At 42.8% G+C, this 268461-nt stretch overlaps 3 protein-coding genes across 4 annotated transcripts; all 3 read left to right on the plus strand.

Moving 5' to 3' along the window:
• Nucleotides 1-25504: 25504 nt before the first annotated feature.
• On the plus strand, nt 25505-165182 carry CUBN (cubilin). Its single transcript, XM_053359471.1, has 67 exons — nt 25505-25641; nt 25770-25899; nt 28199-28291; nt 38098-38136; nt 38776-38877; nt 42367-42470; nt 46439-46565; nt 47406-47574; nt 47674-47805; nt 49360-49455; nt 51424-51545; nt 51662-51848; nt 53170-53282; nt 54090-54324; nt 55906-56087; nt 56891-57053; nt 57145-57335; nt 63600-63759; nt 65283-65461; nt 67365-67527; nt 67825-68041; nt 68853-68983; nt 73399-73585; nt 74062-74222; nt 75242-75423; nt 78084-78240; nt 79207-79394; nt 90137-90296; nt 100506-100687; nt 108240-108414; nt 109716-109897; nt 112870-113026; nt 113633-113749; nt 114382-114495; nt 115256-115384; nt 116280-116412; nt 118802-119007; nt 121596-121777; nt 122240-122432; nt 123350-123547; nt 124324-124470; nt 126053-126243; nt 126898-127081; nt 128224-128398; nt 130196-130374; nt 130486-130695; nt 132313-132453; nt 132770-132951; nt 134456-134627; nt 135530-135736; nt 136926-137075; nt 137507-137628; nt 138380-138605; nt 139588-139775; nt 141598-141757; nt 143010-143159; nt 144649-144846; nt 147718-147847; nt 149225-149442; nt 155598-155806; nt 157514-157676; nt 158533-158741; nt 160042-160198; nt 160310-160485; nt 160942-161107; nt 163165-163400; nt 164968-165182. Exons 1-67 carry the CDS (start codon nt 25523-25525, stop codon nt 165073-165075), a joined length of 10911 nt encoding a protein of 3636 aa, XP_053215446.1. The 5' UTR covers nt 25505-25522; the 3' UTR covers nt 165076-165182.
• Nucleotides 165183-168614: 3432 nt separating this feature from the next.
• Nucleotides 168615-228263, plus strand: RSU1 (Ras suppressor protein 1). Of its 2 annotated transcripts, XM_053410027.1 has the most exons (9): nt 168619-168832; nt 171035-171150; nt 174650-174700; nt 186579-186699; nt 187590-187708; nt 189841-189923; nt 190293-190407; nt 197069-197201; nt 227789-228263. In XM_053410027.1, exons 2-9 carry the CDS (start codon nt 171042-171044, stop codon nt 227889-227891), a joined length of 834 nt encoding a protein of 277 aa, XP_053266002.1. In that variant the 5' UTR covers nt 168619-168832; nt 171035-171041; the 3' UTR covers nt 227892-228263. The 2 variants fall into 2 exon arrangements, with proteins under 2 accessions (XP_053266003.1, XP_053266002.1); XM_053410028.1 differs by lacking the exon at nt 197069-197201 and having other exon boundaries at nt 168615-168832.
• A 28004-nt stretch (nt 228264-256267) lies between these two features.
• On the plus strand, nt 256268-265220 carry C1QL3 (complement C1q like 3). The gene is made up of 2 exons (XM_053409606.1): nt 256268-257304; nt 264564-265220. Exons 1-2 carry the CDS (start codon nt 256717-256719, stop codon nt 264741-264743), a joined length of 768 nt encoding a protein of 255 aa, XP_053265581.1. The 5' UTR covers nt 256268-256716; the 3' UTR covers nt 264744-265220.
• The last annotated feature ends 3241 nt before the right edge of the window (nt 265221-268461 follow it).

The following is a 268461-nucleotide window of genomic DNA, read 5'->3' on the forward strand; positions in this document are numbered from 1 at the left end:
TTGTTTCGGAAAGGGCGGATTATGTAGGTTTGCATTTAAATGAGGACTGAATCAAATATCACCCCCCCGCATCCATAATCCAGAGTCAGACGTGAGTGGGGTACCCATTATCTGTCTCCCCCCCTCCACTCCTGCACTGGTGCCAGACACTGGGGGGGGGTGTGGAAGAGGGCATTTTGGTGCCTTTGGGAGGGACAGATAGCAGGAGTCCAGGGCTCAAAGTGAGTGGGGGTGCCCCTTTTCTCTCTGTTGCCTCTTTTTCCAGGCCTGGCACCAGACTTGGGGCCGAACTAAAGATTTTACCTAGGCACAGGAGTAGCTTCCACATGTTTTCTCTTCCACCACTCCCACTTTGTTTATATGATTTTTTTTATTTTTTATATATATCTTCTTTTTTATATCTTAATATTCGTGTGAAAATTGTTCAATTTTGTTGTGTCCTTTTTACTTTTTATTTATTGTTTAGGACTATTTTTGTTATGTTTGTAGCTATGTAATTTTTTAATGTTGTAAGCATCCTTGAACATGGTTTTAACTTTGGAAAGAGAGTATATAAATAAAATGGTTGATTGGCACTTATGAGCTGAGACTGCTTTAAATGGCAGTTAACAATGGTCTCCACTGACCATCTTAAATTACCTAAAATGCAAATTACCCCAGGACATGCATAGATTTTATAGGTCTATAGTCCTACCCATGCTGAACCTCATTTCACACTCCAAACCAGATAACAATTTCGGGAGGAACTTTGCTTGATTCATGAAGAGTTGGACAAATTAACATTCCAAGATGGGACCACCTAGTTTTGTGCAGATTTGCCTAGCCCAAGAAGGAAGTATTAGCTGTAACTTAAATTGCAGAATGATGACATCAGCTGGAATATTCCCATTTACTGAAGTGGGCTTCTGAGTTGAAAGCATCTATGATTCCAGAGCTTGCATTCCTAAGGAAACTTCCTTGAATTTAGATAAATGCAATCACTGCTCCACTTTCCCCAGTCAAAAGAGAGTAGGTAATGATAGTGATGAGGAGGTACTTTTGTTAGAATCGTGCGAGATTTAACCCATCTGCTTCCTTTGTCTTTACAGCACACCTGCAATATTGTCATGTCAGTAAGCAGATTCCATCTTGCTTGTCTTTGGTATATCACATCATGCACAAATGCCAAAGAGAAGGCAAATGATTTCTGGTCCTGTGTTCTCAAAGTTTCCCTTTGGGGAGAATCGGCTACTCATTTGTTCAGTTGGAAGGGTTTTTCCCCCTCCTTTATGATGTTTCCTGTAAGCCCACAATGCTAGTAATTTCTAACTTTGGTTACAAATTTTCCCTTCTGCAAAAATACTTAGAAGAAATAGGCAACTGTTAATGTCAGGTTCTGATGTGGACTGACCGTACCAGAAACCTATTTTTCTCTTTCTCTTGCTCGTGTCCATGGCACTCAGCATGATGCAAAACATAAATCTGTGAAAAAAAAGTGTATTGTTGATGGATTCCAGTAACACCCTTGGCCTACTACTGGGAAGAGCCCACAGGCTTCCCTTGTCTAATCTCCCCCCCCCTTTAATGTGATTGCCTTCTTCACCCTCAAAAGTGTGATGTCTGTCTTTGAAGTGTTGAAAATAGATCATTCCAACAGCATTGCCAAGCAGGACTGGGGACAGTAATTCTCCCACCTACACAAAGCCTTTCAATTAGCAAGAGGTGTAGACTTCCACCCCTGCAGCCCTTAACAGAGCAAACAGCCAAAGTAGTGTGTGTGTCGTGTGTGTCCAGTACGATATCATAGCATTTTCTCAGTTATACTTGGTGGCAGGCACAAGTGAAGTTACAGCAGATGGGTGGGGTATAAATAACAAACAACAACAACTATTATTATTATTATTATTATTATTATTATTATTATTGAATCAAAACCAGAAATCTGCATGCTTGCATCATCAATTCTGCAATAAGCTGCTGTCTGGAAGAAAAAGTCTGTCTAACACCTGAAAATACAAGCATTTGGCCACATCTTCAGGGGAAAATGTTAGCATCATTGGTCAGTGTACCATGCTAGCTGCTGATCTTTCTATTCAATGGATCAAGTTATGTAATTTTATCTTCAGCATTAGAACTCCTATTGTGCATGCATAATCAAACAGGTTCTGGGCAATGTCAACATTCTGCATTTGTTCATGACTGTGACAGGTGAACAAGAGCAGGTGCAAATAGAGAAGCCAGCTGGGATAACAGAAATGCTCCAAATTAATAGACACCAGATGCAGGAAAAACAGGCAGGGCAAGGGGAGAGTTCAAAGGCAGTCCGCAGGGGAGCGGAGGCCCCTCTAAAAGAAGTGATGATAGATTGCACATAGATAGAAGTGCATGCTTTAATTAGATTGTGCAGATAGAAGGGCAGACTTCCATTACCAAAGTTTGGAATGTATTGAGAAAAATAAATTTACAGTGCCAGACTTCTCTTTTTGCAGTTCATGCATCTTGATGCAGGAAGTATTCCCATGTCTTGAATGGTTAAGGATGTTTAATTTGTGAACTTATAGCATAGGTCTGATACACAAATGCAGCCAAAAAATTTAAAGCGGGCTCTGAAGTCACGACTCTGTTGACGAGTTCCACTATGAGCTATAAGTCTATACAAGGATGGGTATAACCTTTAGTCCACTTGCTTCTATGCAACATCACCAAAATAATCAGAATGTAAGTTAACTGATGTCCGTGGAGATAAAGAACAAAAACGGATGTGGTCTTTTAAACCTAATTTCAAAGAAACCACAACTTATCAGTGAAAATATGAAGGGGGGATGTTTTATATCATGTGCTCCCAGAAAGTATATCTTGCGCATAATCTGTCAGACACAAATGCAAGTGGAGGATAAACTCCCCTTGGGTGAAAGTAATGATTTATGATGCCTAACAGTTTGCCAGATTTGAGGAAGGTGCCAAGCATAAGCGATGTATCCACCTTGTGTTTTCAGTTAAAAGGCTCCCCTTTAGACTGTAATCTTGTTTCTTTCTTCCTTTCCTCTTGCATAAACCGCTTGGTTATCATACTTTTATTTTTTCTTTCTTTGCTTTTTTAAAAAAGCGTAGGAAGCGAAACAGTTTCACCACTAACTTCCTTCCTCTCCTGCTAGGCAGAAAAAGAAAAAAGAACTTTTAAGAAACAATGTTACTCAGTAAAACCATTGCTATAAAAAGAATGAGACTGAAATGTGGCTTCCAATAATTGGGTGGGAGTAGAACAAATCTTTTGTTTTAGCTCTGTGGTTTGCATCAGCACTGAAGACATCAGTGCTTTGATAATTTAATTGCTTCTAGAGGTGCAATTCTGCAGCTGGGAGCAAACTACACCAGGGCTTTTTCTCAGCTGTAGGGATCACCGCAAAGGTTCTCAAACTTTGCCTATCCTGGTTAGATGACCAAAGACATTGCTTCTGACAAATGTGTATGTGTGTTGTAGTTTACACACTTTCTTGTTATCGTGTCTTAAACGCTGTGACCCATCTAACAGTTTTGCAGCCCCAAGAATTTACCTATAACTTGGATAAGCATTTTCACTAAAAGTATGAATCAATTTTTGTTCCCCATTCTGAAGCGAGGTACATAAAGAGCTAATGTTTCATGGGCAAATGTCACACTTATGGTCATGTCTATTGGAAACTGTAGAGAAAAGGTTTTCTGGCAAATGACCAATGTAACATGTGAAAATCCAGTGACAAGACAACCACAAATAGATGCCTCCAAAGCATGATCGTGTGTATGTGATACTTTATTATGCATTCACAAGTTGCTGGTCAGCATCAAGTCCATGTGGAAACTTGCAATGCCCAAGGGAATTTGCACTTAGCTATGGCAACACCCTAATGAGTTGGGGTTTTTTCAACATTTTAATGTAAAGACTCAGCTTGATTTATTTATTACCTCTATATTCCCCTGAAGTGTACATAATTATCCCCCTTCTGCATTTTAACCTCATAACAACTGTGTGAGGTGGGTTAGATTGAGATGCAGAGAGAGAGAGAGAGAAATATAATAAAACTAGAAATCAAAAAGGATACAAGTCAGTTGGTTGGAGTGCAGTGCTGATAAGGCCAAGAGGTTGAAGCTTTGATCCTTGTATGGGACAGCTGCATTGCATTGCAGAGGGTTGGACTAGATGATTCTCCGGGTCCCTTTCCTTCTATGATTCTATGAAATACAGTGGTACCTCTGGATGCGAACACAATCTGTTCCGGAGCCCCGTTTGCATCCTGAAGCGAACGCAACCCGCGTCTGCGTGAGTGCGGGTCACGATTTGCTGCTTCCGCGCATGTGTGTGATGTCATTTTGAGCGTCTGCGCATGCGTGAGCAGCAAAAGCCGGAAGTAATGCATTCTGTTACTTCCGGGTCACCGCGGAGTGCAACCCGAAAACGCTCAACCCGAAGCTACTTCAACCCAAGGTATGACTGTAAGTAAATGTTTACTTTTTTTTCCTTCGGGGGGGGGGAATGATCCTTATAAATGCTTTTAAAAAGAGCCAAAGCACATGTTTGAGGCATGTTTCATTGAACTTAAGGGAACATGAACATCAGAAAGGCTTTGCATGCCCAGACTTTGATCCTCACCTTACCCGAGTGGGTATGAATGATGGACACAACACACCTAGATTAGATTGAATAAGGCCACAATTTTATTTACAACAGATGTCAGAGGTATGGCAGATCTCCAATGAAAATAGGAATGTCCTACTATACCCTTCCTCCAACATTTCTCCAATGAAAATAGGGACATCCTGAGGAAAAGTGAGATGTTCTGGGATCAAATCAGAAACCAGGACAGCTTCTGTAAAACTAGGACTGTCCCTGGAAAACAGGGACACTTGGAGGGTCTGCCAAAACCATCTGTATTAATGTTAAAAGCCCATTAGAAACACACGTTTCCAGATATATTGCAATTGAGCATGGAAGAGCCAGTTTGGCAGGAGTGTATATTTCAGTTTATGCTGTGGCCAACCCTATGGAAAGCTTAAAAAGAAACACCACTACAAGCATTTCATTGTATTCTGGATTTGTAGGGTGTTGTACTTTTCTGTAACAGCATTTTTTACAGCTTAGTTTTATTAAAAAAAATATGTAAAAAAGAAAATCGTTTTGTGCACAGTCAAAACTATAGGTATGCTACAATGACTATTTTGTGAAAACTAGGATTTATTGCTCTAGAGACTGGTTTTTAAAATGGATAATAAGGTGCTTCCTATGCAAAACGCTATATATACTTGGTCCCACAATCTGCACAATCCCATCATCTTGGTCAGGGGTGGGGAACTGGATCTGCCTGGTGGGGCAGGCCCTTATCTTCCCCCACCCCCACTGTCAAAGTTTGGCAGGTAAGGAACATGCAGGCAAAAGCACAGCTTGTAAAGGGCTGATAAGCATCTGGTTGTGGGGGCTTGCAAAGTCCAGTGCACAGCATTCTGCAAGACCCAAAGATTCTAGGTTTTATGCACATTAGAGTGTAGGAGAGAGGATGGGTTCCCTCACCAAACAAAAAGAAGCTTCAGTGTGAATTTAGGTCGACACAGGTAAATGCTGCAACTAGTCCATCACCCATTCCTGCACAGTTGACCATCTGTCCCCTTTTTCTGGTGAGCAAGTTAGTGATTCACACTGCAGGGTCTATATACAGCAGAAGGTTTTTTTTAAAAAAGGTAAAGGACCCCTGACAGTTAAGTCCACTCACGAACGACTCTACCGCTCATCTCGCTTTACTGGCTGAGGGAGCCGGCATTTGTCCGCAGACAGTTTTTCCAGGTCATGTGGCCAGCATGACTAAGCTGCTTCCGGTGAAGCAGTGCATGGAAATGCCATTTACCTTCCTGCCGGAGCGGTACCTATTTATCTATTTGCACTTTTGGGTGTGCTTTCGAACTACTAGGTTAGCAGGAGCAGGGACCGAGCAACAGGATCTCACCCCATCGCGGGAATTCAAACCACTGACCCTTCAGATCGGCAAGCCCAAGGCTCAGTGGTTTACACTATAGCACCACCTACGTCCCACAGCAGAAGTAGAGATGTGCATATCTGAGTCCCCACCCTCCGGTTTGTAAAAATCTTCTGCTGAGGCTCATTTCAACCAGACCACAGAAATATTTCTGGGGCTTGCAAGATATAATTGCATCCATTAATGTGTGAAAATTGCATGGTCTTTTGATATTCAAAGATGTATTTTCATATGTTGGAAATGTAATGATTCTGAAGGTACATTCTTTCACCTTTGGTGGACATGCCCAAGGATTAAGACATTCTGGGAGATGATTTATAACGAAATGAAAAAGGTATTTAAATATACCTTCCTGAAGAAACCAGAGGCCTTTCTCCTGGGCATGGTCTGCCAATTGGTGCCAAAGGATAGAACTTTTTTTATGTATGCAACAACAGCAGCAAGAATACTCATCGTGAAGTATTGGAAGACACAAGATTTACCCACCCGGGAAGAATGGCAGATGAAGTTGATGGACTATATGGAACTGGCGGAAATGACTGGCAGAATCCAAGGCCAGAGAGAAGAGTCGGTGGAAGAAGACTGGAAAAAGTTTAAAGACTATTTACAGAAATACTGTAAAATCAATGAATGTTAGAAAAATGTTGGAATGAAGTTATATGGCTTTAGTAGAAATGTTATAAGGAATTAAGTATAAATAGATTATTAGAGTATTAAAGGAAAAATAAGGTTAGAATATGTTAAGATAATTATAGGATAGAAAACAGAGGAAGATGGAAAGGAATTGCTGAAACAATTAACAGAAGTGGAATACAAAAAAGGGAGGCGTGAGGAGGTCGGTGAAATAAGTGAATGAAAGATAAGATATTGAAATTGTTTGATGTGTTTTAAACTGTTTTTGTTTTGTTTTGTTAATTTAATGTGTTAGTGTTACGTAGTGTTTTTTTATTGTATTGTACTGTTTATTTATTTATTGTTGTTGTAGTGTTTAAAGTTTTGGAAAAGTAATAAATATTATTTTTTTTAAAAAAACAAAGATGTATTTTCATAAAGCAATATAATCTTTTCATTTTAGCAATGTCCCCCTTTCAGTATTGTTTTCTTTTGCTTTCCTTTCTCTCTCTGTTGAACCTCCCTTCCAGCTAAAATAATACAGAAGCTGGTTGCATAGATTTAGTCAGTTTCACTGCTATCTAGGGGTTTGCTAGACATGGTCTGTGCTTAAAAGTGCTGGATGAACAGAATCATCACACTGTAATGCTTTCCATCAGAACACCACGTGATGGATATTACAAGCAGCAGCATATTCCATGTGATAAAAATAATCATGTGATTATTTTAAGAGCATATCTAGGGAAATGGCCTGAAACATCTTTATACATAGTGCAAACTGGGCATTTGGTTTGCAGACAAAAAGTATTTTAAAATCTGGACAGAATACAGGAATCACATACAAGATAATATCCCCTCCAGTGTACCATAAGCTAGCTATTGCATTGGTCTTGTACATCGCATTGCATTTGTTTATAAATTAAGAACTCATCTGTTGAAGCTGATTTATTGCCCCACACTAGGTGTCAGTGTTAACTTACCTGATCTGTCATCTCAGGTACTAGCTATCCCTGTAGCAGAGCAAATTAACATACAGGTGACTAGTATACAAGCACAAAGTACTGTTCTTGCTGCTCATCTGGAATGCTAGAGAAGACAACAAAACATGCTGATTTTAGAAATGTTTATTATAGTGGAACTTCTATATCAGATCACCTGTTGCTTCTTCCTTGTGAGGTTTACATCCTGTTTACTGTGAAATATGAGGTGCATCTCTGCAAAACAACTAGGATATGTGGGATTCCTTGAATGTAAGCTTTGATGCAAGGTTTTACTTCCTAGCTCACAAATACAATTCTTCTTTGCTTAACATTTAGTTATAAGCAGAGTGGCCACTTTTTTTACTGGCTGTGTAACAGCAACCCAGTACGCAAATGTCAACAGCCTGATACGCAGCTGCGACCATTCCCTGTGTCCCACCTCAAAGGACGCATGGAGGGTGCTCATCAAAATACTGGCCTTCTCTCCAGTGGCCCCCTGTCTTTGCAATGTTTTCTACAGGGAGGCCTGTCTGGCACCAACTTTGCTATCATTTGCATTCCAGACGGAAACATTTCTATTCTCCTGGGCCTTGGGGCAGCTTTAATGATATTGTTACAGTTACTCAAACTGGGATTGTGCGTGTTCTTATTATGATTATTGCAGCAATACTCTGCATTGTTTAATAGGTTTTTATTACATTTAGACCCAGTTAGAGGGGACCGCAAGCAGGAGAGCACAGTTGGCCTCATGTTCTGCTCCCCAGAGGCATCCATCTGGCCACTGCAAGAATTGAATGCTAGATTAGATCGGCCTTTGATTTGTTTCAGCAGGGCTTTGCTTTTATGCTGTTTTGTTCATTTCCACTGCCTTCCTTCCAGATGCCACCCAGCACACAGCTGTGTTGAAGGGCGACTTTACTGACCCCTTTGAGCTAATTGATTAAACTGAAATAACCTTCTACAGAGACATGTTTGGTTTCAAGGGAAATAAGGACTGGTGCTCATAGTTAAACTTCAGTAGCTTTTGCTTGTTGGTGTCCCGTTGACCTTGAAAGCCCTGAGGCTCATGGCCTTGTACAGCTTATTGGAACAGCACGGAAGCAGAGTTTGCTTGAAGTTTTCAGTGGCTGCAGATTTTAAAAAGTCATGACTGTTCTGTTTTCCAGTGTGACAGCTTCACCAGAATAGTTGGCTAGCAGTTTCATTTCAAGAGCAGGAATAAGCACAACTGACTTTATGAAGGATATGATTCTTAACTAAATGACTCATTAAAAAGAGAAAGGGATGGCATTGTTCTGAAGCTGACTTTCTCCTAATTGTCCCTGCTTGAATTCCAGCAAGTGGCAGCCTTGCTGAAATTGTTGCAGTTGTTGTGAACAAAGTGGCTAACAACATTTACATCCACAACTTCCCTACCACTCAGCTGTGGCCCAAGACAATTGAGATGAGGAGTCAGGATGATACCAAAATCTTTTGGGTTTTTGATCCCAGTCAATGTTGACTTGACAGGTCAGGTTTAGTAAGAAAGCAAATTGGATGTTCTACTTCTGGATCAGTGGCATAGGAAGGGGGGTACAGAGGGTGCGGGCCGCCCCAGGTGTCATCACTGAGGGGGGCGGGGTAACGAAATGGCAAAAATATGTGTTTTTAAAATAAAAAAATGGGGGGACTCACAACACTTTTTTTAAAAAAATATTATTTAAAATGAGTTTAATAACTTCGTCTGACAATTAATTAACCTTAACATCCATCCCGCTGGCTGTCTTGGCTTGTTTGCTCTTTGGGGCTGGGGAAAAAAAAATTCTTTATTTTTCCCCAAAAAACTAGGTGTGCCCTATGGTCCAGTGCGCCCTATAAGTAAAAAAAATCATTCATCAGAAATTCCCATCACGAAAAAAGGTTTTAAGTGCTTGTGCTCACAATGTTAAGTAAATAAACTAGAAAATAACACTTGCAACTGTATCTTATTTTTCCTTCTTTTAATAAGTTCAATCTGTTGGGGTGGGGACAAGAACTTTTTCGCACCGGGTACCATCTGGCCTTGCTACACCACTGTTCTGGATTGCATCTGACCAAGCCACAGTGACCCATGTGCTGGTAACCTTGAGGCTTGATTACTGTAATCCACTCTATGTGAGTCTGCCCTTGAAGCTGGTACAGACATTGCAGCTGCTGCAGAATGTTGCAACTAGGCTCCTGTGGCCTGCTGTGAACATATATCACCCATCCTGAAAGAATTGTGTTGATGGCCAAGCACCACTGTTTAAACATTGGTAACTATCTTAAAAATGCAGTTTTTGCTTCTTCTAGCCATTTAAATTTAGAAACTGTTAATGTTTTGAAATGTGTTTTCTTCTTCTCATTTTTGTAGTGAGCTCACTGTTAATCTCATTGGAATAATTTTGGAGCTGTTCCTGCTGTTCTGTTAAAGTGATTAGCTAATAACATTCTGGGCTATGCACATTCCTGCTGATATCACTATGGTGGCTGGCCTTTGATATGACTTAACTGCAAATCTGCAAAGAACATTCTCTGTGTATTAGAGAATGGCCACCATTATGACAAACACATGGCATTAGCAGCGTTACTTTTTTAAGCTAAGGTGGTACTGCAGCATGCAATGGAATGTGAACACAATGGAATTTTAATGCAGAAGCAAAGAATGAAAGCATCCTATCCGTAATGTAAAATGCTGAATTGATTTCTTTATATGGGGAATATCATTACAGAGGTTCAACAGATTGTCTTTTGCTATGATTTTGATGAGCCCTCCTTGTCAACACTTTATTAGGTGCATGCTTCAAATTCCCTTCTGTTTAGAAAGAGAGGAAAACATGCATTGATGTAATAATAATAATAATAATAATAATAATAATAATAATAATTTATTATTTATACCCCGCCCATCTGGCTGGGCCTCCCCAGCCACTCTGGGCGGCTTCCATAGAAACCAAAAATACACTAAAATATCACATGTTAAAAACTTCCCTGAACAGGGCTGCCTTAAGATGTCTTCTGAATGTCAGGTAGTTGTTTATCGCTTTGACATCTCGTGGGAGGGCGTTCCACAGGGTGGGCACCACTACCGAGAAGGCCCTCTGCCTGGTTCCCTGTAGCTTTGCTTCTCGCAATGAGGGAACCGCCAGGAGGCCCTCGGCGCTGGACCTCAGCGTCCGGGCAGAATGATGGGGGTGGAGACGCTCCTTCAGGTATACTGGGCCGAGGCCATTTAGGGCTTTAAAAATGATGCACATTTTGGAAAATAAAATACAGCTCTCAGAAAGGGATATATGATTGCATATTTTTTTATAGATTTTTTTTAACTAAGTACAATACTATGACAATTAATGGCATTTAATAAATTTTAAAAAAGAACAGATGGGAGGAAATAAAAGCAGAAGTGTGAACCAGCTTCAGCACAGCTGGGTTACTGGCTGTCGGATTTGTGTTCATCACCTATTATGAAAGGGAGGTCTCCTGTTCACTTGACCTAATGATGAAACAAAATGTTATGTTTAACTAAGTTTCTCTTGGAGTAGACCCATTGAAAGCAATGTCTCTAAGTAAAGGATGTCTGTTGATTCTAATGGGTCTATAGTGAGCAGGATTTCCACTGAATATCACCCAAAACTGCAGTTGGGCAGTTTTCAAGCTTTTCAATCATAAGGCAAAACAAAGCTGAATAAACTGCAGGCTTGCTTGTGGATGCAGGCACAAGAATGAAAATTGTATCATATATAGTGCATGTGAATGAACAAAAACTGCACCTAACCTCTTGACTGAGGTCTAGTATTTGTGTGAAATGAAAGCCTAGCAATTATCCAGTCTGAATTCAGAGCTGTATGCACAAAAGTCACATTTGCTTATAGCTTTGACTCTGTTCTCTTTCTCTCCACAGAGTTGGCTGACAGGGTGATGTTTCTGACCCCACGACCCGGAGTTTTGTCTATATTCTTGATATTCTTCCAAGGTAATTGAATCAAAACTTCTAAAGTCATTTTGCCTTCTTTAGAGTTTTTTTAGGTAACGACAATAGTGTCCCAAACCAAACCAAGTGTATTGCACTACCAGCCTAACACTTGTCAGCTCTCAGATTAATAGGCAAAACAAAGGGTTGCAGTATAAAATATTGCTGCAGAGTGAAGTTGGGTTGATGCAAGTGCTTTTGCAGGTATCTCAGGGAAAGGAAAGGCTGTCCCAGCAAAGGCAGCTGTGGCCCATTTGTGTCAGTTTCTGACTGAGTTGTGATACTGCTCTTACCAATCATTGTATCCCATAATAAGCACCTGAGACCTGTTTGTTGCCATTAAACATGATGATTTAGCATGTAAACGCAGGGAAAAAAGCATTTGCCTGTTGACTCCAATCCAGTCCTTGTCAATATCCTCTGAAGCAGGGTAGGCAGTTTGGTGCCCATCAGATGTTATTAGACCAGGCATGGGCAAACTTGGCCCTCCAGAGACTACAGTTCCCACCATCCCTGACCACTGGTCCTGTTAGCTAGGGGTGATGGGAGTTGTAGTCCCAAAACATCTGGAGGGTTGAGTTTGCCTGTGCCTGTAATAGACTATTGTATCATCCCTCATCATTGACCTCTGCCTGCTGGGTTCCCTTCGTTTTATGACTTCTGGTGTGCTAATCTGCTGCAGACAATAGTGGACCTTGAAAGCTTGAAAGCCAGAGGCCTCATCACTTACCCCACGCTATGGCAGATGACATAGCTGCTCCTGCTCTGAAAAAAGTCCTGTGCTGTGCTTCCTGCTCCCATTTCCCCTCCATTACATTTCTGATTCCCATCTGCTACATGATGACTGTCTCCATCAGGGAATCTAGAAATGATGAGAAGAACAGAATAGGGTTTAATGCTGTTTCTCACTCAAAAAGCTCACACATATGTGACGGATCTCTTCTTACCAATGCTTATTCGTATATTAAAAATTGTTTCTGGATTATTGTTATTATTAAAAGCATAGCTTTCTTTTGCTTTTCGTACTTGATGACGTTGTCACAGTGCCTGCAGCTGAGATAACACCACCTGTCACATGTAGTCATGACGACTGTTAATAACAAAGTGCAGAGCGCCATTGACTCCCCCATGACCTCAAGCAACACTTATCTGAATAAGGTTGGGTAGGTTTTGTTTTGTTTTGGGTTGTTTTTTGGCTCGGCCATGGATTTCCCTTTCTCTGAGTAAGAGACCGTGCCATGGGCACTGCTTTCACCTTTGCCACAGTCACCCCCAATATTATTTCTTTATAGGCATTTCTATCACCCTTCACTATGCAGTTCAGGGCAGCTTACATATAGCTCTGTTGTTGTTAAAGAATTTATTCATTTTCAATAACAATCTTCCAATTAATGATGAATTAAATCAAATCAATCCAAATTACAATAATAACAATACACCAATTACCGTATTTTTCGCTCTATAACACGCACCCGACCATAACACGCACGTAGTTTTTAGAGGAGGAAAATCCGTAGGCACGCCACCCGTAGGCATTCCCTCCATAACACGCACAGACATTTCCCCTTGCTTTTTAGGAGGAAAAAAGTGAGTGTTATGGTGCAAAAAATACGGTATATATTCCAATTCTAAAATTTTTTTTGGGACTTCCCATGTTCCAGGTGTCTGGAGATAATCATCCTCATTCATGTCTCTGTATTTTGGGTATTTTTCAAATTCAAAACTAATATTATCCATCCTTATTCTCAGTCTAATCAGCTGTTGTTTTTGTGACTTGCATCTTCTGTAGCAAAATTTTCATTTGTTAACCCACAAGAGGCAGTTTTTTTAATCATTTTATTCTCTGTCCAATTATTTGGTATTCAGTCCTCTTATCTCTCCTTTGTTCATCAAGTTCTCATTAAAGGCACTGGGCTTTGTTCCAAAAGTAAAGTTTATAAATGGCAAGTCAACAAATTCTCTCTGATGTCTTTTAATTAGCTGGTGTCCATATAGGTCTGTATATATTGCTGTATTGTGGGACATGTATCCCAGCTGTATATTATATGAAAATTATTTAAATACCTCCGAGAACAAAAGGGCCCCCCATCAAGCTCCTCCGGGCCTTAGAAGAGCTAGCAGGGATCCAGCACTCTCTGTCCTTCTGTCCACAATTTGTGTCCACAATCATGTATAAAAATAATCCATACAGGTTGATATGTTTTAGAATGAAATACACCCCAAGTCCAAAGAAGCTCTCTTCCATAAATATTCTTTCTTTTTTTTTGTAACTGCACAATAATGATCACCATTTTGTTTCCGTCTTCAGCTCGATCGGGGCAGCTTACATATAGCTCAATACACGGAACCCATTTAATACTTAGGGGTCATCCACACTTGTCCCACTCCCACAGGTGTGCTTTGACCTGATGTTAAAATCTATACATTGAAGAGGCCAGATGCACCTTGGAAGGGAGGGCATTCCATAACCTGAGACCCACTACAGAGAAGGCCATCTCATGAACTGCTACCCTATAATCTTCACAGGGCAATGGAGCTCTCTATGGGGAGAGGCGTTCCTTTCTATATTTGGGGCCCAAGCCATTCAGGGCTTTGTATGTCAGCATAAGCACCTTGAATTGGCCCCTGAAGCACACAGGCAACCAGTGAAGGTCTTTAGGAACTGGCGTAATAGGTAGCCAGCTATGTGTTCATAAGTATTTCATAACCTAAGCAAGAGAAAGCAGAGATGAAATGGTACATTGTCCAACATCTAGAAGGCAAGGAGCGAATACACTGAAGTGTTAAAGTTACACGCTCCAGGTTATGCAGATCAAAAACAAACCAACGACAAAACTGGCCACAGTCTCTTGAAACTAAACCTTGTGAGTAAAATTTCAGCTAATACTGGACACCTGTAAGTCCATAGCCCTGATTTTGTCCATTATATTAGGGCAGGACAAACCTAATATTGTGTGTGGGAGAGGCCCATCATCTCATCCAGACACCTGCCAGGTCCCTCTAAACCAGGGATTGCTTTCTCTTCCCTGCTCCCAGCTGCTTTGTTGTTGTTGTTTTAATATTCCTTTCCCTATTCACACCTGTGGAAGGCGAAATGTCTATTCCAGCTCCAGGCTGGCATAGCTTAGGGGCCTGATCCATAGGCATGTCAGGGGAGCAAGGGGGGTTGAATCCCAAGTCATTCTTGATTAGATGAAACACCCTGTTTCATCTCTTCGCACTGGCAGGACCTTTGGAGCAGGTATGCGCCTTGCTGGCAGACCTCCTCTCTGTCATCAGATAGGCAATTCTGCCTCACACCAGCTCTTCTTATCCAATCTTTCATAGGGATCGCTCTGTAAATCATTAGCTAGTTAATTAGCTGTACAGCAGCATTCTCTGCATATGTTACTTATAATTAAGTGCTACAAATTCCACTAGGAGTTAGTTCCAAGTGAATGGAACATATGAATGAAACTTTAGATACTTTTATAAATATTCTGTGGAAAAAAACATTTTGTTGACACTTTTAAAAAATGTAACATTTATTTATCAATTATATCATCAGCGTTTGAGGTTTTATATACATGGTAATAAATATATCTAGTAAAGGAGAGGGTTTTTTAAAAATAGCATTTCCTGCCATCAATGCTTTAGTGCTGAAATGTAGAATTTTGAATGGTGCCTATTTAAATTATAGCATCTCTTTGCTTACATGCAGAAATATTGTTTGGTAAGCAAAGCATTTCGTGTAGCCTCTCCAACCCTCTGCAGCCTGAGAAGAGTCTAGTTTGGGTGGGTGACGTTATCTGGAAATATGCAAACGCACTTCTAATCTTCCTTGGCCATGCGTTTCTGAGTGAAGCTGCAAGCACTCAAGTTCCAAGGCTACGGTATTTCTTTAGACTCCCCCAGCTCTTGTGTGTTGCTGAGATAGTGCTCACATGCTTTCATTGCCTGGGGCTCCTGACTCTAGAAATGTTGAACATTTTTGTCATTGTCTGGCAATTAAAAAAAATAAAAATAGGGAGGGATAAATGCACTGTCACACTGTTCAGATGTCAAATGTAGAAGGCATATTAGCCCAATGGCAAATTTGATCCAAACATTCTTGCTTTATATCTAGCCTTTAAACAAATTGTTTTGCAGATTTGTAAAGCTACCCAAATATTTACTTTTAGTAGACGTCAAAGGCTTTGAAACATCTTCTGCCAGGCATGGTGGAATTACACTTCTTTTCTAATTTGCTGGCAAGCTGGAGGGGTGGGAGGGAATCAATCGAAAAATAACAAAAAGGTATTTTCAGGCTGAAAAGTGCTGTTTCCTGGGGACAGAATTGACATAGAAAATAACAGAAGATCTGCACTGGAAAGATGCTTGGTGGTCTTCCAGTCCAAGAGTGACTACCCTGTTGTCTCCCAGATGTTGTTTGACTCTCATCAGCACCAGCCAGCATGACCAAAGGCCAGGTTTGATGAAAGCTGTTAACCACCCTGATGTAGTCCTTCCTAAATCCAACAGTCATGCAATTATATTTGACTTTCAACCATGGATGCTACCCCCAAGATGACAGGATATAAGGATAAGGTACATTACTCAAATTCCAGACTCAAAAGCTTTTCATGGTGGATTTTAGTGGTCAGTGGAGGCTGGTGAAGCAGCCTCTGTAATTCTAGATTCACAATCGCCACCAGGAAATTTTAGGACATCTTATGCCATTTATATATATATATATATTCTGAAACTTGTGTTTGTAGGGAAGGACATATTGGCTTTCATATAAAATTCAGCATTAAATCCTGACCCAGTAATGTGAAGAAGATGCTGCAGGGATGTTATCCTTTCACTTTCTCTTAAGCAGATAAGAATAACTGCTGGATCAGATCAAAGGCCTATCTCCTTCAGCATCCTGCTCTCACCCAGTATTTTTCCCACAGGCCATAAAGGTTAGGGATGTAATCGGGACAGAAAGGAAAAACAGAAGGCTGAACTAATTCCCTTGATGAGAATTGCTGACCCCAAGTGACTCAGCAAGCATAACAGTTTATCAGCAGAAAGTGTATTATACATATAGCACAACCTGGGCATTTAACTTGCCATGGTGCAATTTGTGTTTTGATTTTTTAAAAATGTATTGCCAGAGATGAATTTATATGAACACTGGAAAACCATGGATTTACATATCAAGAATTTTCTTTTCTCCAATTTGCATGAGTAATGTCATAATCAAAAGACCTCTTTGCAAGGACGAGACGACATTGAATTTAAAAAAGATTGGAAGGACTTTATTGAATATATACAGAAACAATGTTAAGGTTAATACATTAGCAGGATTTTAGAAATACTTGTAATGACATTATGAATGGACAATAAGTAATTTCAATGATTTTTCAATTTAAAATGGTCATGCGGTATGATGATAAACCATGGAACCAGGGAAGGAGCTAGGGGGAAGCCAACTTTTTACTTTTTTCTTGTTTGATTATGAAGATGTACTGTTGTTGGGTTTATTTTATTTTTTATTTTTGGAAAATTACTAAAATATTTTTTTAAGTCCTCTTTACAAATAAATAAATCAAATCACATAATATATCATTTGGAGTAACCCTGCAATGACAGCCAAAGAACTAGTGTGTTTCTCTTAAGCCCAGAATAGAGAAAATTTCTTTAATTGCTTGCACATTTTTGTTGGTATTGCTTGGTATTGACAAGATTTCCTGAGCTCAGAGCCAGCGGATTCAGAGGTGTCCAAAGGCCCTACAGACTTGGCAGAACACAGCTCCCCAGAGCCTACGAAAGAGCCAGACTCTGGTTATGACAATGATAGCAGACAACACCCACAGAAGGAGGACGTTCTTTTCAAGCTCGAAACAGTGGGAGAACTGGAAAGCGGACAATGACTTCTCTTTGCAAATGCTGAAAGAGGACCTCCAAGATTATGTGATGGAAGCCCTGAGTCAGTACTTCCTGCCAGGAAAGTTATTACTGCGTTACGCTGTTCTTCTAGACATTGTTCCACCCTCTTGCAGAAGATCTACGTGCTTCATAAAAGGGTAAGCTTCTCAGAAAAGAAGTGTTGGTGAATATTATTCTCATATTAGAATACAATATTTTCTTTGTATTTTTTCTTTTTCTTTTTTAAAAAGCTAGCCAACAAACCAGACTATTCTGGAACATATTTTTCCTAACTGCATTCTTCCTGATCTAATAAAAAAGAATTGACTAGCCTGTGGGAACATCCAGCCTGAAACAGTGTTCACAAAGGACAATGCTGAATGGCTTTCAAAGAAACGTGGCTATCCCTCATCAGAGCAAAGCCACGCTATGAGTTGCTGGCGAAATCATTTGTTCATGCACTTCATATGGTTTCTTCAAGACAACGATGCATTATGTAGAGTGATGTATCTAGTCCTCATTAAACTGCCACTGCTTCTCAGCTTGTTCAATATCATGAATGTCAACTATGTCCAACTATCTCTAGTTGAATATCGGAAGGATTCCAAATGCCAGCTTCCTCAGTGATGGCAGCTGCAATCTGAGAGGCAAAACAGGAAGTGCCTCATGGAGAAAAATATAAATCACAATTGCATTGTTGAATCACATCAATTGCTGCACAGTCCAGTATCCTGTTTCCAATAGTGGCATTTCAGGTGTGGCATGTTATATCCCCCTGGAAACGCACATGTTTATTCCACGAATATATACACACACACACACACACACACCCATACACAGTGGTACCTTGGGTTACATATGCTTCAGGTTACAGACTCTGCTAACCCAGAAATAGTGCTTCAGGTTAAGAACTTTGCTTCAGGATGAGAACAGAAATCGTGCTCCGGTGGCGCGGTGGCAGCAGGAGGCCCCATTAGCTAAAGTGGCGCTTCAGGTTAAGAACAGTTTCAGGTTAAGAACAGACCTCCGGAACGAATTAAGTACTTAACCTGAGGTACCACTGTGTGTGTGTGTGTGTGTGTGTGTGTGTGTGTGTGTGTATCACATCTAAGCATAGGATAATTTCTGGAGACACTAAAACTGGTTTTGTGGCTCTCCACCCTTCTGCCGTTGATCTTGCAACAGTGATGGGGAGAGCTGATGTCCATCTGTCAGTCATCTGGCTTCACCATGACACCAGGCGAAGCATTTTCCTTTGCCCAAATCAAACTGGACTGGCAAGGAAAGCAAGGTTGGCAATTGCTGCCAACCAGCAGTAGCAGCTACAGACCCTGGTTTCTTTGTGCCATTGGACTTGAAAGATGAGGCTTTCCAATCGGCTGATCAATACTTGCAGCAAGCACCACTTTGCTCTGGGATAGGCTGCACTACAGTGTTCCCAGGAGTTGCAACCTCGTCCCATCCCCCCATATCTGTTTGTTTTATTTGCAAAGTCAATTGCTGTCTAGGACAGTAATTTTAACTCTTGTGGAATTCCATGTGTCATGCAGTGTGGTCTTTGCTGGAGTTCCTAGCTGACCACAGCCTTCAATACATACACTAAGCATTTCGCACTCCAAGTAGCATTGATGAAACAGTTTGCTAGCTACTCACTGTACAGATTCCACCCCTCCTCATCCCAGTGCAAACATTTACCTTCCTCTCCCCAGCATGCACCCTTTTAAATGTTTCTATTGTTATATGCTATTGCTATATGGGCGAGAGATCTAAAGTGCACTTTCTAAAACTGCGTCTTTCCTCAGCCAGTTCTTCCAGAATGGTTATCAAGGAAATCAAGCCCATTTCTTAGATCCTTGTTCTATAATTAACATTAAATGACAGCCTGCAAGAGACTTCTGTTTACACAAAAAACCTCATTGAATCTAGAAAAAGCATAGCATCATTAAAAAAAATTGCTGGACTCTCATTGTTAAGTGTAGGCATTTGTGTGTGTATGTGTGTCCTTTTGAAATAACCATGCTCAACATTAAGTTGAAAGTACTGATTAAAAACAACATCTGGTTGAGTTCATTGCTCTGGGTCTTTTTTGAAATAAAACCATATGTCTTTTACTAATGGTTCTGTCTGAATATCAATGAGCCCAAACTTCTGAAGTGGCCCTGCTTTCTGTACATATAATAGGGAATGGATTTAGTACATCTGATGAAGAATCTGTGGACATTAAGCCACTGATTTCAGCAGGGCATGGCTGCCATTCCAAAGAAGCATGAATCACACAAGCGCAGAAGAGTCGAGTGCACACTGTATTTTTCATTTTAGCAATTGCCCATAAAACTGTTTTTTTTTTAAGAAAACTGAAAGGGAGGAAATGAAGCAAAAACTACAGGAAATTCCTGGCTCTGAGTACAAGCTGGGCAACTGGGAATATATACCTATTTGGATTGATTGCATTGTATGGTCTTCTATTTTTAAAATTCATACTGGCTAATTTTCCAATCCCCCAGATCATCTGCATTCAATAATAATGTTTTGTGCAGATTCTTTCATTAGGCTGTTGTGAGCACTGCCCTTTTAACCCCTGCACACAATCAATACTGGAAATCTCACAGGAATCTTAATATCTTGTCCTAAATTGATTTTTAAAGTGGTATGGTCACTATATAGAAGGAACTGGCTCAGTGTTACAGACAGCAGAGAATATTCAGGTAAAGTAGCCTCATTTATATGTTCCTAGATTATTTTAAGGTGTATTTAGGTGTGCTTTCACTGCATTAGTTAGTCTGGGGATATAAGCAGCAAAACACTTGACAGAAATAAACCTGGAATCCCAGATTTCATCAAATACAAATGTGGATTTGTGCAATCAATTCCAGGTATATTGTTTGCAAGAGTGTGAACATCTCACTTGCAGGGAAGCATACAAGAGCTCTTAATTTTCTGCAGTTGTAAAATAGGTTACATTATCATAGAATGTAAGAATAAAACATGGCCTTTCCCCCCCAGAATAGACTTTTGTTGTGGTTTAGTTGTGTCCGATTCTTTGTGACCCCATGGACCAGAGCATGCCAGGCACTCCTGTCTTCCACTGCCTTCCGCAGCTTGGTCAAACTCAAGTTTGTAGCTTCAAGAACACTGTCCAGCCATCTCGTCCTCTGTCGTCCCCTTCTCCTTGTGCCCCCAATCTTTCTCAACATCAGGGGCTTTTCCAGGGAGTCTTCTCTTCTCATGAGGTGGCCAAAGTATTGGAGCCTCAGCTTCACGATCTGTCCTTCCAGTGAGCAATCAGGGCTGATTTCCTTCAGAATGGAGAGGTTTGATCTTCTTGCAGTCCATGGGACTCTCAAGAGTCTCCTCCAGCACCATAATTCAAAGCATCAATTCTTTGGTGATCAGCCTTCTTTATGGTCCAGCTCTCACTTCCATACATCACTACTGGGAAAACCATGGCGGTATACGGACCTTTGTTGGCAAGGTGATGTCTCTGCTTTTTAAGATGCTGTCTACCACAATAGACTACTTAAACACAAAAAAGAATGTTCCACCCTCAATCTGATTATCTTAATATTATCCATTGAAGTTCTCATTAAACTGCTCCCAGGGAGAGCATTGGTCCTGGTCATTCTTGGGCAGCTATTGAGGCCTATGTGCCCTGATACTACAGCTCACCAGCACAGCTGCATTGATGCAGAACTGGGAAGCCTTTTTTTCTTCTCATGGGCCAACTCTGACAGGTGAGAAAGACAACCCACCTGAGAGTCACATGACATCATCATGATGTCACAGGGTTGACAGGCAGGTGGGCTTTCCACTTATTAAAATCTTTACACAAGGATTGCAGAAATGACGGAGAGTGGGAGACGAAGAAAGCGTAGTTTTGAAAACAAAAGCAACGGAGGAGACTTCTGGAGCTCTGCCTTTTCTTGCAAAATGCTCCAAAACACACCCTAGATATCCAGAGCACACCTTTCTTCCTTTCCGGGCTAGGGTGAAGGGAGAAATAAGTGTTTGCAAAACAACCCCTTCTCTCTTCCTGCCTCCAAGCCAAAAATACAAGCTGGAGATCTGTTACTTTCAATATGCCAAGTTTGAAAAGGAAGAAATATATTGGATATCTAGACTATGTTTTGGATCTGTGATGGGGCAGGGGGAGGAGAAAGGAGCCTTTTGCCAGCAAATGCAATGGAGAAGACTTCTTCTGAATGCTCTGCCTTCACTTGCAGAACACTTTCTTCCTTTCTCCTGATGCTCAGGGACGTTTCTTGACTTGCCTTGACTGCCTTCTTTGGCTCTGTTCTCCAAGCACATTCCCAGTCCACATCTTAACATAGGGCGGCACAGGAGGGGAGGTGGAGGGTCATGTGCTGCACAGACAACAGGTGGTATTCCGTGCAAGTCCTACTCAGAGTAAGCCCATTGAAAGTATTGAGCCTAAGTTCATCATACCCATTAACTTCAGTGGGTCTGCTCTGTGTAGGATTAGCCTTGAAAAGCACCCAAATAGCTTGCCCCTAATATTCATGGACTTTCGTGGTTGCTTGAATTAAAACCTTGGCCTTTTGTGGCACTGCTGATTGGTCAACCTCTTCCTACCCAATGCACAACCCAGAATCCAATGGGCCTGTGGCAATAGAGTTTTTCAGCTCAGCTCCCCTAAAGGCTCCTTCAAGGAGTGTTGTTGTGGCAAATGTGGCATGAAATTAATTGCTAAAAAAGTAGTGTACAAATGTAAGAATTATGTAAAGTGATTGTCCACCCAGAGTAGTTAACTTGTTGTTTTTCCACAGCTTGATGGGAGTTGTAGTCCAGAACATCTGGGGGGCACCCGCTGGGGAGGGCTGTTATATACTAACAGTGAGCTCATTCTCTGAGAGTGGAGCCTTATGTGGCCAATTGGAACAATAACTGTAGCTATAGATGCCTGGCCACTCTGCAGTACCTTTTAAAATCCATGAAGTGGTCCATAATCACAATTCATAGTCTCTTTGGCTATTAAGGATGGATTTATTGGTCCTCCTTTCTTCTGGATACAGGAGAAGTAGCTATGATGTGGAGTCATAAACTCTTCCAATTGTTTTATCATCATTACTATAATAGGTCTCCAAAGATTGCTGAAACAACATCATTATTGACCAGGATGTTCTTGCACCTGCGACTAGCTTTCAGAAGGATGACATCAGATTAGTCAGAAGATTTTTCTGCTCCTGAACATAAGACAAGAGAGTAGGGAAGTGAGGTGCAGGAATGATTGGTTGACAAGCAGGCTCGAGAGGGGATTACTTCACTTTTCCACTTGCAAACAAGGGATGCTTCAGAGCGTAGCATTTAGGACTTGAGCCACTTGAGTCTAGTTTCTCTGCAGGTCACTGGGCACGGATAAAACACGGAGAAAAATTACTCCAAACTAGGCAAACATGTCCTTTGCCAAGCAGCCGTGAGAAGGCAAAGCAAGACAAGTTGTTCCCTAAATGAGAACACTCTGTAGAGAGCCACTTTTCAGTGTTGCAAACTTCTCTTTCATGAGAAGAGAAGACTCCCTGGAAAAGACCCTGATGTTGGGGAAGATAGAGGGCACAAGGAGAAGGGGATGACAGAGGATGAGATGGCTGGACAATGTTCTCGAAGGTACCAGCATGAGTTTGACCAAACTGCGGGAGGCAGTGGAAGACAGGAGTGTCTGGCGTGCTCTGGTCCATGGGGTCACGAAGAGTCGGACATGACTAAATGACTAAACAACAGCAATAGCTACTGGAGATGATTGTGGCTGATTACAGGGCCATAAATTGAGAGTTTATATAAAAATTAAAATATAAGTTTTTATATTATATAATTTATGTTTTATCTAAATGAACTTTATGCGTAACTGCAAATGTTTAACATCCCTTACAAAATGTTTGTTGGAAGAATAAATCTCTCTTAGTTTACATGACTGTTGTAAGACAGTTGTGGAAATACAGTGTTACTCAAAATTAATACTATGTTTTAATTTGCAGGCACTATAATTGTTAAGGAACAATTCACATTTTTTTTGTCAAGCTATCTGCAAATTTCTGCACTTAAGCAGAATGTTTAGGTGTCAATGCTTTAAATAAACAAACTAAATTGTAAGAAAAGTCATAACCAGCTGCAATTACTTAGTACCACTAGAAAAACATTTAAAAAAACCACAGAGTTCTAGTGTTGTGAGAGAAGGTGAAAAGTGTTTCACTTTCTTCACACCAGGCATAATTTTATGTACTTTTATTCTGTCACCTTTTATTCCTATAATTCATCTCAGTTTGTTCCTAAATTAGATATAAGAACTGAGCCTTCATCTAACAGATTTGGCTAAAGGCTTGAATTGCACTGTGTCTCTGTGTATCATTTTTTAAAACTGAAGTATTTGGCAATTAATTATGGTCAGATATACTTTCCTTTTCTGCTTTCACTATACTTATCCTAATGTAATATTTTTTTCCACCCTGCAGGAGACTCTCAATATCAAATTCAGCTCAATTTCCTGTGTAAGTTTGTTTAAAATCAAAACCCATTAGTTGTTCAATATATCTTGCTGCCCCGCTATATGAAACCTCTTAAGTGCTCTTGTGGTTTCTGGGTTTATAAGTCTTGAATCAATAAAGATAGCCTCTTCTGTCTCTGGCAAGGTGTAGCATACCCTCCTGGGCACATTCGTCGACAAACAGTGAATTAGTCACAGAATTCAGAGTCTAATATGCATAGAAATGGCAAACAGGACAGATAATAAGGGTGTGCAGATACACAGATAAAGGATTGGTGGCACCAATTGGTGACCTTTGTTTCACCCTTACAAGCTGTGGATTTGGCAGACATACCCACTTCTGTGAATGAACAGTGTTTACTAGTTAATAACTTTGTAGAAAAAGAACAACGGGAAATATCTAAAAGAGATGGAAATGTTCTCAGACAGGATCAAATGCACCATCACAACATCTTGGAATTATGGGCAGTTGCTATTACTTATCATTGCAAGTGGGATCATTGTGAGTTTAAAGGGGGGGAGGGCTCAGTGTAGGAGAGGCTGAGCTAACATGAACAAACTGAGTGAGAAGAGTCATCTACTGTGGTGGGGATATCTCCATGCCCAAATCAAAGTGCTGGTTTTGACCCATAAAGTCTTAAACGTCTCAGGACTGTAATACCTCAAGGATCACCTATCCCCATATGAACCTACCTGGTCCTGAGATCATCTTCTGAGTCCCTTCTTCATGTGCCTCCTCCACGAGAGGTCCGGAGGGTGGCAACATGAGAATGGGCCTTTTCTGCAGTGGTTCCCTGTTTGTGGAATGCCCTCCTCAGGGAGGTATACACCTTTAGGCGCCAGGCAAAAATGTTCCTCTTAGGTCTTTGGCTGATTGATGCCCTTTTAAAATGTGTTGTGGAAGGTGGGGATCATTGGGTAGCCTTTGATTTTTTTTTACAGTGGTTCCTTGGGTTACATACGCTTCAGGTTACAGATTCTGCTAACCCAGAAATATTACCTCGGGTTAAGAACTTTGCTTCAGGATGAGAACAGAAATCATGCAGCAGTGGCAGCAGGAGGCCCCATTAGCTAAAGTGGTGCTTCAGGTTAAGTACAGTTTCAGGTTAAGAACGGACCTCCAGAACGAATTAAGTACTTAACCCGAGGTACCACTGTATTTATAATGTATTTTCTGTTTTTTATATTGCGATTTTATATTGTGAACATGGCTGAATCTCCCGCCGTGTTTCCATTATCGCTGGAGCTATGGAAAGGGTTCAAGGCGGGTCAAACCAAAATACAGTTACATGGCACCATCAAGATGCACACACCAAGATTACCAGTCCAGGGAGAAGCATTGCCCAGTAAGAAGTACCTGCTGACATGTCCCAGGAACTGCTCTTTCAAACCTACTCACCTGGCATATTGTCACTCCTGGCAAATGAAATCTCCCTTTTCTCTCTTAACTAAGTTATGGATGGGTCAGAAGGGGGAAAGAGCTGACTAAGCATCTCTGTGAATATGCAGAGTCCTGTCAGGGCAAAGTACACCTGACACTGGGTTAATCCTTGAAGATAGTGCAGATTTCACTTTAACCCACTGCACAGTCCAGGAAGACTTGCGGGGAGGAATGTTGAGTCCAGGCTCTCTTCGGTGGGCTTTGGTGACATTCCTGATTATTTCTGGATTCAACTATGGATCTGAATCTACTGAGAAAAAGAGAGCCAAAAGGGGCATCAATCAGGATCAGTAAGTATCATTCTTGGGGTGTTAACCTGCAACCTGGCTTGCTCAGACAGAGCATAGATCAATCAGCTTCATTATATCTCTGGCAAATTTAACACCACATGCAATATTCTTCCTTTTCAATGCACCAGGCCTCGCTTGTCCTCTGAAAGGGGCAATTTAGTGTTCCATACTGGCTCTGCCAAAAATATTGAATTCAGAACCGGATCGCAGGGCAGAATAAAAGTTAACGAAGAAGACCTTGTGGAGACTTTGATCCAGGTAATCTTTTGTGTGGTTTTATTTGGTTCATTGGTGTCCTTCAAATGGCTTTTGGATGCAAAGAGTTATAGTCAATCAGTATGGAGTTACACAGAGCCATCAGGGCACATAGAGCTTCACAAGATAGGTCCCTGTCCCGAGGAGCTTACAGCCAATAATTTGGAAGGGGAGGGGAGGTCAGGCAAATGATTTGAGTATACAGTGGTGCCTAGCGCCACCATAATTTCAGGCATCAACTGTATTTGTTTATTTCATTAACTTAATTTATGAATCACTTCCCATAAAACATCCCAAATGAATAGCAATCAAAGCACCAACAATAAAAGGATATATTACAACAATTTCAGAGCTAATACTGATAGACACTGGGATAAAAGTCTGTACCGCAGATTGCATCCATTTAAATGGCTTGTTGAAAAAGGAAGGTATTGGATAGTCACCAAAATGACAACAGAGGTGGTACCTGTCAGATACGGAACGGGAAGGAATTCCAAAGTGCCTGATTCCTATTTCATATGGAACAGACCTCCCAATAAGACACTATCACAGAATCATAGAGTTGGAAGGGATCCTGAAGATCATCTAGTCCTACCCCTTGCAATGCAGGGATATGCAGCCATCCCATGCACGGATCAAACCTGCAACCCTGGCATTATCAGCACCACGATCTAGCCCATTGAGCTATCAGCACAGTGATTAAGTATCTAAGGTGTGAGCCAATCTTTGGGGTATCCTGGTTCCAAGCTGTATAGTACTTTATACTTTGAATTTGGTTTCGGTAGCTAATTGGCAGATAGTGCAATTTTCTTTCACTGTTGTGTTGACAATGTTGATGGAACACTTCCATCTGTTGTGAGTTAGACCGCTTCAATCAATCCATCTCTGGACTCGACTATCCCACACGGTGCATGCCTTTCTGCAAAAGTAATTGGGCCATGTGGAAAACACAGTTGTGATATGAGGTCTTTTCGTTGCTATGGGCACAGTCCAGGCCACGAGTGCTTCTGGAGTTCTTTAGCTCATGTCAGCCTCTCTTCATGGTATCCTTGGTTTCCCCCTTTTCATAAAACCAACAGTACCAGGAAAAATCAAGTGCTATAGTCACGTGGCTTCTTCCATACTAAGTGGGTTCAGAGCTCTTCAAAGCATTCAAGCCCACAAATCCAGCATCTACTCCTGCTTCTATCTTATTCTGATCTTCTCCCATTTGTCTAAAGAATTTTATTTTTTTATTTTTTTACTTCACTTAATAGCTGCTGGAGATGATTGTGGCTGATTACAGGGCCATAAATCGAGAGTTTATATAAAAATTAAAAGATAAGCTTTTATAGTATATAATTTATGCCTTATCTAAATGAACTTTATAATAACAACATCATATAATAGAAGTGATGTCAGAGTTAGCATGTGGCAACAACAGCTGAAATATACTGTGGCCTTGTAAGACCTTTTGATCCCAGGGTGGGCTTTTGTATGTGTACAATTGATGTGCAAAGCTAGAATTGGTGTCATCGCCCTTTCACCCCCATTTTGTGAGAACCCCTCGACCTCATTGTTGCTCTTATTCCCTTACTTGCCCCCACCCCCAAGCGGTGTAAAAGGGGAAGGGCAGGTGAGCAACCAAGCAGAAAGTAATGTATGTATTTACTTTTTATATGCCAAAATTTATACACTGCTTCTATGGGGTGTATAGGTTGTTAGGGGAGGGGTAGTACTTCTGGTGGGGGACACATCATGCTCCTTCTGCGGTAGTTTGTCTACCTTTGGTCCCTACCCTGCACTCAGCTCTCACCTGTGGCTCCTAAAAGCATGTGACAGTGGCCATACCCTGGGAAATGGTTTCAACTTGCCAGCTGAACCAGGTGAGGGTAGCCAAAGGGTCTCAAACCGTCAGGGAGTTATGGATGTCCCCTGCATGTGAAGATGCAGGTGGGTGGGTTGGGCAGGCGAGACCAATAGTGGGCCCAACAGTCAAGAAGGCGGTTTCAGGATGTTCTGTAGAGGGAAGTGAAGGGCAGCGGGGGCTTGTCAACCTGGGGCAGTAGCCCATCTAGGAGAAGGAAAACTCTGGTCTTAAACCTCCACTGTCTTGCAGGATATCTTTGGGAGAAGAAAAGGCTAAGGAGTAAACCAAATCTGGAGTGGAGTCCCTAAGGCAGTTGGATGGTGCCTTGTAGGCCTCCCTCCAGCATCCAACAGTGTTCTGTATTTATCTCCCTTGTGGATTTCTCACAACATCTCTGAAAACTGAGTTCATTCCCTGCACTTTAAAGCACTGTCAATTTCTCTTAAAATTTAGATCAGAAAGAATAAAGATGAGATTCTGGAACTGAAAAGAATCGCTGGTATCCCTCAAAATATTTCCAGTCAGATGACACAGCTTCATTCTAAGGTAAGTCTTATTTTCAATAAAGTTATACACAAAGATATTTTCAGCTCTTCACCATGTGAAGAAAAAAAGTCAGTATTTTGCCATAAGAGTGATGTAGTAGTTGGAATGTCAGGAAATGACCTTTCCAAATTTCCACTCAGCCATGAAGTTCATTGCACAACCTTGGGCTCATTCCTATTTTTCAGCCCAACTTACCTTACAGGATTACTGTGAGGATGAAATGGGGCAGTGAGGAAGCCATCTATTTGTTGTTGTTGTTTAGTCATTTAGTCGTGTCCGACTCTTCGTGACCCCATGGACCAGAGCACGCCAGGCACTTCTGTCCTCCACTGCCTCCCACAGTTTGATCAAACTCATGCTGGTAGCTTCAAGAACACCATCCAACCATCTCATCTTCTGTCGTCCCCTTCTCCTTGTGCCCTCCATCTTTCCCAACATCAGGGTCTTTTCCAGGGAGTCTTCTCTTCTCATGAGGTGGCCAAAGTATTGGAGCCTCAGCTTCACGATCTGTCCTTCCAGTGAGCACTCAGGGCTGATTTCCTTAAGAATGGATAGGTTTGATCTTCTTGCAGTCCATGGGACTCTCAAGAGTCTCCTCCAGCACCATAATTCAAAAGCATCAATTCTTCGGCGATCAGCCTTCTTTATGGTCCAGCTCTCACTTCCATACATCACTACTGGGAAAACCATAGCTTTTACTATACGGACCTTTGTTGGCAAGGTGATGTCTCTGCTTTTTAAGATGTTGTCTAGGTTTGCCATCGCCTTTCTCCCAAGGAGCAGGCGTCTTTTAATTTCGTGACTGCTGTCACCATCTGCAGTGATCATGGAGCCCAAGAAAGTAAAATCTCTTACTGCCTCCATTTCTTCCCCTTCTATTTGCCAGGAGGTGATGGGACCAGTGGCCATGATCTTCGTTTTTTTCATGTTGAGCTTCAGACCATATTTTGCGTTCTCCTCTTTCACCCTCAATAAAAGGTTCTTTAATTCCTCCTCACTTTCTGCCATCAAGGTTGTGTCATCTGCTTATCTGAGGTTATTGATATTTCTTCCGGCTATCTTAATTCCGGCTTCGGATTCATCTAGCCTAGCCTTTCGCATGATGAATTCTGCATATAAGTTAAATAAGCAGGGAGACAATATACAGCCTTGTCGTACTCCTTTCCCAATTTTGAACCAATCAGTTGTTCCATATCCAGTTCTAACTGTAGCTTCTTGTCCCACATAGAGATTTCTTAGGAGACAGATAAGGTGATCAGGCACTCCCATTTCTTTAAGAACTTGCCATAGTTTGCTGTGGTCGACACAGTCAAAGGCTTTTGCATAGTCAATGAAGCAGAAGTAGATGTCTTTCTGGAACTCTCTAGCTTTCTCCATAATCCAGCGCATGTTTGCAATTTGGTCTCTGGTTCCTCTGCCTCTTCGAAATCCAGCTTGCACTTCTGGGAGTTCTCGGTCCACATACTGCTTGAGCCTTCCTTGTAGAATTTTAAGCATAACCTTGCTAGCGTGTGAAATGAGTGTAATTGTGCGGTAGTTGGAGCATTCTTTGGCACTGCCCTTCTTTGGGATTGGGATGTAGACTGATCTTCTCCAATCCTCTGGCCACTGCTGAGTTTTCCAAATTTGCTGGCATATTGAGTGTAGCACCTTAACAGCATCATCTTTTAAAATTTTAAATAGTTCAGCTGGAATACCATCACTCCCACTGGCCTTGTTATTTGCAGTGCTTTCTAAGGCCCATTTGACTTCACTCTCCAGGATGTCTGGCTCAAGGTCAGCAACCACACTACCTGGGGTGTACGAGACATCCATATCTTTCTGGTATAATTCTTCTGTGTATTCTTGCCACCTCTTCTTGATGTCTTCTGCTTCTGTTAGGTCCTTACCACTTTTGTCCTTTATTATGGTAATCTTTGTACAAAATGTTCCTTTCATATTTCCGATTTTCTTGAACAGATCTCTGGTTCTTCCCATTCTGTTGTTTTCCTCTATTTCTTTGCATTGCTCGTTTAAGAAGGCCTTCTTGTCTCTCCTTGCTATTCTTTGGAAATCTGCATTCAATTTCCTGTATCTTTCACTATCTCCCTCGCATTTTGCTTGCCTTCTCTCCCCTGCTATTTGTAAAGCCTTGTTGGACAGCCACTTTGCTTTCTTGCATTTCTTTTTCATTGGGATGGTTTTAGTTGCTGCCTCCTGTACAATGTTGCGAGCCTCCACCCATAGTTCTTCAGGCACTCTGTCCAGCAAATCTAAATCCTTAAACCTGTTCCTCACTTCCACTGTGTATTCATGAGGGATTTGGTTTAGATTGTATCTTACCGGCCCAGAGGTTTTTCCTACTTTCTTCAGTTTAAGCTTGAATTTTGCTATAAGAAGCTGATGATCTGAGTCACAGTCAGCTCCAGGTCTTGTTTTTGCTGACTGTATAGAGCTTCTCCATCTTTGGCTGCAGAGAATATAATCAATCTGATTTCGATGTTGCCCATCTGGTGATGTCCATGTGTAGAGTCGTCTCTTGTGTTGTTGGAAAAGCGTGTTTGTGATGACCAGCTTGTTCTCTTGACAGAACTCTATTAGCCTTTGCCCTGCTTTGTTTTGATCTCCAAGGCCAAACTTGCCAGTTGTTCCTTTTATCTCTTGCCTCCCTACTTTAGCATTCCAATCCCCTATAATGAGAAGAACATCCTTCTTTGGTGTCACTTCTATAAGGTGTTGTAAGTCTTCATAGAATTGGTCAATTTCAGTTTCTTCAGCACCAGTAGTTGGTGCATAAACTTGGATTACTGTGATGTTAAAAGGTCTGCCTTGGATTCGTATCGAGATCATTCTATCATTTTTGAGATTGCATCCCAGTACAGCTTTCGCCACTCTTTTGTTGACTATGAGGGCCACTCCATTTCTTTTACGGGTTTCTTGCCCACAGTAGTAGATATGATAGTCATCCGAACTGAATTCACCCATTCCCGTCCATTTTAGTTCACTGATGCCCAGGATGTCAATATTTATTCTTGCCATCTCATTTTTGACCACCTCCAACTTACCCAGGTTCATGGTTCTTACATTCCAGGTTCCTATGCAATATTGTTCTTTACAGCATTGGACTTTCCTTTCGCTTCCATGCATATCCGCAACTGAGCGTCCTTTCGGCTTTGGCCCAGCCGCTTCATCAGCTCTGGATCTACTTGTACTTGTCCTCCGCTCTTCTCCAGTAGCATGTTGGACACCTTCTGACCTGAGGGGCTCATCTTCCAGCGTCATAACTTTTATATGCCTGTTGTCTTTGTCCATGGAGTTTTCTTGGCAGGGATACTGGAGTGGCTTGCCGGTTCCTCCTCCAGGTGGATCACATTTGGTCAAAACTCTCCACTATGACCTGTTCATCTTGGGTGCCCTGCTTGGCATAGTTCATAGCTTCTCTGAGTTATTCAAGCCCCTTCGCCACGGCAAGGCAGTGATCCACGAAGGGGAAGCCATCTATACTGTTTCAAAATTCTTGGAGGAAATAGTGGGATATAAGTGTAATAAAGTTTCATATCCTAGTTGAGAATTCTGCACTTTAAACCACATAGACAGTGCTCACAATACCTATTTTCAAAAATCATTGTATTTGTTTGTTCTATAAAGAGACATATACTGATTTCATTGGGTACTGGGCCAAATCCTATTTCTATGGATTTTTTTTTCTCCAGCTCCATGCTTTTTTACCAACCTACTGCCACAATCACTCATGCAAGCCTAGTTTGGAGTTAAAAACAGCACATAATGTGTGCAAGAACTTCTAGCAAAGAGTTACCAGAGCTGGTTGAATTTTAAAATAAAACCCCCGTTTCTTATATCATTATTAATCGTACACCCAGCACTGAAATTTGCTTGCTTTCCAGGCAAATCACAAGTTTTAGCTAGACAGATGGAAGCTGACAGCGCAGATCCAAATGTAAAATCCCATGACATGCTTTGTTCAGGTGGTGCATAATTCTGCACTAAAGCTATTGTAAATCCTGCTGATTTTAATGGGAGAAAGTTACTTAACTTTTTCCTGTTGAAATTAAGGACCACTGCAGCTGTTCAATTTCTACTGTCTTGTGCCTTTTTTTTTTAAAATACGCACGGGGAGGTGGTTTCTGCAATGGAGCAGGATGAATTGATCTCCTTCAGAGGGGACTGTGCAAACAGTAAATTTTGGAACTAGGTGTCTGACTGGTGCAACAAGATTATTAAAGTGGCAGCCCTAGTAGGGGAAAGAGAGGCACAGGCAGGAAAATCTCTTCGGTCAGCCCTGTTCATGAAGCATCAAAGGCAAAGCATAATGATTAAGATAATGACGGAATAAGTGAAGAAAGAATCATCTTCACTATTGTGCTGAGTCATTGCTGTACACTTATGCTTCCTTGTCCATTCAGGACTGGTGCTAGACGTCAGGCAATCATCAGCAGAGTGCTGCTGATGCCTCTATGCTGCTGGACCCCCCCCCAAAAAAAATTCCCCACCAATACCTCTGTGGCAGTTGCACCCCAGTTTCCCTCTTTCCTTGCTGCTCCTTCTCCTTCTCCTCTGACCCCCCTCTTCCTTTTTTCTTAAAAAAGAAGAAGTGTAAGGTAGTTTTCAGCTAAGTTTTACTTAGAAGAGACCCTCTGAAATTAATGAACATGAGCCTAAGTTATCTTCGTTAATTTAAATAGGTCTAGTTTAATTTAAATAGTTTAATTTAAATTAAATTAAATAATTAAATTAAATAGTTTAATTTAAATAGGGACGCGGGTGGCGCTGTGGGTAAAAGCCTCAGTGCCTAGGGCTTGCCGATCGAAAGGTCGGCGGTTCGAATCCCCACGGCGGGGTGCGCTCCCGTTGTTCGGTCCCAGCGCCTGCCAACCTAGCAGTTCGAAAGCACTCCCGGGTGCAAGTAGATAAATAGGGACCGCTTACTAGCGGGAAGGTAAACGGCGTTTCCGTGTGCGGCTCTGGCTCGCCAGAGCAGCGATGTCACGCTGGCCACGTGACCTGGAAGTGTCTTCGGACAGCGCTGGCCCCCGGCCTCTTGAGTGAGATGGGTGCACAACCCTAAAGTCTGTCAAGACTGGCCCATACGGGCAGGGGTACCTTTACCTTTACCTTTTACTCTAAGACTTAGTTGACCACTACCTATATTCTTCACTGTTGTGATGGCAGCAGAACCAATGGTTTTGCTACCATTTCTTGGTCAAAAACAGGCACCTGTCTGAGCTGGGCATTTTGAACAGTGGTGGGAGAAGTATTAGTACCACCTCTGTGATTTGCTGCCATGGCTAGAAAGATTATGTTAAAACTTAGATATATAGAATCAACTTTATTTTTATTTATTTTTTTCAACTATGCTTTTGAAGAAAAGACTTTTTAGTTGCCCTGGCAAACTACATTTTCTGTGCTACCTCACCCCAAATGTCTGGCTCTAAGAACGATACCTTTCTCAGAGTCCAAGCAAGGCGGACAGGGAAGTGGAGGTTGGAAACCAGCCAATCACCATGGATGTAAGCAAGTTTGGCTCTCACGCGGTATAAGAATTGGAGTGAAAGAATACAAATTAAAAGCATATGCTGATGATCTTATGTTGTCGCTGGAAGACCCCCCCAAAAAAAGTGTCGGTAAAGTGTTAGATTTGCTAGAAGAATTTGGAAAATTATCCGGCTTTAAATTAAATAGAGTAAAAACTAAAATGATGACCAAAAATATGTCAGAAGAGGTAAAAAACCAACTTGAATCACAGACGGGGATTAAAGCAACTAGAAAAATAAAATACCTCGGAATTTGGCTAACAACGAAGAATATAAATTTAATGGAAGACAACTACACAAACACCTGGAAAGAAATAAAGAAAGACCTGGACACCTGGAACAGAATAAAGCTATCCTGGTTGGGAAGAATGGCAGCAATTAAGATGAGTTTATTACCGAGATTGCTGTTTTTATTTCAAAATTTACCGATAATCAGGGGAACCTCAGTTTTTAAAGATTGGCAGAAAATACTCTCCAAATTTATTTGGCAAGGAAAAAGGCCAAGAATTAGATTCAAATTACTTACAGATCAAAGAGACAGGGGAGGATTTGCAGTTCCAAATTTAAAGTTGTATTATGAAGCTTCCTGCCTTTGTTGGGTTAAAGATTGGATTGTCATCAAAAACACAAACCTGTTAGACTTAGAAGGATTCAATATAAGATTTGGTTGGCACGCTTATTTGTGGCGCAATAAGGAAAAGGTCCACAAAGGATTTTCTAATCATATTATTAGAGGGCCACTGTTGGAAGTATGGGAGAGAAACAAAAAATTACTGGAAAAAAAATACCCCTTGGTGGTTATCACCCATCGATATATTGAAAATAAAAAAAACAAACATTGAAGGAGAAAGATGGACGTATGAAGATTTGCTAGTAAAAACAGAAAATGGATGGAAGATTAGGCCATATGAAGAGGTAAAGAATAAACTGACAGGTTGGATCTAATTTCACCAAATCACCAAAGAACGGGATGAATGATAAAAAATCCAGATTCCAGGTAGAAATATTAGAAAGCAAATCAAAACTCCTATCAAAAATGTACAGCCAGTTGCTTGAATGGGACACCAAGGATGAGGAAATAAAGGAAGTAATGGTGAAATGGAAAATAGACATTGGATACAACATAGAATTTGATAAGTGGAAGAAGCTCTGGAACAAAGGTATGACATTCTCGGCATGTACAACACTTAGAGAGAATATGTATAAAATGATGTACAGGTGGTACATTACGCCTGTAAAATTAGATAAAATGTACAAAACCGGGGACAAATTATGTTGGAAATGTAAGATCAAGGAAGGCAATTTCTATCACATGTGGTGGTCATGTGAGGTAATTAGAAAGTTTTGGGAATCTATTTACAATGAACTAAAAAAAATATTTAAATATACCTTCACAAAAAAACCCGAAGCCTTCCTCTTGGGGATAATTGGAGAAGAAATTAAAAAGGAAGACCAAACACTTTCCCAATACGCAACAGTGGCTGCTAGAACACTAATAGCACAAAATTGGAAGACAGCAAAAATCCCAACTATAAATGAGTGGCAATCTAAACTATTTGACTATATAGAGTTGGCAAAAATGACACAGAAAATAAAAAATCAAAATGGTACAAAGTTTAATAAGGAATGGAACAAATTTATGACATATATTGAAACAGATGTAAAAAACCTAAAAATCACAGTAGGCTCGATATAATGCTTGTGACGTAAAGAGTTTTAAGAAAACGAAACTGCAGATAGTAAATTTATTGTAATATATTCCAAAACCGAGTTGAAGGGAAGTCAATTATTGTTATGTGATTTAGTTATCTAATTACTGTAAGTTTAATTTGTTTGTATCTTATGTTATGTACTGTTTTTCCTTTTCTTTTTTTCTTTTCTTTTCTTTTTTTTTCTCTTTACTTTTTCGTGTTCTGATTGCCTTTTTTGTTGTTTTAATGTTTGGTGTTGTATAATGAAACCAATAAAAATTATTTCTTTTTAAAAAAGCAAGTTTGGCTCTCAAGCAAAGTAGGCAATGGTGTCTGCCCACATTCAGTGGGTTGGGCTGTGCGCGCCATGTGGTCTGTCCTGCACCCAGTGGAAGAGCTTCATGCTGGTGTGCATCCTGGGGAGCATGGCGTGCATCCTGGAGGCATGGCGCACTGCCTGCAGGGAGCCTGTTGTGGTTGGAGTACGTTGCCATCACCACTGTTAAAATAGGATTCAGCTTCCAGTCTGTCCAACTTCTGTAAATAGACCAGAGGGATTGGCCCCCATCTTACTATTTTTGGATTAATCATTAGTTTCATTTGCAGCATTGATATTGATCTGTAGTTATCTAAGTATATTTCATTTTGTTTTCTATTTTAAGCAAATTTTCGAATTGCTTTGGCAGCTTTGGGATCTTTAGTTAACTTAACTTGTATTGTTTTTTGGAAAATGCTATGTGTGTATATATATATATATATATATATATATATATATATATATATATATAGTTTAGATATACCTTCATAAATATGAAAACATAAAATGTGTACTTTAATGCTTAACCCGCAATCCTGTGGTCTGGAGTTTTTGCTTCGAGTTCAGAAGATCACACAAGCACAGTTCTGTATCATGGTTTTCTTTTTTTTAAATGCTCTGTATTCAATATACAAAACTGTATCTCTATATAGATAGCGGGAGCAGAAACATAAAATTCTGAATTAGAGCATTTTAATCTCTTTAGGCTTGTTTTTGAAAACATTCAATGGTCAATTCATTCTTGATGTAAGTGGCTTTGGCTGTAGGTCTTCAGAAAACATTTCATAGACTAAGAATTTATTCAGAAGCAAATATAAGAGTTTCTTGGTCTTTTTTACAGAGTTTTACATAACTTTGTGAAATAGACTCAGAAATGACTAAGTCAAATATGTTTCTTTCACTAATCACTGATTTAGGTTACAAGACAAAGAACCATGGAGTGTAACAGTCCTGGGAATCAAGGAACAGGAGTTCACGATTGCTACTGATTAACAAAAATGAAACCATGTTTTGTAAACTGAAGGAGAATGTTCTTTTAAGCTTTAATGTCAGCTACTTCATATCACATTACTGGAAGTATGTTTGGAAGTTTGGAAGTATTTTCTTTTTAATTTGACAATAATTTCTATTTAGTTTGATAATTTCTTGCTTCTTATAGTCTTATTTATTCAATTTATATACCGCCCTTTATGGAAAGATCTCAGGGCGGTATACAACATTAGAAACACAAAACATCAAAAAAGGAATGGCAAGACAAACTGTTAGAGTATATTTAATTGGCTAGATTAACAGAGGCAAGATTTTCAAAAAGCATGGGAAAAATGCAGAGAATACTTCACAAAACAGTGCCCTAAAATACATACCTGGACTTGTTTCGATTAATGTCTGCAGGAGACTTTGTGTATATTTAAGTTATAATTAGAAAAATCTTAATAATTATTCATAAAGAAAACAGCTTATAAGAAGTAAATAAGGAGGCCAGATACAAAATAAAGGAAGTCTTTTATTTGGTTGTTTGTATTGTTGTATGTTATGCTTATTGTATATTATGTTCACGTTTAATGAGGGTGGATTTCTGTACTGGGGGGTGAGGGGGTTTACGTTATATTGTAAATAAAATTTCCAATCAAAATTTATAAAAAAAGAAAGAAACACAAAACATCAACAAGAAAAACCTTATAAAAGCATAGTAAAAAGCATACAGACAGACAGCCTAATAGTAAAACAATCATAATAATAGCAGTCCCCCCACAACACACTTTCACAGGCCATAGATTATTAAATAGACATAGGCCTGGGTAAAGAGGAATGTTTTTGCCTGGCGTTTTCCTGAGTGCTTGGAAGGTGATGATTCTTCATCAGAGCTTGGAGAAGAGGGGTGTGGGTGGGTGTGAAAAGCTTTTTGGAAGAGAAAGATCTGTGAGCCTACTCTTGGCACCTTGAGGGTACAAGATCTCTCTGGGGTTCTGATGTGGGACAATGGGTCTGCTGTCTTGTAGGATTATGGGCTGTTTTGCAAATAAAGCAGATGCTATGAAGGTGCCATGAATCTCATCCAATGAAACCAGATCTGGAGAGCCCTGCCCAGGGACCTTCTTCACGGCTTGTGGTGGTGCAGAGAACACAACAGTACTGAAAATATATTCTCTTTGAAATTCCACCCTTTCTTCTTAGCCTGCCCATTACGCTTGATTATAATGCCTAGCTATTATTCCAGGAATGTCTAGCTATTATTCCCAAATGTTTGTCTTTATATTTCTGTTGTAGATTGTGAATATTGAAGGCAGACTTCAAAGCCTTGAGCAGGTGAGTACTTTTATGGAAGAAACCAAAGTGTTCTGTAGTCAGAAATCTTAGTAGTGTGGCAAGAAGATAAATCGTGCTCAATCCTGGGCTACGCATGAATGTATCTAAAAAAAAAACAACAACCCAAAAGGTGAAGTGGTGTTGATGGAATGAAGATATCAGGGCTGTGTGCATACCCTAATCCGATGCAGGGCACAATCCAGGATAGTTGTGTGGACCTCCTTCTCCCCTCTGCTTGCTACCCTCCTGCCTCCCTTTTGAAAGTCCTGGATCACCCCGAGTAGATCTGATCTGATACCAGGTGTTCCAGGGCTGGCTCAACCCTGTGACTGAATCCTTGGTTGACCCAAATCAGCCCAATTCATGTAGGCATCCAGGGTTCAGCTGGGGTCAGCAGACAGCCCTCGTAAATAAACTTTAATGCTTATTTCTGAGAAATACTGTAGGTTTTCTATTGACAAAGCAAAAGGAGAGCTTTTGTTATGCACCCATTAAGTTTATTCTCTGAATTGGCTGTTTGCGAGCACCTAAGCAGAGCCAAGTCCTCTACACACTATGAAGGTTATTTAAGAAAGATTGTGCCAACGAAGTCATAAACGCTAACTGACTGGGTTTATTTTTGCCCTTGTTTTGTGCCAGACTATCCTGAGAAAAGCCTGTAGCAGCAATCCCTGCCAGAATTCTGGAACCTGCATTGATTTGCTAGATGCCTTCTTCTGTCTTTGCCCCAACAACTGGCAGGTAAGGTAGTTGCTCAACAACTTCCAATTGATGCAATATGTAAAGTTCAATCACTGCTACTGCCATCATCTGCAAAGGACCCAATCAATGCATTGCTTACAGAAGCATGTAGGGATATAAACATGGTGTTATCGATTAGGGGAAGGGCTGTAGTTCAGTGATAGGGCATCTGCAGAAGGCCACACATTCAATCCCTAGCATCGCCAGGTAAGGGCTGTGAATGTTCTCCATCTGAACCCCTGGAAAACCAGTGTCAGTGAGTGTACAGTGGTACCTCGGGGTACAGATGCTTCAGGTTACAGACCCCGCTAACCCAGAAATAGTACCTCGGGTTAAGAACTTTGCTTCAGGATGAGAACAGAAATTGTGCAGCGGCGGTGTGGCAGCAGGAGGCCCCATTAACTAAAGTGGTACCTCAGGTTAAGAACAGTTTCAGGTTAAGAACGGACCTCCAGAACGAATTAAGTTCTTAACCCGAGGTACCACTGTACTGAGTTAGCTGAGCCAATGTTTTGGCTAAGCAACTTAGTACACAAGAAGAAGAGCCTTGCTGGATGAATAAGCCATTTACAAAGTAAAAAAAATAAAAACAAACCACTTACACAAAATCAAAATATAAACACCCATCATTAAAATTTGCAATAACACAATCCTACTGAAGCATTAATGTGTGATTCAGTCCAATAGTTTTTAATACTTACTGTATTTTTTATTTCTTTTTGCAGATTTTTTTATTAAAGTTTTACAATACAACGAAATAATATCTAGAAAAAATGAAGTCAGAAATATCAGAAAAAGAAAGGAAAGGATAAGAACAACAAAAGTAAAGAGAGGAAAGCAAATAATAATAATAATAATAATAATAATAATAATAATAATAATAATAATAATAATAATTTATTATTTATACCCCGCCCATCTGGCTGGGCCTCCCCAGCCACTCTGGGCGGCTTCCATAAAAACCAAAAATACAGTAAAATATCACACGTTAAAAACTTCCCTGAACAGGGCTGCCTTAAGATGTCTTCTGAATGTCAGGTAGTTGTTTATCTCTTTGACATCTGCTGGAAGGGCATTCCACAGGGCGGGCGCCACTACCGAGAAGGCCCTCTGCCTGGTTCCCTGTAGCTTTGCTTCTCGCAATGAGGGAACCGCCAGAAGGCCCTCGGCGCTAGACCTCAGCGTCCGGGCAGAATGATGGGGGTGGAGACGCTCCTTCAGGTATACTGGACCGAGGCCGTTTAGGGCTTTAAAGGTCAGCACCAGCACTTTGAATTGTGCTCGGAAACGTACTGGGAGCCAATGTAGGTCTTTCAAGACCGGTGTTATATGGTCTCGGCGGCCGCCCCCAGTCACCAGTCTAGCTGCCGCATTCTGGATTAGTTGTAGTTTCCGAGTCACCTTCAAAGGTAGCCCCACGTAGAGTGCATTGCAGTAATCCAAGCGGGAGATAACCAGAGCATGCACCACTCTGGCGAGACAGTCCGCAGGCAGATAGGGTCTCAGCCTACGTACCAGATGGAGCTGGTAAACAGCTGCCCTGGACACAGATTTGACCTGTGCCTCCATGGACAGCTGTGAGTCCAAAATGACTCCCAGGCTGCGCACCTGGTCCTTCAGGGGCACAGTTACCCCATTCAGGACCAGGGAATCCTCCACACCTGCCCGCCTCCTGTCCCCCAAAAACAGTACTTCTGTCTTGTCAGGATTCAACCTCAATCTGTTAGCCGCCATCCATCCTCCAACCGCCTCCAGACACTCACACAGGACCTTCACCGCCCTCACTGGTTCTGATTTAAAAGAGAGGTAGAGTTGGGTATCATCCGCATACTGATGAACACCCAGCCCAAACCTCCTGATGATCTCTCCCAGCGGCTGCATGTAAATGTTGAAAAGTATGGGGGAGAGGACAGAACCCTGAGGCACCCCACAAGTGAGAGCCCAGGGGTCTGAACACTCATCCCCCACCACCACTTTCTGAACACGGCCCAGGAGGAAGGAGCGGAACCACTGTATGACAGTGCCCCCAGCTCCCAGCCCCTCAAGACGGTCCAGAAGGATGTTATGGTCGATGGTATCAAACGCCGCTGAGAGATCCAGCAGAACTAGGAAACAGCTCTCACCTTTGTCTCTAGCCCGCCGGAGATCATCAACCAGTGCGACCAAGGCAGTTTCAGTCCCATGATGAGGCCTGAATCCCGACTGGAAGGGATCCAAATGGTCCGCTTCTTCCAGGCGTGCCTGGAGTTGTTTGGCAACCGCTCGCTCAATCACCTTGCCCAAGAATGGAAGATTTGAGACTGGGCGATAGTTGGCCATCGTGGCCGCATCTAAAGATGGTTTTTTAAGAAGCGGTTTAATAACCGCCTCTTTCAGCGGGTCTGGGAAGGCTCCCTCACGGAGGGAAGCATTCACCACCCCACGAAGCCCATCGCCCAGTCCTTCCCGGCTAGCTTTTATAAGCCAGGATGGGCAAGGATCCAGGAGACAGGTGGTTGGTCTCACTCGTCCAAGCAGCCTGTCCACATCCTCGGAGGTAACAGATTGGAACTGATCCCACTCAACTTGACTAGACAGAACTCTAGCACTCTCCCGCCCCGGCCCTGCTCCCACGGTGGAGTCTACTTCTTCCCGAATCTGAGCGATTTTATCTGCAAAAAACTTTGCAAAATCATTGCAGGAGAACATGTGGCCCATACTGGGCCCCGATGTTGCAGGTGGTTCCGCTAAATTGTGAACCACCTGAAAAAGTCTCCTGCTGCTGTTTTCTGCAGATGCAAAGACAGGACAAATCCGTTAGAAATAATAATACACAAACACACACACACAAACACACACACACAACACACACACACACAAACACACACACACACACACAGAGAGAGAGAGAGAGAGAGAGAGAGAGAGAGAGAGAGGGAGACCCTTTTCATTTTTTCCGTGCTGTGTTCCTGTCAGATGAGGAATGCACCATAGGTGGAAATGGTTTTTATTTAAACATTGATCATCTTATTCATGGGTTTCGCAAGTTCCAAAATTAAAATTTTATTCATGCAGAGGAAGGGGGGAGGCAAGTATGGATGCTTAACTGAACCACTTGTATTAGTAGGATGTATTGTGTTTATGGCAGCACACAAATGGATCTCTAAAGATTAACCCCTTGAGCAGAGCATGTGCTCCTTTGCATATTTGGCATCAGGAGCTGGAGGGCTAATGGTGCATGATTTCACTCCCCAAGGAGAAGCTCCATGCTTCTACTATAATGGCCCCATGCTTTAAATTAAATAAAAGCATGCTATATTTCCATGGACACGCAGGGGAGATCTGAACAACTGAGTTTTGTTTTAGTGTTTGTGAAGGGCAGTATTGCCGCAAGCCAACCAGATGCTGCGTTACAGTCTTTTGAAATTCTATATCATCACATTGGCTCTGCGGACCCCATTGTGTGTCTGTTTTACTCAGGAAATAAGCTCAATTTCGCTCTGTTTTCAGGGGCCATTCTGTTCTGCTGATGTTAATGAATGTCAGATTTACGCTGGGACACCTCTAGGCTGCCAGAATGGGGCAACATGTGTAAATACCCCAGGTAGTTACAGGTAAGTAACTCCTGCTAATGTCCTTAGGAGGATGTCCATTATAGTTTTGCTGAGTGCTACGAACATGCAAGATACAACAATAAAGAGTGCCTCTAGATCACCACAATTTGCAGGAGGAATTCAAGTGGATACTGGAAATTTAGGCTTGCGCAACAAAAGCAGATTAAACAGTGGTCTGTCGCAACAAATCCACTTCTAAAACAACAAAAGCAGACTATTGTGGTTAAGAAAATGAGCAAGAAATGCACAGTAAAAGTGTGGAAAGGACCAGTGATTAATGGGAAGAGATATCAACAGCCCGCAGCTGCTGCCCACCTTTAGCAGCAGCAGCAGCTTTTGTAGCTGGAGTCAGTCCTGTCCTTGCGTGGTTTAAAAAAGTATCACAAAGAAGAGGCCACTCAGGCAATTCATAACAACTCTTTTCAATATAAAACAGTTTATGGAGGGAACAAACCATGCAGCAGGTTGTTGCTTGCGATGAAGAACTAAACCTAAACTACACACTGCCTGAGAGCTGATTCAGCAGTTCCCAGTATGGTAAGCCAAGAGAGCAAATATACTACAGGTTTTTTCCTGGCTGGGATATATATTTGAACTCTGATTATACATATTGCTTGCCTGGAGTAGGATAGGGAGGGTGTGTGTGTGTGTGTGTGTATATATATATATATATATATATATATGTGTGTGTGTGTGTGTGTGTGTGTGTGTGTGTGTGTGTGTAAAACTAGCCTACTGCTCACATTTTAAGTTCATTGCTCCACCTCCTTTTACCTCTGGTCCTTCCCATGCTGACATTTCATGCAGCCCTCCTAGCCTGGACTTGTTTTAAGGTCCTGCTCCTTAAAAAATGGCTAGCTGGTAAAAACACCCATAATTTCCTGACGAAGCTTTCTCAGTGTAATGGGACCGCATGCCAGAGTTCTCTGCAAAGCATTTTGGTTTTGGAATAACAACACACACACACACACACACACACACACACACACACACAAAATGCCTTCCTCTGCAAATATTTGCTTGGCATTCCTTGTGCTTTGGAAAGCTTGCAAGCTTTTACACAAATTAGTTCAGGGCAACTCTTGATTTTGATTTGATTATTCTTTAGTCCACTTCTTCGTCTGTGCACACATAAGATTAAAAACAAGAACCTTCCTGAAGTGTCACCCATCTCACTCTGGACACTGTGAGTTCTCTCTTGCTTGCCAATCAGACCCTCTGAGAATTTGCTCCTTTTCCACCGTGTGTGTGACGGAGAGGGTGGGTGGGTAGAGAAGGAAAGTACTTCACATAGCACATAGTTAAATCCTAGAATTTGGTTCCGCAGCAAGAAATGATGGCTACCAACTTGAATGACTTCCAAGTGTCCCAGAAAAACTGGGACATCCCATTTCCCCCCGCAACAACACTTAACCATCCAGAGGTCCTTTACCTTTACCTTTTACCTAGTATGTCAGCTTCATTTGGTCACCTGGAGTACAGCCTGTTTCATCAGATTCAACATATGAAATGCCCTATTTGAAAATAAATGAGATCATCATCATCATCATCATTTATTTATACCCCGCCCATCTGGCTGGGTTTCCCCAGCCACTCTGGGAAGCTTCCAACAAAATATTAAAATACAATAGTCCTTCAGAAATTAAAAGCTTCCCTAAACAGGGCTGCCTTCAGATGTCTTCTGAAAGTCTGGTAGTTGTTTTTTCCTTGACATGTGGTGGGAGGGTGTTCCACAGGGCAGGCACTACTACCGAGAAGGCCCTCTGCCTGGTTCCCTGTAACTTTGCTTCTCACAGTGAGGGAACCGCCAAAAGGCCCTCGGCGCTGGACTTCAGTGTCTGGGCAGAATGATGGGGGTGGAGACACTCTTAAAATGTTTTGTCCACCAAAAAGTACCATAGGGATGATATCAAAGAGCTCACCTTCCTAGTTAAGAAAATATTATTCTTGCTTTCTATCTGGCATTTTCTTAACAGGGTCACATTTCATTTCAATTCAAAGCAATGTTTCAGAAAAAACTAATGACCAGAAATGGAAAACAGTGACCAACAATTCCTTCATTCATTGCTCTGTTGAGATTGTTATGGAACTGATCTTTTTGAACATTCTGGCTTCTAAAGCTTTGATCTGGACAGCATGACGGTAGTAATAAATTAATATCTTATTCAAATAGATAAAATATAATATCATTTTATACCACCTCAGGGAGTTCTATCGGTGCAGAACTTGGTGTTTTGAAGTCTGCATGACTAATCACTGAGACTTGTGGTCACTTTTGTGAAGTGCCAACCAAATGTTCTTTTTCTTCTAAACCGGGCGATTTGTTTTATCTTCCCCAGATTGGGGGAAGGCTGGAAGATGCTTTGTGCTTACAGAGTCTAGCGCTCTGATTCTGAACACGTTTTTCCAGGAAATAAGTCCCACTGTCTGAAATCAACAATCTGTTAAAAGACAAGCCATTGCTTCATTACAGTTGGGTAGGGGGTAGTCAAGCATTAAAGCTTTGAAATCTGAGTTAATCAGTACCACTTCACTGGAGGCTGCGCTCAGTAACCTAGCTTTGCTTGCTTTTAATGTATCAAGTCAACCAGCTAATGGAACGTGGAACACTCTGAAAAGTTAATAATCTGGACTTCTGGCTACCAGTGAAACGGGGATCTGTGCATATACAGTTACAGGTACAATGAAATGTAACTGTAAATGTATAGTTAAAAAGCTTCATTTGCTTTATATAGCGACCTTGTTTGCATGGAACGCTAAGCCAAATCATGTCTTAGTGCAAACATGTGATGGTACTGGCTCCCAGACCAGGGAGGGGATTACAACTGTTTTACTCTTATTCAGTTTGGCACAGTGTTTTGCCTGTTTGCAGTTTGTTGGGAGTGCAACAGCAGAGATCATTCTCTGTGTAGCTTAAGGGTTAATTCTGTTGTTATTGTTAAAGTCAACTAACCAAGAAGGAGACAGGTGGGGTTGTTGTTTAGCAACCAAGCAGAGTTGCATAATATTTCTCAGTATAACTCATCCCCTGATTGCCTGTCTACTCTTTATTTTTTTCTCTGTATGGTATGTGGACCTGCAACCAAATGTTGCATTGAGGATTGCTGCTGTTCAGGATTCCAGCCATTCTTTTCTATCTACCCCACTCAGTTTTCCATCCCTAGCACTAGCATTCTGTTGACATTGAGTATGCTCAGTCCTCATTGAACTATTTTGAGGAGCTTCTCCCCTTAGGTCTTCCCCCCCAAAGAATTTGTGTGCTTCTGCAGACCTTGGAGTCACCCCAAACCTGCTGATAGCTCCATCTAATGTGTGTGTGTGGGGGGGTGTTTTTTCTGGCTACAAAAGGAATACCACTTACAGTTGAAACACTGGAAATGGAGGGGATAGCTTTAGGTTAATGAAAGCAAGGCAGGCTCTAGATCCAAACACTAGCCAAGTTAACTAGATGTTACAAAGTAGAGAAAAACTTTGATGCAAGTCAAGGAACTCACGTAGAATACTCTGATGACTCATAAATTCCTTCACTTAAAAAAAGCATGACATTCTTACTGTTAATTCTTGCATTTTACACACACATCTCAATGCAATGTACCACAAAACAGCTAAAAACTTTTCTAAATCAACACAAAAATTAGCAGATGTATTTTTTATTTTTTTTAAAAAGGCACCCATGGTAGAGGCCCATTTATCTTGTTGGGATCACCTGTTGGAACGTCTTCATTTGTTTTCAGAGGGCACCTGTCATATCTCAACAGGAAAGCTCTTTTCCAGAAGAGAGGCTGCCACACTGTTACTGGGCTCCTGAGGTCTTTGGAACTTGCAGGAGATGCTGCAGATCAGATAAAAGTGTAGAAATTAAGACATCGTAACTCATAGCATGAAACTGGTTAATGTTTGACAGGTTAAGGACAGACTTTAGACACGTGGCAGGGTGTTACAATGTTATTTCATTCTTCCTCTGAAAGCTGCTCCTGTACACCAGAAACTTATGGACCTCACTGCATGTCAAAATTTGATGACTGCCAAGGGAGATCTCCAGCTCTCTGTGGGCATGGGCTCTGTGTTGATGGAAACAGGGAGCAACCTGGTCAGGTAAGCAAAGAGAGCCGATCTAGCCCTCCTAGAAAGAAAGTTATGTAGCCTCCTGAACAATTTCTGTGAGATGAACAAGCCTAGTTGCTCCCACTTTTTTATCCGCTGAGTTAGAGCTGCAACAGGTGTTTGGACATCAGGCAATAGGAATACTGCTGCCCGTTAGTGCACTTTAGTGCACTTTTCTGCTTTATTTTCTAGTTCTTGGAATATCTGCAGTTTGCCCTTCCTTTCCCCTAGCAACCAGTATGCATCGTTCCTAGGGTGGGTTTGTTTGAGATCACACAGTCCCCAGAGGCAATTTTCTGCACATACTACTACATAATAAGTGCACGTGAGAGTTAAAGAACTGCCCCCATCCCTAAATAGCATTTCCCTTTAAATAATCCCTTTAAATGCATTTTGTCAGTGAATGAATAACCTTTGTTTGTGAATTTCCCCCAAAGCATAACAACCCACAGTATTCCAAAGACAGAGTAGCCAAGTTTATTTGCAGATGGTTGTGTTTGCATCAGTCTTATGATACACTACCAGGTTGTGCTCACTGAATTTAATTATATTTAGGCTGATTTCATGATTACTGGTCATTCTCTGGCTTATTATGATTAAATTACAGGTTCCCTTTAACTGGAGCACATTAAGCCTCTGCTGCTAGTAGAGGAGAGCAAGCTTGGGGAAAGAACACAGACCATAATTGAAATGGGGCTCTGTAAAGGCAAATCACCACGCGGCTGCAAGCCTGGCTTGAAATTAGCAATAGTGCAAAAGGTTTATTAGGAGCAGTTCCTCTAGTGGCATTTGCACTGGCATGTTCATGATGGCCCTGTTTTAACTTGGCAGCCCAAGTACAGCTGCATCTGTGATGCTGGCTGGATGGCGCCGCCAGGGAGTCCTGCCTGCACTGCAGACATCGATGAGTGTAGCCTCCCTAAACCGCCCTGCTCTCTGGATCCTCCTGTGCAGTGCCAAAACAATCCAGGCTCTTACTCCTGCGGTCCTTGTCCATCAGGTGAGTAAGGAAATAGAAAGAGTCCTGCTGCATCAGGCCAGAGGCCCATCTGCTCCATCACAGTGGCCAGCCGTATCATGCAGCTTTCTGTTTCCATAGGTTGGCAAGGAAACGGCTACACCTGCCAAGATATTAACGAATGTGAGATAGATAATGGAGGCTGTTCAACTGCCCCAATGGTTCGGTGCATCAACACCATGGGCTCCTTCCATTGCGGCTATTGCCCACCAGGTAAACAATGGACGTCCTCTGTATTTCTCAATCGGTTTCAGCTTTGCTGTTTTGTAGACCTTGATGCTGCAGTACCTACTCAATAATATCTGGCAAATTGGTCAAACCTGTTATTGAGAACCTGCCCTCTTTCAGCTACCCGCAGAAAGAAAAATACATTATGAATGGAAAGGTTCGATAGTTTTCTTCACCTGGTTGTAATTATGTCATTTATTATGAGACTGCGAGGTTTTATAGGGATTTTATCAAAAAAAGCAAATTCCATTGTGATGCAGAGCAAAACTGATCACAGTCTTTGAGACTGTAAAGGACTTTTATCCCTGTTCAGGTTGGGTAGGAAACTCTGCGAATTTCCTTCCTTACTTGAAAGCAGTGGACTTCCCTGAGTCTCCTGAGAGCATTTTAGGCTGCAATTCTCATTGCATTCAGTTGGACAGCTGAGAAAAAATGCATTGGCTTATCCAACAAATGTGAAGCACTTTGATTCTGCTTGCATACGGTCCAGGAAATGGTATGAAGGCACATCATGTTTGCTTTCTGCCTGTGACACACACTGTAATGCGGATGATCGTGCATTGCTAGAGGATCTAGCAAGGATAGGTGAAGTGGCTATTAAGGTTCTTTTTGTACCCTGGAGTTTCTTAACGCTATGAAACATGTACTCTGCTGTTGCCATTTCCAGTTCCCTCTTACCTGCTAAGCTCATGTTGTGTGTGTGTGTGGGGTGTCCACCCCCCCCTGCTTTTTCCAGATCTACAAAGCACAACGTTCTCTGTCCCCTTGATATGTTCTCCTGAGTTTTCCCACCAAGCAATGTGTACAAAAAGGCATATACTGCAGTAGAGTGTGCATAAACACACATACATCAGTGAAAAGTAATATACAAAATGCATTCTATTAAGGGGAATCGCTTTGCAAAAATGTGTGTTTTAGGCAAAAATTCCCTACAAACACATGTGTTTTAGGATAAATTAGCATTAAAATGCTGGTGGATTTTGAGGGGGACTTTTTTTTTTAATTGCCAACTGAGGAGGAAAAGTGGAGAACCAAACTTAAGACAGGAAAAAATGAGAAATAGAAACTAAAAATGCCAGTCCGTGGGAAGGAAGTCTATCATTCCCCCCCCCCCTTTGAGTGATTTGTTTCTGGGAAAGTTTAATGGAGCCTGGCCCCACAGGGATGTCAGCTTACATCTGGCTTGCACCAACCACTCCCATTGCATCTGGGGCTGTTACAGGAACCCGTCACATGGCAGAGATCTAGGGAAGTTGCTGCAGAACCAAGTGCAACGGCTGATGATATCGTCCAGCTCATGAGACTTGGATTGCCCAACTTTCTGCTGATTTATAAGCTATATTAAAATAGACAGGCTTTGTGCTAATGTCAAGGAGACCCAAACAAGCCTTCCTTGGATGATGAAACTGGGGAAAAATTTGCCTCTGGCTTCATTTGTCACTGTTCTTTGTCATCTTTTCAACGGCTTGACAGTATTAACACATGTTTGCTATCATATGACACTGCAACTTGATAAAATTGCCGTTTTATTCAAACCAGGCTATGAAGGAGATGGGAAAGTGTGCACCCAGGTTAATATTTGCTCAATAAACAACGGAGGTTGTCATCCACTCGCTGCATGTACCAGTATATCAGGTAATGCTGTTGCTAAATCACCACCATCCTCATCCTCATCCTGCTTTGTATGGGGTTGGGAGATGAACCATAGTGTGGTGGAACAGAACACTGGGTTAACGATAAACAGACCCTGGTTGAAATCCCCACTCAGCCATGAAGTGCATTGGGTGGTCTTGGGCCTGTCACTGGTCACAGCCAAAAATAATGATAATGATGATGATGATGATGATGATGATGATGATGATGATGATGATAATGATATACTTATACTCCACCCATCTGGCTGGGTTTCCCCAGCCACTCTGGGCAGCTCTCAATGTAATATTAAAAACACAATAAAACATCAAACATTAAAAACTTCCCTAAACAGGGCTGCCTTCAGATATCTTCTAAAAGTCAGTTATTTATTTCCTTGACAACTGATGGGAGGGCGTTCCACAGGGTGGGTGCCACCACCAAGAATGCCCTCTGCCTGGTTCCATGTAACCTCACTTCTTGCAGTGAGGGAACCTCCAGAAGGCCCTCAGAGCTGGACCTCAGTGTCCAGGCAGAACGATGGGAGTGGAGATGCTCCTTCAGGTATACTGGGCTGAGGCAGTTTAAAGCACTAGTTTTCCTGAAAAATAATTGTGGGAACTGTAGTTTGTTAAGGGTTCTGGGAATTATACCTCTGCGAGGGGTAAAACTACAGGTCCCGGGATTCTTTTGGGGAAACCCTGTGCTTTAAAAGTATGGTGTGTATGTGATCTCTCTCTCACACCCATTCTGCTTCTGCTGAACCTGCTTCAAAAGCTTGTTGTGAAGATAAAAGGCAAGAGGCTGGAAACAAATCCTGCAGCTTTGAACTCCTGGCTCTGGTAAGACAAATGGTATTTCTATTTAAAACTGAGAAATAATGGGTATAATTTAAATAGAACTACAATTTGTCTGCCCAGAGTGGGGAGAACTATGTGCCTTCTCAGTATGCTGTCCTAGAGCTAACTTTATTATAATTTATACATGAGGATGATATCTAAAACAATGCCTAATATAATGATGTGCTTGATGCCTTTAAATATTTTGAAAGTTTTTAATTGTTCTTAAATATGTTTTTTATTCTATTTTTTAGTATTATTTCACCACTTTGGTGTTTGCGGCCCTGAGTTATTTTGGAAGGATGGGATAGAAATTTAAATACTGATGTTGCTGCTGCTGCTGCTGCTGCTACTAATACATGTACATGCAAATCTCTATCCATAATGCATTGTTCATGAGCACACTGTTGGACGAGAGGAGACCCCTCTCAGGTTAAGGGACCAATCACAAGGGGAACTGAGTGCCTGTCAGCTCCCCACTTCAATCTTCTGACTCCTTCCTCCTCTCCCTGGCACGGATGCCGGGCACTGGGGGCTTCACCAACATGTAGGGGGCAGGGCTATGATGCCCTCTGAACTCCCCCAATACTACAGTAAAATAACAAGCACAGGCACTCTAATCCGGCACATCAGGAATTTCAATGCTTTGTAATTGAATCAGATTTTTAACTGGGGCTAATCCCTGTAAAAAAGGATTGAGTAAACAAGCCATTATATTTAGCCTAATAATTGAAATGGATTTTCCCCAAACATCACTACGCACTTAATCCCGATAACAGCTTTTGCTTGACTAAACAGCCGGAAAATATTGCCTACATCAAGGTTGTTGTTGTTGTTTAAAAAATAGGGCTTTTATTTTACTCCGTTGCTTAAATTGTTGGTTACAGGCATTGCCATTTCTCTTGAGTGTATGAGTTTCAAACCAGGCTAGTTTAAGTAAACTGACTTAAATCAGAGGGCTGCATCTTAAATTATTTATAAGTCACAACTTAAAAAAACCAACTACAATGGATCATTTGAAGATTTTGCTGCTGATAAAGCAGCCCTTTGAAACAGGGATGTTCAACATGATTAATATCAAATTATGATTACATTCATAGCTTTGATTATTTTGCCTCTTCTTTTTTTGCAGGCCTTTTGCCTAGTTGTATCTGCCCGCCTGGATACACTGGGAGTGGCTACGGCCCCAGTGGATGTGTTGCACTGAGCACTATCTGCCAAACCCAAAACCCTTGTCTAAATGGAGTGTGTCTTGTAAGTGTTCATTGCTATGTTAAAAGCATATGGTGGTAGTAGTAGACTCATATGGTTATGGTAGTAGTAGACTCATATGTGTTTGGTTTCTCTTTTGTTTGGTTTCATGTCTGCAGACTACAGTCTCTGGCTACAACTGTGTGTGTCATCCTGGCTGGACGGGTGCCAACTGTACAGAAAACATTGATGAGTGCTCCAGCAATCCTTGCCAGCATGGAGGAAGTTGCACCGATGCGGTGAATGGCTACTCTTGTGAATGTACAAGCAGTTGGACTGGACCTCAATGCCAGACACCCCAACAAGGTAAGTGCACCATAAATGAACGTCATAAAGCACTCAGAAATCCTAAACGGCAGGCTCTAGCAGTGGGATGTGGGTGCCTTGTGATCTGTGCCATTGTGGCAGTTTGTCTGAAGAAGGAAGCTGTTGCCTGTTCTTTGATGCGCTATAGCTCCACCCACTGCAGGTGTACAAGAGGGTAGCACTGCAGCTGTCAGCTTAGCAGCGATCAGTGGGAAACAGAATTCCAACTAATCCTTAAAGCTGCTTACCTGAACCTGGCTTCTTGTCCGGAGCAGCTTTCAGACTGTACAGTGTATCTCTGCATCCCTGCTTGACCGCAAGGGTGCTGAGAACTGCCAGGTGATCCTTGTTCTTTTCACGGAGCTACAACTCTCACAGTGGTTTAACAATCAATATCTCTTCCCAGGAAACTCTGGGAATTGTAGTTCTGTGAAGGGAATAAGCATCTCCTAACAACTCTCAGCACCCTTAAAGAACTTCAGCTCCCAGGATTCTTTTGTGGAAGCCATGACTGTTTAAAATGGTATAATACTGCTTTAAATGTTGTAATTATTATTATTATTATTATTATTATTATTATTATTATTATTATTAATACATACATACATACCCCACCGATCTGGCTGGGTTTCCCCAGCCACTCTGGGCAGCTCTCAACAGAATACTAAAAACACGATAAAACATCAAACATTAAAAACTCTCCTAAACAGGGCTGCCTTCAGATGTCTTCTAAAAGTCAGCTAGTTGTTTATTGCCTTGACATCTGATGGGAGGGTGTTCCACAGGGCGGGTGCCACTACCAAGAAGGCCCTCTGCCTGCTTCCCTGTAACTTTACTCCTCACAGTGAGGGAACCTCCAGAAGGCCCTCGGAGCTGGACCTCAGTGTCCGGGCTGAGTGATGGGGGTGGATACGCTCCTTCAGGTATACTGGACCAAGGCTGTTTAGGGCTTTAAAGGTCATCACCAACACTTTGAATTGTGCTCAGAAGTGCAGATGAGGGCCAAATACTGTATTTTGATCTGTTGAAGAGAGCTTGTTGAGAAAGGAAGCTCTTCAACAGGCACCAAAGAGGCAATAGATATGTCACCTGTCTGGTATGTAAGTGGAGGGAATTCCAAAGGTCAGGTGCCACCACACCAAAGACCCTATTTCTTCATTGTACAGAAGGGACCTGATATCTACAGGAGGTCTTCTCCTGCAGAGGGCAGTGACTAGTTGGGTAAGAGATGAGATGATCTTTTAGGTATCCTGATAGGTATTTCTCATTTCCTTCAAGGAACTTCTGATATTAACTTACTTACTCTTTTCCATAACTGCAGCGTGTGGTGGGTCACTTTCAGGCCTGTCAGGCTCATTCAGCTACCTTAATCACACTGAGCAATATAATCAGCCGGTCAGCTGCGCTTGGGTGGTTCGGACTACAAACAACAAGGTAAGAGCTGCACAACCTGGGGGTGAAAGGGCATAACAGCAAAAAAAAAAAAAAAACCAAAAAAAAAAACTTAGGGCAAGAGAGTCCAGAAGGTAGATCTTTGGGTGGAAGTAGATCGACAAGGAATTCTGACTCTGTTGTTTAACAATGGCAGCAACAAAATGACTACCCCACCCCAAATTATGAAGAAAACTGGGGCAGTGGGGGAACCAGAAGCAGATGTTTGTGAAGATGGCATCTCAGTTCTGTTCGGTTATTTCTTGGCTTTATTCTGAGGGTCTTTCTTTTTCACCTGGGTCTGATTCATGTCTCCTGGAGTTCTAGTATAAATCAATGTAGATTCTGCAAGCCTGAAACCTGACCAGTCCTGTCTTTGGGAAATTTAAAGCAGGGGTGGGAGTGGGGAATGATCAGTCTGGGGACTCCCAAGCTTCTGGGAGGAATTCAGTGTCCCGATTGAAATGCGATAATATGAAATCCAGAATAGCTATCAGGTTACCAAAATAGTTTGGAGCGTCTGGTATTAGATTCCCTGGTCAACTTCTGTGTATATCCACCTCTTTATCTCTTCCTTTGACCTTTAGCAATAGCTAATCCTTTTGCCTGCTCTGGGGTTTGTCAGGAAATTATATAGAGCACCTCCAGATGTTCTGGCAAACATATGACTGTGTGGACAGGTGTGCTATCTAATCTGCACAGTGTAACTGTATAAACAATATCTAATCATCCTTCAGCCTAGGCTCTCATAGTCCACGGATAGAAAAAAAACAAGCAAATTAAATGAATCTCTCTGTTCTTTCCTGCTAGATCCTGCGCATCACATTTCCAGTCTTCCAGCTGGAGGAGAGTATCAGCTGCAGGTCAGGCTTTCTCCAGATTCACGATGGAGAGTCGGCTTCAGCAAACTTGCTGGGGAAATATTGTGGGTCTTCTCCCCCAGAAGAGCTTTTCAGCAGCCATAACTCTTTGTATTTCTGGCTCCACTCTGACCACATGATGAATGCACGAGGGTTTACAGTTCATTGGGAGTCCCGGCAGCCGGGTAAGATGGTGGTGCATGAAAATGAGTAAGACTGTGCCCGCAACACTAGGGCATTAATGCAGATGGGAGTCAATTTTCCCATGTGTGCCATTGCCCACATTTGAGCCCTTTCAATTGTATGTCTCTGGAATCTGCCTTGAAGTTTCCCTACCACATTACTGAGCGTTGCTTGATGAGTTGCATGTGCTGAGTGCTGTTCTTCCCTCCCCTCAATTAGTACTTCCCCACTCTATGACTTCTGGAAACCTAAAGTCTGTTGTGGGCATGTGTGCAGCTATTTATTTAGCTGTGCCTGTAGACATATATATTTAAAATTCAAAAGTTGTGTGGTTTTTTTTTAAGACAGGTTTTTTAATGTAGGTACCAACACACAATGCACTTCATTGCAATCCAGAGTTCGGTAACATGTAGCTTTACTTCCTTTATCAGGTTATCCCTGAATTGGGAAACTACAAATTTAATGCTGGGGAAGTACAGGCTGCCAGCTAGATAAGAAGCATGGCATTCGGACAATGCTGGGGGTGGGATGGGGATTAAGACACATGCAGCTTCAAATCTGCATTAAACTCCTGTGTGGACGAGCCCTGAACGAAGCAGAGCTGAAGACAGCAGTCCACATTTTGAAAACATTTGTTTTAAAATAGTTTTTTTTTAAAAAAAGCTAGTTATGTTCACAGCTGAATAGTTTACTAATTCCAAGCAAAATGCATAGCTTCTAATTCTGCTGCTTTAGGAAAACGTCACATATTATGCATTCCCTGTTTGGAAATAACATGGAAGCCTTGTGTCTGTCATATATGATTAACACATGTGTTACTCTCTACCTATAAGCGGAATATGAAGTGAAGGGTGATGTCACTTGGTTTATATTGGAATGGGCAGCAGTGCATAGGTGTTTTCTTTAAAAACAAAAAACAACCCACAACCTAGTGATGTCATTGAGAGTACTCTGGGTGTATATGACCCTGGGACATTTTACTTCCCAGGGTATTTGAGTCCTTACTCAAGGATTTCAGGCACCCTCAAAAATCATATGCTCCAGAGCTTATTCTGATAGCTACAATGCCATCCCAGGTTGGTGCAAGAAGTCTTGAGATGTCTGGTTTTCAGGGCACATGACTTGTGGTTAGAGTGGCCACATATTCATCACTGAAGAAAGAGGAAATACGCCACTATGTTCCACCAAAAAAAGAGGACATACGAGGACACAAATGTGCAGAGAAAAGAGTGCCTGTGCTAATTTCCATTTCTAGATGCAAATTTACCAACAATTAGCAAATTTAGTGACACAGGTCACTTGGTCACTGTCTTCCCCACTCTGGTGAGATGAATAGAAATGTGATTCAACTCCCCAGAGAGAGGAAGATGGTGACCTGTGTGACTGCTGTCCATCAAGGGACAGCATCCAGGGTCCTGCTCTTGATACCCTTCTGGTACTTTACCTTGAAACAGACAGCCCTTCAAACAGAGGACTGCCCTCTCACAAACAGAGGGCTGTCTGTTTCAAAGTAGGACAAGTGGCTTTTCTCCCTGTGGTGAAAATGTAAATAAGAATCCCCAGTTTTTCTGTCTCCCCCTTAGTGTGTGGTGGTGAGCTGACTGGTACTTACGGCTCAATTAATTCACCTGGCTATCCTGGTAACTACCCTCCCAACAAGGATTGCTACTGGATCATCTCGACCAATCCCAGCCTCCTCATCACGTTTGCTTTTGGCACACTGAGTCTTGAGCACCATGATAATTGCAGCCAGGACTACCTGGAGGTAAAATCTGTTAGAAGAAAAATGTTATTCATAACACAAGATGCTTTGGATAGAAGATTACTGCTGCAGTCCTATGCATTTCTACTCAGAAGTAAGTCCCACAGAGGTCCATGGGATTTACTTCCAGATAAGTGTGCATAAAACGGCAGTCGAAAACACTTAAAAATTAGAAACTTTGCCATATGTGGGGAGAGGTAATTCTCCTTGATAGGCCAGTATAATCCAATTTGAACCATTATTTTGTCAAACACCTGCATAAAGACTCCAGCTGTCCAGATAAGCAGCTTAAATAAATGTCAACTTCAAATACAGTCATACCTTGGTTTTCAAACAGCTTAGTTCTTGAACGTTTTGGCTCCAGAACGTCGCAAACCCAGAATTGAGTGTTCCAGTTTGCGAACTATTTTTGGAAGCCGAATGTCCAACAGGGCTTCCGCGGCTTCTGATTGGCTGCAGGAGCTTCCTGTAGCCAATCAGAAGCCGTGCTTTGGTTTTCGAATGTTTTGAAAGTCAAACGGACTTCTGGAACGGATTCCATTTGACTTCCAAGGTACCACTGTAGATGCTATACTGACAGCTCCCAGAATTCTTTGGGGGAAAGCCATGACTCTTTAAAGTCGTATCATAGTGCTTTAAATGCATGGCGCGAATGTGGCCTTAGTCATGCTTTTAGAGCAGACCCAAGAAATCAATGGGACTTAACCAGGTTTCATTGGGGCTACTATAAATTGGATTAAGTCCACCCCATAAAGTCCATGTGTGTGTAACATGATATGAATATGTGGATTTGTGCTTTTATTTAGATTCGTGATGGTCTCCTCCCTCAAGATCCCCTCCTTGGAAGATATTGCAGCTCTATGTTGCCACCTCCTCTTCAAACCACTGGCCCATATGGCTTTGTTCATTTCCATTCCGATGGTTCTAATAGTGACAGAGGCTTCCATATCACATATACAACATCAACCGGTAAGTGTGTTTCTGCATACTCTTCAGTTGCGGCTCTTCACAGGGCAAACAGATGCTGTTTTGAGTAACCTTTTCTTTTTCCTCAATGCAGCGGATCCCAACTGTGGTGGAAACTATACAGGCAGCAGTGGGGTTCTCATGTCCCCCTACTGGCCCAATCCTTACCTTAACAACAGGCAATGTATCTACATCATCCGACAACCACCCGGTGAAAAAATGATCCTCAATTTTACACACCTGGAGCTGGACAGTCATCCCAGCTGCAATTGGAACTACGTTGAGGTGACTTTGATAGACTCATCAAATTGTAGAGTTGGAAGGTTGGCTTTAAAAGGAGGAGGAGGAGGAGGATGGGCCAAATGAGATGAGACATTTGTTAAAGATGTGATTGGATTCCCCATCTTTTAACATCTATTTAAAAAACAATCGTGGTGGGGATTACCCTGGTTTGGACGAGATTGTGGCATACTGGAGGAGAGGTGTTTTATCCCTTTTTCCCTGCAATATTTTCCTGATGGAAAGCAACTCTATCTGCACCATTAAGGAAGACCTTCCATGGGTACCTTAGGAGTTACTGGCCAGCAACCTTCTGGGTAACCCCTTCTCCCTCTGGTCCATAGTCCTGATATATTTTGAAGGGGCTCAAGATACTTTAAAAAAGAAATTGAAAGTGATAGGAGATCTATTCAAGCATCTCTAGAATGTCTCTGCACCAAAAAAAAATGATGGAGAAGAGTTTCTAGCTTAGGATATGCAAGGAAATAGACATTCAACTTCATTAGGGTCCAAAAGCCACAGATGACAACAAGTTATGAGCAATCAAAAAAAGGCAAAGGTAGACCAGCAATAACTATGATAAGACTGACTCTTTATCATCTCCGTATGATTGAGCGCTCAAGTTGCAGTGTGCCAAATACAAGATAAGGATAAGCATTGCTCAGTGAGTTTGTTTTGCCAGAGCCGTATTCTGCAAAGGGCCCTGTGCCTTTAAGAGGTGCATAGAAGGCAGAATTGCACCAGGAGTAGCTTCTCCCAGCACAGAATGGAGTGGCATGATGACTATGCTCCTTACCTCTGAACGCCAGTTGCTGGGAATCACAAGTGGGGGGAGTGATGATTGCATCCAGGCATTTGGGTGCTCACTGTGATAACAGGATGCTAGATTAATTGGGCCTTTGGCCTGACCCAGCAGGACAGAAGCTGTATAAAAGGTGCGTGGTTCTCAGGTGCTAAAACAGCCAACAGTAATATTGGGTCCAATATATATATTGGCCAGATTCAAATAATTATTTAATTTGTTCCCTAAATCTATGGGGCTGTAGATTTGTTTCTCCTCCCTCAAGGAGGAGAAACTTCTCCCTCCACAGAAACTTCTCTTGAAACTAAGAATTGCAAGAAAATGGGGGGAGGAGAATTAAAAGCCTCCAACTATCAAAGGGAAGATAAGACAAGATCTGGGAAATCTTAACTATGGAAATGATCTCACATCAATTAAAACAGATGTGAGAAACATCTCCAGATGTTGATGACTACAACTCCCATCGGTCCCAGAAAGCATGGGCAATGGTCAGGGATGATGAGAGTTGTAGTCCAGCAACATCTGAAGAGGGCCAAAGTTTCCCCACACCTGAGTTAAGGCTACAGCTAACCCCGAATTTAGCAGCTGCTTTATAGGGAAATGGTGTTTGGTTCTAGATGTAATCACCTTAGCTAACTTAAATTCTATTCACTGGTACTTTACCATTAAAGTGTGTGTGTGTGTGTGTGTGTGTGTGTGTGTGTGTGTGTAGATGGCTAAAATGACATACAGTATTATTTTATACACATGCCCAAGCACTTTTTAAATATATATTATTATTATTATTATTATTAATAATAATAATAATAATAATAATAATTTTATACAGTCTTAACCTCAGAAGGTTTTACAATCATAATAACCCAAATACAGTCAAGAGCATATCTCATGTTTTCAATTGTGCCAGATTTTTCACAAAATCCCTTGTTTTGCTCTTCATTAATATTATTCTCCTTCTTTAGACTCCATCATTTTAACCTATATCCTTGATAGTTTTCCAGATGCACCCCAATACCTCCCTCCCCCCAAACCCGTTACTTCCCTTCACTCATGTGTGATCTTCTTTACACAATATTATTCCTCATTGTGTTAACCAAAGTTTATATTTATTATTCCATATATATTATAGTACGTCTTGTTTCCTTCTGTGGTTTACCTATTGCATATTAAATTTAAGCTCTAAATCCTAATCTTTCTATATATCCCTTTTCGCACTCCCACTCTTTGTTGATTTTTTTGATTTGAGCAGCCCCTAATTGTTGCTGTTAATTTTGCCATCTCAGCAAATTCACAGATTTTAGCTCTCCATTCTGATATTTGTGGTGTTTTTTTCTTTTTTCCAATTTTTAGCCACTAATAATCTGGCCGCTGCTGTTGCGTAAAGAAATACATTCCTTTTGTCCTTGGGGATGTCACTAGTTATTAAGCCCAGCAAATATGCTTTCGGCTTTTTAGAAATTGAACTCTTGAATATCTTTTTAAGCTCTTCATGTACTGATGTCCAAAATTTTTGACCACTTATACCCCCACCACATATGGTACATAGTCCCTACCTCTGATTTACATTTCCAGCAGAGATTTGATTGTGTGTGTTTTTTTTATAAATCCTTGCTAATTTTACTGGAGCGAGATACCAGCGGTAAAACATCTTCATTATATTTTCTTTTATCAAATTGCAAGCTGTAAAATTTATATCGGTTCTCCATCTAGCTAGGTGAATTGTCTGGCCTAGAGTTTGTGGCCATTTTATCATTGTTTCTTTTATTATTTCATCTTTCAGTTCCCATTCCAGGAGTAAACTAAACATTCTCGATATTAGTCTCTTTGGTTGTAGGAGTTCGCTTTGTAATTTTGATGTTTTCTGTTCAAATCCAATTTTTTCATCTTCTTTAAAATGGTGCGCTACTTGGTAATATTGCAGCCAACTATTACAGTAATTCTTAATTTCTTCATAGGGTTTTAATCTTGCATCACCTCAGTGGCGTAGCGTGGGTTGTCAGCACCCGGGGCAAGGCAAGTAATTTCCGCCCCCTAACCCGTGGATTTGCGCCCCCTAACCCGTGGATTTGCCCTAACCCCAGATGTTGCGCCCGGTGCGGCCAGCCCCCCCTGCACCCCCCACGCTACGCCACTGCATCACCTTGCTCTTTAACTAATAGCTGTTCATATGTTGGCCAATCCTTTTCCATATTTTTCTTTTTCATGACTACAGCTTCTAAGGGAGATACCCACCAGGGTATCTTTGGTTCTAAGAGCCATCGGTAATTCGCCTAAACCTTGTATAATGACTTCCTGATTATATGCTTCAGGAAGTCCTTATTTACAGCCACCTTATCATAAACTAGGTAGGCGTGCCAACCGTAGCGATTGTTCCATCCTTCCAAGTCTAGAATCTCCATATTTCTTAGCATGTCCCAGTCTTTAATCCATCCTAAGCAAGCTCCATGATAATATAATATCAAATCCGGGAGCCCAAGCACTTTTTATGTGTCTGATTAACTTGAGCTTTTTCCTGAATATTAATATACTCTGTTATTCTAAAGTATATCCAAAAGAGTTGAGATGGTCTTTAAAATAAAATAAAGACTTTAAATTCCAGTAAAATTCCAGTAAAAAAATCTAGAAGGGGTTTCCACATCTAGTTTCTATGTCAGCTGTTCAAAAACAGCAGTCAAAAATTTCCCCATGCTACTGAAAACCCCTCACTTCAGGCTCTTTGGGTCTCAGCCATCATCTGGGGATCAGCTGACTCATTTGTCTTTATATAGCTTGAAACTTGCCTTTTGAGGGTGGAAAAACGAGAAAGGGTTCCTGTGGACTATCTTTAATATAAACTGAACTGTTATCTACAGCTTTGGCTTGTTGCTGTAATAACATTGCTCCTTCCTTCCTTCCTTCCTTCCTTTGACATTGGTTGGAACAAAGTGTAATTAATTTCCAAATCAGGGGGAAGCCTGGTGTGTAATGAAAACAGACAGCTTCTGTTTGTTTGGGCTCATAATTCCCTCCCCTAATTGCTGGCAAAACGGCAGTGAAATCCACTGCGACAAGAGGAACAAAACTGTTTCTGCCAGGCCCAATCACTTTGTGTTAATTCAGCAAAGCATTTACCTTGTTATTTGGTGATCAAATGCAGGAAGTGTAGCTTTGTTCTGATGTGTCTGCATTTCTTTGGCTACTCCTGGCACCCTGATTCCTTGCACATCCACTCAGCTGAGGAATGGAAGCACAGAACACTATAAAAATGGCTAACAACCCAATACTGGAACTGCTCTAAAGCATCCTAACGAGAGGTGGGGAGATGTTTCTTGCTGTTGTTGTTTTCCTTTCCATGAAAGTTCATTGAAAGGCAATTATGCCCAACTATTTTTCAAGAGAGGCTCAAGTGTGTATTGTCAATTTAGGTTTCTGCAATTAGATTTAATGCTCTGCCACCCACAGCAGAGCAAATCCACTTTTAAAAGAAACCCAGACTTTTTGCTGTTAGGAAAGTGATGCAGAAATGCACTGAAAAGTTTGGCACAAACAAATGATTAATGGAAAGACATATAAACACCCCACAAATGAGATTGAGATGAGTGCTTGTTATCCTATAACCTTCCCGCAAACAAATCAGAATAAATGCTCGACAAAGACCAAATATAACAGGTGCTTTTTTTTTCCAGCCAGAGCGTGCCGGTGCTATCAACAGCAAGTTATTTGTATGACACTTTTTATATATACCTCCCTATTTAGAGGGGAATCCCATGCACAAGTGCATGTAGTATGGATTATATCGTACATTGTGTGTACATGCCACTCTATATGGTGTACGCCAGCTATTCTTAAGTGGCTTCTTCTTTCAGTTTCATTGTCACGGACACACTTAAATGCACCCCAGAAAGCTGTGTCTAATTGCAGCTCAGTATAATGGAGGCACACAGATGTTTCAGAAATGTGACACGGCATATTTTTAATTGAAAACACACAAGAACAGCCCTTAGTGCCTGGGATCACTAAGAAGAGGGTGCTGCTCAGATATCTTACCGTGATAGCAGGATATTTCATGCAGGAAGGTCAATCTGATACTAGCCTAAGGATTAAAATTATACAGGTATGTCAGTCCCTGGCTATGCAGGACTTTATGGGTCACATTATACCAGCATGTTTAAAATAAATCAGAAATCTATTAACAGTTGTGAACTGAGATTAAGGTGGTTTATCCTTCCACTGTTTTCAGGTTGCATTCTACCCAAGACAAAGGTTTAGCACATTTCCAGTGGAGGCTGGTCCATTAGTACAAATGGGGCACACACAAATGTGTGATTCTTTTTTTTAATAGATTGCAGGCTTGTTCTGTGATACAGGATTTTGACATGGAGCAGGGGCTTGAACTCTTTGCCCCATGCTATTGTCTCAAACTGGATCTATGTGCAGTTGGAGCAAGCGGAAGCTTTCCCCATTCCCACAACGCAAGTGGTATATGTCCAGTCTGGATCAGCACCACAGTGTGGGGGTGAAACATTAAAGCTCCTGTAACACCTCCCCCCCACCTCTCCCAGTAGTAGTTGTGTGCTCTGGATCCCTTCCCAATAGATTTACACTTTAAAAAGCTTACACACAATTGCCAATCCCATGGCTGCCATCACGGCTAGTTTAGCACTAGTGGCAGATGAGGTCCTGTGTTATTGGTGTGTTCTGGTATTTCCCCTCCGTTCTCATCATTTCTTTCATTAAGGCTTTCATGAAGAGTGTGCCAGGGTGCAGGCCAGGGCTGGATTTAGGTTTGATAAGGCCCTAAGCTACTTAAGGTATGTCCAGCTGTCCTTTGTCAACAACAAATTGTCACTTTTTTGTGTTGAATATATGCTATATGGACCTAACAGGTATCTAAAGCTATTTGCACATAACAAAATATGTATTTTTTCAAAATAATTGATACAGAAATGAACAAACCAGTGATATTTTAGGGCGCAGGCTGGCATCATAGGAGCTACACAACACAAAACACTGTTGCTGTGTGTAGATTTTATTTTATTTGTTTTTTTGTCTTATATTTTGGAAATGTACATCCAGGTGTGTTTTTTCCTTTAAATTTTTTTGGGGCCGCCACGAGAGTGGGGCCCTAAGCTATAGCTTGTTTAGCTTACACGTAAATCCGGCACTGGTGCAGGCATATCTGAAATAACACCATCTAACTTGTGAATGGTTCCTCTAGCCACTAGAGAGTTGTGAATGATTCAGAGGGACTAAGAGGAGAGGTTGCCAGATCTTTAACAGCTTACATGTAAAGATTAAAATCACCTTTCTACCTTCTTCAGCAGCCAATATGGGAGACACCAGTTTGGTAAGCAGCAGGTGTGTTTGAATGCTGTTGTTTCTTGAACTGGAATTTGAATTGGTCTGGGGCACACCCAGCCATTCCCTTGAAAACATGGTTCTGGTTGATGCTTACCTTTTCAGTGGTTTCATTTTCTTTTGTGGTCTAGGTCCGGGATGGTGACACTGAGATGGACGCCTTAATCAACAAGTTCTGTGGCAACAATACACTTCCTTCAGCTATCACTTCCCATGGCAGCAACCTCTGGGTCAAGTTCAAGTCTGATACCTCAGTACAAAGATCTAGCTTCAGGGCTGTTTATGATGTCGGTAAGGGAAATGATTCATAAATGCCGTGAGTCCTCACTTGAACCCAGGAGCAAATCAACTGAGCAAATTATTATCCCTTACCTGTGCAACACCCCCCTGTGGGTGGGCCGTTATGTATTTTCTCCCATAGAACTCACTGGTGTCTGTTGGTGTTTATAGGACTAGACATGAGAAAAACTCTGATGGAGCGAATTCAGGTTTCATTAGTCAATCTCTCTAAAGATTTATTAATCAATTCTAAAGTGAAATTCCATGGACAACCTGAGATGTGGTAAAGAGTTGTAGCTCAATGGTAGAGAATATGCTTTTGCACGCAAAAGGGCCTAGGTCAGCGGTTCTCAACCTGTGGGTCCCCAGATGTTGTTGGACTACAACTCCCATCATCCCTAGCTAGCAAGGCCAGAGCTCAGGGATGATGGGAGTTGTAGTCCAACAACATCTGGGGACCCACAGGTTGAGAACCGCTGGCCTAGGTCCAATTACTTGCATCTCCAAGTAGGACTGGGAATGACTTCTCCCTGATATCTTGGAGCTCCACTGCCAGCCAGGTAGGTCATATTGAGCTTTATGGACCAATGGTCTGACTCAGTATAAGGCAGCATCCTAGGTTTCAATTACTTTCAAATAAAGTTGATAGGGGAAAGAGAAGACATTACCAGGTTCTCACACGTCATCATGATGGAGCACACTATGGACTTATAGTAGCTATAAGTATCCCAGGTAGGTGATGGAACATGCGGTAGGACTCAGGTTTGATCTTTAGCATGTCTAGGTAGAGTTTTCTCTCTGAAACCCTGGGGAGCCACTGCCAGTCAGTGTGTACAATATTGAATTTGGATCAGTAGTTTTGTTTGGTTTGAAACAGGGTGGATTTGATTTAAATCATTTATTTATTTTTACAGAAAGACTCATCCTTGCTGGTATAATCTTAATATTTACAACCAGGTGAAGGTTTCATTTTTGGGATAATAAATTTTCAGAGTAGTTTTTACAGTTATATAAAAAAATTACTGATTTGGGTATACTATTAGAAATACATAGACAGATAATTATGGAATTATTGTGAGGTTTGATAAGTTAACTGTTTATATTTGGACAACTTTTCTGTTGTACTTTACTGGAAGAAGAAAAATAATCATTTCTTTAATAACAATTTAAACCATTTATTTAACTAAAACAATAACATTATAGCATATGTATCCATGTTTGTTAACTGATGTGGTTAAACGAATTCTTTTTTTAAAGAAAACTTAGACTGAGTTTTTTTAGACTGAAAAAATTAAAACAAATCCTTATTTCCTGATGAATAGCCTTTGGACTGTAATGTAACTTAAATAGAAAACTATCTTTAGAAAGAGTTTTCCCCCAAAAGCATTTTATTTTAAAAATCTGATTTAAATTTTAAAAAATCCGATTTTTATTTTTTATTTTTTAAAAACACCCCTTGATGTTTATCCACCCTGGTTTGAAACTGCTTCCTAGTATTATCACTAGAATTACTGATGGTCCATTTCTATTGGCAGCCTGTGGAGGAGCTTTGTCCGGTGAAGGTGTCATCAGATCACCCTATTATACCAGGCCATTGTCTCATTACAAGATCTGCGAGTGGATCATCTCTCAGCCAGAAGGCCATCGAGTGATTCTAAACTTCACTGACTTTCGGCTCCGTAACATCAGCAGTTGTGACTTGGATTATGTTGAGGTGAAGTGTCTTTTTTTAAAAAGAAAGAAACCCAAATATAAATCTTGGTTTACGGAGCTCAGTTTTACCAAAAGACAATTCTAAGTGTACTAAGTGCCAGTCCCTGTGAAACTGATGGGACTTTTATTCTGAGGAAACATATTTAGGGTTCAAATGAGGGAGGCAGGAGTGAAAGAGAGACGGAATAGAGTACTTTAAAGTTGGGTGAATCTGTCCATTTTCTGTTTTTATTTTTATTTTCCAATCTTAAATACAGCTCTCCATGTTTCCACATCTGTTTGCAATTGTTTTGAAAGTCCTAATGAAAATTCATTAGTGAATTTCTCCAGAAATACACACATTTCTGTGCAATTTGGCTTACAATACACATTGCAAAACACCTCTCCGTAATGTAATGATTCTTTTGGTTTGTTGCGTTCATTAATTATGGGCACTGTACTCCAGCACGTGCATTTTTGCACACGTTACTTGGATGGAGAAGTGCACTGCAAATTTCAGAGAAGGAGAGCCGCATTTCGGTTCTGTTATTGTTTTGGAAAACATGGATTAGGTAGGGTCACCTTTAAGTGTGAAAAGAATAACAGTCCACTACAGTAGCACTACAGTAGGATGCGGGTGGCACTGTGGGTTAAACCACAGAGCCTAGGGCTTGCTGATCAGAAGGTTGGCGGTTCGAATCCCCGTGACGGGGTGAGCTCCCGTTGCTCAGTCCCTGCTCCTGCCAACCTAGCAGTTCAAAAGCATGTCAAAGTGCAAGTAGAAATAGATACCACTCCAGCAGGAAGGTAAACGGTGTTTCCATGCGCTGCTCTGGTTCTCCAGAAGTGGCTTAGTCATGCTGGCCACATGACCCAGTACACCGGCTCCCTCGGCTAGTAAAGTGAGATGAGCACCGCAACCCCAGAGTCGTCCATGACTGGACCTAATAGTCAGGGGCCCCTTTACCTTTACCTTTATAGTAGCTGAAGGACCATCGCCCACAGGTAGAGAGCAATTTTGCATGCAGGAGGTCCTTGTTTCAATCCCTGAAATCTTTGAGTGAAACCCTGGAAAGCCACTGCCAATCAGTGTGTAGATGATGATGATGATTAATTATTTATACCCCGCCCATCCAGCTGGGTTTCCCCAGCCACTCTGGGCAGCTCCCTTCAGATGTCTTCTAAAAGACAGATAGTTGTTTATTTCCTTGACAACTGATGGGAGGGAGTTCCACGGGGTGGGTGCCACCACCGAGAAGGCCCTCTGCCTGGTTCCCTGTAACCTTGCAGTGAGGGAACCACCAGAAGGCCCTCAGCACTGGACCTCAGTGTCCTGGCAGAATGATGGGGGTGGAGACACTCCCTCAGGTATACTGGGCTGAGGCTGTTTAGGGCAGGCATTGGCAAACTTGGCCCTCCATATATTTTGGGACTACAACTCCCATCATCCCTAGCTAACAGAACCAGTGGTCAGCGATGATGGGAACTGTAGTCCCAAAACATCTGGAGGGCCAAGTTTGCCTATGCCTGGTTTAAGGCTTTAAAGGTCAGCACCAACACTTTGAATTGTGCTTGGAAATGTACTGGGAGCCAATGTAGGTCTTTCAGGACTGATGTTATATGGTCTCGGCGGCCACAACCAGTCACCAGTCTAGCTGCCACATTCTGGATTAGTTGTAGTTTCCAGGTCACCTTCAAACGTAGCCCCACGTAGAGCGCATTGCAGTACTCAAAGCGAGAGATAACTAGAGCATGCAGCACTCTGGCGAGACAGTCTGCGGGCAAGTAGGGTCTCAGCCTGCATACCAGATGAAGCTGATAGACAGCTGACATGGACACATGGCCTGACTCTGTACATGCCTGCTTCCTATGTATGCTTAATGTGGCAGCTATTTCACGAGTTCTGCACATTTGCCCCCTTGCAGGTCAGAGATGGAAACAATGTGAATGCTCCTTCCTTGGGGAAATACTGTGGCGAAACTGTGCCTTCAGTAATTCAATCTATGCGTAACAATCTATATATCAAATTCAGAGCTTTTTCTGCTGAAAACCTTGGCTTCCTAGCTGAATACAAGTCTTTGGATGCAGGTAAATGTTGCCTCCCTTCCCCCACTCTCTCTCCTTTTAACTCCCCGCCATTGTCACCAAATTACCTGGACTGATGTAATGCAAAGCAATTAAATTGTATAATTAAATGCACTTTTTCTGGAGAAAGTACAGTCGTTACAAAGGGCTTAAATGCACAATGCAAACACTTTTCTATAAAGTTAGAAAGTTTTTAACAAAAAAGTATATTATAATCAAACTGCTTTAAGGATTTATTAACTGTCTCCATAGCTGCCTTGTGATGCCTTGATTTATACCCTGTTTTCCTCTGTGGTATAGCATGTGGAGGGACTCTCACAGAACCAAACGGAATCATCTCAAGTCCTGGCTACCCAGCGATCTACCCGCATGGTGTCAGATGTGCATGGACCATCTTAGTTCAGCCTGGTCACTTGATCCGTCTGACCTTTTCATATTTCTACTTGGAATTTGATTATAACTGCAACAGAGATTACCTTGAAATCTATGACAACAGCACTATGACAACGCTAGGGCGGTATGTATATATAAAATCTGCAATCTGATTGTATTGCAGGTGTGGGGAGCTTTTGGCTCTCCAGATGTTGCTCCCATCATCCCTTTGCCATTGACAGTGTTTGCTAAGGCTGATGGGAGTTGCAGTTCAATAACTTCTGGAGGGCCAAAGATTCCCAGCACCCGCCACACATGCTAATATGAAGGAATAAATCCTATAGAATTCAGTGCAACTTGTGAGTAAACAGGTATATGACTGTAAGTGTACTTGACGTAGCCTGCTATCACATCAAGCTGTTTTACAACCTTTTAAACCCTTCAGAGTGGCTGGGACAACACAGATGGGCAGGGTACGAATTATACTATCATCATCATCATCATCATCATCATCATCCACTATCTAACTTTAATCAATACCCTGTCCTTTCTTTGTCACAACTTTGCCAGCCATCCTCTTTAAGGTATGGTAAAACAGAACAGTCCAATTTTTCTGCTCCTTATTACTTTGAAGGCTAAAATATTAACTGAACATTTTTAAATGTATGGTGGTGACATACTCGATTGCACATTTTTTCCACCAGAGGTTATTTTATATTTGTTTATTTATTGCATTTATATCTCGCCTTTCCCCCAAAGAGCTCAAGATGGTCCCATGGTTCTTCCCCTCCCTGAATCCCCACAAAAACCCTGTGAGGTAGGTTAGGCAGAGAGTTGGTGACTGGTCCAAGGTCACCCAGTGAGCTTTATGGCTAAGTAGGGATTTGAAAACGGGTCTCAAAAGGGGGTTGATCTAACAGGTCCGTTATATGCTATTTATAATTGTTTTGTCTCAGGTACTGTGGGAGGTCGGTCCCACCATCTATGACCAGCGGTGGCAATACGTTGATGTTATCTTTTGTGACAAACCGCAATATTGCCTCTGAAGGGTTCTCAGTTAATTATGTTTCATTGAATTCATCTACAGGTATGCTTCGACAATCACTGTGTCCAGGACTGGTGTTATTGTTAGGTTCCCTGAGGCTGGCTCCTTGGGAAGCAGATGCTGGGGTGGGTGGGGATGTGTTTGCCACATAAGCTGCCCTGCAGCCCCTGATCCATCTTGCTGAGTTCAGATGTTGAGTGGCGGTAGGTTTGGGACAAATAAGCTTCAAACAGCAATCCAGTTGGCTATTGTGCTTAACAGCTGGCAGTCCCACATAGGGAAGAATGCAGCATTCAAGCCTGGCTGTAACTAGTAAAGGTAAATGGACCCCTGGCCATTAGGTCCAGTCGTGACCGATTCTGGGGTTGCGGCGCTCATCTCGCTTTACTGGCCGAGGGAGCCGGCGTACAACTTCCGGTTCATGTGGCCAGCAGGACTAAGCCGCTTCTGGCGAACCAGAGCAGCGCACGGAAACGCTGTTTACATTCCTGCCAGAGCAGTACCTATTTATCTACTTACACTTTGACGTACTTTCGAACTGCTAGGTGGGCAGGAGCAGGGACCGAGCAACGGGAGCTCACTCCATCGTGGGGATTCGAACCGCCGACCTTCTGATCAGCAAGTCTTAGGCTCTGTGGTTTAACCCACAGCGCCACCCGCATCCCTCTGGCTGTAACTAGCCCATGATTAATTGAGGCTTGCCTTCTCCCAACAGGGCCGCAGCTAGTGACTGATGATAATGTCAGGGAAGAGGAGATCTTACTTAGTCCTTGGATTTTGAGTGAGCAAAGGCTGGCAATGAATGTCATGCCTGGCAAATGCATTCACTCCAAGCTGCAGAGGGATAAAGATTCAATTTGAAATGTCCGTGGCTGAATGTTTCTAAACGGGCTTGCTTTTGAACTTACCCACAAAGGGTCTTTGTTTGGACTCCTTCTTTTCTCCGAGTTGGTAAAATTAAGTCAGTTAATTATGTTACTCTGTGCCAGTACCAGCAGGATTTCAAGTGCCGAGATTTTCTTCCATTGTCTGCAAAATAATAATAGAAGAAGAAGATAGTATGTTCTGTAGGGGGGTGCAGGGTGAGTTGGAGGTTGAAAATATTAGGATAAAAGGACTCTTGGGGAAAGTAGCAAAACTCTTTTGACAGGGAGAGATCAAATTAAAAGAAAAATCATGCCCAATGCAAGAGCCTTCATCTAGCTTTTAAAATTAGAATCTTGGCAAATAATGGATCTGAAATGTGTTTCTGGAGGAACAGGAGAGGGAAATGTCCCAGCTTTAATTTTCTGGGTTGCGCAATGATGCATAAGAAAGAGACAACAAAATGGTGTTTTAATCTTCCACGGGCTGTTTACACAGTTCAGCTTCCAGCAGCTTTTATTGCCCTTTCCATGAGAGCCAGCTTTGGACTGGCTTGGACTGGCAGGGATCAGAACCAGATGGGTCTAGCCATCTTCACACCCTGGCAGAGAAAGTTGTGCACAGCTACTCAGTACAATTTTACTCTCCCCTGGGCAAGCTGGAATTCATATACTGAAAATGGACGGAAGCACAAAGTTTCTCCTAATGGTTAATAAAAGCACCAAGACATCAGACAGATTTCCTGTTATTGACAAAGATCACCAACCCAAAACTTTGTGCATGCACTATTTATAATTCACATGGATAGCATTTAATCTAGGAGCTGGATGCTGTGTTACTGAATAGGGTACCTCTGTTCCAGTTGAGAAATGAAAAAGGAAGAGTTACTGTAATAGTGTTGGATATATTTACATGGAAGGACATTAGCCAAGCAGGATGTTTTAGTTTTATATTCATCTGTCTTTAATCTCCTCTGAACACTGTGCAGCTCTAAACAAAATAAGTGCACTAGGCATTAGGCAACCACACCATCGCTGCTTAGGTTTCAAGATCCATCCTCATTTACTGTGGAAGAACTGCACAGAAGAGATAATATTTAAATTTAGAGTTAATTGGTTTCTTCAAGAAGAGAGGAGAGAGAGAGAGAGAAGCACGTTTTCCCTTAACTATATGCACATGTTACTAGAAGGATAGCACATATTTTCACAAAAGACATTGTAATGGGAACTGCCCACCTACTTTGCAATGGGAAACCTCAAACTGGATATATTTTAATGCTTGAATCAGGGCCTAGGTTTTCTCTCTAGCACAGCATTTCCCAGCTTGACATTCATTGCCAGCCTTTGCTCACTCAAAATCCAAGGACTAAGTAAGATCTCCTCTTCCCTGACATCATCAGTCACTAGCTACGGCCCTGTTGGGAGAAGGCAAGCCTCAATTAATCATGGGCTAGTTACAGCCCTCCTTCATGGATCACTGCCTTGCCGTGGCGAAGGGGCTTGAAGAACTCAGAGAAGCTATGAACTACGCCGAGCAGGGCACACAAAATGAACAGGTCATAGTGGAGAGTTTTGACCAAACGTGATCCACCTGGAGGAGGAATCGGCAAGCCACTCCAGTATCCTTGCCAAGAAAACTCCATGGACAAAGACAACATGCATATAAAAGTTATGACGCTGGAAGATGAGCCCCTCAGGTCGGAAGGCGTCCAACATGCTACTGGGGAAGAGCGGAGGGCATGTACAAGTAGATCCAGAGCTGATGAAGCGGCTGGGCCAAAGCCGAAAGGACGCTCAGTTGCGGATATGCCTGGAAGCGAAAGGAAAGTCCAATGCTGTAAAGAAAAATATTGCATAGGAACCTGGAATGTAAGAACCATGAACCTGGGTAAGTTGGAGGTGGTCAAAAATGAGATGGCAAGAATAAATATTGACATCCTGGGCATCAGTGAACTAAAATGGATGGGAATGGGCGAATTCAGTTCGGATGACCATCGCATGTACTACTGTGGGCAAGAAACCCATAAAAGAAATGGAGTGGCCCTCATAGTCAACAAAAGAGTGGCGATATCAATAACCTCAGATAAGCAGATGACACAACCTTGATGGCAGAAAGTGAGGAGGAATTAAAGAACCTTTTAATGAGGGTGAAAGAGGAGAGCGCAAAATATGGTCTGAAGCTCAACATCAAAAAAACGAAGATCATGGCCACTGGTCCCATCACCTCCTGGCAAATAGAAGGGGAAGAAATGGAGGTAGTGAGAGATTTTACTTTCTTGGGCTCCATGATCACTGCAGATGGTGACAGCAGCCACGAAATTAAAAGACGCCTGCTTCTTGGGAGAAGGGCAATGACAGGCCTAGACAGCATCTTGAGAAGTAGAGACGTCACCTTGCCAACAAAGGTCCGTATAGTTAAAGCTATGGTTTTCCCAGTAGTGATGTATGGAAGTGAGAGCTGGACCATAAAGAAGGCTGATCGCCGAAGAATTGATGCTTTTGAATTATGGTGCTGGAGAAGACTCTTGAGAGTCCCATGGACTGCAAGAAGATCAAACGCATCCATTCTTAAGGAAATCAGCCCTGAGTGCTCACTGGAAGGACAGATCATGAAGCTGAGGCTCCAATACTTTGGCCACCTCATGAGAAGAGAAGACTCCCTGTAGAAGACACTGATGCTGGGAAAGATGGAGGGCACAAGGAGAAGGGGGCGACAGAGGACGAGATGGTTGGATAGTGTTTTCGAGGTTACCAGCATGAGTTTGACCAGGCTGCAGGAGGTAGCGGAGGACAGGGGTGCCTGGCGTGCTCTGGTCCATGGGGTCACGAAGAGTCGGACACGACTAAACGACTAAACAACAACAACAACAGTTACAGCCAGGCTTGAATGCCGCATTCCTCCCTATGTGGGACTGCCAGCTGTTAAGCACACTAACCAACTGGATTGCTGTTTGGAGCTTATTTGTCCCAAACCTACCTCCACTCAACACCTGAGCTCAGGAAGATGGATCAGGGGCTGCAGGGCAGCTTATGTGTTTTTGATCTCCACCTCCCATCACACCTGACTGTTGGATGGGCTGGCTGGGGCTGATGGGAGCTGGAGTCAAGAGAAGTTGGGGAAGGGCCACAGGTCAGAGAAGGTTGCTCTGACATCAAGTGTTCTGTGAACCTTGTGCCCGGGTCGTTTTTGCCCCTGCCATTATCTCTCGCTAGCTATGTGAACCTGTCCTGATTTGGTCTTGCAGAAAAGAAAACAGCAGAAAGGAACTTGGTTTGAGCTGAGGATGAAGTCCTTACCATCCCTTGTTTATTATTATTATTTTTATTAATAAAAACTTTTTTGTCTAGATGAAATTTCTGTAAGTCATATATAAATAGGTGAAATCTTCTTTGAATCTTCGGTCTTGATAGATGCATTTTAGCTTAAAGCAGTAGCAAAGAACAAGCAAAAATAGCTCATTTTGGGGGGAGGTGGTGGTTAGTAACAGGGGTTGTTTCTAACTCTTTGTATCCTATGAAGATCTTTTCAATGAGGCCAAGATTTCCAATGTCTTTTAAACATTGCCTGCCTGTTTTGTTCCATTTCCTTCCAAGTCTGTTCACATGAGTACACGGAGGCGACCGGTGAGTTAACATCTCCAAACTATCCTGGCCACTATCCCAACCGAATGGCATGCATCTACAGGATCCACGTGGGGAACAACAAACAGATTGCTTTGCACTTCACCAACTTCTCTTTGGAGGAAGGGGCCAGGTGTTCAAGTGATTACGTAGAACTCAGGCAAGTTTCTGAGATCTTCATCGTAATATCTTACAGGTTCATGAATCCACTTCACCTTGTAATGTACCTAAGATGCTCCCTCTTCCAGCCACTATCCCTGGACACCATACGCTAAATATCCATTGCAACGTAAGGAGCTGTCTTCTACCTAGTCAGGCTGATTGTCCATTGACCCCAGTACTGTCTACTGTGATTGGCAGTGGGTCTCAGGGATATCATCTTTCCATCACTGCTACCTGATCCTTTTAACAAGGAGACACCGGGGGGCTGCAGAGTTGTGGGGCTGTGCTGCTCACCTCACCTCCCTCCAGCTGCATTGCAGAGAGGGCAGTGGCAGTGAGCTTGAATGCCATCATTGGGGAGGTGACCCAGGAAAACCCCTGCCCCACATTCCCACCAACTCAACCTCTTTTGGTGATTGAACATGCAGCAGGGTTTCCTTTTAACCATCATTGTGCGGTTCCTCTTGATTGCAGGGATGGAGGTTACGAAACATCGCCATTGCTTGGGAAATACTGCGGCTCAACGTTGCCTCCAGTGACAATCTCCCAGAGTAACAAACTGTGGATAAAGTTTGAAAGTGATTTTTTGCATACGAGCACTGGATTCTCAGCCTACTGGGATGGAACATCAACAGGTAAAATCAGAACGTGAGATAAAGAAAGTGGTGTCTATTACTGTCAGATAGGGAGAAAGATATCCTTCCCAAATAAAGCTCTTCAGCCTTTCTTATTGGGATCTGTGGGTGAGACTATAATCAGGTCCATTTACCTGCTGAGGACAGCAAACAGGGCCTCTTCAGTGGTGACGCCATAATGGTGGAACTCCCTCCCAAAGGAGGCCCACCAGGGTCCAGTTATGCCTATGCTAAAGATGCTGGGGGAAATGTAGGCAGGCAGAAATAGTTTTGGGTTTTAATATTTAGAATGTCTCATACTATATTTTCTTACATTAATGGTGTGACCTTTCCATAAGCTATCTGGGCTTTTCCAAAGAAAAAGCAGAGTACTGCATACATTTTATAAATGTGTAAATCTGTCAATTGCTATCAATTGCAGTATTGAATGCTGTTATATTGACATCCTTAATTTGGTTTTATAGATATTCATAGATTGATTTTATTGCATCCTAAGCCCCCTTGATGCATCTGATGGAAATACTGCCAATTAAGTAAATAACTAGTGGCAAGAAGGGGCCATGAAACTGCTGATCCATTAGGATGAAAGGGACCCTGCCTCACCAAACTAGGCTCCTTTGGGAGAAGGGGCAGGGTATAAATTCACTAAACAATTCTATGATTCTACAATTCTACAATCCCTTGGGAAAAATTATGGTCTCTTCTTGATGGAAGTGAAATTACTGATTACTACTATTACTAGGGGCAGGACTACAGCCCAGCTTTCCTTCCTCAGTGATGATACTTTGGCCTCTTGCCCTCCTGCCACTTAACCTTCAGTCACATTCTTGGTATCATCCAGAGCCACTGATTTTCAAACTACCAGTTCCCTGTGTAGAAAATGTTGCATGACATACACCACTTTCCTCCAATGTAGATACGAAATGTTAAGGATTTCTCTCTTACTGGGCATGCACTTTGGACCTTAACAGAGGTTGGTCAACGTGGCTGAGCTGTGTTTTCTTTGTACTTGTTTTCAGGTTGTGGTGGAACCCTTGCAACTTCTTCTGGAATCTTTACGTCTCCCAACTATCCATTACCTTACTACCACAATTCAGAATGCTACTGGCTCCTCAAGTCAAGTCATGGAAGCCCTTTTGAACTCCAGTTTGATCAGTTCCACCTAGAGCCTCATTCAAGTTGTCAATATGACTATGTTGCTGTATGTACGATGGCTTATTTCCCCCCAATAAGGTTGATTATTAAGGTTGATTAAGGTTGATCCCCAAGGATGGTCAGTACAAATCATGGCACTATGTGGCTTGCTCTGGAACAGCTTTCCTCAGCTTTCAGCCCTCCAAATTTGTTGGACTCCATCTCCCATCACCAGTAACCATTGGCCATGCTGGCTGGGGCTGATGGGAGTACTAGGGACTGTTCTAGAGATAGGAAAGAAATGTTAAAAGAGACCTTCAACACCAATAGAACAATTCTCCACTAATAACCAGTTTACACAATGCCTTTTTTCTTTACAAAAATATTCCAAGCCACTCAGTGCCTGGGGGAAGGTTCCACCATGGTGGAAGGAGCTGTTGCCCATAGCTATGTATGGATGTCATTTCCACCCCTCATTTTCCCATTACTTAGTCTCAGAGGACACAGCCCTGGAGTTGCAATTTGCAATCCAAACTTCTTCCTAATCGAGGACTTTTCATTCTTGGCCATATTGGGCACTTTTACTCTATATGCAGTCAGTCACTGTGGTTGGTCTCAACTGTTCTAGGAAAGAAGAGTGCAAAGTAAGAAAGAAAAGAAAAGAAAAGAAAAGAAAAGAAAAGAAAAGAAAAGAAAAGAAAAAAGAATAGAGAGTCCTTCTGGTTGCTATCCAAGTTCCAGTTGCTCCTTTTAGCCCCAAGAATGAGACTATAAATGTGGCTAAAGCAAGAATGGGGAGCCCATGGCCCATGGCCCTTCAGATGTTGTCCAAGTCCCATCATCCTCAACCATTCATTATACCAGTGGGGCTGATGGGAGTTGGTCCAACAGCATCTGGAGGTCCTCAGACTTGGCTTTCACCTTAGCTGCTGATTCCAGTGTTGGGACCACTATCATGAAGTGGGGGAACAGGGTAGCTTCCCTCTCTTATGGGTTTGGGAGCAAACTGCTACCGTTATAACTCCCCCACCCCATGACCGATCTTTTCCCTTCTACACTGTCCCTTCCCTAGAGCTAGGACCAAGTTTGGAGGTCAGTAGTCAGTGATTTTCTCCATGCGATGGCAAAGGATAGGCAGGGACTTCAATTGATGTTCCTTCATAAAGTGTGCTATCACTTTAAGAAATTCTAGAATGCGTTCTGCCACTTAAATTTCGCTTCCTCAGAGAGCTGTCTTCTATAAAGATGAACATTTTTCAGCCTGAGCGGGAATGTGTCTTGCACATCAGGCTGTTAGCAAAATGCTTTAATGAATTATAAGAACAAAGGCAGCGAGTTCCCTAACAAGAACCCCATTGTCTGTCCATATTCAAATTGTTATATAAATGACCTGAATATTTTCCTTAATAGAGTATTAGAATATCTTTTTACCCCCTAGTGAATGCCCCCCCCAAAAAAAAACAACAACAACAATCAGCATCCAAATGCTGGACATTCCAGCCACTTCTGTTATTCCTGAAAGCGCATATGAGTCTGGCAAATATTTGAACAGTCAGCATTATCCTAATAGTGCTTATGAGCAGTGTCATGCTGAAGTTTTATGAGGTTTGATTCTGATGAAAATTGCCATGTCACGGTGGTCTAACCAAAAGTCCCTTCCATTCTTTCATACACCTTTCCAGTACCTGTGTGTAGCCACTGGCCTGGTTTGCATGACTTCGTAAGTCAAACTCTGGGCTCCCAGAGAAGAGCCTGCAACCACTTTGCTTCCAACCATGGGAACGCTTGGTTAAAGTGTCTCCTTGCTAGCCACAAACTGCAACCAAGAAGAAACTATGGCTGTGTTTCATGTTGAGCGAGGAGAGAGCTTAACTTTGAGACCAGGTTCAGATCACACACTAAGCCAAACCTCATCTCCACATGGCCATAGCTGTCAACGTTTCCCTTTTTTTAAGGGAAATTCCCTTATTCAGAATAGGATTCCTTGCAAGAAAAGGAAAAGTTGACAGCTATGCACATGGCATGGGATTTAAAAAAACCAGGGCAGAGCAAAGTGGCTGACAGCTGAATGTCTGCATGGTTCCAGTAAGCCATGATTTCACTTACTGTAGCATGACATGCAAATGCAGCCATGGTTTCTCTGCAGCTACTTTTGCACCCGCTTTCTTGTTTTTACTTTTCATCATGGTGTTATCCTGGCTATTCGGTTATCGCATCAGGAAAAGTGGCACATAAATACAGCCAAATAAATAAATTACAGCACCAGGATGAAATAATTGCCAAAACAGATTCAGGTAGGCAGCCTTGTTGGTCTGACGCAGTTGAAATAAATAAAAAAATTTAAAAAAAATGTCCAGTAGCACCTTAGAGACCAACTAAATTTGTTCTGGGTATAAGCTTTCATGTGCATGCTACCGGATAATTTTTACTTTTTTTAATTTATTTATGCCAAACAGAAACATCCCACAGCAGACATCTCATGGTATCGTGAATCAAATATGTGTCTGTCTAGCCTTGTGTGACTCCAGTTAGCCGTACCGCATGGATTGTACAATAGGATTGCAGTATGTTCAACATGTGCTCATTTGCATGCATTCTTGAGGAAATATGAGATTAATTCCCACTGCACTGCACACCTACCCTATGCTAAATATGATCTATGATCAATTTAGCAGTCAGCTAATACTGTTTTTACTTCTGTGTTTCTATTGCCCTATAACTATATAGGTCTATGATGGCAACAGTACCAATGCTAAGATGCTGGGCAAATTTTGTGATGACCAGATACCACCCACCCTCCACTCTACTGGGGACAGTTTGTATGTAAAACTGAGGACAGATGCCACTTTGGGAGGCGGAGGTTTCTTTGCTCGTTATAAGCAGAGTAAGTACTAACAATTTGATTTCCGTAACATGAATGTGGCAACCAGTTCCGGCTATCTCTGTGCGCATACCTTTGCTGATCCAAGTTATAAAGTTCCTTCCTCATTTCCATTTATTCAAGTATGTAATGACAAGACCAAGAAGCATGACCATGAAGCTGAACTTCAGACCAAATTTAAAACCCTAGTGGCTTGGCCTGCAGGTCAGAGGTTCCCCACCCTTTCTATATAAGATACACTGTACCCCATTTTGTTCCTTCTCTATTTTTTTCCTTTCCCCCATCCCATCTTTCCCTTCCTCCCCCCCCCATAAAAATCATGAATAAAAAAGAAATCAGCATGTTGGTAGTACTGCTGCTGTGATCCAGCTTGTTATAAAGATTTGCTTAAACCAGAAATTTGTCCTATGAGACAATGATGATAAACTGTATATAATATATTGTCTGGGATGGACATAGCAGATGTTTTAAGATAGGTTTCTTTCTTTCTTTCTTTCTTTCTTTCTTCAAATACATGTTTATAAAGCCACTGAGATTTTTGGAAAGAGTGTTGGAGGATATTACATAAGAGATGATGAATAGGTGGGATTTTCCTCTACAAAATATCTGTGACTCTCATTATTAGTTATAGACATTACAGTTGTACCTTGGTTGTTGAATATCTTGGTACTCGTATGTTTTGTCTCCCGGACGATCTAAACCCGGAAGTGAGTGTTCCAGTTTTTGAACTTCTTCTGGAAGCCAAATGTCTAACGGGGCTTCTGCGGCTTCCAATTGGCTGCAGGAGCTTCCTGCAGTCAACCAGAAGCTGCGCTTTGGTTTCTGAACCTTTTGGAAGTCGAATGACTTCCGGAACAATTCTGTTCAACTTCCAAGGTATGACTATATTAGTGTTGGTTGATGCTTTGAATATATAGAACAGAAAACTTTAGAAAGTATAACCTTTTTTTTTCAAATGTTTTTCACAAGTTTGCCAGGGTGTGGTCATTGCCAACCGTAGCCAAGGCATCTTGGAGAGTTTGAACTACCCTAATAAGTATCCTCCGGATTCACTTTGCACCTGGACCATCCAAACTACAACTGGCAATACACTCAACTACAGCTTCTCAGACTTTAGCACAGAAGGAGGAGAAAACTGTGGGCGTGACCATTTAAAGGTATGAAGAAAATATTTCCTGTTTTGCATATGGTGTTGAAAGAGGATCTACCAAAAAAGGAACAAGGGCAAATTGAGAAGGAACTCTATTTGTTTGAATTATCAAAGGGGAAGATATTTGAGCTTGAAAGAAGCCTACTAAACTAAATGCTGATTCACACTGTGCTTGAAATGCATGACTTTTTAACATGGATAATTTGTAAAACTGCACACCCTTCCAGAAATGCCCTTTGCCTCATTTTTATTTTGTATTGAATTTTTAAAGAATAGGTAAAGGTAAAGGGACCTCTGATCATTAAGTCCAGTCGTGGCCGCCTCTGGGGTTGCGGCGCTCATCTCGCTTTATTGGCCAAGGGAGCCAGCGTACAGCTTCCGGGTCATGTGGCCAGCATGACTAAGCCGCTTCTGGCGAACCAGAGCAGTGCACGGAAACGCCGTTTACCTTTCCGCCGGAGTGGGACCTATTTATCTACTTGCACTTTGATGTGCTTTCGAACTGCTAGGTTGGCAGGAGCAGGGACCGAGCAACGGGAGCTCACTCCGTCAAGGAGATTCGAACCGCCGACCTTCTGATCGGCAAGTCCTAGGCTCTGTGGTTTAACCCACAGCGCCACCCATGGCCCTTTTTAAAGCATACAGGACAACAAAAAACAAACTAATTTGAATAAAAAGAAAGATAGAAAAACAAAGCCCTCTTTCAGAGGTAGATCTTAACCCTTGTCTCACACAGAAGGGGTAGACCCTCCCAAATCTCACCTGGGAGCTTCCCTTTCTTCTCCCAGCTGCCCAATCTTGAGAAATCTTCCCTTCCCTGCCTCTCACACAGGGTCCCTCACCAACCAACCATCACTTTCATCTGCAGAAATGCCCTTTGCTTCTTCTGTCACCCTCCCCAGCCCTATTTTTTCTCGGGCTGCCACTGATGCATGCATTTCTGCTCCTCTACTTTATGTACATTTAGAAAATATCTTAATACTTCAGTGACACTCAAAGCAAATATTACCACCAGTAGATCTTTGTTTTTGTTTTCAACTTTCTACAGATATAGTAAGTGATTTAAAGCTTGAGGTAAGTCTCCAAGGCATTGGTTCCTCTAAAACATGGGTTGCCAGTGTGGCACCCGGGGGCACCCAGGCACCCTCAGAGGCCTTCCGTGGCACTCAGTGGGGTCTCCTCATAGGCTCCTTCTAGGCTTGAAAGAATCACTCTGTTGTAGCTAATAGAATGGGCTGTGGTGTGTGCTTGGTCATGGCGTGTGTGGCCCATGGCAGTTCCCTAGTTTGCAAATAGGGATGGGGAGACATTCAGTTCACTTTTTATTTAAATGTTAACTTGCCGTATTCACATTTTCTGAAACACAACAAGAACCAGAGTACAGCCCCCACTTTCAAATTTGCACTTCTCCAAATTTTGCAATGCAATTATCCAGCCAAGTTGTCTTCTTCTTTGGTGATCACTCATAGCCAAGTAAGATTGTCTTCCATAAACACCGTTTTAACAGTGAGTCTATAAGTGATTGTGGAGGCCAATTCTAGATCCACACGTCCTTCCACAGTGGGGACAAAGGTTTCCGGACGGGAGTTGATCACTGTGAGGGTTTGCTAAGCATGCCTTCCTCTTAGTATGTTTCTCCCTTTTGTCCTGAGTTTGAGCGTCTTCAGAGCCCATGACACCTTTGAGAAAGGCTCTTCTCCAATTGGAGAGCTTGCAGGCCAGTGTTTCCCAGTTGTCGGTGTTTATATTACATTTTTAAAAGAGTTGCCTTGAGACAGTCTTTAAACCTCTTTTGTTGCATTACGCTTTCCATTTTTAAGTTCTGAATAGAGTAGTTGCTTTGGAAGACGATAATCAGGCATCTGAACAACATGACCAGTCCAATGAAGTTGATGTTGAAGAATCATTGCTTCAACACTGGTGATCTTTGCATTTTTGTAACGTGTACAAAAATGCAAATGCTAGGGTGAAGTGTTGTGTAAATGCATATATCCATAAAAATAATACACCAAAACACATATTAGGGGGAAATGCTGTGCAAAAATGTGTATGCAGTCATACCTCGGGTTACAGACGCTTCAGGTTGCATACCGCGCCAAACCTGAAAGTACCAGAATGGGTTACTTCCGGGTTTCGGTGCTTGCACATGCACAGAAGCACTAAATCGTGCTTTGCGCATGCGCAGAAACACCAAAACGCAACCTGTGCGTGCTCAGACATGGTGCTGCGGGTTGCGAACGTGCTTCCCACACAGATCACATTCGCAACCTGAGCGTCCACAGTATTAGGTAAAATTGCAGAGAAGAATGTGTGTAGAAGAAGAAACTTGAATGAGAATTATGGTATGTGTGTTTTCTCCTCAATCACAAACTGATGTGGAAATGTGGAAAACTGAATATCAAATTGGCACAATGAGAAGCTGAGAGAAACTGAATGTGGCATATTCATCCAACCCCATTTGTGTCCATGGACCTCAAAATGTTGGCAAGCCCTGCTCTGAAACCAGGGAGACCAATGCTTATGCATCTGATCCTGACATGGTTAAGAAATTTTCTACCTGGCAATCTGAAAGCAGAACTTAAAACCGCTATAGTAATGTAAAGGATGCAAGAGAAAGATGGTCTCTAATTACAGCAAACCTCAGATGACTAAGAGCTCCAAATGCTTCAAAATGCCTCCATGAGGGTGGTTTTACTCTGAAACATGCAAGTCTCACAGTGAATGACTAATAGCTTATTTTTAGTTGCAGTTTTTCTTCAGCTGCCACACCCTGCCTTTTCAGGGCAACGTGATTAAAACGTACAACGGGGCAACTGTGAAGTATCAGCGTAGCTAATTCAGTTGCTCCCATTTTGGTTTTGGTTGTGTGCGTTTTTTAACAAATGTCCTGGTGTATTGTGAGTCTTAGAAATAAGAGGCTTCATGCTTCAATGGCTTGCAGAATCATAGAATCGTAGAGTTGTCCAACCCTCTGCAATGCAGGGATCTTCGGCCCAACGTGGGGCTCAAATCCATGACCATGCTCTACCAACCAAGCTATACTAGCTATTGCATGTAGCAAAATGCTAGTTGGGTATAATAAGCCTGCAGTTAATTCAGATGGAATACTCAGTAGAATCATGGGAATGTTCATAGGTTTGGTATTCTTGGTTTGATGTGCCGTAGTCTCACTTAGAACCATAGAACTGCCAAGGTGGAAGGGTCCCCCAAAAGCCATCTAGTCCAATCCATTGCAGTGGAGCAAACACAGCTAAAAAATCCCCGACAGATGGCCGTCCAAATCCTGTTTAAAAACCTCCAGTTAAGGAAAGCCCACCACTTTCTGATAGAGTCCCTTCCACTGTTAAAAAGCTGTCTGGTAGTCAATGAGAGCCAGCAGAGAGAGAGAGATGGGTGTTCTCAGATGTATCACCAGCATACATCTGTCCCTGGAGGAACCATAAAGGAAGCCTGCATCAACCTCTCTAATACACTTGGAATCCTTGCATGTTTGTAAACTGTGGCTCAGCCACTTTTTATCGCCGCCTAATCCAGTTGAACTGTGGGATTTGCTCCCACAAGATACAGTGATGGCTGCTGACTCAGATGACTTTAAAGGGGGATTGGATCAATTCCTGAAGTATAAGACTACCAATCCTATTGGCCATTAGGAATGAGCAAATCTGCCAGTTTCATTTTCTCATTGTTCCAGTCTTACGTTCAGTATTCTGTATTCCCACACCAGTTTACAAAAGTTCTCATAAATATTCATCAACATTTTAGTTCAAATTTCCCCTAATATACACAGGTTTCAGTTACAGATAGGTAGCCGTGTTGGTCTGCCATAGTCAAAACAAAAAAATTTTTTCCTTCCAGTAGCACCTTAAAGACCAACTAAGTTAGTTCTTGGTATGAGCTTTCGTGTGCATGCACACTTCTTCAGATACACAGTTACAGTTAAAACAAAAAAAAAATTTCCTTCCAGTAGCACCTTAAAGACCAACTAAGTTAGTTCTTGGTATGAGCTTTCGTGTGCATGCACACTTCTTCAGTTACAGATAGGTAGCCGTGTTGGTCTGCCATAGTCAAAACAAATTTTTTCCCCCCTTCCAGTAGCACCTTAAAGACCAACTAAGTTAGTTCTTGGTATGAGCTTTCGTGTGCATGCACACTTCTTCAGATACAGTTACAGATAGGTAGCCGTGTTGGTCTGCCATAGTCAAAACAAAAAATTTTTTTCCTTCCAGTAGCACCTTAAAGACCAACTAAGTTAGTTCTTGGTATGAGCTTTCGTGTGCATGCACACTTCTTCAGATATCTGTGTGTATCTGAAGAAGTGTGCATGCACACGAAAGCTCATACCAAGAACTAACTTAGTTGGTCTTTAAGGTGCTACTGGAAGGAATACACAGGTTTGTACGCATTATTGCGAAGTATTTCCCTCTAGGATAATGCCCTGTTGTATATTATTGTTACAAATATATCCATGTTTATGCACACTTTATATCAGTATATGCATTTTTGTACTTAGGAGACCAGCACTGCAAAATTCAGAAAAGTACACACACACACACACACACACACACACACACACCGCAGTGTAATTTCATTTTTGAATGGGAATTGAATCCATTTCCCCAACCGTCGCCACTGCATCTCTACTGGTCATGATGGTTACGTGGTATCTCAAGGATCAGATATCTTGTGCCTCTGATTAGCAGTCATGGGAATCACAAGCAGGAGATAGCTACTGTGGTCCTCTTCCGTTTATGAAATTTCCAGAAATATCTGTGGGAAATGGGAGACTCTAGATACGATTCATTCTCTTTAAGATATAAAGCATGTTTTAAAACCAAAGTGATGTGAAGCAAAACTTGGAAAGGTCAAGTGATTGGAATGAGCGAATTATTCACAAATTCCTTTTCACTTTGAAGGGGGAAAACTTCACTGCTAAAAAATGCAGCTTTCCTTCTGGAACTATGAGAAGGCAATCTGTGGTATTTCCTGCAGGATGGTTTTGAATGGGCACAGGGTTGTGCCAGTGCAGTTCTCAAAACAACATCCTTGGCTTGGGTGCATACTGACCTTTAGCCTGCCTAGCAGATCAATATCAGCTCTGTTATATTTGCTAAGGATTAGCAGAATTTAATAGCTTTGTTATTCACCCCTCTCAGAGAGCCAAAGAATGCCAGCTGATCGTGAATATTCCTAAGATATTTATGAAATGAAAACTAAGTCGGTCTGAGAAGTAGACTCTGCTGGAGGCTGCTGAAGAAACAAAGAGGAAGGCTAAATCTGCAAATTTCAAATGGCAGGCCAGAGGAATAGCTGATGCTGTTGCCAGTGGTGCAGCTAGATCATTTCAGTCCCTGGACTTAATGGGCCTCCTCTTTGCTTAGATGTCCTTGTGTGTTTCGTTCAGTTATGAAGCACACCCTCCAGCAACATCTGGAGGGCTGCAGATTCCCCAGCCCTGGTGTAAGTCATTTAGCAATAGCTAGAAGATGAGAAGGATGGTGACTCAGTCGTGGTGTGCTTTTTAATCAACTGCTTCCTCTTTATGCTCTCACATTCTCCAGTTGGGGTTGCCCATCTGTACCGAAGTCTCTGTCGGGCATTGAGCCATTATATTCATTTCCTCTAGCTGAGCATTTCCCAAGACAAGGATATATTTCTGTATGGGTATAAAGCAGCAGCTGGACTTATTACTGCTTTTTGCTAACCCCTGGAGTGCCTGTTTGGTGAGTTTAGATAGATAGATAGATTCTTTATTGTCATTACACACGTGCAACATTGCACAAGTGCAACGAAATTGGATGCCATCCCTTAAAAACAACAAAAGCAAAACAACAACAACAACCAACAAACCACATTCCAGCCACACCCACACCCATCAATCTCCCAGGTCACACTATCGAGTTACAGCATTCAAAAGGGCCACAGCTCTCGGGTAAAAACTGTTTTTCAGTCTATTTGTCCTTGACTTGATGTTTCTATATCTCCTGCCAGAAGGCAGTAGTGCAAACAGACTGTATCCCGGGTGAGATGAATCCTGCAGGATGTTGTTTGCTTTCCTAAGACAATGGGAACCGTACAATTCTTCCAAAGATGGGAGAGGTTGACCAATAATCCTTTGTGCTGTGGTTATGACCTTCTGGAGCACCTTCCTCTCCCTAGCTGTACAACTGGAGAACCAAGCACAAATACAGTATGTAAGAATGCTCTCTATGGAGCCTCGGTAGAAGGACACCAGCAGTCTCTCACTCAGATTGTTCTTCTTTAAAAGTCTGAGGAAATAAATTCTCTGCTGGGCCTTCTTCACCAGAGCAGTGGTATTTGCGCTCCAAGTCATGCCCTGATCGATAGTTACTCCCAAAAACCTGAATTCCGCCACCCTCTCCACCCGTTCCCCATTGATATGCAAGGGCTGAATGTCCGCCTTTTTTTTCCTGTAATCCACCACTAATTCCTTGGTCTTAGCCGTATTAAGAGCCAGATTGTTCTCTCCACACCAAACACAGAGCCGCTCCACCTCGTCCCGATAGGCGGACTCATCCCCTCCTGAAATGAGCCCTACCACCGTAGTGTCATCAGCAAACTTGATGATTTTGTTGCTGGAATAGGTGGCTGTACAGTCATACGTATAGAGAGCATAGAGCAGGGGACTCAACACACAACCCTGTGGTGAGCCGGTGTTAAGGCTAAGGGCTGTGGACATATGTGACCCTACTCTAACCCTCTGAGAACGTTCTGACAAAAAATCCAAAACCCAGAGACAGGTGGAGTTGGAGAGTCCAATCGCCTCTAGCTTGGACACCAGTCTATGGGGGAGGATAGTGTTAAAAGCTGAGCTAAAGTCCACAAACAGCAGCCTCACATAACTCCCCGGCTGCTCCAGATGGGACAGAGCAGCATGGAGAGTTGCCATGTGGAGCAAGGCCAAATATGCCCAAATACAGCCTTTCTTCAAAATTCACACTTCTCCAAATTTTGCAATACAATTATTCTCCATTCAAGGACCAAAATGCATATACTTGGATAAAGTGTGTGGGAAAGTATATATATTAATGAAAATAACATATAATAGCACACAAAAATGCAAGTGTCAGATGTGCCATTTATTATGGGTTTTTTTAATGCAAAACTCTGGGTTCAAGGTCTTTTCGGGAAAAGGGAGGTGGATACAAATGCAACTATGTCATAACCGTGTGTTAAAATATAACTATAATAATAGCTTTCAAGCCTTTTAAGTAGAGATCTTTCCCAGGCTGTTTCTGTATTGGAATTGTTTTTAGATGTTTTATCATTTGTGTGTTTGCCATCCTGGGTTCTTGTGGAAAGAAGGGCATAATAATAATAATAATAATAATAATAATAATAATAATAATATAGCCTTGCTTCTTCCTGCTCTTAAGATGTAAGCCAGCAGTCACTATCATGATGCCCATGTGTCCTTCAGGTCTTCCCCTGGCACTCACTCATGAAGCCTCTGAGACCCCCATCTCCCTACTCACTGCCCCCATGGTCATGAGGTGTTGGGTGTGGTTCTCTTTTTCTCTCTTGAGGAGACCACAGAGCTGAAGAAAGAATGTGGAAAAGAGACTCTTTCCCACTTCCTCTTTCAGCTCTGCATACTTTTCAAGGCTTGGATTAATTATACTGGATTCTATTTACCCAAATCCCTTGGGAAAATAAAGTGTGTATGGAGCCCACAGCACTCACTCGGAATTCTAAATGTGCCCATGGGCTTAAAAAGGTTGGCGACCCCTGATGGAAGCCATAAATAAAAAGGCCCATTTGAAGACCTCAAGGCAAGATATAGAAATGACTTAAGATACAAATATCTCTATGGCAGTACTAAATTCAGTTGAGTTGGCTCTTGGCTGTGCTTTACCGAGGACTTGAATTATGCCTGAGATGTTCAAAATTCTTCACGAAAATGCACAGCTGTTCTTTTCCTTTAGAAAGCGGGACCGCTTCACAAATGCCTGTAACCCTAGCTCTTGCCTCACTCTCGAACAGTTAACAGCTGTCTCGCCGTTTTCATTTGAATTTCCTGTGAATAACTGTCCCGCTCTGAGAACCAAATTGGAAGCAGTACGACATGAAGTGGTTTCTATGGCAACCATTATTTATTTGAAAATGGCTGGTTTGTTTTGATAGAAACTGCGTAGAAGTACGAAGTTTCTGCTGTCTGAGATCAAGTTTAGGAAAGAATTACGAGGGGGGTGTTCACCACCTCCGCAAGGATTTTTTTACCACAGCTAACTTCTGTTGTCTTTGCATTCTGTTTACCAACTTGGCAGTTCATTTCTGCGGCCAATGGAAGGTGTTCACATTAGTGTTTAAAGCTCTGAACAAATTAGACTCCAAACATTTGAAATACCACTTCCTTCCTTTCTGTTGGTTGTTAAACTCAGCAGGGATGGCCATCTTGGTAGTTCTAGTGCCCTCAGAAGTTTGGGGGTGGCAGCCCAAGAGAGGGCATTTTTTTGAAGCAGCCCCTAGACTGTAGAATTCTCTCCCTTCATAAATGTTATGGCATATTTCCTGTGTAGTTGACACTCCCTCCCCCCCTCCGTCCACACACCCACTGTGTTTCTCAACTGTAAATTGTTTTAGAATCATAGATCTAAAACCACCACAAGAATCATCTAGTCCAACTCTTTTGCCCAACGTGGGGTCAAACCCACAACCCTGAGATTAAGAGGCTCATGCCCTACTGACTGAGCTATCCCAGCTAAACTGATTTTAACTGATTTTTATATTGCATTTTTAAATTGTTGCAACCTTCCCTCATGGTGAAGGGTGGTTAAGAAATCTTAATACATAACAACAACACCACAATATATTGGTGCAAAATACCCTGACTGACACTTTTCCCCCCAGAAGGAGCAAACAAGAGGGTTCAATAGGCGGTTTTGTTTAGTACCATTGGCCTTGGCTATATCATAGCAGTCTTGGGGTGGCTTGCTTGTTTTATCTGTTGTTTAATTTATTATTATTTTATCAAGGAAGATTTTGTACTGGTTTTCTGAATTTTATTGTATTTGGATCCACTTAAAAACCTTTTCTCCTAATTTCAATTTGGAGAAGTGGTCCAGAAAGACACCATGGTTGACGTTACCGAGAGTCACTGAGAGAACTAACTGAGTAGCACTGTCCCTCCCGTCTATTCTCCAACAACAATGGCAAATGCCTTTTCTACCTTCATTTACTTCAGATGGTTTTAGACGGCAATGCATATTATTTCACTTGCTTCAATATGTGTCAAGCCAGCCCGGCTCATCTTGCAAACTTTGATCCTGAATTTCTGCTCCATACTCTAATTGTTAGTTTCAGCTTCCTTCATTTCTCCAATCCTAAATTCGGTTCTGTACATTTCTGCAGCAATTTCTCCCTCTCTCCCCCCATCTCATTCTCTCTCTCTCTCTCTCTCTCTCTCTCTCTCTCTCTCTCTCTCTGTGTGTGTGTTTTTAAAAATCCTCATGAAAATTCACCAGCATTTTTAGTGCTAATTTCTCCTCATAAAAACATTTCTGTATGTAGCTGTGACTAATATACATCGTTTTGCAAGCACCTTCCCCCAATATGCTGCATTTTATATGTTATTTTCACAGATATATGCAGTTTTATGCATACTTCCTCCTAATGTATGTGTTTCTGTGCACGTTGTTTGATTGAGGAACTACATTGCAAAACTTGGAGACGTGCAAACCTTGAAGCATAATTGTGCTTTGGTTTGCATGCAGGTTTGAAAAGTTTGATTTGGTAGTTCATTAAATGTGAACAAAATTGATTTTCTTTCCCATACCTACCTGAGGGCTCAGCCATACGTGGGGGGGGGTGTCACAAAAAGGAAGGGGAGGAGTGATTTGTCATGCAGGGAGGGGACTATTTGAAAAGTAGATGCTCCAAGATAGACACCCCCCCCATAGAAGTTTCTATTGAAATTCTGAAAAAGAGCATGCCAATGTCTTAGCAATGGGAGTATTCAAACATCATTTCTATGGCAAGTCTTTGCTGGACTGTCTTAGAATGACAGGAACCATGAGTCAGAAAATCAAAAGAGTACCACTGTAGGGCACAATCACAATAGAAGGTGAATGCTTCTCCAGACTTCAAGTACAAATATTTACTAATACAGAGTTAAATTCCTGCTTCTCATTGTGCCAGTAACTAATGCTGTAAAATTATATGCTTAAAATAGAAGTCAGGGTACATTGAACTTTCCATTTAAGAAACAACAACACAACCTTGTTGGTTTTCTTACACTCCGCCCCCCATACTTAAAGCAGTGTATTCTTATTTGTGGGAGAGATTTCCCTACAGGAGTAAAGCATTTGTGTTGTGAGCTTCCAAAGGCATTTGATTATTAAAAGCCAAAAGCTGAGCTAGGTGGCACTCTGATATTATCTGACAAGGCACTTCTTAATGTTTTTTCCAGGAGACCAAACACTGTAGGTACTTCTTCCCTAAACAGATAATTAACCAATAGATCTCATGTGTTACTTATTGCACTACAGAATAATAGAGCACCCAGAGGTGGCCAGGGTGTCAAGGGATCACAAAACCACCTGCATTTCAGCCCCTGACAAACTACTGGATTAGTGTTTTTTTTATAAAAAAAATCAGCCATATTTGTTGCAACACATCTGGATAATACCTGAGACACGCAATAGATTACTATTCCTTTTAAATGTCCGCTTCAAAAAACTGGTATCAAGTCGGCGATCTATTTCCATTTCATTTCCTTATGCTTGATTTCAGCTTTATGATGGACCCAATGCCCAATCCAGCCTCATAGGCACATTCTGTGGCAATACTGATGTCCCAGCGGGAGGCACAACAGGCTCCAGCCTTCATGTGGTGTTTTTCTCTGATAAAATAGGCGAATCTACAGGATTTCAGATGTTATGGCATGTAAATGGTAAGTCAACAAAATTTCTCTCATTTCATTTCACACAAGTGCTATCTCAGAATCCGTCCTTTTTTCTGTGGTGGTATTGACTAGCATCAAGTATTGTCACCTCTGGTTTTTTGTTTTGTTTTGCTGCCTGTGGGAGCCATTTTTGTGCCATCACCAACAGCACTTTTATCAAGACATGAGTACCAGTACCTCATTTTTTAACACACACACCCCAACAGCACTGCTCAAAATTCTAGAAATATTTGTTAGAAGAGGCTGATAATTTGAGTGTATGTGTACCAGGAGATTCTGTCACACTTTCTGTTCAGAATACCTCACACCTGGTATACCACACTGTTGACTGCAGGACCATTAGTGCCCCAATGTCCCTGTGCACCAGGAGATGCCATGCACTCTGTTGACCAAGCCAGCATGCAATGCATTAATAGCCATGTTGATGCAAATTTTGTTTGCCTTTCTTCTTCTCTTGCATTTGAGGAAACATGGCTGTACGTAAGTTTGGCTTTGTTACTTGACCTATTTAACAACAGCATACCACTGCAGGGGGATGAAAACCTGTGGCATTGTCCATCAATTCGGAGAGGGGGCTGGGAAAATAATTAAATAGCCACAGTCGCCTTGTCTGCCTAATCAGTTCACACAATGCAGTTTTTGACAGCCCTGCAAAGCGGCTGGGATCTGCCACTGAGGCCCCCTGTTCTGGGTTGTGCAGTTGTATGGATTCCTACTCTGTCTTTGAAGGGGAGTTCCTCTGCAGCACAGGCTGACAGACTGAAATCCTTTGGTATATCCCAAAGGACTTTCTCTTTGGCTGGAAATTTTGAGGAGTTCAGAATCTGAAGTGGCAGGAAGGAGGAACTGAGGGGGGCGGGATTGAGGCAGGGGAGCGAGGGTCAGCAGCATTGCTGAGAAAAGAGTGACTTGTGAATAGGAAGACAGCTCTTCAGCTGAAACCCAGCAGGGGAAGTGTTACTAAACAACAGGAGTAAGATCTCAGGACTGAGAGGTGATGTCATCCTAGAGCCAGACAAAGGAAGAGGGGGAAAGGGCCTTTTTCTTCCCCCTGTGGAGACAGATGACATCATCCTCCTTTGAGGGGCTGCAGCGTTAACTTATCTTTTCTTTTCCCGAACTTCTAAATAGTCTCTAGTTGTTGGTGAGCAGTGTACCTTATTATTCAGAGGGGGTGGAAATCCCCTAAATTATTTAATCTTAGCTGCAGCTTGCCCCTTGTTCTCTGGCCACCCACAATCTTTCACATTCTGTGGCGCTGTAACAGGCTTATTGGAAAGGACAGAAAATCCCAGGCAATCAACTGCCTGATCTTCAACTTGCCCTGTGTTTATTGTTTGCTCAAAAAATTATGTAAGTCCTTTTAAATTGTTCTGGAACTGATTTTGTGATGTCCTGTAAAGGCACTAGAGATTCCACCACCACCCCCAGTAAGCTCTCCATGCAATTCAAATCAAGAATGTAATAATGTGCTAATGCTCCACTTAGAACACTCTACTTAGCGCTCCTTGGGGTCCTTCCCCCCCTTACTTTTCACATGCAGTGCCAATACCAATTGGGACTCCCACTCTGTTTTCTTAGCCCACCCTGCAGTTTGCTGCTATTCTTGGCTGCCTCCGGTAAGCACAAGGGGGTGCAAGGGTGAAAGGAAGAGAGATTGCTCTTCAAATGCCTTCTTCCCTTACTTAATGTTCATTTTTTATTTAGTTTGCATTGTGTTTGTGTTTTTAAATCAGGCAAGGTTTTGACTTTCTTTTAAAGCGATTCTCCTTGCCCAGCCTCCTTGATTCTGCCGTTTTAACCAGGGGTAGGCAAAAATCCCCTGCAAAAAAAACATCCTCCCCATGTAAAAATGGGGGCTGATTTTCTTCTGCTTTCTTATGAGGAGGTGGAGAATTTGCACTGGAATTGTTGCACTTCCCGGAATGCCTTGGAAGAGACATGATGCAACATGAAGTGGCATTGCTCCCAAGGCATTCCAGTGAGAAGCTGGAGAGAGAGCCTTGCCTAGCCTTCTTTCCTTGATGTAAAAGATGCAGAACAAAATTTCAAAGAAAGTCATCTTGCCCTTTCAAAAAAAAATAATTCAGTCTTTTGGCTTGGTTCTGGTTTGCCCACCTCTTGGTATTCTTTTGAATCTGTCCATGCGTTTTTTAACCTGCAGTATGTATTTAATTTCAGCCTTTGCCATAATGGTTTCATAAATGACCTCCATGTGATTTAGCTTGCTCTCATTTTTAAGTTCCTGTGGTAACCATAGGTGAGTTTGGAACAAGAGAGCCATATATCAAATAGAAAGTCACAGGGCTGTGAACACATTTTCAACTCTCTTCTCAATGTACACATGGCTGCAGCACAGATGTGGAGAGCTTTAAGGTCTTCCAGAAGCTGCTGAACTACAACTCCCATCAGCCCCAGCAATCATGGCCAGGGAAGATAGGAGTTCCTCACACCTGCTGTAGCAAATTGGCAAACTGAATGTCTCTGCATCACTGCTGCCTCCAAAGGCAGGAACTTGAAAGTTGGCTTAACTTGTTGTCGTCGTATATTTATTGTCATGTCAGGGTGGAGGTGCTTGTGGGATTATCTGCCTCAGGTGCTGAAACAACTTGGCATGTTGACTAGGAGGAAACATTTGCTGTTGTGGCTTATGTAGCAAAATGTCTTGGGGCAGCACTGGTCTGAGAGCAAGGGAAGAAACAGGAAGATGTGCTGATATACTACAGCCGCAAGTAAGTTAACCAAGAGGAATCAATGCAGGTCCACATAGCTAAGAACCACAACCATGAAACGTATGCAAATTCATCTTGAAGCATTCTTATTCCAGTGGTGGTTTATTGTGATAGGTCCGTGGTCTTTCTAAATCACTATTTTGTACTCAATCTGAAGGAAGCCGGCCCAAGGAAGATGTGGTCACCACCAGACTGCATGCTTCTTATTTGTTGTATCGTTTCCAAGCAACTATGACATGGGTCACCATATGTACTTTCTGAGGGAACTCTAAGACCTTTGTCAGCTATATAAAATAAAGAAACCAGATCTCTCCCACTTTTTTCTCATGGTTTTTTCCCCCTCCCCAAAATATATATGGTTTCCCAAAATGCTTTACAAGTAGCTGTGACCAAATTGGTGCATGTAATTAATTCTCTGGAGTCATATCCTAAGTGCAGCTGTCTGTCTGTCTGTACAAGGACCACCAAAACATTTCAGATCCAAATGTTCCTTTGCTTTGAGACCTTTGCAATTTTATTTTGCTGTGCAATACAACTCCTGGAATGTACGAAAGTTCACTGGGAGATGTATGCTTTCAGGGTTTTTTGTTACAGTTTTGTGTCTCTGTTTGTATCTTTTGAAACACCAGCTCCTGCTTCATTGCAATTTTTTTTGTAAATTCCCTTCTATTTTTAACAGCGACAAAATCATATGTCTCCCTCTGCTTCCCCCCCTCCTCCCCAAAAAGTCAAGAAAAAGCATCAAGCTGATTTAAGGGAGAAATGCTCCTGTATTAGGAATCCATTCCTAACAAACACTTATTTTGGTGTCCAATAAGCATTTGAAAATTCTCATTCAGCTATTCCTTATTTGGATTCAAGCAAATAATAATAATAAAGCATGTCGCATTTCTAGTGGACATCTTTCAAACCTCCTGATTTTGCAGATAAGTAAAGAAAATGCTTTTATCATTTTTTAAAAAAAATAATATTGAGTGTTTTTATCATTTCCTCCCCAAAGGGAAATCTAGTCATTGTGTCTTATTATGATTAGGCTAGCATCTGGCTTCAGTTTCCTATCTTTGATATCTGAGGGTTAGAATAGTAGAACATTTCTGCAACCAGAGGAAGTGTTGTGGGCACCTACCGGAGAGGAACATGGACACATATAGGTCACATGAGCTATAGTCATGACAAGCCTGCCTATTAACAGATCCCAGCAAATGCAGAGCTGTGGGTTTGGGTTGTTTTGCAGAAATAACCAGATGAAATATTTCCATTCTTAACAATAGCAGACAGAGTCCACCCAGTGCTCATGCTGATACATTAGCCCCACTCTGCCCCTCCCCACCACCTCACAAAGGAATGTGGCCTGATGGTATAGAGATGAAAGAGAAGCCAGGAAGCAGGTAAGAGGAGAAAGCAAGCAAGGAGTTTGCTTGCATAGAAGTGAACCTGGATTGAAGTACAAGGGCAACTGCTCATCAAGTCTCAATGAAGCCTCATTGTCTTGGTAATGTGGTAGCTAGAGATGGGCGTATCTTTCTGGTATTGGTTTATAATCCTCCTCATTGGTTTGTGCATGTTAATCCATAACCCTGTTCTGTTTCTGATTTTTCTATTTTAAAAAAACCATTCAAAATATGTATTTAAAAACATATTTTGTTAACTTTAAACTGCCGAGTACTGTGCTGCAACACCTGAAGAATGTTGGATGGCAAAATTATGATCTGCGCATGAATCTGAGATGTGTGGGTCAAGTCATTTCAGATGTAATTTCACAATCAGCAGATTCCACATAGAAGCTGGTAGTCATTAAAAAACCGTTGCTTTGTGGTCAGGATTACACATTGCAGAGATAAAGTATGCAAGCGGCAACCCAGTGCGCAACCCTGAGTTGCGCAGTTGCTTCCTGTACCAACTTTCACTGGCACCAGCACGGAATCTAAATACACAGTCTAGCCACACCCAGCGATTGACAGTAGCTGCTGCAAAAAAGAGTTCTAGCTGCATAGAAGCATTTCCCCCTAGTGACTACCAAGTTGCAAAGGTGAAATTTATAAGTCAGTCCTGAAATATGTGTTAAGTGGAGGTGTGCATTCAGGACCAAATTAGGAGGTTAACTGTCTGGGATGGTTACAGGGTATTGGTAGAGGAGACTATGCCAAAGGTAAAAACTGGGTGAGGATGAGATTCCAGGCATAAAAGCTCTAGGGCAAGAATGGGAAACCTCAGACCTGGGGCCAAATTCAACCCTCCAGTTCTGTTTTCTGATTTTCTGGGCTAACCTCAGGCCACACACCCTCCCAAGACACACCACTCACCAGCCTGGCTTTGCATCCTCCTTGAGTGTTTTGACCTGGCTGGAAAGTATCCTTGAGCTCTGATAAGGCCTCTTGCTTGTTGGGGAAGAGGACAGAGATATGTGTAGAAGCTAGCCTACTGTACAGAGGTAAAAGTCACATTTGTAGCTCAGCCCGCTGTTGGCTCTGGCCAATCATCACTGGTATGTGGGCCCTGGAAGGCTTATCAGATGTAAATATGGCCCTCGAAATGAAAAAGTCTGCTCCATCCTGATCTAGCGTACTGTTTTGTTTAAGGGTCACATTAACAATTCACCTAGGTGCAGGATTAGTTACTCAACAATGAATGTTCACTCCTCTGACTGTGGGTGCCCTTTGTGGGACTGTGCGGAACACCCCAGAGCATCCTGATTGTGCTGGCCCGCCTCTCTAATGCCACAGCCATCAGAGGTTCCCACCAAACCTCAATTTAAATTATCCAATCGGCAGCATTGGTGGAGGCGGGGTCAGCCAAGTGGGCCGCCAGTGAGCAGGCTTCACTCCGGTCTGCTCATGACGTTTATTAGAGCACCCAGTAAAATAAATCTACATAGATACTAGGAAGATTGTCAGCAATCCACGCCTGCCAAAAAAGCTCAACAACTCTAGGCATTTCCTCAATTTTGAGTCCCAAAAAATAGGGGTAATTTTGTACACAGGGGCGTGTTATATACAGAAAAATATGGTATTTGGATTACTTTGTATGATTTTATGATCTTATTGTTTAAACTTACCCCAATAAAGGCCAATAACAAATAACAACATACTGAAGAATTTTCATTAACTTAGACATGAACGTAAATTATCAGGAAGACTAACCCATGTTACAAATCCAAGTGTTTGGCACAGGAGTTGCTGAACTAGAAAGCCTGCGAGCTAAGTTTTGGACATCAGGAGTTTTGCATTGGCCTAGCCTATTTTGAGTTTTCAGTAAAAACATGTATTTGTGGCTAACAGGAAGGGATCAGTAGGAGAAGTTGAGTCATAAATGTCTGTTTAAGTTGAAACATTCCCAGTTCTTTCAGCCCCAGATATGCAGTAAATTGCTGCCAGTGTAGCACTGCAGTTCCCCCTAGGAATTAAACCACATGAGAAGGCTCTGTTTGCTGGGAAAAATTCATCAGTGTCCAAGGGCCGTTTTATTTTGTTTTCTTACTGTGAATGTTCCTCCTGTTGATCCGTTTTAACTCTGCTGAGCTGGAATTGGCAGGCAAGCTGGTGAGGATGGCTTTGCATGCTTATATTTAGACAAATTCCAGAGGGCGAGTTCTGTTGCAATATTCAGAACAAGGGGCCCTGTGGCACCTTGAAGTCCAGCACATTTATAGCATAGGCTTTTATAGGTCAGTTTCACTCCTTGCCAAACTTAGGCTACTACATGCCTCAGGACTGAAACTCAACCATGTTTGAATATGTCTATGCTCACAAAAATGACATGTACCATAAATTTTTAACATGGGTTTTAAGATCCATGTTGATTTATTATTATTTTTTAGCAGAAGCTGAAATAGCCTATGGAGCGTCTTCAAATAAACACGGAGAAAAGTGGAGGTAGCCCCTACTGCACCAGTAGAAAACTGCAATAAAATAGCATGATAGAAACATCTTAGTATTGTAGCAGAGATGGGGAAACCTGTGGTCCTCCCCTCCATATGTTGTTGAACTCCAGTTCCCAGCAGCCCCAGGCAGTATGCTCAGTACCCAGGGATGATGGGTGTTGTTGTCCAGCCATGGCTGGAGGCCACACATTCTCCATCCCTGTGTTTGTAGGAACATCGCACCAGGGTTGCAGCTACATCCACACAGGGCCACCCACTGAAGCTGAATGTTGGAAGATTCAAGACAGGTAAAGGGAAGTACTTCTCCATGCAGTGCAAGAGGCAGTGATGGCAACCAGCTTGGATGGCTTTAAAAAAGGCTTAGACGATGGCAGAAAGTGAGGGTGAGCACAAAATATGGTCTGAAGCTTAACATCAAAAAAACTAAGATCATGGCCACTGGTCCTATCACCTCCTGGCAAATAGAAGGGGAAGAAATGGAGGCAGTGAGAGAGTTTACTTTCCTGGGTTCCATGATCACTGCAGATGGTGACAGCAGTCATGAAATTAAAAGACGCCTGCTTCTTGTAAGAAAAGCAATGACAAACTTAGACAGCATCTTAAAAAGCAGAGACATCACCTTGCCGACAAAGGTCCGTATAGTTAAAGCTATGGTGTCTGTGAAGGTTCTAACTTGTGCCTGTTGAGTGGTTCTACAGGCCTGGATGTTGTGGCATCTGGTTCTGTTGACTCCTGCTGGCCTTGAGTTCAATGGTCCTCTGATCATCAGGGTCAGGGTCAGGACTACAAACCCAATCCAGCTCCTTAATAAATTTTGTTCCCCCACCAACATTTTTTTTTTAGAAAAGTGTTAAGTAGAATTTGAAACTTGAGTTATTTTTTAAAAATGCATCTTTTTTTGAAGAACGGATGTGCAGAGTGTGAAAATAACATCTGCTGAAAAGTAGAAATTGGCTCCAGGACCTCAGGGGAACTAACAGCTGGTACTCCCCATCCCCGCCTGCTACAAGCTGAGTAGAAGCCACATCCTCCGGGGAACGCCTATTAGTGGCTTCCCTTGGCCTTGTCTTTCCTGCCCTTTGTTGCTAATTTATGCCTGTTTTATTAATCGGGGTGGGCCATATGTTGTTTGGTGGAGCATAGACCTCAACCAATCCGTCTCTCTGCCTCGATAAGAGGGTGGTAGTAAAAGATTGAATTGACGATTTTAGACCCTTGCCTCCCTAGAGACCATATGTGCAACGAATACAGTGAAATAAAGGAAATGATTCATATCAAATCCTGCCCACCCACCCCCCTTTATGAGAAAACCAGCTGCAAAGGAGTCTGGCATTTATTTCTGCATTTCTAATGACTCACGGTGAAATGTATAGTCGGAAACTATGTGACGATGTGTGTGTAGGGAAAGGCTTTTGCATGTTTTTACAGCAAATCAACACTTGGAACTTCTTCCATTTTAGCCCCAGAATGCGTCCCTCTTCTGGCCAGCTAAATTATTTGAGAAGAAACCCACAGATTCCAGCTAACTTGGATGGGCAGCTTTGGAAAATATAGAAGAAACAGAATCCCAGTTTGTACAGAAATTAGTCAGCATCTCAAAGTGGTCAAGATCCTATCAGAATCTCCTTGATAACCTTAAGGGTAGCTGCTTTCGTTCAGAGGGAGACTATGCATTGGAGCAGGGCCTTCTCAATGGTGGAATGCCACTCCCCCCTAAAGTTTACATGTCCCCCACCCCTACAGGCCATGGCAATTGTTTTATTTCACTGGGTTATTTGCTTTGACTGATTTTATTTGGTTCCTGGATCTTGCATATATTACTGACTTCCTGCTGTATTGCACTGCTAGTCTTTATCTTAATTGTGTGTCTCTGTGTAGGTGGGTTGGTTTTTTTGAAAAAAAATACCTAATTTGGAGACCTATGAACAGAAAAGCAGGTTAGAAACATTTAAATAAATAATGAAAATGAAATGTAAACCACTACTCCCCTTCTCCTGCAATATGCAGCCCGAGGAGAGCATCGGGTGTGTTTTAGGCTGCATTCTCAATACACACGGTGGAGAGACCTGACATACTTCTTGGTGGCCAACATGAACTGAATTCTACACTCTAGAATTTACCCACAACTTCCTGCAACATACAGGAAGTCTGTGGCAAACGTAGACAGGTCAAGGTAGAAAGTGTTCACTCTAGCTTTAGTCTGAAAACTGGACTTGATATTTTTAATTACATGTGAATTGGGCATGCATACCTTTTTAATATTATTTTTATTGGTTTTCCAAATTAATACAAATCAGTCCAAATTATTTAAATTTAATGCAATTTCTTTCTTCTTCTTCTTTTTTAAAAAAGTAGGTTTCCCGCTCCTATTGCAAACATATGCCCATTACTTCCTGATGTAGCCATTTCATTCTTCTTTCATCTCCTCTTCATCCTTCTCTTGATGTTAGTCCAAGCATACTTTTTAAGCATATTATTAGCATAAATGTTTTTGCACTTGGATGGTTATTTCCCCACTATCCTTAACTAGATCCACTTCAGTTGTGATTTTTCAGATCCATTTCAACTGGGCTTCGGGCCCAGTTTTGATGCTGAGACTGCCTTGGTCACCCTGTATGATATCTTCTGTTGGGAGAGAGATTGGTGGAATGAATCCCTGTTGATTCTCCTTTATCTCTCAGCATCTCTCAGTACCACTGAGCATGGGGTTCTTGAGGGCTCATCCACACAAAGCATGGGTCTGAGCCATTTGCTGCTTGTCCGGTGTTTTCTAGACATGGTTTTGCCTTCGCCACACTGCTTTCCCCCAGGAAACCTGTTCTTTAGTGCTAAATTGGAACCAATGGCAACCTGAGGAAAACCCAGTTGCCATTTGTTCGAAGTCAGCACTAAAACATACGCTTTCGCAGGGGAAAGCTATGGGGCAAACGGAAGTGTGGATGAGCCCAGAGTAGAACTATTTTTCATGGTTCTGCTGCTACATGGATTATTGGCTCCAGTTGGACAGTCATGGGGTTTGGGGATGTTGTTCGGCCCTGTGAAGCCTCTCATGTGGGAATATGCAGGGTTCAGTTTTATCCCCCGTGATCAAACCGCTGATGGGGTCAGCCAGAGTTTGGAGTGCACTGCCATCAGTATGCTGATAACACGCAATGCTACTTCTTTACAGCTCAAGCAGCTGTGGCTGTGGATGTGCCTGGGTCTAAGTAATGGACTGGATAAGGACCAACAAAGTGAAGCTCAATCTAGATAAGACTGAGACACTGTCAGTGGGTGGTTCCTCTGCCTGGATGAATGGAATGCATCCTGCTCTGAATGGGGTTATCCTGGACAACTGCACACCACCAATGATGGAATGTTTGTCCTGATTTGGTGTTCATCTTAAGTTGGGTGGGGTGGTTATGTATGATGGAGATGATAAACTCTTTTATAATAATTGTTTTCTGACTATATTGTTAACTTGCTTATTTTGTTACTGTATTTTTACCCTGGATGCAAATCACTTTGGAACATTTTTTTAGTGGAAATCAATATGTACATTTGACAAAAACTGAAAGCTAACTGTGCTGCCTACTTTTTTTCCAGGGTGTGGTGCAGAGCTTTCTGGGACATCTGGATCTTTCCATAGCCCAGGATATCCAAACAAGTACCCTAACAATAGGGAATGTCACTGGTATATTCACACAGCCCCGGGTAGTAGCATTCAACTCACCATAGTGGAATTTGACGTTGAATACCATTCAAGTTGCAACTATGATGTTTTAGAGGTAGGTGGCTTTTATTAGGGCGGAAGGGATGACGACTCAGAACCAGGTCTTTTTACTGCCTAGAGTTTCATGAATGAAAAAGGATCTGAAACATAGCCCTGACAATATGGACATGTCCCAGTTACCAACCCCCTCTATTTGACACCTGAACCTGAGGTGCAAGCACACCTGAGAAGCTAGTTTTGTTTTTGTTTTTTGCATGATGTACCACAGAGTTTTCAAATCCATTGATAAAGACTACCTCTTTTCTCCAGAGAGTTCATATTATCTTCTTGCTATCCCCCAGATTAGAAGTCACATGTTCCTAAAATGATTCATGAAAGCTGATCAATATGAAAGATATCCCTGCCTAAGAGGAAACAGGGAGTCTTAATTAACTATCAGGAGTTACTGTATGAATCTCTCTTCTTCCCCATCTCACCCTCCCTGCAAAGCCCTTTCTCTCTGTGTGTGCTGTTGTCTTACAGAAGTGTGCTAGGACATCGTGATCACAGTACAGTGAAACTACTGTTTTTGGAAACTTTTCACAGAATAATGGAAAAAGCACAAACTGTTTTACTGTTGGCTATAGTGGTTTCAATTCAGAGCTCTTTTTTGAAAAGCATTTCAACCTATTTTGAGGGACTGTTTTGAACGTTTAAATACTTGTGACATAGCCAGCCTCGAGGTGTTTCTGCTTGGAACAATGAATTAACCTTGGAGGCCTCCTAGAGTTTGGCCAACCCACTCTCCTTCCTGCTCTTTCCCCCCTTGAGCTTCAATTGTTTCCATTTCCTCTGCCTCCAGCTTTCAAGGTCCATCCTACTGCTGTGACCACTGTCTCCCTCTGTCTGTCTGGTCTCCTTTTCTGTCCCTGCAGGTCTCATGGTGCCATCTTACGTCTAAGCAAGCCATCATTATGCTTCAGTCAGGCAAGGGACATAAATGAAGATCATACCTTGCAACCATTCCTAGGTTGATCCAGAAGTGGAACAACTGTAAGCTGACATCTGGTATTTGACCACTGCATGCCTGCAGAAAAAAGTACCAGTGCTAGTTTTAAAATGGAAGAACTTCCAAGTTGAATTTAATAATAATAATGATAACAACAGCAGCAGCAGCAGCAGCAGCAGCAACAACAATAGCTAGTTCTGGTGTTGTACTAGCGAGATCTGTGGGGAATAGAGGGAGTAAAAGTTTCTGCCTGCTAGCTATGATTTTTGGCAAGCAAAATAGTAAATCAGAAGATGACAAAAGTAGGCTAAAGTAGATTAAAAGAGGAAGATTGAGGTGACCTATTTAATGAGCCTGGAGATGAAAGAGCAGAGAAATTTGATATGAGGATTGTGATAGTAGGAGGAGTCACTGACGAGGGTGCTTTGAAGATAGGAGGCTTCAGAAGACTCAAAGGGTGAGCTGACGATGTGCAACGGAAGAGAGCAGCTCCATGGAGTCATGTGTCCGTTCCTGGGTGCCTCGTCTTTAGAATGGCATTGACAAACTGGAGCATGTTCAGAGGAGGATGCCCAGGAGGGTGAGAACTCTAGAGAACAAGTCCTATGAGAAATGGGTGATAGGTCTGCTTAGCTTGGAGAGGCGGAGACTAAGGGAAGTGAAATATACTCGGAGTCCTGCAGTGATTTCATGCTCTTTATTGCAGCGCGTAAAACAGTGATTGGATTTCCCCCCAAACCTCAGGCTTTTATATACATTATTTACATAATGAGTCCCATCTTATTGGCTGATTCTGCTTCCTTCCTGGAGCCTGATTGGGCTGCTCCTGCAAGCCAATCTGTTGTTGCATTCTAGGATTCTACCAGCCCAATAGGCTGATTAACTTCCTCCTGAAACCTGATTGGGCTGCTCCTGCAAGCCAATCTGTTGTTGCATTCTACGATCCTACCAGCCTAATAGGATGATTAACTTCCTCCTGGAGCCTGATTGGGCTGCTACTGCAAGCCAATCAGTTGTTGCATTCTAGGATCCTACCTGCCTATTGTTCTAGGATCCAAGCTTAGTACATAACAGGAAGAGATGATAGCACTGGAACTATGCAATTTCCAGAGTAAGCCCAGACCCCGCCCACTCTTCCCATGGAACTGGTTCTCCCCCAGCGACACTTTGCAATCACCCGCATCTGTCATAATCACCATGTTATGATTGCTCAGCAGAATTTTCAACTCTCTGACTGTTTCTCAATCCTTCAGAGCAGCAGCACCAAGTTGCCATTGCAGTTTAGACGTGAAAGAGCTTTGCGCCATCCTTTCCTGCTCCACCTCATCCCCCTTCTGCACACTCTATTCTTCTCCCTCCCTCTCAACCTCCCTCTCAGTCCTGCAAAGCAGGATAAAGCTACATATTTCCTTCTGCCTGAACCTCTCTGTTCTCTCTCGGGGAGAACAGTCAGATCTCAGCAGGGGCCAGTTTTACCCATTGAAATCTGCACCACGAGGATGGCAGGCCATATGAAATGGCCTCTCTCTGTTGCTCATAACTTTGGAATGCCGGCTTGATTGTCACAATAAACAGAACTAGCAGAGCAGAAGCAAATGGCAAAAGCCAGACTAAAACCACGGGCTTTATTGATCTGTGCTGCACCCTCTGTGTGATGTGTTGGAAGAGAGCTATTTCCCCCCCCCCTCTCCATAGGGGTGTTCTGACTCGTGAACAGCTTTTTTTCATTCTATTCCAGCATATGGCTCTTCTGCATGTACCACACCCCAATATTCTTCTAAGCTTCCTGGAGTTTTTCCCCTCATGTGGGATTCATGTGGTAACAATTGGAAGTTTTTCACCCCCTTTATAGCCAAAACCAAACTTTTTAAAAAAATAAATAAATGAAATATTTCTTTTCTGTCATGGAAACAGTCTGGCTTGTCTCTGCTCCAGCCTTTGTGAAAGCATCTGACGAATTGGCATCCGCAGCAAAAGGCGTGGGGTCGGGGGGAGAAGCCACTCCTCAATCGCTTGGCTTTTGAAATAGCCTTTGCATTTTTTGAAACTGTACAAAAGGCAATTGTGAAACTAGTGGTTGATGCGAAAGGGCATTGAACCAATTAAGGACCAAGCGAGAGGCGATGACTCAGATGCACAGCTCCTGCTCAATCTTTTAAAACTTTTCTTTTGAAATAGCAGCCATGTAGGGGTGGGGGAATCTAGATTGGAAGCAGGGTGTGGAAAGGGGAAGTTTAGCCTTTCTCTTTCTTCAGTTTTCCAGATAAAAATTGCCCTCACTGCTGTTTGCCCATGATAAGAAAAATACAAATGCATGGCACCCTTCCTGTAGGGTCTACCCACAAATCCAGTTCCCCCTCTTTTCCCCCTTTGATTTTCAAGCAATTCAGCTGCTTTTAAGGAACTGGGAATATGTGGCTCTCTAAATGTCATTCATACACAACTCCTATCACCTTTGGTCATTGGCCATTCTGACTGGGCTTTATGGAAGCTGCAAGTCCCAACGACAACTGGTTATCCATCCTGCTTTTAAGATATTAGGACCGAGACCAAGTAGGGCGTTGTGGATGGAGGCTTGGGTCCAGAGTGTTGCAAATGGAGTTCCACTCATGCAAGAGGGCTTTCACATTTCCCCACTTCCTTCTGTAGCCTCTTGGGCCAATTAAAAACTGTTCTTGAAGGCTGGTGGGCTTTCCAGTAATGGCATGGGATGGGATTGAAGTGTTGTAACTGGGCAGGGAGTCACTAGAAACCAGTGTGCTATCTGTTGGAACTTGGCTACTGATTCAGGCTCTGGAATGGTGCCGGTAGCATAACAAGTTTTCTTAACATGGCTATATACAGCTTCATGGCAGGGCACTTAAAGCAGGCACATAGCAAGTTTTCTCTTAGTCTGAGGGAGGGAAGAAGTCTGGAGGCTTAGTTCTATTTCTCAGGGCAGTGTACGTTAGATTCACTGTGCCAAAACAGAACACAATTGGCAACTCTTCCTTGTGTGTGTGAAAAGACATGTCTCCTGAGCATGTAAGATACTCATAGGATCCCTGCTAGAAATTTGAGGGAGGCCCAGAACGCTAAGCTTCAGCTTGCCATGATCTTTGGCTTTATACACATCATAGATTTAAAGTGCATGACTTTCCCCCAAAGAATGCTGGGAACTGTAGTTTGTTAAGGTTGCTGGAATTACAGCTTTGTGAGGGGTGGACCGCAACTCCCAGGATTCTTTGGGGGAAGTCATGTGATTTAAATACATGCTATGTATGCAGCCTCCCATCTTGATTTTCCTCTGATTTGTTATTATCATTATCATTACTACTAGTAGAAGCAGCTTAAAAGAGGTACAGACACATACTGTACCCTTCAAGTGTCCCTATTTTCCCAGGAGATCCCTGGAATTACAGAAGCCATCCCAACTTCTGATTTGATCCTGGAATGTCTCATTTCCCCCCTCCAGCCCTTCTGCCACTGAGCTCGGGTTGGAGGACGAGCCAGGGCTTGTGTATGCATTGGAACCCTTGTGAAGTAGGAACCTCACAAGCAGGGGAAGCAGTTCCCCACTGAAGTGGAGGTGGCAGATACATGCAACACTCTTGCCGGCCCCTCTCTGCTTTCACCCAAGCCACCACCACCACTGTCATGGTAGCCTAAGGTGTGACACAGGTGGAGGAAGGGAGCAAGCAGCTGCCAGGTAGACTCAAGCAGCAACACACATCTTTTGGTGCCGTGCTTCTGCACAAGCCAGCTGACTTGTGTGTTAGTGTGACACACGTCCCGTTTTTCAGCTGAGGAATGTTGGAGGGTATGCAGGCATTTGATGATCTGTACACACAAAGGATTCAGGTGTCCAGGCTCGCTTTCTCCAGAACCTTCTAAGGTGATCAAGAAAGCTCGGCATCATAGCAAGCCCTTCCTTCACCCACTGTATAATGCTGCCCACCATGCCCTGATTGGCTGTGATGATAATGCAGAACATGGGAGGTGCCTTATATAATAGGCTTTATAGAAATATGGAAATTCCATACTGGGACGGGGTGGAGCTGAGACGAGCATGTTGGCTCTGCCCCCGCACCCCCATTGCCATCTCCAGACTGAAGGCCAACTATTTAATAAAGATCTCCTTTTAACAGCAGCTCCATTCATTTCTGTAATATCCACATCATGTTTCAAGAACCGATAGGACAGAGGAGTGATTATAAGTTCGAATCACATGCCCTTTCTCTAGTCGAGAAGCCAAAATGCTGCCACTCTTTCAAATGAAAGCATATATTCTGACCTTTGAGCCACTAAACTAAAGTAAGATACACTCAATTATCTGTATACATTTTGTGGGGTGTGTGAAATATGGTTCAGTGAAGGCTTATTATTTTACATTCTCCATTATTCAAAGCAATGGAATTGGAGGGGCTGTCCTGTTCTTTCCACTGAGTATTTTCCTTGGGAAAACACGGGACTGTTATTTTCTATAATTCATATAGGAAAGGCATGGCAGGGTGGAGCGCATCTCGTTGTGACAGTTACATTCAAATAGAATGAATCAAAAGGAATATTGTTGATATATATCTAGGATTGATGGGACTGATTCACTTTGCAAAACATCTGTTCATGAACTTTGGCTTAGGAGTTGGAAAGAAAATCCCTTTGAGGGTTTAAATACGTATGCAGCTGACTAAATGTACAATGGAGAGGTGTTTGCAGCAGTTCTCAAATTATTACCACAATATCAATCCTCAGGGGTATTAAGGTTTATTAAATAATGAAAATGAGAATGCTGAGTTGGGTTTAGCCTGATTTTCTGTGTGAGTATAATCCTAAGTAAGAGACAGTTGTCATCACCATACTCTCTTTGTACTGTATTTATGATCACAAACACCCATAAATTATAGCAGTTAGGGCAGGAGTACTCAACATAGTGCCTTCCAGATATGGTGGGACTGCAGCTCCCATCAGCCTCAGCTGGCATGGCTAGTGGTCAAGGACAATGGGAGATGAAGTTCAGTAGTATCTGGAGGGTACCACTTTGGCTACTCCTATGCTAGAGGATAGTTTGATTAACAATGGGCAGACGCACACCATAAACTTAAAGCACATGCAAAGTGCATTTAAAGCGCACAACTTCCCTTAAATGATCCGGGGAACAAAAGCTTCTCCCCTTGCAGAACTACAGTTCCCAGCACCCTTAATACACTACACTTCCCAATATTCTATTGGGAAAGTCATATGCTTTAAATGTGTGTTGAATGTGCTTTAAGTGTGTGGTGCTCCCTTGGAGCATTTGCCTGAACTCACAAAGGTCAAAGGTGTATAGAGAACACATGAAAACACCACAAATGTTGAACACAAAGATCCAATGGGAACTTCTATATGGTCCCACTGAACACACTTAGAAGCTTCCCCAATATTTGGAAACCTTTCTTTCCCAATGCATGTAGAGCATTACCATTATCACTTTGGATCAGGGCCACACTTTTAGCCCACTCCCAATGTTGCAGCTCCTTCCTCAGACTACCACATGTTGCCCATGACTATCTGAAGAACAGCCCCAAAGCGTGAGATTCTGATGATGGGTAGGGGCTTGACACAACTAGGAAGCCCATCAAGGATGGGGCTATAAATGTAAAAAAATCCAGGCAACTCCTAGAATCAGAGCCCAAAAATATTTAGTTCAAAATATTGCAGTTGGAATGATTTATTTCTTATTTGCACTTGTCCAGCGTCTCATAACATGAGCTCTCTAGGCGACATACAACAATTAGCTTTTTATGAAAGTAACATAGAATAGTGCAAAAACAGACGCGACATAAAGATCCCAAATAAAACGAGACAATAAAAGCCATGTAGCTCATATTAAAAAAGCAAAAAAGAGCTGAAACCTGGCCAGCTACCACTAAAACATGGACTAGCAGTAATAAAGCAGGCATAAATAGGGATGTCAAGTTATATTACAAAATGTTAAAAGTTGTTAAAAGGCCTTGGAGAGCTTAAAATCTTTGCTTAGCTCGGAAAATATGTTAATCTGAGACCTTTAGCAGGTGATGCATTATACATTAATCCACGGCATTTAACTGTTCCTACCGAAATGTTACAGAAATATTAAAGCAGCTAACCTGACAAGTTTCTTCATAACTGACCTGCCATGTAGGGTGAACCAGCATCACCCCAAGGCCTAGAGGATAAGTGTACCCTGATACACACTTTTTGTGGCCCTTGCCTTTCCACATCTTTGTGGGGGAAATCTTCTAAAGCCTATTCATGGGCATCAAAAGTGGGACTGGAGGTGGGAGACTGTCAGGGCACGCCTCAGTGTTGAATTGAATGTGACTTACTCTCAGGTAAGTCGGTACAGGATTGAGGTTTGGCTATATATCTGGATCAGCTTCACATCACATGTAGGAGAACACAGGAGCTCTGCACAAATGATGGATGCCCAGGGAGGCTGGAATTGGCAGCGGAATGTCATTCAGCCTCATTCAGCTCCGTACATTTATTTTGACTTCCAATTTTTATTATTCATATGAAATGTTAAATCTACTTTCTTTATGGGACGGTAGTTGCTTTTGATAGTTGTTGCTTCCTCTTTAAAAAGCAAGCCTTGCTTTTGCTGTTTCTATTCTCTTTCTAGATCTATGGTGGGCCTGACTTCTCTTCTCCCAGGTTGGCCCAGCTGTGCGCCCCCAGATCGCTACAAAATCCCCTACATGTCTCTAGCACTGGAAATGCAGTTTCGGTCCGATTCAAGGCAAACAGATTTGTGAATGGAAGGGGCTTCAATGCCACTTGGCAAGAGATACCTGGAGGTGAGAATGAATGAATGAATGTGTGTGTGTGCGCGCGCGCGTGAACTACAGTTCCCAGGATTCTTTAGGCGGGGGGTCATGTGGTTTAACTTTGTTTATTTCTTTTATTTGTTTTCAACACTTCCTTAAAATGTACTTTAAATGAAATGCCTGTGAGCAGCCGAAGAGGCAGTGTGGAAGACAACACCCCAGAGTTATGTCAAACTCCAAATTCTCCTAGCACGCTACACCAATACTTAGTACAAGTGTGGCGCCATAGCTCATTCTTCCTGTGCTTCTTCCCCCCCCCCCCAAAGTTTTACCCATGATCATTGTAATTAGAGACGTGTTAAAATGACAATAAGCAGTTGCCCTGGAGAATGATGGGATGCACAAGGATTGAGCTCAAAGCACAGCATTTCAGCTTATTTTTAACTGAAAGAATTGCTTTGAGTTGGACCCCTAAATTCACAGAATCATGGAATTGGAAGGGACCTTGGGAGTCATCTGGTCAAGTGCCTTGCTCAACATAGGATGGGGCAACATAAAATTGAGAATTCAGGGTGGCTTATTTTGACCACTGTGGCTGTTATACTGCTGAAACGCAACACTCACCAGCCCTTGGTTGAAACGTGCCCACAGATTATGATAATGTCTCCTCTTTTTGTGGAGAGACATTGGAGAGAGGACTATGTGTTAAAAAAAACCACCTCTGGTTTTTGTGTGGGGATGCTGCCCCAGCTTCCTGGCAGGTGGGTCACTGTTGTTTACCAGGGGAAAGAAGGGGTGGGGCCAATCCAGAGCTCCTGCCAGGGTGTTGCAGTGGAGGGTGCTGTCCGGCTGGCCATGAAGAAGTAAGAGTCAATTGCCTTTCTCACTGGCTTCTGTACCAGGAAGCAGGAGGGAGCGCCAACTCGTTGTTCACCTCAGACAGCAGAATGCCCCAGGCCAGCACTGGGAGAGACACCTAGTTGTCCAGGCAGTGGAGAGACACTTCCCTGTCTAAGTGCTTGTGCTGTGTCCTGAGGCTGCTGCACAGAGAAACTGAGGCCATGCAGAATCCCACTCCTACCCTCTTGCCAGCCAGCCAGCACAATGGGCAAACTTTCATTGCCTTTGATGCCCACCAAAGTGCCCATTAGTGGAGTCCCGTTAATGAAGCTAGGACTGTTGTTTCAATTTCAGCCTAATAAACAGGTTAGCATTTATTTCTGGAGTTAATGGCTTTGCTGATACGTACGACATGTAGCGCAGATAGTCATTTGAACTCTCGGTAAAATATGCAGGTTTCTCAAATGAGCATCCGTTACCTTCACTTCTAGGTTGCGGAGGAGTTTTCCAAGCTCCAAGCGGTGAAATCCATTCTCCCAACTATCCTCAGCCTTACAGCAATAGCAGTGACTGCTCTTGGGTCATTCGAGTCGATGGGGGCCACCGTGTTCTGCTGAACTTCACAGACTTTGAAATAGAATCTCATCGTTCATGTAACTATGACTATGTTGCAGTGAGTACTGAGAGATGATTATTTTTTAAGGAATAAGAAAAGCACTTTCCCATGTCTCAGTGAAACTTGTCCTCACCCCACCAGCTGCTATTTGCCGAGGAGCAAAGCTGCTGTTAGTGTAAATAACAGCTTGGGGAGAAATTTTAAAGAGAAATGTCATCATTGTGCTGTGCTAATTCCTCTGATACTTATTCACATGGGTGGTGCCCAGGATGTCAGTGGAGCCACTTGTATGAGTACACGCAGTAGTTCACCCAGATGGTCTTGCAAGAGTAGCACTTTCTATCTTGGTACTAATGTACAAAAACAGCCATGTCAGTCATGTGCATGATGGAAAGGCAGTATTGTATCATATCATGGTCCTGGTCTTTCACTTCACTTGATGAGCAAAATCAAAGTTGCTGTTTTTTTAAGGGTCATTTCTGAAGCTACTGTACATGTTGGCAGACTTCTTGAAAAAAATTATAATGTTTTAGGTTCTAACAACCACAAAAAGTACCGAGCAAACTGAGATTTGCTCTGTGGTCTGCAATACCAATAAGCTATGAGTCATTCTCTTCCAACAACTGGAACCGATTAGTTTTGAGTTGTGTTTCAACTTAGCAATATAAGCTAAGAGAACATAGAGTGCAGGCTAACCTGGAAAGCTATAAGCAATATTTCAAGTCATCAGGAATTTAAAATACAAGCAAATAAGAAGGTTGCTTATATTCCTGTGTTATAGGAAGAGATGTTCCAGGTAGGTTTCCACCCTGTTTCTTTTATAGTAATAATATGATTTGCTTTCTGGATTCATGTGGGACAACCCTTTCCCTTTTGATCCTCATTTCTTGCTCAGGGTAGCTAGCCTGTTGCCCTCCAGATGTTGTGGAACCCCAACTCTCATCAGCCTCACAACCAATGGTCAGCTGCCATTCTCTCAGAAGAACAAGAGATGGCACACAAAATACCACCTCACTGCTAGACTGGGAAGAGAGGAGACCCCACCCCAAAACTAAGCAATAGTAGCTATCCTTTCCTTCCAGTCTCTCCACACTGCATGTGTGTGTATGCACACACACACACGCGCACACAGAGAGAGAGAGAGAGAGAGAGAGCGCTTTTCTGACTTAATAATGTACCCATGTTTCTGACTACCCAACAATGCTTTTGCAAAATGCATATGGGTGGAGTATTTGTGGTAAATTACACTGTTTGTTGTTTCCAGGAAAGCATAGTTATAAAAATCACCAAACTGAATGTACCAATTTCTGTACATTTCACTCATGTGTTTTGTAGCCAGCCAATCTGAAGCGGCATCTTTGGTCAGGCTTTCCAGCATTTGGAGATGATTAGGGCATGAGCTCAAGAACAAGAGGCACTTTTCGGGGAAGCAAGGAAATCTGGTCGCTGTAGAAAAGTGCATTACGCCCAACTTCCAGATTCCCTCATTCTTCTGCCTCTATCCCTGCAAATAATAATAATAATAATGAAGAGACAAGAGAATGAGCTTTGCAAAATTATGACATTTTGACAGCCACAGTTTGCTGATAGCGAAGGGGCCTGACTCACCCCATTGTGACTTTTACCCACCAGCTCCACACATGACAAGATTTGCAATTTATCATGCCTCTTGAAGAAACTCAGTTTTCAGTGGCGTTCCAGGATGTGGCAAAATCTTACACACCGCATAAAGCTCATTCTGGGGAAAAAAGGTTTATTCCACAAAATAAGATGTAATTCTCCACTGACTTTCCCTGTTTAGTGATAATTGCCAGAGGGGTAACTCAGCTCAGCTGGGATCACACTGCAATTCCACTGCTGGGTTTTTAATCTGTGTTTGCGCATCATTCTATAAAATGCATATGCATCTTGCAGTTTGTTATAAAACACTACTGTTTGGGGCATTGTTTTTTCAAACCAGCTTCACACCAGTTGGAATCCTTAAGCTATTCCTCTCCTCCCCCCTTTTATTTTTATTTATTTGTTTGGTTTTTCAGATTAAAATGTTACAATCACATATCGAACATAAACCATAAAAACAAGATTCCAAGGAATCTCCTGGACCCCCTTTGTGGTTCCTATTATTAATCATTTCCTCCTGCATCTTTTACATCTCCATCATATCCAAAAACACTATTAAACTACAAGTGATAATCCAACCCCACTAATGATTTTAACTGTTTACAGTGGTCTTTAAGATCATTTATAAATTTCCCCTGGAATCCTTAAGCTATTCCTAATTGATATCTTGACGAGGTGTGAAAACCTTTGCATAGGGAAAGCCTTCCGTGCTCTGTCCATGACCACTGGTGTGTACACAAACAGAAACTAATCTGACACTAATGAAGCCACACTGATGTGAACAGCTGGTGGGGGGAAGAGTTATGAAACACAAATTTAACAAATAAATAAATACAATACAAAATAAAATAAAATAAAATAAAGAGAGCCAATTGAATTCAGTTTATACCTGTACTATGCCCTTAGAAGTTTTCAACCATGCTAAAAATGCTAAATAGCAACACATATCAGCTACAACCCCTGGTAAAGCATCATTTTCAGCAATAATTCTGGCAGCTTCCAGACTGCCACTATTTTGGCATGGGAGTCAATCACATCCTGACAAATTCAGGATGCACCGTGAAGGCTGATTTGGAGTTCCTATGAAACAAACCCTCTTCCCCAAGAGACATTTTGCAATAAGGAAAATTAAGTGTAGGATAACATTTGCTTGATACTACATTGTATAATCTCCCTACAAACAAATCAGGTCTTCTGTCTCAGGTTCCTACACATGAATAACTTCAAATATCACATCTGAAACCTGGTATTAGTACAGTACATGTACTATTTGGATGTAACTGCCTATCTTTATTTGCTGCCCAGACTATGGTTACAACATTCTCATAGTGTGTATTTTCGCCTTGCTAGATAAGCAATGCTGTTCTGAGGTTCTTAACCTTAATCATATATACTGCTCTGCTCTATAGGTATTTGATGGTTCCAATGCTGAAGCTCCACTTCTTCGGAAAGTTTGTGGGCAGCAGCGACCTTCTCCTATCCTGTCCACCCAAAATACCATATTTGTACGGTTTCGCTCTGACAGCACTGTCCATCTCAGAGGCTTTAGGGCTCAATTCACTGAAGGCAAGTTTCTCACTGTCATGAATATATTTTAATTCTTGCCCTAGCTAGGGTTATTTCCAGACTGGGTGTTTATTGTGTTACAGTTCTCATCTTGCATGCATGCAACACGATACAATTGCTATCTAAATGCCAGCCTGTATCTCCCTTTCTTAACCTTTCAAGGAAAAACCCAGTAAGTTAAAAGAAAAGAAAAAACATTGTTGCCAACAACCCAGTTGCAATATCCTAGCTCCCCTGAAAGCTTTATTTAGCTCAGCAATCTAATTCAGAGGAAAGCAACCTTTTGTCAAACTATTAAGAGAAACAGTTGCTGATGTACCTAGAAATCTAAGTCAGTAGATTGCAAACTATCTTGTGCCCAACATTGATGGATCAACTGTCTGACTCAATAAATGGCAGCTTCATATTGTTATTTTAAAAACCCCCAGAAGTGGATATTTGACCATTATGGGAAGTGATTTGGGGAGATTCCAGAAAGCAGCCTCACCACATATTGTCAGCATCTGTGCATGCAAGATTTTAAAGGAAGGTCTAATTTCATTGTCCTTCCAGGCCCAGTTTTATACACACCTTAACTAATGTTCATTTGTATCTTTTATTCCAAAGAATGTGGAAGTGTCTTGGAAGTTGATTCAGTTGGTGCTGCCATTTCCTCTCCTCTGTACCCGGCCAAGTACCCAAACAATCAGAATTGCAGTTGGATTATCCTAGCTCAGGAACCATGTAAGTTAACAACAGACACACATCCCTCTCTTTTGGGAAAGCAGGCTGAATGACTAACATCCTCCCCTCATCTGTGATAACAATGCAAAATTCCTTCTTTTCTTCTTTGCAGGAAGTCCTGCATCCTGGTAGATGGGCATGACCAAGGGACACTTAAATCTTTTTCTGAGTGGGAATTAATGTGAAAAATCTTAGGATCTGGGGCAAAATGAGATAACGTACAATTTCGCCATTCTGTCCCTAAGTGCCCCAACTATAAGGTTTCAAGGTTCTGCTGAACGCTATAAAGCTCAAATTACAACAGGGCAAATGCAAGTCTTGTGCTGGCACACAAGAGCCCACAGTTCTTTGAAACTAGCATTCATTTGCAGATAGAATTGTGAATACATGTGCCGACCAGGAAAGGAGAAGGGAGATCGCTGTGCATTAGAACAGTGGGAAGAAGGAGTGTGTGAGCCTGAGGCTCCTTGTTCATGCATGTCTGAAGCATCTCAATATGATTAAGTGGTTCTATCCTGGTGAGAAAAAAATCAAATCAAATAAATAAATAGCCAGCCTTCAGTGTGAACATTAACTCAGTTCCTCCTTTTGCGAAATGCAAAACTTTCCCTTACATAACTTTCTCCCAACAGTCAATCATGTCACACTGTCATTTACTGACTTTGAAACTGAAGACAGACGGCATAATTGCAGCACTGATTACGTAGAAATTCAGGAAGGGGATAATTATGATGCACCTCTGCAGGGTATGTTAGCATTTACTTATTTTGTTGAATTATTATTATTATTATTATTATTATTATTATTATTATTTTGCATCATCATTATTGTTCTTGTTTTAGCAAATTCACTTGTTTGTAGACAAAATTGTGACCTTTAAAGTTGGGAATGGATGGAAGGATAGGTGACATTTAATACCAGGTGTGGGGTGGATTTGTACAGTGCCCCCCTCTTCTGCATGGGACATGGGTGGTTCTGTGGTTTAACTTGCCAATCAGAAGGTTGGTGGTTCGAATCCCCATGACAGGATGAGCTCCCGTTGCTCAGTCCTTGCTCCTGCCAACCTAGCAGTTCAAAAGCACAAAGTGCAAGTAGATAAATAGGTACCACTCCGGCGGGAAGGTAAACGGCATTTCCGTGCGCTACTCTGGTTCGCCAGAAGCGGCTTAGTCATGCAACCCCAGAGTCGGTCATGACTGGACCAAATGGTCAGGGGTCCCTTTACCTTTACCCCTCTTCTGCACCTGGCACCGAATTTACCCCCCCCCCAATGTGAGGACTTCCTATGTCATAAATATAACAGGTAGTAAGGCCCTTGGCACCTGTATCTTCATTTTGGAAGCTATCCCAGAAGCTCCATTGAAGAGCAATATAGTAAACTTCTTTAAACAGCAAAAATAAAGAAATGAGGACTGATTACAGGCCCATGATTAATGGATGAAACAGAACCCCTTGCTCCCAAAAGGTCTATCAAACATTTAATTTATCTTATGTTGGTCTTTTCAGGGCGCTACTGTGGCACCACCATTCCACATCCTGTCACTTCTTTTGGCAGTGCTTTGTCTGTCAATTTCATCTCCAATGATGCAAATACTGCCAAAGGTTTCCATGCCATTGTTGCTGCATCAACATCTGGTAAGCCTGTCTCTGAATACTCCTAGAAGGGGTAACAATTTTAAAGCTTTGCGCCACATTCCTTGGCATCAGGAACTCTTAAATATGAGACAGTCGCTTTGAGCAATGATCTCATTAAAGAAGGAAAGAGCAAGGCTGGAGATAGGAAAGGAAGCTGGTTGGAAGAACCAGTAAAGCCAGTCAGTGAAAACCCAGTAGGAATGCTAGGGCCTGTGACAGGTTGCCCAGTCAATAAGCAAGTGGACATTGGGTCTTGTGCAGCCATGTTCTTCAACCCTAGGTCCCCATATGTTATTGGACTACAGCTTCTATCATCTCTACCCAACTTAGCCAATGGATGATTGGAGCTGTAGTCCACCAGCACCTGGGAATCCAAGGCTGAAGAAGATGATGGAGTGATTATTGGCTGATAACCAAGAGTCAGCACAGAGCTGCTCTAGGTGAGTGAACTATGGGTGGGATTGAGTGCTTGGTATCACCTGTTGTCGGACTGGCAGGGCTCTGAAGAGTGTGTGGCAGAGGCAGGGACCAGGATAGGGTAAACCAGTGATTTATGGGGTTCGATGCCACCTGCTAGGCAGGAGTGTGCAGTGTGACATTTTTAAAACTGTATTCTAGCCTGCACCTTTCATTTAATGCAAAAGTGCCATATGAGAACCATGGAAAACTTTCAGCCCCACAATGTGCAAAAGTAGAGAAATTGATCCGCTAGAGAAGCTTCCTATAACTAGGATTTCCTGTTCTGAGTCATAAATCCGAGATGGAGATATTTGCTTTTCTCAAGAAGCTACACAAAAGGGAATTCCCACGTTTTCGTGGCTATCAAAACCTCTAATCTGCTTGCAGTATCTTTCTCCTTTTTCTTGCAGCTTATTTCTCCCTCTCTCCTTTGCAGCTTGTGGAGGTACCTTTCATATGGAGAGAGGAGCCTTCAATAGCCCCAACTTCCCTGAGCCTTACCCGCCAAATATTGAATGTGTCTGGAACATTCTGGTCTCCCCTGGCAACCGGCTCCAGCTGTCTTTCACGTAAATTGAATTTCCAAAGGGTTATTGTTCAGCCTTTTAATGGAGCTCCAGGAAGGAAACACTGTGTTTAGTAGGAAATGTAATTACCAGCATGTAAAAGTGTAGCGGTGCCCACAACAACTTGGAAAAAGAACACAGTAGTGGACATAAAGGGCCTGCCGTCTGTTTCTTCCGCCGTGCATTATCTAGAGCATATCATGGTAGATGTTGAAACAATTGCATTCTATGCTGTAAATGCCACTCCTCTGGTATAGCATAAACAAGGAGAGATTATTAGATATCCTCCTTCTTTTGCCTCTGTGGGGTCTCTTGCAAAACAAACACCCACCCACACACACACATATATATATCCCAGGCTAATCAAGCAGCTATTATAGTACATGTCTATGATTGACCAAACTGGACTGGTATTTCATTCCCAAATACTTTCCCGCTAGTCCAGAGTCTCTTGCACAGTTGTAAGAAATGAATGTACAATGCAGAATGAAGCAGGTGCAGTTCATCCTTATCTCCTTGAGGAATTCATGAAATCCTATGTGCACACTCCTTCTAGGCAAAAAACCAAGTACACCCATGTCAGTGCACTAAGCAATTAAATCTAATGGCATGCACACACAAATGTGCCAATAAGGCCAGCACCCATAGCATTCTGTCACACACACACACATGTGGGTGTGGGTCTCAGCAGTTCCTTCCCAGTTCTTCATAACTGAAAGGAAAATCATGAAATAGTGGGAGGTCTTTGAACCATCTTTAAGATGTCAGTTATTATCTGCTGTGTCTGTTATCAGTTTTGTATCTTTTTATTTGGGAAAAGCTATTTATTTTTTGAATATTGGTCTTGCAAAATTGCTTCTCTAGCATGTTCCAAGGAATAGCTCTAAATGAGTTTGAAGTGTGTCCAGATGGGCTTTTGGTTCCATTTCATAGTGCCCTGAAGACATATGGGCCCACTTAAACTGGAAGGAAATCTGAGTAGTGATATTTTGTGCATGTTAACCATAGAAAACTCTGGTTTTGATTTTCTATTTTGACCTTCAAAATACAGAATACAATTTTGATACAGGAAAAATACAGTTTACCTAGCATGCAGGGTTCAAATTAGTTCCTCATGTACACATATGACAAAGCCAATTTGGTCAAGAATGAATAAGTCAGCCAAGTTGTTGCTGGTGAAACTTTGAGATGCAGAGGATCCAATTTTTAACACACACCCCCCCTCGCTCACAAGAAGACTTGGCCAATATGTCTTAAGGAAATAGGGTCTATAGGTATGTGCAGAATTGTATATAATCCCTGCTCAGAAACATCAACTATTCTCTACAAACCCTTGGATGAGATAGAACAACTTCTGTATAGGGGCAAACGTATGATTTAAGACAAAATTGCGGATCAGCATCTTTCATTTAGCAATTAAGCCAGAACCCATCTCATGTGCTTTCAAAGTCATGCATTCTGCAAGGAATGCATACACAACCATGGACAAAAACTAAAACTAAAAATACATCCAGAACCTTTAAAATGGCAAGGTGCTCTTCCTTTGGGTTTCATGCAGTTAAAAAGCAAAATAAACACCGAACCTCCCCCCCCCCAAAAAAAACCCCCAAATGATGCATTTCCTTAAAATTGAAAGAATTCTGAATAATGAATTTGTATAGATTAGAATTATAGAATCATAGAATTGGATGGGACTTCGAGAGCAATCTAGTTCAACCCCTTGCAATGCAGGAAACCTGCCCACAGCCATCCCAGGTTGGGCTCGAATCACCAACCTGCTGGTTAACATTCATATGCACTGACCCATTACACCACATGATCCACAAGCCAACATGTGTTAACTGACTTACTAATGCCAGTGTATCAAGCAAGCTGGTTCATCTCAGTTGAAGAGCATGTCATTCCAGATGTGTAGCGTGGTAAACTGATGCCTTAAACCCTGCATTATAGTGTATAGGGTGAAAGGATACCATGGGTGGTATTCAACTAACTCAGAGTAGACCCAGTAAAACTGACAACCATGACTAAGTTAAGTTTATTAATTTCAGTGGGTCTACACTTAGTAAAACTAAGTTGTATACCACCCACAGAAAGAATAGGATACAGAAGTAGACAGTATAACAGGATAGCCACAATTTGTAATAATGTGATGAGGTTCACTGATAACTTTTCCCATATGCATTACACTGCAAATGGACTGGATCCCATTTTATACAGAATATTTTGGAGTTCTTAAATACCATTAGCATTTTACTGACCCTTGTAAGAGGAAAAGTGTGGAATCACTGAGAGATAATTGCTTGATGCAGTACATTCATTTCCCTTTGTATTTTATATTTTATCCCATGCACTGTTATGTCAATTAATGTGCCCACATTGCTGTTGAAAACAGAGATTTTCAGATGGAAGCAAGTGACGACTGCAACAAGGACTACCTAGAAATTAGAGAAGCCAATGTCAGTGGCCATCTGGTGGGACGATTCTGTGGCGACTCTGTGCTGGAGAATTATACGTCTATCACTGGGCACGGCCTGTGGGTTATATTTGTCTCAGATGCCTCAGGTGATGGAAGGGGCTTCCAGGCCACATTTGCTCACAGTAAGTAAATACTGAACTCAAACCAAAGCAATCACTTTACAGATCATTTGCAAGCAAGGAAAGAAAAATATGTGTAGACATACACCTTGATAATATTACTGTGTTTTCACTTCTGGAGAGTGCCAACCAACAATATGTAGCATCATGTAACTTCCTTAACTTTGTGATAGCTTAGTTCACACACAGACACACCTGTTGTGGGTGGGATATAAGTTGTTGTTGTTTAGTCATGTCCGACTCTCGTTACCCCATGGACCAGAGCACGCCAGGCACTCCTGTCTTCCACTGCCTCCCGCAGTTTGGTCAAACCCATGCTGGTAGCTTCAAGAACACTGTCCAACCATCTCGTCCTCTGTCGTCCCCTTCTCCTTGTGTCCTCCATCTTTCCCAACATCAGGGTCTTTTCCAACGTCATATATGTACTGAAGATAAATAAATCCCCTGGGCACATGTAAATTCAAAAATCCATAAAATATGAAGAGGCAATGTAAAAGTTACATCAAATAAGAGCATGTGATTTGCCATTGGGTACATTCTTAATCAGAGACCCTTGGTGTCTGTGGTAGAGGTGGCAGGTATGCACTGGCAACGTGGAAGGGGGAAAATACCGTACAAAATTCAGAAAGTAAAAAATGGTGGATTACTAGTACACTGACTCAACTCTAAAAACAAGACCATTTGGATGCCTTCCAGTCGGGATTCAGGCCTCATCATGGGACTGAAACTGCCTTGGTCGCACTGGTTGATGATCTCCGGCGGGCTAGGGACAAAGGTGAGAGCTATTTCCTAGTTCTGCTGGATCTCTCAGCGGCGTTTGATACCATCGACCATAACATCCTTCTGGACCATCTTGAGGGGCTCGGAGCTGGGGGCACTGTCATACAGTGGTTCCGCTCCTTCCTCCTGGGCCGTGTTCAGAAAGTGGTGGTGGGAGATGAGTGTTCAGACCCCTGGGCTCTCACTTGTGGGGTGCCTCAGGGTTCTATCCTCTCCCCCATGCTTTTCAACATTTACATGCAGCCACTGGGAGAGATCATCAGGAGGTTTGGGCTGGGTGTTCATCAGTATGCGGATGATACCCAGCTCTACCTCTCTTTTAAATCAGAACCAGTGAAGGCGGTGAAGGTCCTGTGTGAGTGTCTGGAGGTGGTTGGAGGATGGATGGCGGCTAACAGATTGAGGTTGAATCCTGACAAGACAGAAGTACTGTTTTTGGGGGACAGGAGGCGGGCAGGTGTGGAGGATTCCCTCGTCCGGAATGGGGTAACTGTGCCCCTGAAGGACCAGGTGCACAGCCTGGGAGTCATTTTGGACTCACAGCTGTCCATGGAGGCACAGGTCAAATCTGTGTCCAGGGCAGCTGTTTACCAGCTCCATCTGGTACGTAGGCTGAGACCCTATCTGCCTGCGGACTGTCTCGCCAGAGTGGTGCATGCTCTGGTTATCTCCCGCTTGGACTACTGCAATGCACTCTACGTGGGGCTACCTTTGAAGGTGACTCGGAAACTACAACTAATCCAGAATGCGGCAGCTAGACTGGTGACTGGGGGCGGCCGCCGAGACCATATAACACCGGTCTTGAAAGACCTACATTGGCTCCCAGTACGTTTCCGAGCACAATTCAAAGTGTTGGTGCTGACCTTAAAGCCTTGGTCCAGTATACCTGAAGGAGCGTCTCCACCCCCATCGTTCTGCCCGGACGCTGAGGTCCAGCGCCGAGGGCCTTCTGGCGGTTCCCTCATTGCGAGAAGCAAAGCTACAGGGAACCAGGCAGAGGGCCTTCTCGGTAGTGGCGCCCACCCTGTGGAACGCCCTTCCAGCAGATGTCAAAGCGATAAACAACTACCTGACATTCAGAAGACATCTTAAGGCAGTCCTGTTCAGGGAAGTTTTTAATGTGTGATATTTTACTGTATTTTTGGTTTCTATGGAAGCCGCCCAGAGTGGCTGGGGAGGCCCAGCCAGATGGGCGGGGTATAAACAATAAATTATTATTATATTATTATTATAAGACCACACCTGCTGAAATCCCCCTTTCCATACAGCTATTAAATGTGCATGAGCTATGTCCTCTTTTGTATCAGGACACCCTGCTACAGCTCAGGGTCCCTCTTCACTCAGGTAGGAGTGGACAGCGTAGTGGGACTTCACCACTCACCTGACTTCCCTCCAGCTGAGTCGCTGCTGCATACTGGGAAGGAGAGCAGCAGCAAGGTTGGCACAGTGCAAACATGCTGGCAGGATTGCCCTTCTGCACTGTGCCAACCTCACCATCACCTGCCGTCATCCCCTTCTCCATCCTGCCATTCAGCAGTAGCTCTCCTAAAGGGAGGTCAGGTGAGCTGTGCAGCCCCGACACATTGTCCATGATGGTACCCACATGCTTAGATTTCGTTTAAGTTAAAATAACAAAGCCTTGCAAGGGGAAATGAAACTTAAGGGGAAATCGGAGGCAGTATTTGAGGGTGGAGACGGTCTCAAAGAAAATCTCCCCTCTTTTACCCACATAGCAAAATCATTCAACAGAACATTAATAACAATAATAATAACAACAATAAAAATAATAATAGCCACCTCTCATTTTTCAGTGTTTGGAAATACTGTGGTGGGAAGCAGTGGACAAATTGCATCTCCACTGTGGCCTAGAAATTACCCTCACTACTCCAACTATCAGTGGACAATAACTGGCAACACAACACAAGTGGTCCATGGTCAGATCACACAGATGGATATTGAAGATGCATATAGATGCTACTTTGACAAGCTGAAGGTGGGCTTGAACTTGCAAACTTTTTTATTTTGGTAAACTCTGGTACAAATAAGTCACAGAGCAAAAGGAGCTGTCAGATGATTATATCTCAACTTAAAATTAGCTGAGGCATGAAACAGTCTTTTGGCCACACATGCAACCACTTCAATCCTCCCACCATAAGAGCATAAGAAGATCCCTGCTGGATCAGGCCAAAGGCCTATCTAGTCCAGTTCTTACAGTGGCCAGCCAGATGCCTGGGGGAGACCCACAAGGAGGACCTTTCTGGCAGAAGCAAACAGGAAGTCTTTGCCGCCACAAAAAGTAGGGAGTATTTGGGGGGAATTCTGAAAAGTGGCCTTCTTTTTCCTTAAGGGGGTGAGGAGAACTGTCAGAAATTTGCTCAGAAAAGTGTATCCTGAGAAATGTTGACTGCATCTAAAAAAACCCAAGTGTTACTAATCTTTATTCTCACTGTTGCAGGTATATGATGGGCCCAACACGCACTCTCGTCTCATAGGAACGTACTGTGGTGTAGCCCCATTTTCTTTCACCACCTCTGGAAGCTCTGTTACTCTCCAGTTCACCTCTGATTTTTCTGTAAATGGAAAGGGCTTCCTTTTGGACTGGAATATGGTGGAAGCACCTACAGCTGTGGGACATGCCATTCCTATAGGTTGGTCTCCTGTCCATGTGGCTAACCTTTTCATTCAGCGACTGAGAGAAAGGCAGATAATGAAAGCGTATTTTTGCCAGTCTGCGTGATGGAATGCTATCATCCAGTGGTAGTCAACCTTTTTTCAGGCATGCTTTTAAGCCAAGTGAAACATTTGAGAGGATACCGTTCTAGTATACATGCCAGCTAAGTGTTGCCTTGGCTTTTCTATACAGAATCAAGGAGCAGGTGATAGCACAGGACAGGACAGAGAGGCAGGAGGACAGGCTTGACTCTGCAAGACAGTTAAGCCCATAGACCTCTTCTCTTATCCTAGGAAATCACAACCCCACCAACTTTTCCACCTGCGGCATTTGTCTTGAAGATTAGCTACCTATTGTATAGCAAACCTTTTGTTCAATACGAGGTGGTTTTAGCAGTAAGAGGGATTGCATTAATTGTCAGGTAGATGAGACAGCTCAGTTACATTATATCTGCAACAAGATTCAATGGTGGTCGCTGCCTTGGATTCATTTCAAAGCGGATTAGACAAATTCATGGAGGATAAAAGGCTACACTGAACCTCAGTGTCAGAATGCAAGGCCAGTTGTTGGGGAGCAACAGAGGCCCGTACCCTGCCCACATATTAAAATAATCAGGGGAGGCCCTGCTTTTGTATCAAGAAGACATTAGGTGGGCCCAATGCATGCATGTGCATGTTGTACACACATATACACAGGGATAGGGCACCAGTGGACCCCAATTCCCTTCAGTCCCAGCCAACATGGTCAACGATCAGGGAGGATAGGAGCTGTAATCTAGCAATCTAGAGGGCTACAGTACATAGAAACAAACACGGAAGAGAAACAAATAGTGTTGTCACTAAACAGGACGAAAAATTAATTTATTTTTACTCATGATTTTCTCTTTCATGACAGGAGCCTGTGGAGGTTTCTCAAGAACCAGTGAAACACCTTCATTTCTGTTTTCACCGAACTGGCCTTCCAACTACAGAAATTTTGCTGATTGTACATGGGTTATCAGAGCGCCAGACTCAACAGTGGAGATCAACATCCTATCCTTGGATATTGAGTCTCATCGCTCATGCAACTACGATAAACTTGTCCTGAGAGATGGTGAGAAACACTGGCACCTTTCCATAGTTGTGGACCGCAAATGGAAATCCTGGTTTATGCAGTTTGCAATTCTCATGCTTGCCAGCTTCCCGTGTCTACATGTCTTCCGCCTCCCCTATTGTGTTAGACTCATGGTGAACTGGGGCTCATCCCTCTAGCAAGTGACTCTCACAGATTTCTGCCATCAGATAGGGCTATCCAGTGGAGCAGAGCTGCAGCAATAGCCTCCTAGCAGCAGTGTCAGTTCTGCTTACTAGGAGGAGGGTGAGGAGAAGGCAAGGCCCAGGGCCATATGGGTGCAGCGCCAGGAGTGCTAGATTGGCTCTGCTGGTGCACTCACATAGCCTCAACCTCGGCACCACTTCACCACCACCCCTTCCTTCATCCATTAAGTAGTCGTGGTGATGCTGCCAGGAGGCTATTGTTGCAGCTCCATACGACTGCATTTTAAAATGCCACACAGAAGTATTTCCAAAGGCCACCATGCACCTGCCACAAAGTCTGAACAGAGAGACAAGCCATGACCCTAGGTTCTGACGCAACACTAAGCCCAAACCATGGTTTAGCTCTGATTAGCACTGCAGCAGGAAAGCATAGTGAGGAAAAAGTTGCCCATGGTTTTTACTGTGAGTACCCACACACTCATGGACTCCCACTGTCATGGTTTGGCTTAGTGTTGCATGCAAACCAGTCCATCTTCTGGCTACCAATGAAATGGTGAATGGAGAACTTCCAACTCTAACATTGCCTCTCCAAATAAAACATTCTTTTCATAGGAGACAACAGCCTTGCACCAGTCCTGGCCACTCTATGTGGTCGTGAAGTTCCTGGACCAATAAGATCCACTGGGAATGCTTTGTACATCCGCTTCACTTCAGATGCAAGTATTACCGGTGCTGGGTTTAATGCTTCTTACCACAAAAGTAAGTCGTCATTTAAAACTGTTCTTTGGGTGCCTTTGCAGATTTAAGGGGGGGGGGGGTGGAGAGACTGGAAGGAACTGATTATAGAATCTCTTTATTTTTTGTACTGTTGCCTGTCCTGTTCAGCAACAATCCTCTGCACACAAACATAAATGTTGTGAATCCCACGGGTGCATGTTTTTTGAGATGTAATCTTAAATTCACCCCATTTTCATGTGTAACTTCAAAACCACTGCACAATTATTGTTGTTGATATCTGCCTGGATATCTGCCCGGAAATGCAGAGTAAGAAAACATTTCTCTGTTATGGTAAGATTTGCAAGCTGCTTTTGTACTGCTGTGGGTTCTTTTAAAAAAAGGGGGAGGTGAATTGCATTCCACAAAATGGTGCAACTGTTTTTACGTAGTTTAAAAAAATTGTAAGTCCCTACAAATGCAAAGAAAGAAAGAAAGGGAAAGAACCCAGATGTATATGATAACAGGATTAGACTGCTGCAAGATGATTATTTTTTAAAGTACCTCTGTCCTGGAGAAACAGAATAATCAAATTACAGAATCTTAAAATGATACAAGAGGAGATGTCTAGTTCTTCATACATTTCCAAACATTTACAGTTGCTTCAGAAGAAGTTGTCGCTTCCCCTGTCAAGGAAATAGCACCACAGTTATTGTAGGTTAGGCATTTCAGCAGCAAACTGGAGTGGGAGAGATAGGTTTGGTTGCAAGTAGCCAGTGAATCATGAAACAAACCTTTGCTGAAGCACCAAGTGTCACATGTTACACATCATATCTGGCACTGGAGAGAATTAGTTTTCAATTTTTTGTATTGCAAGATATATTAGTGACAAATTTGATTGTGGGAAAGGCACAACAGCAGCAATCCTATACATGCTACCTGGAAGTAAGAGCCTCATTGGCCACAATGGGACTTAACTTCAAGTAAGCATGAAGCAACAGGAAAAGGTGCCAAATTCAAAAAGTGCTGAACCACAGCCAGAAAGCAGGAATTTGACGCAGATTTCTAAAGTGCTCTGAATTCTTCCTTTACAGCTGTAGCCCCAGGGTGAATTCAAGCCACAAGTGCAAATGATTATTTTTTTTGCAACCTCAAATTGAGTTAAGGTCAGAGCTGCAAAGGAAACATTGGGAGTTCACCAAGAGTGCACATCCCAATTCTATCTTTGAAAACCGCAGGTGTCAATGTATGACATCAGGTGACTGACAGGTGGGCAGCCACACTCACCTGTCAAGGTGGTCCATAGAGAAAGGTGCCATTCGGGATCTGTCCTGCCAGCTGGACCCTGTTCCCTGCCTCTGTAATTAAAACGACTGGCATAATCTGTGGGCGAAGATCTTGTAGAAGATCTCCTACAAATTAATTAACTGAGCCTGAAAACATGTATGTTAAGAGTTTGGCCCTGGCTCAAAATATGCACTGCTTTTGTGAGGATGATTCTATAAGAGCTAGAAGCACCAAACTGATAAATCTGAGATTTCAGAGATTTGGACAGGATGGGAATGAAATGAAATTAAAAAAAATTAAACAGTCCTTTCCTTAACAGAGTCTTATTCCTTTAACTTAGGTTGTGGTGGTTATTTGTACACAGACAGTGGTGTGGTCACTTCACCCAACTATCCGCAAACCTATCCTCCTAACCTTAATTGTTCTTGGCATGTTATGGTTACTGTTGGCTTCATCATTGGCATCCATTCTGAGGAGCTCTTCCAGGTGATAAATGAAGATGCTGCCTGCAGTCGTGGAGATTATGTTGAGGTGAGGACAATAGGAAAGCAATATTGAAATAGCTCAGCCAGTTACTCTTTTGTTTCTGAGCATCAGTTTATAGTGTTGTGGTTCTATCCAATAAAGTCATCCCATTAGAGCAAAGGCCTTCCTCTTCCTTCCCCACATGAACCCCTCCAATCTGTTCCAGGTTTTCCTCAACCCCAGAACAGACTGGGGTGCACATAGAAAAGGGAGGGAGAGGAAACTCTGTTACACAAGCAGAAGTTCATGTGCTAAAGGGATGAATTTATTTGATAAAATCATAGGTTATTACCTTTAAAGCCTTAACTGGCTTGGGTCCAGAATACCTCAGGGACCAGTAACCAGCTTGCTTACTTCTTACTGGGTCCTTGTTAGCCCTGAGTTCCCATCATAAAACAGTAGCGTTTCCCTTTTTCATTTTATGGGTTGAGACACAAAACCTATAGTGGGTTTATTGACTTTCTGACATGTTAAAAGCCTGAAGCAGCTGAGTTAAAATCCCAATCCTTCCCTGGATTAATTGAGTAGCCTTTGGCACATTACTGTGTATCTGTCCATTTCAATTCCACATCTTTAAAATAGGAAGTAATAGCTTGTTCTCATAGATTTGTTGTGAAAACAAAATAAATCATCTTGCACATTTAATGTTTGTTTTTTTAGCTTAGGAATGGACCAGATCTTTCTGCCCCACCGTTAGGACCTAGCAGCAGGAATGGACGCTTTTGTGGTAGCAATTCCCTTTCTACAATGTACACCACAGACAACCAGCTATTTGTCCACTTCCTTTCTGATAGCAGTAATGGAGGGCAAGGTTTCAAACTGAAGTACGAGGCAAAGGGTCTTGGTGAGTATTGGCACTAAATACAAACAGGGGCGGCCGAAACATTCATGATACTCTAAATCAGTGGTTCTCAAATGTTGTAGGGATCCATGATTGACAGGAACATTAAATGGTTAAGAAGTGCCCAACTGGCTCAGACCATACCTCCATCTCGACCCCCATCCTTCTTACCATAATGGCCAACCAGATGCCTCAGGGAAGCCTACAAGCAAGGCAGGAAACCAATGGCTCTCTGGTAGTCTGTGACATAGTGCCTCCAAACTTGGAGAGCCCATTTAGTCATCACGGTTGATAGCTGTTGGTATACTCCAAAAATTCAGCATGGCTTCAGTGCTGGGGTCCTTGCTTGAGTGGAGGAGCACCAACTTGGTCAAAATACATCCCTGGACCTCATTTGCACATTACCTTTTCTGATACTTCTGGTGAAGGACCACACTGGCATATTTCTCAGTTGGTTTTTTATGAATGCCTGTAGGGAAACGGCTACAAAGTCTCTATGGCATATGAGGAGAAACTTGCCTCCTTTACATATTACCCAGTTTAAGGGGCATCATGGGCTGACTGGAAAGCAGGGCCATGCCGCTGGTCTTGCCCCTAGGCATTAGGCATGTCACTGGCCCTCTGGACATCAGTATGTTGGTGTAGATATCTGCAGGGAGGAAACCAGGCATGAACATCTGCATGGATGTGAACTTCCACGCAGCTGAGACTCCCAACCATGCAGGTGTCACAACTGCATAGAAACCTATGCACAAGCAGTTGCTCTCAGGCAGGTCTTTCTCTCTGCATTTATCATTGCCAATGCATGTGTATCCAGGGGACAGGGACAGTGGAATGGCCCCATGCCGTGATCATTGCATGAAGTCCCCTCCATGAGGATAACTCATGAAGAGAGCATCTGTGTGTTAATTTTGAAAGGAAGGGTAGAACTGATAAAACCAAAGCTATAAATGATTCCATGTCAAAACTTCCACACACACATAGAAAAACAACAACAGAAGAAAGTATTGTGTATTGTCCTTGTGATACCAGAAAATTAAGGTGGGTCTCATAGATGATCCATTTTAGTGTGTTTATAATAGAACACATTATTATACACATTCCTTATAGTATTCAACCAGCTCCTCCTCATCTTCTGTTTCCAGCTTGTGGAGGGAACTTCTATATCAGCCAGTCCAACCCCTCGGGATTTGTGTCTTCACCTGGCCATCCTGGCAACTACCCACCACATGCCGATTGTGTGTGGACAATCATTGCTCCCTTTGGGGCTGCAGTGGAGCTGCAGTTTGAAGATCACTTTGATATCCAGTCTTCACCCAAGTAGGAGCACATTGTTGTATTAGCTTTCTTTAAATTTTCTGAAGCTATCATGGAGGGTTGGGGGTTAATGTAATGGGGTTCTTGCTTTTATTTCTCTTCTAAATCTAAAGACAGGAGTGACAGGCATGGTGGGGTGGTGTAACACAGCTCTCCTGGCACCAATGCTGCTGTCACTTATTGGGATGGTGCAGGGACAGGGCAGGGGAGGGCAGGGGGGGCACTGTGCAGGTGCACCAGTGGATCCATTCCAGCACCTCTGCTGGGGCACCACCTCCCACCTGTACAGCATCCCAGTAAGCTATGGAAGCACTGATCTCAGGACATTGGCTCTATGGCACCGCAGTAGCTGCTACTGTCTAGCAGATGTATGGTTGTAACATAATATGTCTTGTACTGACGCTACAGTAAAGCAAAGTGGTACCGCTGGCTTTGCAGGGGGGAGGCCTTTTTGCAGCTGCAGGCTAGCAGGGACCCTCCTCCAGAACATTCAGTCTGTTTCTCTGCTTGCCAAATGTCTCCCCATTAAAAATGGTGGGATATTCCAGTGATCCATGATGGGGAAGAGCTCTCATCCCAATAAACACTTTCTTCTGTCTCAAAATTGAATCATAGCTATTGGAGAAGGGAGAAGCCTGGGTGAGCTGGGTGAGGCCATAGGGTCACTGGGAGGAGCCAGGATGTCTGACAGCCAGGGTGGGATCTCCTGAAACCTGCTACAAAGGTAGAAAGACATCTAGGGAGGCAACTAGCAACCTAAGGAAGGAGCAAGCGCTAGCTTTGCTTTAGCTGAGCATTATGTTCTTCTTTAAGGGCTATATCAGAGCTTGAGAGCGTGTGATGCTCCAGATATTTCTGAGCTGCAGCTCCCATCATCCTGGACCATTGGCCATACTGGCTGGGACAGATAGGAGATGGGAGTCCAACAACAGGTTCCCCACCACTAACCTACATTCATTGTATCAGTGGAAGCGCGACTGTGTCAGTTGTTTCACAGGCATGTTTTAATTGCTATAAATTCAGTGTCTTTTGAAGGATATGGCATTTTTACCCCCATTTAGAATGTACTGTTAACTTTAAAATAAATGTGAAGAACCTTCTGGAGGAGAGGTTTCTAAGAATCTTTATATTCTCAGTTTTGTTTGCCTTGTATATTTCATTAAGGGGAAAAAATTTGGGCAGAAATTTTCTTCTTCGTCTTACATTTCCCTACAGTCACTTCATGCACCGAGTTCTTCCTTTCTTCCTTCCTTTCTCCATCTGCTGATACTCAGGGACAATTATATGCCCTAAAAGCATTCCCACTGAATTTATATGAGAAAAAAAATCATCCTTATGATATGGTCGATTTCATAGCCATATGTGTCTGAAGATAGTCCCAATTACTCTTCCTACAGTGGTTTTTAATTAAAAGACTTCAAAAATGCTTGATTGAGCTAATTGCATTCATAATTGGCACTTAATGAATCAGAACTAAGCATTCTAAATTCAGTTTTTTAACACAGTCCTCAAAAGCCATTTTTTAAATCATGCTTCAGACAGGAGGATAAAGTACTGCAGAGCAAACTCTCCATAATGCTGTGACCTATTTAGATATTTCTTGCTCTATAATTGATTTATATCTCAGGTGACCCTAGGTATTATTGATTGTTAGGGTGTCTGTCTCTGTTTTTCCTGCCCTGCTCAGAATTGAGCTACCATGTCATTCACTGAAGGATGTTAGTTCCATGTTTCAGATACTTCCTGAAATGTTGCAAAGCAATTTTCACCAGTTTAAATGTATCTGTTGCTTTCTCTCAGCTGCACATTAAGTTACCTTGAATTGCGAGATGGTGCCGATGCCAATTCACCAGTAATCGCCAAGCTTTGTGGGAATTCTTTACCAGGCATTCAAAGGTCATCTGGTTCTACCTTATATATGAGATTTCGTTCAGACAGTATAGACCCACACACTGGATTCAATGTCAAGTATTCAAGAGGTAAAATGAAAAAGAATAATAATACCCAGCATTTTTACTGATCCAAAATCCTTAAATGAAAGACTAGAATACGTATGACCATTTCAGTGATCAGACTCTGTTTCTTTGCAGCTGTTTGTGGTGGAACACTGACGGGACAAAACGGAGTCATTGAAAGTGTCGGATTCCCTGATCTCCACTATCCAGACAATTTGCTGTGTGAGTGGTTTCTCCGCGGACCTGTGGGTCATTTTCTCACCATTCGCTTTGAAGCACTAGATATCCAGAACTCATCTGAGTGTGGCTATGACTACCTGGAAATTCGAGAACAGTATGCGTCAGGTCTGTGAAACTCTTGTCGTCACTCTTTATTCCTTGCATGTGAGAGGAACCAACAGTCTGATATGATTTTCTGCTGAAGTCATTACAATTCTGAGTAGGGCATGGCTGTCTTTGTGAGCAGGCAACTGGGGCAGAATTTTGGAATCCTCTCTGTGCTGTCCCTCACCCCACCCCACCCTAGAACCTATCAGTCACTACTAAGGCTGATCAAATCTGTCAATTTCGGTGTTTCTAAATTTTTGGCTTTTTCAGTCTTATGTTTGGTCCTCTATATTTTCACATCAGTTGTTTGTTTGTTTATTTGCTTGAAAAGTCCTAATAAGAAATGGTATTATTATTAGTAGTAGTAATAGTACAGTGGTACCTCTGGTTATGTACTTAATTCGTTCCGGAGGTCTGTTCTTTACCTGAAACTATTCTTAACCTGAAGCACTACTTTAGCTAATGGGGCCTCCTGCTCCCGCCGTGCCGCCGGAGCACGATTTCTGTTCTTATCCTGAAGCAAAGTTCTTAACCTGAAGCACTATTACTGGGTTAGCGGAGTCTGTAACCTGAAGCGGATGTAACCCAAGGTACCACTGTACTGAAGATCTCAGGGCGGTTCACAGCATAAAAACACAAACTAAAAACACAAAATACACAATAAACCAAAAACAAACCAATAACCCCCTGCCTCCCACAAACAAATATAAAATGACATAAAATGTTAATCAGCCAAAGGCCTGGTTGAAGTGGAGCGTTTTCACCTGGCGCCTAAATGAAGGTGCCAGGCAAGCCTCCCTGAGGAGAGCATTTCACAAATGGGGAGCCACTGCAGAGGCTAAAGGTAAAGGTAAAGGGACCCCTGACCATTAGGTCCAGTCGTGACCGACTCTGGGGTTGCGGTGCTCATCTCACTTTACTGGCCGAGGGAGCCGGCGTACAGCTTCCGGGTCATGTGGCCAGCATGACTAAGCCGCTTCTGGTGAACCAGAGCAGCGCACGGAAACACTGTTTACCTTCCCGCCGGAGCGGTACCTATTTATCTACTTGCACTTTGAGGTGCTTTTGAACTGCTAGGTTGGCAGGAGCAGGGACCGAGCAATGGGAGTTCACCCCGTTGTGGGGATTCGAATCGCCGACCTTCTGAGCGGCAAGCCCTAGGCTCTGTGGTTTAACCCACAGCACCACCTGCATCCCGCACTGCAGAGGCTAGAGTGTCTGTATTTTCTGAGGAATGTTAGAGGCCTCTGGACCTCTCATGGAAGGAGGCACATGAAGATGGGTCTCAGATGATGGTGGTGAAGGAAAGCATTTTAGTGCAAATTTCTCCTAATGGACATATTTTAGTATGCAGTTTTGCCTGATATACACAAAATACAAGCAGAATGCAAGTAAATATAAATAAATACAGTGACTGGAACACAGGAAGCTGTCTTACAGTGAGTCAGACCACTGGTCTATCCAACTCTGTACAGTCTACACTGACTGACAGTGTTTCTCCAACACTTCAGGCAGGGGTCTCTCCCAGCCATGCCTGGAAATGCAAGCGATCAAACCTGAGACCCTCAGATCAGATGCTCACCCTCTTTATTAACGTCTCTTTCTCTTTCTCTGTTCCTCTCTCTAAATACCTAGGGGATTTATTAGGTAAATACTGTGGTGCTAGTATACCCAGTGCATTGGACACCTCCAGCAACTTGGCTTACATCAAGTTTGCCTCTGATGGATCCATCAATGCTCCAGGCTTCAGACTACATTTTTCTGCTAGTGTTGAAGGTGAGCTGCAAAAACAGTGTGGTTTCCATTTCATATGTTGCCTTTTGACTATTGCTTATTGCATGCCATTGGGTTTGTCTTCTTCTAGTCCAGCTGCTATTGGCAGATCTTTTTTCAAGTCGAAGGTACAGTGTAAGATATTCTGATTTTAGTTTCTGCCTTAATTATGAATCAAGACGAAATATGGTAAACAAGGCAACCATTGCAGACACCTGAGTGTTTCCTTTGTTTGACCTTTCCTCAGAATCACTATACATTTTATTTTGCTCTCCCAGAAAACATCAGTTCAGACTGCCTATTATTTGTGTCGTTCCAGAGTGCGGAGGTGATCTCCGCGGCACTGTTGGGACATTTACGTCCCCCAACTATCCAAATTCTGCCCTGCACAAATTAAAATGCAAATGGAGAATCATGGTGCCATTGGGACGCCGGGTCACCCTTACCATTCATGACATGACTTTTGGACTCTACCAGAACTGTAGCTCGAATTATGTGGCTGTAAGTGTGGGGGAAAGGGTTATTTGTACTACTGTGGAATATGGAAATGGCAAAGCAAAGTTAAATTGACTACAAAAACCGGACAATGGAAATTAAAACACACCTAGCTTTTTAGGAATGACTAGTGGTGGCTGGTTCTCATTGGGACTGATAGGGCAGAGGGCAGGAAGATCAACATTAGGTGGCGCTAGAGCCAATGACAGGCAAAGGCAACTGTTTTTGTCCCCATCTTCCTCCTCCCTGCTGAGTTCTGTAAAGCACAGCACAGAGAGAGGCCAACTAGCTGGCAGTGCTGCCCCCTGATTGGCTGTAAGTAGGAAAGCAGGAAGGTGGGGGCTGACTGAGGACAGGCTGAGGTTGATGTGGCAATTCCCCCCTTTATCCAAATAGACCAATTTCCAGTGCAAATAATACAGATGCATTTAAAACACAGGGAAGTTGGGCTTACCAAACCTAATCTACTCCCTGATATCCCTAATACCTCCACGGCAGGAATTCCTTGCTTTGCAACAGGTTGCTATGATCCATTTTGCTATGACTGGCATGCTTGCCCACTGGTGCAGTGTTGAAGTCCCACGTCATACAAAGGTTTGGGCACAAGGAAGGCACCTAGGCAGGCTGCAGCAGCAGCAGAAGAAGAGGTGGAATATCTGGTCCTGAGTGCAACCTCCTCCTCCCTGTGATGTCTTGACTGCAATAATTTGGCAATCTTGACTGAAGAGCTTGGAAAGGGACTCTGTGGCAATGCACATGTCTTGTATATACAAAGTCCCCAGTTCAGACCTGAGCATCTCCAGGTGGACCTGGGAAAGACCCCTGTCTTCTAAAAGCCTCTGCCACTCCTTGTCAAGACAATACTGAGCCGGATGGACCAATAGGCTGACTCGGTGTAAGGCAGCTTCTGACTCCCCCCTTCATGTTTCAAAGCAGATTTGTTCAAGACTGTCAATCGGGGTTTGAGGCATGTTGATGGTCATGCTACACTTAGAAGAAAGCCTTTTCTAAAGGTATTGTCAGGGAACTGCCATCAGCTCAGGGGCGAGAGGGGAAAGACCGGATGGATTACAGAGAGCCCCCAGAGATAGTGGGAAGTAGCACCTCCTCAGTGGAGGAGAGTAGCCACGCCTTTAGTGGAGAAGAGATGCAGGGCTCAGAGGAGGCGAGGCGGTGCCAGGACACCTTGCCTGAGCAAAGCGGGGAGGAGAGAGGTCCTCCGTTACCCACGCCTTCCTTGCGCAGTAGGCTTCCGCGCAGAGAGGGGAGGCGCAGACTGGGCGTCAAGAAACTACTCTGCTGGGGAAAGTTTAAGGACTGCCCACTCTCAGATTCTGCCAGTGAATGAGCCAGCCATGGGAGAGTGGTGCTCTGCATTCCAAAGGTTTTTATCACCAATAAGAAAGCTTAAAAACAGACTATTGAAGTATATTGCCTGATTGCTCTCGAGCAACCAACCTATACCTCTTACAGGTATGCTTGTTAATGTTATTCTCTATTTGGCAAGTAGGTTCACAATGGCTTTGGTGAAAATGCACCTCGACTCTCCACGCTGTGCGGTTTGGTGGCTCCAGGGACTCAGGTGAAATCCTCTGGAAACAAGATAACCGTCGTCATGGTCAAAAGTCACGATGGTTTTGAGGCAAGCTTCAGAATTACATATGCTTCTGATGAAGAATCAGGTAATAGAACATGGGGGGGTTGTTTTGTATTTGCAACTTAACACTTACGAAAAGAATTAATATAAAGTCTGTTTAGCAGCTTTCTTATAACATGGTACTTCTCTTTAAACTGACTTATATGAAGTTACAGTTTTACAGTTCTCTGCTTGCATCTTTAACTTGAAGTAGGAGAACTGGAGGTGAGGAGTAAAGGAAAGATTCTGTCTAATTTTTGACCTGCCCAATGAGTTGTCTAATCAGGGCCTGCCCTATTGTTAGAAAAAGTGAAGCGGCCGCCTTGGGTCCCTGATTTTGAATGTCATGAAAAGGTGGCAAATTCTAGTTATTTAACTTATTATTACTACATTTTTATTCTCAAGGACAGGTACTCATGGGATTTTCTGCCTCAGATACCGAAATAACACAACCAGCCTTGGATATTATGTACTTTGCAGTGAAGATTCATTTGCTTTTCAGCCTCAAGCAGTGAAATGTCTTGGACCAGCCCTATCTCTAATACTGTGGTAGCCAGTGCAACATCTGCGATATGTTGCCAGACTACAATTCCCATCAGTGTTGACCTCTGACCTTACAGGTTGGTGCTGATGAGGGTTGGATCCAGCAACATCTGAAGGGTACCACATTGGCTACCTGTGGTGGCCAAGCCACTACTTCTGTGACATAGACTTTTTCAGTGGTAGACTAGTTCCAATATCAACAGTGGAATGTGGAAGATGATCTTCGGCCAGTCATTATCTCTCCATTTAACTCATCTCATACGATTGTTGTGAGAAAAAGTTGGGAAGGACAGAACCATGTACACCACCTTGACCTCCTTGGAAGAAAGGTGGGCTGTGAATGTAATAAATAGGTAAATAATGAAATGTTGCCTTACTGTTCCAAATGGTGTTGTTTTTTCCCAGTGTGTGGCAGCCATCTGCTCAGTTCAGGTGGTGGGAATCTCACTTCTCCTGGTTATGATGGCACCAGCAATTATGCAAACAACCTGAACTGTGAGTGGGTCATCCAAAATCCGCAGCCATCCATCACAACTCTTTACCTTCTCTTTGGAGATTTCTACTTGGAGCAACACATCAATTGCCAGAACGACTACTTAGAAATCCGGAGAGGTATGTTACAGCTGCCTGTAACCAGTAAATAAATAAGAAAGCAATTCTAGTGGGCAGTAGGTGTTAGTTTGCATTTCTTAGGGCAGAAAGTATTGATCTGATATGTAGAGATCTTTCCTATTCTAATTAATTCAAGAGGGTTCTGAAAGCTTCTGAAAGCTTCTCTGTGTGAAAGAAACAAGCAGAAGGTTCGTGATGTTTGCTCTATACCTTCATAGAAGCTGAGCACAGCTGGCTTAAACTGGTTTTCTTACCTCTTCTGTCAAGGTCATGCTGACTGTAAAAGTAGGGTCAGAAGGAGCCTGGGTTACACTTTCTGTTTCCATCTCTCTTCCTTCTGGCGTGGTGTTCTGTACATAGTATGCCTAGTGTTAAGGTTTAGACTTATTATAAGTTATTGTAAGTTTAAGTCAAGTCTGCTACAACTGGATTTCTTATGGACAGTGCCAATCCTGAGTATATTGGATTTGTGACCATTATGCTCATTTGCCTTCAGTAGCAGTAAAGCTCTGCTGGTCTATTTTTGGGGAATCCTGCAATGTGCTTAAGTTGTTACTCTGCTAACTATACATTGAAATCTACTCTGGATCAATATTGAGTAGAATTTCATGACGGGCAGCAGGAGAATAGTTGTGGTGAATGAACAGTCCAATCCGAAGCTCTACTGGGCTCCTGTCAGCAGGGTGAAAGCTGATCGTGGTGGGATTTTGAGTTTTCCCTGTTGTTATTCCTTTATTCTGCTTTGTTCCTATTCCCTCCCCCCTCAAGGTACATGTTGTAGGGATGGAAGTGCATTAGGTCCAGTCATAGCTGTCAACTTTTCCCTTTTCTTGCGAGGAATCTTATTCGGAGTAAGGGAATTTCCCTTTAAAAAAGGGAAACGTTGACAGCTATGGGTCCAGTTGATCCCAAGCTGCCCTTAGAATGCCTCCTTTTACCCTCTCTTATTTTGTATTTCATTTTATTCATCAGACTATAACAAAATATCAGTTTTCCCTAGCCAGAGAGGGCCAAATGGTGCAGTCGTGCATACATTCTTAAACTGTGAATAAACCATGGTTGTCAATTAATAATAGGGACATTGGTTCAAGAAGCCAAGGTACTGCAACAACTTTGTATATTTGCTTGTTTTGAAGGGAGTCACGTTTAGCTGGCTTTAGATATTTCATAGCACCATGTTTCTATTTAGGGGATTCTGATGGAGAGCTCTTATACCGACTATGTGGCCACAGCCCACCTCAGCATCCACTGCTAATAGCAGCTCCTCAGACCTGGATACAATTTTTGAGCAATGATCAAAATACAGACAAGGGATTCTTCATCCACTATGGATCTCTGGGTAAGTTTCACATTACTTTTACTGTGTATGGTGATTCTAACAGGTTGTACTGAAGGTGCAAAGCAAACACCTGTTTTCTGTTAATAATCCATGATGTGAACTCAATAGTCTTGCTTAACCAAGGTTTGTTTGGACATCCCATCCCAAATGTTTGTCGCTGTACAAATGCACAAGGCAAGAGCTGCTGGAAAACAAATCAAGGTTTAGGGGAAAGGGACAAACCATGTTTGCTCATCTGTGAAATGGCTTGTGGCTTGTTAAAAGATATGGTTAAAACAAACAATGGCTTCCTGTTATATGTGAATGCAAGCAATGCAAGTGAGGTGTGTTCCCCCCACACCACCCAATGAAACTACCTAGGAACTGGCATGTCTGCATTTTCTATGAGTCAATGAACAAAGCTTCTTCAAATATCTCAAATTTTATTTCAGCCTGTGGTGGTGTAATGGAAGGTGAAAGTGGAATTATCTCAAGCCCTAACTACCCATCACCTTACAATAGTTCTAGCCATTGCTCCTGGCTCTTGGTAGCACCAGAGGGACATACCATCAATGTGAGTATTGCTTTTCTCATCAGCTTATTATAAAATAAATGGGTGCATTTTATCCATAAGAACAAGGTAACTTTTACATGAAGTACTCTAATTGAGAGTATGGGTGTCATCATGCCTCAGACCACCCACTTGACTTCTTCCAAGACCCTCTGCCCCTTCTAATTTTTGTTGTATATTTTTTAAATGAACTGTTGTTCGTTTTTTGCAGTGTTTGTGTGTGTGTTCTTTTTTTGTCTGTTTTGCTTGTTTGAGGGGAGTGTAGGTGTTTTACCTGTTTTGGGGGGAGGGGCAGTGCTGAGCATCACCAAATGGGTACATTTTGGTGTGCACAACAATGTGTTTCCCGATGCGTTCACCAAAAATGCTGGGTTCCCCTGCACTAAGCTGCATTCATCTCACCAGCAAATACCTGCAGCTCAGTAAATTTCTCTTTTTTTTTTCGTTTGCCCGGGATTAGAAAAACAGGAGGCTGTTAAACACCTTGGAAGCTACAATAAAAGGTTGGTGGGTTGTGTTTGGCTTGGTTCTATTTAGCACTTCCTCCTAAATAAAAATGAAAGTAAGACAAGTAAGTGAACTGAGCACATTATGATGTCTGTTATGCTGGAGTAAAAATGAGGACAAATAGATTATTTTTTCATATTAAGCTATTTGTATTAGAGCTTTTAGCAGACTGAGATAGCTCTGTTTCTGATGCATTTTTGCAAATACTATTCTATGTTCATGGTCATCTCTTATTGCTCGCCCACAGCTTACTTTTGTGGACTTTGAAATTGAAAATCATAGGACCTGTAGATGGGACTCGGTCACCATTCTGAATGGTGGATCTCCGAGTTCTCCTGTCATTGGACGATACTGTGGAACTTCATCACCAGGCACCATTCAGTCAGGCTCCAATCAGTTATTAATAAACTTCAATTCCGACCACTCAGTGCAGGGAGATGGTTTCTATGCCACATGGACTGCAGACTCTTTAGGTAAGCAGGAAACCATTATAAATTCCTTCCTTCTAATGCATAGCATTGACTGTTGTGAAGTAGGACTCCCCACCCCCCTCCATCTCTGGATATGACAGTGGACAGAGAAATGTCTCCATTAATGGAATGAAGAACAATTTTAATGAAGTTTGATAGAGATAAAATACATGTATACCATGCAAAAAATAGCTCCATCTTCCACCTGATTGTCTTAGGGCCCATTTTCATGATCTGCATCAGTGTGGTAAATGCTCCTTAAGCTATTGTTGAGATCTTGGCACAGAAACAGGGAGAGCTGAGTGAAAGCAGTTGATACATGCAAACTCTTTGTGAATTGCCTTTTAGTAGACCGCTGCACACAGTCAAGAAAGATACAGTGGTACCTCGGGTTACATACGCTTCAGGTTACAGACTCCACTAACCCAGAAATAGTATCTCGGGTTAAGAACTTTGCTTCAGGATGAGAACAGAAATCGTGCAGCAGGAGGTCCCATTAGCTAAAGTGGTGCTTCAGGTTAAGAACAGTTTCAGGTTAAGAACGGACCCCTGGAATGAATTAAGTACTTAACCCGAGGTACCACTGTACTCTGATATAGGGACTTATTAATAATACGCTTTTCAGAGTGTGCTTCATAAGTCATACATGACTGTTTTTGGTTACAAATGGTTGAGAAAGTAGAGAGCTGCCTTGGACCATTGGTTCATCTAGTTTTGTATTCCGCATTAAATGGCAGCAGCTCTCCGAGGTTTCAGAAAGCTGCACCTGAAGATGCCAGGGACTGAAGCTCAGACTTACTGTATGAAAAGCATGCACTCTGCCACTGAGTGATGGTCCTACCTCCAACAGTCAGCAGAAGAAGCCACTGCCATCTGACCATGAATCCATACCTTTCCACCAGGAAAAGATTGTGCAATGTGATCTTCCATCCAGATGCATGCATGCATTTTTGACTCATTCTATAACCCTCTGTCATTTTTGCAGGATGTGGGGGCATCCTTCATTCTGAAAATGGCACCATCCATTCTCCCTACTGGCCCCAGGACTTTCCTAGTAACATTAGGTGCTCGTGGACAATAATTACCCATGAAAGCAAACATTTGGAGATAACCTTCAGTGAGAATTTCCAGATTCCAGATAGCTACGGGCAGTGTCAGAGCAGTTATGTGAAGGTAAGTAAATATGTTTTGTCAATATTATGGACTATGGTAAGTTTAAGTATAGTTCACTAGCCAAGCAGTTTCAGGCTGGTGAAGCAGGTCTAAGGATTGAGCTGCAGGTAAGTAGAAGTTCTGACTCTGTAAAGCACCCCACTTCCATGCTGAGGAGGCTTCTGTGGTGAATTTTCCTGTCTGCCCACAGGTGTCCCACTCCAGAGGTGGACAGGTAGGTCCACAACATCCAGTGGTCCCTTGGCAGCCCTCCAGGGTGCTTAGAATTGGTCCCTAAGCAAGGGTCTTTTTGGAAAACAAGGCCAAGTTGTTCGCATCTTATACGAAAAATAATGACAGAAAAACACCCCAATCTGTGCCTGCTTTTACATAAATTGATATGCACTCTGTATCAGAAAACCTGTTTCTTTAATGTTGCTTTCATCAAATACCTGAAAATGTTCAGGAATAACAAAAGAATAATGTATACTTCCTTGGCTGTTAAAGATCTGCTTCACTGGAAGACACTTGAAGAGAAGGGGATGTTTGGCATTCCTTAGAGCCTAATAGTTTTCTAAAGAATTTGGCAGATGTTGTGTGTTGTTGTTCCCAGACTGTGCAAAAACACACAACTCCCACTTGTTCATAAAGGGCAGGCATAATTTATCATCGTGTAGGAAGACATAAGCGCCTGGGTTACTGCTCAAAGAGGGCCAAGATGGCATATATTTATAGAAGCAACGGGAATATACCTTGGCCGATTTAGAAATCACGTTTCAGCCTACTGAATGGGATAGAGTTTGAAAATGTTAATTGAAATATGCTTTTGTGCACAAGAGATCCTTGCTGGGGGATGCAGAAATCAGAAAGGATTTGCCCACTGTGGCTATTTGGGTGAAGCATTCAATGTGCCATGAAAGAAAGCGATTTAATGCCTTTCCTTTTGAAAAGGGAAGCTGTTGCAAACACACAAGAGCTGTACTAGGCCTTTGGGAACATGAGGCCAGGTTCTCCAGGTGTCTCCACCAGCAATACCTGTGTATTAATAACCGTGCTCAGCGCAGTTTGAACTTGTTGACCTTAATGGATTTTAATAGGGTTTCTCCCAGAATGAAAAGCTCACCCAAGCAGGGTTAGATTCAAGAGTGAATTAATGCTAAGCACACCATTAATTCCACCACCTCCCTGGTCTCAGTTTGAGGCTGCATTTGAACACTGATAGATGATTTCAGGTCTTTCTTCCTCAGTTATGCACTGTACGTATAAACAGTGCTTTTTTCTGGGGGGATGCAGGGGTACACATACCCCTAAACATTTTGTGAACCTAAATGTTTGGCCTTGTTGAGGGGCAGTATTTCAATACGAGTAGGAAAACAAGAGTATCCCCTAAACATTTTAAGGGAAAAAAACACTGCATATAAATTACTGTATTTTTCTTTCCTAAAATATATTAACAGCCTGCAACTGACACTAGCAGGTAAAGTAAGGAAATACTGTACCAGCGAGTACTGTACACTGAGCTTTGAGACTTAACACTGCCATTGAAGAGCTGAAGCAAAATGTTCCGTCTATAAGATTTCCTCCTAGTTGTTTCCCCCAGCACCACCACCACCATTCACATTTTGAAACCTGGAGCTACAGTCAGGGTTTGGGTCTTGTGACAACTGAGAATGGGTGTTTTTATTATATGCCCATTGTCTTTCTGTATGAGTCTAACATCCTACTGTTTTGCTGGCCTGTATGGTAAAACCAGGATTGCCATAAACTGTTTGGAGCTGGTGTAAAATGAAAATGCACACGAGCCTTATTTAGATGTTCAGAAAAGAGTAACCCTTTCCCCCAGGTGCTGAGAGGACGTGATAATGAACAGGAAGATGCAGTATTAGCTGTTGGGTGTGGAAATTCAGCTCCCGGACCTATTGTTGCGCCAGGAAATGTGATGACAGTAGTGTTTCAGTCACAGGACATCCCAGGACGTGGCTTTTCTGCATCTTTTATAAGCAGTAAGTAAATCAATCAATATCAATCAACCTCTTTATTATGGTCAATGGTCAGTATTAGAAAAAAAGAAACTTCATAAAATATATAAAATAAAGTATTAGTATTAGAAAAAAGAAACTTCATAAAACATATAAAATAAATTCAAGCAAAACAAAATAGAGAGCCATAGCGATAAAATTACTAATAACTGTATTGTACTATAAAATGCCAGGCACAGAATAGAAAGCAAAATTACAAATATGCTAAAATAAGTCGTTGGAGAGTTTTATATTCAGCAGCACAATATTTAGCCTTCCTGGAAGAGGTAGATGCATTCTGGTCTTAAAGAAGTGAAATGCGGTAAATAATTCTGAATCCGAGGATTGCTGTGATGACCTGCATCTGAAGCGTCATCTATATTGGAGGTGTAGCTTAGGTGCTTGCATACCTGGATTGGAAACTGATTAGGATGTAGGCCTCTATATTGTTGGCACTGTTTATTGGGAGGTTAATTCAAACTGTGTCAGTACAGTGGCATCACAAATGCAGAGGACAGGAATACTGTAAAGGACTTCCCTTTCTCCACAGAAGCTCCATTTATGGCAGTGTACTGGGATACGAACCAAATCTGATAGGCTTGATACACTGATGCAAACTGATGGCACAATGGACCCATATCCCAGGGTATGCGTGGGGTGGAGATATAAGTTCAGTTGTAGCTACGCCACATCACATTGCAAGTGAAGGCTCACAAGAGTAAATCCTCTTTTATAGAAAATATTATTTACACACAGACAACTAAATGTCTCAAGGAGAACAGTTCCGGTTTTGCACACTTTCTCATTTTCTGGTTGTCTATATGCAGGAATTATCTTATTTTGCTGTAGAGGAATATACAGACAGATGAGACCCCACCTGAGGTTTGAAGTGGGAACTAGGATCTTAGATGTATTGGAATGAGAAACATGACACAAATGCCTTGGTTCTATTTTTTTAAAAAATACTAGCAATAACCGTTAATTGCTTGTAAATCAACTTAAGCATTCATTTGGATGGGTAGAGGATAAATAATAAAACTAAACTGACATATTTTAATTTTTTGTTTGACTTTAATACCTTTCCAGAGCATGCACTGAGACATTTTATAGGCTGCAAAAAGTGGAAAGTATTTTACATGTCCTTACCATTTTGATCTTATACCCAGAAATCACATGGAGATAATTGATTTTGAACTTTTTCAATGGCAGCAGACTGTGTTTCTTTGTTTACATGCAGGGTGTGGAGCGAACTTCACTGCGCCATCAGGTCGAATAGCCTCTCCTAATTTTCCCCATCAATACGACAACAACATGAATTGCAATTATATCATAGATGTGGAACCACAGTCCATTGTCATCCTACGTTTCCAAACGTTTGGTCTGCAGTGTAAGTGACAGAAATATTAATCCTTTGCCTCGGTATTTACCAAATTGTGAAAATGTTCCCTCTGGAAGAATGAATGTGTCTAAAGGCATATTCTGAGCAGGTATCAGCTCCTGGAAATCTTGGGCACTTGCTGCAGTGCTTTCCCAGCAGCACAGCACAGCCCACAGCCAGATGTCTGTCCTTGGCCCTCACATTGAGTAGGCAGATCGGGAGTTGCCACACTGATGTATCAGACTTCCCTACTCACATATACCATATTTTTTTGCTCTATAAGACTCACTTTTTCCCTCCTAAAAAGTAGGGGGAAATGTGTGTCCGTCTTATGGAGCGAATGCAGGCTGCGCAGCTATCCCAGAAGCCAGAACAGCAAGAGGAATTGCTGCTTTCACTGCGCAGTGATCCCTCTTGTTGTTCTGGCTTCTGAAATTCAGGATTTTTTTTTATTGTTTTCCTCCTCCAAAAACTAGGTGTGTCTTATGGTCTGGTGCATCTTATAGAGTGAAAAATATGGTACCTTGTTTAAGGCAGTGTGGAAAATGAAAACTGGGGTACAATTCTAGATGAAGAGGATTTCAGAAGCATTCATAAAGTAAGAAAAAATTCAGCAGCAAGTAGTTACTTCCGTAAAGCATTGCAGGAACAGTAAAGGAGTCACTTAGAAGATTAGTGTTCCTATTTATCTTTTATGAGGCCTCCAAGATCAGCTGTCTCTAAACAAACGGTTTCGTTCGTTATCTGTGTTTGCAAGGATGTATTATAGCTCAAAAGTGTTCTCGGCTCACTCTAACCAGAAGGATACAGAACACACTGTATCACAAATATTTAGTTGAAATCGAGCACACAAGGAGTGGGAGATGATTCCTAAGAGATGATTCACTCATCTTGGCATGTGCTTGTATTTTGGAAATCAGAAACAACTGTACCATTGTGCTGGCTTGTGCCACTCCAGATTATTACTTTTTGGCTAGCTTCTTGTTTACTACAAAACAAGAAACAAAACTGCAGCAGGCAAGAATGTCACCTATCAGTTATAGCATGATCCACTTTAGGGTTTCTTCATATATAAAAAATAACCTGTAACCAAGCAGTTTGAAAAAGAGATCAGTTTTGAGAGAAAGGAAATTTGAAATATATATGGGACACTCTCTCTCTCTCTCTCTCTCTCTCTCTCTCTCTCTATATATATATATATAAAATTCTCCTCTGATACTGTGTTTGATTTTCTCTTCCTTAAATTAAATGAAGGAGAAGATCTACCTGTCTTTGCCTCTGACCCCATTCACTTTTTCCTCTGCCTCCACCCAACATTGGCTTGTGCCCCCCTGAAGATTTCCCATTAGGCTGATAAAGTTTTCCCGCTCCTGCTCCACAAGTAGTGTCCTAGTCTGGTTTCTATGATGGGGTAAATTGGCTTAAAAAAGTACTTAGAGGGTGGGTAAACAGTTCCACAAAATATTGATGAACCGTTCTAAATTTTTATGCCATGCAGCTCATAATGCCTTAGGAGATTGTGCTTATGATGGAGTGAAGGTCTTCAGAGGGGACAGAGCCGGTCCTTACCCCGAAGAAACGTTTTGCGGCAATGAAATCCCTCATCCTATCAGCATCGTTGGATCCACACTGTTGAATTTCTACACAGATTCTCATATTGTTGGCGTCGGATTTCTGGCCACTTATGCTGCAATTCGTGAGTAGCCACACATTGTTAGTGGGAACAACATGTGTTTCTATGCATCAGGCAACGAAATGATGCCCTGGAAGAAGACCTAACTATCCCTTGACTTTCTGGGTTCCTCCAAATTTGTAAAAACAAACAAGACACCAACCAATGAAAAACCTCACCCATTTTCAGAACCACTGCTTAGAGAACAATTTGATCTAGGGGCCAAGGGGTAATCCATGTAACCCGTATGGGCATCTGTAGTCTAAGGATGCTATCCAACTAATGCATCCCATCAGACTGTGCAAGAATATGCACTTGCCCAATAAAACTTCTCCCTTTTCCTCATGTGAATGCCCTGTGGTCTTCCCACAAATCTGCTCCATAAGGCTAGGGTAACCCCTGGAACAGATTTAGGGGACACTCGAGAGAAGAGAGGGAGAAGTTCCATTGCTCAAACAGAAATCCCTGCACTGATGCAGCCCATTAATTGGATATCACCCTATGAACGCTTCTTGCGAAGCATCCCCTTCTGTGATCACAGTGGCTTAGCTACAGGTAAGTAAGCTTAGGATTTGATCCTTAGTTTCAGAGTTAACTGTGACATATATCACACACAAAGCACTCCTCCTGTTTTCAGAAATAATTGTCATAAAACGCTCAGGATTAGCCCAATGCCAAATAAACAGTTCAAGGCCATCTCTTTTCATTGTGTATATCCCACTGGCAATGAAGCAAAATGACCCTGAATGCAATGCCGTGTTTTTACATTTGCATGATTCAAGGTTCAGTGCCAGAATGGGATTCTAGCAAGCAGTTTGCAAAACAATTTCTCCTCTGCTTTTCCTTTGCCACTGAAATGGTGGAATCCGGAATGGAGAAATCCATGTGCACACATTCAGCATAAATCTGTAGTCATTTTTTTAGTGAGTTCTTGTAATTTTTTATCATCATCATCACATTTCCAGGGAATACATTTTTTAGTAAATTTTATGCATCCTATAAAGCATTGTTCTTGTTTGCTCTTTTTAAAAACTTCCTGTACATTAATCTCATTTGGGTCTCATAAAGAAGCTCCTAAGAACACATTGGTTCTATTACATATGAATTTACTTTGCAAAGATCACATAGTGCAATATCCTCAAAGACAAACTATCCAGTGCCCATGGGACTGAGCTATTGGAAGTGTCTAGTCCAGTATAAAATGTTCTAGGCAGGGAAGAAACTAAACCCTCTTCCTTTGGATGTGAGAGTGGCTTCTGAGTCAAAGAAAATAGCTAGGCCCCAGCTACCTCACAGACCTTGACAATGGAAAAAAAAAATTAAGACTTAATCAAACGTTGGGCTGATAACAAGTATGTGAACCTCATTTTTTTGTACCAGGTAGTATGTTCCCTCCTTGCCATAGCCTTGAGAAACAGCTATTTGCCTCAAAGCATGAAATCAAGTATCATTGTTTGAAATGAGTCATCCTGAGAGCTACTGGCCAGACGGAATACCATTGAAGGATGACAATGTTAATTTACTTGTGAAAGAGGCCTTCATAACTCACTCAAATTGGCTGCTGCCACCTGACCTTTGACTCCTGACATTTGTGAAGTATGACTAGTAGCTTTTTATTGGCTTTTTGGCCCATGCAAAACACATTCTAGCCATGAACATTCTGTTTCGTTCTAGCTTCATCCTTCACAAAAGACAAAAGGGGGAAGAAGAGAGAAGCTTTTCTCTTCTTACGTACCATAAGCACTGCTTTTTTAAAACCTCTTGTGCTTTTGTCTCTTATTTGTCAACAGTCCAAAGGGCAGCGCTCGATAGACGCCACCCTACTGTAGCTGAAAATGAGGAATGGGAGCCTAGGCATTCATTGCCTGTTAAAGAATTTGCTTTGCAATGCTAGTGGTTGCTGTGATGACTAGTCCTTTAGAAGCTTGGACAGCAGTGGGCTTGGGCGATTTGTCAAGAGAGAGCCCAGAGTGGTTGACTGCCAAATGGAAGACTATAAAACAGAGCACAATGGTGGTCGCAGATGGTTTTGCAGAGAGCTGTGAACCAGAGGACAAAGACTGAGCCACCTCTCAGACTCCCAATGGCATCCATTATGGAGAATAAATTAAGAATGTACTGTGGCTTCTGCCGCTGCAAATTCTTCAGTAGATCTTAAAGCGGGCATTAACTTTCACTCTGAGGGAACCATGCAGCAGTTACAAATCCACTCACTCACACTCCACCTTCAAAAAGTTGAGATCTCCTACTGAATCCAACCGAAGGATTTAATGCATTGCAAAGCGTTTCCCGTGCACCAGTGAAGTAATCAGGGACACAGGAAACAACCATAAGTGTGGCTCAAATAATTTAAAAAACCAACGGTCTCCTCACATATGAGCCTCTGTGGTCATCAGGAGAGGGCCTCTTTTGAACTGGAGCAGCCGCTCTGTGGAACTCTGTCTCAGGAGATCCAGTGAAAGCATTTTGCCACCTACCCTATGGCATTGTTGTTTGGGTAGGCCTTCAACCTCCAGGCTAAGTGCTCACTTTCTGCTGGTTCTTTTCTTTTTAAAAATGTAACTTTTATGAATTGTTGTGTTTTATCTGCATCTTCTGTTGTACTTACCATTTTACTTTACTTTACTTTACCCATACTAGTATTTATTGTATTAAATGGAGTACGCTGGTTTTTAACCATATAACAAATTATATATATACTAGAATGTATACCTCCATGTTGCCCTCCAGATATTGTTGGACTCCAACTCTGAAGGAGCAAATGAAAGGGATATTTGATCAGGTATCAACAAAATAGACCAGCGCTTACTGCATTTTAGTGAAACCCTAGACCCAAAGTATGTATGGCAAAGAGGTTCTTCGGCAGTAATGATAATCTTTTGCCTTTCACTGCAGCTTGTGGCGGCGTATTCAACAGCTCTCGAGGTACAGTCAGGAGCCCTACCCATTCATTTACTGAGTACCATCACAACATGAACTGTTCGTACTACATCACTGTCAGAAGCAACAAGATAGTGGCACTCAAGTATGTATGCCAAGAGCAGTTTTCAGTTTATGATGAAAAAATCATGGTTTCTAGGTTTGGTTTGGTTTGGTTTGGTTTGGTTTGGTTTGGTTAGGTTTGGTTTTAAACTGCTATAGTGACAGCAAGCATAGGAATTGTTAGTGCCATAGTACCTAGGACTGTGCACACACTATATCTTTAAAGCATATTCAAAGTACATTCTTTCCCTCAAATAATTCTGGGCACTGTAGTTCACCTCTCACAGAACAACCCTTAACAAGCTACAGTTCCCAGAAGTATTTGAGGAGAGAAATGTGCTTTAAAAGTATGCAGCCAATCCCATGGAAGTTTACTTTCAAAATAGCCTAGCTGCACCCAGTGTGATTTGTTTCCAAGTATATGTAGGACCGCAATTTTATGCAACTTTATTTGTAAGTCAGTGCCATTGAGTTCAGTGGGGCTTATTTCTGAATAAGCTTACATTGGATTGTGATTGTAGTTCTACCGTTAAGTGCTTTTTCTTCAGTCCAGAACCTTTCCCATAAAAAAACAACACCCAAGAAAAGTCAGAATGCCACAGTGTTTGAATAGACATGGGTAGACAACATGGTACTCTTCAGGTGCTGTGGACAAGAATGGATAAGAAATTTATTTTGGTTTGCATTTTAATGTGTGTCCACCTAATTTGCACATCCCAGACCAATATGCAAACCAAAACTCAGTGAACCTTCGAAATTCGCACTTCCCTGAATTTCTGCGATGCACAGCACCAACCCAAAAGTGTGTGCAAAAATTGAATATTAGCGAAAAGTGCACAATCTTTGTATTTAAGTGAAAGGAACATGCAAAAATACAGTACTGTAGGGAACATGGCTTGAAGAAAATGCATATTTTAGGTCCAAATGTATTTAATAGGATAAATATACAGGAAAACACATACATTCTTTTTCTGTGTCTGTGTATTATGTAGACTGAATTTAAGATTGGAAAAATGAGGAACCGAGAGAAACCCAGTTTGACAGATTCTGCCATAATTCTTTCCAGCAAAGTGGAATGCTCTTCCTATTGAAATCAGATAGGCACTTAGGATCCGATATTTAGTCACCAAATGTTTTTGAAGAGTAGATATATTTCAGTGTTCTTCATTTGTTCTGTGTTTTATGATACTTTAATCATATTTTTCTTGCATGCTGCCATGATTGTTTTTAATGAGCTGAGAGTGTATAAATTTCTGTAAAGAATTAAAATACTAGTCCATTGACTACGCTGGTTGGGGCTGATGATGTTGGCCACACCAATGGAGACTGATATCTGTTGCCACTATTTTTTATCCCCAAATGCATTTTAAGAAAACAGGACTGAAACAATCCCACTTATTAGTAAAAATGCCCTTGACAGGTTCAACAGCTTCCACCTTGAAGCATCCTCATCTTGCCACAAGGATTCTGTTACTGTGTATGATGGCCTGAACATATACGCTCCGCTCCTGGGCACGTTCTGCGGTGTGGCCCTCCCACCTTCTATCAAGAGCTCCGCAAACAACTTGCTCCTGCTGTTCAGGACTGATTCCTCTGGAACAGCCAATGGATGGAGAGCATCGTTCAGAGAGACACTAGGTAAAAGGGAATTCTCCAGCACCTTCAATGCAAGCCAGCTGCTATGAAATAGCATGAGTTATATATAGGAAATATTTGCTAGGTTTTCTTTTCTTTAGTTGCTTCATTTGTGCAAACCTAGACTGGCATACCCGTGAATGCTTTAGCACCTTAGTAGACCTGAAGTACCCTTTTTTATACTCATAGTGAGGGTAAAGTATAAAGGTTTAATATTATTTAGTAATTCTGCCCAGCCTTACCTTCATGTGCAGCAGAATGAGGTGGTAGGATCCTGAGCTCGCAGGGCGAACTGTCCCACACTGGGGGCAGGGGAGCACTAGATGATTGTTTATGAATGTTTTCCTATGGGGGTAGATCACACACACACACACACACATACACACACACACAAGAGGGGGTTGGGCCAGAACATTTCTCCTTAATGTGCAGGTTTCTCAACCTTGCAGGGAAGCCTTTTGTTGCATGGAGAAGCACTCAGAGGTGGTATCCCTGACAGGAGTGGTCAAGCCCACCTGAGAACTCAGCACGTGTCCACCTCATTTCAAGCTTCAGGCTATAAAAACGTTATAATTGGTTATTCCTAATGTTAATTAAGTGACATGGGTGGCGCTGTGGGTTAAACCACAGAGCCTAGGGCTTGCCGATCAGAAGGTCGGCGGTTCGAATCCCCGCGACGGGGTGAGCTCCCGTTGCTCGGTCCCTGCTCCTGCCAACCTAGCAGTTCGAAAGCACGTCAAAGTGCAAGTAGATAAATAGGTACGGCTCCGGCAGGAAGGTAAACGGCATTTCCATGTGCTGCTCTGGTTCGCCATGACTCGGAAGCTGTACGCCGGCTCCCTTGGCCAATAAAGCAAGATGAGTACCACAACCCCAGAGTCGGCCACGACTGGACCTAATGGTCAGGGGTCCCTTTACCTTTAATGTTAATTATACAGACTTTAATTCAGCCTTCCTATGACAGCTGAATAGATCAGTGATAGACTGAAAATAGCTACCGTATTTTTTGCTCTATAAGACTCACTTTTTCCCTCCTAAAAAGTAAGGGGAAATGTGTGTGCGTCTTATGGAGCGAATGCAGGCTGTGCAGCTATCCCAGAAGCCAGAACAGCAAGAGGGATTGCTGCTTTCACTGCGCAGTGATACCCTCTTGCTGTTCTGGCTTCTGAGATTCAGAATATTTTTTTTCTTGTTTTTCTCCTCCAAAAACTAGGTGCGTCTTGTGGTCTGGTGCGTCTTATAGAGTGAAAAATACGGTACCTGCCTGTTCTTCTTTTGGTAATTCATTGGGGTTTTGCAGGGTGGGGTGGGGTGGGTGGACAGCAGTAACTCCCTTAACTTTTTTTCACTTTGTCATAAAGCATTTGTGACGTAGCAGAAATATCCTTAACACTCAGCCATTGTACACATGCGCACACCGCAGCTGGCAGCTGTTTTTCATTTGATACCATCTAAAACAGCGGTTCTCAACCTGTGGGTCCCCAGGTGTTGTTGGACTACAACTCCCATCATCCCTGACCACTGGTCATGCTGGTTAGGAATGATGGGAGTTATAGTCCAACAACATCTGGGGACCCACAGGTTAAGAAACACTGATCTAAAAGGAATATAGCGATAAGGAGTATATCTGGAGTGCTACCTTCTCTATATTACAAGGTCATTGTGAAATTAAAGTGCTGCTTCCTCGTGGAGGAAGGTTGGATTCTGGATTCTCTCCCTCCCTCAAAGGTAGGTTAAAGAACTCTGCTTAAATCTAGATCAGGCTTCACCAACCTGGTGCCCTCCAGATGCGTCAGACTACAATGCCCATCAGCTCCAACCAGCAGAACTGCATTGACTGTGGCTGATGGGTGTGGCAGTCCTGAACATCAGCAGGGCACTTTGGTGATGAAGGCAGATCTAAATCAAGTAAAGCCAGAAAGCTCATGGGAAATTAATCTTGTGAAAGGAGCTCCATGTCATCTGCCAGAACAGAAAGGCCAAGAGGTGTTGTATTAGTGCAGCATCCAGAGTGCAAATGTGAAACGCAATTCTTCATTAATGTTTAGCAAGTGTACACCACCCTGGCTGTGTTAGTGAAGTGAGACTGGCTAATGTGATTACTGTGTTCTGCTTAATGTTGTGGGTAGCCTTAATTAAATCTTGGAAGGAGGTGAACACAAATGGTAAACTCATTTGGAGCAATCTAAACATTCCTGATTTCCTTCCTTCAAAATCCTGCCCCTTTTCATCAATGGTTACTTACGATTTTTGCACAAATGTCATCCAAAATAAGGTTATCTCTACTTCATCTTTTCTGGATTATTATTATTATTGATGAGCATTTTGTTGACATGAAAAGAAGCTATATGAATTAATTAGAAAAAATTGAGAAGAAACACCATCATGCAATTTAATCAAAACAACTTCTTTTTATTAGGAATACTGCATCAGTAGGGTCTCATCAATACTGTCATTTAATGTGGATGGTAAGCTTCTGTACCTCCATTTATTATCCATTGTCCATATGAATTCTCCTCCAGATCACTGCACTCCCATACTTTCCCCTCCTTCAATCCAGATTTTCTCTTACCAGGCATACACTGAGAAAGAGAAGGTCTGTGAAAATCCAAACCAAAGAAGGGGGAAATGTAGGAAGGCAGTGGCTTGGTGTCAGGCTCCTGGGACTTGGCTTCCTCCCCCCCCCCCCCCCGGCCGTAGATAAGCAGGACAAAGCAAAAGGAGTCCCTTACCAAAGAGTCTTTAATGATCACAGCAAAAGAATAAAACATCCATTTTGGGGAGGAAAGTGTTCCCAGTGAAGGATTCCACCCACTTTCCCCCATGTCACTTCCATCTTGCAACCTGATCTTGCAACCACCTTCTGTTTTGTGTTGCCACCTTTTCTGCTCTACGTGACCTTGGACAGATAGGCTGAATACTTTCCAGCAAGAGAGAGTCTGTTAGCCATCTCTCTTCCTGTTCTTCTTCACTTTGCTGTTCACGCCCCCCCCCCCCAGTTCTTCCCAACTTTTGTCTTCAAATCTATGTCCCTCTGCAAACCACTGTTCCAAATCTATACTGCTCCACTGCTCCTGGACAGTTTCAGGATCCTGGTCAGGAGCAGCATTCCACCATTCCTCCTCAGAACTGTACTCTTCAGCCTGGTCTCTGACACTTGGAAGGGAACATTGAGAAGCAGTAGTAACCAGCACTGCACAGGATGAAAACTTCCTGCTTATTCATAGTAAGCAGGGAGATTTAATACTGTGTGGTGTTGCTTCAGGGAGTCGGAAGAAGGAGAAATTGAGCACACCCACCCACCCATACCTTCTCCTTTGAAGGCCCAGTAGTCCTTTCTTTTAGTCACCCCTTCCCTCCCTACCTGATGCCCCACCTTCTGACAGGCCAGAATTGCTCTGGGCTGCCCAGCCAATGCCCAGATCCCTCTCAATTTGGCTTGGGAATCAGCCTAAACAAGTACATAGCCCAAGTATACAGGCTGAAGTTCATTAGTTGGTTGGAGGTCTCAGTTAACTGGGCTACCCAAGATTCAGATTTGTCTGATTTCTCTACCTCTGTTTTTTTTTTAGTTTGGATGTTTTTCATTCTGGGTTTTGTTGTGTTATTCTGGAACCTTTTTAATGTTGCGGTGATGAGGGGCAAAGTGAATGTAACAAAGCATGAGCCTATTGAGAAGCGATATTCTATATATGGCTCGATATGTTGGCTTAGTTCCGTACCAGAGATCTGTTTATAATTAAGTGCAAGTATTTACAGTTATCTCCAGCGGAGCTGAATGGATTGAATATCATTCATGCTTTGAATGGAGAGAAAACCACTGCCTTAGATGTGACTCTCTCATATTTCATCCCTTCATGATTGCTGGTGCCATTCCAACCGATGTTGTGTCTGTAATTCTATCAATTTCGCTGCTGCTGCTGCTGCTGCTTCTTTTGCAATTATCTCATTTGAGCCAGAAATATTGTTGCACTAATACTGCTGTCACAGCATACAAGCACTACATTTAAGCAAAAATCACACTCCTCAATATTTGGCTTCAAACCTCCTTCCATCAGTTCAAGCCAAGTCAGCAGTGAGAGATTGTCACAAGAAAGGCACATTTTTGCAGTGGGTTACATTAGCAGAAACATTATGTGCAAAATACACAAGGTAATATTGCTGCTCCAGTCTACACAGATTGGGGCTCAGAAGGAGCTCTATGCACTCTTTCAATTATTCCATTTTATAAAAATTTCAAAATCCACAGTAAGGCCTTTATCCGAATCAACCAAAGTGGGGGTGGGAGGAGCTTGTTGGTCCTCCAGGTGTGTATAATGAAAAAGCATCTGGGATCAGGGGCGTTTAGGGATGTAGTATAATTTTCTTCACTCCACAGTTTTAAGCAAACCCAACTGAATTTGCACTGCCGCCATAGTCCTCCAAGTTTTGTGATACTATTCTCAAATTTAAAAAGTACCAAAATGCATTTTAGATTGAAATGCACACATTGATCTCAAATATGCATTTAAATGTTTGTTTTGTGATGCAATATATATTTAAATACAGATTCTGATATGGAATAATTAAATGCAAATTTTCACAGTTGTCTTTTTTAAAAAGCTTCAAATTAAAGCAGAAATGGGGCTTGAACCCATGGCACTGAGGTCAAGTCTCATGCTCTATTGACTGAGCAATTAGGTGTTTGCATACAAATGTAAGTGCTTCTTTTTTTAACATCCCAAAGACTTTAATAGAATCTAGGAATATTAGTCCTTGTGGGCTGAAGACAAAGACACAGCTCCACCTACTGTTTTTTTTCAAAAACAACCTGTGACATGATAAGATGTATGTTGCTTTTACTTACTTTTTATTTATTCTTTTATCATCGACGGGCAATCGCTGAACCCTTCGGTTTGTGCGCTTTGTTTCTCAAGGCAACTACTCCTTGTTGCACTCCCGCAGCCTTCCTTTAGCACCCCGTCTGATAGACTCCCTTCTCGACTCCCTTAAATCTGCCACTAGGAGTTTTTGCCTGGTCTGCACACTTTCCTTACCAACTCCTGCTATCTCTGTCCCTTGCCCTCTGGGGCAAAGCTCCCCACCAATTACCCCCCCCCCCCACTTCACACTGCTCCCCCTTTTGTCCCTCTTTCTTCCACCCTCCCTCTGTCTTTTTGTAAACCGCAATGAGGTTTTGTTACAATCAAGTGGCATATAAATGTGAAATAAATATATCCATCCAATATCCTGGTTTCCTTCTCTCTCCTCTACTTTTCTGGCTCCCTTCTCGCCAAAGCTATTGCTTCTCTGCTTTCTCTCCCTCTGCATTTTGGGACTGTCCTGGAAAGGGCAGCCAGCTGTGCTCTTTCTTTATGCAGCTGGGGCATTCTTTAAAGGTAAAGGTAAAGGGACCCCTGACCATTAGGTCCAGTCGTGACTGACTCTGGGGTTGCGGTGCTCATCTCGCTTTATTGGCCGAGGGAGCCGGCGTACAGCTTCCGGGTCATGTGGCCAGCATGACTAAGCCGCTTCTGGTGAACCAGAGCAGCGCACGGAAACGCCGTTTACCTTCCCATCGGAGTGGTACCTATTTATCTACTTGCACTTTGATGTGCTTTCGAACTGCTAGGTTGGCAGGAGCAGGGACTGAGCAATGGGAGCTCACCCCGTCGCGGGGATTCGAACTGCTGACCTTCTGATCGGCAACTCCTAGGCTCTGTGGTTTAACCCACAGCGTCACCCGCGTCCCTGGGGCATTCTTTGCCTCTTATCAAATAATCAGTCCTGTTGGTAGCATTGGAGCCACCTCCTGACATATCCACCCCCACCTTCACACATTACATTGAATATAATGAGGGAAGAGTTTAAGGGAAATTTTGCTTCAATCTTCTCGCATTCAGTGAATTGTTTGTGTATGGAATCTGGAAGCAATGGCAGCATGTGAGATTCTGCTGTCCACATATTGAACATATTGTGTGGAAAGGGCTTAGTTTAACAAAACAAAAACAAAAAAGCTGTGCAAAGCATTAAAATGATGCAATTCAGCTCCCAAAAGCCCATGGTTGACAGTAAGCATGAAGACAGGAATAGGAAAAGTACAGATCAAAAAATACATAACATCCTTTAAAATACTGCTATGAAACATGCAGTAGATGACAGATCTCTCTTTTTAACAGGCCCTCAGCAAGGCTGCGGTGGTTATCTGACAAATTCAAGTGACAGCTTTGGCTCGCCAGATTCCGACATGGACGGCAAATATGACAAAGATCTTGAATGTGTGTGGGTTATAGCTGCCCCCATAAACAAGCTGATCAATCTCACCTTTAACACTTTTCAACTGGAAGCAGAATCGTCTGTTCAAAACTGCCGCTATGACTATGTCCAAGTAAGATCAGTGTGTGCTAATCAAGAATTGCAAGGCGCTCTCTTTGCTGTGTTTCAACCATAGGCTACAAAATAACTTTTGTTCCCTTATTTCTTTTCATTCAAAGTCTACCTTACAGCAAGGGTAAAGGAAATATAATAAATAGTTTTATATGACTCTAAACAGACATGTCCCGAAGGTTTGCAAAGAAAAAGAAAAGCAAAGGTTAATTCAAGTTCAGTAAGATAGTGAACATGTAACTAAATGTTTAGTTGAAAATGACTTCCTTCTTTACATGAAATCAAAATGAGATATTGATTCCATTTGGACTTGCATATCGTGGTTTCTTAAGATATGAGTCTTTGTCTGACTGCATGATTCTCGTTCTGCTCCATTTCTCCTCCCATCTTGGCATGCTTTGATTGAAGGCTTCCTGGGCTACATAACCATAATTTCCCATTATGTCCAAACTGTGCAATAATGGTTACAAGGAATAGCCTCCTAAACAAACACAAAACTCTGGGCTCCAATCCTGCTTTGTGCCAAACATTATATCCATGGTTTCCTGCCTTGGCTGTAACAGGAAACTATGGTTAGTTAACTGAATGATTATTCAATTGCAGTGCACCAAAAAGAGAAGAAGGAAGGGGTGATGCAAGGACAGAGCATCTGGATAAAAAGTTACACCTTAACCTGACCATTATCGTATTTTTCGCTCTATAGGACGCACCGGACCACAAGATGCACCTAGTTTTTAGAGGGGGAAATCAAGGGGGGAATTATTTCCCCCCCAGCCCCAAAGAGCAGCGGACAGGCTGTGCGCAGCCTGTCCGCTTCTGCCAGAGCTTATCGAGGCTGCGGGGGAAGCCTGGGTTCCCCCCCCCCAGCCCCACAGAGCAAAGAAGCCAAGACAGTGAGCGGGATCCATCCCGCTGGCTGTCTTGGCTTCTGCCATAGCCGTGCAACCTCTCCAGCCAGGAGCTAAACATCTCCAGCACGGCTAAAGAAGCGTGGCTAAAGAAGCCAAGGCAGCGAGTGCGATCCATCCCGCTTGCTGCCTTGGCTTCCTCTTTAGCCTTGCGCAGCCTCTCCCGGCTGGAAAGACTGCACGCAGCTATGGCAATTCCCCCACCTCCCGCAAAAGCCCACAGGAGCCGCGCACCCTTTAAGGAGTGTGCGGCACCTGCGGGCTTTTCTACGAGGAGGGAGAAGGGACTGTCTGGCCGCGTCAGTCCCTTCTCTCTTCTGGGGAACAGCCCACAAGAGCCACGCGAAGCTTGTGTGCGGCTCTTGGGGGCTTTTCCTTCCTTCCCCCTGCATTCGCTCCATAGGACGCACAGACTTTCCCCCTTAGTTTTTAAGAGGGAAAAAGTGCATCCTATGGAGCGAAAAGTATGGTATTTTGATTTGAATTAACAACAACAACAACAATGCATAGAACCCTAGAATTGTGGTCTACGATAATCTAGTTCAATACCCTGTGATGCAGGAATATGCAGCTGCCCTATATGTAGATCGAACCTGTGACCTTCGTGTTATCAGCACCGCACTCTAACCAGCTGAGCTATCAATTGTAGTAGTTCTTGTATTTGTAAGACACCCTATGGGACATCAGTCACCAAACTGAACACTTGAACTCCTTCCACCAATCATTCCCATAGCTTTTAATTGTTCAGCTCACGCACATATCATGCTATAGAGGAGTTATGTTTCTGTTTTGTCTTTTAGCTGTTCGATGGTAGTAATGAAAATGCTACAGTTGTTGGCAAGTTTTGTGGCTTCAGAGTTCCAGCTCCTTTTCTTTCTACTGACAACTTCTTGACCATTAAGTTTGTCACTGACATGTATGTAGAAAGAGCAGGTTTCAATGTTACCTACACTACTGTGGACAGTGAGTATAATTTTCATTTTCTTCCCAGAAGATCCCGTGAAATAAGCCATTCCTTTGTCTTGCACAACTCCAGGGAGGATTTCAAAACTTTAAAAATCAGCAATTATATAGCTCAGTGTTATCAAATTAGGAAACCAATTATAGAGAGAATCCAGCTTCCTGGAGAAGATAAGACTTGATGGAAGAGATGGTGACTGAAATGTATCTGTCTGGGTGGAGAGGATTTGGGGAGATCAGAGGGGTTAGAAGGCGGGGCTTGGTTAGGACTGTTAGACCACTGATTTAGAAAACATGAACTTGCACATTGCTTCAAGTATTTTAAAGAGAAAAGCAACTCCAATGTCATAGAAATATAATATTTTAAAACCCATCATGATATAATTGATCTATTTTGAATCTGCACATTTTGTCTCTTGGCATTGAACATCTGTACCTCAATGTCTTGTTGCTTTCAAATAAATATCTCTTTAGGTCAACAGCTTATGATTCTGAGTTGAAGTACACAAAAAGATCTTTGCTGGATCAGTGCAATGCCCCATCTAGTCCAGCATCCTTGTTCTGTGTTTATTCATTTAACCAAATTCATATGCCATTTTATTGCAAAATAAACCCCTTAAGCAGTTCCCACAGGGGCCAGCCAGATTCCTATTGGAAACTTGCAAGCAGGACTGGAGCACAACACCACCCTCCCCTTTTGAGAATTGAAGCTACTGGTATTCAGAGGCATCCTGTCTTGGATGCTGGAAGTTATACATAACCACCATTCCTAGTAGCTACTGATAGCCTTGTTCCTCCATGAAAGAGTGCTTATAACCCAGCAAGCTTGTCTAATCTGTGTTGCTGTTGCTTTTAACAGGACTGTGCGGAGGTGTGTTTAATGCAACTTCAACCAGCCAAACAGCGACATCGCCCTACTTTCCAGAAGCATATCCTCCCTTTACGTACTGCAGATGGGTTATTGATGCTCCTCCTGAGCAACATGTGAAAATAGTGGTGCAAGAATTCCACCTCCAGTCCAGCCAGGACTGCTCTCAGAATTATCTCGAGTTCCAAGACTCACCACTGGTAAGTCAGCCAGGCCTGCTGCTAGGATCCTTGTGTGCTAAGGATGAAGGTGGGGATCCCCAGTCTGGGTGTCAAAGGTCCATGAGATTTCCCTGCTTTCAATTCCCCTTGCCCAAATCTCTGCATTGTCTGATACCGAAGGCCAAACAAGACCCAATGCTAATTGCATGAGTGGAACTTATGTGCATATATATATATATTGCTATGTTAATAGTAACCCTGGTACCACCTCAAAAATTGGGTCAGGGGGTACTTTTAGCTCTTTCTTTCCTTGCCTTCATTGAAATGCAAGTAGTAGCTTTGGAAGGTTGATGTTGTTAGGACCATGGCAGGGACATAAAACATGAAATGCTCTCTGCCCTGAAGTGCTCTCTACCATCCACTGCCCTTAAGCAGCTATCGCAGCTACTATCTGCATAACAAAACAAAAAACAAAAACCTATGGATGTAAATTGCATTCATGAAATTAATGCCATGTGGTTTCGATTGAAGTCTGAGGGTTGAGAGATTGAAATCCTGGTGTCGGGCATCCCCCCCCCCCAAGTAAGACTGTTTTTTGAAAGGGTAAAGGAAATGTAAGCTTTATTATTCATGACAAACAAAGCCATTCCAAGTATAGGTTTTACATGCAGCCAATATGAAGCCAATAAGTCAGCACTAGCACATTCTAACTCATTCCAATACAGGCTGAACCTGGAGAAGCAGCAGGAAGGAAGGAAGGCCTGAAAGGAAGCAGTTGCTTTACAAATGAGTAGTTACTAAGAGTAGTTACTAAGAGCCAGAATTAAGAGTGCTAGAAGAAATATCAACAACCTCAGATATGCAGATGGCTACCTCATGAGAAGAGAAGACTCCCTGGAAAAGACCCTGATGTTGGGAAAGATGGAGAGCACAAGGAGAAGGGGATGACAGGGGACAAGATGGTTGGACAGTGTTCTCAAAGCTACTAACATGAGTTTGACCAAACTGCGGGAGGCGGTGGAGGACAGGAGTGCCTGGCATGCTCTGGTCCATGGGATCACAAAGAGCCAGACACAACTAAACAACTAAACAACAAAGTTACTAAGAGAGAAGAAATCAGTGAGGAGGATTGGGTTGCCTTTAATGCCAAGAATGTCACAAGCACTGGCAACCAGATGCCTGTGTTCACATGGTACTATATCTTGCAATAGCTGTGCAAAATGTCACAAGCCACAATATGTCACAATCTGTTAGGAAAGTCTCCTTCATTTCCATATGCTCTTTTTTTCCTTGTCGTCCCCCCCCCCCCAGCTTTGACTTCTTGCTTATAACATTTCAGGGCAATCCAGAACATGCTGATCAGGTCCACCGATTTTGTGGTTCCGAAAATCTTGCGATTCCTGTGGTTTATTCTTATGGGCGGACTGCTGTTGTAATTTTCAGATCAGAAGCCTATGTGGTTAATAATGGACTTAGCTTCTCTTACCTGACTTCAGGTAAAGCTTTCACCCTGCTTTTTATAGGCACCAAAAATTATTAGTGTGGGGAGTGAAAATCTAAAGGTGTGAAGATATTTTATTTATATTTATATATTTGTCTCCTGCTAGGCTGCAACAGAGAATACAACCAATCATTTGGCTATCTGAAAAGCCCGGGCTGGCCTGATCCTTACCCTCACAACTTGGATTGTACTATTATTCTGCGGTCCCCACTAAATCACACCATCTCTCTCTTTTTCAATTCCCTTAACCTACAACACAATGGATGCCATGATTTCTTAGAGGTATGACAGTTACCTGCTTCACATGGTCTGCTTCATGGGGCCCCTTTCCTTAAACCAGGAACCTGATCCAGAGTACCTCCTATGTCTGCAATTTCCTTTTCAAGTAGCAGCTAGTCTAATCCTAGGTTAGACGATAGACCAGAATGGGTCACATGGCACCTCCTAACTCCTGTAAAAACTTCCAAGAGGACTCTGCTACTATATTCCATGTGACAAGTCTGCCTCTGTTGCCATGTCCTGGGTCTGACTCAGATACCATGCTGATCATGAGGTCAGCTTTGTGACAAAGCACTTGTAGGAATCACCCTTTTCTTTAAAAAAAGAAAAGATTGAAGATACCTGCTAGTGTCATGACAGAGACTGTTTCCATCAAGTTACCTGTATCAGTTGCAAAGATTTTAGTTATTCATCACTGATAACATTTCATTAACAATGGCTTTGTATATTCTTCTAAAGGTCAGAAATGGTAGTGATGCAAACTCTCCACTGCTTGGCAAGTACTGTGGAAACACCCTACCCAATCCTGTATTTGCCAAAAATCATGCTGTGTATCTCCGTTTCAAAAGTGACATCCTAGCTTCCAGTGAAGGTTATGAAATCACTTGGACTTCATCACCAACTGGTACTAGCAATGGTTTTCATTCTATATTTGTTTGTTTGTTTCCACTTATAACCTGCTATTTGGACTTTCAAGGCTTTCAGGGTATCTTACAAATTATTTTTTAAAACGTTAAGACTTAATTTAAACTACATTGAAGAGATTATAATGACGCCCACTGAGTACACTATTAAACATGGATTTCCAGTCATCTAGAACTGTATCAGATTCACCTTCCAAATAAATATGTGCTGAAATAAGAAACCTTTGACCATTCCTGAATGGAAGGACTGGATCGGTTTAGGAGCCTTTGCAGCAGAAATAGTTTCAAGGAAAGGGAACCACTCACTCCTCCTTATCATCATCATCATCATCATCATCATCATCATCAAACCTTTTATTGGCATCACATACAAACATCCAAAACAAATCAATACAGAATTACCACTTCCCCAGTGGCACAAAACATTTGCTAAAAGAAAGGAGGCAGAGCAGTCTATTGTCACATCTCTAGGTCTCCAGGGAGATCAGATGTCTGCAGTGTGTTTTGACAACAAAAAACCAAATAGAGATATTTAGCCACTAACTTGGTGAGCTCCTGATCACTTCCCAGTAATAGAAAATGTATGACCTCCAACTCTGGTTTCCATTTGGGGATACAGAGTTGATCTAGAAATTGCTGGCGGAGATCAGCATATAGTTTACAATTATCCTTTTCCCCACAAATCCAACTTGTATCAGTGAGCAATCTCGGAATAAGGCCTCTTCTGTTGATGTATGGAAGGGATGGGGAAAGTTTGGTCTTCAAGGTGTTGGCATACAACTTCCACCAACCCTGACTATTGGCCATTCTGGCTGGGACTGATGGGAGTTGGAGTCCAGCAACACCTGGAGAACTGCAGATGTTCCCCATCCCTGCCATACATCAGCAGGAGAGGTCTCATCCAATCGTGGCTACACTCCTCGCTGGGATCCAGTTCTCCTTCCTCGGTGTCCTGCCAGTTGAAGGTTTAAAACCATCACTTTGAATTGTGTTTGCAAACAAATTTAGAGCAAGAGCAGCTATTTTAACAATCCCATTATATGCTCCTTTCAGCCAACTCCTGAGATTAAATATTGATAACACTTTGAACTAGTTGAAATTGCCAGAACACCTTCAAAGGTGAATCACTGTACAGTGTAGTAGTGATGATAATTTATTATTTATACCCCACCCATCTGGCTGGGTTTCCCCAGCCACTCTGGGCAGCTTCCAACAGGATATTAAAAACACAGTAAAAGATCAAACATTAAAAACTTCCCTAAACAGGGCTGCCTTCAGATGTCTTCTAAAAGTCAGATAGTTTATTTCTTTGACATCTGGTGGGAGGGTGTTCCACAGGGTGGGTGCCACTGCCAAGAAGGCCCTCTGCCTGGTTCCCTGTAACTGCACTTCTAGCAGTGAGGGAACCACCAGAAGGCCCTCAGCGCTGGACCGCAGTGTCCAGGCAGAACGATGGGAATGGAGACACTCCTTCAGGTATACTGGGCTGAAGCCATTTAGGGCTTTAAAGGTCAGCACCAACACTTTGAATTGTGCCCCAAAACGTACTGGGAGCCAATGTAGGTCTTTCAGGACCGGAGTTATGTGGTCTTGGTGGCCACTTGCAGTCACCAGTCTAGCTGCCGCATTCTGGATTACAACAACCCAATCTGGATGTTCCATACATTACAATGTTCAGGTGAGCCTCCTTCTCCAAAAGGTTTGTAACTGGCCAACAAGCCTAAGCTGGTAAAACATGTTCCTGGCCATGGCTGCTGCTTGGGAATTCACAAGCAATGACAAGAAATACTGTAACCTAAAAATTGGTATGTTGTGTTATGTTTTGTTTTGCAATTGTATTCCTACAAATCCAGGCCAGTTGGGATTTAAGAAAAAAAACAACCCACATGCAATCTTCCTCATCCAGTTTAAGCCCAATGAAGTTAGTTTTAAAAATGTGGCATAACCATTGATACTTCCTCCCTTATGTCTATTGCTGAGAATGTTGTTGAGAATGCACAGTACAACAAATTATTTAGCACTAACTTTCTGTTTGTAGGATGTGGTGGTACTTTATATGGTGAGACTGGTTCATTTGCCAGCCCTGGGTACCCAGCTTCTTATCAGAATCAGACAGACTGCGAGTGGACAATTAAAGCCCCCCAAGGAAGGGCTGTTACCGTCCATTTTGCTTTCATCAGCATTGATGATCCTGGTGACTGTAGCAGCAACTATCTGAAACTCTATAATGGACCGGACAGTAGCCATGCATCTATGGGACCATATTGTGGAATGGTATGTTTTAATTTTGTACTATGCGACGTTTGCCAGTGTGGGCTCCAGCTCTGTTGTGGGTTGTGTAACATACATGGTCATTCCAACAGAGAGACTGTAGTGACATCTAGTGGAGTTTGTGCTAAAGTCTTCCTTTTATTTTAGTTTCTTCCTCTGAGCGTTTCCAAAATGAGATCTAATATCTCGGTTCACAAACCCTCACCCCTTCCATGTTGTAATGCAGAGAAAGCAGTGCTGGATGAAATTATGAGATTCCTCACCTGAAGGCAGCTCAGTTATACACAGCCTTGTGAAAACTAAATTGGACTATACCACACTCTGTGTTGGGTTGCCTTTGAAGACAATTGAGTCATATTGCAGTTGGTACAAAACACAGCTGTTGTGGGGAATACATCTTGTCACTTTTACATGAACCCCTCTGGCTGTCAATTTGTTTCTAGGAAAAATTCAGAGTGTTTATTCAGTTTATTCAAAATTATAACCTTTAAAAGCCCTACATGGCTTGGGACCTGAGTACTAGGAAGGGTTGGCTGCTGGCATGCAAGCCTGGCTGACGTTTAAGATATTCATCCACAGGCTGCTCAGAATACCCAGCCACCACCAGAAGCAATGGAAATGCACCCTGCTCTGTCTGTACACATGATACCTTTAAATCATATTTAAAGTGTGCGTGCGCACACACATACAATCTTGGGAACTGTAGTTTCTCCCTCATAGAACTACACTTCCCAGCACTCTAAGCAAGCTACAGTTCTCAGGATTCCTGGGTGGTGAAAATGTGCTTTAAAGGTACAGGTGTCTACACAGTCCCTGTAAGCAATGCTTGACGCAACCTAAGATATGTTTTGTCAAACATCCACACTGCATCCTGCTTCATTAGTTGTTTTGTGGTGCTTTTCCAATGCTGTCACACTATTGCCATCTGGGTCCAGGGCACTCTTGCATTATAGTGCAACGAAAGCAAGACAAAAAAACTAAATTAGAACATTTGCGGTATAAAAAGGTACAGGGACGTTTCAGCAGGAAGTCTAGGGATCTGCATTGATTGGAAAGTAAGCAGAATATCTACCCCAAAACTTTTGCAGCTGCAAGCAATATTGAAAGCAGCATCATGTATAATCGGCCCAATATCATCACAAATTCACAATAAAAAGGATGTCTGGAGGGGCCCTTAAACCAGGGTCGGTTCCAGACAACTTGTTTGTTGAACATTCATCCTGATCTGTTTCCACGAAGTTTGTGAGGTGGTTAGACAATGTCAGCTATTTATTCATTCTGATTTGTTTGGGGGAAGTTATATTATGTTCCATAAAGCAATTGTTATCCCACACTTCCAAGCACGTTTCCTCATCACTTTCCTTATTGCAAAAAGTCTACTTTAGCAGGGGAGGAATTCCAAATAAACTTTTAATTGCACAATCTGAATTTGCTGGTATGTGATTTAATCCTCTGTCAAAATAAAGACAGCCTGGAACCATCCTGTGTAGCATTCTTATAGGAATGTGCTTTCTGTGAAAAGGTTCTGTAATCAGTATTATTATTATTATTATTCCCCTTTTCTTCTCAGGACACCAACATTGCTCCATTTACAGCTGCATCACATGAAGTGTTTATAAAATTCCATTCAGAGTATGTAACTCTACCATCAGGATTTAGGCTAACTTGGAGCAGCTGAAATAATGCTTCTGTGGAAAAAATACAATTATTCAGTACTTCTCTGTATTGAAGAGACTTCAAAGAATATAATTGTCTCCATAAATACAATAAAATTATTTTGGTCAATGCAGTTGTTATGTATTTTTAAAATTCAAATGATTTTGAGCTCTTTGTGATTGCTTGTAAGAATACAGTGGTACCTCTAGTTACGAACTTAATTTGTTCCGGAGGTCCGTTCTCAACCTGAAACTGTTCTTAACTAGAGGCGTGCTTTCACTAATGGGGCCTCTTGCTGCCGTTGTGCTGCCAGCACACGATTTCCGTTCTCATCCTGGGGCAAAGTTCTAAACTCGAGGTAACTCTTCCAGGTTAGCGGAGTTTGTAACCTGAAGCATTTGTAACCTGAGGTGTTTGTAACTCATGGTACCACTGTACCTGTTTCCTATTGGGCACAAAACACTGAAAATGACACCAAATGAGAGCTGAGTGCCCCTAAGCAAACTATTCTCCAAAATCACTCTTCTATATAGACAATGGTAAGACTGGAGTATTGCAAAAATAACTCTTGAACTATTGGTGGAGCGGGAGACATCAACTAGCGTTCCTGCCGGATACAGAAAATCGTGCTCAATTCTAAGATACGTGAATTTGTCTAAAATTCATATCACTCATTTGGGACATTTGCACACTTTCCAAAATAAGAATGGTTGATTATATTTATAACCACAGTATTTCAGATCAAATACAATTATTATTATTATTATTAATAATTGTGCAGCCACCTTGGGTCCCTAAATATTGCTGGTCTACAGGCTCCATCACCCCACAACCAGCTTAGCTAATGTCCAACAACAGTGAGGAACCCAAGGTTGAAGAAGGCTGAAGTAGGTAACTTTCAAGGTCCCTTGTAACACTAGGATTCTATGACTCTAAAAAGGCAGCAGCACAACATTAAAAGCCTCTTCTCTCTTTAAATGATGGTAGCTTCTGTGCTGTGTTACTGTCTTCTGATTTTATTGATACTGGGGTTTTAGTATGTCAGTTATTTAACTTCATTGGCTAGGACCCAAGACATTACTTTAGGTGCATCTGAACATGTACTGTAGGATTTGTTTTAACCTCCCCCCCCCCCATTTTGAACAGCAAATTCCCATGTGTATCAAATTTTAAAAGCTCTGAAATGTTCCCCCAGTTTCAAAAGTGGTTTCCCATGTTGAGGAAAACAAGCAAAAGCTCCTTCGGCACATGGAAACAAGTTGCACTTACACTCATTGGAACCTGGCCAAAGCCTGTAAATGGCCTTGAGTGGGTTGTAACAGAAAGGCGATTAATACATTTAATAACTAGATAAATTGAGTGGAAGTGGTGCGCATACCTCTCAAATGTGGTTTTTGACCCTAGGCAGTAAAGCTTGCTGAGTAAAGTCATTTGTGGGGGGGGGGGGGTGAGCTGCCCATTCCAAAATCCAAGGGGCATTTTGTGCTATTTCCAGCCTGACAGATATGCTATGCAAAGCCAAGCAAGAGGGCCCTGCAATGAGATCTTAAAACAAACTCTCATTGGGATACATGTGTTGGGATTGGGTATCAGTAGCCTCCTTTCCTAGTGATGTATGGAAGTGAAAGCTGGACCATAAAGAAGACTGATCGCTGAAGAATTGATGCTTTTGAATTATGGTGCTGGAGGAGACTTTTGAGAGTCCCATGGACTGCAAGAAGATCAAACGCATCCATTCTTAAGGAAATCAGCCCTGAGGGCTCACTGGAAGGACAGATTGTGAAGCTGAGGCTCCAATACTTTGGCCACCTCATGAGAAGAGAAGACTCCCTGGAAAAGACCCTGATGTTGGGAAAGATGGAGGGCACAAGGAGAAGGGGACGACAGAGGACGAGATGGCTGGATAGTGTTCTCAAAGCTACAAACATGAGTCTGACCAAACTGCGGGAGGCAGTGGAAGACAGGAGTGCCTGGCGTGCTCTGGTCCATGGGGTCACGAAGAGTCGGACACGACTAAACGACTAAACAACAACAGCCTCCTTTCCATTTTTATTTTTTTTACTAAGTGGTGGTTTTATTTAATTGAGCATCTGTCATGCTGGGTATGCTTATGCTATGTCCTCACTTGTTTGGTTATACTGATGGTTTGAGGATGTTTATAGGAAGGGTGAATATAAGTAAACCTATGTTCCTCTCTCACGAGAGTGCCATAACTGCAGAACCATGATTGTAAGCAGTCATTGTGGAGTTGACTGGTTTCCTTCTGCTTCAGTAATGTCCGTACAGACAGCTAGAAGTGAGAAATTTGCCGATTTATTTCAGCAGTGGCCTAAATTAATCAAGGGAAAAGAGATTGAAAATACTGTAAAACTGCCAGTACCATAATGTCATTACACAAATCTATGGCGTGACCGCACTTGGGATACCATTTACTGTTCTGGTTGCCACACCTCAAAAGGGAAATTGCGGAGTTGGAAAAGATTCAGAAAAGGGCACCCAAAATGGAGCCACTCTCCTGTGAGGAAAGCTTTTGATGTTTGGTGCTTTTAAAGCCTTAAGGCATTTTGGGGAGTGGGGGAGATGAGTGAGGGGCATGGCAGAAGTGTAGTGTGTGTGTGTGTGTGTGTGTGTAAATACACACACACACACACACACACACACACACACACATTATGGAGAAAATAAACTTTTTTTCCTGTCAAACTTCTAGACACTTGGGTCACCCTATGAAGCGAACACTGGGAAGATCCAAGATGGACAAAAGCAATGACTTCACATCACATAGACAAAAAAAAATTTCAGCTGCAAGATGTGCTGATGACCACCAACTTGGGCAGTTTTAAAGAGAAATTAAATCTGTGGAGGTTAAGGCTATCAGTGGCCAGTAGTCGCGATGACCATGCTACCTCCAAAGCTGGAGGCAGTTGTTGACATCCGTTTGTCTCGGGAGACAACGGGAGAGTGCGCCTTCAGGGGTGCAGCCAAACCCCTGGACAGTCGCAGCGCCCGCTGTGGCTGGACGCCTCTTAATACCAATTGCTGAGGGGGGGGGCAGAAGTGGGGAGCGCTCTGCTGCGCCCACGACCTGCCTGACCACCTGCGCCCCACGGGCACCTGCTTGGCCACTGCGCGAACAGGATGTCAGGTCAGCTGGACCTTCTCCTCTGATACCCCTGGGATCTTCCCGCGTCCTTCATTTCCAGAGCTCCGCCTTAAGTGTTTTCCTTTGATTCCTCTTTCCGCCCCCTATTGGCCTGCGCGTTCTTCCTCCCCGCACATTCCAAGCAGAAAAGGTCTCGGTGCAAAAGATGCGCTTCAGCATCCGGCTGCCCGAACGCAAAAAGAAAAGCGGGGAAGGAAGAACACACTCCGAGCGCCTCCTGCGAAAGTTCCCAACTACTTCCTCCAATGCCACCGCCCGTGCGCCTCCATAGCCTCGGGCCCGCCGTCTATTGGCTCGCTCCTGGGTCCTCCCATCCAATGGCGGCCGGGCTAAGGCGGAGCTGCTTCTCGGGTTGGGCAGCCGCCGGCTGCGCATTCCGAGCGTCAGGCGGAGCCGCTGCTGCCCGGAGCGCTTCGCCTTACTTGGAGCGGCGCGCGCCGGGCTTCCCTCGCCCTCCCCGCCGGGCGCCTGCGCACTGAGAAGGGAGGCACTCGCCCCGGGAGCCGACGGGCGGGCGGGACGGAGGCGGCGCCTCAGAGCAGGGCGTGTGCCGTGAAGCGGGGAGCCCGGCCGGCCGGAGTTGAGCAGCCAGCAGCGCCCCAGTCCCGTTCCGTCGGTGAGTTTCTGCATCGCCACCCCACAAACCCGAGAGCTCCAGCGGGGCCTGCCCTGCTTTCGGACTTGGGCGGCGAGTCGGAGCCCCTTGGTCCCCTTCCTTTCCCTGGTCGTGTGAACTGACAGCCTCCTGGACCCAGGAAGGACTCGCCCCTTCTCCTCCTCCCGAGGCGGCGTAGCTCTTTCCCCTTCTGCAAAGCGGGGTCGAGGCTCTGGTGGGCGGGCAGCAGCCCGCCAGTGAAGCTTCCTGCCTTTCTGGAAAGCAAAAAGAAGAACCCCGAGGTTCTTGGTTCTTCAACAGGGGTTGGGATCTGTGGGCCAGATCCCAGCTAGCATGGCCAGTGGTCAAGGGTGATGGGTTCCCCATCTCTGCTCTGAAACGCTGGAGGTGATAACACCCAAAGTGTACACAAATAGTTGAGTTGTTTACTTTTGTGCAGTGATTTGCATGGAACTGTCCCATGAGTGCAGCTGCGCACACCAGTGCTGGGTTTAGGGTGGTACAAAATAGCAATACAGTGGTACCTCGGGTTACAGATGCTTCAGGTTACAGACTCTGCTAACACAGAAATAGTACCTTGAGTTAAGAGCTTTGCTTCAGGATGAGAACAGAAATCATGCAGCGGCGTGGCAGCAGCGGGAGGCCCCATTATCTAAAGTGGTACCTCAAGTTAAAAACAGTTTCAGGTTAAGAACAGACCTCCAGAAGAATTAAGTTCTTAACCCCAGGTACCACTGTAATAATAATAATAATACCCAGTGCTTTTTTCTGGGGGACATGGGGACGCATACCGCTAAACATTTTGTGAATCTTTGTACTTTTGTCCATTTACTGTATTTATTTTTCTCGATTTGAACGATAAAATGGTGATTTTCTAGAGTCAAAATGAGAGTACATGTTTTTAGAAAAAAGCGCTGATAATACCTATGTTTAGATGGGGACCTGTTAACAAGATCCATTAACAAAAAGTAACTGGACCAAAAGGAATTATTGTGAAAATCCAATATTTAGGGAAGTGCCAAATTTTTGTCCTTGCTCAGGGCACCGTATTACCAGTCTGCCCCTGCACACACGGTAGCTGAGCTGTGCGCATCACTGAGTGTACACTTCCCTAAGCAAATGCTAGTGCATATATGGAGACGACTTGTTCCTATTTCCAGCTTCATGTGTGAGTAAACTGACTGCCTCATTCTTTGCAGAGTTAAGAGGCAATTGCTAGAACTTGTTTCTTCTGAGCGCAGTCATTCAAGGTTTTATGAGAGCCTTTCCCCCATGACTGTTCCACCTGTCAGTGGCAGGGAAATGATTGGAAGGACTATCGTTGAGGTAGCTAGGATGCTGATGGGTGTAGGGTGTTTTGAATCTACCCCACCAGTTTTGTGTGATCTGTGTTAGCTGCCAGTTAGTTTCTGAGCTCAACTCAAGGTGCTGGTGTTCATCTTTAAAGCCCTAAATAGCTTGGGACCTGCATAGGTTGAAGACTGCCACCTGCTGTATCTGCCTGCTCTCATCATTTTCTGGGTGGCCACTTTGAGAACAAGATGCTGGGCTAGATGAGCCATTAACTTGGTCAACCAGGCTCTCAAGAGGATGAGGCGCCCTTGGCCCTTGGTAGTACTTCTTCTGTAGTGACACCCATCCAAGTGCCAGGCCTTCCCACTTTTAGACAGCTAATGAAGACATGGTTGTTTACTGAATATTTTTGACTGGATATTTCCTCTTGCTGGTGTTCTGATGTTTTTGAGTTCTGACAGCTGCTTTGTCACTGTCTCTGGTCTGAGTTTTTATGCAGATAGTTTGATTTATGATTCCATTGAACTATGCATGGTTTTGTGTTTCTGTTGTCCCTTTTTTATTAGCTGGCAGGATTTTCTTTTGATAAATAGTTGGCATGTAAGTTTTTAAAACAATTCCCACCTTGATATAAGCTGTGCGTAGCTTACGGGCTTGACAGTTGGTATAAACAGTACACTTTGCCTGGTTGAGCGTTGCTGTCCCACTAACTTCTGGACAGCACCGGGTTGGGGAAGGCTACTCTGTGTGGTTAGAATGCTTGTGTGAGCAGCATTTCTATCTCTCAGATGGGCTACTGTATTGACTTATTTGGGGCAGTAAAATATACCTGCCTCTTACTGTCTTATATCACTTTCCCATATCTGTCATTCATTCCTGTTCCACTTTGTCTCTCTGTTCTGGTTCCAGCTTAACCATGTCCAAATCACTGAAAAAAATTGTGGAGGAGAGTAGGGAGAAGAACATATTGGAGGTGGACATGTGTGATCGAGGGATCTCTAGCATGCTGGACATATCTGGCTTGTGTAAGTATTTCTCTTCTCCCTGCTTGCCCCTATCATGGCTTTCTTGCACTTCCAAGCATAAGGTTGCTTCTATATTCTTGGGTCTGAACACATGTCACAACCACAGAAAAAGCTGAAGGGCGCATTACTGTAAGAGCCATATATCACCATATCTCTTTGGAGAGAAAGACATTTCTGAAGTCCTCTCAGTTGACAAAACTGAAATCAGAGCCCAGAAACGCTTTTGGGGTGTTACCATCTGAAGATTTCCTGATAGCTGTATATTAAATGTAATGTGTGGAGGTCTGATTCACACATAAGTTTGCCCAGATAAATACTCTGTATGGCCTAGAGCAGTGGTGAAACGCTGGCTCACATGTCTGCCGTACTGTTCAAACCAAATAATACTCCATGGACTTGTATATACATTTAGAACTGTTACTTCCCATGTTACATCCAGCATTAATTACTGTATTTTTTGCTCTATAAGACTCACCTTTTCCCTCCTAAAAAGTAAGGGGAAATGTGTGCGTGCGTCTTATGGAGTGAATGCAGGCTGCACAGCTATCCCAGAAGCCAGAACAGCAAGAGGGATTGCTGCTTTCTCTGCACATCGATCCCTCTTGTTGTTCTGGCTTCTGAGATTCAGAATATTTTTTTTCTTGTTTTCCTCCTCCAAAAACTATGTGTGGCTTATGGTCTGGTGCGTCTTATAGAGCGAAAAATACGGTATATTCACAGTGGGGTTTTTTAATAAGAAATTCCTAGAACAAAAATATATTATTTATGTCACTTAAGAAAATAGCTCAAGTCTGTAGATACCCAATATATTGGGTTATGGTCTAAACTGGCATTTGAATTCCCAACGTTTCTGAAGCTAAGCCAATCTGTGTCTGGTTAATGCCTTGGTGGTACATAGACACCAACTTAGGCTCAATGGGACAGAAATGTAAGAAAATAAATACAGTGAGAGCCTGAATACTTAAAGAGCATTTAGGTGACTTTACAAAATTGTGAGATCTGAAGGATTGGAGGATAAATTAAATTACAGAATCCACAACTTCAGGCTTTCTAGTTTTTCATGAGTTGAACACCCACTTGCTTATCTGCTGCTAATTTCTGAAGCAACCATTGTAAGATCATCAGGAAGTAAGAAGCTGGGGTTTATTTAAAAGAGCTTTTGCACAAACTGTAAAGGGTCGTTCTGAGGGCAAGAACGTGTCAATTTCTGGATGCAAATAACTTCATATTTTGGAAAACTCTTCTTCTGGCACCATGGATTAAAAAGACTGTAAGAAAGATCATATCGGCTGAGACCTTTCCTTAATCTTCTTGTATGATATGTTCTCTGAAGCGAACATAAATTAGTAATGGTTTTGCTGGCAGTAAAGAAATCTGGAGCAACGGAAGTCTCTCTTTTGTGTCTTAGCGACCTCTCCCCTGAATCTTCGGAGACAGGCTGGTGCTCAGTCTATGCTAATTATCTCGTAAATAATTCAGATATGCTGTAACAGGTTTCTTTTTCATGATGTGACATTAGATAAGTAGCAACACCTGTCTCAAGAGTTCCCTTTGTCTGAAACATTAAATTATCCCATCAGAAATTATCATATTGCTTAATAATGTCAAAGATATTTAAGTTATTTATTGGTTTGTAGCTAGGCAGCTTATTAGGCAGATGCTACACTTCGGCTCCCATTGTGGCATTTGGTTAATTAGGCAGTAGTACTTGCTAATGTCTAGGCCACATGGGGAAAGCGTTAACTCTTTCGGCCAGGAGAAAATGAACATTTGTCATTGGAAATGTCCCATCTATATGCCAAAAGAGGGGTTCTTTTTTTAAAAAAAAAGGCCGTGTACCTGAACACACAGGGTGAACAGTCAGGGACAAGTGCCCCTTGCCCTCTGGTGAGCATGGCAACTGACACCACATGAATTTCCACTGCAGTTCTCAAGCAGGTTAAGAAATCGGAGTCACAAAACAATACCACCTTGTACTAAGAGGGCCCTTTCAAGCAGTGGGAGAAGCACCTACTGTTTATTTCCTCATTATCCCACACAAATGAGAGAAGACCCTGTCTTTTGCTCAGATCCACTGTGCACAGGGGGTTTGAGAATGAAATTGGTGGCAACCAAAAATAGAAGTCTTGACTGCAATGCCAAACCCAACATTTGTGGACCCCTGGCAAAAACTATTTGTCCTCAGGAAGGCAGGTGTTGGCGAGTAAAAGTGTGTTGTATAAAGTGTCATTTCTCCCTCGAAAATTAAATGGGCTGAAGTATCTGACTGCAATCCTATACATGTCTACTTGGAAGTAAGTCCCATTGGGTGCACAATGGTTACGTTCTACCGCTGCTTTTGGTACACCCCTGAAAACCAGTTGCTGAAAATCACAAGTGTGTTTACAGTGTTGTTGTGCTCAGTTCCTGCTTGTGTGTTTCCCCACAGGCATCTGGTTGGCCACTGTGAGAACAGGATGCTGGACCCCGTGGGCCATTGGCCTCATGATCCAGAATAATCTTACGTTCATATGTTATTTTTTTCTGCCTGCCCTAGATTCTTTTCTCCTCTCCATTGTCTTGGCATTTAAGCCTTATCTTTCTTTAAACTCAGTTTCATGTTGTAAGCTACCTTCTTGAATGTGATGGCGCATTAATCTAGGAGTAAGCCCCACTGAATTCACTAGGGCTTACTTCTAAGTAGACATGGTTAGGATCGTGCTGCTTGCCTGCAATCCTGTGCGCACTTACTTGAGTTTAAGTCCTACTGAGCTCACTGGGGTTTGCATGTCTGAATAAACATGCATTGGCTAGCACTCTTAGAATGTCTGTAAGCTACACTTAGCCATTCTTCACTGGCCCTGTACATAAATTACCAGGTAATATTTTCAGCTCCTTAGGTAAAGAAGTTATTTTCAAATAATGACAAGTTGGCATAAACTTCAAACCCCTTTCAAGATCTGTAATAATGTCAACTTTCTATTTTTTTCTGTCTTCTTTGTTTTCGTGAGTCTTACGATGGCAGCATAAGGAATCTTCTGAAATCATCTGCTACTTTCTAAAGCATTGAAAATGAAGCTAGGATGCCATCTTGTGGATCTGGTGACATAGTTTAGCACAGTCCTTTCTTTAAGGGTTTTGCTGTCAAATATCTTCAGTGACATTTCCCCCCCTTAACTCTCAAAACTGCCTGTCATTACGCTATGTTTAGTTACAGCAATTAATCACAAAGAAATTGTCAGTTACCAAGAGAATAAGTTTCCTGTAGGATATGAATTGTGACAGTGTGGTAATCTTCCCCTTCGTAATAATTTTGTCGAGTTGCCAGTCTAGTTCTGTTTTAATGTAATCTCTAGTCCAAAGGGCCATCTTTTGTAACCTGTTAGGCTATACCTTACTAGGAAGGTATGTGGGTATTTATTTTCTACCATTCAGATGCATTCCTGTTGAAGTTTGTCTCTCTTCTTCCCCAATGCAATTTTGCCCTGTTTATACTTTTATTGTCTCTCTTCATTTACAGTCACTCTGTCCCATATCACACAGCTGGTCCTCAGTCACAACAAGCTGACAAGTAAGTACATTTCTATTCCTAAATATTTTATTTCTTGCCTAAGCACAGATGAACTTGTCTTCTGATTCCTTAGATTGCAAGGCCAGTGGCTGTGGTTCATTTTGTGAGAGGGCTGCCGTACGGTCAAGTGGTGCTTCTTGTCCTTCTAGAACCAGCTGCCAAGTCCCTGGTCAAAAATCTGGGCCAAATATATGAAGGGCCAACATATGAAGTGTTATGGTCAATGCATAGTGTGTCCACCCCCCTTTAAATGTGGGTCTGGGTGAGAGGGTTGCTGGTTGTCACCAGGACAGCAGCTTGTCTGGATGGAGGATGGAGAGGGTTGGTGTGTGTGCATCAAACTAGCCTGCCCCCGAAGCAAACATTAGATATAAATTTACCTGCTTTTGCCTCTGACCCTGCTAACTACTGGCTCCCAAAAGGAAATATGGCTCTTGGGCTGAAAGGTAATCTCCACCCCTGACATAACATTGTGTTTTAAGACCTTCTGAGAGGTCTGCTCCACTTCCCTGGGGAGGCGGTGTTGCAGACTGGCATCTGGGACCCCCAGTGACCCAGATTGGGGGCAGAGGGATGCCGCCCACGTCACCAAGACTCCCAGCCGCGTCACACACACACCTTCCGCCGACCAATCGGGCAGCCAGGGGGTGTGGCCACATGAGGTTTAAACTATGGCGCAGCCGGGGGGTGGCCTCCTTCATTTTAAGAGCTTTCTGAGAGCTCTTATTGGAACTCCCTGTAGCATTGATAAGGGATAGAGCTTTCTCATTAGTCGCATCCCAGCCACTGTTGGCCCACCATGCCTCATTTGCCACTGCTACCCTCTTTTAGAAAATTTGTGGAAACGTTTCTCTATGGGATGGCTTCCTCTCCCCCCGAAATTGATTGAGTTTTCTTGATCTGTAAACCCACCCTTACTTGGAATGGTCCTATACCATAAAACTCTACTCCTATATATTATAACAGCTGGTCAGAATCTTGTATGCACATCCTAGGGAAGCTCTCAGAAAACTCATAAGATACATCTTTTTGGGGGGAAACTCTGGGAACAACTAAATATTGTTAAGTTAGCAGCTATGTTTAAAGAGAGAGATTTAGAGTTATCAGAGGTTGGAGTTCAGTTACTCCATATATGAAGGAAGAACTAGGAATTTTCAAGACAAGGAATAAATGGTATGTATTTATAGGCTCAAATAATTCTTCTATGAATGGAGAGCAAGCAGGGTCACTTTGTTAGAAGGAAGAATAAGAAATTAGTCATCATTTTTTTAAAAAATCCACTTATTTGTTTAAGAAATTGTATTAAATTTTAAAAGGTAATTTGTACCCTATTTTACATCTACGTTATTTATTTTTAACATATAGATCAATATTTGCAATGTAAATTATATTGTATAATGAAAATTTACAAATAAAGGGTTTTTTTAAACAAAAAATATTATCAGCATAAAACAATTCAGGCTAAAGCAAATCATGTTAAGAATTACTATGAAAGTACTGCTGAAATAGGTCTTAATAATGCAGTAGGCAGTGAACTAAAGTAGTGCTAATACAATTTTTTAATGCAGTTTTTTTTAAAAAAATGTATTTGTATTTAATTTTAAATTGTAGTTTGGAAACTTCTACCCCTTGTAAGGCACCAAGCAAATTGCTGGAGGTTGGGGTAGAGGTTGAATAAATAAAAATAAATGCCTATTCCCTACCAACCTCTCCTAAAAGACTGAATCTCACTTTTATTATTTGTCACTTTGGACACTCTTGACCTAATCCCTTAAAAAGATACAATTAATTGTCTGAGTAGATAGTCCTCAAAATGACTTGGAGAAAACAGTGCCGATGACACTTGATATGCCCCACTAAGGTCATATTAGCATCTGGTTTTCTGGCATATAAATGAGTGTGCCTGCTTTGCTGTTCTGTTGTTTATAGTAAATATGTCCATTTTCTAAGGCAATAAATATGCATGAATGGTGTCCAGTATTTTCCAGTTAGTAAGTTGTATCCAATGCAAGTTACACTTGGAGTAGACCCACTGAAATCAGTGGGCCTGCCTAACATAGGGACATGCATTTCAAATAGGTCTACTCTAACTTAGTTGGATACAATTCAGTGTTTCATCCGTCACCCTGCCAAAAACGGGCAGCCCTATATCATTACAGTAAGTCATGATGTCCTGCTTTCGTTCTTTTGCTTTCACATCTCCATTTTTTATACATTTTTCTTAGCGTGCTTTTCATCTTTCTATCAATAAATCTGCCACGTGTAGGCACACCAGTGTCTGCCTCATCCACAGATCAGCAAAGGAGAATGTGCTTGCATGCATCTGTCATTGGAAAAATATGCATGATTTCAAGCCATTAAGACAAAAAGAGAAGGAGGCAGCAGCAAAGGGGGGTCGCTATAGATTTTAAATGCAAATTCTTCAAATAAGGTTCGGTTTCCTTAAACCTTGGCTTCCTTATCTGCCATACTATAAGGGTTTTCTGGAGATTTTAGGAGCTGTTGCACATTGAATTATATATCTTTCTGGATATCTGTGGCAATCAACCATGAAATTTGAGGAATTGTTTCAACTAGTTTCTACTTGACCAATAATAGTCCTTTCAGAAAAAAGAGAGAAAATTAACTCTTGCCTAGATAGGATGGATTGGATCCAATCCAAGGTAAGCACCATGAAAAGGCTATGAATGAGAGCCTGAAGCAACAGTTAAGAAACTTATCAAGCAAAGCAAGTAAGCTCATTATATTTTTGTTGAGAGGATAATGCAAAGAGGGGAATGTTCTACATCTTGCCTGGGAGCAAGTCCTGCTTACCTCTGAGTAGACATGTACGGGTTTCACTGGGTTCCCAAAGTCTGGAGACATCTCAATAAGGTTTTGGAGGCCCTTTAGATATTACTACTGACAATTATGGTTCATTTAAAAATTTTCATTTATTTATATCCCTCCTCAAAATTGCATCAATGGTTCTCCCCCCTCAATTTTTTCATAACAACATCCTGCAAGATAGGTTTGAGTTGAGAGTAAGCTATACCAAGGTGCAAATCTTGGCTAAGGGATTCAGTCCTGGTCTGACATGCTATCCTTTGCACCACGCTTGCATTAAGTGTGGTCAGGAATGACTACTGCAGCAGCTCCCTGCTCAGTTAGCTGTGGAGGTAAGCCAAACAGACTAGGAAAGGCTGGCAGGCTGGCCTTGAAGAGAGACTCTTGACTCAGCTGGTGGATAAACACATAGTGGGTGGCCCATTTAGAGGGGATTCCAAGCAGGGAGGGAGCAAGGATGGAGGCGTACCAGAAGAAGAATAGAGCGAAGATCTAGGCTCAGAGCAAGTCTTGTCACAATAGGAGGAAGAAAAAGGCAGAAGTTCTGGGGCTAGACACCCTAGTAGCGAGCCAAGAGGGCAAGGGGCAACTGAGGGAAAGGAGAGACTATTTACACACTTGATGATTGTAGGGATTATTGGGGAAACAAGGCAGATTAAATAAACAGATCTCAGAGGATGTGAAGGGCTCTAAACTAATCTGAGTGGAGATCTCACCAGGTTTTTTTCCAAAGGAAAGTGAACCCCTTGGGTCTCTGAAGACCACTGGGATCCATAGTGGGAGAGCTCTTATTATTGGGAACTCTAGAAGGGCCAAGGATATTGGTAGTGTTGTAGCACTTTTCAATCACTTCCCACTTTTCCTTGTTCCTCTAGCTGCTGGAAAGAGTTTTCTGAAGATCACTGCTTAGCACAGTGGTGGGGAACCTGCTACTCTCCAGATGTTGGCCTCTAGCTCCCATCAGACTCCTCTAGCATAACCAGTGGCCAGGGGTGATGAGAGCTGTAGCTCAGCAACATCTGGAGGGCCACATGTTCACCCACTGGCTGAGCCACATACATGTTTTGTTTTGCTTCCTTGGAGGCTCACATCTCTGCAGCTTTCTCCATTAGAATTCTGGACCATCAAGGTTCTATTTTCCTTCTCTTAAACTGTCTTCTATCCAATAATGACCACCAATATCTTTTCTCAAACTTCAGCAGTTTTCAAGTTACTCAATCATAATCTGCTCCAGCTTTCAATTGGCCTAGGAATGGGTCATCCTGGTTTCTGGAGGTATGCAGAAGGCCTCTGCCACTTCCCTTTCTTCTCTTCTCACCAGACAATTCACTAATAAATATATCTGTTTCTTCGTTATTACCACTCTATCTGTTTCTTGTTAGGAATGACTCTTTAGTTCGCAACTTGTGGGAGTTCAGGGTTGTCATAAACTACCTAGCATATTACTTTCAACCTGATTGCAAATACTTTTGAGAGGTCACTTTTTGGACCTAATTTATGTGAAAAATTGCTGGTGTTGATGCACATGACATTTTCAGAAGGTTAGTTATTTTTGTTTCTCTCTTTTTTTAAGAAGTGCTGTTTGTGAAGTGATTTTTTTTTTTAAAAAAAAGACAGAAGCATTGTCTGACTTGTCCAGTGGAGGTCACTATTGAGATTATTATTATTTCTTTAAAAGTCACTTGGTGAAACTTCAGGAAACTTATGACAGTATGCAGGAGTTTATTATTGAATGTTGTTTTGTGAGTTATAAGGCAACTTGCAGTTCCATCTTTGATAGACCCTAATTCTATAACCATACCTGTTCTAGGATTTTGCTGGCTGCTCTCTATCTTCAGATGTTAAGAGCAAGTACTTGTTGGCCAGTTGCGCAGTCTGTTCCACAGTTGTCTGGTTGGTTTGCATTAATATCACAGGTGGGGAACCTGTGGTTCAGAAGGAAGAAGTGGATCCCGGCATTTGAGCAAAACAGGGGAACCTGTGGCTGTTATTGGACTCACATCAGCCCCAGCCAGCATGGCCAGTGATCAGGGAGGATAGGAGTTGCAGTCCAACAACATCTGGAAGGCTGCAGGTTCCCCATCCCTGATCTATACAATTTCCCCTTTCAGAATTTAGAAACACATACTTGAAGGAGATTGTGGGTAGAGAGAACACAAGAGAATCATTTTCAGTGGCCACACTCAAACTTTGGAATTTCCTCTCTAGGGACATTTGCCTCATCCCTTCCATGATGGTAGCCTGTTGAGGGAGAAAGCTTCTCTCTCTCATTTTAAAGCTACATTTCATTTGACTGGAATGAATATTTTCTTAAGGAGTGCTGCCTTTGCTTCTGGGGTTGTTCATCTATTGATTTTTGGTGTGTGATTTTTATGGTATATGTACTTTTTGATGATTTTTTTTTTTTTTAGAAGCCACCTTGTGCTGGGAATTCAGGATATCAATACTATAAATAAATAGAAGCGGTTACTTAAGTAAAAGTCAGCTGAAGATTTGTTTGTAAGCAGCTCGGATTTTAAACGGCAGTCTCATGCCTGCCCTTTGCAGCTATGTTTAACATGAAGGTATTGAAAACCTTTATACGTTTCAGTTTGCTGTCCAGAATTAGAAATAGCAATGGGCAAACTCTGCCTGTGTTAACTCTGGAGCCACAGTAAAGCAATATGCACGTTAAGGGATATTGCTTTGCATTGTTCCAAGTTAAGTCCCTGGCATCGCCAGTTGAAATGATCAGTTATGGGGTGATGAAAAACACTTTAGCCTAAGGCTCTGCAGAGCTGCAGCCTTTCTAGGCTAAATGGTCTGAACTTGTATAAGAAAGCTTCCTATGTTACAGCAATCCTGGGCAGGCCAGGACTGTAGCTGGAATATATGATGCAATGGTCTTTGCTTCAGCTAGGAGGGTCTGGATGAGATCAGTCCTGAATGGGATGTTGAGAGCTGTCTTGCAGGGCATACATTAGTTTGAACACAATCAAAATTAATCTAAACATCTTCAGGCAAACAAAAGCCATAGGACTTCCAAACTTAAAAAATAAATAAAAATGCTTGTTTAATATGAAGGCTTACAGCTTTAATCCATTTCCCCTCATGTGAATCCTCCCAAGTTAAATGCTTAGATTTAGACGGCTGAAATTTCAATCAAACCCATTCTCAATTATATGAAAATAGAGGCTGGCACTATCTTTGTACAATACCTGTGTCAAGCCATCTTTCATTCGTTGAACTAAAAAATGTCCTTTTTTTCTGAAGCTTAGAGTAAAATCAATAACCATCTTTTAGTCAGGCCGCATGCTGAAGGGATTTAGAAAATATATAATCTTGTCGGGGGGGGAGCACATTGCTATGTAAACTGAACATTGGGAAAAGGTTTAATATGAATTTCATTTTGACATTCCAGGTTAATCTGCACACATTGCCTTCTTGTTGCTCAAACCATAACTCCCGCCCCCCCTTGAACTGGTCCCAGGATGATGCAGAAATCTTGTTGAAACCAATCAGATCTTGGTCTGTTCAATGCATGGATGATGATGATGCTTTTATTATTTATACCCTGGCCAACTGGCTGGGATGAGAGACCACCTGGGAACCCTTTGCACATCACTCTGAGTTCCAAGATCAAAGAAGGGCAGGATATGTTTGGGTTAAAAAGAGTTGATGGGTACAACTAGTATGTATGTATTTTTTAAAAAGTAGATTCTCCTAAAAGAATCAAGGTGGTTGAGAAATAGTAATAAAAGTTAAACAAAACAAACATAATCCCTAAATTCTAGTATATACTCTGGTTTTAAAAATGAACACTGTCCAACCCATTTAACAAATCCCAGCAGCACAAAAATAGCATAAACTACCAAAAACTGCATCAGTAACAAAAGCCATGTTGTCACCAACCGCCTGAAGCAATGTGATTCTCAAAAGAGTGTATAGGAGAGCATGGCAAGTGTGGCAGGAAGATTCAAGGACAATCAATATTATATTTTGGGAATAATCATGTTCTTATGTAGCAGCATTGTTTTATAATTTCTGGATGTCCCACGATCATATTATAAAGTAGCTGTGTTCAACTATGTTCAAAATCAAGCACTGCTAGGAATTGTTTCTTTTTGTTTTCTAACTTATTTCTCATTGGGGGGAAAATTTGGTGTGGCGTGAGCAAATTTTTATTCTAAAAGTGTGGCTGAGAGAAAAAGAAGTTTGAGAACCACTGCAATAGAGTGATGAGGACTTAACAAACCCTGCTCAGAAAGGCATTCCATAGGGTAGGTGCCACAACATAAAAGGCCCTGCCTATAATTGACACCAGTCTTGCCTCCTAAGGTCAAGGGATTTGAAGCAGAGCCTCAGGTGACATTTTCATTTTTGATTTGTTTATTAATTAATTAACTAATGATGGGAAGGCTAGTAGATTTCACAGGTGGTTGAGGGGGTGGTGACAAAACGATATCTAGGACACAGCTTCATATGCTTGAGATAAGGACAGGGGGTATGTACCAGAACAGTAAGGAAATAAATGGTAAACAAACTCATTGTCTCCCATCATCACTGGCCATAGGCGATGCCAGCTGGGGCTAGTGGGAGCTGTATTCCAGCGACAGCTGAAGGTGTTGAATACCCCTGTTGCAGCTCTAATCCAGGATGCCTTCAGATCTTCAGTTATTTTCCAGAAGATGCAGCCTTTATTTGAAAGACTTTGTCATAAAATGTTGTCACTTGCACCAAGTGACTTAAGGAGGAACGTTCCATTCAGCACAGAGTGCACACGGAGTCTGCATAAGTTAGCTTTAATTCACATTTAGCATCATTTGTCCTCTTAAATTGCACTGATTTAGTGAGGAGAGTAAAATAATCTCTCATCCTGTCAAAAGGGCCGGTACCCACAGAACAGGGTTTAATTGCATTAGGGAGCTGCATCGTGTCTGCCTGTGTGCAGTTTGGGGATGTGGGGTTGCTGGGGGGATACTTTGCTCAAATCCTTTTGCTTGCTTTTCCTGTGTTCATAGTGCACCCTGTTCAACCAGCCTTTCCCTGAGGATTGGTCCACCTATGTGGACATACACTTCTCTCTACTAGTCAGAGGGGTAACTGCTAGGGGGGCAGCCTGCTGTAGTCACTTGGGCTTCTGTACAATCTAGAACCCTGTGCAGTCGGCATATCCAATGGATGGAAATTGTATTTAACCACCATGAGGTAGGCCGCAGATTCACCATCCCGATACAGTGGACGCTCGGGTTGTGAACGTGCTCCGTGTGGGAGGCACGTTTGCAACCCGCAGCGCCGCGTCTGCGCACATGCGGGTTGCGATTCAGTGCTTCTGCGTGTGCGCAAAGCACGATTTATTGTTTCTGCACAAGTGCCAAAACCTGGAAGTAACCCGTTCCGGTACTTCCAGGTTTCAGCACGTCCATAACTCGAAAACGCACAACCTGAAGCGTCTGTAACCCGAGGTATGACTGTATATGGAGAGCCAGTATGGTGTAGTGGTTAAGAGCGATAGACTCGTAATCTGGAGAACCTGGTTCGCGTCCCCACTCCTCCACATGCAGCTGCTGGTCACACTTCTTTGAAGTCTCTCAGCCCCACTCACCTCACAGAGTGTTTGTTGTGGGGGAGGAAGGGAAAGGAGAATGTTAGCCGCTTTGAGACTCCTTAGGGTAGTGATAAAGCGGGATATCAAATCCAAACTCTTCTATATAACTATGGGGGATGTTTCAAAATTGTTTCAGTATTGAATGAAGGTGTTGTCATCTGTCTCAAGAGACAATAGAGTGTGCCTTCAGGGGTGAAGTCAGGCTGCTGCATTAGCAGCATCGAAGTGACCACCCTGGGGTGCAGGCCTAGGCAGACCTCTGCTGCCTTGCGGGGGATATCTTCGGGAGGAAAAAAAAGTCTAAGGTGCAAACCCTACACAAATCCGGAATGGAGTCCCTAAGACAGTTGGATGGTGCCTTGTATGCCTCCTTCCGGCAGCTCCGGCAGCCAAGCTGGTGCCAAACATATTGCTTTGTTTTCATTTGGGCCATATCAGCAAGGCCGGGGGGTATGTGTCTTGTCACCTGGGCAGCCCCGGACCTCCATACACACTGAAGGAAGTAATCTAGATTCAGGCAGGTAGCCGTGTTGGTCTGACGCAGTCGAAATAAAAAATTTAAAAATAGTCCAGTTTGTTCTAGGTATAAACTTTTGTGTGCATGCACACTTCTTCAGATACACAGAAACCAGAGTATCTGAAGAATACACTGTATTCTTCAGTGTATTTGAAGAGGTGTGGATGCAAACGAAAGCTTATGCTGTACCTAGAACAAACTTAATTGGTCTCTAAGGTGCTACTGGACCATTTTTAAATTTTTTATTTTGAAGGAAGTAATGATAAGAAAAACCTAGGAAATGAAGGGCTCATACTCTACCATGTAAATATTTGTTTCATTGGGTGTAATGGGATGGGGAGAGATGCCTATGCTATGAGATATTCCCTAGATGATAGTTTTGCAAATTATTTGGATGTATATGTTGTTCAATCTGCTACCTACATTGCTGTTAGACATCCAGATCCATTATCCAGATAATCTGAAACACAAGGATGCAAACCAATTATTTCTATAGACTTCTTTGTGTCTGAATGGGCATAAATTTTAGGAATTCAGTTTAACTGGAATATGGATCATGTTGAAATTGTGTCCTCGGGTGATAATACAGTGGAAAGCTTGAATGGATACAATCCCCCAAAACATGTAAACATTATTTGCTTGCTTAGATTTCGCCTTAATAGCTCAACATGAAAATTAAACCCATATAGAGTCTTAATCTTTATCTGAGTAGTAGTATTCATATCATGCAACTGTATTTTTTTCATATTTCTAGGTAGTATCAACACATTGATCTGTTGCTAATCTGATGTAACCTTTTTTGTGTGTGTGTGTGTGTGTGTGTGTGTGTGTATTGATCACAGCACTTACCTCTTGGGACGCATATCAAAAAATGGCCTGGCTGAACAGTTCATTATTTAAAGTTGAGCTTTAATTGTTACAATTTAACTGAATTTTAAATGAATGTCTACTTCGGATAATAGGTTATTTAAACAGCAATCCAAATGGGCTATTTTATTTGGAATGCATTTTTGCTTCAATTTTCTTCATGATGGAGCCAAATAAAAATGTTATTTAGGGCATCCATATGATCAATTTATAGCATATAGATGTGCGCTTGTTGTTGTTCCCTGTGGGAATCCAGGTGTCTTTTGAGACTGTGTTTTTGATGCAAGAATACCCACGCTCAGTCTGCAGATTTACATCATTTTCCTTCCAGTTTGCCTGCCCATCAATGACAATTGTTAATGGTGTATGGAGTATGGCATTGCAATTGACACAGGCAGCAGTTGGATAGTAAACATATCTTCACTGGTAAAGGTAAAGGGACCCCTGACCAGGGACTCCAGTTGTGGCCGACTCTGGGGTTGCGGCGCTCATCTCACTTTATTGGCCGAGGGAGCCGACGTACAGCTTCCGGGTCATGTGGCCAGCATGACTAAGCCGCTTCTGGCAAACCAGAGCAGCACACGGAAACGCCATTTACCTTCCCACCGGAGTGATACCTATTTATCTACTTGCACTTTGATGTGCTTTCAAACTGCTAGGTTGGCAGGAGCAGGGACCGAGCAATGGGAGCTCACCCCGTTGAGGGGATTCGAACCGCCGACCTTCTGATTGGCAAGCCCTAGGCTCTGTGGTTTAACCCACAGCGCCACCCACATCCCTTAATCTTCACTGGTAAGAAGGGACAAAATGGTATTCAGAATGTTCCAAGATTTTCCATCCTTCATTCAAAGAAGGAAAATGGGGTTTCTAATTCTTGCTTGAGAATGTGTGGACACTGCGTGGTGGTGAAGTAGTGATGGCCACCGACTTGGAGGACCGTGGAAGAGGAATTTGGCAAATTCGTGGCGGTTAAGACCTTCAATGGCTACTAGCCATGATAGTTACATTCTGCTTCCACTCTACACCAGTTTTGTGGAATCACAAGCAGGGAGGGTGCTCCTTTGTTCAAGGCTTCCCATAGGCCATTGTGATGGGCCATTGGCTTGATCCAAAGACTCTTCTTATGTTATTATGAAGAATCCAGGGCACAACTTTCTAGGAAAATTGTTACCTGCACAAAAAGCAGCAAGCTATGCACAGCGCATGTATCTTGGAGTACCTGCACCATGGACCCCCCAGCCTGACAGAGCTCCCTTGCATGTGTTATGACCCTCTGAGACACAGGTGTAACTTCAGCAAGCTTGCTTGATTGCCATGCAATGCATGAAGGTGGCACAGGGTGCAACTAGCTAAGACTTACAGTGGTCAGGACGTTGGGGTTTCAATATTTTGAACAATTAGTAGTTTCATAAATTTTATTTTTAAAAAATTAATAAATAATGTTTTTCTTCTGACCTCTGCTGGTCCCTTCCCTCCACTGCATCACTTAACATTCCTTCTGCCAGGTTGCAGATATGTGCATATTTAGTTACATGCAAACATGGGGTATGATCTAAGGGATGCCCTTGTGTCTGTGGAAGGGATTTTGATCCCCAACACCCTCCAAAAGTGTGTTCCTTGGAGTTTGGGGATACTTCACATCAAGGTGGAAGATAGCATGGGGGTGGGCTGCACAGGGAGGGAGGACTTGGCAAAAATCACCTCCCACCCTCTCCCATCAGTGAAGGCACCTGCTGGATCAAGACCCCTTCTGTTACTGGAAGGGTTCCAGTTGGATCCCATTCGTAAGAGTGATTATTTCTAGGTGAAGCAAAGGTGCTATTTAATCCAGTCATTCTCTTGCCCAATGGTCTGCAAGGTGTCTTTGGAAAAGCAGGTCACTAACAGCCAACCCTTGTTATCTGTCCCCATCACCTTGTAACCAGCCTTTTTAATAGATGTCTGCCAATGAATATTAGATAAGTTGTCATGCATGAATTTTCTGAACCTTGTTACAGAAAGTATTTCTGGTCCATAAAAAGAAGGGTGGCATGTTTCATGTTGTTGTTGGTTTTTTGAGGGACTTCTGCTTCTCTTTACAGCTGTGCCTGCAAACATTGCAGACCTCCGGAATTTAGAAGTGCTCAACTTTTTCAACAATCAGATCGAGGAGCTGCCAATTCAGATTAGCAGCCTTCAGAAGCTGAAGCACTTGAACCTGGGGTGCGTATCCGTCCTGATCAGTTGCTTGGATGCTCCATAAGACAGACATGGGCCAAATGTGGCCCTCCAGGGCTTTCAACCCAGCCCTTTCTCCAGGCTTCATCTCTCAGTGTCCCTTCTTCACCTCTCTGGTGGGTTTGCCTGGCTAGAATGTTTTGGAGAAGCAGATCTGTTGCATAAGATCTTCCAATCAACTGTAATTGCACAACCTGAATTTCCCAGTATGTGATTGAATCCCACCCAAAATAGCAACAGTCTGGAAACACCCTTTCTCTTTTTAAAGGACATTTCCTTAGCCATTGTGAGTTTTTAATGTGGCTGTTTTTGTTTCTTTGTGTTATTGGTGGGTTTTTCCCCCTTTTTATGGGCTTTTAGATTATGTGTTTGTTGGTGTGTCACCTTATGCAGCATCCAAAGCAAATGTACAAGAGAGAATGTGGTCAGTAAAGTCTAAAATGGCTTAACAGAGAGAAACAAGCAATACAGGCAACTCCTCATTTATGCGGGAGTTATGTTCCAAGGCACTGCACGTTTAAGTGAAATCGCATATATTGAGAATCCCGCTGAGAAAGCCTGCAAACATCCTCCCAACCTCCTTGCTTAAACTCCAACTCTCAACAGGCCTCAAAGGTCGGTGCAAGAGCTTCTGGGATTGCACTTGCAAAGGCTTGTGGGATTGCTCAGCGCTGTTTCTGCAGCATTTTTGCGCTTTTTTGTGGCTGCTTTTGCCCCTTTTTATGCCACTTCTGGGTTTGCAGTGATGCGCGTGTGTGCAGTCGGGTGTTCCTTGAACACATGTAAATGAGCAGTTGCCTGCATATACTAAATAAAATAACATGTATGCTTTCATATCCCAAATAATACCTTACACATCCTTCTCTTAACATTAGGATGAACAGGCTTAACTCCTTGCCACGAGGATTTGGCTCCTTGCCAGCTCTGGAGGTTCTTGATTTGACTTACAATAACTTAAACGAAAATTCGCTTCCCGGAAACTTCTTCTATCTAAGTAAGAAACCATTTTTAATATTTTTTTAAATGTGTTAAATCATCCTGAAAAGTTCCTTTGCTTTCTGCAGGTAAAATTTATTTGAGGGAGGCTGAACTCTAAAAAAAGAATATTAGAGATATATGCCTCCTTCTATGAGCCGCCTTGAATATTTCTGCATAGCTTGGCAATCTGTACCTTTTGATCTACAGTCACCTGATCTCGGTGGGAGTAAGTGGACGGCTAGGAGTGTTGTATGAGCTACCGCCTTGGTCATATTTTCTTGAATTTTATTCCATTTCGTACTGAGCTAAAACTTCAGCAAATGCAGCACCCGCCTGGGACAGTTAAGAAGGTCACCAAGCGAGAGAAGAAATGCAAGCCACCACGTTATAATCTGTTTTCCACGAACAATTATTTATCAGCCCTGGGTTCAGCGTGCAGCGCCTTTGGCAAATATAGGTCTTTGTGGCTGCTGGTGCCTGTCCTAGACCAGCTAGGCCAGTTAATTCCCCCCACTTTTCTACCTGGCATGATGCCTGCTGCAAATAAGTGAGCCACCCTTTCTTTTTAATCCAGGGGTAGCCCTCCAGATGTTGTTGGGCTCCAACTCCCATCAAACCCAGCCAACACGGTCAAAAGTCAGGGTTGATGGGAGTTGTAGTTGAACGGCTTCCGGATGGCAACCTGTTGTCTGTCCCTGTTTTAATCCCTCTCATGAGACTCTGACATGGTGCCACACTGGAGCAGAGGTTGGCAGAGGTGCCAGCATGAATAAAATATTGGGGGGCATTCAAGGCTCAGCCTGCATAATCGATCACATGATGCATCTCACACACCATTTGAATGACAATGCTCATCAACTTTAGGGGGACCAGTCCCCTCGGCCCCTAGAAGTTGGCTCCTATGGGGTAGGCAATCTCTGGCCCCCTGGGCCAAATTTGACCCACCGGGCCATTTTTCCCGAACCACGGTCATCTTCACATCATATGTGACACCAGCTGTGGGGCAGGTAGAGGCACATCTAGATTGGCAGAAAGCCGGATTAAACATTGGCATCAGCTGCTGTGCAGGGAGCTCACCCCATACCCGCTCCATGGGGCCAACTACCCCCCCCCCCCGATTAACATTAGCCCACAGTGGGGAGATAAAGATTTGGCCCATCAGGTTGAAAAGGTTCCCCACCCCTGACACTAGACATTAATGGCCTCTGTGGCGTACATGTTTGATCTACAACTGAGTAGTCTGAGCGATGCAATTTTGGTCCAGCTTTGGAAGTTGTATCTCCATCAGAAGCATCTTTCCATGGTGAAATGGCTGATTTTCCTTCTGTGTTGGGATGGGTGTGGTGTGTTCTAAGCCATCTGGGAGCCATGAAAAGGTAATTAACTAAAATGAAACTAATTTATCCTTTTACCCCCATCCCCATTTCCCCCAAATTTGCTATCATTTCTTGAAAGGAATAAAGCAGGAATAGCCAAAGCTCACTGGTCCAGGTATCTGCTTTCTGTGCAGAAGGTCCCAGGTACAATCATTGACTTCTCCTGCTAGGGCTGGGAAATGATTCTCTGTCTGAAAACCAGGAAAGTAGCTTCGAGTCAGTATAGGCAGTCCTGAGCTTGGAGGACCCAATGGTTTATGTTGGTATAAGACAGCTTCTGAGGTTCCAGATCTGTACAAAATAAATTCTTGTATTTGCTGTACTCCAGCCTGATCTAAAATGACTTCTCAGCTATTTTCTGCAGACATCTAAGAGAGGCAGAGGGTGAAGCCTATCGGGAGCTTCTGAGGGCGGGTTGTAGATGCAAATTTCTATAATGACTAGGAATTGGAAGTTAATAAGCTGTGATGGCTTCTGTCCTGGCAGACTCCTATTGAAACGGTGTGCCGTGGCCTGCCAGAGCCTAATGTTACAGGAATTGTTAATTGTGTCAGTCCTTTTGGATATAGATGTTTTCCTGAGCGGACCCAACAGTACAATAAGCCAGTAAATCTAAGTTTGACCTGCTTGTTATTATAGTGAGCCTTGGGTATGTCAAAGGCTTTTCACCAAGTCAGGGTTATTAATCAAAGCTGACACTTTTTTATTGATCAGGCCTCAAATGGTTTGGGTTGTATGCCACCCTGTTTATATATTGCTGTTTAATTTGCAGCCACCCTGCGTGCACTCTATCTAAGTGACAACGATTTTGAAATCCTGCCACCAGATATTGGGAAGCTCACAAAGTTGCAGATAGTAAGTAATTTATCTAAATTCTTGGAAAAAAATCAATTCGCTTTTGCGGCCCTTGTAAGAGTAGAATCAAATCAATTTGCAGGGGAGCGGTGGGGGCTTTGAAGAAACAGGCCTCTTATTCTTGGCGTTGCCTATTGTTAATCAGCAGACACTTGTAACTAAATTGGAGGAATTGAATGTTTAGGGCGGGGTGAAGTGTCAGAAAGAAAGAAAGAAAGGACTTTGCAGTATAAAATATTTATTTATGGCTGATTTTGACATAAACATCTGCTTCCTTTCAACTGAGAATTGTTCTGACAACACTGTGTGCCTGTCTGTGTCTCTCCCACTCAACCACTCACTCACTCTCTCTCTCTCTTTTCCTTAAAGCTTAGCCTTAGGGATAATGACCTGATATCCCTCCCTAAAGAAATTGGTGAACTCACTCAGCTTAAAGAACTTCATATCCAGGGCAACCGCCTTACAGTGCTGCCTCCTGAGCTAGGTAAGACTTGGGCATTGCTGCTGTAAGGATGCCTGAAAGCCTACTTGAACACAGCCCTTCATTTTGGTAACCAAACTTGGCCATTAACATCTTTAAAACATGTTCATTGCATTTCCCCCTAGCCCCTGCTAAGCACAAACTAGCAAGCCCAGCAAATACTTAAGGAACATTTCTGAGCATGGGAGGCAAAGATTCCTGCCACAACTAAACTTAATATTGTCACACCTGGCAATAGTGGCATTTGGTATTGTATTTAATGTGTTATATATAAAGCAACATGTCAACATCATTTGTTTGTTTACAGTATGGCTTTTTCAAACTATTAATTCAGCATAGAATTGTAGAGTTGGAAGGGACCTCGGCGGTCATTGAATCCAACCTCTTTGCAATTCAGGAATCTCCCACACAGGGTCCCCCATCCAATTTGAAACCATACGGGACCCTGCTTAGCTTAGCAAATGTGCTCGCAGTTTTATTGATGCACCACTAGGAGAACTAATGATAGTCTACATCATTTTGTGCTATACTCTAGGGCTGTGAATGAGTTACTCTCAGCATGTTAAACCAAAGGGGAATGCTATAAGTCTGAAAACTGGGGGGGGGGGGTTGTTCCAGAAAAATAGGAATAACTGGGCCTACCCCTCCCAGTTTTTCTATTCCCCTCTCTTCCAACCTTCACATCTCTAGTTCCTTGGGTGTCTGTCTTTGACACTGTTCCTCAAAATGCAGTTCATGAGATTGTGGTAAGCAGCACTATCCATAGATAAAATTTTAGTAGGTGTTGTCTTTTCCCCCTGAATTTAAAATGTTATGTGCTGCACTGTAAGACACATCATGATTCACCTCAACAACAGAGTTGCAACCAGTCACATAAAGTGACAGGGAACACTAAATTTCTTGCCATATATACTCTTGATTTCTCAACGACTGGAGTTGCATTTTAGAAGGTAGAGGAGGGGGAAAGCCAAAACAAAGCAGCAGATTTAATTGCAAAATCAGATTACTAATGAGTTGTTGAACGAGCGTTCTATGTATTTTCTATTGTTCAGCTTTTTATATTTTCTTTTTCTGTCATGTGAATTGACTTCAAGCTCCCCCCTCCCTTTTGTATAGAGGGACTGACAAATGTAATAAGCAGTAGTGGTAATTAATAATACCCCTGGCCCTAGCTCATTCTGGGAGGGGAAATGGCAGTATTTTTAGGGGTCAAAAAAAAAACTTGAATGTTTTCTGAGGAAAAAAATGTCTCCTGAGAGACATTTCAGCTCAGCTGTACCAAAGTAGTCATGGTTTATTTGGTGGAGGGGGTTGCTTGCATGCTTGTTTCTACACAAATAAATTTTGAGCTGAGCAGAATTCACTGTGAACTCCTCCTCCTCCTCCTCCTCAGTCCCCCTTGAAGCAGAGGCTGCCTGCTCTTGTGTAGCTTCCAGTCACTCCAGAAGGGCTTACAAAAGAATACTTCCCCAGTGGATTGGGTCCTGAGGCCAAGTCATCTTTCTCTTTTGGAAGCAAATCACGTGGCCTCAAAGTAATAAAAATGTAATCCTGAAAGTGTAGAGCAAAGCTGAAGAAAATCATGGCAGGCGTGCTTTTACATATAGCCTAACTGTACGTTCTGTTCAGAGGGTTTATCCCTTACTTAGCCTTTAATAAAGTTGGATTCGGAGGTATTTATATCCAAATAAGAAAATAAAATTAATTTCTTTCTTTAGAGTATCAGAAAGAGAGCATGTCCTCTGAGCGGAAATAGAAAAGGACACTTAAACTTTAGCCTTGGTTTCACTTACTGATTTGCAGTATTTTTATCTTGCTCGTCAATGACAAGTTCTCTTGATGGTGTACAATTTATTCTTTACCTCATAAAAAAAATTAAAATCCAATATGAATGTAAAATCAAACACAGGTTAAAGCATTGTGCACAGGGTCTAAAAAGTACTGTAATGCAAAAAGCTTGGGGAAGGAAGAAAGCTTTTCACTTAATGCTGGAAAGACCACAATGTGGGTGCCAAGTGGTCCTCCTTGAGGAGGGTATTTCACAGCCAGTATGCCATGACTGAAAAGGCCTCCCCTTAACAGCCATTCACACCACACAGGCACCTGGAGAAGGGCCTCGGAAAATGATCTTGGGATCAATGCAGGTATATGAGATTACCCTTCAGATAATGCCTGCAAAAGAAATCTATGATAATGCTTGAGGATCTTTTAAGGGCAGTGGCATGGAATGGAAGGTGGACAACAGAAAGAGGGAAGAGTATGTAGATAAAATCTGATGGCCAGATTCAAATAAACCTTTTGTGCATGCAGCCTGGAAATATTTAATTAAGCACAGTTCCTGATTTTTGTCTGATCTGAAAAACTCTGGTTTCCTGGAATATAAAACCTTCAAACCACGTGTTATGAGTTTAAAATAGTATGTCTTCAGAATGCCAGGACAGTCCCTTAACTCAGGGCCCGCCTGGCAAGATGCTAATGCCCTGAGGGGATAGAGTCCTGTATCGCCATTTTTGGATCAGCATTCCACAGTCACAGTGTCAAAACAATTTCCTAACTTCCTTGAGCTGCTTAGTTGAAGTTTACAACTCAGTATAGCCAGCAGCCTAACACTCGGCCTTCGTTCTTCAGGCTCTCATACATGAAACACAAACCCCCTGAGTAAGGTTTCGTTCTTTCCCATTTCCCAATTCAACATACTTTTTGCTGAAGTTCTGTTAGTCCATCTGCTTCTTCTCTCGGCCTGCTCTCCCCCCTCCCTTTCCACTCTTCCACTCTCCTAATTTCTGCTTTGTTTTAGCTTTTGGTCCCACTATCAGGTAGGAGCAAAGGAGAAAGGCTTGCTTGCATCCCTGCTTACTAAGCTGAGGAGTTTGAATTTGCTCAGTAGAACTTACTCAAGGGCCAAGTCAGGTCTCCACTGACGTTATCCTTACCGCTAAAGAAAAAGGGACAGACAGGTGGAGATGGAATAAAAAGCGCTTCCTGCTGATAATGATGCTTTTAGTTAAACCCTGTTACCCTTTTAATTACTTAAACATATGTTCCAAATAGTGCAAATCTCTCTTGAAGCAAGATGAGATACTCAGTTTTTTCCTTGGTGAATCAGAGGGTCATTGCAGAGTCATTCATTTCCAGTGACTTTGGCATGTAAATTTGAGTTTTGCAGGATGTAAATTCTAACACATTGCCGACCTCTATCTCTTATTCTTCTGACTCCAGTGTTAATTAGTTAATGCTAGAATGAGCATTTCCTCCCGGCAGATTTTCTCAAGGTTTTCAAGCATTTTCTACAATTATGAGATTGATTTGAAGTCATTTTGGAGATGAATGTTGCTTAATGAAGGTCTCCACTTACTCAGCTTTTGAGATCCAGCAATGAAAACATTTGTTCGAGAAAGTATTTAATGCATGTTTGTTTGCGTGGAGCTAAACATTCCTTTCCAAAACTTATCTTGACTTCCTTGTGGCCAGGTCACAAGATGCTTGTGCTTTTCCTTCTTCCTTCTCCGCATCCAGATGGGGTCATCTGAATTTTCCTTGCATTGGCCAACCCACATTTGAAAGGTTTACAGCAATAGGCATCTATTCAACATTTGCCCACAACAAGCATTTTGGATGGCCGCAAACCATGTTTGCGCTTTGTTCAGGGAGCAAAGGTACCCAAATACAATGCTGTCAAGGTCCTAACACAGCCCCACACTTCGTGCAAGACCTACATTGTTCTGCCATACCTCTATCAATGTAATAGTCGGTTTTGTGTTGGGATGGTGTCTAGGGATGATTATGTATCCTGAAAAAGATGCATATTTCATTCAGTTAAATAACTTCCTCTCCTTCCATTCCTACTTCCGGGGGGGGGGGTTTACTCAATATTTTGGTGCCTGAGGAAGAAAATCTAAAGGGTGTCCCTCATCCCCATGATAAGATAGGCTGAAGTTAAGGAACTAGCATTTAGCTGCCCTCTCTTGGCACTGCCTCATTTGCCCGTAATGGCAAGGCTAGAAGCCCTACCCTTCTCCACAAAAGCTGGTCCCCAACCTCCTAGTGCATGATTCCCCCCCCCTCTCAAATGTTCAATTTAAATGATTTTATTTTAGTACTTGGTAACTCTGTTGGAAATATTATGCTTGAGGGGTGAGAAAGCCAAAGTTAAATCTATGTGTGATTTAGTCCTGGCAGTAAGCCTCTCAACCATTTCAAGATTGGAGCGTTCTGCTCTGCACTCCTCTGAATGAGATTTTTGGATCCGACTACCTACACTCTGAGCATTGTGCCAGATTTTTGCAATTCGCATGAGTGGCGGCGGGCTGATCGTTCCCTTCTCCCAGTGGCAAGGCTTGCAGAATTATAAGCATAAGTGAGTGCTTACTGTTGGGGGCTTTAGAGACAAGTGCCTGTAGGTGTTGTGGTTTTTTTTCTTCCAGGTAATAACATGGCAAATCCAATTTGCAATTGCCGAATAAGCCTCGAAGTAAAATATGATCTTCATAGCAGCATTGGTCAGGGGGTTACTGCTAATCACGGCGCAGGCTTGCTTCCACGGCAGCCTCTGCCTTTAAAACGGCACGTTGAACTGTGCGAATCTGTTGTTTGAGCTCTCCAGCATAGATTTAGACACCCCGGCCTCTCGCTTATTAGGTTCCTCTTTGTCACAGTGCTTAATCCTACTGCCTGATCCTTGTTAGAGCAGGAGCGCGGCTGAGGCCTCTAATAAAGGAGGCGGGGTGCGAGGCTGCAAGCCAGGCGCACTCAAGCATGAAGTGCTTAGGGCAGTTGCTGCCTGGCTGGCAGAAGGGTGGAGTGCTGGTGCCTGCATGTTATTACGCGAGAGGAGAACAGGCTTTCAGACAGTTGACAGAAGAGGAATGACAAATGGTTCAGAGACGAGCATCCATCTTTCTCCTTTGCACGTGTACCAAGGTCATTAGGCTCACCCACTTTCTCCTCCTGGGCTACATTAAGGGTCATGTGGTGCAGTAGTTAAGAGTGGTAGGTTCGTAATCTGGTGGACCGGGTTCACGTCCCCACTCCTCCACATTCAGCTGCTGGGTGACACTTCTCTGAAGTCTCTCAGCCTCACTCACCTCACAGAGTGTTTGTCGTGGGGGACGAAGGAAAAGGAGAATGTTAGTCGCTTTGAGACTCCTTAGGGTAGTGATAAGGTGGGATATCAAATCCAAACTCTTCTTTTTCTTCTTCATGTGCTGCACAGAGCATGGAAAATGCACACTGTGTGACCAGAGCGAACCACAGCAACTTTGGGGGACACCTGCTCTCAAGCAGCCCATCCCTCTGGTGCTGCTTAGCTCAGCCACCACACGCTTCCCCGTATAATGCCTGAGCTTCATGTATTGCTGCCACTTGTCGATCCAGCACTAGGGAAGTGAGGTTGTTCTGATAGCTTTGCCAGTATACAATACAAGAGGGCAACAGAGGCCCAGCCCCCCCCCTTCTCTCTACATATTATCCACAGCCCTTACTTACCTTATAAAATCTCCCATATGGCACAATTCCGCAGAACCTAGACTCGTCTCTCAGCCATTCACATTAGCAGGGAAAGAGCTTTGTGACATTTTTGCTCACAACAATAGTTCACCCTGGCATTTTAAAGACTCAGAGCTTTGTTTGATAGCACTTTTTTTTTTTTTTTTTTGCTAATTACTTTTGTTTCCCCATGATAGTCTGCAAAATACGGCAGGTAACCAAGCCCCAAAGGCAGCTCCCCAAGCCTCCCTTCCAGGCCATACACACCCCTTCCCAGACCGCAACCCTCACAGCCATGCTGTGTGCCTTTTGCCTAGCTGGAATGTGTTTTCAAACTTGCTGGTCTGGATGGAAGAGGAAGAGAGGGATGTGTGTAGAAGCTTCCTGACAAGAATGAAGTCTCCCGTACAATGTTCAGAGTCGCATCTGATACTCTTCCCAACTTTTGCCTGTGGCCCCTCCCACCAAAGGAAGATTGTCCATGAGGGAATGTGGCTCTTAGGCAGGCATAGGCAAACTCCCATCATCCCTGACCACTGGTCCTGTTAGCTAGGGATGATGGGAGTTGTAGTCCCAAAGCATCTGGAGGGCCGAGTTTGCCTATGCCTGCTCTTAGGCATAAAAACCAAGATCCCAGCCAATCTAGTTGTGGCTTGAAGTCACTGCTGAGCTGATTGGAGATCATTGGGAGCTCCTGAGTGGAAACAATCCCAGTAGGGTTTGTATCTGGTGCCAGATTTAAAAGGAACAACCTGGAGTGCATTTTAAGGTTCCTGGCTGTTCCTTTGCAGCTGTGTCTTTACACACATATGACTTGTGGGCGTGGCTCAAGGAAAATGGCCTCATGGGCCAAATTAAAACTCCTTCTGCATCTGATTAGGTCATGGGCTGGAGGTTCCCAACACTTATGGATGCAGGATAATTTGGAGTAAGCCCCACTGGTGTCAACTCAGTAGGATGTACTTCTGAGTTAAAAGAAATTGGATTTGATTGCACAAATAGAGTCTTATTCAGACTTTCTCGGAAAGAAGTTGACTTCAACTCATTAGGACTTTTTGTTTACAGGTAAATGTGTTTAGAATCACATCGCACCTTGGTTGATTCTCTCGCTCATGGTTCTTTAAATGCTGGAGTTATTTAAATTATCCAAGAAGAGTAAATGCCTGTTCGATCCTTTCAGGTAACTTGGATTTGACCGGTCAAAAGCAAGTCTTCAAAGCGGAGAACAATCCCTGGGTCACCCCTATTGCGGATCAGTTCCAGCTGGGCATTTCTCATGTGTTTGAATATATTCGGTCAGAGACATACAAATAGTGAGTATTGTGCTTCCGTTTGTCTTCAATAGCTTTTCTCTTTCTCTCTTTCTTTTTAATGGAGTTGTGGCACAAAGCCCCTGTGATCTTATCAGGGTCAGTTACCTCAATGACTCAACCCACCTGAACCAAATTGAAGATGGAGGTGCTCCTATTAAGCCTTTCCTCCCCAGAATGAATAGCAGCAGGGACTATGCCACACTTTATCGCTTCTGCCCAGTCCGTACCATTTGCCTGCACCTTGGCTTGTGTGTTGGAATGCACAGCTGAGGCACATAAAGGGGAGGATTCTGGTGGAGCATCTCTTCCTGTTCACAAACTTGGTGGCCTGGAGTGCCTAGAGAGCACCTATGCTGTGTATTAGCTCAGAAGAAAGTGTCTTAAGGTACTTTATTTATTTACATTAAGGTAGCTAACTGTATGCTGCTTTCTCAGGTGGACTTCACAAAGCAATTTCAGTATTTTTTTTTTAAAAAAATGGCATCAATAAAAGTTATATAATAAAACAGGAAAGACAAAAGAAACTCTTGGTCACTGAAGGAACTGCTTCTTCTTCTCTCCTGCCTTCAGGGCAAAGCAGTTCCTTAGAAACACCTCTGGTGGCAGCAGGAGGGGGCTGCTTAGGTAGGGTAGAACCACTAAGCTAGGTGGCTGTTGTTTACTTGATGTGGGGGTGCTGGCAATGTGGTGCTTTCCAGACGCCATTGGACTACAGCTCCCATCATCCTTGACCATTATCTGGAGCTGATGGGAGTTGTATTCCAACAACATTTGAAGGTCCTTACATAGGATGCTCTCTGTCATAAACTGGTGGTTATTTGCCCAGACACTACAAAAGTACAAGGTGCACCTCAGCTTTGCAACAGCTCTGGGGTCGGAAGCGCCATGGCCAAGAAGGTTTTATGCAGAGGGAATTATAGGTGCATAAATTATTGAACCGAGCTTCCACCTTCTGGCTTATGATGCATTTTCAATAAGGTCTTCAGTGCTGAATGAATTACCCACCCATGGATTAGAGGATATATGTCAAATTGCAACTGCCATATGTTAGGAGTTATGATGAAACCATAACGAAATGCCTGGCTACACTGAAAGAGATGGGAATCCAGTAATTTTTCAGCAGCGCAATCATTTTATCAGACAGAAGGATGTAATTACACATAGAGTGTGATAGATCCTTAGGTGGGCAAATGTCTTGGATGGGGTGTAGGTTTGAAAGATGGCCTTGCAAGCCATGCTTGTTCCTGCTGAAGTTCCCTGCTTACAACCAGTGGCAGCATCTGGAGGGGAAGGGCAGGTTGGAAAGTTTCTTTTTGTCTGAGTGAGAAGGCAGCTTTTAATCTCAACACTGTACACAAATACCTGGTTATCTTGCTTGCTCTAATAAAGGTGTGCACATGAGGGGCATTGTATAGCAGTACAACAAATTTATTTTTGGCTGCACACACTCTATGCCTTTAAAGTTCATTCAAGGCACATTCTTTCCCAGGCATTCTGGCATGCTACATTCTGGGCATTGTAGTTCACCCCTCACAGAGTTACAATTCCCAGCAACCCATAGCAAACTACAGTGCCCAGAATTCTTTGAGGGGTAGGGAGAAACGTGCTTCAAACACGTTTTAAAGGTTTAGTGCACACTCAACATTTGTTAATTAACAACATGCATCTGATGAAGTGGCCATATGCTCAAGAATTGAAATTGATTGCTGTAAAAAACGTTTAAGCCTACCTACACACTGATACATTTATTTTGACCATAGTATTCTGGTAGTGTCCTAGCAGTGCCTGCGTACCAACATGTTGGTGAGTTTGCAATAGTCACATGAAGTATTTCTTTTGTTCGGCAGCCTAACCAAGGTGCAGTATGCGTTATGCTAGCAGCTACTGACAGGATTGTCAGCAAAGGGAAGCAGCTGCCTTGGGTGGAAGCTGTAGAGGGGTCAGGAGTGAATAGAGCTCTGTGTGCCATGCCTCCAAGCTGGCATTCCTTAAGTGAGCTTGCTCCTCTCGGGTGCAGTTACAGCTTCCAGCAGGACTCAGTTGCTGGTATGGCTGGCTCTTGTACATGCATTTGGAGGTGGGGCATCAAAATCTCCTGGGTACCAAAGTCCCATGATAACCACCCATACAGTAAGCAGGTTTTTTGTAAAGTGAGGAGAAACCTCACTGCACATAAACCTGTTCAGGAATCCTGGGAAGCTTGGGTGTGGTAAAACTGCCCTCCCCAACTGGCAAGGTATTTGGTACTGTCGAATTACAGTGTGGTTCTGTGTACATCGTGGCAAGTTATTACTTCGTAAATCGTTACCTTCGTAAATCGTTGCTTCCATGTTGCTCCCAGGAGGTATTTGGGATTCTTTGCATGTTTACAGACATAGGAAGTTGCATTATACCAGGTCATTATACCTTTGGTCCAATTAGCTCAGCATTGACTACATTGAATGTTAGAGGCTCTTCAGCCTTCCATATAGGGATCTCTCCTAGCCCTCCCTGGAGATGCTAAGGATTGAACCTAGGACTTTACCACAGAGAGCTTCCCAAAATAATAGCTCTCTTTGTTATCTTTGTGGGGGTGTTCCTTTATGCATGTTAAACAGTTTGTTTCCCTACAGAGAAGCATCAAAGCATATAAAGCATAACGACAGCAACTTTATCTAAAAGGCAATATCTACATGGGGGTGGGGAGTGGTTGTGCCCCTATTCAACTTTTCAAAGTGACCTTTTTTGTTATGTGTATCCTCTAAGGATCTTGTATGTCTAGAATAGTGACAAAGACATGATGGATAGTATGATTTATTGGCTATAATATACTCAGCAACTACACACGGGCACAAATGTTTAGAACAAAACAGCAAATGAAACTCCTATGAAGAATTGCAGTCTGGAAATATCATACAGAATTAGTGTAACATAATTAGTGACTTGATGATGTGGTTAAACCACAATGAGCGAAGGGGGTGGGCTTCGCTGATAGCACTTAGAAACAGGCGGCAGTTTTCCAAGTATATTCAAAGCATTAATCATGTCCTTCAGATCATTTCTCCATGGTTCATTCTTTTTTCTAAAAAGCAAATTGTTTTAGTGTTCTCATTTGTGATACTTTTTTTTTAGTTGCTACCTGATGATTTCATCTCAGCTAAAGTATTTCCTTTACTTAAATATTTGGCAGAGGGTTGTTGTTTTTAAACAGCTGTTACACCAAATGGATTTGTATGACCTTGTCATCTGATTTCAGCAGGATTCTTAGAAAATGCTTCCAATTTATTACCATTCTAGAATTAACTTCCTCTCCCCATGGGAACTGTCAAATGGAGTTAAAAGATCCCTTGACATGATACCTTGTGAATCAGAGTAAATCTCAATCTATATGTTTACATTCAGGAAGTTATCATGGCAGCAACCCAAGAGTGTAGGACACTGTTAGGTGCCTAGTCTCACATAGTCTCATTCTAGCATATATGTTTGCTAGAAATAGCTGTGTTTCTGGGACTCAGTGCTATTAGAACATTTTAAATGCTCTACTCGTGTAGGTCTGCTAGATTATATGGGTAATAACCACATTAGCACTATGTGTTCCTGGGAGCCAACAGCCCTGCTGCCAATACTTACCTGTGCAATTCAACAATAATAGAATGCTAATAGAATAGCTATAATACAATGGAAACTTCAGAATGGGTCTTTATAACGGATAGGCACCTCTGCTTCCATTATAATCCTAAACATTATTGCCGCTCAGGTCTCAAGTCCATAACAAAGTTTCAGCCCTAGTGTACTGTCAGTAATGAGGATCACAATTCTGATTTAGAAAAAGGTCCCAAAGTTTGCCTTAGATTTATCCTTTAACTATGTTTGCACTGGTTTCTCAAGAGCTTAACTCAAGCAAGAAAAGTGTAACTAATTGGAGTATAAATAAAATGAGCACTCAGTCAGTTCTTGTAGGATTTGTATTCATTGGAACATATTGAGTGCTTGTTTAACTCCTTTGTTTAAAAAGGCTTCCTTCATAAGAAAAACTCACACAAGACTGTGTACAGTAACAGATTAAAATGCAACTTCCAGCAATAATGAAACACACACATATATACATACACACACAATCAAAATACAGACTTTTCTTTAATATCCACAACATTATATTCAGTTATCAGTTCCTTGGTGCAGCGTTTTCCAACCTGGTGCCCTACAGATGGTTGCTGGACTGCAACTGCCCTTAGCCCCAGCCAGACAGCCATTGGCGAAGGCTGTCTTAGTGGTAATATACTATGGGAAATTCTTGGTGAATTCAGATGAATGAGGAAAAAGTATTGTGTGGCCAGAAGCAAACCAAGGCAGAAGAGTTAATGGTGTAAAATACAAAACCTTAGAGCAGGGGTGGGGCGGTTAGAGCATCCTGGGGACCACCCCCCTTGGTGGGCCATTTTGACAGATGAGTGGACTCTGCCCACCTGCCAGTCACCTGATGTCACAATGGCATCAAGTGAGCCATTCTTCATTTCTCACACAGCAGACTACACTAGATAGGAAAATCCAAGCCCAGCCAAGCAGATCAGCTGATCCGTGTGGACTTCAAGGTCTGCTTTCTGCAAGGGTTGGTTGTGCTAAAAAGTGCCCCGTGGGGAACTGCATAGTGTAGCCAGTTCTAGCTGGCTTGCTCTTGCCACCAATCAGCTGATTGGCAGTGGCAACATGCAAGCCCATCTTGCCAGTGCACATTTGAAGGCTCTCGGTTGTGCATTGGCAGCTGTGTCTCCAGCTGCCCCTCATCTGGCATGACAATATGATGCTGCATGTGGGGCAGCTGGGTGTCGTTTTTTGCGGGGGGAGGCTGCATGGGCCAAAATGTGATGCACACCAGGCCAAATTGGATCCACATCCTTGCTTTGGAGACCAATCACATTCCTCTGTTGTTTAGTAAGTATGGAGGAAAAGTCTTAACCCTTTATAACTTCAAAAATGCTTTGGCTGTTCATTCCGGTTAGGTTATTTACAACTAGGCAGGATGAGTTACTATGTACGTTGCTGTTTTTTATTTGGGACATAAATTAAAAAGCAGCATTTTTATAATAAAAGAGAACGGGCTGCGGTTTCTATTCTCAACACAGTAATATCTTGTTTTATTACATGCTGGTATTTTATGGAGCTCCAGTTTCTTATTTCAAGCTGATATTGTTTAAGGCTTTTGTGTTATCCTTGGCTGTTTTTTACTCTGCTGTTGAGGGCTATCGGGTAGCTGTAGAACTGGCTTTTGCTTTATGGAGAGATTTTATCAACTTTTTTATCCAGCGAAAAGCTTAAGTGGAAATGATTTCAGTGTAATTTGGACAAGTCACAGTTCAGCATGGTCCTTATTTTTTATTTTAGGCGATGTATTCCCATTTCAGGGTACTTTTTAAGGTCAAAGGCATAGCGCTGAGAAATAACAGTGGCAGAAATGTTACCCTGAAATTCAGCTGTTTTTCCTTTGGCTTCTGCAACAAAATTTTACTTTGGGGAACAGGGAAGCCAGATGGATATCTTTGCAGGAATGTCACCATGCATGTTGGAATGCATGTAACACTGGTTCCTCATAAGATCTAGAAACTTGTTATGTTAAGTGAAAGCAGAAAAACTCAGAACACTGAATTCTGATTGTGCATGGATATTTTAACGATTGTGGATCTGCTTCACATACTTCTAGAGTTTCTTCAGCCCCAGGCTGAACTCTTTAATTATCTGCAAGTGCTTTTGTGCATGCATTATTTTTATTATAATTATCATTATTATCTTGCTCTTTTCACCCTCCTTCTGCTACATTTAGAGGCTCACTCCAGGAATTCTGCTGGATTTCAGGAACAGCTTGTTGGGCAGCAATGTAGGAGGCAAAAAGGGATCTTGAATAAGCAGAGCTCTCCATGTAACCCGTTGGATTGCAAGCACATGCTGTAATTTATCTTCGGCAAAGAAACTTGACATGATTCGGTTTTCGGCAGAGAACTTCATGCTCTAAAAATAACCCTCTCCCTAACCCCCACCACCAACCCTGACTTGATTTCTAACTAACTTCTGAATGTCGTTTTCATTACAGCGTTTCCTTACAATCCTAGAACGGGATTAAGCTTAATGTTGGTTTTAAGCAGGGGGAAGGTATGCAAAGCTTAACAGTGATGAGCATGAATAGAAACTGGATTGAACAAACGGATGCAAAATAATATTGCCAAATGAACCTCTTGTGTTTTATGGATGATCTAATACATGTTTGGCAGTAATTTCACCCTTAACACATGAATTCCTGACAGTTTCAATTCCTCAGACTTACTAATCAATGGAGTCTGCTCCAGAGCAATTTTATGGGACTTACCTAGTCATCAAAAATTTATTATCAGATAAATCAAAGAAACAAGTAGCATCTTAATAGAGGAACAAAGTGGTCTGTAAAGGATCGTTTAGGACTGTGTCTCAGGCAGTCATATATTGTATTTACTGTTGCCATTGGAGGCTTTATTTATACATTCTTGAAAATGTTCACAGTAGCAAAACAAGTTTGTTTGGCAAGTTCTGTGAAATCCAATCCGGTGTGCAGGCAAAGAGTCCAATGGCACTTGAAGTTCCTAGAGGTGTCGTGTGGGAATATTCTGTGTGGCCAGTGGCTCCCAAACCTTTTCACCCCACAGACCTCTTTAAAAATTGCTGCAGGTATGGATGGGTGGCTTAATGGTTTTTCTGACTGTTGTAGCAATTCTAACACGCTGTGCTAGGTGCTGTATGATTTTTAATTGTATTCTTATTGCTTCTTTTATTTAATACATACTGTATTTTATTGTATTACAGTTAGAATGTCATAGAATGCAAGCTGCAATCCAATAAAAAACAACATAGGGATTTTTTTAAAAAGCAATGTATATACAATTAAAAATCAATATGCATTTTTAGTACGATGGATGTGCCATCTTCTGCGAGCAGCCGCAGATCTGTGGACACAACATGGACCATGTGAATGAAGCTTGCGGACCACAGTTCAGGAATAGCCAATTGCTCAGCGCTGAACTGTGTGCAAGGAAAGTCCTACTTACATAAAACTCCATTTGTGTATCTTGAGTTCCACCAAGCTTTGCGTCCTAGTAGTCTACCTCTTAGAGATGGATCTTGCTAAATCGATTTCTGAATCGGGGCAGAAAAATTTCAGAAGTTTCCCCACCCCATCCTTTATTTTTCTATTGAAGCTTATTTGTTTCCTAATTTTATTATTAACCGTGAATTGCAAGCTTGGCATTTTCAAAGTTTTTAGCTTTGTTTACTAAATACAAGTAAAATAAGCATGCTGAATCACACCACTCTCTAGGGCATCAGAACATTTTCTGATGCAAACTGAAAATCAGGAGATTTAGCAGGAATCTTTTCCTCCAGCCCAGCATGAGCTGAATTGCCCTGTTGGTATGTGGTGGGGTAAAGGTTTAATAATTACAAACTGTGGATAGGCGGGTTTGGTACAGCTGCAGTGTTGGCTTTGGATTTAGATGCCGCTCAGCCAGAAAGCTTTGCCATGTGGAATTGTTAGGATAAAACTGTAAAATAAAAGAACTAGTGATGGTGCCTCACACTGTAACGGAGGGCTTGCAGTGGCCTTGCAGTGGCCATTTCAAAAGTACCCCACCATCCAGCCTATTCTGAGCTGAGCGTGCTGCTCCTGAAGTTTAGCCCCAGGCTTGCAATGCCTACAACCTGTTGCCAGCAGTGTTCATGCCAGCCAGCAGTCCCTACTACCAGTCCTCCTTTGTGTAAAAGGGGAGCATGCAGTACCAGGGAGAGAATGCACCAGCAGCAGAGGTCTCTTTTTTCAAAGGTCAAGACAGAGCATTCATAGCTGCTAGGGAGCCTGGGCAATTCCCTTCCCAATGCCTCCTAGCACAATGGATTGAGCAAGAGTCATTGGGAACTCCCATTTCCCAGGCTTCCTGGGAGCAATGGAAATTCTCCACAGGCATCCAGACCGTCCAAACGGGGCTTCCACTGTGACTGCAAGCCCTGCATTGATGCTTCCAGAACTTCCTGCCACCTCCCCTCCAGTGGGTACACTTCCCACAGTGAAATTGTTGGCAAGCAAATTTCCTGCGCTTAGACAACCAGACACTGGAGCATAAGGTTCTTGTCTGGTATTTTCCCTGGCATGTTGTTTTCCTATGAGGAGGGAATCCTTGTTTGTTTGTTGTTTGGAACAGCCTTCAGTACAGGAGCAATAGTATATTCCAGAAACCATCTTAATCTCTCCTCTGCTATTTGCGATAACAAAGCCAGCAAAATGCTTGAGAATTTTGTGGGGTTTTATATTTTCATTGTTGTTCCACATTCAGAAATGGTAGGAAGTGCCCCTGGGGTGGGAAGAGGAGGGGCTTTGTGGCCCGATAGTTATTATTGCTGCACATTTTGTAATGTTGAGACTTCCAGGATCGCTATTTAGCTCGAACCCATTCTATATGTACTGCAGAGGCCAGGCCTGGAATGTGAATACTCGCTGGTTTTCCTGTTCAGTTGGTATTCATACAGCTATTTATTTAGATTTCTTCATTGTCCTGGTGGTTCTTTTCTCTTGCTGTACCTCCTGAGCAATCCAGTAATTCCCTTCCATTTTACTCTGTCCTGGGAATAAGTGGGAATTGAGATATCAATAGGCAATGCATTTTGGCATTATAGAATACAACAGTGATTTTTAAAAAAAACACACACACACACACAGAAATGGGTATTACAAATAAATCTGTAGCATGTATAAATAAATAGATATTCATGGATAAAATATAGTGGTAATCAAAATGAATCATAGAGCTAATGCAAAATGCAGATATTGAAGAGCAAAAGTTTTCTTTATATTCATAGACATGATTATTTAATTCTGGGAATTGGAACATTATGGGCAAGAATGTAGCGCAGGTTTACCACTGACTAGCTATTTTATGTGACAGAATATCATCTTTGCATATTTATTAAAAATATTCATAACTGGCTACTGCCTAGATGAACTGCTCAGTTCATGTTTCTTGATCCAATATATTATCCTGGCCACTTTATCATTGTAATGGAAATCGTGTAAATTTTCAGCTGATTCCTGAGTGGGGGGTGGGGAGGAATCCCAGTGGCATTATCAGTGTCTCGTAGAACATTTGCCAGCTCCCATTTCTAGAAGGAGGAGAAACAAAAGAAGTTGTCTCAATGACTTTGGAGCAAATAGGTGCCGCCTTTTTACAAAAACAAAAAAAAAATACATATGTGGGAGGATTTTAATTAAGAACTAATATGCAGTTGGGAAGCTTAAACTACAAGGAGTGACAGAAGCCCTGTTCAGATGTTACTGACATTCAGGGCATAAGTGTGTAGATAAAGGAGTGAGTTGATGTTCTTAGTCTGCATCACCACCCCCTGATAATCCCCCCCCCTTTACTAAACATGTTCTGTGTGCAGTTGTGTAGGAAGTCCAACATGAGATCACCTGCTCAGAAGCAGAGACATTGCAGAATTGGGGTACCTGATTTTGCAGGTGTCCCAATTGCACAGAGCTCCTACTTGCTAGCAGGTACTGCAGTCTGGTCCCCACCAACCTGTGCTCCTTTGGGAGGGAAGGTGGAATATAAATTTAACAAAGAAATAATAATAAAATAAGGAACTTCCATCTTCCCTCAGCTAGCCCTCACCTGCCTGTCTCCTTTCTCATAACCAGGCCAAGGAGCAGCATTGGCAACTGTTTAATATCATAATTATCACACTGCTTTCTGCATTTCATTTCCCTCTGACCTTACCATTCACAGTCTCACCCCCCACAACCACAATCTTCTATATTCCTGTAACTGGGTTACGTGTCATGTATCTGATGAAGCAGACTTGTAGTCCCCACCCCATAGTTAATGCCATCATAATTTTTCCATCTTTATGATACCACAAGATTCTTGGTTGTTGTATTTTGCTGCTGCACATCCAATCCCTTTGGAATGAGTCCCATGTGCTGTAGCAAGAAGTGACCAGACAATATTTCTGATGTCAGTTTCACGCTTGTTGATGATGTAAGAACCTTGTACACCCTCCTGCTCACCAAGGGAAAATTCTTTAACAACGATGACCTTTCATTAGGAACCCAACTAAGATAAATTTAGAGGAAAAGAGATAAAAGCTGTCATTTTGGAACAAATTTCTCCAACTTATATTTGGAACACTGATTATAAATCCATGCTGCTGTGTAGACTAGGTCAGGATCGATATTTCTGCCTGGAAGTTGCACAATCTCTGGGAAGAAAGAGATTAATATGGTTACTTTTCACTCTGTGTTCTCAATCAGCTAACTATCTGCACTTGTCGCTCATATTTTGTTTTCGAGCTTGTTATACTGACAGAAAAGTCTCTTGAGGACTGAGAGGCGATTCAGTTCAGAGTTGAAGCTCTCTAAAAATGTACATATCTTTCCTCTGTGTGGGAACCAAGCTTTTATTAAAACACACACAACGCATGCATATATATCTTACTCACTGGTACTATTTCTTATAGATCAGAAGAAACATTTAAAACCGAACTGCAGTTTTTCGCTGCTGCCTGATTCAGAACAGTCCTTGCTTCCAGAAAGGACACAAAACAGCCTGGTGCCCAAGGCAAAACAGAATTCCGAATTTCAGTAGTCAAAATACAGGGTTGAATCCCAAATGCGACTTACATATCAGAAAGGCATTTCTGTAAGATGACACCACCCTGAGTTACATTGATTTTTCCTCTGATGCCCCTGTATTCTGTTCTATTCTGGAGAGTTTCATAACCCTCAAGTGGATTTTTCTGGGAGCATAGGGGGATTCAGTGTGAGAGGAGGTGGCCCTCAAAACACCCTTTTAGGAACAAGTCCATCCACCTTGGTACAGTCAACTCTGACTGGCAGTGGCTTTCCAGGGTTTCAGGCAAGATTCCTTCCCAGTCCTACCTGGAGACATCAGGATTTGACCCTGGGACCTTTTGCATGCAAAGCATGTATTCTGCCACCAAGCTGTGCTGCAATCGATACAACGCAGAATAAGCTACACAGTTGACCATTTGAATAAAATAAAAGCTGGTGGGGTGTTTGTATTTATTTAAAATATGTGTAATTTGCTTTTTGAGCACATGCGCCACAAAGCTGCTCATAAAGTAGGTTAAAATACAAAACCAAAACAGACAGTAAAAAATGAATAGTAACAATTCAGCAGATCCAGGCATAGCAGCCCTTGTTTATAACCCCAGTTTATATTACACATCAGAGCCCCTAGTGCAGCCTTTCTCAACCTTAGGTCCCTAGATGTTGTTGGACCACAACTCCCATCATCCCCAGCTAGCAGGACCAGCTGTCTGGAGTGATTGAGTTTCTAGTTCCAACAACATCTGGGGACCCAAGATTGAGAAAGGCTGCCGTAGTAAATAAGTTTCACCTGAAGCAGGTGTGGGCCTCCAGATGTTGCTAAACTAAAACTCCCACAATTCCCTGGCCATTGGCCATGCTTTCTGGGGCTGATGGGAGTTGTAGTTCAGCACTATCTCAAGGACCGCAGGTTCCCCCTGTCAGGCTTAAAGACTAAGGGTGTGGAACCTGAAAGAATTTAGTGAGAACCTGGCAGAATCTGGTTTGCCTTCAGAATTATTGCGGCAATCAGTGGAACTTGAGGTTCTCAGCCATCTCTCCAATATAAACGTATCCAAATCACTACTTCCTTTTTTGTAATTTTTGTTTGATTGTTCACTTGTGTTTCAGCGCCACCTTTATTATCCCAATACCTTGTCCTTTGCTTCAAAGCTGCAAATAAATGTGAATTATGGTCAATCCGCAAAAGGTCTAGCTGAATTATTTTCTTGACAAGTTTAAAATACCAACCAATTTATTACCTTGTTTGTTAGGAATTGTAGTTTAGTCTTTGTAGATGAGCAAAACTGCTTCTAGCATGAAAATCTTCACCGTCTGCTTCCTTTCACTTCCTTGCAGGAGAACTTTGTCTGTCAATCTGTATTTTGCCCTGTGTCCCTCTCTTGTGTTTCCTTCCATCCTTTTTGCTGATCAGTTATAAATGCCCGATGGTTGATTTAACCCCCCCATCCCATATCATATCATATAAATACATCACCAGCTTCTCCCTCCCTTTCGCTCAGAGGATTTAGCAACATGCCTGGTGCTGGATAGCACCAGCAACCGGGGATGCAATGTTAGCGGGGTACATCAGTGCCAAGCACTTCACATTTAGCTGCTTCCTATTTTTATAGAGCACACTGTGGAATTAGCAGTTAATTGCTTAAAAGCACCTTGTTAGTTGAATATGAGCATATTCCAAGAATTTTGAGAATCACATTTCTGAGAATGTTGTGAACACTGTTGAACAAAATGGTTCCAGTACTTGGATAACATCAAAACACTCAGAGTGAGGGGCGGGGGCAAATTGAGGGGCGAGCAACCAGGTTTTTTGGGGGGGGGACCACAACTATGAGGTAGAATGAGAAGCAAGGGGGTGCTGAATTTTGATGTTGCAGAGGGTGCCACTGAAATTTGAGATCCCAAAGTCCACCAACTGTGTGAGGTATGGAGTTTCTAAAGACCTGTGCAGAAGAAGGAGAAGGACGGAAGCTCAGTGGTATATCATCTGCTTTGAACGCAGAAGATCCCTGGGTCATTCCCTACAGATTTGGCTGGGAAAGGCCCTGGAGAACTGCTGCCAGTCAGTGTAAGCAGTACTGGGCTAGCTGGAACAATAGTTCTACTCGGGCTAGAGCAGGCTTTACCGTATTGGCCTGAATATAAGCCACACTCCCCCCCCCCTCCAAATTCCGACTGTGAAAAGTTAAAGTGCAGCTTAAATTCGTGACCTTACCAGAATTGGCTTTTACGATATTGCTGCTGAAACACACATACGGATGTGAGTGCCTGCGGAATTTTAAGGGAGCAGCTTATATTCAGGTATTGTCTTTTTTTCTTCCCCCCCCCCCCCTTGAATTTTAAAGGTGCGGCTTATATTCGGGTGCATCTTATATTTGGGGCAATACGGTATAATCCTGTGCAAATGATTAATCTCAAGGAATCTGACTTCCTGTGTTTCCTTTTGGGAGGAGTGGTGCTTATCAGAGCAGCGACTTCTTTTTTAACTCTTAAAAATCTGCCACCTTTGACAGCAGGGGCTCGGTTTATACTGTAGGAAGCTGCCTTTATACCATAAGAACCACTGGCCCATCTAACTCAGTACTGCCCACATCAGGGTTTCTCAAACTCTAGGCTGGGGACCACAGTCCTGTCCTTGTCCCCCCTCTCCAGTCATGCAGTCAGTAGCCTTTGGGTTGGGCAGGTGCTGGCTCCAGCAGTTCCAGAGCTACTAGCAGTGCTAGTAGTAATAACAATTATAATAATCAGAGAAGGGAGGGGAAGAAAGAAAGAAAGCTTGTTATAAGAGGAATAAGTGAATGTAAAAGAAGCAGAAAGGAGGCGTGAGGGAAATATATAAAACCGAATGCCTTCTCCACTTGGTCTGACTAAATAGAAGGCTTAGAGCCCCTGGATCGGCAAATTCTGCTTAAATTTGGGAGGTTGAGCCATGATACCTCCAGAATCAATGTCTGTATTTAACCTGAGGAAAGTCGAACTATGGAACTCTGGGGCACAAAGAAATCGCCGTAGCAAAGAATTTGGCAACCTCCAAAGTGGGGTGAGACATCAACAGAAAGTGATGTTGCTGATTGCCAGCTGGTTATGCCAATCACCGGCCTCACCTGTTTTCTGACTGGCTTTGCCCTTGCATCTCTATCTCATGGCTGGTGGGCCTCAGTAATGTTTAGCCTTCTCCAAAGGGACATGGGGGTGGGAGGTTTGAGCACCCCTGATCTATACTGACTGGCAGTGGCTCTCTAGGGTTTGGGGCAGGAGTTGCTGCCATTTCTGACAAGCTCCCCTTCCCAGAAGCAAATGCAACAGAATGGTTTGGGCCCTCAGCTCCCACAGAAAAAATAAAATCAGCAAACTCCACACCTCTGAACTGGCTACCCCAAGTCATATAGCTCTGAATGGGAATGACAGATTAGGTAGCCATTTTTATTTAACCTTAGTTACAAGGTATGCTAGAAAGAATGTACAGTCATACCTTGGGTTGAAGTAGCTTCGGGTTGAGCATTTTCGGGTTGCACTCCGCGGCGACCCGGAAGTAACAGAACGTGTTACTTCCGGGTTTCGTTGCTTGCGCATGCGCAGACGCTCAAAATGACATCACACGCATGTGCGGAAGTGGCAAATTGCGACGCACAGACGTGGGTTGTGTTCGCTTCAGGATGCAAACGGGGCTCCGGAACGGATCCGGTTCGCATCCAGAGGTACCACTGTGTATGTTTTGAGGTGTTCTTTTCATTTGAAATGCTTCGTGAACACCGTCTCAAGACCTCTCTGAGGCACGCTACTTCTACCTTACCATGGAAATACCTGTGTATTTACATCTCCAAGGTTTTTGCTTTATGAGCTGCAAAAGCAAACTGTCAACTGTTTGCTGTAAATTGAAGCTTTTAATAATTTTGTCTGTTCTACCACATTTGTCAGCTTTGAATATTCTGTCAAGTTGGAAATAAAAATAGCAGCAAAACTCAGGAACGGTGACACTGAAAATTTATCTGCTCATAGAAAGTATCAAATGTAGACTTGAAGAATGAGCATTTACAGGTGTTTCTCTCCCCCCACCCCAATTTCTTTTTGATAACATAAAACTTTCAGTTGCTTATGGTAGTAAAAATAACTTATACACTGCATCAGCCTGTGTTAAATGTTTGACTATCAAACCATTCAAGTTTTGCTACAGCTACATATCCTCCTATTCAGAGAAGCCCAGAAATTCTCCACCAAGATGAGTGGGGGCCTGACTGTATCTTTTCCAAGTGATGTCAACTGTGCAATCCAATATCTAATGCAAGTCAGTTCCAGTTGAACTTAGTGGGTTTATTTATTATTGAATTTGAGCCTTCACCCTAAGGCCTAGGGCATGTTACAAACAATATTAACAGAAAAGATTAGAAACCAAGTATTAAGCATAGTCATTACATGTCTAAACCCAATATACATTTTTTAATATATAAAATTTTAATCACAGGCTTATTTGCCACCCTGAACTCCTTTTGGAAGGAAGGGTGTGATATAACTTTAGTAAATAAATTTCTGATCCATTATGAGTACACTTTCCTTCTGCTGCCACTACCCAGAGCCTCAACAAAACCAAAATATTCTCAGCATGACAGCTGGATCTCAAGGGGAGCTCCGAGTAAACTTTCATCAGATTGGGCTGTATGTAGGACATGGTGGTTTGTTTGCCCTCTGTTAGTCTAGATTGAAGAGCATGCTGATGTACTCAGTGTACTCAGTATCCCTTTAAAGCACATATTTTCCCCTCAAAGAATTCTGGGTAGTGTAGCTTGTTAAGGATTGCTGCAACTCTTTGAGGGGCAAACTTCAGGGCCCATAATTATTTGAGGGAAAGAACACGCTTCAAATGTTCTTTAAAAGTACCGTGTGAACACAGCCTACGTCCCACAGAACTAGTGGCATTCAGGGGCGCCATCTCCTAGGGGCCGAGCCCTTTGGGGGCCCTCCAATCTTCAAAGGGGGCAGAGGAGGCTGAGTGGGGACCTGACCGTGGCACAGCTTCAATGGCCAGCTCCTCCTCCTGATGCTGTGGAGGGGAAGAAGCAGGAAAGCTGCCCTTGGCAGGTAGCAGTGGCAGCAGGAGGAGCCGCCAACCATTGAAGCTGCAGCCACATTTGGCTCCGCCCCCTGGCTCCTCCCAACGTCACACAATGTTGGCCTCCCCCATTCTCCCTCGGAAGTTGGCACCTCTGGTAGGATTTATTCCTAGGTAAAAATGTGTAGGACAGGGTTAGGTTGCTAAGCCTTGGCATCAGTAGTGTGGAGAAAATACTCAGGTCTGTTGGTGAGGCCAGTTCACTGTAAATCTGTGCACCGTCACTCAGAAATAAGTCTCCTTGTGTTCAATGTGGCTTACTTGTACATAAGCAAACATTAAGATTGCAGCCTTACTGTTGTTTCATAGCTTACATCTCTCTCTCTCTCTCTCTCTCTCTCTCTCTCTCTCTCTCTCTCTCTCTTAATCTCTCTCTCTCTGTGTAATATTACCCCACATATTATTGTCTGAACGCTTTCCCACTATTTCAGATTTTACATTAGTGTTATGTAAAATACCTTACTTTCAGGGACATATAAATAATGTAAAAGAAATATGAATGCGTAAAACCATACTCTCCTCCCCCCCCCCACTGCACCTAGCTGTAGTCCTTATTTGTTTTCTATATTAAGTACCATTAAAGCAATTTTATAAAGCTAAGGATAAATGCTCTTAACCTATGGGTAATATTGCTTGGTGGATGTTGGTGGCATTATATCTTGTGTGTGCGTGTGCTTGTGGTAAGGAAACTGCTATTCTATTTTAAGGCTTTTCTGAGAAAGATTGTAAACCATTATTTCCCTTTTTTTATTTTATGGAACCGCGGACCGTATAACACTACGAGCGCTATGAACGTCCTCCTTTATAAAGAGGATAAACATACGTCGAGCTTATCGCTCATACTCTGGGTGGTGGTCAACCAAATTTTGCTCAGAATAGAATCACTGAAATTAATGGACTTAACTTAGTCATGTTCATGAATTTTGATACATCTACTCTGAGTAAAATTTGGTTGAATACAATCCTTTGGTTTTTTTCCAAAGTACTGTGGTACCTCTGGTTACAGACGCTTCAGGTTACAGACTCCACTAACACAGAAATAGTACCTCGGGTTAAGAACTTTGCTTCAGGATGAGAACAGAAATCGCGCAGCGGCAGCGTGGCGGCAGCAGGAGGCCCCATTAGCTAAAGTGGTACCTCAGGTTAAGAACAGTTTCGGGTTAAGAACAGACCTCCAGAATGAATTAAGTTCTTAATCCGAGGTACCACTGTACTCTGAAGTCCATCAATTGGAGGCAGGTACAATATAATAGCTTAGAACGGCAGGTGAGCATACATTTAGAATTAAGGGGAAGGGCACCTCTGAGTTCATTTCAAACTGGGCAATTGTTTTCAGTATCAAAAATGAGCTCATAATCCTTTCACACAAAAATCCATTAAAGGGTCTCTCCAAGTTTTTGTGGTTGTTTCAGCAGCCTGTTTTTGGGTGGGGTGGGGGGAGTTGTTGCTATTGTGAAACAGTTGGGTATGCGACTGTTGGTGATCTACTGTAAATCATGCAGAGATCTGCCAGAAGATCTAACTTCTGCCTGGCCCTTATTTATTTGACCCTAAAATCAGGCTTTCTTTCATCCCCTCAGACTTGACTTCCCACGTAATATCAAAGCTCTTTTTAGTTCTTTCTCCATCACTTTAGAGGGCCTAAACTTGATTCATCAGATTCAGAGTGTAGTGAGGGTCAGAGAACAGCTCACACATGCACACCTATTTCACACACCTATTTCTACATGACTGTACGCACAAGGACAACACTGATTGGAGAGGTTGAGTGCTCTGCTTCGTTGTTTGAATTGTTTTCAATTTGTATGAATTCCAAAAGTGGCTTGCAAACAATAAATACCAACAACAGTTATAAGCACAATAGAATGTCTCAGTTACAGAGCAAAACAATTACAACGCCTAGACCGTTAAGAGCTGACCCTTCCAAGTCACTTAGTCAAGCCTATCCAGACATGTGGAATGCTAACATGTGTCTTTATCTGGTTTTTAGCTCATCATTGGTTGTAGTTTTTAATTGTTTTAAATGTAAGTAGTCTGAACAATGCTACATTCCCCCAGACCTCATCTATAGTCTCAATACCATTCATGCTACTCAGTTAATTAAAATACACTGACCAACGTGTGTGTGTGTGTGTGTAACCCACTAAGAGAGCAATTGTGATTCTTGTTACTTCAACAGATGGCTGCCATCACAGAACAGGCTGCTACTTGACTCCTAGCATTGCCTGGTTCACAATCCTCATTTCTTCCTTCATGCAGTTGTAGATGCAGTCTTATGGAAAAATAAGGTGGGGGGGTGAATTTGGCCCTCTAGTTCACATATTAATTTTTGTTGGTTATTTTTACCCCTAATGTACAGAAGAGCAGGATGCGAACACAATGCCATAATAAGCAATCACATGCAACCTGAGGACCACATTGACATTTGGTAATCCTCCAAAGCCAGTGGGTAGTATGGTCATTGCACACTCAGTTGCATACGGGAGCAAGCACCCACCTCATACTTGTCAAGCATTTATTATTAATGATTGATTGATTGAGTTTATACACCTCCCTATACCCAGAGGTCTCAGGGCAGTTCACAAAAAAGCGCACAACATATATAATCAGAATAAAAACAACAACCCAATAACAGAGAGAGAGAGAGAGAGAGAGAGAGAGAGAGAGAGAGAGAAGAGCCATATTTTAAAAGGGTATAGGATATCAAACAGGTCAACCAAAGGCCTGGTTTAAAATGAATGTTTTTGCCGGGCGCCTAAAGGTGTGTAATGAAGGCACCAGGCAAACTTCCCTCGGGAGAGCATTCCACAGATGGGGAGCCACTGCAGAGAAGGCCCGTTCTCGTGTTGCCATTTAGCTCTGCACACACCCTTGCTGCATCTCTGCCCCAGCTGAAGCTTCCAAACTGTCTTCTGCAGCTACTTTCATAGTTAGGCTGAGTTTTGAAAGTTAGTAAAGGGACAATTAATCCTTGTGTGGTCCTCGGCATGTTCCACTGACGTTTTATTTTAGTGAAAACTTGCCTTTTGGGTTACCACTTACCGGTATTTTGTGTTCACATTGCGCTCTCTCTCTCTCTCTCTCTCTCTCTCTCTCTGTGTGTGTGTGTGTAAGTGGCACAGGTTGAAATGGCTCCTGCTTTTGTGTGGCCCAAGCGATTTAATGAATGCATTTGCCACAATACAGTATCAGACTTTCATCTGAAGGCTGTAAACATTTTTCAGATCTGTTTCAGATCGCCATGCATCTAGCTGAAATTTTCCCTCTAGTTGAAGCCTATCCATCATTCTTAAGGCTATCTAATATCCTCCTTTTTTCTATTCAATGAGATGATATCTTATTATCCTTTTCACTGAGTCACCGTATTTTATGTGTTCAGCTGACACTGTCCGGATGCATCTCCTTCAGTTCAGATAGTTGTGCATCACGGGACACAGAATTCCCCAAACCTAAGATTATGGCATAAGGTTATAGCACATGGGGATATTGTGCTGCACATGACCACCCTTAGCTGTGAGTGCTATTGAGAGATATCAGATGACAGCAGGTTTTATTGATAGTCAAAAGGAGTATTTGTATATATGTATATGTATATATGATTCAGCCTCGTTTAAATGCTGAAAGCAGTCTGAATAGTAATTTAGAGAGAGGGAGCACCCACCATTTGTGGGCCTTTAATCAAATTGTCGCTCACTGGAAGGACAGATCGTGAAGCTGAGGCTCCAATACTTTGGCCACCTCATGAGAAGAGAAGACTCCCTGGAAAAGACCCTGATGTTGGGAAAGATGGAGGGCACAAGGAGAAGGGGACGACAGAGGACGAGATGGTTGGACAGTGTTCTCGAAGCTACAAACATGAGTCTGACCAAACTGCGGGAGACAGTGGAAGACAGAAGTGCCTGGCATGCTCTGGTCCATGGGGTCACGAAGAGTCGGACACGACTAAACGACTAAACAACAACAATCAAATTGTCGCTTTATATGTATACGCAGTGGGATAGCAATGCTTCCAAACAGTGCAAGAGCTCTAGTGTGGCATCTTAAGGGCTTATGCACTGATTGTAGCGCATAAGCATGAACCTCCAAATAACCCAGCCCTGGTTTCTGCAGCTCCACTTTTTCCTTTGGCAGGCAGGCAGAAGGGCAGCAGCAATGACTGCAGCTGACACCTGGAACTGGTTTCCACCTGCTGCTTAACTTTGTCCAACCCAATGCACCTTTGTGGACATGCTAAAGCAGGGGTGGGAAGCCTGTGGCTTCTGGACATTGTTGGACTCCAGTTCGCATCAGGCCCAGCCAGCGTGGCCAATGTCTAGGCATGATGAGAGATGCAGTCTCACAACGGAGGGTCTGACTGTGCTGGCTGATCCTTTTCTCCATAGTGAGTCAAAAGCAGCTGAAGGCAGGGGTGCCTTTTAGACATTTTTAAACATCTCTGCTTCATATATTACTGTAATAAAGAACCGCAGAAAGGAAAGGAAATGCCTCAGCATAGGAACAGAAGAAGTGGGCTTGGACCAGGTCCATCTGGCTCAATATTGCAGACTCTGACTGGCAACAGCTCTTTGGTGCCCCTAGTAGAGAGAGAGGTCTGCTGCTACCATGTCCCTTTTGGAGAAGCCAAGGGCCCTTCCGTCTGCAGTGCATGAGCGCTGCTCACTGCCCAAGATTGCAAAAGGGATTACTCAAAAAGAAGTGAGGTTCCTTTTGCCTTCTAAGCTCCAGTTCAATGTCTGCCTTGGACCTCACACCAGCAAACAGCAGCAGCTGCCAATGCCATTATCTGAACCTATCGTCGGGGATGACAGTAATGAACATCAAGTCACTTATCAGCTAATTCAATCTCAGTGGAAGCTCATTACCAATCAATAAGACCTCTTCCTGAGTTCTAGCATTTGTAAGCCAAGTGGAAATATCTGGTGCACTTTGAAATCTGGAAGTTGTTTTGATTTGTCTTGGGGGATTATTATTTTTGGTATATATTTCCACAGCCAAAATTATCACATTTTTAAAAGGGGTGGCTGCTTAGCTACCTTTTGTGATAGGGATGAGCGTCTTCAGTGGAGATGAGAATTCTGCAAGGACCACATAGGTGCATTTGCATGGAAGTGGCTGAATGAGTCCCTGGTGCTATCAAAGCCACTGCAACTTACAAGACGTGATTAGATTGGGGTGTTTACATTTTCAGTTACTCGGATAAGGTGTTCATTCCCAGTTGAATATTGGGGAAATGTGTTGCTGTTAGTTACATAAATTGTCTACTAATCTTCACTTATATACCTGATCATAAGAGCTACTTGAGGTTGGTCCAATAAATGATATCACCTTGCCTATTCTGCATCTGCTATTCTCAAACTCTAATGATGCAGGAACTGTCTGTACCAGTTTTAATTAAATACAGAATTTGAAGTAGATGCAGCCAAATAATCAAAGGCATCAACAGCTCAATGTATCAGAAATATATATTCAATTTTTTCTATGCGTTGGGAATTTGTCCTTGCTGGGCCCTGATCTGAAGCAAAGTTAAATGGAAATAAGTCTTATGGATTTCATTGGAACTTGATTCCAAATAAGCATACCTGTGATTCCAGCCCCTTTCACTGCTTTTTCTTCAAGCTTGAAGACAGCGTTTTTAAAAATATAAAAACTTTACGTGGCAATTTTGTAGCCTAGTGGACATTCAATATAAAATGATTTTATATCATAGCAGCAGGTGTGTTTGGTGCTAAACCCCCCTGGGAAGGAAAATATACTGCATGTACCTTGCTTAAAAAATACAGCCTGTGAGCATTCATGTTTTAATTCAAGTTAAGATAAAACAGGAATTGATGTTGCGGGGTGTCAGTGTGAGCTGTTGCACAGTAGTAAATATTTGAGCATCGGCAGACAGTTAAAGTAGGAAAAACCAGGACCAATTCTTAAGTCGATAACGTTGTCACAAACTTTGCAGAATTAAGTTGTTTGACTGTCTTTCCCTGGTGATTTGGCTGCAGTTTGAAATGTCTTTGCATTAAGATTTCATGCTTGGGTCTCTACTCTCTATGATCATCAATCAGAAGATGAACACATCAAGGGTCTCTCTGTCTCTCTTTCTTTTTGTAGGATTAGTTAAATGTGTTGGCAGACATATGAGAAACATTTGGTATTTCTGTGCACATATATATATATATATATATATATATATATATATATATCATAAGCAGAAACATTCCTTCTACCTGAAGCTGCAACACATATTCAACTTGCATGATTAATCAATATCCCTGCATTAGAAGAACAGATATAAAACTCTTTTATGTACCAAAGCTTTCAGGGTTACCAACAGTAAACCACAGCAAGTGGTTCTCAAGCATTCAGCCAAGGGAATTGGATAGTAATACTTTTCAGTGACAGTATAAATGAACAAATAAAATAGCCAGGTAAGAAGAACGTACCACTGACCCAGCTGGGATGAACACTTGAGACTTCATAAAGCACGGTTTATGAATGAGTGCTGGGGCCAGGCTCCCCTCCCTCCTCCTGTCAGACATTGGCTTTTGCACAAGGACCCAGGTTTATAATGCCCCCTCCTGTCTGAATCTGGGAACTCTGGGAGCAGGAAGGAACCAAGTGAGAACATTGGGCATGTGTGTGCTAAACCATTAACTGTGGCTTACCACGACATCCAAACACTGCTACTGACACTGTTTGAGAGCCTCACACCTGTGTTACATGCATGGCAGATCCCTTCACTCCCAACTTAACTCTTTATCACATAGGCCTGGGATAGAGGAAACAGTCTTGGGGAAAGGCAAATCCATGCCACAGGGTTTCTTATACAGTGGTACCTCGGGTTAAGTACTTAATTCATTCCGGAGGTCCGTTCTTAACCTGAAACTGTTCTTAACCTGAAGCACCACTTTAGCTAATGGGGCCTCCTGCTGCCGCCTTGCTGCCGGAGCAAGATTTCTGTTCTCATCCTGAAGCAAAGTTCTTAACCCAAGGTAATATTTCTGGGTTAGCGGAGTCTGTAACCTGAAGCGTATGTAACCCGAGGTACCACTGTACAAGCACCCCATTTTCATCCCTGACCCTGGTGAACCACAGCACTTAAACACAGTTTGGGAGCCTCATCATCATCATCAGTTGGGTGGCATATAAGTAATAGATTATGATTATTATGCTGGTTGCCCCAGCCACTCTGGGCAGCTTTCAACAAATTATAAAACTACAGTGAAACATCAAACGTTAAATATTCACTGTACTGGGCTGCCTTCAGAGGTCTTCTAAAAGTTGTATAGTTATAAAAAGGTAAAAGGTAAAGGACCCCTGGACGGTTAAGTCCAATCAAAGGCGACTATGGTGTTGCAGAGCTCATCTCACTTTCAGGCCAAGGGAGCCGGTGTTTGTCCACAGACAGCTTTCCAGGTCATGGAACTGCTACTGGCGCACAGAGGACCATGATGAGTGCCAGAGCACACAGAAATGCTGTTCACCTACCCGCCACAGCAGTACCTATTTATCTACTTGCACTGGCATGCTTTCAAACTGCTAGGTAGGCAGCAGCTGGGACAAAGCAACGGGAGCTCATCCCATCGCAGGGATTCAAACCGCCAACCTTCCAAACAGCAAGCCCAAGAGGCTCAGTGGTTTAGAGCACAGCGCCACCCTTGTATAGTTATATATCTCCTTGACAGGGCAGGTGTGACTTCTGAGAAGGCCCTCTGCCTGGTTCCCTGTAACCATGCAATGAGGGAACCACCAGAAGGCCCTCAGAGCTGGATCTCAGTGTCTGGGCTGAATGATGGGAGTGGAGATGCTCCTTCAGATACAGGGCCAAGGTTGTTTTAGGGCTTTATAGGTCAGCACCAACACTTTGAATTGTGCTAGGGAAATGTAGGGTGGGCTGGCACTACAAGAGTCTTGAGTATGCTCCATGAACACACTGAGATACATAAAAGCTTCAGGATGGATCACCTTGGTACACCCAATGATTTGATTATTCCTCCTAATTTTGATGTGTTCCAGTTCATTATCTTCTCATTAGGTTTCAAGTGTAGCCCATAGAGACCTAAGACAATCTAGAAAGCTAAATATCAGAATGTGAACAACGCTAACACCTCTGGCACTGTCTCTGTTTGCTTTTTGCTCAGTTACAATTTTAACACAATCATCTTAAGTAACAATGAGCCGATTATGTTCCATGGTTATTCCCCCACCCCCCTCCTTCTGAAAAATGTAACAAACGCAGGGGGGGAAATCTAATGAGAACTAATGGAGAAATATCCGAGAGGCTTAACTTATGATCTGTGTTCATTACAGCAAGTGACATTTTCACTGCAGTTTTACTATAAAGATTGGCTGGCACAGAGTGAGAGTCACAGCCGAATAAACTCTCAATCAGTCTTACCTCCATGGTGATAGGTTATGAAAAATTGCTGAGGGCCTTCATAATGTCTGTATCATTCCTTAATTGATGGTGGGTTGCTTTGCTTTGAAAGCACTGATGAGTAAGTGGAGAAAGGACCCCCCTTTGCAACCTGTACTGTTTCGACACAGTCATGCGGAATACACATATGTACAACCCTGACACTCTGTAGCAACAGATAATGGGAGCAGCTGCTAATTAGCAGACTCTTCTCCACAAGGCCTCGATGGTAATCTTGTGCTTTTGCAAGTTTTGTTTTGTGAGATGTAAAACAACAACAAACAAACAACATCATCATGTGAATTTAAAATTGGGTCTGGGAATTACCATGGGATTGGAGCCTATAGCTAATCACCCTTGTTATGCATTTTCAGGCCTGTAAAGATGACTTTGTATCCCACACTTTAGGCTTTCTACTCTCATCTAATGTGGGCCATGGCAATGAGGGGACGAGCGGCACTAATCCCACCAAACATAATGCAAAACTAGAATCCTTCTCTTTCAAATTGGTGCTATATCGGCAGCTGGCACTCTCCCTTGCATAGAGTGTCCAGCTATACTATTGGGAAAGCTTTCCAACTTTTGATGGTTTCCTGTCCATTTTTAAGAGAAACAGAGAGAGAGCCTGCATAAGAAAAGCACAGACCATATCCAGGCAGTCTTGAAGAAAGCTGATTTTTCTTGATCCAATCATGAATTCAGTCAGGGTTTGGGCCTGGTTTTGGCACAGAAACTGCTTTTGGTCACCCTGTATGACAGATGTAAGAGTGGCAGGGGAAATGCGCTCCTATTAATTTTCCTTGACCTCTCAGTGGCTTTCGATATCATCAACCATGGTTGTCTTCTGGAGCAACTGTCTGAGTCGGAGTAGGTAGCACCACTTTGCCATGGTTCTGGTCCTACTTGGGTAGTCATTTCCAGAGGGGGGTGATGGAGGAGTTCTCTTTGGCCCTGTGGAGCCTTCAGTGTGAGGTTCCTCATGGTTTTATTTTATCCCTCATGCTGTTTAGCATTTACATGAAACTACTGAGTGGGGTCATCTGGAGTTTGAGAGTATGTTGTCTGCTATATACTGATGACACACAGCTCTACTCCTTTACTTCTGCAGGTGTGGCAGTGGATGTGCTGGACCGTTGTCTTGTCTCAGTAATGGGCTAGATGAGAGCTAATAAACTGAAGCTCAATCCAGATAAGACTGAAGCACTGTTAGTGGGCAGTTCGCTAGACTGGATGGATAGGAGGTTGCCTGCTCTTGATGGGGTTACACTTCCTCTGAAGGAGCAGTATGTTGCTTGGGGCCATACTCTTTGAACTTTTGCTGTCGCCTGATTTCACAATGAAGTCAGGTGACTGGTTTTCATCCACACAATAGAGCACATGATGCTCTTTTAGCTGAGTGATACCAGTGGGTATAATAGGGCCATCTAGAGGTAATTCGGAATCTTCTGGGCCAAAAGACTATAGAGGTTGACTGGCCCTACTACACAGGAATTGCCCCTTTACCTAAATAACCTAATGATTGACCCCATTTTGCTCTGCGGGCAAAGTTTTTGTAAGGCAACCACCTGGGGAGTCAAGGCTTTTGAAGATGGTAACCCTGCTCGAGAATTCAAAAGAAAGTGTGGGGGCTCAAACACTGCCTAGAGTAACAGAGAAACATGCAGCAACCCCACACCCCTGTCCCCATACATCCGGGATTTCCCAGACATAGCTGGAATACTGTAGTCGGAAGCAGTGTCCGGGTGGAAATCGCTAAAAATGTCCAGGAAAATCCGGACATATGGCAACCCGTGTCGGCAGTGTTGTTTTTGGTGATTTTCCTTAAAAATAGCTCAGAAATTTCAACAACTTTGAAAAAAAACAAAACAAAACCCTCAACAACTTTTGTGTCTGGATTTTCACTTTTTTAAATATGGCAACCCTACCATATATGGCCCTCCCTTCCCCTCCTGAGCTTTTCCCTGTTAAACACAAAAGTCTCAAGGCAGAGTCGTAACTGTCTGGCACAGCATGTCAGTAACACTGCCTCCCCCCCTTCTTGCCCATTTTGAAATACATGCTTGGTTTTTGTAAGAGACCAAATGCTGAAAATATAGGTGTGTTATTCCAGAATAGACCAAAATATTGTGGCATCAAGCCAATGTGATGAAATATGTCTGAGGCAGGCTAGAGGAGAGCGATGTCTCAATTCTGAAATCTGGAGGAATATTTTCATTCTGCTGTGCAAGTTATTTCGCTCAGGCATACTGCTAAAGCATCTAAAAAACGGCACTTTCTCCAGGACTGAGTATGTGGCTTAACCATGCAGTGAGAAATCAATGCATTTTCCCAGAGAGGCATAAACCTCCTATTTCTAAGGTGGCATCTTGCATTGCCATATTTTCATAACTTAAGGCTTCATCAGCCAGTTTTGTGATGGGGATGATAATAATCATTAATAATAATAGACTGTTGCATCCAAAATCAGCTGAAACTAACTCATGCACAAACATGTAGAGTGTTTCCCCCAAGAGCACCGTATCTATTTGTAGTTGAGTTTGTTCTCTTTCCCTTTCAGCCCAACCATTTCAAAAAGCATAGCCTTGGCCTTTTGACATTTTCAGTGCTTAGCAAAGGAACCTAACTGGGAGTGGAATTACTTTCAAAATATTTTCACATTTTCCAGCCCCTTTAATAGCCCTTGTTAAAGTTATAAGCCTTAATAAAAGGATTTATAGCTTCAGTGTCTGAGGTTTTCAGGCCTCTTGATTTATGCTTTAAATTGCAGCATTTAGCACTTCGCACTTTAATTTAGACAGATCACCTATTTTCTTAAATGCTTAAGTAATGTACCAAGCTGCAGTTATTGATTCTCTTTGCATTTATTACAAAGGAGGCTGTATTTGCTCCTTCCTCTTGGGAATGCCCCTCCTGAACTGCAGGCTTGCTAGTGACAGCTTAGGCCCCTGATACATAACCAAAGACCTTGCCTAATATCCCTGCAACTGCTCAGGGAATTTTTATTAAGTAAAGGCATCATTAAAGTGGACAGAATGATGAAGTTTAATGAGCATCTTTCTCCCTTATTGTTAGTTTTGCTGTAGCAGCCAGAGCGTTCTCATTTGTTACCCTCAGTGGGGCAGGGTAGAGACTGCACGGTGTTTCTTCAGATACCTTTTTTTGTTTCGTTTATAGATTTACATATTATATACACTTGTGTGCTGTTGCAGAGAGTGTATTTATAACCAGACTGTATAGCAAAGAAAAACCCAGAAAATCTTATTATGGAGGGTTTTGGGTTGTTGTTGTTTTTTTAAAAAAAAGTATTTTCAGACTTGACATTAAATCCTCTAGAAAACTATTTGCCCTTTTCCTTAATGAGGAATCTGCACACAACGTGGAGGTTCTGGCTGTGCCGTTGTTTAGAGAGGCTGTGCCATTTATCAGTTACGATTATAGCGCCAACAACTTTTTAGTAGCCACACAGCATAATTACAGACGTCTGAAGGACATGAAATCTTGGTTTTATGCTATGATCTCATTATTGCTCTGCGGAGATTTGCATGGAGCATCCCATTTAAACTGACCGTTGTGGGGAGAGTAATTTGCAGGCTAGTCTTTTAACTTGGCCTTATATAATCAACAGCTAATGTGTGAACATGAAGCGTTAACAGGAAGGACAAATGGAAACTTGTTAGGATTCAGTGTATTTTATTTTATTTTTACATTTTAAATACATAATAATCAGAGTTTCTTTGCACAGTGTAGATTCTGATACTTGCACACACACATATCTGTATAAATCAGGATAGAATCATTAGGGAGGCCTCGCTCTATGCTTGTTCTCTTGGCCTTTGCACACACACTCAAGGGTCAGGCAGTGCAACCTAGATAGTTGTGTCCCCTGCACTATAAGTGGCTGGCTACTCAGATTTATTTCTGTGATTCTTATCTTACCATCCTGTTATTGCAAATACTTAATGAATAATTTTTATTGTTGCCTCCACGTTATCATGGTTACATCTGTGTGTCTTTCTTTGTCAGCATACACTGAAAAGAGCCTGGAATGCAATTCTAAGTTGCTTTGAGACATTTTATGTAGCAAGTGGTAAATAAATGCAAATAATCATAATAATTACTAGTTTACTTTATGATGGCACTTGCTGGGAAGAACGGATGGTTGGAGTTCATCTGTTTCTTTGAAGCACTAAGATTGCAGTCCTAACCCCACTTACCTGGGCATAAGCCTTATTGAACCCCCAACTCGGACAGCCGCTCCAGAACCATTAGCATGGTTGATGGTATTGAAAGCTGCTGAGAAGTTGAGGAGAATTGACAGGGAACTGTTTCCCCTGTCTCTCTCCCATCATACAGGGTGATCAAAGCAGTTTTTGTGCCAAAATCAGGCCTAAACCCTAACTGAAATGGATCTAGAAAACCAGTTTCCTCCAAGACCACCTAGATCTTGGTCCATGACCAACTGATCAAGAACCTTGGCCCAACATCTGGAGGGCCACAGGTTTCCCAACCCTTGTCTGCACTGATTGGCAACAACTCTCAAACTTAGGTCTCTGCCAGACCTACCTGGAGATGCTAAGAATTGAGCATGGAATTTTTTTGAACATAGTTCATGTGCTCCGCAACTGAGTTACAGCCCTTCCCCAATGCCCTTCCAGAATGTGACTGTTTGGCTTTTGAAAGAAGAAAGAGTAATTCATTCTGAAGGCTGAGTGTCAGGCTTGGTTGAGAATATATTTGCACACAACAGGTGCCGGGTTTTTCTTGAGCTAGTCCCATCACTTCCGCCAGAGCAGTCCCCTTTCAAAACAAGAAAGTTTGGGGATCTCTTTTCTTTCTTGACACACAGAGTATCTTCCAAAAGGTTCTTTGTCAACAGAGAAAGTTTACATTTGTATCCTGTTTTGTCTCGAAGGCTTTTAATTTTGCTTTAAGTAGGAATTACTCATAAATTATCCATTAATTGCTCTCTGGTGTTCAGTGTAAATCCTCTCAGCCTTAGAGTCTATTTAGCTTTCCTGTGAGTGCCAGCAATCTTAATTGTAGGATACTTCGTCAACATTTAATCAGGGGTCTGTATTAATGTGGCATTGATGTGTTGGTAGCTCTCTTGCAACAATCCATCATGTGTGAGCAGGCAGAGAAGACTCTGACACCATTGCTCTGTGTCACTTTATCAAGCCCTCGAGTATTCTGGTTACGCAGCCAGTTCACTCTCTGTTACATCGACATTCCATCTTGCCAATTCAACCCAATTTTTGTCAATGTCTCCAAGGTTAAGAATTAAGAAGCCTGGATCTTCTTCCTGCAAAACTGTTGTGTAAAAACGCTTATGCTTTGGCTTGGAAGTAGTAGAAATGTCATAGCATGTAGAAATAGTTTTGTTTTTTTTAAAAAAAGATATAATTAGATAGAATATATATATATATATATATATATATATATATATATATATATATACACTCTCTCTCTCTCTCTCTCTCTATATATATATATATATGCATACACACACACACACACACAAATTTTAACAACAAAAACAAATAGAACATGAACTGAATACAAACAAACTGCTGGCATATGGTTACACAATAGGATGGCGTTTTAGAACGGGAGTAGCCAGCCTGGTCCCCTCCAGATGATGGACTCCAACTGCTATCAGCCCCAGCCAACATGGTTGATGGTCAAGGATGGTGGGAACTCGAGTCTACCGCTTTGGCTACCGTGGTCTTAGAAGGGGGGGGGTCAGAGCACAGAACTGACCTTGAAATCTCATTTCCAAGTTCAAGCAAGCAGGAGTCAATCCTTCCAAAGCATTATGTTTCCAGCAATTTGTCGTCACATTCCTCGTGGTTGATGAACATTATGAACATCCAGCACATGTCCACAGAATTGGTCATTCTGACCACCCACCCATCCTGCACAAGTTATTCTGTTTTAATTTCTCTGCCAGTGTCAACTGTGACACCTTTCCCATTAGCCTTCCATTGTGAAGGACTGCAAGAAACCTGGGAGGAACCACTGCCCAAATGATGGTGCCCTGTGGGGTAGTGATTCTTGGGGGCAGCTGAGGCCTAGATATTTGATCAGACTAGTTGGATCCTTGTTTAATGGATAAACAAGCCTTGTTATTTTTGGGATGTATTTTTCATTTATTATTATTATTATTATTGCAAGACAACAGCATACATATGGAACAAGGATGTGTGACGAATAGGCTCATTCCCAGTGAGCCATCTCCAACACAATCACAAATGGAGGATGAGGTGGTTGTCAGGACCGATGATTTTTAATAAAATGATGCTCTTGTTTTCTAAGCCTCCTTGAGTCCCATCAGAGGAAAAAGCTGGATATAACTAAATTAACAATGATGATGACAGTAATAATTGTTTTATATGCTGGACCTGAGTTCAGGGAAGGTACTAAACATGTTCTTTGTGTTCCTTGTTTCTCCATAGCCTTTATGGCAGACACATGCAGGCGAACCCCGAACCACCCAAGAAGAACAATGACAAGTCCAAGAAGATCAGCCGGAAGCCTTTAGCTGCCAAGAACAAATAAGCCACCTGTATTCACCATTCCTCTAATTCTTTTTTTTTTTTTTTTTTTTGCATGTCCAATTCTTTTATATACTTTTTTGCTAGCAGAAATGGATGTTTTATAAAATAAAAACAAGGAATACCTTTTTATATCCACAGCTACTCACAAAGTGTAAACTGCATTGGCTAAGTAATCCATTATAATTACTAATTTCTGCTTAAATCATATAGCCGTTTGATCCAATGTAAACCACTTTATTGACTCTCAGAACGTGTATGAAATGCACTTTTGGCTTAACTAATTCACACAGCTGGCTACACTTTATTGCAGCACCAAACCGTGTCTCAATCATATTTTATGTAATACTCCAAATAAAATCATTTTTGTACCATATGTTGCTTTCTTCTCCCCTTTCCTGGATTTTGTGGCATGTTTCATTTGTATTAGAGGAAGTAGGTTCAGTTATATGTGGTACATCTTCTTAATTGCATTTTTAAAAAATAATGTTTGAGTGGGCAAACACAGGCTGCATGTACACAGCTATTAAAAAAAACATTCTGAAAATGCTCTGAAAAAACCTGTTTCCATCCCCTTCGTTCAGCCCGGACACTGAGGTTCAGCGCTGAGGGCCTTCTGGCAGTTCCCTTGATGCGAGAAGCCAAGTTACAGGGAACCAGGCAGAGGGCCTTCTTGGTAGTGGCACCCGCCCTGTGGAATGCCCTCCCACCAGATGTCAAAGAGAACAATTACTACCAGACTTTTAGAAGACAACTGAAGGCAGTTATCACTGAGGAGGGCTACCAGCTTTTAATGTTTGACGGACTACTGTATTTTAATATTTTGTTGGAAGCCACCCAGAGTGGCTGGGGAAACCCAGCCAGATGGGTGGGGTATAAATAATAAACTATTACTACTACTACTACTACTACTACTACAATGGAAAATGTCAAGAGTTCCGATTTTAGCTCTACAGCACCATCTGGTGTCAGTGTTATAACGCATTTATAATGTTACCTACTGTGGACTCTGCTACATTAGTAAAAATATAAGGAGATCCATTAAGCTGCTTTATCTTGAGTCAGTCCATTGGTCCATCTAGACCAGTAAAGTCCTCTCTGACTGGCAAAGGCTCTCAATTATCTTGTGCAGAGCGCTTTTCCAGCATTGCCACACAACAGATCATTTAAAATGGTGACGTCTGTGCAACTTTCTGCATAAAAAGGAAGCCTCATCTACCACCAAACTACTGATGTCACTGCTACATTAACTGTTGCCAGTTGAGCTCAGCTAGTTTGGTGTCTTCAAGTTCTCTTGGACTGCCATGACAGTTTACAGCCCGGATGCACAGTCAATGAATAAAATGAAATAATTATCAATTTCCTAAATTCATATTAACATCATCAACAGCAACATTCAATAACAAACCATGTGAATCTTTGGCCCGCCCCATTGATGACGTGGAAGTGGCCTTCCTAATTCTGGGTGCACCAAGAAGAACCGACGCAAACTCAGTCACACGTACAACTGGATCTGTAGGTCTCAGAACCGTTCATCCAATGCCCCCAGTTCCCAAAATGGAAGGAAATGACCTGCACCACCAGCAAAAAAGGGGCTAAGAATTGTATCCAACCAAATTCTACTCGGACCCACTGAATGAATCAAAGTCCTGACCATTGATTTCAGTAGGTCTACTCTGAGTGTATCAAGCATTGGCAACAACCCCAAGCTTCATCTTTTTAGCCCTACTAGGGAACCTCATTTAAAACATGGCACTTTCTGCGTAAGACGTGATAAATTTTAATCAGCTTTTCTCCTTCCTTATTGGTGTGTCACAATGCTTTCCTTAAACAACCCCCCTTTCCCTGTAAATTTGGGTGGGAAATGGGGAAGCGTTATCGCTGAGGAGGGCTACCAGCTGCTAGATGCTTTTTTTTTAAAGAAACTTTCCCATTTGAAGAAAAAACTTTCTGCCAATGTTTAATTGTCTTTTAATGTAGCAAACAAGAGAGGAACCTAAATAGAATTTAATCTCCTCTGTAAAAAAAGAAACTTGGATTGAAGGATTGTTCTAAATTAGTGTGTGGATTTTACCGAAGGAAATATTTTTATCTACATAAAGCCTGCTCCACATCCAGACCTTGAAATCATAGTTGGGAGGTGATTAAGCAGCTGACATCTATATCTGAAATAATGTCTCCCGACCACTTTTTTAAAATAAAAAAATAAAATATGGTGGCACTACATAAAAACGACAAGTAAAGTTTCCATCTGGTAGGAGTCTAACAGCTAAACAAAAAATGTGCAGTCATAAATTGTGCTCTAGTGCCAAAACCTGTGTTTTCTCCCTCTTAAATTCAAGATCTTTGCAACCTGTTGCAAACCTTTTAAGATCTTTTGGCATGGGGGGGGGGGGAATATCAGCCCAGACTACATTTTGGTTTTGCATTAAATATGTAACAGAAGCTGTGACAACTTCTTGGGCTCATTTAAAACAAGCTTCTGTGATTCTGACTCCAAAACACCAGACCTGGACCTTTAACAATGGCTGCATACACCCTGTACCTTTAAAACACATTCGACATCCCACTGTCAGGGGTGATAGGCAGTCCCAACAACTTCTGGGGCTAACCTCACACAAAAGGGATGCATTAGCAGCCTTGTGGAAACATGAAGAGCTGCAGAAGTACAACAATTTTTTGGTGGGGAGGGAAAAAAGCCTAAGGTATTGGGTGGGGGGGAGCTCCAAACAACCAATGACTGGAAACCAACTGAGAGAGGGGATGGAATGGACCATTGGAGAGGAGGGCATGGGCAACTGGCTGGCACAATGAACAGGAGCACTTCATGCTGCAAGGGTGTTTTCCCCCAAAATAATAATTTCTATCTCAGCTTTCCTCCAAGGAGCTCAAGGTGTCCTACAGAGTTTTTCTTCCCTCCCCAATTTTACCCTCTAAAGCAGGCACCCCCAAACTCAGCCCTCCAGCTGTTTTGGGACTACAACTCCCAGCATCCCTGATTGCTGGTCCTGTTAGCTAGGGATGATGGGAGCTGTAGTCCCAAAACAGCTGGAGGGCCGAGTGTGGGGATGCCTGCTCTAAAGAACCCTGCACGGTAGGCTAGGCTGAGACACAGTGACTGGCCAAGGGTCACCCCAGTGAGCTTCATGGCTCAGCAGGGATTTGAACTCGTGTCTCCCAGGTTCCTAAGGCAGCACTCCAACCCCTATGGACTTAGCCACACTTAGCTTTTGCCCGACTCTTTCCGGGCAGAGCTCCAGGCTTCAACACTCGTGTCGGAGCAGAGAAAGGTAAGCGTGAATAAAGCCCTACATGACACTCACAGTCAAGATCTTGCAGGTCCCATTTGTAAACACCCAGTCACCAGTCATTAAACGCATTTTTGAAACAAGTTTTCCTCCTTTCAGGTCCATATAATTTTAAAACTGGGATTTCTCAAAAGTGTAAGCTGCTTATTAAATCGTTTCTGCATATCTTCTAACATTTCAGTGATAAAAATAGGGCCATGGGGATGCACCTGTGTCTTAGTGAACTGCAGTCGAGATACTCCATTTGGGCACTTGCCAGTCATACACATTTTTTTAAGGGTGGGAAATTGAGGCAGGAAAACTGTTCTGTAAGCCACTTAAGCTACAAGTAGGGTGCCTCCATATGTCAATAACATATCATAAAGCGTGCTTGGTAGAAAGGGGAGAGGTTAAGAAACTAAGAAGCTGCTGGATGAAGCCAATCCATCGAGCCCAGCATCCTAAATAGCTCGGTTGGTTACAGTGTGGCGCTGATAATGGCAAGGATGCAGATTCGAGCATGAGATGGGACAATTGCATATTCCTGCATGGCAGGGGATTGGGCTAGATCAGTGATGGCCAAACTTGGCCCTCCAGCTGTTTTGGGACTACAAATCCCATCATCCCTAGCTAACAGGACCAGTGGTCAGGGATGATGGGAAGTGTAGTCCCAAAACAGCTGGAGGGCCAGGTTTGGCCATCGCTGGGCTAGATGATCCACAAGGTCCCTTCTAACCCTACAGTTGGTTCTATGATTCTGTTCTCACGGTGGCCATGCTCCTCTCCCGCTGTTTCTGGCAACTGGTAGAGGTTATCTTCTCCTACATTCTCCCCAACGAACCTCCAGTGTTACTCCTTCGCCATCTAAAGCGTTGTGTTGCATTCATGTTCTGCTCATTTACGGAACTGCAGCTGCTTATTGTGTAGTGTGTGGACCCAAGGCTAATCTATTCTGAGTCCGGACACAAAAATCAAATCTTTTTTACTTGAAATTGGGGCATTTACAACTGTCGGGCCAGGGCAGAAACTCAATTGTCAGTGGGTCTATCTGTTATATCATTAGAATGGAATGGCAGGCTGGGGAGATATCCAAAATGCAATATTTATCCTTTATATGCCCTGGGTATGATATTGCTAGCTGGAACAGAAAGCAAAATAACTAAGGTGCAGCACTGGGGGGGGGGGAATCATTCCATTGCTCGTAACATACAAGAAAAAAAACATTTCCAGTGTTACCTTAGAGCATAAATGTCTCCCAAAGACCTGACAAGCACGTCCTTGAAAATTCAGCAGGGATTTCTTTCTCTTTCCCCCCTCTTTCCTATCCTTGCTCTTGCATCTGCTCCACCAATTAAGATTCCAAATAATTCAGAGGCAGCCATGCAACAATTGCTGAAGGAAGTGCTAAAAATACGATCAAGCCCTTAAAAGAACCAGAGCTGTGCTTTGGCAGGGAACGAAACATTGTGGAAATCAAAGGTTTGTAGTCAATTTCTAAGTCACCTACAGAGAAGAAGCCAAGACCTGGCTCACAGGCTCAGGCAGCTGCAAGGTGGCCATCAGGAATCCAGGCCGTGTGGAAACTCTTCTATGTCAGCCTTCGCCAAGCTGGTGCCTTCCTGATGTTTTGGACAACAACTCCCATCAGTCCCAGCCAACGTGGCCAATTCTCAGGAATGGTGGGAGTAGTCATCTCAAACATCTGGAGAGCACCATATTGGCTTCCCCTAGCCTAATCATCTTGTTACTGCTTGTTACTCCTCCTCGGATGAACACATTGTTCTCTCGCCTAGCTCCCTTGGATCTTGACCCAGGGTAGCATACCATATATGTCAGGGGCAGAGGAGCTTGCAGCCCTCCAAATGTTGCCGCACAACAACTCCCATCACTCCTGAGCATGGGCCAGGCAGGCTGAAGTTGATGGGAGTTGCAGTGCAACAACGACTGGAAAGCTACAAGTTCCCCATCCCTGCTAAGTGGTTTGAACATCAGGTGGCTATTTGTTTGTTTCAATCAGATCCCAAACTGTTCACAAATACATCTCCACAACTCATCAGCTTCAACATCAAGGTGCATTCACCTTGCAGGGGTGATTCACAGATCCTGCATGGAGCATGATGAAACTCAAGTGCCCTGCCTAACACAGGAAACTATTTAATGAGAGCCATCATTAAGTGATGAATGTTAATGTAGGTATCGAGTTAAGATGTTTTTGCTTTCTATTGCTGATGTCTTTGATGCTGAAGTTTTGTTGGGTTTTTTTTTTTGGATGGATTAAGTTATTCTAAGTAGTCTTAAACTGTTTTTAATATTGTGCAATAATTGTGTTTTAATGTTAATGTTGTGTTTTAGTTGCTGTAACACACCCTGGGACCTTAGGCTGAAAGGAAAGTAATAATTTGTAATAATCTTCATTGTCTATGACTTTTATTATAATTCATTGTTCTGTTTTCCTGATTTTATTATATACTCTATGCTCTTAAAATGTAAGTCACTTGGTTACTCTCTATGCAGCAAACAACATTATTTTTATTATTATTGCTGTGTTATTATTATTAGCTCATTTATAGTCTGTAGGCAACAATTCAAATGCCAGAAGACAAGATGGTTGAATTGCAAATGCAAAGAAGAGCAGAATACAGGAGTGCAACATCTCTACAACACTGCTTGCCCTTTATGAAGGCATTTAGGAATTCCTGCTCTTTTATTCAAATCTAGATTAATGTTTAGATATCCTATAGATGCAGCTACAGGGCTTAATTTCTAAAACGAAGAGAGGGTTGGACAGATCAGTCCGTTTCCTGTCTGTATCACCTTTGCATGTATTCAGAGGTGAATTTGTTCTATCCCATTTCTTCGTTAATATGCATTCCTTTTTAATCCGCACCAAAATGTGTATATAAATATGTATTTTGGATGACTCTCAGAAAATGTGCCTTTCTAAACTTACTTCTCTCAAAATACACATTTATAAAGGCACATCATCCTGAAATATACATTAGTAAACATGATTTCATCCGTTTCGGAGCCAAAAACAGCATCATAGAATTCAGAGAAAGTGCAGAACCAAAGTACAACTGCCTTCCAATCTGCACATTCACCCAGAAGGTGCAGATTAGGGGTTCATCATAAGCTTATTCTTGAAGCATCCCTAGCTGAGGAGTAGGCCTGCTTGGATGCCTTGTACTACTGAATCAGACCCTTGGTCCATCCAGCTCTTGGCTGGCTGCTCAGGCTGGCTGCAGAAGCTTGCAGGAGGATCAGGTGAGGGGCCTTCCCCACCTACCTGAAACCTTTGCTTTAACTGGGGATGCTGGAATCATCTGCATGAAAAGCGGGTGTTGGGCCACTGAACGATGTACCATATTTTTCGCTCTATAAGACGCACTTTTCCCCACCTAAATAGTAAGGGGAAATGCGTGTGCGTCTTACGGAGTGAATGCAGGCGGGAGGCTCTGCTCAGCACTCCCTTTAAAGAGCGCGCAGAGCGTGTGTGTGGCTCTTGGGGGCTTTTCCCTGAGGAGGGAGAAGGGCAGCCCATCAGTGACAAGCTGCCCTTCTCCCTCCTCAGGGAAAAGCCTGCAAGTGCTCCACGCTCCACACGGCTCGTAAAAGGGAGCGCTGAGCAGAACCTGGGATGCATACAGGCTCTGCTCAGTGCTCCCTTTAGATAATATTTTTTTCCTTGCATTCCCCCTCTAAAAACTAGGTGCGTTTTATGGTCAGGAGCGAAAAATACGGCAACTCACCATGCCCTCCTAACTAAAATTGAATCCCTCGGAAATCCTGAGCCAAATAGCTTTCATTCCACTAATGCAGGCTGCCCTGCCCTGCCCTCCGATTTGGAACAGGAGTGCAGGCTGACTGGCGGTAGGGAGGGGAAGAGCACTTTGCACATGCTCAGGAATGCATCGCCCTCTTTCACCGTGCTTCGCATTCTCCATTGGCATTTAAGAAAAAAGTTTCTGGGCTGAGCCTTGCTCAAATTAAGCTCTGTGTGGCTGACAGCGCCATGCATCAACACCCCTCCTGGTGTGACAATTAATCAACCGAGCCTTTCAAGTGGATGGCAGGCACACCATTCAAGAGTTATTTTGATATGCTGTCAGATATTGAAGGCCTGATGCTGAAGAACATCCAGCTACATCATTTGCGTGCATAATTATATTGACTTTTTTTTTATTGGCTAATCCTAGAAGAAAACGTTGAACAACAACTAGTATTAAATATCATGCATGTCAATTTTATACATATATATATGGTCCTGTAAAACAAAGCACTTAAATGCTGTCAGGCAATGCTAAAAAAATTCTTTTGATGTCATTAGTCAACAAGGACTGCAGCATATGCATGTTATAAACTTATCTATCTAGCAAGTTTAGGGTTTGTTGTGTTCAGTTGTGAAATGGTGAAGATCAGCAGTGGGGGAATATAGGAAATGTGTAGTATGATCCCATGGGGCCATTTGTGAATCCTGAAAAACATAAGAGCAGCCTGCAGGATCAGGCCAGTGGCCCATCCAATTTGGCATCCTGTTGGAAGCCAGAAAGCAGGACTCAAGTACAACCTCTCCAGTGGTTTTTGGCTACTGGTATTCAGAAGCCTTATTGCTTCAGTGTACAATCTGTGCACCTCTGTACACAAACAGTTTAGTTGTACATTTGTACAGTTGTTCAAATGCAATAGTGTACCACCTAGCTACCTGTGTACACAAATAGCTGGGCTGTACAAATCAACAAGTTAGGCTTTTTCATGCAAACACGTGTACAACAGAGAGCTTGTACCTGTGCGCAGTGTAAGAAACTGAGTGATAATCCTGGCAAGACCCTGTGGTGGGTAGTTCCCCAAGTCTGGATATTTGGTCAATTGCATTTTGGCTGGAGGCACACACCCCTCCTAAAGGAGCAAGTTCATAGTCCAGGTGTGCTCCTGGATGATAATGAAGATGCTATGCAGGCCCATTCCCTGCACAGGATCCTCTTTCATTTTGTCCCTCCCGTTTCCCTCAAAATTTACCTGGCAGTGGTAGGGTTGCCATGTCTTGAAGAGCAAAAAAAAGAGGACAGACCAAGCTGGGGGGAAAGGCACACAGGCCCAAGCTGCCCTCACCTGAGCCTGAGCCACCCCCCCAAAAAAACCCTCAAACCTGAACATTTCCTTTAAAATGTAAAAATCCCCTCAGATGGGCATGTTGGCCTCCCAAAAGAGGACATGTCCAGGATTTCCCGGACATATGGCAACCCCAGGCAGTGGCAGCAACACAGGATGCTCTTTCCCTAGATTTGTTGGTGGCACCCCTAACATCTCATGTGGAACCTAATCTTCCACCAGCAGGTATATTTCAGCCATCTTAGGGTGGTTGTGACACAACTACTGTGGGTGTTCAAGCTGACATCTAGACACATCAAACAAAAGATTTCAGGAAAACGTGTTGTAAACGTCGTAATAGGGGCAGTACAGGATTCCTTTTGGTGTACCGACCTCCCCGCTGCACCAAGGATTCCCTGCCCGAGCTGCTTCAGGTTGTGGCGGATGTTCTCCTGGAGACACCTAGCTTGGTTGTCCTAGGGGATTTTAACATCCATGCCGACACGACCTTACAAGGGGCTGCTCGGGACTTCGTGGAAAGCATGGCCTCCATGGGGCTGTCCCTGAATAAGTCTGGCCCAACCCATAGCCGCGGACATGCCTTGGACCTGGTGTTTACCTCTATGGATGTTGGTGATCTGACACTAAGTAAAAGCGAAACGAAAGAAGTGCCATGGTCAGATCACTTCCTGGTGCAACTGGACTTCTCTGCGACCCATCCCCTCTGCAGGGAGGTGGGACCGATTCGGATGGTCCGCCCCCGCCACTTAATGGATCCAAATGGGTTCCAGAGAGTGGTAGGGGATGCTTTATCCCATGTTGATGGCCTTTCAGCCGATTCCCTGGTGGCCCGCTGGAATGTGGAGTTAACCAGGGCTATTGACTGTTTGGCTCCGAAGCGCCCTCTCCGATTGCATGGAGCCCGGAGAGCCCCGTGGTTTTCCACAGATCTGAGGGCAATGAAACAATCGTTGAGATGGCTAGAGCGCCGGTGGCGGATAACTCATTCCGAATCTGACCGGACACAGGTTAGAGCTCAACGTCAAGCCTACCAAGTGGCGATAGCGACGGCGAAGAAGACTTTCTTCACCGCCTCTATTGCATCTGCAGAAAACAGCAGCAGGAGACTTTTTCAGGTGGTTCACAATTTAGCGGAACCACCTGCGACATTGGGGCCCAGTATGGGCCACATGATCTCCTGCAATGATTTTGCAAAGTTTTTTGCAGATAAAATCGCTCAGATTCGGGAAGAAGTAGACTCCACCGTGGGAGCAGGGCCAGGGCGGGAGAGTGTTAGAGTCCTGTCTAGTCAAGTTGTGTGGGATCAATTCCAATCTGTTACCTCCGAGGATGTGGACAGGCTGCTTGGACGAGGGAAGCCAACCACCTGTCTCCTGGATCCTTGCCCATCCTGGCTTATAAAAGCTAGCCGGGAAGGACTGGGCGATGGGCTTCGTGGGGTGGTGAATGCTTCCCTCCGTGAGGGAGCCTTCCCAGACCCGCTGAAAGAGGCGGTTATTAAACCGCTTCTTAAAAAACCATCTTTGGATGTGGCCACGATGGCCAATTATCGCCCAGTCTCAAATCTCCCATTCTTGGGCAAGGTGATTGAGCGAGTGGTTGCTGAACAACTCCAGGCACGCCTGGAAGAAGTGGACCATTTGGATCCCTTCCAGTCAGGATTCAGGCCTCATCATGGGACTGAAACTGCCTTGGTCGCACTGGTTGATGATCTCCGGCGGGCTAGGGACAAAGGTGAGAACTGTTTCCTAGTTCTGCTGGATCTCTCAGCGGCGTTTGATACCATCGACCATAACATCCTTCTGGACCGTCTTGAGGGGCTCGGAGCTGGGGGCACTGTCATACAGTGGTTCCGCTCCTTCCTCCTGGGCCGTGTTCAGAAAGTGGTGGTGGGAGATGAGTGTTCAGACCCCTGGACCCTCACTTGTGGGGTGCCTCAGGGTTCTGTCCTCTCCCCCATGCTTTTCAACATTTACATGCAGCCACTGGGAGAGATCATCAGGAGGTTTGGGCTGGGTGTTCATCAGTATGCGGATGATACCCAGCTCTACCTCTCTTTTAAATCAGAACCAGTGAAGGCGGTGAAGGTCCTGTGTGAGTGTCTGGAGGTGGTTGGAGGATGGATGGCGGCTAACAGATTGAGGTTGAATCCTGACAAGACAGAAGTACTGTTTTTGGGGGACAGGAGGCGGGCAGGTGTGGAGGATTCCCTGGTCCTGAATGGGGTAACTGTGCCCCTGAAGGACCAGGTGCGCAGCCTGGGAGTCATTTTGGACTCACAGCTGTCCATGGAGGCACAGGTCAAATCTGTATCCAGGGCAGCTGTTTACCAGCTCCATCTGGTACGTAGGCTGAGACCCTATCTGCCTGCAGACTGTCTCGCCAGAGTGGTACATGCTCTGGTTATCTCCCGCTTGGACTACTGCAATGCGCTCTACGTGGGGCTACCTTTGAAGGTGACCCGGAAACTACAACTAATCCAGAATGCAAAGTGTTGGTGCTGACCTTTAAAGCCCTAAACGGCCTCGGTCCAGTATATCTGAAGGAGCGTCTCCTCCCCCATCGTTCTGCCCGGACACTGAGGTCCAGCTCTGAGGGCCTTCTGGCGGTTCCCTCACTGCGAGAGGCCAAGTTACAGGGAACCAGGCAGAGGGCCTTCTCGGTAGTGGCGCCCGCCCTGTGGAACGCCCTCCCATCAGATGTCAAAGCGATAAACATCTACCTGACATTCAGAAGACATCTAGGAAGACACAGGATCTACCCACTCTGGAAAAATGGCAGATGAAGATGATAGACTATATGGGACTGGCAGAAATGACCGGCAGAATCCGAGACCAGGGAGAAGAGTCAGCGGAAGAAGATTGGAAGAAATTTAAGGACTATCTACAGAAACACTGTAAAATTAATGAATGTTAGAATGATGTCGGATAGAAATTAAGTGGTTTCTGGCTGTAATGTTTTAAGAGAATGTGGAAAAAAAGGTTTAGAAGCAGGTTAAAATTTATCGATAAGGATTTGCTGAATTAACAATTTGAATTGGAATACAAAAAAGGGAGGTACGAGGAGGTCTGGGAAACAAGTTAATGGAAAATAAGTAATGGAAATTTTGTGTGTTTTTAATTATTCTTATTTTTTGTATTTTTGTTATTTTCTCTTTTTTATTTTTGATTTTTTTTCTTATTGTATTAATATTGAAAACTTTAATAAACATCTTATAATAAAAATAAAAAAAAACAGAAGACATCTGAAGGCAGCCCTGTTCAGGGAAGTTTTTAATATGTGACATTTTAGTGTATCTTTCATCTTTGTTGGAAGCCGCCCAGAGTGGCTGGGGAAACCCAGCCAGATGGGCGGGGTACAAATAATAAATTATTATTATTATTATTAGTAGTAGTAGTAGTAGTAGTAATGGGAAATCACACAGGTGAAAGACGGAACTCTACAGCGCTATCTGGTGTTATAACACATTTAAAACTATTTTTCTTTACTAATGTAGCCGAGTCCTTAATTATGCACTTTGCTCATAATTAGCTGAGGAGGAAGTTCATACTCCAAGCTCCCAAACATGGCCTGTATAGCTCTTTCCCAGAGGAAAAGTTTCGTTTGCAACAGACGTGAGATTGAATATTCAATGTATAGAATCTCTGCCTGACAAGGCGGCGGCGGCGGCATTAAATCAGTGGACATCTTGCAGTGAAGATTTTGCAAAGGTTAACTGTCAACCAGAACAGACACATTATCAAGAGTATGGTGGTTCAACCTTTACTGAACAGGAAGTGGAGCCTATAGCCAGAGCACCGCAAGGAACTATAGCTGCAGCTTTCAGGCATGGCCCCAACAGAGACCTCTAGGATTTTGAATCAAAAGGAGAGATAAGTGTATTCAAATACAGTGGTACCTCAGGTTAAGAACTTAATTCGTTCTGGAGGTCCATTCTTAACCTGAAACTGTTTTTAACCTGAGGTACCACTTTAGCTAATGGGGCCTCCCGCTGCTGCCGCCACACGATTTGATCCTGAAGCAAAGTTCTTAACCTGAGGTATTATTTCTGGGTTAGCGGAGTCTGCAACCTGAAGCGTCTGTAACCTGAGGTACCACTGTAAATGCTTTGGTCCAATAAATCCATAATAATAATAATGTGAAGAGCCATTTCTTTGCAAGTGACTCAAGGGTCACACTACTGAGTCCATCATCCTGGAGAGCATCAATAGCTCTCGGTGAGGGAGAGGCCTTTAAACTCTGTAGAAAAATACCTCAGCATTCCACAAGCAGGTTAATGTTAACTGTGCATAATAGGCTGGTGTTCATTCTTCTGCTAATCGGTGTCTCTCCCTTCCATTAACACTAACGGGATAATAGGTGCCATGCATCTTCATTAGGACACACCCACACCCTTGCAATCGCAGCAGGATTAGGGGGAGACTATCGCCTCAGCAATTCTGAAGACAAAGCCACTTTCCGGACACCTAACTGTGGGTTTACGCTGAAACTTTGGCTATTGAGGCAACGAGCCTGCAAGGGTGAGCGACGGGGGTCGGGGAGCTGTGGCACTCGCTGGCTGACACCAGTCCGAGAAGAAGCATTACAACTTTCTTTTCTCAGCCCGTTCATCCATGGTAGGCAGTGGTGCTGTCAAGGCAGGGCTCTGGGACAGGATCCTGCTCAGAACGAGGAAGGACCTTCAAACACAAGGTTAAGGAGCCATAGAATTACTGGGCTGCTACACCTTAACTACTGAAACTTCCGGGGGCTGTGAGGACCGTATGTGCAGACAGATTGAAATAATTTAAACCATCCAAAGCCATCCAGGTTCTACAGTGACTTTGACTAGAAAATGCATACAAATCTAAGAAGCTGCTTGATAATGAGTCAAACTGTCAAGCCATTTAGTCCAGCAATGTCTGCACTGACTGGCAGCAGCTCTCTCCAGAGTTTTGGACAATACTCTCTCAGGCCTACCTAGAGATGCTGAACTTGAGACCTTTTCCTGACAGACGAACTTTCACTTCAACCCCCATCTTCTCATCCAATGATATGCCAATTAGTGATGGGCAAGCCCTCACCAACCCGCCTCAGAGGCCATTTGCTTTTTGAAGCCCCTGGTCTTTGTGAGCATAGATGCAAAAATCCTACACACATGAAAGCAATCTATAATTAAAAGCTTTTAAGAAATGTTTCTTCCTACTATTGACTATTATTTTTGTGACTGACCAACAGCTCTTCCTCCCAGGTTCACAGCCTGTGTATAACAACTTTACAACTAGATGGGATCTGTCCTTTCTATATTCAACAGGGCTCCAGAATTTAAAGAACCAAAAAAGAAATATTTTACCTCATAAAAAGAGCTTATGAGAATTCTGAGAGGTTAATTATAGTATAACATTTCTATTTTAATTACCCTGTGAGAGATGGCCCATTTTCCACAGGAGACTTCATCCCATTTGAATTAATTGATCTAACACCATCTCCAAGGGTCTTTTCTGGGATATATTGTCTGACGGAAGACTTTCCCTCATTGTCCTCCGAGGTCATGCACATGCCAAAAGCTAAGTGGAAATTGGTTATCCACTTATCTTTCGTTGGGATAAGGTCACATGCTTTTTATTAAACTAAGAACTTGTTTACAGGATCATTACACCCCAGCTTACATAAATAACAATGCAGCATTTCTATGGATGCATGGATTGCATTCTACACCTAAAAGGTACAGGACCCCTAAACAGTTAAGTCCAGTCAAAGGCGACTATGGGGTTGTGGCGCTCATCTCGCTTTCAGGCCAAGGGAGCCGGCGTTCGTCCAGACAGCTTTCCAGGTCATGTGGCCAGCATGACTAAACTGCTACTGGCACACAGAGGACCATGATGAGTGCCAAAGCGCACAGAAACGCTGTTTGCCTTCCTGCCACAGCGGTACCTATTTATCTACTTGCACTGGCATGCTTTCAAACTGCTAGGCTCGCAGGAGCTGGGACAGAGCAACGGGAGCTCACTCTGTTGCAGAGATTCGAACCGGCGACCTTCTGATCAGCAAGCCCAAGAGGCTCAGTGGTTTAGACCACAGCGCCACCCGCATCCCTACTATTCTGCACCTCCCCCCCCATGCAAGGAGCCACTTAATATGCACCAAGAGGAATACTTTTAATCAATCAATGTTCTTTTATCTGTTTGCTGTGTTGTAAATTTTCTATCCTGTACACTTTTATAATTATAAGTTGTTTTGAGACTTTTTAAAGTGGTGCATAAGTGTAGCCAAGGAGAGGGGGGGGGGCAGATCAAATAAAATAATAGAAATACTTTACTAACTGACCAGAGCTCAGTGGAGGGAGTAGCCAGCCAACCAGCCGAGTCTCAGTGGAGAGTACTTGCCTGGAGGCAGAGTCCGTAGGCAACATTCAATCCAGTCCTGAGGTCAGGAGTATCTCAGTTCACGTAGTCAGATGATCCAGGGGTCAAGAAAGCCAAGGGTTCAAGGTCATGAGAAGCACGAAGCAGCAAGGTCTGGCCAGGAACAACAAATGTTGTTTGCAGCAACTGACTGAAACCCTGTTTAAGAAAGCTGGAGCCAACTGGTTCTCATCAGGAGCAAGAAGGCTGATCAGCAGCAGGTGGAGTCACTTTGCCTCCTGCTCCTTCAGGCTGCTACTCAGCAGGGCATACAATTCCCAGAATTCAATGGGAAGGATTGGCTGTTAAGCACTGTGGAAACTGAAGTTCTGTGAAGGGAATAGGGGCCTCCTAACAACTCAGCAGCATTTGACAAACTACGGCTCCCAGAATTGTTTGAGGGAAGCCATGACAGTTTAAAGTGATATCATAGTGCTTTAAATGTATGGTGTGAATGTGGCCTCAGAGTTGTGTTTTCTTCTTCCAGTAAATGTAGAGGGTTGGGCTCTTCCCCTCTCTCTTTCTGAGGCTTCCCATTTCATTGAATTCCCAACCTCAGCATGCACACCGTATTTCTAATAAACTTAATAAAGCAGGACAAATGCTATGAAAATGTTATAAATCACGGCTCACTGGCCATCCTGTCAAAAGTAACATCTTTGACTTACAGCAGAAGGAAGGAACTGAATCAACTTTTCTCTATTTCACCCCTGAAGCATGTTTTTTCTATTCTGGTGGTATTTCTGATTTTTCATGTCTCAACTCACTGAGGCATCCATCTTGGGTAACAGTACAAACTGCACCTTTGGACAAAAAGGCAAATACTCATCCTTGTCTCCCATTGGTGGCATTTTAGTCCAGTAACCTTGGGGAAAATAGGGTGCCCCTCTTTCAGCTGTTACTAGGAACCTGACTAGGCTTTTCCCCCCAAGTGTTTTGCAGCAAAGGGTGGATTTCATGCACATTTTCAAAGTCATCAATTTTGCAAGGCGAGATTACTAAGGAATCAGATCCCTGGATCACTGATTAGTCTGCAACAGAGCGATGTGCCTTATATGATGGCTGCAGAAGCTTAAAAATGTCCTTGTATCCAAAAATGTGCTCAAACTTGGAAGGTTGGACTACCCACCACCTATCTTTGAAAATCAGATGATACAGAATGCTATTAAAAACATTTATAGGGATGCGGGTGGTGCTGTGGGTTAAACCACAGAGCCTAGGCCTTGCCATTCAGAAGGTTGGTGGTTTGAATCCCCGCGACAGCGTGAGCTCCCATTGCTCGGTCCCTGCTCCTGCCAACATAGCAGTTCGAAAGCACGTCAAAGTGCAAGTAGATAAATAGGTACCGCTCCGGTGGGAAGGTAAACGGCATTTCCGTGCAGTGCTCTGGTTAGTCAGAAGCAGCTTAGTCATGCTGGCCACATGACCCGGAAGCTCCCTCGGCCAATAAAGCGAGATGAGCGCCGCAACCCCAGAGTCGGTCACGAATGGACCTAATGGTCAGGGGTCCCTTTACCTTTACCTTTACCCCCCCACAAAAATTGTCCATGTTAGTAACAAAACAAAAGATCCCTTTTTGTCAGGATCTCGCGGGCACTTTCCTGATAAAGGAAGCAGAGCTATTCCTCAGGAGGCGCCTTGCACCAACCCACCAGCCTTGCTCTGATGCATATCCGACAGTTGCACAGCATTCCTGACATAAGTGGGCAGCTTTCAGTAACCGTAGAGTTTGAAGGAAAAAAATAACAGCAAAGCACTAACTGAGAAGTATACTAATTATCTTGGGTAGAGAGGTCCTTGCCAGCTTAAAAAAAAATCAAGGCATAAAAAAGCAATTATTAAAATTAATGCAACTTACCATGTGTTCCACTTCTTGAAAAAGCTATTTTTGGCTAGAGTTGCCATCTGTCCCATTCAGAACGATCGGCTCCCGAGTTTTTGCTCTCTGTTCTGCCTCCTACGATTCCCACGTGGAGGTCTCCAAACATACTCACTTGGAAAGGAAAACTCAAAGAAGTTTTGGCTTCGGCACCAGCTGAACTTTCCTGAAACTAGCAACTGTAAAAGGGGATGAGAGGGAGGCAGGGAAGGAGAGGGAGACACCAGCCATCTAAGGAGCTATTGCTACTTTCTCAGTGAAGGTAAGATCCCCCTTCAAGGCCTACATCAAAGGATCTCCCCAGGGCCTCTTCGCACATGGCGGACCCTTAAATACGTAAAATGTGGATGTGGCAAAGTGTATTACAATATATGACTCATGGAGCCACTCTGTAAGTTTGTAGAGGTAGCTGAATGGCATTCCCTATTGGGCACAACTGGAGCTAATTCAGTTTTGTTATTGCCACGGTTACTATTACTACTAGAAGAATTAGGAGCTAGTCTGGCAAAGTGGTTAAAGAGATAGTGTGGGGCCTGGGAGACTGGGGGTCAAATCCCCACCCAGCCATGACCTGCACCCTCGGGTCCATCACTATCTCTCAGTCTCACCACCCATCTTTCAGAGTTGTTGTAAGGAGAAGGGGAGAGAACCATGTAGCCAACCTGCGCTCCTTAAAAGAAAGATGGAGATAGAAATCTAATAAATAAGTTAGTACAGCAGCAACAAAAATATGTTTTCTCTTTATTAGGCATGAATTCAAAACAACGTATTGTTTGATGTAGCAGCCCTCAGTTCCTGGGGTCTGAGTGTATCAAAAATGTACTAATATTAAGACTGTAACTTATTGGATGATCATTGCTTGCCTGATGCGTATTGTTGTTGTTTAGTCATTTAGTCGTGTCCGACTCTTCGTGACCCCATGGACCAGAGCACGCCAGGCACTCCTGTCTTCCACTGCCTCCCGCAGTTTGGTCAAACTCATGCTGATAACACTGTCCAACCACCTGGTCCTCTGTCGTCCCATTCTCCTTGTGCCCTCCATCTTTCCCAACATCAGGGTCTTTTCCAGGGAGTCTTCTCTTCTCATGAAGTGGCCAAAGTATTGGAGCCTCAGCTTCACGATCTGTCCTTCCAGTGAGCACTCAGGGCTGATTTCCTTCAGAATGGAGAGATTTGATCTTCTTGCAAGCGTCTCCTCCGGCACCATAATTCAAAAGCATCAATTCTTCGGCGATCAGCCTTCTTTATGGTCCAACTCTCACTTCCATACATCACTACTGGGAAAACCATAGCTTTAACTATACGGACCTTGGGTGTTCAAAGGAACCACCTCGTGCACTTAATGAATCTAGTGAAAGCAACTTTTGGCTATGCCATTCACATACCCTCAGTAGCTGCAACTTTTGAATTAAAGTGGTGTTTCCAGCTGGTCTTTAAAGGCACACGCTTTGCATGTAGCACATCCCAGTAAGCTCATCTGGACGTTACCTGCGTATGGATAAGTGTGACCCTATTTTCTTCAGAGAAATGTTGGAGGGTATGGAGGGGTTGCACTTGACACCTTACCAGTGGAAGCTGCTTATTGCCACTTGGCCTCCACTGACAAAACTGGACCAACCAGCATTGCCAGAGTGGTTTTTTAAATAAGTAATTTATTGATTTTATAATAACAAAACAAAACAAAAAAAGAAAAAACCATAAACATGTTTTTAAACCATTACTTTTTGCTTGACTTCCCTCCACCCACCTTCTTGGTTTCATTATTTTAGATTTGTTCAAGCACGTCTATAACGCCTTATATTTTTAACAATCCAATTTTAAAACCTTCTTCATCCTATTACAAGTGACTTTAAAAAGTTATACTAATGTAGAAACCTATACACAAAGCTTAAAAAGTATGCATTAAACATTGCCCTTTTTTTAATAAACTCAAAGTCTCTTTCTTTCCTGAGCTTCAAATTGCTAATTTGTCCTGCATAGTTCAATAGTTAATTTTGCCAATCTTCTTTATCTTCTTTGACGGAGGCTTCTTCCTTCTGCAGGAGCTGGTCTTGGTCTGGCATCCACTCTTAGGTACCGGCCAGAGTGATTTTTTAGGGCAGGGGTGGGGAACTGCAGGCCTGAGGCCCAAATGCGGCCCTCCAGCCCTCTCTATCTGGCCCTTGGAATTCTCTCCAGGCCACACTCCCTCTGCAGCCACCCCCTCTTTCTCTAGGCCGAACCCTTCACCAGCCTTGCTAAGCATCCTCGGGGGTTTTTGCCTGGCTGGAATTTGCCCTTGAACTCTGCTAAAGCCTCTTGTTCCCCTGAATGGAGACTATAAAGGGGTGTCTGAGTGTGTGTGGGAAACTAGCCCACTGTACAAAAACAAAATATATATTATCGCTCCGCCCACTTTTGCCTCTGGCCCCTCCCACCCCCGGGAGATTGCTGGGAAGATAAAGAGGCCCCAGGCTGGAGAAGTTTTCTACCTCTGCTTTAGGAGGAATGCAAACCCACCCAGAACAATTTTTGAAAACCCATCCATTCAAAATGTTTTGGTTTTTTTGCATTTAGTGGTTTGCTGCTTTTCTGCCTGTTTCAGTCTGATACTGCCATTTTATAGTTTTAATTGTTCAGTAGTTTTAAATGTAGTGTTATTAACTGGATTTGTTGTGTTTTGCACTCTTGATGTTAAATTTTTATTTTATTTTTTGGCTCCATAAGTACACACATTTATTAGAAAAGCAGCAACAACAGTAACAATGGTGATGGAAGGCTATCCTTAATCCAGTCCAGTCTTGCATGCTGCACCAGAATAAATTCTCCAGAGAGGCTGGGCATATCACCCCTACATGAGCAAAGAAAACTACACTAGTACTGATGCTTAGCATCAAGAGTGTAAGTCCAGGAAAAGGGTTCTTTGGAAGTGTTATGTACTGAAGTTCTCACCCTGGGCCAGCAGGGGGATAATGTAGATAGTTTTCACTCAGGTCCACATATGCAAATAAGGGATTGAAAGTGACGTTCAGTGATTGGATAGTTACAGAAAGTGGTTACTGTTGCATTGTAGTGGAGCTCTATATAAGCAGGCTGGCTGAACCCTTCAGTTCAGTTCTGTTCTGGCCTGTGAATAAACAAGAGCTGTTTGAAGAATCGCTGTGTCGTCTGATATGTTCACCCACAACATAACAGAAAGAACTTTGCAAAAGTTCAAAATACCCTTGGCACTTATAGGGATCCAATCCTCAGCAGCTTAGTGGCCTGTTCTGTATCTTGAAAGAGGATTCCCTGGCTTGAAACACTCCCTGCTTTATTATCACCCCCACCCTCTCTTTTTTAGCCCTACAAATGAATAATTAAAATGATTGCAATTTGCAAAGTAAATTACACCATTAGCAACTCAGGAATTAATAAGCAGGGAACAAAGAGAATAATATATTGAGAGGCTGACAAGGGGGAAAATAACAATAAATCTCTTGGCAATTCACCACTCTTAGGATTTTAATTTTGAGTTCTCCACTCCCAGCTATCCATTCTTATTGCACATCCATCAAATTCCTGATGAATATAAAGGATCACCATATTTCATGTGTAAGGTTGCAGGTAGGGAGGAGTAATAGCATGGGAGTCTAGAACTACAGATGACACAATAGAGGGCCTTATCCCTCCTGCTACTTCTGAGTCCCCATCATCTCTGCTTAAAGGCACCAGTATCCAAATCTCCATTTCAAAGGCCCCCGCATTCTTACTTCATGGCCAACCGCTCCCCAGGACTCACTTTAACAAGTGCCATAGCTTTTAATAAAAGGCCTGTGTGATTTATGCCACGGTTTATTCATAGATTTTAGGGGTTCTGTTTAATTTCAGTATCTCGTAAGAAGCATTTGTCTTCAGACCCCTTAATATTTACTGTTTACCTCCTAAGGGAGAAAGGAAAAGGAAAGGCAAGCAAGCAATATGTTCCCATTCTTCAGGTTAACATCCTTAGGCCTCAGGTAAAGAACATATCTGTCCTATTGTGTTGCTCCAAACAGTGAAGAATCCAGAGAATCACTGCGTTGCAAGATCAATCCCAGTCCTAAGAAAGATGATTGAATGTAGGCTTGGAGGTTAGGGGAAGTTATTATTTTTTTTAAAAAATCTATCTAGCTATCTTTACAACAAACAAAAACAATTTGAAAAATTACGCCTGCAGTTTTTGATTACGGTAAATTGAAAGAGGAATTTAAATTTTTTTTTAATGTGTGTGATGTTTTTCAGAAGAGGTCACTTATAAACAGAACAGCATTGTGGGATATACATATTTAGGGTGTTGGGGAGAACAATAATGAAGACTGCAGCTGTTTGACTATTTTATTGTCCCAGTCTCTTGTTGCTTCACTGGCTGTGCTTCTTATTTATTATGGGTGTGGATTTGACAGAATGTCATGAGTAACAAATGAGTATTAATTCATGTTTTTCCATTATCCTGTTTAGAATATTGTATATTGGGGAGGGGACTTTTTCTTCTCTCTTTTTTCCTTTTTGGAAACAGCTGTCAATTTCAGCAGCTATCCCTTTGCAGTTGCCATTTTACTTTCCCAGAATGCCCTTCCAGGGCCGTGCAGGGCAAATTCAGGCCTGGGGGCCACATCTAGGGTCTATCTGTTCCTCAGGATTCTCCGCAGGCCACACCTTCCCATCAGCAACACCTCTCACTCACTCGGCTTCACACCCTCTTCAAGTGTTTTTGCCAGTCTGGAACATGTCCTTAAACTTGGATAATGTCTTTTGCTTCCTTTAATGAAGTACAGAGAAGAGGATGGATGTCCATATCAAAACAAAACTGCTGTACGAAGATAACATTAATATGCATTGCTCCACCAAATTTTGCCCTTGGGTCTTCCCACCAATGGTATATGACCTTGGACATTTGCACAGGAGAGAATGTGGTCATTGGGGGTATAAAATTTCCCCACCCTCTTCCATGGCTTTCTAAGGGGACTGTGATTGCCATTTCCCCACCACCACCACCACCCCAGAATTCCTCAGAACAATGCAATAGCCAAGGCATTCTAGGAAAACAAAATGGCAGCCGCCGGGTGCTGACTGCTGAAAGCAGCTCTGCTGCTATAACTCCCATAGGTGAAGGCACAAAAAATTGCAAAAGAAACAGGCAATGATGCTGAAGAAGAAAAAACGAATGATGAAGGCAAATTCGAGTGAAAGCTTAGGTGCTGTGCTTTTGCTCCTCCGGGCAGAGTGGGGCATGAGGAGACCCTGCAACACCAGTCCTGCCGTGGGGAGCACAAACAATGAGTGAGTGGGCGCTTGTCTGTCTGTGGCATATGTGTATGTGTGACCGTTCAGCCTCCTGTCATGTCCTCCCGAGCCAAGCGTGTGAATGTGCTGTGCATGTGGATGTGTGAGATGCTCGCAGGTTGGCCTGTGACCCTTGGGACCAGGGCCAACCCTCAATGGGACCCTCAGAGGCTGAACAGGGCTAGCCACCACCAGTTGAAGCAAAAGTAATGTAAACAAATGAATAATGAAACTAACAATGTTTTAATAATGAAAACAAATGAAACAAAAAATAATTTATGGCACACCCTATTATTTGTGTCGGCTCTCTATTTGTCTTTTATTTTGCTGTATTTTTTATTCTTTGTTATTATCACATTTATCTTGGATTTATTATTGTATTTTTTTGATTCTGTAAAGGGTAGGCTTTCTGCAGTTATTTAACATGCTGTAGTACCCCACATTGTTCTAATCTCTTTGTAGGCTATCTAGATTATTTATCTCTTGTTTATAGAATAATTTTCCATTCCTTTAACTTGGCTCATTAAGTATGTGCTCTTTACCTCCTGACTGCTTAAGCCTAGTTTTGTGTGTGTGTAGCAATATGTGCAGGTCCCAAGTATAAATGTTTCTATGGTACTCGTGTTTAGTAATTAAATTTTTTTTAATGGGTGCCATTTAAATGGGTGGTAATCCTATGGACGCTTATCTGGGAGTAAGACCCATTCAGCTCAATGGGACATACCTCAAAAATCATGCATAGGATTGTGCATGTCTGCTGCTTCCCTATACACACCCCCTGTGGATGCAATATGGAACATCACAAGCACCATTGGGTCTATTCAAAGTACGGCTAAGTCTGGATCCAATCCACTGAGTTGTATCCAGTGGGCTTTTTTCCCTTGGAGGGAGGCAACACCGTGAGAAGAAGACTGCAGAGATATAACCCATCAGCTAGAATATATATTGTGTTTGATGATGATGATGATTAATTTCTACCCCACCCATCTGGCTGGGTCTCCCCAGCCACTCTGGGAGGCTTTCAACAAAAGATTAAAAAGACATTTGAATCCCTCTCTCTCTCTCTACTCTATATTAACAACATTTAAAACTGGATACAAATCACACAAGGGTCTCAAAAGTACAAATGTGAAACTGTCCTCACTCTGAATAAATGGGAGGTGCATTCTTAAAACAAACAAACAAGCAAGCAAAAAAAAAAAAAGAGAGAGCTGGTCGGATAAGCACAGGGATCATACATTATTTTTATTTTAGTGATAGCTGTAACAAGGGCAAACTTTAAAGGGAAAGAACTGAAAAAAGACTAGAATTGTAAATATGTACAACTGATTGGAAGATCAACGTGGCAGTGGAGAGAGAGAACGGAGTCACGAGGAAAGTAGTGGAAGGGGAAGACAGAGGAGGGAAATAATGCTATTTATAAGAGCAAAAGTATTCCTAAAACAATGGTTTGTGATCATTTCTCTCCAACCACTTTACAGCAAGCTCTGCAAAGAAACTTGGATTACACATGCTGAGCTCTTTTAGCATATCCAAAGTTAAAAAGGCAAAAGGCCTTTGAAAAGGATGCAAAAAAGACCCCCACTGTGTCACATACTTCTTAATAAATGAAACCTTTTATCAAATATTATGGATATCAAAGGTGACTGTAGAGATGGTATCAGAGGAAAAAGCAAGAGGGAGTTGCAAAGAGTGCCACATGTGTGCTTCAAAGAGGACTCTGAATTTAGAATGGAAGCATGTATTTAGTACCTGTAGCAGAACAATTTTATGAATGCCTGTAGCCATCAAATATACTCCATGGCAAAGCAATGACATCAAGTTTGTTGTTCTGATGGCATCCATTTTTTGCAACACCTATTCAGATATTATTTTGAATGAAGCAGTAAGAGAATACTAGCTGCAGTAAGAGAATACTAACTTTGGACATGACTGATTCATCTTCATGTGCTGAGTGGTTTATCGTGTGAAAAGTGGCTCTCAAACACTTTTGTTAAGCCCAGTAAACCCCAAATTATATCCTAGGGTGCAGTATGCATTCCATGCTAAATCTTCCAAAGGTGAGTACTTGTTTCTTCAGGTACTTGTTTCTTGTTGCTTCCTGTTAGTGGTTAAGAGGCTGTTCCTGCAACCTTTCAACAATAAATTGTGCTTTTTTTCATGACACCAAATGAATATTTGGTTGCACAAAGGTATGAGCAGCACTATCTGAAGTGAGCATAATATCTGAAGTGTGTGTGAAGACATGGAGGAGAGGACGGACTGAGAACTGCAGAATCAGCATTTGAAATGGTGAAATATCTGCCTGTCCATCGAAAACCCCTTGAAAGTGGGAAGACACTATGCTCACTTGCAGGAGAAAAAGCTACTCTTAGATGCTCAGGCATAGTCCAATTCATCTTGCAACCACACTTCTCTAACATTGTACAGTGGTACCTCGGGTTACATACGCTTCAGGTTACAGACTCCGCTAACCCAGAAATAGTACCTCGGGTTAAGAACTTTGCTTCAGGATGAGAACAGAAATTGTGCTCCGGCGGCGCAGCAGCAGCAAGAGGCCCTATTAGCTAAAGTGGTGCTTCAGGTTAAGAACAGTTTCAGGTTAAGAACAGACCTCTGGAATGAATTAAGTACTTAACCTGAGGTACCACTGTATATCTTAGCAATGGAAGTATCAGAAACATTTCCCTATCCTTGAGGGCCACATTCTTTACAAGCATGTTGAATTAGAGCCTAGAATTTTTCCATTTGTCTTAATCAACTAAATACATAAAACAGGATTAACATGAGGGTAGCACAGCGGGATGGCTTGTTTGCCTACAGCTGCTGCACTCTGAACTTAGATTAGTGCAATGGATCAGAGTGTGTGTTTGTGTGTGCATGTATGCACACCTTCAGCTGCTCAGGCTCCTTGAACAGAGATGGCCAAAGAGACTTTGTTTCCTGAAGTGGACAAGATTCTCTCCACCCCACAAATAAAAACCAACTGGGCTGACTACTGGATTTTAGTTCAGCACTGGCAGTGGGACAGCACCTTCCTCTGCACCAGGCTAGCTGAGGCAGTCCCTGTGGAACAGGCATCCCCAAACTCAGCCCTCCATGTTTTGGGACTACAATTCCCATCATCCCTGACCTGTTAGCTAGGGATGATGGGAGTTGTAGTCCCAAAACATCTGGAGGGCTGAGTTTGGGGGTGCCTGCTGTGGAACATACAGCTCTATCTCCTGGCAAGGAACTGCTGCTCCTGACTCCACAACATCTGTTGCCTGACGCAGCTGCCTAATTGTAGAGCCATCCCTGACCCTGGCAAGAATAACGTGGACATATATTTGGAGCCATTTCAACGTAAACACAGATCTTGGAATTGAAAAAAGGCAAATGAGATCTGCAACGAAAGTTTCAGTGCAGACTAGTGCTCCTATTCAAAATTGCAGCTAGTCATCTGTGCCCTTTCCTGGAATACTCCGTTCCATTTCCCTCCCCCATCACTTGCCTTTTCTCTCTCCCGCCCCCCGGGCATCTCATGTATCTACTGATCATGCTTAGTCCACATTTTGATGGGGGTGGGGTGGGGGCTGCCCTTAAAAAAAATTGTTTCTACTTCTGCAAACCTTGGGATTCAGCCAGCATGTGGATATTCTAATCACACCGTACAAATAGCACAGAATCATAGAATTAGTTCAACTCCCTGCAGTGCTGGAATCTTTTGTCCAACGTGGGGCTTGAACCCATGACTCTACGAGTCTCATGCTCTACCAACTGAGCTATATTCTAATCATCATCCCTGTTTCTCAAAATAGCCCCATTTGGGGTACCCAGCCATCCAACAAAACATTGCAGTGCAGAGTGCTCTCCAATGTTCCAACAGTCAGGAAGCCACGCCTTATTTGCCTTTCTCTTCTACATTTTTTTTCATCTTTAAAAGTCAGTAAATATCCAATCATCATTGAACATGCTGTTTCCCCCCACCTTGCCCCTTAGATTTTATTCCCTATTCTTTTTTTCCCCTTTTCTTTTTTTGGTACTTCTGCAACTTGGAGGTTCTCTCAGCCTGCTGACACTTCCCTCTTATGTTTTGGCTACATAATGATCCACATATGAGGAATGATTTTGTCAGTAGCAGTGTGGTGTAGTGGTCAGAGTGCTGGACTAGTGCAATCCCCATTCAGCCACTGCTTCTCCGCCCTACCTACACAGGGTTGTTGTGAGGATAAGCTGTAGTGGGGGGGGCATGTTCACCCCCTTGAGCTCCTTGAAGGAAAGGTAGGATATGAATGCAATAATATTTAATGATAGATTGTGCATACTTTTTATAGCTAAATATGATGCTCTGAAAACTTAATGTTGATGCAAGGAATACAAAAAACTGGTTGCACTTCTGACTTTTCCATCTTTCTCTCTCTTTACAAAGAAAACCTTCCTTTGGGGAGAAGTTGATGTAGCATAAACAAGACAGACGCCCGTTAAAAAGAAGAAGAAGAAGAAAGCCTTTCACAGGATGGCCTGGGAGCTTGAAGCAAAGGGATCTGGCAACTGGATTGTGTCTTTGCGAGATAACAACTTTATTAAAGGTTGAGCTCTGACAAAAATCAGAAAAAGGGGCGGCGTTGGGAATATTTACAAATGCCAAAAGCTGAGGCTTTTATCAGCAGCACACTGTGGAGATAAGGAGCTGGGCTGGTCCATCTGTGGCATGGTGTGGCCACACACTCTTTGCTTTTTGATTCTCTTAGGGAAGAGTGCAAGGAGCCGCTGACATTTCTACTTAAAAGGAAGAATCGATGGATCTTTGTTTCCCCACTGGCTGCTTCTTTGACCTTATTGTGTTACGGAACAGAATAAAAAGAACGGGAGTCCACGGGGGGCGGGGGGCAGTATTATAAAGAAGAGATTCGTGCTACGCAAGCCCCAGACAAGATCACAGCTTTCTGATCGACACTCACCGGGGATGGTGTTATTTGCTTATTTGCTGTTTTTACTCATTTCAGATTCTTGCCCCGCCGTAATAAGTCACACTCGTTCAGCCATCATCCCTGTATTGACAGGCAAATGTCACCTGCATTTGATTGACGTCCAATTGCTCCTGAATGCAGAAGTATGATTTAGGAATCAATTTGGCCTATTTGTTTAAGGCAGCCCTGTTCTGCCTTGTGCTTGGAAGGGAAATGGTACTAGCTTGATATCTGTTGCAGAGAACTACCAGTTCAAATTATGGAAAGCTGGTGGCTTAGTCACCTTGCCAGAGAATGACATTCACCCCATCTCCAGTGGGGAGGATGGGAACCTCTCTTTGGGAAAACGTGCTCAGAGTTGGCACAGAAACTTCTTGTCTTTGATGTATATCACCTTTGCTGGAGGTCTCTTAGCCTGATATATTTAAAGGAGCACTATTATAAAGATATTTACAGTGTTGCCTAAGGAAATATTGTTAACAGATGACTAATAATAATAATAATAATGCTACAGTGTCTGGTCAAAGAGCAGGGGAAAGTCCTTTGTATCCTACATACTACCATAGTTCCGCATTTAATTTCCAGAGAAACAGAGGGTATTTTTCCATGTGTTTTGGGTAGATGCAGATTTAAACCGGGAAACACATCCAACTCTGTGCATGACAGTGGTTGGAGTGGATGCTGTTTCCAAATGGCTTTTTGCTGGGTGAACTGTAATACACTGCCCTTGTATTAAAAGTGATATTTCACATGACAGACAGAGACCGCTGGGGGAACTATCCAACAAGAAGTGTGGGTGACCTTTACATTCTGGATCAGTGATCTGAAGGTTATCCGAAAGGTGCTAAGTAGATCTCTCTTGTTCCCCCTCCTTGATCTGCTCCAGCAAAAAAAAAAAAAAAAAAAAAAAAAAGGAAAGAAAACGGGGTGGGGGAGCTGTCATCACTCAGGGCTCAGCAAGGGAAATGCTCACAATTTCTCCGCTCAGCGAGAATTAAAAAAAAAAAAAAAAAGTAAGACGGGGAGGGGGGTTGTGGAGGGAGAGAGGGGAGGAAAACATTTCCCCACACTTGTCAGGGAGATGCCAAACTCTGGGCGAGTGGGATGAGCCGAGCAGATGCTGGGATGAGATGCCAAGGCAGCTCCCCTTTCCCCTGCGCTTTCGGGCGCTTATAAATTACCCCGGCGGCGCCTCTGCCAGCCTCCTCTCGTCGTGGCTGCGCGCGCTCCGACGAGCCTGTGGGCAGCTCCCGGCAGCGGCACCGAGCGGCTCGCGGACCCCGGCAGCTCCAGCGAGGAAGACGGCCAAGGCGGACGACGGGGAGCGCCCCCCTCTCTCTCTCCATTCGGCTGTGGAGCGAGCAGGATTTCCCCAGGAATCTCCGATCCCGCTCACCTCGCCGAGCTGGTGTAGCTGACTGCTGAAGAGACAGAATGAATGAGTGACGGAAAGAAGGGGTTGGAAAAAGAAGAGGGGGAGAGGTGAAGGGGGGAAGAAAAAAAACCCGCGGGAAGGCAGCGAGAGAGGCGATCGGGAGGAGCAGAAGAAGGGAACTTGATTCGAGCTGGCACAGGCGGGGGGAAAAAGTCGATCGCCAGCAGCAGCATAAAAGTGTGCGCGGCTCCTCTCGAGGGGAGCAGCGGCGGCGGCGGCAGCCACAGGTGCCCCCGACGTGGAGCGAAGCTCTCGGGACTCGGCCTGGGGGATCGGGCGAAGGAGCCCTTCCGGCGCGCTCCTCCCGGCCGCGAGGAGGAGCACGAGGGCGAGCAGCCCCCTGGGACGCGGGGAAGGTGCCCCGCGAGGATTTCGGCTCGAGGAGGTTCCCGTCCCGCCATCAAGATTTTGTCCAAAAGCAGGCAAGAGGATCGCCCTGCGCTGAGCCGCCTGGTGGGCAGCAGGCGGCGGCTGATCGCGGCCGGAGCGCTGGGGGTGGTCATGGTGCTGCTGCTGGTCATCCTCATCCCGGTGCTGGTCAGCTCGGCGGGCACGTCGGCGCACTACGAGATGCTGGGCACCTGCCGCATGGTGTGCGACCCCTACGGCGGCACCAAGGCGCCCAGCACGGCCGCCACCCCGGACCGAGGCCTCATGCAGTCGCTGCCCACCTTCATCCAGGGCCCCAAGGGAGAGGCCGGCCGCCCGGGCAAGGCCGGGCCCAGGGGGCCGCCGGGGGAGCCCGGCCCGCCGGGGCCCGTGGGCCCGCCGGGGGAAAAGGGAGAGCCCGGGCGCCAGGGCCTGCCGGGCCCGCCCGGGGCGCCGGGCCTGAACGCGGCCGGGGCCATCAGCGCCGCCACCTACAGCACCGTGCCCAAGATCGCCTTCTACGCGGGCCTCAAGCGGCAGCACGAGGGCTACGAGGTGCTCAAGTTCGACGACGTCGTCACCAACCTGGGCAACCACTACGACCCCACCACGGGCAAGTTCACCTGCTCCATCCCCGGCATCTACTTCTTCACCTACCACGTGCTCATGCGCGGCGGCGACGGCACCAGCATGTGGGCAGATCTGTGCAAGAACAACCAGGTGGGGCCTGGCGGGGAGAAAGAGAGGGAGGGACGGAGAAAGCCGCGGGGAGGGGAGTCCGCTTTAGGGGTGCAGCAGCAGCAGCTCGGATCGAGGCCAAAGAGGTCAGGCTTGCCATCTGTTTTTGTTTGCCCGCGTTGGTATTGCCTGGCACGATTCTCCTGGTTGGCCAGCCAGGTGGAAATTCAACAGGTGAGGCAAAGGCGAGAAGAGCGCGTTTGTGCCAAAGCTGCACCTGTTGAATTTCTGCCGGGGGGAGTTTGCCAGCCCCGAACCCAAAGGAATTCAGAGGAGCGCCGCCTGGAAGTGGTAGTGAGTAGAAGAGAGGCAGCCTCAAAGCCGGGGAGATGGTGAGATTTGGGAAGGTGCCCAGCGCTTAATTCCTAATGTTAAGAGATCTCTTTTGTCAAACTAGCTTGGAGACTTTTAGGAGCTGTGAGTGGTAGACACTCTTCTTTGTTCACGTGCTGAACGGCTGAACCTGAACGTGGTGAGGAAGAGGGGGGTGCGACGGACAGACAACCCCGGGATCGTTAAAAAGGTCTGCCCGCTCAGAGGAAGGAGGAGCTGCGGGAGGCTCCCAGGAGGCAGCAAAGTCTAGCAATGGCAAGGAAAAGCCACAGGGATCGGCTGCAGCGTCCTGCTGCCGTTACACCCGAGGCAGCCCGCCAGCTCCGTATGCGCAAAGTATTGAGTAAGCGTCGCTGCTTCCCGAGGCGACTTAAGTTGCGCGAGCTGCTCCCTTCTCCCGGCCCCTGCGGCTGGATAAATGGCAAGGAAGGGCTTTTCCCTTCCCATATGAGGAAAGGCTAAATTAGGGAGGAAGCTGTGCTCATCCATAAGACAAATCCACGTGAACGCCTTTCCTTTCTCCCCTCCTCCGCGAGGGTAAACAGCGGAGGCTCCACGGGACGTCGGACGCGCGTCCTTATGAAAGAGCTGCGGCTGGCGGCAACCCCAGGATGGGGGGCTTGCGACCCCCATCGACGTGAAACTCCAACTCCCATCAGCCTCAGTTGGCAGGGCCAATGGCCAGGGATGATGGGAGCTGCAGTCTGGCACCCGAGCCTAAGTGGGCGCGTTGGAAGGGGCGGTTCAGTCAGTCGCTGGTGCCTCGGGGGCAGAAATGTTGGCAGGATGAGCCCGGTGCAAAAGGGCGGGCTGGCCGCCTTTCGCAGCAAAAGCGCACATTGCCCTCCGCCCCGCCTCCCATTAAGTACAGAGAGTGAAAGTGCCTAATTGATGGGGCTCAGTGGGCCGTGAGTCGCAAAAAGCAGGCGGGCGCCGGGTCAATCAATTCATGCCGGGGAGGGGGAAAGGAGTCCTGGGAGAGAGAGGGAAACGGACTCGTGCGAAAGAGGAGCCCCCCGGGGGGGGGGAATCCGGGAATAGGAATCTGGGGCGGGCGCGTCCCCACTGGGGCACCCGCCTCCTCTCCCTTCCCGAGGTGTGAAGGCGGCGTCTAGTGGAAACCCCCCCATGGTGGTCGTTTCTGAGGCAAGAGAGAGGACCCCCCCGCCTCGTTTAATTGGGTCTCTTAATAAACGCTCCTCCTCCTCTTTCTCTCCCTGCCCCCCAGCCGCCTTCTCAGAGTCACAAATGAGCGAGGCCACAACAACAAAATGGGTTTATAAGGACTCAGTGGACGCGGCGCGAATCCGGCCGCGCTCAGTCATTAAGGGCAGAACAACTCACCTCGGGGATTTTGTTGGCCAGGTTGCAAAAAGCGAGGAGAAAGAAAGTAAAGAGCGCACGGCGCGCAGGCGTAGTTTTTACGTTTGTGGGTTTTTTGCGTGTGTGTGCTTTAAATGGAAATAAAAAAAACTGGTATGAAAAGCAGTCCCGTCGAGAAATGCTTCCCCTCTCTCCCTCGCCCTTCCTTCCTTTCGCGCGTCGCCGGAGGGCGAGGGAAAAGCGCGGGCCTTTTGCTGCGCGCCTTCCTCGTGGCGCCGGAGTCGCCCGGCGGGCCGGAAGGAGAAGAGGGTGGGGATTGTGGAGGGGCGGCTTCCCGGGGGTGAGGAGAAGCTCCTGAGCAGTGGAAGAAGGAGCCATTTCGAGACAGGGGAGGCTCTCCATCTGCTCCGACGACGGAGCAGGTTGGAAAGGATCTCTCTGGGGGACCCACCCACGCTTCCTCGAGACAGGAAGAAAATGGCCGGGGCTGGGAAGGGACTGGGCTCAAGGGAATGGGAACTTTCCGCCCCAGATTCGTGGCTTTAGGCATAATAACCTGGAGAGTGGCCAGCGGTATTTTTTTAAAAAAACACCAAAACTTTTTTTATATATACAAACTCAGCATTTACAGATGGAAAGACGGGGAGGGTAAATGCTAGAATGACAAGCATAAGTTCAAGATTCATGACGCCGCTGGCACTGCACTAAACATAACCCCGGCATTACAACCCTATCAATATATGTTTTTTATTTACTCAGCAACAAGTCCTGCGGTGCTCAGTTTGGCTTACACATCCACAGGGTCGCATAGGGGAAGGAACTTTCCAACCTCTGTTAAGAGGAAGGTCTGTGAAGAGGAAAGCTTTTAAAACAACGTCATCTTTGCTTCCAAATTTGGCACCCCTTCCCAGCCACACTTCAAGGCTTCACTAGGCCAAACATTAAAAGATCACACATTTCTATAAAGTGAAAGGCATATATAATCCATTTTAAGTAGTCAAAATGGTGGCACAACTGCCTGCTTCCTTTGGCTTTAAAGTGGCCCCCAGAGATCTGACATACATACCACACACAAACACACTTGCATTAATTATTGTCTTTGTAAGCAAGATTGATAATGGCACAGGGTAAGATAAAATGAGTCAGAACATGAGCCTAGAAGGGCTTTGTTGATGCAGAAGTCCAATAGATTGTTTATGGGTGAAAATAAAGTATAATAAACATTACAGATGTATGCACAATCAATAAACATTTAATCCTAAAAAAGGGAAAACCAAAAAAGGAGTTTGATCAAACTATATCACATGTCGTAAGTTTAGAAATAAGGTAGCTTTTCAAACCTTTATCAGAAAGTATGAATTTTACATTTACTTCTAAATAGTTATTTTATATCAGTAGGGTGCTAAATGCTGTCCAATAAGCATAGATTACACCGTTTCTCCCCAAAGGGCTTTTGTTTTCATGTTTACAGCGACTCACCAGACTATTAGGGGTTCACTTTTAATATTTTATTTTCATTCATTACTTTATATAGCCTTAATTGTAGGTAGCACAGTGAACATGATTTCACAGTATTCTAACCAAGGTTCCAAAAAAGCTGAAATATGATACTGCGTGTTTGTAGAAAGTGCCTGAGACTGAAGAGATTTTTTTCCTGAAAGGCAGAATAATGAAGCTGAAATTGCTGAACACTGGTACTGGGGAATACCAGTGTACTGTAACCAGATGAGAGCTCTTTCAGTCACTTCAGCTTTGTGTTAAACGGCAGATCACAGATGGAAGCATCAAAGGCTGGTATATTAATCTGATACGCCACTTAACCTTTTGTTTATGGTTTCTCAAAAGCACTGTAAAAATGAAATTATGGGGACATCAGTAGAAATTAATCAAATTAGCAAACACCTGCCATAAATATTGCTTTTAGAGATGAGACCACATTGTTAAACATTAAATACAGCACAGCAAATTGCCATGTCTCACACGTACAACCATCTGGTTAAGGGGGAAAAAACTTTTTAATTTTGGTTATTAAAAAGCATTATTAACACATGATAGAAATAAAAACAGAACACAGTAGAGTGCATGGCATATTTTTATGATCATAAATATTAAAATAAGCCTGAAGATAGACTAAGTACATAATTCCAGACATTTATAAATTGCTTAATTTAGTCACTATACAAACAGAATAGACAAATATTGATCATGCAGCTCTGAACTCAGTTTATATTTATTCAGCCATAAGAAATTCTTAAGACATTTTTTTCAAATTAGTGAGTCGCTTTAGTTTGGGGGACTGATCTGATGAAGCTGGCAGCTAATGAACTTGGACAATAGAGCTTTCAATACAAAATATTGGTGGGACTGGCCAAAAAGAGAGCAGGGTGTTAATAGATTCAGCATGGTAATGTAGGAAAGCATGAGTACCAAGAGTGAATATGACTCGCAGGGTTGGGGGTGGAATCATTCAAGAGCAACATTTATTGAATATCTCAAGGACTCCCATGTAACACATTGCCTTCCTTAACAGTTAGCTTAAATATAGAAGTGCTGAAGCTATAACATAATTGGTTTGTTTGCAGTTTTAATGTCCCTGTATACTTGTATAACTCAGTGAGGCGAGCCATTGTGAAACTTATGTAACACACACATTAATTGTTTTTAATTTTGAGGCACCTTTAACGTGTGCTGCAATACACATAGGGTTTTTTCTAAGATTGTCCTTATAGGCTTTAAAAAGAAATTACATTGGTTGCCAAACAACAAAAGAGGCAGAGTCTTGCAAAGGTAGCACACACATTGTATGGGATCAAGGTTAAGTCACAAGGCATTGTAGCTGCACACAAAATGACTGCAATCTGCAAAGTATTTTTAGGAGTTCAATCAATAAATCTTTCAATTCTTTTAGTGCAGACAATGTCCATTGCTGTGGAGAGTGCCCACTGCCTTTACATGGTGTTCATAGTGATATATGAAGCACGTTTAATGCTAGAGCCAATAGCAAAATAGACCTCGTGCTTTTTTGTGGGGGAGTGGGGAGGATTCATCAGACTGTAACATAAAATGCTACATAAATTCAACGTGCAGCATTTAAATAGTGCATGAATGGAATTTGCACGATAATTTAAGCAGTCTGATTGAATAAAATGCAGACATTGGTTGAACTTAAAACTCTGTGATAATAATTCAAACAAAACCAATCATCCATTCTTCCTCTTTACTATTTGTAATATCAGTAATGATCTCAAAACAGGGTAATTCCTAGGGATGAATATTTCTGGGATTAATGGTCTGAAGTCACCTGCTCCTCCCAAGCACCCGTTAACCCTTAGGAAATACACAATTTGATAGTTTTTGCCAAGGCAGATCACTTCAATATGTGTCATATTTCTGAAGGTACAAATCCAAAGTAGAATTGCCTAGGATATTATACAGTATATCAGCTTAAATTAGAACATTTGTTAAGCAATTACAAATCTTTTAAGCCTTTCCGAACCTTGCTATATGATGCACAGGAGGAGGTTTTTCCTGCTTCTGTGATTTCTAAGCTTCCTAATACCTTATGAGATCTAGCATGGTGAAAAGTCTTATCCATTGTTAACATTTCTGAATTAATGTGGGATCATATCACATGAAAATTTAATTTGAAAACCTGTCATTTATACTTTTGAAAGGCATCTGTGTATTTATTATTTTTTTACTTACTGTACATTTTTCAATTCCAAAAAGATTTTTAAAAAAATATATCCAGGAGATTGCATGCCAAGTTATGCATTATTTAGTTCAGGTTTGCAAAAGCACTAAATCATCAGCAGTCATGTATATCTGTGGTGGAATAAGAACAGGCAACAAGGCAGATGATGTGTTATACTAACATAAATCGCATACAAATAAATAGTTAAATATTTTGCTACTGAAACCAAACTCTTAAGTTTTCTGAACGATTCTGTTAAACTGGTCTATGTGCAGTTCTACTTCAGTGGGCTTAGGATTGTGGCCAGGTTTGTTAATTATATAAAATTCAATATGGCATTCTTTAAAACTCCAAGACACTTACAACTCTAAGCTTGTAGACACTGCATAATTAAGAATTCAGGATTTTAAAATATAATCTCAAATCAGAAAAGCTGGTGTGATGTACATGTTCCCTGCATTAGTTAAATTTGCTGAATGGCTTTCAAACTGCATATATTCAATGAATGTGGAGGTAGTTGATTTTGTAGCTTGCTCCTGCTCCTGTGTTGCATCTTCTTCGTACATCAGTTTAAACTCTGCCTTCAACATGATGTAAAGTTCATTGATTCAAAGGCATCAAGGGGTGGTTTTATTATATACTTACCCATCTTGACATCTCTATGATAATCTCATATCCTTTTCTCCTACAATGGGCCTGATTCTGATCACGAACCAAGCCAACAGGAGTCAAGTGCAATGTTAGACGGATGCATACCTGTTGAATCTGACATGAGATCGAGACTGTGGCTAGCTTCTCTTGGCCTCCCCCAACCCCCTCCCTCTGCTTAGGCTCATTAGGTGGGATTGTGCTGGCCCAGTGGAATGCTAGCTTATTCCTGTATCATTTCATATGTTCACAAGCTGCTTTGAAAAATTCCCCTTCGTGTCAGAAGCAATTTGTCATGCATAGTGGGAGGCACAGTTCAAGGAAAATAAGGTGCAAAGCACACCAGGCTCACAGAACTCAGCATCATGCTCTATCGCTGCTTGTTTCACAATTCTGTATAGTGTTGTACTGGTTCTGAACACCTCTTAGCATTACAATTCTTGGGTTGACCTTGGGCCTGTCTGTTTCTCATCCTAACATGAGAAGAATAATCCTCACCTATACTACCCTGAGCAACCAAGAGCATGGACTATGTACAGTGCCGGATTTACGTATGAACTAAACAAGCTACAGCTTAGGACCCCACTCTCTTGCCCCCCCCCCCAAAAAATGTAAAAAACAACAACCCTGGATGTACATTTCCAAAATATAAGATAAAAAGCAAATAAAATAAAACCTACATACAGCAACAGTGTTTTGTGTTGTGTAGGCTCCTATGATGGAAATAATGGGCCCTGCCTGCTAGCCTTTTGTTATGTCCAAATGGCTTTAGATACCTATTAGGTCCATAAATTACTATATAGCATATATTCAACACAAAAAAACAGCGACAATTTGTTGACAAAGGACAGCTGGACATATAAAGGGCCCCATTACCTTCAGTAGCTTTGGCCTTATCAAACCTAAATCCAGCCTTGGCTATGCATATGGGAAACAAATACATAAAATAGTGTTTCTAGTTATTAGAAGTGATTTTGCGAAAGGTTACAGGCGTATGTTGATAGACGGTAGTCATGTATTATTCAGTCAAACAAGCTGATGTTGGGTGGTGTAAGTTAAAATATTTTGCTATGGCTGACTCTTCTGCTAGTCTGTAATATGTCAGTAGCCACAGTGGTAAAGGCAAAACCTTTTTCTACCAAGAAGAGCATTGGAGCAAGCCACCTGTTTACTTCCGTTCCAGAGAACTGACGAGTATTATAATTGCAAACCACATATTCTCATTATGTTTTGTTTCATTTAGGTGCGAGCTAGTGCAATTGCTCAGGATGCAGACCAAAACTACGACTATGCCAGTAACAGCGTCGTTCTACATTTGGAGCCTGGAGATGAAGTCTACATAAAATTAGATGGAGGGAAAGCACATGGAGGAAACAACAACAAATACAGCACATTTTCTGGATTTATAATTTATGCTGACTGATAATTAAGTGAAACACAAAATCACATTCTTCTAAGTGATGGATTCATGTGGCAAAAAACACAAAATCGACGAATCAAGAACCCCAGAGGATACTGGCCGAGGGACACCTCATTAACGTGGGGCAAAATGCTACCTGACTCACATCTGTACAACCCAGAGAGTGTGTTTTAAAAAAATATAGAGCAAGTTAAACAGATGTGTGATCCAAAATCACCAAAGCAAAATACTCCTTGTTGTTAGTGTCCATGTGAATGAAGTCCTATATAGATCACAACTTTTATAGAGGAAAAAAAATCTTTAAAGCACTGAATTATTTCTTCGGCATATATGATACTTTTGGTGTGCTATGATCTTGCTGCTTTTATCCATCCATCAGCTTTGGTACTTGTGACTTACCTGCTAACTATGATGCGTGTGGATCCAACTCATAGTATGTGGTGAGGAATGATTTTACAATAAAAAGAAGATGTAATTGAATTTTTGCTTATTCCCTCCGAAGGAATTATTTGCCTTGTCCTTATATGCCCTTAACTACCTAGAAATAGAAAATTAACCTGCTTCAAGCCTTAGCTCTAATTTAACTGTATATAGATGCAAGTCAGGGGTTGAAAATGATTGTAGCACAGTTGTGTCTCGTTTTCCATTTTTCTCTGTTGCTCCAGTCCGTTGATTTCTTACACACATTTTGTAGCTCCAGCATATGCAGAAGGAGTTGCATCACCCACAAGGGTTGACCCATTCATCTCAAGAGAGGGAGCAAATCTGTGTATAAACTCCTTTATGCAAATAATTCTGCTGCCTCCACTGAAGTGAATGGGCAGTCTCTGCACAAGCAAAGGGGCCACATGCACATGGAAGCACTTGCAGTGCTCTGAATCAATGTGCAAAAGAGAGAAAACCATAGAAGAGTCCAGTTCTGTCATGCAGTTTCCATTAGGTATATGATCTGGTGTTTTACCTTTGCTTTAAAAACCTAGTCAAGTGTTACAAAGACTTCTTCCCACCATGTGGGTCATCTTTTTGGGGAGACCATACCCTATTTCCAGTGTCATATGCCCACTATCAGCAGTGTCTCCAGGTGCAACATTTTTTTCACAGGCACGAATAACCATTGGCCTATAAGGAAAAACCGTAAAAGTGGATACTCGATGCTGGGGGAGCAAGTGTTGTCCCAACATGTTGCCAAATGCAGCCCATTTGCTTTGCCCTTCAGAACTTGATGACGCTTGAGCCTGATCCTACCTACATTTCTTGGGCTCCATCCATACTTAGCTACTGCTGGATGGGAGTGTCTCCTTTATGGTGCTAACACATGCAGCATGTAAGGTAAATACAAACAGGTACAACTGTTTATATAGCTTCTCACACGGGCAGCAGGGTGCCAGTCACACTGCCAATGATCCAGTGCAGTCCTGTCTGTAGGGTTTGGTATATTTGCACACATAAAGTTAAACATTTCGTGCAGGTACATGTGTATGTGTGCATATACGGAAAGTGGGCCTTGAGCATAATCTTCTATGCATGTCATCTCAGAAGTAAGCTCAAGTATGCATGCATGGGATTGCAGCCTTCATCATGTTAGAATGTGAGCGATATGATTGTTGGTGCCTGGCTATTTATCAGATGAGTAAACCATTTTTACACCCTAGTAGAGCAAGCTGTCCCAGCATGTGCTTAGGATGGTTTATGGAAATAAACTGTTCCACTGCAGCATCAGAAAAGTCTTACAGTTCGAGAGACCATCAATTACATTTAGGATGGTGGTGTTCATGGGCAGAATGCCTTTCAATCATCTTATTTCTGTAACAAGCCTATAAATTAATAGCTATGGAATTAGAAGGTGGAGTATATGATATGCCAAAAGCCACCAACAGAACCCATAGCTAAGTGCTGGAATATACAGGTCCGCTAGTGTTAAAGCAACAGTATTTATCATTATTTATATATCACTCCCCCCCCCCCAGAAGATCAATGATGTGCGGTAAATCACTATAAAATATAAAACATAGAAAACAGCAGCCTGATTAAACTGATTTGCCTTCCTAAACACATGTAGAAAAGGAGCCAATTCAACTCATTACACCCTTTTTACCAGTGACACTTGCTCTCTCCTGCACCTGTTAGTATATAGACAATTTTAAGACAGCTGTTCTTAATGGATTATTTAAAGTCCAACTGAAATGTGTGTTCAAGAAACAATATTGGATGAAAAATTCTAGTTTCTATTTCTTTTGACATAAATGCTTTAAGATTTTATATACAGTATGACAAAGCATCACTGTAATGATTGCAAAGGAAGTAATGAGGATATATTAAGATGCAGCCCTTATGCCCACCTACCCAAGATACTACTGCATGGGACTTGCTTCTGAGTAGGCATGCAGGATTGCACTGTAAGAGTGCCAAACTAAAAGGATGGGCTACGTCTTACCATTAGTCCAATACACAGGCCTTCAGAGTGCCAGATTGCAGAATAAATAACAGGATTGTTTAATATATGTATATTATTAGAAGGTAATAAATTATGCAAAAGGAGATGTTCTCAAATGTGAAACAAAAAAACCATTGTTTACTTTAAACCTATTTTTGTTATGTCAAGAGGTTCAAGAGACTTTTCAGTTGCACTTCCATGAAAAACCATTTGACACAATTAATGCATCTGACAGGTTTTTTTTAAAAAACACCACTAAACAATTGAAAGCAGAAATTATAGGGGGAACTCTAAATTGGACTGTTCAAGTCCACCTTTGAAATGCTTTCCTAATTGCTTGTTGTATTCACTCCTAAATGCATTTACATGAAAGTAATTTCCACCCAAACCCAGTTGCAGTTAACTCTGGGTATAATGGTTTTAGGATCAACACGTTGCAAATATGGAGCTTGCGTAAATGAACTTATTTTAATATTTTGCTTATAAAGAGAAATAACAGCACAAGCCCATTAAGAGAAATCATGAAAGCTCAACTTCCATTTGAAAGTATGTTCAAGTTTCCAAAATATCATTCCCTTATTTCATAATGCAGTCTTATTTTTTAAATGTTTGTAAATCAGATATTAAAAAGGTAGATCTATTCTCCAAAAGGAACTTTGGAATTATGTCATTATTCCATTCTCTTCTCCCTCTTTGGAAGGCATTCAGATTCATGATGCTCCACCATGCTATTTATATATAGCAAAATATGTATCCAACAGCACATAATCTTCTCTCAAAATAAGAGTACTTTTCACTAGATTAGCCGATTCTGATTAAATTATCCTAATGATTGTGAGTTGATGCAGTAATTTTTATTTCATTTTAATGTAAGCATATATGAACTGAATGTTTCTGTTTGATGAAAAATACATCTGACTTCATCTACTGATTTCACAATTGATTTTATGGAGAGTACACTTGGTATACATCAATTGACCGCAAAGCATTGGAGATTTTCCCCATTGTCAAATAGCGTGTTTCAAGCGAGACAAAAGTCATGAAGGAGCAGATTCACCTATGCAGAGGGGCTATTCCCACCCACCCACCCCCTGGAGAGAAGCTTCCATTGCAACTCTGGATGCAGTAGAGAGTGCTGCTTTTTTTGGAAATGCAGAATAATGTTTCCACTACACATGTGCAATCCCTTTTTCTATGCAGTTCACTCAAATGTGGCCTATAACTAGACATGCACAGCCAATATGAAAAAATGCAAGAAATTTATTGCCACAGGATATCAAATGCTGT

The sequence above is a fragment of the Podarcis raffonei genome, chromosome 12 (genome assembly GCF_027172205.1).
Source record: "Podarcis raffonei isolate rPodRaf1 chromosome 12, rPodRaf1.pri, whole genome shotgun sequence".
NCBI classification, from domain to species: Eukaryota; Metazoa; Chordata; class Lepidosauria; order Squamata; family Lacertidae; genus Podarcis; species Podarcis raffonei.

What these genes read in the sequence shown, in the direction of transcription:
- CUBN (XM_053359471.1), top strand. Translation starts at nt 25,523, where the DNA reads ATGTTGAGTCCAGGCTCTCTTCGGTGGGCTTTGGTGACATTCCTGATT. An exon ending in ACTATGACAACGCTAGGGCG is followed by an intron (nt 68,042 to 68,852) that starts GTATGTATATAT and finishes GTTTTGTCTCAG; the next exon opens with GTACTGTGGGAGGTCGGTCC. An exon ending in CATCCACTATGGATCTCTGG is followed by an intron (nt 137,076 to 137,506) that starts GTAAGTTTCACA and finishes ATTTTATTTCAG; the next exon opens with CCTGTGGTGGTGTAATGGAA.
- RSU1 (XM_053410027.1), top strand. Translation starts at nt 171,042, where the DNA reads ATGTCCAAATCACTGAAAAAAATTGTGGAGGAGAGTAGGGAGAAGAAC. An exon ending in CAGTCACAACAAGCTGACAA is followed by an intron (nt 174,701 to 186,578) that starts GTAAGTACATTT and finishes TTCTCTTTACAG; the next exon opens with CTGTGCCTGCAAACATTGCA. An exon ending in CGGAAACTTCTTCTATCTAA is followed by an intron (nt 187,709 to 189,840) that starts GTAAGAAACCAT and finishes TTTAATTTGCAG; the next exon opens with CCACCCTGCGTGCACTCTAT.
- C1QL3 (XM_053409606.1), top strand. Translation starts at nt 256,717, where the DNA reads ATGGTGCTGCTGCTGGTCATCCTCATCCCGGTGCTGGTCAGCTCGGCG. An exon ending in ATCTGTGCAAGAACAACCAG is followed by an intron (nt 257,305 to 264,563) that starts GTGGGGCCTGGC and finishes TGTTTCATTTAG; the next exon opens with GTGCGAGCTAGTGCAATTGC.